The sequence below is a fragment of the Mesocricetus auratus genome, unplaced genomic scaffold, assembly GCF_017639785.1.
Source record: "Mesocricetus auratus isolate SY011 unplaced genomic scaffold, BCM_Maur_2.0 Super-Scaffold_100025, whole genome shotgun sequence".
NCBI lineage: Eukaryota > Metazoa > Chordata > Mammalia > Rodentia > Cricetidae > Mesocricetus > Mesocricetus auratus.
In genome coordinates this window covers 12,348,546-12,634,845 of record NW_024429206.1, presented here as the reverse complement: position 1 = coordinate 12,634,845, position 286,300 = coordinate 12,348,546, and the positions used below count along the sequence as shown (strand labels likewise).

Here is a 286,300-nt window from a genome sequence, read left to right as displayed (position 1 = left end):
TCCAGCGTCATGTGATACGGGACTGAAAAAACATACCTCAGAGTAGCTGTGGCAAATTGTATCCACTGTATCGCAGGAAAAAACTAAACAAAAGAGAGAAAAAAGTCAATCTCTTACATTTAATGTTCAATCTGACTTCCGTTTCAATGTTTATTAACCATCTCTTCAACACAGACCTTCAAACCCACTCCAGGACTGGGAAGGAATGAAATCTGAGCAGACCCGTGGGAAGGCAGGGCCTGGCTGCCCTCAACCCAACTCCTTACAAAACAGTCAAATTTTAGAAGAAACAGAGCAATGTGCGGGAAGTGAATGAATGAGAAAGTGAAGGCGAGAAAACTACAAGAACAAAACAACAGAGAGAGAGGAAAGGCTAATGTTTAAGGGAGAGCAGACAGAATGAAGCCCTAACAAGAGAATGCTAAGTGAAGCTGACTGACAGAGAGTTAAAAAGACAAAGGGGGAATGATCAAGGGGCAACGTTATTAGTATGGAGAAAGCCACCGTGAGTAAAGCCCAGAACAGAGACAAGAAAGGAGCGGAAGGGGGAGGGGAAGGACGACCAGCATTTGACCTTACAGTGTCCCAGCTGCCTTCCAGAGGGCTGCTCTCCAGTGGGAAGGCCATGAGGGTCTGAGTCCCAGCCGCCCTCCCGCCCAGGCCCTTCTCAGTCAGGCTCCCAGGCTCCAAACAGGTAGCTCCACCCCTACCTCAGCTGGGCTCCACCCCACCTAACCCTGCCCTGTACCTCAGGGCAGGAGGCAGAAGGGCCAAGGAGAAGGGCAAAAACAGAGACAGCAGGTGCCAGAAGAAGCCAAGCTGTACAAACAGTAGAGAAAGAAAAGAAAAGAAACATCTGAAATGTTAAGGAGCAAGAGGAGGGAGTAATAAAAAGCAGATAAAGTTGCAAAAGAGAAGTACAACAGGAAAAAGGGAGAGAAAGATATGGGGTAAACAGAGGCCCATTAATTTATCCCTTTTTGAGGACAAAATGATGAGAAAGATGATGGCACATTCAATCAACAAACTTTTAGTGATAGTGAAAATCTAGAAGAGAATAGGTTTTTGTTTGTTTGGTTGTTTTTTTTTTTTCTCTCTCTTTTTGGCTTTTTGAGGAAGGGTTTCTCTTGATAGTCTTGGCTGTCCTATGCTGATCAGGCTGGCCTCGAACACAGAGAGATTCGCCTGCCTCTGTCTCCTGAGTGCGGGAATTAAAGGCATGCGCCACCGCCACCACTACCATTACTGCCCAGTGAGAGAGGTTATTAATGTTTGTTTTATTCAGTATTAGCATATTAAATACTATTTTACATAATGCCATTTACTCGGCACACTTAAGTGTAATCAATTTTGTATAAACCAATGTATTATAGGAGACACAATGATAAACAAAATCTAGGTGAAGCCTTCCAGGAGCTTGTAACACAGTTGGGAATGGTTTAAGCAGCAAGAAACAGTCTGAACAGTGCAATGATATGTAGAACAGCATGTGGACAGTGTTTGGGGGAGTCTGACAGAGCCTGGAAGAGAGGAAACACAAGAACACTTACTGCTTTCATTATACTCTCACACGTTCAGCGAACATCTCTCTCGTGTGTCTAAGTGCTGGGGACTGTGCTCAGGGCCTGGGCCAAATGTCACACAAGCATGCTGACCACTGAGCATTGTCCCAGCTCTTCAATATTGTAACAAACACTTGCATAGCTGGAATGATCTAAATGCATGGTGTTCATATCAGACTGAAAGCACGGTCTAGCATGGAAGGTCAGACATTTTTAAGAGGAAGATTTCATTTAATAGCTTGTCTTAAACAAGTAATCAAATTTCTGGGAGACATCTACACCAAAGATCAAGTCTTGGGAACATCTGGAGGTCTCTAATCATGTCTACCTACTGAGGGTGTGGAGACTAATGACAGTGTCACTGGATGATAAGAAAATGCTCTTGAACAAAAGACTCTTCTGTTTCTCAAGACAAATCTCAGATTGTTTAAAGAACTTTTCCCTTTGGCATATTGCTAAAGCGTCTATGCCACCTTCCTGCACAAATGCATGTGTGTCTGTGTGTGCATACACATACATATTGAAAGACCCCTACCCAGGGCCCCCCTAGGAAAAGAAAAGCAAGGCCAGGCCGTTGCCTAATGAAAGAAACCCAGACCAGGTGTCTCACCCTCAAAACAGGATGTCTGTGATCACTATAGCAGTCATGGGACCCGGATAATAATTGCTGAAGCGTGCTGGGAACTTTCATATGACAATACTAGAAAACCTAGTCCTTGGCAACTACCCTGGCCCCCAATTGTGTCTGATCACTATAGCAATCATGGGACCCGGATAATAATTGCTGAAGCGTGCTGGGAACTTTCATATGACAATACCAGGACACCTAGTCCTTGGCAACTACCCTTGCCCCCAGTTGTGTCTATGATCACCATAGTAGTCATGGGACCAGGATAATAATTGCTGAAGTATGCCTGGGTCTTTCATAAAGTAATACCAGGAAACTTAGTCCGTGGGAACTACCCCTGCCCCCAAGATGAGCCAATGAAATGCCTGTTACTTATGTAACCATTGAAACTCTATAAATATTGTACTCCCTGAAAGCCCGGTATGCTCTGCACCCGAGTTGCAGTAGCATCCGCAGGCGCCTGTGTACTCAATAAATCACCTCTTGCATTTGCAGCCAGTGGTCTGGCCCCGGTTCTTGGGCAGAGGGTTCGGTTCAGTGCCCGGCGCTTTGATGCTGAGGTTTTACAATATATGTATGTGCACATGTGTCTGTATGCATGCTTGTATGTGCATGTGCACACCTTAATGTACATGTGTACTTTCCCTTTGGAAACAGAACTTCTTTTACTACAAAATTAATCCAAACTCCATTAATGAAATCAGTCATATTCAGTCTTTGCTTCTGTGTGTAAAAGCTCTGCTGTTGATATGTATGTGTCTTCATGTGTGGTTCTGAGATTGAACCCAGGAGCTTGTGCATGCCAGACAACTGCCCCACTCCAGTCCCATCCTTTTTTCTAAAAAGCTCTATCACAAGTTCAGGTGCATGTACCTTCAGTGGCCATGATGGGCACAGCATGTTACATATAGATATATGTAACAGGAATTCATTAAACTTCTCAAAGGTATATATGTTGTTTTGTTGTTGGCATTTCTGTTCTTGCTTTGAAATAGGACCTCACTGTTTCTGCAGCCCTATCTAGCCTGAACATGCTATGTAACTTAGGATGGTCTTGAATTTGTAACAACCCTGCCTCTACCTCCAGGGTACTGAAACGACAAATATGAGCCACAATATCTAGCCTGAAGGCTTTACAGTGGTAATAACAACAAGCTTTTAAGTGGTTTCTATGTATAAAGATCTATGCTGTGGTTTTTTGAATGTAGTTGAGCCCCATAATCTCACAGAGTGTAGAATGTGGTGGTTTAGAAAATGGCTGCCAAAGGGAGTGTCACTGTTAGGAGATGTGATCCTGTTGGAGGAAGTGTGTCACTGTGGGGGTGGGCTTTGAGTTCTCCTATGCTCAAGCTACTCCCAGTGCCACAGTCCACTTCCTGTTGCCTTATGCACAAGATGTAGCCAGCACCATGTCTGCCTACATGGCCCCATTTACTGCCATGATGATAATGAACTAAACCTCTGAAGCTGCAAATGACCACCTCAATTAAATGTTTTCTTTATAGGAATTTCAGTGGTCCTAGTGTGGCTTCACAGGAATAGAAACCCTAACTAAGACATATGCTAACATTTTAGTCCTTTCCACAAATTTTTTTTTTGGTTTTTTGAGACAGGGTTTCTCTGTGACTTTGGAGGCTGTCCTGGAACTCGCTCTGTAGACCAGGCTGGCCTCGAACTCACAGAGATCCACCTGCCTCTGCCTCCCGAGTGCTGGGATTAAAGGCGTGCGCCACCAACGCCCGGCCACAAATTTTTTTCAAGACAGGGTTTCTTTGTGTAGCCCTGGACATCCTGAAACTAACTCTATAGACCAGGCTGGCCTTGAATGTATCTGGGATTTGGACAGAGCAGCTGGTAAGAAATTTAATGATATAAAAATAACAAACTTTGCGCCAGGCAGTGGTGGTACACACCTTTAATCCCAGCACTTACGAGGCCGAAGCAGGCAGATCTCAGTGAGTTTGAGGCCAGCCTGGTCTACAAAGTGAGTTCTAGAACAGCCAGAGTACCTGTAAAAAACCCTGTCTCAAAAAACAAAACAAAACACTTTAGACTTAGTATTACAATTAACACCATTTCCTGCACAAATAAATTCTGGTCACCATCTATATCTATGTGCTTTAGTAACACAGGTGAGAAGTCAAATTCTTCAGCCATCTCCCTTCCATAGGCTCAAGAAGGCTTGTTTCCAGGAGCCTGTACATGGCTTCTGCCACTGGTAAAAACTAGGCATAATTTGTTTGTTCCCTTGACACAGTGTGTAAACAACTAAGTGCTCTTGTAGGTTTCCCAACAGGAACCATATAATTTGGCCAGGACATGCTTTGCGGTTCCTGTAGCCTTCACTGGCGTCACAGGAATCTTTACAGCATGGGGATTCTGGGTACACCTGACCTGTGGGCAAAACTGTAAGGTATTGTATTTTTTGCCTCCTGGTTCTGAATCCATATGAATGAGACCCAGACAATGAACAGGGTTCTCATCCTCACCAGTGAATAAGTTATTCTGCACTTGGACCCTTCCCACAGTGGCACTTCAGCAAGTAGAATCCTCCAAAAAACAAAACAAAACAAACCGCCACTGTCTGAGTCTGGGTTTCTACTGTCACAATGGTGGGAAGCATGGAGGCACTCTGGCACATGTGGTGCTGTCGAGGTAGCTGAGGGTTCTACATCTGGAGCCAAATGCATCAGAAATAGACTGAGACACACTTCTTCCAACAACACCACACTTCCTAAGAGTGACATGCCCTATGGACCACATGGAGGACATTTTTATTCAAGTCACCACAAACATAAGCAACAAAAACCCAAACATTAGCAATGATTGCAGTTATTCCCATTTCAAACTCATTCATTTCCACAGCCACATAGCTACTAGGAAAGTCAGTGGAACAAACACTACAAAACCCAAACTTCAGCAGAACCAAAAAAATGTATCCACAACCCCGCTAGAAGATAAACTTTATACCACTATGGCAATCCACTCTCTGCATTTAGACTTAGTATTGTAGCATCCGTTAGCATGCCCCCTCCTTCTTCTTCTTTTTTTTTTTTTTACCTCCATGGAATAGTCAGGGTGAGCCTTTAGATTTTCCACATCAGGTCATCACTCAAAGCAATTACATTTGCAATGCAATTCACAGTAGAGGTATCAATATTCCACCCCCCGACTAATCCATTTCCTTTACTTCTTCCAAAACCTAATTCTACCTGGGTGTAGTGGTACATACATACATACATACATACATACACATACATACATACAATCTCAGAACTTGAGAGACAGAGGAAGGCAGATCTCTGGGTTCTCTGTGAGTTTGAAGCCAGCCAGGTCTACATAATGAGTTCCAGGATATTCAAAGCTACATAGTGAGACTCTGTCCCACAAAAACATAAACAAAAAAGTCTACTTCTAGAGCTGAGGAGAAGGCTTAGTAGGTAAAGAGTGTGCTGCATAATCCTAATAACAAAGGTTCATATTCCCAGAATCCACCTAAATGTCAGGTGTGCAACGCCAGCCTGCCTGTAGTTTCCACAAATGAACATGGGGAATCCTCAGAGCAAGCTGGTTAGCAAGATTGGCCATAGATAGCATCAAGCTCTAGATCTGAATGAGACTTTGCTTTATTGAATAGAATAGAGATGAATGACTGCTGATTTCAACCTCAGGTCTCCGCATGCACACCCCACGTACCCACACACAAATATGCATACACACACATATCTCTCATACACACTCACTTATGAAAATAGAAAAAAGTTAAGCTTAGTTTATAATAACCACAACCAGAAAAGCATTTCTGAATAACCATTCTAATGGGATGTACCCAGAGTATTCATATACTCAGAAATCAGCAATGTCAAAGATATCAATTTTTTTTTGTTTTTTGAGACAGCGTTTCTCTGTATTGTTTTGGAGGCTGTCCTGGAACTCACTCCTGTAGACTAGGGTGGCCTCAAACTCACAGAGATCTGCTTGCCTCTGTCTCCCGAGTGCTGGGATTAAAGTTGTGTGCCACCAATGCCCGGTCTAAAAATATCAATGTTTTATAAAGAGTTTTCAATGTTTTCTTTTCCTTTTGGGGGGGGGGAGGTTCAAAGCATTGTTCCCTATGTAGCTTTGGAACCTGTCCCGGAACTTGCTTTGTAGACCAAGATGGCCTCGACCTCAGAAATCCACCTGCCTTTGCCTCAAAAGTGCTGGGACTAAAGATGTGCTACCTCCTGACTTTTTTTTTTTTTTTTTGATTCTTCAGCTGAGACAGCAAGAGAGAGAGGTTTACTGGCAATTAGTGAACTAGTGAGGACTGGTTCAGAAAGTCACAGGTTCAGGGCAGAGGACCAGCGGAACTGTTTTGGTGTAATGAAGGCAGTCAGGTCTCTTACGTGGTCTCTGCAAGCAGATAGTGATGTTGCAGGTCCACTGAGACTTACACCAACAGTAGCACAGTCCAACAACTTGTTCCAGTGCCCCAGCCTTCAGCATTCCTTACTTCTGCTCCTCAGCCTTCTGGGTGGACATGCTTGTTTACTTGGCTAGTTTACTGCCTCATCTTTTTTCTCTTATCCTTCAGCCTGCTCATTTGTTTCTTCCTCCACTCAACTCTCATGGCACAGGAGTTTCAAGGAAGCAAAGAACTTTTATCTTTTTTTTTTTTTTTAAGACTCAGGGTTTCTCTGTGGAGCCCTGGCTGTCCTGGAACTTGCTTTGTAAAACCAGGCTGCCTTGAATTACAGAGATGCCTGCCTCTACCCTTCTAAGTGCTGGGACTGGAGGTGAGGGCCACACCAGGCCTGAAGGTTTTCAATATTCTTTTTTTTTTTTTTTTTTTTTTTTTTGGTGTTTCGAGACAGGGTTTCTCTGTGGCTTTGGAGGCTGTCCTGGAACTTGCTTGGTAGTCCAGGCTGGTCTCGAACTCACAGAGATCCGCCTGCCTCTGCCTCCCGAGTGCTGGGATTAAAGGCGTGCACCACCAACGCCTGGTTCAATATTCTTAATAAGACAGAAATTCTCAATTTGGTTTTCAAGACACTCTCTTAACTTCAGGCTACCTTACATTTTGAGAATTTCCTCCCATCAAGGTACTCATCCCCTAACCTAGAGGGTCTACAGCAGCCATTTTTGTAACTGTCCCTTTTAGTAACTTCCCACCTGCAGTGAGCTTTCCTCTGAGGACTAACCTGTTCCTACTTCCCACACGAAAGCCTGTAATTCACTGCACTCCTCCACACCTTCTCAGTACCAAGGCATCACTCTTACTTACAGCATACTTGAACCAATGTATTCAAAAGCAATTTTTCCCTCTTTAAATTTTTTTGGGGTGGGGAGGGTTTGAGACAGGGTTTCTTTGTATAGCTTTGGTTGTTCTGGAACTGGCTCTGTAGACCAAGCTGGCCTCAAACTCAAAAAGATCCACCTGCCTCTGCCTCCCAAGTGCTGGGGTTAAAAGCATGAGCCACCACTACTCAGTCTTTAAAATTAATTTTAAAAATTAAAAAAATAGGTTTTTCAAGGCAGGGTTTCTCTGTACAGCACCAACTATTCTAGAACTTACTCTATAGACTAGGCTGGCTTTGTTTAAGATTATTTTTAAGTCAGGGTTTCATGTGTCCTATCCCAGGTTGCTCTTAAACTAGCTACATAGTCCAGGATGATCTTGAACTTCTGATCCTCTGTCTCTACTTCTCCAGTGCTGTGATGACAAGTGTGTGTCACCACATCTGGTTTATGCAGTGCTGCAGATGGAGCCCAGTGTTCTGTGCATGCTACAAAAGTGTGCTACCACTTGAGGTGTATCTGAGGACTCCCTCTTAAGCCCTATCAATTTGTGTAGTTCATTTTCTCTTTTATTAAGGTAAACTAAAAAAATTTTTTTTCTGAGCTTTCTAAACTCTGTCTCTCTCCCTCTTCCTCTCTCTCCTCTAAAGAATTCTCATCCTGGGGTGGAGGAGTCTAAACAATGTCTTACCCCTTCCTCATAAGGTCCTAATGACAAAGTTTGATTCCATCAAAGTCTACCCTGGCTAACTAATTAATTTATTAGGGTTACAGAGCATGGGTGAGGAGTTACAAGCAGGAGCCATACTGGAAGGTATGATGCAGCATGATTGAAAACTAGGCCACAGCTTCAAGGATGCTTCCTTCCTAGTCCTTCCCAGCCTGTATTCTCTAGCTCCTCCTTAAAGCCATGCACAATTAAGGCAGAATTGCATACAGCTGGTTGGGAGGAGTGGCTAGATATACAGGTGAGGGTCCTATAGCCCTCCCATCCCTCCTAGGAGGGAATGTTAACAGTCAACAGGGCTCAGCTGTGATGATCTTTTGGATGTGGGCACACCTGATCTGAAGATGATGGCAGTTAGGCTTGGAAGATAGTCCTACATAATATACACATTGAATTTTTTTCTCTAATTTATCAAAGATTAGATCCAGCTACTTTGATGACATACACTTACGGGATATATACAATAATTTTAGTGCTAAATTGTTGCTAAAATTTTTTGTTTGATTTTTGAGAGAGGGTTTCACTGTGCAGCCCTGGCTGTCCTGGAACTCATTCTGTAGACCAGGCTGACCTAGAACTCACTGAGATCCACTTCTCTGTGCCTCCCAAGTGTGGGATTAAAGGTGTGCATCACTACTGCCAAGCCTTCCAAAATCTCTCTCTCTTTTTTTCCGTGACAGGGTTTCTCTGTATTGTTTTAGAGGCTGTTCTGGAACTCACTCTGTAGATCAGGCTGGCCTCGAACTCACAGAGATCCGCCTGTCTCTGCCTCCTGAGTGCTGGGATTAAAGGCGTATGCCACCAATGCGCAGCTATCAAAAATCTCTTAAAGGTGGGTATATGTCCTTTTTTTCCACTGTCACAAGCATATTGTGCCAGAAACATACATATTTGTGTCTTTTCACATCAGAATTTATTGACTAACTTCATTCACAAAGCTATTTGTATCATTAACTGCAACTTACCAAGTAATTTTGAATTCAAGAATGTGTTCCCTACCATTTATGGTTCCTTTTATTCCAGTATTAGTTACTGGTACACATTACCCTGTCATACAATAACATGTCTATGCAGATTACAGAATGACCATAGGAGAGTTATAGATGCTGCAGAGTGCTGAGATGCTGTCCTGAAGCTGAATGGACACAATCTAAATTCAAATTCTCCTGGGGCCATAAGAAGAATCTTATTAGACACAGGCTCAGAGTTGTCAGCACAGGCCCAGGAGTTTGGGCATTTCAAATGCTGAAGTGGACAACTGGTCACAGGATGGAGAAGCTGCACTGTCTTACATAAGGCTCATGACCATTGATGGGCCAAAATGGGGTACTCTGCACAGTTCCAGGTGTGGGTGTATCTGTTAAACACCTGTAGAGTCTCTGCTTTGATTTGATATAGTCATAGGCAGCACTGCTTATTCACACAAAACAAATGGTTTGTCAGCCGGTACATCCTGGTGCTCTGACAGACAGTAGTTGTTGACTTGTGTGAACACGACATCGAGTCATTTTTTCTTGGCACTTAGCTTCAACATTGTGCTGCACGGCCTGAGAGCAGCAATTGTACAGGAGTAAGCAAGGGTAGATTCAGACAGTTCTTACTTCCACTTGAATCTATTTGTTTAATCGAAGTCTAATGATTTTTTTTCTGTAACACAGAGTTTCTCTGTGTAGCCCTGGATGTCTTAGAACTTGCTTTGCAGACCAGGCTGGCCTCAAACTCATGGAGATTCACCTGTCTCTGACTCCCAAGTGCTGGGATTAAAGGCTTCCACCAGCACCACTACAGCAACAACCACCCAGAATTCTATCCTACAAAAGGATCTTTTTGTTTGTTTGAGACAGGGTCTCTCATTGTGTGGCCCTGACTGGCCTGGAACTTGCTTTATAGATTGGGCTGATCTTGAACTCAGAGATTGTGTATGTTTTTTTAAATTGCCAGATTTTAACTTTTTGTTTTCAAGGCAGGGTTCTCCTGTGTAGTTTTGGAGGCTGTCCTGGAACTAGCTCTTGTAGATCAGGCTGCCCTCGAACTCATAGAGATTCGTCTGCCTCTGGAGTGCTGGGATTAAAGGCATGCGCCACCAATGCCTGGCAACCTCTTTTTCCTTAAAGGGACTATGTCTCCAAATGCAATCACAGTGCATGTGAGGCACACAGTTTAGTCCATGACAGGACACTGCTTACTCCAAACTCCTCCTCAGATTTTCTCCAGTCTCCATTGCTCTCCTTCTCAGGAATAGGCCAGTGAGACTGGGTTTAAAGGTGTGTCCCATCATGTCCAGTTTTCCCTTCATTCTTCAGTGATGTTTTTCTTTTTCTTTTTTTTTTTTTGGTTTTTCGAGACAGGGTTTCCCTGTGGCTTTGGAGGCTGTCCTGGAACTCGCTGGGTAGACCAGGCTGGCCTCGAACTCCAGAGATCCACCTGCCTCTGCCTCCCGAGTGCTGGGATTAAAGGCGGTGCGCCACCAACGCCCGGCTTCAGTGATGTTTTTACACACAAATCTGACAACACTCTAGCTAAAACCTCTGGTGATTCTAAACCCTTTAGATTAGTGAGAGCCCTTATTTTTCTCCCCAGTTTGCCTTTTCACAGATTCGTGGTGCCCAACATGCTTAACCATATTTGTCACTGACTGGAACTGTTTCTCTTTGCTTCACAAATGCTTCCTCCCTTTCCAGTCAAGCAATAAATCATGGATACAATGCTGTTGCTTTTGGGCAGGACTGACTTGAACACAAGACCTTTTAAGGTGGAGAAATACTCTGGCAGTGATTAGGAAAGTGATGAGACAGGAGTAAAGATTGTCATACTTTCTAGGGAGATGCTAGCCCTGAAGACCTCACACATAATTCAGGACAAGTAAGCAAGCAGACAGGGAATGACCCACAGGTCTTTCTTAGGCAATGTCCAAACGTGCTTCCTGGGGAGAGTTTTTATTGGTAGGCTTAAAGTAAGTAGGCATGAATCCTGAAGTCACACTGTGACAGAGTGGTCAGTATGTCATACTTGCACAGCCTGTGCTAGACGTAAAAGGAAACATGGCCAGTCAAATGGAGGGCATCTGGCTGTCTATTAGAGAGATGGCCACTAGGCAGCAAGTTTAGAAGGTACAGCTGTGTAGAACCAACATACTGGGGAGTAGAGCTATAAAACTACAAACTGTTATGAGAGCACTGAAGAGGCTGGAAAGTTGGTTTAAGGGTAAGAGTATTGGCTGCTCTTCCAAAGGACCTGGGTTCTATTAACAGCACCCACATGGTAGCTCACAACTGCCTGTAACTCTAGTCTCAGGGGATCTGATGGGCTCTTTTGTCCTCCTTGGTATACACATGGCACACTAACATATACACAGACCAAACACCCATGCACATAAACAAGAGTTCAAGATGGGGGCGGCCGCGACAGACTACTGAAGTAGGGGCTGCAGAGCTGGCTCAGTGGTTAAGTGCACTTGGCTGCTCTTCTAGAGGACTAGGTTTTAATTTCAGCACCCACATGGAGGCTTAAAACCATATCCAACTGGTTGAGTGGTGGTAGCAAATGCCTTTAATCCCAGCACTTGGGAGGGAGAGGCAGGTGGGTCTCTGTGAATTTGAGGCCAAACAAAACAAAAGCCCGAACTGTAGTTTCACATCCAACACACCCTTCTGGCCTCCTCTGGTACCAGGAACATTCATGGTGCACATACATACATACCAGATAACACATTCGTGTGCACAAAAATAAATGAAACCTTTTAGAAGTGGCTATTGAACTCTATTTCTTTTTTTTTTTTTTTTTTTTGGTTTTTCGAGACAGGGTTTTTCTGTGGCTTTGGAGGCTGTCCTGGAACTCGCTTGGTAGTCCAGGCTGGTCTCGAACTCACAGAGATCCGCCTGCCTCTGTGAGCTGGGATTAAAGGCGTGAGCCACCAACGCCCGGCCTTGAACTCTATTTCTAGCATGAGAACATGAATGCCAAGCCACATAGAATTGTAAAGCTTTACTACATTAGCCAGATGTCATGATGCACACAGCACTTGGGAGGCCAAGGAGAGAGGACTGTGAACTGGTGGCCAGCCTCGGCTACGTAGGTGGGTGGCTCCCCATATTAAAGTACTTGCTGGCCGGGCGCTGGTGGCGCACACCTTTAATCCCAGCTCTCGGGAGGCAGAGGCAGGCGGATCTCTGTGAGTTCGAGGCCAGCCTGGACTACCAAGCGAGTTCCAGGACAGCCTCCAAAGCCACAGGGAAACCGTGTCTCGAAAAACCAAAAAAAAAAAAAAAAAAAAAAAGAAAGTACTTGCTGAGTTGAGTTTCTAGGAGCTATATGGTGTGAAAGTGCATGTATATGCATACAGAGTGGCCAGCCTATCTTCCTCTTAGGAAATCTCTAACCCTAGAACTCACCGATTCAATTAGGCTCGATCCGGGGGACCTTCCTATCTGCCTGCCCAGTACTGCTAAGTGTGCCACATTTCGTTTTTTGTTTTTTGTTTTTGTATGTTTGACACAGGATCTCACTAGGTTTACCCTGGGTGGCCTACAACTCACCAGTATGGCCTTGAACTCAGACTCACCAGCCTTGGCCTCAGGAGCGCTGTGATTAAAGATGCGTGCCAACACGCTAGGCCTAGATCCAGCTTTTTCCTTGGGTGCTGAGGATGGAACTTATATGGGGTGGGGAGCGGGGGGGGGGGACACGTAAGCAGTCATGGCAGGTCTGGAACACACTGTGTAGGGCCAGGCTGGCCTCAAACTCAGAGATCAGCCTGCCAGTGTTCCTAGTACTGAGGTTAAAGGCCTGCCCCCTCCCCCAGCCTGCTGGATGTGATCCCCATGTCTTCTTGTGCAATCGGCTCACGGGCGAAACCAGAACCTGGCGTAAGGCAGTCGCTCGAAAAGGAAGCTTGTTTTCTCACTACACACCCCAGCCCGGTCTTGCCTCCCTCCTGCCTTGGTGTGTTGAGGTTATAGGCATGCGCCACCTACTACACCAGGGGAGGCCACGGTGCCTGTGTACCCGGTGACACAAGTGACAGACAGCTGACTAACCGAGGGAGGTGGCGGGTCCCAACAGACAGCGTGAGGGCCCAGCGCCGGGGAGGAAGGGACACCCGCCTCGTCTGCTTCCAAGGCGAGAGAAGACCGCACGGGGATTGTTGAAGCTTAGCTTCGCGCCTCTCCTCACGCGAGAACGCGGCGGGACGCAGCCTAGGCGAGGGGCGATGACGGCGCGTGCGCGACAGGCTCACGTCACCCGCTCACGCACCACGTAGGCGCGCCCTCGCCCTGTGCTTCGCCCACTCCGCGCGCGCAGCTGCCTCCCGTCGCCCCGCCCCTCGAGCGGGCCATCTCTTCCACCCTCGGGGAGCCTCAGCCTTCTGAGTGGCCACGTGGGCGCATGCGCGCTCGCAGGACCGCCCTCCGAGTGACGTGAGAGCCCACTCGGAGCTCGCGGGCCGCAGGTTTCCCGTCTCCCGCAATCTGCTGTGATGGCTGCCGCGGTCCCTGGCGCCGTTTCCCTCTCCCCACTGCTGTCTATTCTCCTGGGCCTGCTGCTCCTCTCTGCTCCGCATGGCGGCAGCGGCCTGCACACGAAGGGCGCCCTTCCCTTGGACACAATCACTTTCTATAAGGTAATGGGGACTGAGGGTCGTGCGTAGGTGCAACCAGAACCAGGCGCCCGTGGGAGCGCGCGCCCATGAGGACGTTGGGCCCCGAGGGGTGGCAGCAGGCAGTCCTTAGGGACCACCCCTTGACATCCCACCCTCCTATAGGCCCAGTGTTGGCAGAGCGGGGGAGCAGGCTGACCACCCGGCACCCTTGCCTTTGCTTTGCAGCCCGGGTACTCGCTACCTCCTTTTACAAAAGAGCTACCAAGATGCAGCCAAGGGAACTAAGTGTCCCTTCCCTTTATCTATAGGGAAAAGACAATGCCGGGAGAGATCCAATCCACGAGTCCCAAGTGGAAGACCGAAGGGCGGGGCGAGGTCGACGCTCGGCTCCCTGATGGGGTGGGGGTGGCGAAGAGAACTCAGCAAGTCTGCTCCCCCTCTTTGAGGACGGCTTGTAGCCTGCTTGGCAATGTGCAAACCACGTTCACATAGCACGCGGACCCTTACAAAGTGCATGGGTTAAAAAGGGGCAGTTCTGCCACCTGTAGAGAACATCTTGGGGGCAGAGAGCGAAATTAACAAAAACAGGTCAGAGCACAGAAGAAGCTCGTTTTTCAAAATTTGGCATCCAGGTCTGGGTAAATGGATGGTGGAAATGTTGGAGGCTAAATGCGGTGGCCTCTGTGGGCCCAGAGTCTGTGTTCATGCATCTGTCTCCAGCCACCAAAAGTTCTCACTTCCTCTATTGGGCAAGCTAAGTGTGGAGAGAAGTAGTCCATTTTCTTATTTTGTTCTCATAGTGAGGAACCAAAATGCAGAAGGGAACTCTAGATGCGCCTGTCTCGAGTGGCTGGCCATGTGTAATTTGGAAAGGACCTTGCATGTGTAGCCCATTCAGTGTTGTTCATAGGAATAAAAAAAAAAAAAAAAAGGAGCTGGCCATATTATTAGTCATTCATTCAACTCTATATAGAGATCGAGTAATACAGCAAGCAGTCCAAGTGCGAATAAAAGGTCCGTTTAGCATTGTAAGTTTAATGAGTAGGTGCCTCCCTGCAGCTTGAGACCCCACTCTACTAACAGGCCCTATAGAGAATGCCTCTTGTTCAGTCTGCTCCAGTCGGCAGAAGCCTCCTGACTGTCCCTAGCTCACAGCTGTTAGTAAGTCTGCACTGTTCCTTGTGACTGGAACATTCTTTGCCCGGTCTTTGAAATGTTACTTTGCATCGTTCTGTCTTAGGTTAATTACCCTCAGGTAATATTTACAATTTTCTCAGGCCCCAGGCTTAAGTTCAGTCCTGTTTCTCTGTCACTTTTTTTTAACTCAGCGTTTTCAAGCAGGGCAGTGGTGGTGCACACCTTTAATCTCAGCAGGGGCAGGTGGATCTCTGAGTTTGAGGCCAGCCTGGTTTACAGAGCGAGTGCCAGGCCAGGCTCCAAAGCTACACGGAAAAGCCCTGTCTGGAGGGAAAAAAGAAAACCACGCTTGTCGGTTTTAAATCTCCCATAGTAGAATATTATTGCATGCCTATGAAGTACCTGATCTGTCTCTCTGACTCTCTGCACAGCATACCAGATTGTTTATTGCACATCTAATATGACAGTTGATCTGGTGTGCAGTGTTTACAGGAATGAGCAGTTGTCTTCCCTAGTCTTTTCCAAATTGCACTCCTCTGAAACAAGGGGCAGTTCCTAGTGTTTTGCCAGGAATCTTGTTACATGCTTTGCCTTTCAGTGATTTCCAACTCAGAAGAAAATTTTCTGTTATTTTCTTGACCATCACTAGAAGATTTCGTTAGATGAGCCTCTATGTGTTCACTGCTGTATTTGTTTAGAGTCATGTCTAGTGCATTATGGCTCCTAGCAGCTTCTTATTCAGTTAACAAATAGATAATTTCAGCCAGTCAGTGATGTCACACATATACCTGGTGAGGCAGAGGCAGAAAGGTCATGAGTTCAAGGCCAGTCTAGGCAACCTAATGAGACCTTGTTTTACAAATGCCAGTGAAGGGCCCATGAGATGACTCAGCAGGAAGCTGACCACCAGAGTTCAGTCCTCCGGCCCCACATAGTAAAGGAGAGACTTGACTCCACAGTTGTCCTCTGTTCTCTGTCAGTATTATGGTACCCACATGTCACACACATATACAACGGCAGCACTGCATCCTGTCAGCTAAACTCTATCCCAGTGTCCACCTGCTCTGTGATTACTATACTCTGTATTACACATGTGGGCCCCGGCAGGAACCCTGTGTGTGCTTTTGAAACACCAGCCTGCTTCTACCCACCGTGACTCAGAACCATGCAGCGTCAGCTCCCCAAAGCCTGCTAGAGCTCTATTCAGAACACTTCTCAGAGCGTCTGCCATACAAGGAGTGCACCAGAACGCAGGCCATGGCCTTATCCTTAGAGATGCAAACCCTACTGGAAAGGGCAGAGATAAGCCGATAAGACAGTTTCAGAGTGAGGTGAGAGGGTAAAGGAAGCGTAGTAGGTGATTGTACCCTTCTCTACACTAAAAGGAGACGTGTAAACTGAGCCTTGAATGACAGGCAGACAGAAGAGAGAACCCAGAAGAGGCTTCTAGACGGCAGGTTGAAACTAGTATTGAGCAGAAACAAGGCCAACTGGGCCACAGGGATATGATCCAATTTATATTTTCAGTTTTCCCTGCTGTTGAGCCCTTAGAGCTCTGACCTTTTGATGTCACAGTATCTGTTCCAGTGGCTTCTGTCCTTTGTATCCCTAGGCAGTGTTTTGTTTTTTTGAGACAGGGTTTCTCTGTTTAATAGCCCTAGCTGTCCTTGAACTCACAGAGATATGCCTGTCTCTGCCTCCCGAGTGCTGGGGTTAAAGGCGTGCGCTTTTGTTTGGCCTCTCTGCCTCTAATGATGGCTTGTGATGAAAGTGTGACAGTTTGGGACTGCTAGACTGCCCGCATGAAAGGTTGGAGACTGGGGAGAGGGCATAGTGGATAAGAGCAAGCACTGCTCTTGCACCATGCCAGGCAGCTTACAGCCTGTAACTCTAGCCAGGGGATCAAACGCCCTCTTCTGGCCTCCTCGGGTACCTGTACTCAGATGCACATAGCCACACATACATAATTTAAAATAATAAAAATTGTTTTGATTTTTTAATTTGAAGATGGGTAGGCAGTATTACTGATCAAAACTAGTCAGATAAAATATGTGCATTGAAAGAAGACACCAAAAGGAAGTCTTGGGCTCTAAGTTAAATGTACTTCCGTTATGACCCCATTGTTCCCAGTAAACCAGAGGAATGGAATGTCTGTGCTCAAACAAAACATGTATGTGAACCTTTAGGGCAGTGCTATCTACAATAGCCAAGAGGAAGGAATAAATCAAGAGTCCATCAGTTGATGTGTGGTTTATTTGGGGGGAAATGTCAAAGTACTAAGCCAGGCTACAGTGATGCACGCATGTATCCTTTGCGCTTGGGAAACTGAGACAGGAAGATCAGTGTGAGCCAGCCTGGCTACATAGAGTGTGAGGCCAGCCTGGCCTACAGAGTGAGTTCCAGGACAGCCAGGTCTTAAACAGAGAAACCCTGTCTTGAAAGGAAAAAAAATTGAGAAAAATTTATTAACTTTACTACAATTAAAATCCTGGCCTCAACAGGCAGAGATGTAGCTAAAGGGAACTCTGGTCTTAGGAGATAACATTGACCCAAGTCTGGCCTCTTGCCAGCCTGACTTGAAATGCTCAGTTCAGTTCAAGCTCTGGCCTCTATGGCCAAAGCACTCTGAGTGTTTGGGCTTTAATGAGAAAGACCCCTGAGACGACAGGCATTGTTGAAGGACACTTGAGGGAAAGGCCTCAGCTGTTTTTCTTGAGTGTACACACATACCCAGTGAGATACCCAGCAAAGGAAGCATGTCCTAACCTTTAGAGGAATCCGTGAATGGTAGCATAGGACAACAGCTTGTCTCCTGTGTAGGCTAGCTTCCACTCAGTTTCTTAAACAGGGGTCCCCTGGGAAGGGGATTTAGCCCTAAAGGTCTCTCAACACCCAACTTGCTCAGCTCTATGCACCCTCAGGTCATCCCCAAAAGCAAGTTCGTCTTGGTGAAGTTTGACACCCAGTACCCCTACGGTGAGAAGCAGGACGAGTTCAAGCGGCTGGCTGAAAACTCGGCCTCCAGTGATGATCTCTTGGTGGCAGAGGTGGGGATCTCAGGTATGGACAAGTCCAGGATGACTGGGGAGGGGAACTATGAGGGAAGGAAGCTAGGGCTCATTTTCCTGCTGGGAGGGGGAGTACCCCTTGAGCCATTTCCTTGGAGAAATTGGTTGTATGATCTGTTAGCACCTAGGGCCTATAGCAAGCTTAGGCAGTTGTTGCTGGTGGAACCACAGGGATTCCTCCTCTTCCCAAACATTCACTTGTGTGACTTCCCTTGAGAACCGAGTCTCAGTCCTTACAAGGCAGGGGACGAGAGGAGTGCCATCCCCTTGTCTTCATGTCAGCTTTTATGCCAGTGTTGGGTTCTGGCATTTAGCAGAAATGACCCAGTGCCAGCACTAATCGATGGGCAGTTGCTTCTACATACAGCCATGGTCTCAGCATCTAGTGGTTATAGTTGAGAGATCTGTAGACACTAAATTTCAGTCCTGTCTTGAATGTTGCATCATCCCCTAAGCTGGAAGACCCATGCCTCCAGCTGGGAGGACCCTGGGAACTTCCTGCAGTCTGGTAGCATAGAGCTGGCTGGCAAACTTCTCCAGAGTAGTTAGTTTATTCACTTTCTAGTCATTTTCCAGAGCTTGGTGAATAATACCTGCAGTGGGGCCAACACTGATCCTTTGTCTCCTATGTGCTCTGGGGAAGTACTATGGGACTGTGTCTCAGACCAGCAGCACATAAAGGAAAAATAAATCATTAAAGAAGAAAAAGCCCTGGCAGCCATCATACCTTTTAGCCTTGCAGACTACTGTGCCCTTAGGGGGGTGTTCCCTCACTGGTCTTCCTACAGGCTTTGTGAGCATGGTCTGTGTTGTGTTGTGGTCAGTGTTGACTGAACACTCCCCTGTAGCTACAGTCAGTGTGGCTGTATGTGGCTCCAAGCTCAGTCCCTGTCCAGGCCCCACACTACCCCACATCTTCATGTGGCTGACTCCTCTGCAGTCAGATCCCACAGCCTGGACTACACGAGCTCCCTCACCCCACAAACTGTGCAATAACTTGGTTGTTACTGTGCCCTGTGTAGTCTCTCTGGCCTGTAGAATACAAGCTCCTTGGAGCGTCAGGAGCTTGACACCTCAACTGTGACTAGGCCCTCACACCCACTACAGGTTCTGGCATGTGATGCATACAATATTCAGAAGATCAGTTCTCCCCAAAACAAAACCCCCAAGAGCCACTGAATGGCACAGTAAAGCCACATAGCTAAGGCTTGTTAAGAAAAAGCTTCAGACACGGGTCTCTGGTGAAACTTTACACTCCATTGCCGACCTTTCCCGATTCTCCCTCTGCTCAGCAGGCCCCATAGCAGTGCTCTGCTAGATCCTCATGTCTGCTTTCTGTTCACAGACTATGGTGACAAGCTGAACATGGAGCTAAGTGAAAAATACAAGCTAGACAAAGAGAACTACCCAGTCTTCTACCTCTTCCAGGATGGGGACTTTGAGAACCCTATCCCATACAGTGGGGCAATTAAGGTCGGAGCCATCCAGCGCTGGCTAAAGGGGCAGGGCGTCTACCTGGGCATGCCTGGTTGCCTGCCTGCGTATGATGCCCTGGCAGGTGAGTTCATCAAGGCCTCCAGCGTAGAGGCCCGCCAGGCCATCTTGAAACAGGGGCAGGATGGCCTCTCAGGTGTGAAGGAGACAGAGAAGAAATGGGCCAGCCAGTACCTCAAGATCATGGGGAAGATCTTGGACCAAGGTGAAGACTTCCCAGCCTCAGAAATGACGCGGATCAGCAAGCTGATCGAGAACAAGATGAGTGACAGCAAGAAGGAAGAGCTGCAGAAGAGCTTAAACATCCTCACTGCCTTCCGGAAGAAGGGGGTTGAGAAGGAGGAGCTGTGACGGGGTTTGCTGGGGGCAGGAAGGAGAGAGCCACCTGCTGGCTGTGAGGCCCCCATGGAGTACAAGGGGTGGTGGAGCAAAGCAGTCCTGAGCCAGAAACCTGAGCCCTGAGTACTCCTGGACATTGATGCTGCTGAGACCATACATAGGACATCCCCTGAGCAGTGTGTGGACCCGTGTGCTCAAGGCTGGTGAGATGCCCCCTGCAGAGGAATCGGTGCTACAGAGAAGTTCATTCTGAACAAATAAAAGTCTGTTTTGGTTAGGTGGTTTTCTTTTCGGTTTATTTTGGCCTATAATTTGAATATTTGAGTGTCAGCTGTGTGGATTCCTTTCTGCCCTCTAGAGAGTCATGTATGGCGAAGTACAGAGTGCTGTCTGCCCTCTGACCTTATCAGTGAGCAAGCAACAGGGCATTGCCTTTCGTGCTTTCTCTCTACAGAGCGAATTCTTAGTGGTACTCACGTATTGTGTTTAGAATTTATGCACCAAAGCCAGATGTGGTGACACATCTGTAATCTGAGCACTAGGAAAGTGGACGCACAAGGGAGGACCAGGAGTCCAAGACCAGCTTCAGCTTCATAATGAATGAGGGTTAGCCTGGGGGTACAGGACACCCCATCTCAAAAAACAAAACAAACAAAAAACCCACAGCCAGATGGAACAAGCACTCCAATTTAAAATTTTAAGTTATAAATTACTTTGTTCCAAGTCAGAGTCAACACCAACTTTTTTTTTTTTTTTTTTGCTTTCCAGTCGGGGTTTCTTTGTGTGACAGTTCTGGCTGTCCTGGAACTCCCTCTGTAAACCAGACTGGCCTTGAACTCACAGAGATTCATCTGCCTCTGCCTCCTGAGTGCCACCACTGCCAAGCAAAACCAATTTTTATTAAACAAAGTGACTCCACCCCTCCTGTTATAAAATGCATACAGCTGTCAGAGGAGATAAAAGCCCTGTGCTTGCCTGGCACAAACAGAACGGGCGTGAGGCATCCCCACACATGTGCCCCTGCTGCCAGTGCAAGTTTCACATCTCGGGAACAAACTTGAGATGCAGAGGATCTAGTGTTTCATTTTCAGTGTATGAGTGCTTGCCCGCATGCCTGTGTGTGCACAACGTGCATGGACATGCAGTGCCATGGAAGCCAGAGGAGGGTGTGGGGCTCTCTGAAAGTACAGCAGTAGACGGTTGAGAGCCACTTTGTAGGCTCTGGGAACCAAACTCAGGTCTTGAGGGCTCTTAACTGCTGAACAAGCCAAAGAAATCTTTCTAACTGCTAGTATTTTTGTTTTAAATTTTAATCAAAACCCTTGAATACTACTGAAACACAGACTTGCCTTAGCTGCTGTAGCTTATACCCCAGCCAGGCCAACTCCAAAGGACAGAGTATTCACTGGTTTTTTTTTTGGTTTTTTCGAGACAGGGTTTCTCTGTATTGTCTTGGAAGCTGTCCTGGAACTAGCTCTTGTAGAGCAGGCTGGCCTCGAACTCACAGAGATCTGCCTGCCTCTGCCTCCCGAGTGCTGGGATTAAAGGCGTGCGCCACCAACGCCCGGCATATTCACTGTTTTATAGAAAACAGAGTACCCAGCCTCTTGATCCTTTGACAGAAGTGAGACAGTGGCAGCCTACCCTGGGCCCTCCCAGGATGGGCTCAGGATAGTTGCTAGCATTTCTAACCTTTTCAGGACCTCTGCAGTGCAACTAAATAACCATGTCTTCTATTTCAAGTTGAATCTGCTTAAAAAGATTTACCTATGCCACAGAAATGCAATCTTCCCCATACTACAGCCAGATGATTCCTCCAGCAACACTGGCCCAGGGCAGTAAGCAAGCTCTAATGATGGCTTCTTAGGGTCACACAGCTACATACTGTTTAAGGGAATTCTTCAGTAACCTGAAGCAGTAAACACTAGATCCAACGTAGCGAATTTTATTCTAAAGAACCTGCACATTTTCTCAGATAGTACCAAGAGGACTTTTTTTTTTTGAGACAGGGTTTCTCTGTATTGTTTTGGAGCCTGTCCTGGCACTCGTTCTGTAGACCAGGCTGGCCTCTAACTCAGAGATCCACCTGCCTCTGCCTCCTGAGTGCTGGGATTAAAGGCGTGCATCACCAACGCCTGGCCCAAGAGGACCTTTTTAATTAAGGAGCATTTCTTAGTAATGAATAGCACTAAAAAGGGTGGAGTTAGGCAAGACAAGGAAGTCCAAGGCTAGCCTTGGGTATACGGGGAAGCACAGTTGCACAAAAAATGATCTAGATTGTAACTCTTATGTGGGACCCATGCATGTGCCTTCCTGGCATCCACAGAAGCTGTGTCCCTCAAGTATGAACTGCAATGGGAAGTACCAAATCAAGTGTTTGATCATGTGACTCATTCTGTACTCACCACTGTAAGGCTGGCATCATGCTGTCTGCAAAGTTGAATCATGTTGGGAAAGTTAAGAACAGCAGTGAGGTTCACGCAAGCACTCTTTTTTGTTAAAGGAAAAAGTATTCAGATGAAGTTAATTCCTCCCTGAAGAAGCAGGCAAGACCCGTTGAGGGCACGTGTTATCAGGACAAGAAGGATCAGGAAAACAGTTCCTGCTCCAACCGCATGGTTAGTGTGCCCTTGAGCAGGTGCTGTCACCAGATAGCCTGAAGCCTTCCAGTCACTCTCCTAGGTGGAGCCTTTGCACCGACTCCTTCAGGTCTCCAGACACACTGAAACAACGTCCATCACATGGAATGGATTTTCTACACCACACAGCCTCCAGCCAGGACGTAGGTCTCAATGACTAGCATGAAGCACAACTGCCTCAGACACACCTATTAGTTAATAAATGGAAGTGTGCGAGGCACTACTGTTAAGCCACAAAGATTAGTTTTGGCCTTTAGTCTTTTGGTTTTATTTATTTTCATTTGTTTGTTTTTAAGACAGTGTCTTATAGCTGCACATGGTCTTGACCTGAGCCTCCTGCCTGCAGCCAGGGCTAGCCCATGGGAGGGATAACATTCAGTAGAGAATCGAGATGAGGTACACTGCTTAGGAAGCTCTAGCTTCTAAGACTGGACAAAAATGAACCAGGCAAAAGTGCCAACTAAAAATAAAAACACTTATGGAAATTAACTTGTCCAGTTTAAGCCAATTTGCTGCCTTTCACTTAATACCTCAAGAGTGATTTCCCAAACCAATAAATCGCATAAAAAGTAGGAAGAGTTTCAACAAGCCTGCAGATAAATCGAACCCCTTTTTATATTGAAAAGGTTAAAATGAAAGACAAATACAGATTGAATGTGGAGATTGCAAAATATAATGCAATTTTGAACAATTAAAATTATGAAAATATACAAAATTGATGGCAGCACACCTAGGTTTGTGCACTCTCCATTATGTGGAGACACTACAAAGGACTCTGTCCATGTCAGAGCAGTAACTTGAACCCAATGCCTGCTGTGGAAAGTCTTGACTTAGGATCTCAGTAGTATAAAAAGCAGTGATTTTTTTCAGTCTGTAAACAGTAGTTTTTGTTTTTTAAACATCAATTTACCACACAAAAACAAAACAGGACAAAACCGATATAAACCAGAACAGCAGCAGCAGCAACAACGGGTCACTGAGCACTCTCCTCAGATACTGAGACACACAACCATGGGAGAGGGTGCTTTTTACTCAGTAAGAATATATATATATACTTTAACTGTACACAAATTTATAGTGCATGACAGCTTCCAAAAGAACAGACTGATAAAAGATATTGGTCATTTCTTCATAATTTCATTCTTTTTACAATTATCTTAAAATGTAAGAATTGGATCTAATTGAAATGCTACATTTAGTAGGAAAATCAGCAAGTAACAAAGGAAGCATAACTCCAACTTGACATTATTTGTCAGTAAAACCAGTGGAGATCCCAGGTGTCCAGGGCAGGAGACTGACTGGATAGACCACTAGAGAGAGGGATGAGCTATGCCCTGAGGGCCAGAGCCCGCCCAGAGTCATGGTCAGCTGACATAGCTGTTTCAAAGAGCATCTATGTCTACACACACACAGTATAGTTTGAATATCCCAAGAAACATCATTCCAAGAGCTACAGTGCTTGCAAAAGCCCAGCCAGTCCCATGGGACACAGGCCACAGACATAGAAAATGACCACATGTTGATGTTGAAGGCAAGTCAGAATTAGAGTCTTCAATTCATCCCATTCAAAAGGCCCTTTCCTTTTGGGATGGAGCATGTGATACTAACTATGGCAACTAAGTAATAATAAGTGTTCTGGTGTAATTATGTGGTCTAGGCTTTTCAGCACATCTTACGAGAAAGTGGTTTCTACAGATTTCCTTAGACTTTTAAACTGTTACTAACCACTATGCCGATTTGTGAATCTAAGAATGTCGAGATACAGGATAAAATGCAAACCTGACACCCGAGATTTTCCCAGCTCTCATTAGCTGGTGTCATCTTTTGCTGGAGCAGTATGTAGGAAAGACCAATACTCAGCCAATTCATTTCCTAACTTCAGTTACTGACTCGCAGTAGTCAGGCAACAGGGAACCAGAACAGAAGGGGATGCAAACACCAACAGTTACCAAAGGAGCTATAAGAGCTCGCCACAACATATTCAAGAGCAGTTTTCGTCTTCTCTCACTCTCAGACCAGCCTAAGTTGCAGGCTTGGGGACCAGACCTCCAAATTCCAGGTGAACAAAGAAAATACATCCTGGGAGAGTTGCCAAGTGTCAACAAAGCAGACTGACATGAGGCCCATTGTAAAACGTATCTTTTGCTAACCTAAAACTTAAAACCTAGGTTAAATCCATAATATAAAACCCCTTCGGTCTAAAACTCCCCACTTAAAAACATTAGAGTGGTAAATCTTTGTTTCTAAGTGTATTTATGCCTATGTATTTCTGTTGTGTGTAACTCATTGATCAGCTGCAAAATGTGACTCAAAACCAAGGAAACAAGTATCAGACTGGCCTGCACAAGTCATGCACACCTCTCTTTAACAGTTCTTCCTACCTTTCCTGGAAGCCCAGGGGAGAGGTCTCAGCATCTTAGGAAGTGTGAAGCTGGCTGTATTTATTATCTCCCTTGACGACCTGAGGCTGACCTAGCTCTCCCAGGAGCGGGGCTAGGGATGTCTTGGCTGTCAGGACTGAAGCCAAAACTGAGCACCTGTGGTCATGTGTGGTGCCCTGAAGTGGCATGTACTCACGCCACATCTCACCTGACCCTCGGTGGACCCACCCCCTGCTTTTATGGGAGCCTCACAAGAATCCTGCTGCCTCAGAAAGGGTCCTGTTCCTGTATCTGCTCCTGCACCTGCTTTTTGCCTCCTATGACTCAGGACCAAACCCAAACTCCCACTGCACAACAGAGAGCTATCACCTGCTTTGAGGTCGATGCTTTGTACTTATTTCTATTGCTGCTTGTATAGAAACCCCACTCCAGACATTTCTGGTGATGGGAGGGAAGTGGGGCTCTCGTTGCTGTCCTGTGTGTATTAACAGGTATAAAGAGTGGTAAACCCAGATGAGGGTCCTGCTTCTGGTTTATATACAATAATTTATAATCGGTTGTATATATTTAATACCTCAAAAATTAATTCACGATCAAAGTCCTTCATGCATTTGTGAGGAAGTTCTGGATGAAATCGATGGCGAGCAGCAGAGGTTGCTGTTGCCGGGGAAGGTGGTGTTGTCTTCTGCTGGAGCATCTTCAGTGCCTGTAGTTCATACTTTCTTAAATTTTTAGTTTCTTTGTGGTCTCAAGTCTTTTTCTGAGCAGCTCCCCAATTTCCAGAAGTGAGTGCAGGTAACTGCTCTGCACTTTCCCCTGCACAGTCTTTGAAAATTTTCTTTCTTCCTACAACAGAAACAAGAAGTCATCTTGCTCAAAAATCATTTACTTGATTTATGGTGACCTCACCTACAACACCAGGTGATTCATTCCTACATTGATACAGCTAATCAGAGCACAAAGCTGCTGTACATGTGAGTCGGAACAAATCTGTATAGCTGTGAGTGAATAAAGAAAGCCCAACTTTGCAGAAAGTGGTATCTTCATCACTTAGTTAAACTATGAAATAATATACTATACACTCTCATGAATACAAATGAAAAGAAAGTTGTCCATCTACAACTCTCTTTAGTTGGGTACCCCATATGGAGGAAAGAGGCCTAGGAAGAAAGGCGACGAAGTTTGGGAGGAAAGACTAGAAACACAAGAGATGTACTTAAAAGTAATGGAATTGCGGGATTTAAAGATAAAACAGGGCTGGAGAGATGGCTCTGCTGTTAAGAGCACTACTGGCTGCTGTTACAGAAGACACAGGTTCAGTTCCTAGCACTGTCATGGTGGCTCACAACCACCTGTAACTCCAGTTCCTGAGGACACAGGTACGCTTGTGGTCCACAGACGTACATGCAGGTGAAATAACCAAATATTAAATAAAAATACTTATTTTAAAAGCTAACAACAAAAACACTAAAAGATGAATGAGGACCATTCCAGGCATGGCATTTCACCTCTATGAACTCTGATCCTGGGAATGCTGGGGCAGGACAGTACAAAGGGAGGCTGTGTTCTGCAAACACGCAGAACTAGCCTGGGGACTCTGCGGATCTTGACTAGTTAAAACAGGCCACAACTGGCCAGTTACTGCTGTGCTCCATCCCATCAGGCAGGTGTGGATAAAGAGATAGAGAGATGTGGTGATATCTTGCTTGTACAAATAAAACCTGTCACTGGGTAGTGGTGGTGCACGCCTTTAATCCCAGCACTAGGGAGGCAGAGGCAGGAGGATCTCTGTGAGTTTGAGGCCTGTTCCAGGGCAGCCTCCAAAGCCACAGATAAACCCTGGCTCAAAAAACCAAAAAAAGAAAAGAAAAGAAAAACCATAGAGGTCTGGAGGTCTGTATAGACAGTAAGTGGCATGGCTGGGCAGAAACAGCATATAAGCAGGGAGAAACAGGAAATCATCACTCTCTTCTCTACTGAGATGAATAGGAGGTTAAGGTGCACTGTGGCTTGCTCCTTGTCTCTGATATCTCAGCATTTCCCTTTATATCTGACTCCGGCTTTTTATTATCTAGACCAATTAAGGACTCCTTTTACAGAGGAACTTCTCCCAGAGTACTGTACCGTGAGGGGCAGTGTCTAGACTGTCATACTGTCTGTGGCCAGGATAAGCTACAAGAGGAAAGGAGAAAGGGGACTCCACGACACGTTCCCACAGCTTTCTTCCTACCTCCTCTCCCTGCTAACCATCAAATGTCTCCATGAGACTTTCCAGATTTCATTTCAATGTGAAAGATTCTGGGGTTTTTCTGAGACACCCCTACACCCCCAAGTCTTAGCCCTCCCTCCCTGGCCTAGGATGCTATGCAAACCAGACTGAACTCACACTTGTAGTGATCCTCCTGCTTCAGAGTCCTGAGTGCCAAGAGAACAGGCATGTGTTACCATGCCCAGCCTCCCTAAATGCTAGGCAGGTGCCCAGTTCTTGGCATTAGTCCTCTTAGGAAACAGCCACAGAAAAGGGGGTTGGGGGATGGAAGAGGAAGAAAAACCTATCACCTCAATGTAATTTCACAACAGTGTACAATAAAAAAGTGATGTCCAAAGCATCTGTTGTTCTGGGTCTTACAGACAAATGGAGAGAATGATGAACTGAACATTAACTAGTCCTCCTGAAAAGGGTTCAACATGTGCACAGGGCATGCTGCACACCTAGCATCTCTTACCGGAGAGATACACGTGTCTTCTAACGTGAGTTCCTCAAGTTTAAGTGCAATTAGATGTGTTTCAAGTCCTTTAATATGATCCACAACGTTGGAAATTAAAGTCTGAAGTCCAGTAACATAGTCTTGGAAACTGGTGAAGATTGGAGGCTGGGGTAAAGAAGATTAAAAAGCATTAAAAACGCCTTCTGAGCATCTCCTGTTTCCTGCATAAGTTATGCTAACTTCCCACTGCCCAGTATGGTGCTGTGTCCACAGGGATGGACACACTGTGACAATAAGACAGCCTGGAGTAACCAGTTAACTGCTAACTGATGGTTTAGACAGCCTTTGGATGGGAAAGAAGATACTGGACATTAACCTATGCAGCAAACTGTATCCACGGTTTATACTTCTTTTAAATGAATTTTTATTTCCTACTTCCCAGAATGAGCTGGAGAACTAATAGAAAAAATGTGTGAGTGATGACTCTTGCAGGCTAGAAATATGCAAGAACAGTACAGGATGGGGAGGGAAACAAGGCTTTATTTTCAGGACTGGGGAGGTAGCACAATGGGTAAAAAAACTTACAAGTGTTGGACGAGCAACCACATAAATGCTGTAATCGTAGCACTCGGGAAGCAGAGACAGGCAATCCCAACAGCAAACTGACTATCTACACTTGTGAAACTGGTGTGCTCTGGGTTAAAGTGAAAGACTCTACCTCAGTATGTAAGGTGGAGGAGAGCAACCAGTGATATCTGACTCAACATATGTAACGTGTGTGTGTGTGTGTGTGTGTGTGTGTGTGTGTGTGTGTGTGTGCTGTCTGTCTGTCTGTCTGTCTGTCTGTCTGTCTGTCTGTCTGTCTCCATGGAAGCCAGAAGATGGTGTCTGATCCCCTAGAACTAGAGATAAAGGAGGTTGTGAGCCATTTGGCGTGGGTGCTAAGAACCAAATTCAGGTTCTGTGGAGCATAGCAAGTTTTCCTAGCCACTGAGTGAAACCTACTTTTTAATCACAGAAGAAAAGAAGAACCTCTGTGACGAACCAGGAGACACCTCCTTCATAGAACACTAAAATCTCAAGTATGGGACATGAACCTCATTGTTCCCTGATTTAATGAAGCACATGGGCAGTGCTTATGTCTAATCTAAATGTCTGCCTGTATCTAAGGATATGTTTCAGTAGTGTGGTGGTGGAAAGACGACAACTAAAGGATGCATCTCAGGAACCCAGCGCTTTGGAAAGGAAAGCAAGGCTGTGGTTGGGACGAATGGGTACTCTGAACTCTCAGGTCTCCCAAGACCATTGTTCCGTGTGAACACCTTGAGAACACAGGCTTGGGGTAAGCACCTTGGGTACGAAGCTGTTCTTTCAGATGTGTCAACTGACAAGACAGCAGATTGGTCCAAGGGTCAGCAAGTGATATCCTACAGAAGGACCTTTATGAGAGGGTATAACTGGGGAAAGCTCTTAGGATGCTGAGACAGGACAAGCGTGTGTCAAAACCAACACACATTTGTAGTCCCACCTACTGGGGGTGCTGATGATCAAAGTCAAGAAAGGCCAGGCTTTTTCAGAAAAATCTGTGGGAGAAAAGATGCCTCCAGAGCACAGCATGAGGTAAAGGGGAAGGCAAGGCAGCCATGTTATTACCATGATGATGCTGGTCTCTTTTTTCTTCTTTTTCTTTTTTTGTATATTTAATTTGTATGGTCGCAAGACACTCTCACAGTAACTGGATACCCAAAGGACAACAGAGATAGTCTGAAAGAGGAAATGTGCAAATTAGTCATATGGATTCCAATAAGGTGTTGAAACAGCAGCTACAGACAGACAGCTGGCAGTTCCACAGAAGGCCCTCAGAGACCATGGTGATGGGACAAGCCAACAAGTACTAAGAACTGTGAGCCAGAATGAACCTTTCTTCCTTTCAAGACATTCCCTCATGTAGTGTGTTGCTCAAACAGCCTAGTGTCCTCATCCTTCCTTCTGGTTCTCACCTGCTAGACTCCGTTTTACTTCATTTCTCTAAGTCCCTTTGCCGAGTGTTAAGTCCACAGCCCAGGGCAAGGGACCCAAGGGTTCCTTATAGTGTGGACTCTCTACACATCAGGCACTGGGACTCAGTAGCAAACCTGGGAGTCCTCAGCTGGAAATCCACCCTGGAGCATTCAGGCAGCTCCTGTTCCACAGTGTGGGACTGTGTGACCAATGATCACTTGTCACTAACAGCAGAGCAGTATATAGCCTTCAGGAGACTGCAGGCCACAGGAAAAAGAAGGGAGACATGGGTTGAAAGAAAAATGGCTACAGAAGACCTGGAATCAATGCCCAGAACCCACATGGCAGCTCTTAACTGCCTGTGACTCCAGTTCCAGGGGGTCGATGCCCTCTGGCATTTGCAAACCTCACGCAGGTACATATACATACACATAAACCTAAAACAATAATGACAAAAGAATCTGGCTAAGACACAAGTTATGCTGCCAAGTGTGCTGGCAAGTGTCCATGACTCCAGCACCTGGGAAGCTGAGCAGGAGGATTCAGAGTTCAGGTCAACCTTGACTACAGAGTAACTAACACTCTGTCTCAAAAGAGCAAGATGGGAAGAACGCTGTATTCCATCACCCTCCAGACTCCTTCGTAAAGAAGGTTATGTAATTAGTAAAACAGAGCCAAAGAAGTGAGACAGACTGATTCAGGGGGAAAAGCATGCTACTCGGGAAGCTGTCCCTAGGTGTAAGGAATGACACCAGTTTAGAAAACAATGTGAAATTACTCCTGGTGCCCTAGACAATCAGGTGACACAGGATAAGCTGTGGGTGTAAAGCCCTGTCTGTGCCTTCAGGATGGAGACATACCTCCACAAAGAAGACCAGGTTCTCCAGGACAGCAGGCTGTGTCTTCATGTTACCATCTGTAACTTCTAAGAGTTCGCCTTTACACGTGCTGAAGACACCTGAAGGAGGAAGAGGTTTTGTGTTTTTACTCTCCTTAAGTTTCCACACTTTCAGAAACATGATGTAGAATCTGAAAATAAGTGACTTAGTAAGTCAACCCAGCCTGGTACATACTAAGTTCCAAGCTGCCCAGAGCTACAAAGTGAGACCCTGTTTCAAAAAGCAAAAATATAAAAGATACAATGGAATGGGAGTGTAGCTCAGTGTCAATACTTGCCTAGCCCAATCAATGTCCCAGATTTTACCCTTAGTACAATCACCAAAATCAAAATGAAATCCTCCAATCAAACAAAAAGACCCAATGCATATGAAGTAAAAAGTCTTAATGATTGTTCTGTAGTTTCCAAAATATAAAGTACTCTTAGAAATGATACATGCTACTAGGCAATAGTGGTGTACACCATTATTCCCAGCACTTGGGAGGCAGAGGCAGGAGGATCTGTCAGTTTGAGGCCAGCCTGGTCTACAGAGTGAGTTCAGGGCAACACAGAGAAACCCTGTCTTGGGGGTGGGGGTGACACCAAAACTATGATTATTTCCAAATCCTTACATGTGTTTACATATCCTTAAACACTGAGCTATTGTCAGACATGCAGGCATAATTCAAGAGTCTGCAGTAAGAACTTACCTTTCAATAGTTCTAGTAAAGATGTAAGACTATTTTCTATCCGTTCCTGTATATCGACTGTACCCTCTAAAATTGAAAAACAAACAATCAACCTTTGTATTTGTAGAAAGATAAAGAAGCAAAATGGGCATGGCTGCACATAGCTGCGATCCCAGCACCCAAGACACTGAGGCAGTAGGTCTGAGCTCAAGGCCAGCTCACAGCTCTGCTGACAAGACCGGCAGGCTGGGAAAGGTATCAAGCTTCAGGACCTGAATTTAATCCCTGGGACCCACATGGTAGAAAGAGAAAGCTGACTCCTATGCGTTGTGCTGTGAGCTCTACAAGAATACTGTGACGCGCGCGCACACACACAAACAGATGAATGAATGAATGAACGAACGAATGAACGAACAAACTGCCATGGCAGGTTTGGAGAGATGGCTTAGTGGCTAAGAGTATATACTACTCTTGGAGAGAAGCTGAGTTCAGTTTCCAGTACACATATCAGCTAACTCTGGTTTCCACTGGTACCTGCCCTCATGTGTACATCCCAAAACAAATGATTAAAACATTGGGGCTGGAAAGATGACTCAGCAGTCAAGAGCACCAGCTGCCCTTGCAGAAGAACTAGGTCTAATTCCTAGCACGATGCATACAGTGACCCACAACTGTTACTTCAGTTCCAGAGGTCTGACGTTGCCCCCACTTCTGGCCTGCTCTTGATGAACAGAAATACACACAGGCCAAACACCCATACACTTAAAAAAATAATTAAAAAAAAAACATTAAAGTAATGAGAATTCTAAAAAGCAACAGTGTAAACTCAATAACCAACAATCGAGTCATGGCAGGGGCATTTTCTTCCTGAGACCCCAGGCATTTACAGCCCACTACAGACCCAGGAAAAAAAGGCAGAACTGAGCCGGGCATTGGTGGTGCACACCTTTAATCCCAGCCCTCGGGAGGCAGAGGCAGGTGGGTCTCTGAGACCAGCCTGGTCCACAGAGCAAGTGCTAGGACAGCCTCCAAAGCCACAGAGAAACCCTGTCTCGAAAAACAGAAGGAAGAGGAGGAGGAGGAAGAGCAGGAGTACTGCAAAAGGAAGAGGGGCAGTGGTGCTCCTCGTCCAAGGGCTATCTCAGGCTCTCTAACAGGACTTTCTCAGCCTAGGGGTGGGGCTCAGCCTATGGGTATTTTTGATTTTCCTTAAGTTTAGGATCTTCGTAATATTTCAGTATTTATTCACTTACTGAATTTTAAAGGTCCTGCAAACGTGCCTGCGCACACTTACCTAAGCCACTGGTATCAAGCTCATACACATCGCTGACGAGATGAAAGGAGTGGACCTGGCACTGACAGCAACCAGAACTGAAGAACCTGCCCATCCTGCTGGGGACAGGCCCAAGGAAGGGATACTGGAAAAGAGGGAGAACCACATGCTCAGTTCACACAAAGTATGAAAACAGGACTTGTAACTGCTACAAAAAACAACTTAGTAAAAACCCATTCATAAGAAACCTAGTAACCACCTTCCCATAATAACAACAAAAGAGCCACATATACTAGCAGGGCATGGTGGTATGTGTCTGTGTTCCTAACACAGAGACAGGAAGACTTCAAATCCAAGGTCATCCAGATTTACATTGAGTCTATCTCAAAAAGAAAAATGCAAACAAAACAAACAAAAACCACAAAAAGCTATTGTTTTTCCTGACTGATGAGTCTAGGACAAACCCCAAAATGGCTCCAAATCATCAAATCCCTCTTTCTCACAGTGCCAACAAACTGGACCAAAATGTGCTCTTCACTATGTATTAAAAGACAAGTGCTAGCCGGGCGGTGGTGGCGCACGCCTTTAATCCCAGCACTCGGGAGGCAGAGGCAGGCGGATCTCTGTGAGTTCGAGGCCGGGCTGGACCAACAGCCTCCAAAACAATACAGAGAAACCCTGTCTCGTAAAACCAAAAAAGAAAAAAAAAGAAGAAGAAAAAAAAAAAAAGACAAGTGCTGGTATAATTATTGAGCCTCCAACAGCAAATACTTATTGATACCTGAATTTCCTTCTCAATAAATCGCTTCCCCGTCTCCACGGCCACTTCTAGCTGTTGGAGGAGCAAACGAAGAATGTCAATCCGGGAGGAAACACCGTTCTCCGAAGTCTTCTCTGAGTTCTTTGGCTCCACAGGGTGGGTAAGACTCGGAAGTCCACTGATAAGCCTCAGCGTTAAGGTGCGAATTCTTAACCACATGGTCTCCTCCTCCAAGGAGAGTTTCTTATGCTCTTCAGAAACATTCCTTAAACAAAAACATCCCCAGACCGTGTGTTTTACTCAGCCTGTTGCCTTCAAAGCTTTGAGTGTTTCTTTTCACCTGTCAGGAAACCTCAGGATAGTTTCTGCCTCTGGCAAACATCTGATTCCTGCCTGCTTCACAAGGCAAGCTGGGCATGGCAGCCTTACCAACAGGTCAGTTCCTCACTCAAAGTATTTGCTTTGATGATTAAAACACACATAACACAAAAAAAGCTGAATTGCCAGAAAACCAAGGTAGGCAGTGAAGAACACAGCTACCCAAACACTCAAAAGTCCACAAATTCACACAAACCCCTTCAGACTTTTCAATACAAAAAAATTATATAAACAAAAACTATACTGGGGCTCAGTTTGCTGGCACAGAACACAAATACAGGATGAGTCTCTTTTACACTAGAAAGGTCCCAAGAATTGAACTCAGGTTGGTGGCAAGCCCCTTTCTCCACTGAGCTATCTTGCTGGCCCTTCTGACCGCTTTGAAGACGGGTGTATAGGCTAACAATTTAAAATCCACCTGAATGTATAGGGTAAGTAAGGGTGGGCAAATGCAGCTCTTCTGGTGGCTGAGAAGTTGCTTTTCAAAGAATCACAGGAGGCCTCAGGAAGTTTGTTTTATTTGATTATCTCATTGAAATGGGGCTTTGTGTAGCATAGGTCTTGAATATGCTGGCATGTTCAAGGATGACTTTGAACTCCTGATCCACCTGCCTCTAACCTCTCAAGAGCTAGGATCAGGTTGTTGAGTAGGCAGAGGGCAGTGCATGGCTAGTCCTTTCAATTTTTGTCTTGCCAGGGCTATTCATGTTTGTGTGTGATTCAGAATAGGACATCAATTGTAGGAAGAGATGTCACTTATCCGCTTGGGCGTAGTCACAGGTACATGGGGAGGAGATAAAGGGAAAGGGGCGCTTGCTCTCTTGTTGGGGCTGTGATCGAGGTCCGAGTCAAACAGAACGCTGACCTCAGTTCTCAGTTTCTCATGTAAGTGACTTCTCTCTTTCTAAAGTATCATACGACTCCCCTCCCCGGTATCCTTGGCGTGGATCATTTACCATCATCAACCAATTATTAAGAATTTTAAACTTTTGTTCCCTTGAAACAAGATCATTTTATGTAGCCCTGACTGTCCTGAAAGTCTGGTCTCAGAGTTCTGCCTGTCTCTGACTCCAGGACAGAACAATCACACCTGGTTAATAAACACACTGATATCACTACAACCTTTTGTATTGCTATAATAATAATAATAATAATAATAATAATAATAATAATAATAATAATAATGTACGTTTGTATACATATACCATATATATGCACAAACATGTGCGCAAACACATACCTGTAATAACTTTTTAGAACCTAATAGATATTATAAGTCTCTATATAGTGCTAGGAAAGTCAACATCACATAAAAATGTCTTCTATCTTCCTCTCAGATGCCTAGGGAACTGCAGTCCATCCCATACCTTGAATCACCTGGTGCTCACACACTCCAAGGACAGACCTAACCTTAGCAGGCCCAGTGCTGGAGTGGGATGTGCGGCAACTAGGCTCTCTGATTCAAACAATGAACATGTGCATTGTATGAAGGGGAAATTTTTAAAAAGTTGTAGATCCACATTGACTCTTCAGAGCTGAGCCCCTCTTACCTGTCCTTTGGATCCCAGCTAAAGAAAACATCCAAGTCTCTGTTGTCTCTTAAATCTTCCCATGGAATGTCATCTTCCTCTGGCCTCAGATTCATTGATTTGATACTTTCTGCCAAGCTAGTTGTTCTGTAACACAGAAGGTTTGCTTAGACCGTGTTTGCACACATATGTGTGCACATGTGTTGCACATGCAAGACTTTGTGACTGTGTGTGCCTGAATTGGCCAGAGGTCTACATCAGGTATCCTGCTGTCTCTCTCTACCTTGTTTTTGAAGACAGGCATCTCACTGAACCTGGAGCTCACCAACGGGCTAGGCTGGGGCCAGTAAGTTCCAGGACCCTCCTGACAGCACTGGGCCTCTTAGCACAGGATTACAGGTATGCATGGCCATGCCTGACTTTTTACTTGGGTGTTGGAGATCACAACTCATGTCCTCACAGCCACACAACAAGTACTCACTTTACCTAGTGAGCCACCTCCCCAACCCTAAGGTCTTATTTCTATAACAATACAGTCACTGAAACACTAGCCAGGACTTTCTTTTACTAGAAAGAGAAAAGGGATTTACTTTAGAAAACATGGTCTCATAGACCCAAGACAAGTTATGACAGCAAGCAAGTCTTTTGCAGTTCAGAAGAATACAAAATACCCTGCTCCTAAAGCCTATCCAGGGGAGAGGCCTCAAAAGCACTACAGGGAGGAGGGTTAGTGCCCAGGGCAGGCGGCTCTACTAGATGTGAGACAGCCTCAGTCCTCCAGCATTCTCCATGACAGCGTCAAGGTTCTGTGTTTCCCTGTTTGCAGCTTCTCTTCCCATCCCGTCGTCCATTTTCCCCTTAACTCTGCTGTTGACAGCCATGACATGTGACCTGGCCCCTCAATCCCTCTTGGCCGCTCATCACATACTTACATGTTTGCTTCAAGTAGAAGGTCTAACAGCATCCGTTCAGTGCGCACTTGTGCAAAGTGGAGAGAGTTATTCAGCCTGTTCCTAAAAGCGATAAACTCTGGGATCTTCTCAAATGCACCGTATTTGTAAGCTTGAATAATGTATTCTGAGGTCTGAGAAGGAAAGACACCACCTTGGTATAAATACTCCACAGCTCAGGCAATGTAAGCAAATCTTGCCAGCCAACTAAATATCCAAACTACAGCCAAGGCTCTGGTCCAATCTCTGAAGGTCTGGGCCACACAGTGCAATTCCAGTCATGAATAAAGTTACTTTCCTTTCCTCCTGCAGCCTAGTCAAACATCTCCTCCACTACACTGCTAGCCCCGAGGCAGTTAGCACTGTCTCAGCCCTGTCTTAGCACTCATGCCTTTCCTGGCAACAGGACTAGAGGATGTTCCATCACGTCAGTCAAAAACTTGGCAAATGCGGATCTTACCCAGTATCTCTCCAATTCTAAGGCAAACTAAGCTCTGTACAAAGATTTCAAAGATGTCATAAGTGCACAACCCTACTCCCACAGGCCCCAAATGAAAGCCTGTCCTGAATGCAGAAGGAGAGTGCTCCTTGGTTGGCTCTGTCTGAATACAGTATCAGACATAGGCGGATGAGCTTCTCAGAAGGACAGAAGACACCACACAACAAGACCCATCAACAGGAATGCCACCTACTCTGAGGATGACGTCAAGAACCAAGTTGCCTGAGCACACAAACTGCTAGAGATTACCCTAGACAATAAGGGAAGGGAGGGAGCGCTCGCGCGTGTATTTTAACTACAGATTAAAACCATCAGACGTTTGAAACGCTATAGAGCAGAGGCAAGACAGAGTTCCTTATCAAGCACTGGTACAACGGAAGAACGCTTCAGAGTGGGCGGAAGCCACCAGGAACAGAAGACAGATCACCCCTGCGGGCCAAGGAAGTGTTTGGCTCAATGTTGATGTCTGCCCTGAAGACACTTTCTGGAAAAGCCTGTCTTTTGCCTAGCATTAGTTTGCTTGTTCTGCCCCCATTTCTACTATGCCTGAGTAATTTGCCCAGTAGGAAAATAGGCCAATAGTCAACAACATACCCTCTGATACACAGCCTCGCAGGGTTCATTTCAGGCCGTGGGGTTGTGCCACGGGCGCTAAGTCAACTGCATTCGATGCGGCTTTTAAACCCCCAGGGGACACCTCGGCCAGCTGTTTGCCTGCAGTATCTGGAGAGATTAAAGACGGACGGACACAAGAAAATTAAAAAGATTATGTGTGATCCTGCGGGTTTAGGACTACCTGCCAGCTTGACTGAGGACACCAGCATGCCCCATCAAGAGGCCCACACTTATCACATCCTTCTCTCCTCTAGTCCCCAACTCAGAAGCCACAGCAGGGTTATCTGCTGACCCTTGCAATGGGAACTGACAGCTTGAAAACATTTCCAACTAGCCAGGATGGAAATAGGACTTGCATGGTTCTACACAGAATGCAGTTCCAACCTGAGACCCAGCCTTCCCTCAGTGGGAACCTCAGTGGCCCATGGAACATCACTTCTGGAAAAAAAAAAAAAAAAAAAGTAGCTTTTCAAAGAGAGAAACAAGGGGCAACCAGGGGACAAGTAAATATAGTCTGTAACAAGCCAAAAGTGGCTGCAGATTTCTGTCCATTTGACTGAGATAGTCCCCTTAAATGCCTGCCACAATAAAGTGGCTCTGCAGAGCTAGCCAAGGGCCCAGGGAGCATCGCAGGAGGCTGAGAACGTCACTGTAATGTAGGCAAACAGAAGCACAGGCACACCGAGGACTGCTGACCAGAGCGTGCGTCCGCATCACTCCCACTCATGTGTGCGCCACGAGGCTAGTTAGATGCCAGAAGGACCCTGAAATGAACCCTGGTCACCGTGAAAATTAGCAAAGTTACATGGGAATCAGACTTTAAAGAATGACAGAGACTTCAGAGAGAAGGCGGAAAGGATTTTTACTATTTTTATTTCTGTGATGTGTGTTTGGGCAGATCCCCTGGATCTGGAGTTACAAATGGTCATAATTTGCCTGACGCAGACTCAGGCCCTGCAAGTCCAGCAAGCTCTTCACCACTGTGCCATGTCTCTGTCACCCAAAAGCGAGCTTTTAAAACCATAAACATTTAAGTGACTTTTGGCAATGAGGAAACCTGACACTGATTCCTGAGTAAATGACAGTAGACAGACATCCAAAGATAATTTTCACCCCACAGCACAAAGCCCACCAACAACAGTGAGTTTGCTTCTTAAAAAGGACTATGTTGAAGACTAATTAAAAAGTGAAATATACTAGCTACCCATGGGAAAAAGCACTTGTGAAATCCCCAAAACCAGACAATGAAAGCTGCAGAACATGGTATTTGGGTTTTGCAGAATGCCACTCCAACAGGTCCAGGGTTCCGCTTCCTCACTGGACACACAGGCACCGCTGCCTTGGGTCCTTATAGATGGGATACTCTAAATGGTTAAAGCAGCTGCAGTATAAACTCAAGGAGAGGACTATTACTCCACGATCAGTACAATGCTAATCCATCAGGCTCAACATCGTGTACATTTAGCTGCATCAGTGATCAATCACAACAACGGCCTCTGAGGTCAGTCAGGAAGATAGAGAAGGAGCTTGGAGACAGGCTCACCTACACTGCAAGGCCCTGTCTCCAATTTCAAGTCTTCCAGTAAATGAATGTCTTCAACCTCTTCCTTATAAATACAGAAAGAAGAGCTGAAACAGTGAGACTTGAGTAGGGTGATCAGATTTTTGAACGCACTGTGTAGCCATAGATTTATAACACAACGTCTATTTACACTGGAAATTTAACCCAGTGTCTGAGACAAGGATTCTTGCCTCTATGCCAAGTCGGCACCTTGGAAACAACAGTCTTAGAAGCAGATATCCTCTTCTCTCTCATCAGGGAGAAGGTCCCCACAGATCCCAATCCATTCAGGACAGCGGACAGACAAGTTGATGGTGCGGGCTGAGGCAGAGGGGTTGGTCTGTCTTCTCCGGGATCAGAGCTGCCCTCTGCCGCTGCACACCAACAGCTCAGAATACACTGTTCAGAAGTGTTCTGTCCTGCTTCTCTGTTCTCTAACACGCCTCTCAAGAAGCAAGTGGAAGACAGGCATGACTTTAAAGCAAAGGCCTCAAGAGTAAGATGAATCTCAGATGGCTACTGCCTCACCAAACTCGATGATATCAAGACAACAGGAAAATGGAAAGCTACGGGCCAAACTCCAGAAAGTGAGGCTTAGCCACACACAGGGAGAATAGCAGCAGTGGCCACTCTAACGACACACCTTCTCTGCACACTAGTAGTGACTGAGAGCTGACACCCTGAGAACTTCTTTAACCTAATGGACCCACGTGTACTCAGGTCCACCCTTGCCTCTTGCTTCCATCATGATACGTCTCTGACTATTGTGTGAAACACAGAGCTAGGAGACAAAAGACTTCTTAGTCTGTTAAAGCCCAGTTGCAAATGTAAAGTTCCAAGGATTCAATTACAGACATGCATATTGAACAAATGCAAGTATCTCTACCTAGTGGCCTTGGATGATTCAACTCAACCTAAGGTCACCTGCCAGCAATAGATCAAGGTACCACATGACATGTATCCGGTGACCTTAGGGAGTGGTGCATTCTGAACCATGTCAGTCAGTAAACCATAGCACCAAAGGGTTTCACTTACATCTTTCTGGTTGGAGTGGAAAAACCTGAGTGCGAAGTTACAGGACTGGGAGGCAGCAGCGTACTGACCCAAGGATGCAGCATATCGGGTCAGAAGATAGCTAGGTAGGAAGGAAGAAGAAACATGTCACAGCTACCTCACTCTACCATCCAATATTAGGAACCACGAAAGAACAGGGCAGAAAAGAAAACAAACAGAAACTCTACCAGTGGAATGATTTAGTTCACAGGAGCAAATTAAAAGAAAATAAACATGGGCTGGAGGTTAAGAGCACTGACTTCTTTTCCCAAGGTCCTGAGTTCAATTCCCAGCAACCACATGGTAGCTCACAACCATCGGGTGCCCTCTTCTGACATGCAGCCATAACACTGTATACATAATAAATAAATAAATCTTTAAAAGAAAAGAAACAGAGTTCTTTTTTTACACCTGACACTAACAGAAACATAAACCTGGTGGGAAAACATGTTCTCTTCCTCAATGAGAATAGAAAAATGCCTGTAAATAATTGCATGGCATAGCCAAAAATCAAACCCAAAAGGATACTCTGGGTCACTGGCAACAGCAAGGGAGAAGTAGAAACTTCAAAATAGAGAGTGCTAAAGAGAAAGTCAAAAATATACAGCTGGCTCTCTGGAGACATGCCACCCCACAAAAGAGGGCATGCAGCCTTAGCATGACTGAAGTTGTAAGCTCCATAATGCCTGGAGATTAAGGCCCTGCTGCTTTGCAGTGGGTCACAGTAGTCAGTAACTGGTGTCTGGAGTCCTGTTCTGCTATCATCTACAAGAGAGCTTCCCAGGCTGTCTGCACAGTATTCAGAGTATATACTACCAACCCAATGGTGTCGTGCTGGATATGCTTGGCGTCAAGGCTAGAGTAAAGATCCACCACTGGCTCAAATGCACCCAGCATGCAGTAGATTCGAACAAGCAGCAATTTGAACTGAGCATTCGATGGGCTGTGGGTTAAGCCTTCTTCCAGCAGAGTCAGGGCCTGCCAAACAGCAGTCTCCTCACCTATAATGAAAACATCCACTCATATTTAGGGAACTACCACCCAGCAAGAAAATCATCTGTTCAACATTAGTAACTAAAAAGGGCTCTTCTGTTATGTGGGTTGGCCATCTGCCTTTCAATCAGTGTGACTGTATCTAAACTCTAGCTCTATTTCACAGTGATTGTGCATTACGCAGACACATTTAGAAACTAACGAGACAGCTGATGAGTTGGGCCAAAGGATCAGTGGTGGAGTTTCGACAGTGTGGCCTCCGTCTCCAGAAAACCCCCACAGAGCTGACAGTGGTATCCTACCTGCTTCTCTCCATATATCAGTGAGCACATGGACAGCAAGGAGGCAATAATAGTCAGAGAACTGCAACTCTGTCTTCAAACAAGAGCGCCCTAGGGGGAAAAAAAAATCACACCTTATTTAATAGTTACTTATTAAGTGCTGCTACAGGAGGCTTTTAAGGAAGGTATATGACAAGCACGAAAAGTGAAAAAGAAAAAGAAAGTAAGCATAGGGTGAGTGAGTCAGGCAGTGGTGGCGCACGCCTTTAACCCCAGTACTTGGAAGGCAGAGGCAGGCGGATCTCTGTGAGTTCCAATGCCACCCCGGTCTACAGATTGAGTTCCAGGACAACCAGGGCTACACAGAGAAACCCTGTCAGGAAAAAAAACAAAAGAAAAACAGACAAACAAAAAAAGAATAGAATCTATACTGAAGACAAATACAAGTCATAAAAACTGGGGATGTAGCATGGACATAAACACCAGTTTAGCATGCATAAGCAACTGGCTTCCATCCCCAGCACCACAAAAGAGGAGCAAGAAAGGAAGGATGGGTGAATAGAAGGAAAGGGGGAGGAGACATGACACTCACCAAACTCCAGTCCGTGCTGGTACCTTAACATCAACTCTCTGACCACACCCAGTTTCTGGTTCTTATCCATGATGTGGTACAAGCCAAGCAGTCTTGTCAGCTGCACAACACACAGGTGCTGCTGCAGGGCGCGGATGTCAGCGGGTAGGGCAAGTTTGTCCTCAGTTGGTGTTGACAACGGAACAACTCCAAGAAGCTGATTAATAAACTGCAGAGAGAAGGACAATGGCCTCACAACACAAAAGACACCTGAGATGCTCTTTAGGAGGAATCTACCTATCCACAGCTATTGTCCAACATCTGGCTCACACAAACCAGGTGTGGCACCGCACGCCTAGAAGTTCCAGATCATCATGGCTGTGCAAACTGAGCCACAAGAGATGCTTCTCCACCCCTTTTCCTTTAGGTTACAGGTATGGGTTTTTTTTTTTTTTTTTTTTTTTTGCCTGCTTATGTCTGTGTCAGAAGAGGTCACAGACAATTGTGAACCACCATGTGGGTGCTAGGAATGAAACCTGGGTTTCTCCAAGAGCAAGTAGCACTCTTAATCTCTCAGCCATCTCTCCGGCCCACAAAGACCTTATCTTTGCCAGGTGATAGTGGTGCACACCTTTAATACCACCACTTGTAAAGCAGAGACAGGTGTATCTCTGTGAGTTTGAGGTCAGCCTGGTCTACAGATTGAGTTCCAGGACAGCCAAGGCTACACTGAGGAACCCTGTATTGCAAAACCAAACCGGGGCTGGTGAGGTGGCTCAGAGGTTAGGAGCACTGACTACTCTTACAGAGATTCTGAGTTCAATTCCCAGCAACCACGTGGTGGCTCACAACCATCTGTACTGAGATCTGGTGTCCTATTCTGTAGTGCAGGCATACATGCTGCAGACAGGACACTGCGTACATAATAAATCTTAAAAAAAAAAAAAAAAAGAAAGAAAAACCAAACCAAAAAAGAGGGGCGGGGACAGAGGGATCTTATTTTCCCAAAATTTCCTTTTCCTTTTTTTTTGAAACAGGATTTCTCTGTGGAGCCTGGCTGTCCTGGAAATTGCTCTGTAGACCAGGCTAGCCTTAAACTCATAGATATACCTGCCTCTGCCTCCTGAGGGTTGGAATTAAAAGCATGAGCCACCACTGCCCACTTTTTTTTTTTAATTTTTAAAAAGCTGTAGCAAAAGTACAAAGTAAACTAAGACCAGTAGAGTCAGGGAGTAGTTTCCAGGCTTTCACAAGCAGGGCTACTCTTCCAGTAAAGAACCCTATATGGGTCCCACAAGAGACTGTCAAACATATCAGTCAAGTACAGCCACTCAGAAGAAGGTAAACTCACAGCAGCCTTCATCAAAGTCCCTGACAAGAGACACGACACTCCTCTTGAGCAGCTGGCCTCTTGCTGCTCCCGCAGGGTGGTCAGCACTACTGGACAGGATGCTCTGTCCCGCACTGCTCAGCACATGAACTGCTCACCAGCACTCAAGTGACCTAGTCCACATGGTTACCTGGATTCTACTTTGATTCCCAACAGAAACAAAACCCACTATATTTTCAGAGGATTCTGATTACTCCCTTTTTCCGCACTAAACCAAAATCTGAATTCCCTGTAAAAAATTCTCTTCCCTCCTCTCCTCTGAGACAGCTGTTCATATATGCCCTCCCAGACCAAACTTCTTATCCACTCAACTAATTTTCTCTCATATAACTTTCAAATGTTCCTAAAACCCAGGCTCTTCCTGCATGCTATAATTACCCAAGAACTTGTCAGCATGAGCCTGCACACAGACACCTTAAGAAGAATGGAGTCTTTCAGAACCCAACTGAGACTACTGGATCCTTATTAGTAAGGGAACTGGGTTTAGTTAGGGTGCACTAGATGGGTCACCAAAGTCTGCCAAAGTACTGAGTCCAGGTAGAGGGAAGACACAGTCATTCCACTGAGCTCGGTTCACTTCACTCACTAGTGGCTCATGGGCACAGAAAGTTTTGTGGAAGGCCACATGGCAGCAGCCCTGGCACAAGTCTCCAATCATCAAGCAGATGACAGATACTGGTTTATACAAGCCTGTACCTCTGCGCTTGATGCTATCCCACTTCAGAGGCACTGTTCCCCAATGGATAAAGGCCCCCAACTACCCATAAGCAAGGCTTACTCTGGAGCACGCAGCTCACTTTTGAATATGAAACAGTCTAGGGCAGTGGTTCTCAACCTATGGGTCACAACCCCTTTGGGGGATCACAATCAGATATGTACACAACAATTCTAAGCATAGCAAAATTACAGTTAAGAAGTAGCAGCAAGCCGGGTGTTGGTGGCACACACTTTTAATCCCAGCACTCGGGAGGCAGAGGCAGGCGGATCTCTGTGAGTTTTGAAACAATACAGAGAAACCCTGTCTGGGGGAAAAAAAAAAGAAGCAGCAGCAAAATAATCTTATGGTTGAAGTCACCACAACATGGGGAACTGTATTTAAGGGTCACAGCATTAGGAAAGTTGAGAACCACTGGTCTAGGGGCGCCTATGTATGGCTCGTCAGCTTGTAAAGACACAGCAAGATGTGCAGAGCAAAAAAAGTGCCAGAGTATCTTGACTTCCACTGGTTGGCCTCGAGAAATCAGCCTAATGTAATGGCTCACACAACACCTCCATGTTTGAAGATAGAGGCAGGAGGACCCTGAGCCATGTGAGCAGTCTCAGAAAAATGAAACACCTGTTGACAGTTGAGACATCTAGGCGTGGTTCTAGACCTGACAGCTCCAAGTCCTGTGGATGTAAGGCAGTTACTCCTGTTCCACCCCCTCCTGCACTAGCGTGTAAGCACAGACACTCCAGACACTAGCAACTCTGAGAGACACGTACTTGTGTGCACTGGGCAGCAGGCAGGAGGTCAACAAACACCTTCAGGTCTGTGAAACAACATGGCTTATCCCCGAACTTCTTGAAATACTGGAACATTAGCTCTTCCGGGTCACCTTAAAGAGGAGGACACTACATTACTACATTACTTACAGACTGCAGTGACTGCTTCAGTGACATCTCTAGTCTGAAAGCATCTGTTTTATTTACATGAACTTGGCCTCAAGCCAGTCATGGTGGCACACATCTTTAAAACCAGCACTCCCTGTCTCAAAAAATAAAATGAAATAAAAAATAAAAAAGAGTTAGACGTGGTGTTTCTGGGTGGTAGTGGCATGTCTTTAACACTTGGGAGGCAGAGGCAGGCAGATCTCTGCGAGTTTGAGGCCAGCCTTGTCTACAGAGTCAGTTCTAGGACAATCAGGGCTACACAAAGAAATCCTGTCCCCAAAACCCAAGAATTAGGTATGGTGAGCACACCTATAATCCCAGCATTTGGGAGGCCGAGGTAAGAGGGGTCAGTTTAAGGTCATCCTCAATTAGTGGCAAGCTACAGGCTACCCTTCGACCTTCGAAAAAGTAAAAGGTAGACACTGTAGCTCAAAATGGGAAGGCTGAGTTCCGGCCAAACTTGGGTTACTGAGTGAAATCCATTCACAGAAAAGTAAATTGGAAAGAATGCTAATGTACTCTGAGAAATACTGAGAATGACAAGCCTGGAAATTTCTCTTTATACTGGGTCAACAAGGACTTGTTGGACTAGTCAGACACACATAAAAAGCTAAGCATATGGGTAAGAGAATGGGAGGAGAGGAGGGAAGGGAAACTGTAGTAGGGATATAAAATAAATGAATTAATTAAATAAAAATAAAATAAAGCCAAGGAAAATATAGGCTGAACAGATTTTATAAAGAACCATCTTTAGTAATTGATTTCCTAAGTACATTGATTGGAGGACTGCACTCGACTTGAAGGGTATCCCTCATCTTCTCTAGTGCTCCCCATACCCAACGGTTCTTTACCCAGCTTGTACTCGTCGTTACAGCCTTGGCTCCGCAGGCGCCTGATGAGTTCCAACTTAGCAAGGTGTGGGCCTCGCACATGCCGGGCACTTTGCGACGCTTCCGTTATCCTATCCTCTATAAACTTCACGGCGTCTTCTGCAGAGCAGTGTACTTCCCCTTCTAAGGAACTGGAGGAAACAAGGCACCATTACTTCCTCCAAAAACAGTGGCGGACTGTGACACCACAGCTGCAGCCATGCCTTTAGTAGGTTGCAGGACACTAAGCAAAGTCAGCATCACCTCAAATAGTCAATTCAAGGAAGGGCTCCCAGTAACTGGGAGGAAGAGGGAGATGGAGCTCTATGAGTTCTGAGCCAGCCAGGTTTACATAGTTCCACAACTGCTAAGTAAAGACCCCATCTCAAACAAAACAAAACAAAACAAAGAAACAGACAATGGCTAGCAATGTGGATTAGTGGAAAATCACTTACTTGCTTCACATACGAAGAGGGCTGAGCACAGTCTCTATAAATGAGGTGCAAGCCATGTGAGAAAGCCATGAGCCTGATCTAACAGATAACAAGTCACAAAATTGCTGGTGGCAAGGTAGCTCAGCAGCTAAAGTGCCTCTATGAGTCAGAACCCACATAGTAGAAGGCGGGGACTCATTCCCACACTGTGTCCTCTGACCTTGGGCACGTGTGGTAGCACACGAGTTTCTGCAATAGCCTAACTGCAAACAACAGCAGAAACATTATTGGATTAGGAAACATCTCTGAAGGAGAGCTCTTGAGTTACTCACAGAAAGATGAAACAGGCATCTAGCACATAAGAAAGAGCCTGCAGGAATTTTCGGAGGGAAGACACAACAACCACCGCTATGTCTAATCTAATCCCACTCTGGTTGTACAGCGCTGGGCTAAAGGATGAAAGCAAGCGGGGTGGCAAGGTGCTGTCAGCTTTGTTTTTACACTGAGAGTTAAGAGGGACTAAACAGAGCTCACAGGGATTACTTTAAAGGATTGCATTTATGAACAAACCATGACAGATGCACAAAAGGCCTCCTGCTCCATCACACTCAAAAGCAACACTACAATCCAGACATGCTGACACCTGCTGTAAACCTAGCACTCAGGTTAAGGCAAAACAGCAGCCACTATGCTGGGGATACAGTTTGGTGCTGAGAAGCCTCAAATACTAATGTAAGCCTGGGGGTCAACTACCAATCCACAGAAAGTGAAACTGTAATTCAGAGATGACAATCATTTGGGGACACAGGTTAAAAATCTTCAGGGTATCACTTAAGTAAGGGGTCAAAACTAAACCTTTTAAAATATAACATAAAGGTTAGAGAGATGGTTCATCAGTTATGAACACTGCTGCTCTTATAGGCTTTCAATTTCCAGCACCCACATGGCAGCTCAAACCCATCAGTAACGCCTGTTCCAAGAGCTCCAAGCCCTCTTCTGGCTTACCCAAACACTAGGCACACACATAATGCATATATAAATATCCAGGCAAATTACTCATGTTAAATAAAACCTTTGAAACAAATTTAAAAATATGTAACACACACATCACTCCTTACATAAAGACAAATAAAAACTGCTAAGGCATGAAAATGAGAGCTGGAGAGATGGCTCAGAGGTTTTCTGGAAGTCCTGAGTTCAATTCCCAGCAACCACATGGTGGCTCCCAAACATCTATGAGATCTGGTTCCTGCTTCTGGCCTCCAGGTATACATGCAGACAGAACACTATATACATAATAAATAGATAGATAAATGGATAAACAAATAAATAAATATCAAAAAAGAGAAAAGAGCCAGGCGGCTTTAATCCCAGCACTCAGGAGGCAGAGGCAGGCGGATCTCTGAGTTCGAGGCCAGGCTGGACCGACAGCCTCCAAAACAATACAGAGAAACCCTGTCTCGTAAAACCAAAAAAAAAAAAAAAAAGAAAAGAAAAGAAAAAAAGAAAAGATATGGAAGTGAAAAAAGAAAACAACTTACTGTTCCCCTTCAGCAGGAGGTGTCCAGGCCTCTTCAATCAGTCGAAAGACAGAATCGAAATAAGTCAGATAGAACTGCCAGTCATCTGAGCTAAAATCAGATTGAATGATGCACACAGGATTAAACCCAAGTTGTGACCAAGCTGCCTTAGGAACCATGACTTCAACTGATCCTCTAAGTCATGCCCACATGTCCCAGGACCCCCATGGTGGCACTGCCAGGGCTGTCAGAGCCCAGGGATTTTCAGATGCTCAAAAACAAATGCTCTTCCGCTGGGCGTTGGTGGCGCACGCCTTTAATCCCAGCACAGGGAGGCAGAGGCAGACAGATCTCTTCACAGAGAGCCAAGGCAGTCTGGTCTACAGAGCATGTTCCAGGACAGCCAGAGCTACACAGAGAAACCTTGTTTCAAAAAACAAAAATAAACAAAAGGTGATACAGTAACTCAGCGCTCAGGCACCATTAGGTCTTACAAAAACTAAAGCTCCCTAAAAACTTATAAAACCTCTCAAATACACCCAGAACTCTCACAGCACACAGCAGCATTAGTCTCGGCCCGGAACGTCCAGAGCTCTGAGCTCAGAGGCAGTGCTGTCTACTCACTTTTTCAACAGAAGGCGTCTGGAAAGGGCGTTGCACTCTGGCCACCTGCTCAGCTTCTTGTACATGGCCATGCATTTGTTTTCCCGACTCTGAATCTCACTTGTCAACTTCTCTACAACAAAAAATATCAAAGTTACAGGGCTGGTTTCATGTCTACCGGAATAAAATCCAATCACTGAAAAAAATGTCACTTTTTTCCTCCCTCAAGAAAACAAACTCGGGGAGCCGGGTGTTGGTGGCACACACCTTTAATCCCAGCACTCGGGAGGCAGAGGCAGGCGGATCTCTGTGAGTTCGAGGCCAGGCTGGACCGACAGCCTCCAAAACAGAGAAACCCTGTCTCGTAAAACCGGAAAAAAAAAAAGAAAGAAAACAAACTCAGTCAGGCAGTGGTGGCACACGTCTCTAAACACAGAGACAGGCAGATCTCAGTGAGTTTGAGAGCAGCTGGTCCATAAAGCAAGTTCCAGGACAGCCAGGACTGTTACACAGAGAAACTGTCTCCAAAAACCAAAAGATAAAAAATAAACTCACTCTTAGAATACACACTATTTTATAAAGAGCCTCTTCCTAAACATTTCCAACAATAAATTTTGCTAATCCCTGAATATCCACTTAGCTGTGGTATACACAAGTAAAAGCTAACACTTCTGAAACACCGTCACCACACACACTTGTGGCAGATATGTTCTCAGGCAAAACACCCATACCTATAAAATGGACAGGCGGGGTAGCATAAGCTTTTAATTCAAGCATTTAGGAGGCAGAGGCAGGTGAACCTCTGCGTTGGAGGCCAGTCTGATCTACAGAGTGAGTTTCAGGACAGCCAGGGCTACACAGAAAAACCCTGTCTCAAAAACAAACATAAAATAAAATAAAACCCAAAAAACAGTAGCCGGTAGCCAGGCGGTGGTGGCACACGCCTTTAGTCCCAGCACTCAGGAGGCAGAGACAGGCAGATCTGTGAGTTAGAGACCAGCCTGGTCTATAAGAGCTAGTTCCAGGACAGCCCCCAAAGTCACAGAGAAACCCTGTCTCAAATAACCAAAAAACAAACAAACAAACAAAAGCAGTAGCTGGGCCCAGGAATGATGGTACATAGCTATACTGCCAGCATTCAAGAGACAAAGGCCAGGGTAAGTAAATTTGAGGCTAATTTGGTACACAGAATGAATTCCAGACCAGTTATGCATTGAAACCTTGTTGCCAAAATCCAAAATAGGATGACATTTTTTTGCCAGATGTGATGGCTCTGGCTGTAATCCCAACATCAAAAGGCCAAGGCAACAGGACTGCTGTCTAAGGACAGCCAGAGCTACATGCAGAGCTCCAGGCTACCCACGGCTGCAAAGTTAAGACTGTCTCAAAAAAGTTAAAGGTAGCAACAGGCTGAAGAGGTGGCTTAGCAGTTAAGAGCAAACACTTGTTGCTTTTGCAGAGGACTCAAGTTTAATTCCCAGCATCCACATGGCAGCTCACGATCGTTCATAACAGTAGTCTCAGGGGGATCCAATAAGCCTTCTCTGGCCTCTGTGGGCACTATACGCATAACATGCACTCACATACATGCAGCAAAACACCTAAACACATACATTAAGGCCTGGCAAGAACAAGCAGCATCAGGATTGTGACAGGGTTAGAAACCTAGGATACAATTCTCACACCTCCAGTCTGAGCCATCAATCGGTTTCAATTAAAGATAGTTTAACCTGGGCAGACAGGGTGGCACACGCCTTTAGTCCCAGCATTCGGGAGGCAGAGGCAGGCGGATCTCTGTGAGTTTGAGGCCAGCCTGGTCTCCAGAGAACAGCGCTCCTAGGATAGGCTACACAGAGAAACCCAGGAGTTTATGGGCAGCACACACTGGGGGATGATGAAAGAAATTGGGGGCACAGGGGAATGAGGTGGGGGTAACCTAGGGGAAGTTAGGAGAGGGTGGAGAATGATTACAATCAAAATGCATTGCATGAAATTCTCAAAGCATTCATTTTTTAAAAATGTTATTGTTTGAGACAGGGTCTCTTTACACAGCTCTGGTTATCCTGGAACTCACTGTGTAGACCATGCCTGCCTCTGCCTCCCAAGGTATTTTATTAAAAAAAAGTTTAACATAAGGCGGGCCGGTGGTGACACACACCTTTAATCCCAGCACTTATGAGTAAGAGGCAGGCAGATCTCTGTGAGTTTGAAGACAGCCTGTTCTACAGAGTGAGTTCCTGGACAGGCTCCAAAGCTATAGAGAAATCCTGTCTCAAAAAACCAAAAATAGTTAAAATACAAATTTAGAACACAGAAGTACATGGCAAGTCATAGGACTTTTTTATGATGTATGGGAATTTTTCTCGACCACAAATAATTTTCATCTTCAAATTAAAAACAAAACTTCAAATTAAAAATTACCTCCTAATTTCCCTCTAATGACATCCAGGGCTTCCTGGTACTTCCCCAAGCGTTCCAGGATCATATAATAAAGTTCAACCTTCAGAAGACACAAACAGTTACAGCATTGAGATACCAGCAGGGCACAAGCACCTGTGCATTCATTACAATTATTTAACAGAGCGTGTTGAAGACGTTCCCTCTCCACACGCATCTTGGCAGAGATGGCTTCATGGTGTCTGAGCTGAGCCAGGGGTCAGATGGGGTCACCAGCTCTGAAGAGGCCATTGAGACACGAGGCCAGGGCACTGTCACATTGGGAAAAATGGAGGAAGGCTCATACTCACTTCAGCTTCAGCTTCTATCTTATCTTCTTTCACCATCTTTTCTACCATCCTCTCTGCCAAGGGCAGAAACATGGTTTTTGAGAGGTTTTCATCTCGTGCAGATATAGACTACAAGAGGAAAGATAAGCATTTTTCTGTGATCTCTCTCGTGCAGACCACCACTATGACCTGACTCTGGTCGCCAGTCCAGTGTACATATCCGGCCTAATCTGTATCTACCATGTGGATGCATGGAACAGTGGCCACCATAGCGTCCTGTGCATTCCTACAATCCCAGCTTCCACACATATATAATATTTATCTAGAACTACTCAAAAAGGGGTGTGCTTCTGCTGAGTATTACTAGCTAGGATGCCAAGAAAGAAGCTGTTTACACTGTGTGTTGATATCTTAACACAGCTAGAAGAGGAGACATGTCAACTCTATCTACTTAAACAGCTCTTGCTATCAACTAATTACCATATAGCCATCATTTTAAAACCAGGACCATTGTTAACTGAAATGTGCAGAGATTCAGCTCAGGGCTCACTTATACAGAAGACACAACCTTTCAAAGTATGTACATATTCACTTTGCAGACAAAGAATTTAGGGGAATGCTGGGTAGTGGTAGCACACACCTTTAATCCCAGCACTGGGGAGGCAGAGGCCAGCCTGATCTACAGAGTGAGTTTCAGGAAAGTCATAGCTGTTACATAAAGAAACCCTGTCTTGAAAAAAAGGAAAGAAATGAAACTAAGGGAAGGGACTCCCCAAATATCCTGGCAATTTGTGGCAAACCCACATGCACTTGAAGGTAGTTCGGATGCCAGAGCTTGGTTTGTTGGGCTAGTTTTTTATCTTTTCAGACAGGGTCTCACTTGTACCCTAGTTTAGCCTCAAACTCAGATCTTCCTGCTGTGCTGGGTTCCAGGTATGCCCAGTCTCATAATGGGTTTTTTCAGCCATGACCTCCCACCCTTTTCCCCACAGGGCCTCACTGTGATCCTCACAGGAGTTCTGAGAGATAAGCATCTCCATTCTGCAAAAAAGGAAACTGAGGCTTGGTAAGACCCAAGTGTGGTACATATCTGCAATCCCAATACTCAAGTTCTCTGCAGCCACTTGAGTTGGGAGCCACCCTCGGTAAACTAATAGGATAACTGAGAATGACAAGCAGCCAGGCATGGCGGCCACCTCACCTGTAATCCCCAAATTCAAGAGGTGGCGGCAGCAAGAGCTTGAATTTGAGGACAATCTAGGATACAAAGGAAGTACAAGGAAATATCCTATCTTAAAACAAAACAAAATACTAAATAAAGGAAGCTGGAAACCTGTCTCAGTGGTTAAGAGCTGGAGGACTCTGATTTGATTCCCAGCACCCACATGGGGCTCAAAACTGTTTGTAACGCCAGTTCCAAGGGATCAGACACCCTCTTCTGACCTCAGTAGCCACTGGTTCACACATGGTGCACAGACATACATACAGATAAAACACCCATACACATAAAATAAAATGTAATTAAACAAAGACTAAGTATCCTCAACTTGAAAATCAAGCGGTGATTGATCCACCAAGTCCCTCCTGACACTTGGGGCAGCATATTACCCAAGTTCAAGACTCATAACATACAATGGTAAAAACAGACTTCAAACCATCCTGAGCGGTGTACTTACCTGCATAATTAAGCTCATCACAGACCAAAAGTAGTAAGGGTTTTTGGGGACAATCTTATAGAGAGCCATGCCAGCCTGAAAGAGAAAGAGCTTAATTTTAAAAATATCAGACAGACAACAATTATTAAAGTGGAAATAAAAATAAATCTGGGTTTGTGATACATTTCCAAGGAGACCAACAACACAATTACATACTCTAGTTGGTGGCAGTGCTTGGTCACCTTTATCACTATAGCAACATGAGTAATCATAAATGCCAAGTTTTACAACCTGAGAGACAGTTCAACTTTAGAACCTTCATCCAACGACTGATGAAAGCAGAGGCAGATACCCACAGACAAACACTGAACTGAACTCCTGGAATCCAGTGTCAGAAAGAGAGAACTGATGGGCAAAGGAGTTAAGACTAGGCTGGTTTCACCCACAGAAACAGCTGACCTGAACAAGGGAGAGCTCTTGGACTCCAGATTGATGGCTGTGTGGAAAGCATGGGACTGACCTAGACCCCCTGAATGTGGGTGTCAGTGAGGAGGCCTAGGTAATCTATGGGGCCACAATATGGGAGACTCTCTCAGCCAGGACTTTTTTGGGGAGGGCCTAGGCCCTGCCTTGGATGAAATGACAGTTACTGGAGATCCACCATGGAGTGCCTCACCCTCCTTGGGAATCAGAGTGGAGATTGGGTGGGGGACTGGGGGACATGGTGGGGAGGGTGGGGGAAGAGGGAGGGAGAGGGACCTAGGATTGACATGGGAAACAAGATTGTTTCTAACCTAAATAAAAAAATAATTAAACAAAAAAAAACATTACACTGAGCTTAATGTGATGACACTTCTACAATCCCAGTCACTCAGGAAATTGGAGTCAGAATAATATAATGTTGAGGTCATTCTGGGCAAGAAAAGGTCTTTCATGGTCCTCAGGCCAGCCACAAACTCATTATATAGCTAAACCTCAAACCTCTCATCTTTTTGCCTTCACTTCCAGAGTGCTGGGATTACAGGCATGTGCCACTATGCCTAGCTCACAGGATGTTGAGAGTAAACCCAGAGCTTTGTGCAGACCTCCCAAACACTGAGCACTCCAACTGAACTACATCCCCAGCCCTAATGCAACTTCTAAATGGCTAAGAATATAGTGAGGATGGGGCTGGAGAGATGGCTCAGTGGTTAAGAGCACTCACTGGCTGCTCTTCCAGAGGACCACGGTTCAATTCCCAGCACCCATATGGCAGCTCACTTGTAACTCCAGTTCCAGGGAATCCAACACCCACACAGAGTGTATACAGAAAATACTAGCACACGTTAAAAAAATAAATCTAAAAAAACAAAACAAAACATGGTTGGAGAGATGCCTCCGCGGTAAGAGCAGAGGCTGCTGCTCTTCCAAAGAAACCAGGTTCAATTCCCAGCACCCACATGGCAGCTCATAACTGCCTATAATTCCAGTTTCAGGGGGCCCAACAACTTCACATGGACACACATGCAGGCAAAATATGAATGCACATGAAATAAAAATAAAGAAATAAAAAAAAAAAGAATACAGCGGGAACTAACGGTCTAGCATGCAGACCCTGGTTTAACCCACTGTGCCACAAAAAACAGTAAATGTTAGCATAACATCCTTCAAGCATACACAAAGAACCCCTAAAGTCCAATCAAATAAACTACCTCTGGAAAACAAGAATTAAGAATTCCAGCCATGGGGACTTCTCCCCTGCTGAATTTACTTCACTCTCAGAAGGCTTAAGCAGCTCAATTAACTAGATGTAAACTTGAAAGCAGATGTCTGTCTGTTTTGTGCTCTGTGATTTCTGCCTATTCATTGTCTGAAACCTGACAGCAATGTCACTCAGGGGAGCAATCTGAAGCTGAAAGCAAATATATCGGCAGCCAGCTAGAGGCTCAAGCAACTTCCCTAAGTAAAGCATTTCAAACCCTTGAATAACTAACTGCTCATCACCACACACAGCAGCTCCATCACATTTAGACTTTACAGTGTGCCCAGAGGTCTGTGGATTCAGTTACCTGCTGCATCTTCTTGTATTCGCCCACTCTGGCGTAGGCCATGAAGAGGTGAGAGTGATACTCCTCGCTATTGGGAACTTTCTTCACAGCCGCCTCATAAAGCTTCGTGACTAACTCCGCTAAGAGGGAAAGAAGACTGGGTTTTGTTTCCGTGAGAGAAAATCCTATCGCTCTTTCTTGTTTGGTCAAAGTAGTGTTCTCAATCTTTCTAACGCTGCAACCCTTTAATACATTTCCTTGTGCTGTGCTGACCACCAACCATAAAATGCTTTTTGTTGCTATTCATAACTGTAGTTTTGCCACTGTTATGAATCGTAACGTAAATATCTGATATGCAGGACATCTGATTGTGACATCTGTGAAAGGGTCATTGGACCCACAAATAGGTCTTGACCCACAGGTTGAGAGGGTTAAAGGGTTCCTCTCACCACTAAAGGATATGGAGATTTGTCCCCCATCTGAGCACTGATCTTCTGTTGTTTGCTTTTTTTGTTTGTTTGTTTTTTGAGACAGGGTTTCTCTTTGTAGCCCTGGCTGTCCTGGAACTCACTCTGTAGACCAGGCTGACCTCGAAATCACAGAGATCCACCTGCCTCTGCCTCCCAAGTGCTGGAACTAAAAGCGTATGACATCAAGTCTGGCTTTAACTTTGTTTTGACAAAGCACGGATTAGGTCATACAGGCATCTTATCTGTGCCATGAACTTGACCTGGCTTGTCGCCTTTCGAACTCTTTCTTCTAGCCCCTCACTGTGTAGTGATATCAACTGTAGTTCTTCAGGGTCCCCTATGTCATGCCCTGGGCTTCTATGCTATTCCCACTGCCCCAGCTTCTTCTGCCCCCTCTCTCACTCAGTAAACCCCATGAAGTACCAATTCCAGGCAAGACCCCAACTCCAATCCCAATCCTCTCTGCAAGCCCCACTCCGCACAGTCTGCCTCTTCTCCCCAATTTGATCACTGTCTCTTCTGCTGTGTCACTATTATTTACTGATAATCCAACACAGGTAGGTGCGGCAGCACACGCATGCCTGCGGTTCCAGCCTTTGGAAGGCTGAAACTGGGAGACAGCATGTTAAAGGCCTGCCTATAGATTGAGTTCAAGGCCAACCTGGCCTAGAGAGTGAGACCAAGTCAAAATCAAATAAAAATGACATTAAGGACTGGGAGTGCAGCTCAGGGGCTGAGCACTTGCCTAGGATGTGTGAGGTCCTGGGTTTGATTCCTAGTATCACAGAAATACAGAAACAGCATTATCTTTCTTCATCTTCAAGCAAAACAAACTCTCCAATACAACAATTCTACTAGCTGTGGTGACATCATGGAATGAATATTCCCCGGCAGTGACATGGATTCACCACAGCCACATGGGTATGAGACCAGAAGTGCATTACACAGAAGCACATACACTGAGGGCCATTGTCACACTGAAAGACAGGACAGAGATCTGAAGCCAGCAGAGGGCCACAGATGTGATTTGGAGGCAGAGGGATTGTACAGCTGGGGAAAAGACAGAGTGGGGAGACTGTCAAACAAATCAAAGTAATTCAGGAGAGGAAATGCTCCCCGGGGAAATCGGAGACCAACAGTATTCTAGTCCATTCCGCCTTTCCTCTATTGCTTAGTGTGCATGTGTGGGTGAGGAGTGTGTGGGCACAGCAGACTCCAGGACGAGGACAACTCTTGGACGTCTCTTCTCTCCTTGCCCTGCGGGCTCAGGACTGAACTCAGGTTGTCAGAATGCAATGACTCATCAAATTTACTAGAACATTAAACAATGTATTTCATGATAAAATGAAGCTGGAGTATGGTGGTATATGTCATTAATCTAAGCAGTAGGGAACAACGAGGCAGGCAGATCTCTGTGAGTTCCAGGACAGCCTAAGATCCTGTTTCAAAAAAAAAAAAAGAGAGAGAGAGAGAAGACTGAAAGAAACTCATTTTGATTCTCATTCCAAGTCAAGGAAGCTAGTGCATTCAACTACCCTAGCGAAGCTCTTCAAAGGCCACAGCCAATACACTCATCTCTCTACTGTCATCCACACAGCTCAGAGGAGACATGGAAAGTCACGTACGCCGGTGCATCTCCCGGTAGAGGATGGTCAGGGCCTGCAGGGAGTTGTCATCTGTGGGCTCAAGGGCAGCCACCTCCTGTGCCAAGGTGAAGGCTTCTTCCTGTTTTCCAGTTCTCTGTAAACCAATTGCCTTGAGAACCTGGCAGCAAGAAAAGAAAAATCAGCTTCCGTGGGAAAGAAAAGCTAAGGCAGAGTGAAGAGTCCCAAATCTGCACCTCAGCTACACAGAGAGACACGCAAGGAAAGGGGTGAGGGCGGGCCTGGCGCAGCGCTCCGTGGAGGCACTATAGCTGTGCCTGCTGCCCAAGGTTACCACTCGCTCCTAATCCCAGTACTGGAAAGGCAGAGGCAAGAGAGCTCCGGGCTCAGTGGCCAGCCAGCCTAGCCTACTTAGCACCAGTGCAACTCTGTCTCTAAATAAATAAATAACAAATACATAGCTAGACAGACAGACAGACAGACAGACAGACAGACAGACAGACGGTGAAGAGCTGGCTCACTGGTTAAGAGCACTTGCTGCTCTATAATGAAGATTAGACCAAGGATGCCAGCACACCTTTAACTCCAGCTCTAGGTGACCTGATTGATGCCCTGTCTAGTTAGTCTCCACAGATATGGAGGAAGGGGTATATACACAGATACATAAATAATAAAACCTTTCTTTTTTTAAAGACAGGTTTTCTTAGTGCCTGGAACTGGCTCTACAGGCTGGTCTGGAACCCACAAGATCCTCCTGCCTCTGCCTCGGTTAGTACTGGGATTAAAGGAATGGGTAACCACCACCGTCGGCTATAAGAGTCTTTAAAAAGCCACCTTTGTCTCCACGTGTACTCACACATGCACCAAAACTGATGAGTGCACATATGCACACACAAGACAGGGAAATGGGCGTTGGTGGCGCACGCCTTTAATCCCAGCACCTCGGGAGGCAGAGGCAGGCAGATTTGTGAGTTCAAGGCCGGGCTGGTCTGACAGCCTCCAAAATAATACAGAGAAACCCTGTCTCGTAAAAACCAAAAAAAAAGCCAGCAACTCAAAATTCCTTTTTACCCTAGGCACAATGAAAGTAGCTAATACTATTTTTAAAGATTGTGAAAATAAACTGGGTGTTATGACACATGCCTGTAATTCCAAGAGGCAGAGGCAGGAAGATCTTTGTGAGTTCGAGGCCAGCCTGGTCTACAGAGCTAGTTCCAGAACAACCAGGAATACATAGGGAAACCCTGTATTGGACAAAAATGATTGTGAAAATAAAATTAAGTAGTATCTCAGCCGGGCGTTGGTGGTGCACGCCTTTAATCCCAGCACTAGTGAGGCAGAGGCAGGTGGATCTCTGTGAGTTCGAGGCCAGCCTGGTCTACAAAGCAAGTTCCAGGACAGCCTCCAAAACAATACAGAGAAACCCTGTCTCGAGAAAAAAAACAAAAACAAAACAAAAAAAAATTAAGTAGTATCCTAAAATATACAAAGTTAGGCTTCAAGTAAGTACTATCTATGCAATATACAGTGCTCAATACAGTAAGTAACTTGAGGGGAGGGAGGGAGGGCTGGCAAGCAAGAAAGCTGGGGAGCTGGGGGGGGGAGCAGAGGCCCCTGCACACAAGCCTAGTGACCTCAATTCCATCCCTGTCCCTGGAACTGACATGGTAGAAGGAGAACCAACTCCTGAATGTTGTTTCTCCTCTACTTCTACATGCTCTGCACTGTGGCATCTGCACAGCCACAGGGAGGAAGGGAGGGAGAAAGGAAGGAAGGAGAGGGGAAGGAGGGAGGGAGGGAGGGAAAAGAAATGGACCTGGGAAGGCAAAGCAGTAGAACCAGAACTTCAAAGTCAGCCTCAGTCATGTAAGACCATGTCTCAAAGATACAATATGAAACACAAAAACACAAAACAAGCCCGGCATTGGTGGCGCACGCCCTTAATCCCAGCACTCCAGAGGCAGAGGCCGGCAGATCTCTGTGAGTTCGAGACCAGCCTGGTCTACAAGAGCGAGTTCCAGGACAGCCTCCAAAGCCACAGAGAAAACCTGTCTCGAGAAAAAAAAACAAAAAACAAAACAAAAACCACAAAACAAATATAAGAAAGAATTACAAATACAACTTACAGTCCAGCATGATGACATTTAATTCCAAACTCGGGAGGCAGAGGCAGGAGGATCTCTGAGTATGAGGTCAGTTTGGTCTACATTATCAAGTTTCAAGCCAGTCTGGGCCACCCTGTTTCAAAATATATATATAATACACCCACAAATGTAAAGAGCAAATGCAGTTAGTTACCTTTGCACAGTGAAGATCTTTATGTTTCTTCAACAGTTTATCAGCTTGCTGAATTGCCATTTTATTATTTCCATTATCAAGATAATCTATTAAAAAAAAAAGAGGCATCACAATCCTTCACCAACAAACATGAGAAATACAGTCCCCTTTGAGACCTAATTTTTACTTAAAACATCCTGGGCCAGGCTCAGACTAGCTTCAAACTCACTAATCTAGGCTGGCCTCGAACTCACTGGGATCTTCTTGCCTCAGACTCTCAAATGCTGATTACAGATGTGCACTGTGCAGTAATACCCCACCCCCATCCTTTCATACCAGCCCCCAGTTTAGGATTGTGAACTGAGTGGTTGAAGTCAGCCTGGACTACCTATATAGCAAGGCCACCTTCTTTTTTTAATAGACTTTCTCTTAGACTAGCCATCTTTCTATAATAATTATTTGTTTGTTTGTTTATTGGTTGGTTGGTTGGTTTTTCTCTGTGTAGCTCTGGCTGTTCTGGAACTAGATTTGTAGACAAAGCTGGCCTCAAACTTACAAGAGATTCACCTGCTTCTGCCTCCCAAGTGCTGGGATTAAAGGTATGTGCCACCACTGCCCAGCCAATTTATTTATTTATTTTATGCATATTAGTGTTTGGCCTGTAGGTATGTCTGTGTGAGGGTGGTAGATCAACCGGAATTGTAGTTACAGACAGTTGTCCTCTGGAAGAGCAGCAGTGCTCTTAACCGCTGAGCCATCTCTCCAGCCCCTCTTTTTTTGGTTTTTAAACTAGTCGTCTTTGATGTGTTCTATCTGTTAGGGTCATTATTTGATAGACAATCAAAGCTGGAGTCAGGACTAAGGACATTTGTCTATTTGCCCTTGGCCTCACCTCTGAGAAGCGGCTCCACTGCGCTGGGAATGAGGTAAGAACACATCTAAAACACAGAACTGTAGTCCACCCCAGTGTGGACATTTGACCCAAGCTGGATAAATCTGGTTTCTTCCTAGTAACCAGTAGCTACAACACTAGATGGCTGCATCGGAAAGCCATGGAAAAGCCTAGATATATGGAGTGTAGGGTTATCAGTGGCTGCTCTTGTACTTAAACTTCATAGGATATAAACAAGAGGGGGACAAAGAAAATGTCACCTTCAGGCTCTGTTCCTATAAGAAAGGAAATTCAAGTAATAATAATAATATTATTAATATTAATAATAGAGAAATAAGGGGAAAAAAGCTCTCTTTATCCAAAACTCCCTGCAAGTGGAGCTGGAGTGATTACTGACTGCTGTTACACAGGACCACACTAATATGGCAGCTCACAATTACTTTTAATTCCCCGTCCAGGGCATTTGATATCCCCTTCAGGCCTCTTTGGGCTCTGCACACATGGGGTATACCCACAAAACACAAAAATTTTAAAAAATACAAAAACCTGGAAGGAGTCACCTTATGAAATCTGTCTGTGGGGTTAGGCTAAGGGACCCTCCCTCCTCTGATCACAACTTTAATATGGGTCTGCCCTGAAGAATGCAAGCAGCAAAAGAAAATCAGTCTAATGCTGGTGGTGGCGATGGCACACACCTTTAATCCCAGCACTCATGAAGCAGAGGTAGCTGATCTTTGTGAGTTTGAAGCCAGCCTGAACTACAGAGCTAGTTCTAGGACAGCCGGGGCTGCACCAGGGAATCCTGTCTGGATCAAAAGAAAAGAAAAGAGGAAGGGAAGGGGAGGGAAAAGGGAAGGGAATCAGCCTGAAGAACAGGGCAGACACTCCCTGGCAGCCCCTCCTAGCTTCCTAGGGGCACTACACTCGGCCTCGGGACCAACCAGGAACTCTGGGAAACCTCCTAACGGGCTTCTGCCTATGCTTTCTGCCCCCTGTGCCTCTGTGTTACATCTCACCCGATGGCGAACCCTCCTCCCCCCCATGCTTGGGCAAAGGCTGATTAATTGGCCTCTAACTTCTTTGGCAAAAGTTGGTTTTTGTGCCAGGTGGTGGTGGTGCACACCTTTAATCCCAGTGCTTGGGAGACAGACACAGGTGAATCTCTGTGAATTCGAGGCCAGCCTGGTCTAAAGAGCAATTTCTACACAGAGAAATCCTATCCTGAAAAAAGTTGGGTCTCTAATATAAACCACATAGCCATTGGACAAAACAGGCCAGTAAATACGATATCGTAAATTAGTAAATCTTTTAAAAAACATATCCAAGGGTGACTGTGGTTTTGAGGGGCTGCTGCTACCCCTTAGTAAAAGGAGTCACAGACAGAGGCTGCAAGCAGCACTGGCTACAGCGCAGCTTCACAGGTGAGCACCAGCCAGAAAGACAGGCATTCTCCGCGGCACGCGGTCCTCACAGACAGAATAGGGAATCCCACAGCAAGATCCCAGAGACGACTAGAACCCACATGACAGCTTTTCTCTGCCGGCTCGGCCCCACCTTGCCTTCCCTCACCTTCTTGCTATCTTTACCAGTGTCTTTTTGTTTCTTTCAAAGAAGGAGGGTGCAGATAGGAATTTAGTGACATTTTGTTTTCATTGTTTCCTCCCAGCTAGAGATACAAGTTTCCATTGCTAATATGGATATATGTTATAATTATTGGGGTGGGGTGACATAAGATCTCAGGTATCCTGGCCAGAACTATGTAGCCAAAGATGACCTTCAAGATTTTTTGTTGCTTTTTTTTTTTGATCTGTTGTTTATTTTTTGCTTTTCTCTTTCTTTTCTTTTAGAGACAGGGTCTCTATGTAGCCTTGGCTAGGTGGAACTTGCTATGTACACCAGGCTGGTCTTGAACTCACAGAAATCCACCTGCCTCTATACCTCCCAAATATTGGGATTAAAGGGAAAAAGTTACACTTATGTATTTATTTGTGTATGTGTGGCGTACAAATGTGCCACAGTAGCCGGGCGTTGGTGGTGCACGCCTTTAATCCCAGCACTTGGGAGGCAGAGGCAGGCGGATCTCTGTGAGTTCGAGGCCAGCCTGGTCTACAAGAGCTAGTTCCAGGACAGCCTCCAAAGCCACAGAGAAACCCTGTCTCGAAAAAAAAAAAAAACAAAAAACAAAAAAAAAAATGTGCCACAGTATTAGTTCAAAGCCTGCCTTGTCTACACTGTAAGTTCCAGGCTAGCCAGGGCCACACAGTGAGACCCTGTCTCAAGAAACAAACACCCAAACACATTCAATGGTAATTTATTTCCTACCTAATATTCTGAGCTCTCTTAAAACAGAAGCCTAGAACTAGAAAGATGGCTCAGTGGTTAAGAGCACTGGCTGCTCTTCCGGAGAACCTGAGTTCAATTCCCAGCACCCACATGGCAACTCACAGTTGGTAATTCCAGTTCCAGCAGATCTGGTACCTTCACAGAGACATATATGCAGGCAAAACATCAATGCACGTAAAATAAAAATAAATGAATTATTAAAAAAAAAAAACAGAAGCCTAGCCAGGCGTTGGTGGTGCAAGCCTTTAATCCCAGCACTCGGGAGGCAGAGGCAGATGGGTCTCTGTGAGTTCGAGGCCACCCTCGAACAACAAAAAACAGAAGCCTAATGAATGGTTAACTACCTCAGTGCTTCCTGCTGCCTTTTAAACTAGAACAAGAGCTCAGCCACCTACAACCATAACACTCAGGGAGGTGGAGGCAGGAACGTCAAAAGTTGAAGGTCGCCGGGCGTTGGTGGCGCACGCCTTTAATCCCAGCACTTGGGAGGCAGAGGCAGGCGGATCACTGTGAGTTCGAGACCAGCCTGGTCTACCGAGCGAGTTCCAGGACAGCCTCCAAAGCCACAGGGAAACCCTGTCTCGAAAAACCAAAAAAAAAAAAAAAAAAAAAAGTTGAAGGTCTTCTCTGGCTAAAAAGCTAGTCTCTGGGCAACCCGAGCTACATGAGACTAAGTCTCAAAAAAATAAATGAAAAAGGCAAACCTAGGGCTGGAGAGATGGCTCAGAGGTTAAGAGTACCGACTGCTCTTCCAGAGGTCCTGAGTTCAATTCCCAGCAACCACATGGTGGCTCACAGTCATCCATAATGAGATCTGGTGCCCTCTTCTGATGTGTAGACGTACATGGAGGCAGGATGTTGTATTCATAATAAATAAAATCTTTAAAAAAATTAAAAAAAAAAAAAGAAAAAGGCAGACCTATAAAAGGAAAACCAAAACAGCTCCCTGGTCCGTTGAAAAGCTTACAAGGCTGAGTCCCTGTTCCTCTGCTATCTGGTCCTACTCCCGCTGGAGCACCTCAAAATCTCACCACAGAAGTCTTCTAATCGTGTCCCCTAAGTGGTTGTTTTCACTACAGAAGAAAGGAAGTTGTACCAAGTGAAATTTCTACAGAAAGTCAAAACAGGAGCAGGTGGTAAAGTGTTCATCATGCAAACATGAGGACTAGGTTTGATCCCGGGATCAAGTAAGTAAGGCTGACTACAGTGGCATACATTTGTAGTCCTAGTGCTGAAAGAGGAGGAGACAGGACAGTCTCTGAGGGTCTTGGCCAGTCTAAATTATCTGGCAAGTGCCAGGCCATAAAGAGACCCAGAGTCAAAAACAGCAAGGTAGATAGTACCTGAGGAATGACACCCAAAGTTGACTTCTGGCCTCCATGTGTACACAAATGCACACCCACACCCAAGATGATGCCTTGTCACTTCTTTTTTTTTTTAAGATTTATTTATTACACATATAGTGTTCTGCCAGGAGAGGCCACCAGATTGAATTGTAGATGGTTGTGAGCCACCATGTGGTTGCTGGGAATTGAACTCAGGACCTCTGGAAGAGCAGTCAGTGCTCTTAACCTCTGAGCCATCTCTCCAGCCCCTGCCTTGTCACTTCTAATACTCACACAGCTAACACTACCCAACAAAAGACAGAATATTACCCTTGAGCACTTCAAGTTTTTATTAATGAGTTATAACAGATTACCTGCCCTAAGATTTAACCAGACACCCAAGGGAAACAGCCTAACTCACAGAAGTGACTGCTGGAATCATGCTAGTCCTGACCCTCTCTATATAGGACAAGACGGGAGGCACAACAGATTAGAACAAAGGTGTGTAGGGGTGTGTGTGTGTGTGTGTGTGTGTGTGTGTGTGTGTGTGTGTGTGGAAGAGGACATCTTTCAAGAACTGGATTTCTCCTAACACCATGAGGGTCTCCAGGATGGAACTCAGTGCTTTTACACACTGAGCCATCAACTCACAGCCCCAACAGCAGTAGTAATGGCAAGGGTCAGCCAGATGAGAACCATCACAACCCAGCAAGAAGTCATTTCAAGAAAACAAGAGGATGGTGTGGCACTGGCCTGTAATCGGAGCACTCATGTGACTGAGACAGGAGGGTCTTGAGTTTGAGGCCAGCATGAGCAATTTAGGGAGCTCCGGTCTGGACTATGGAAGCCTGTGTTCAACCCCAGCCCTACAACTCACTCCTTACAACCCTGAGTCTGCTAATCTGTTCAGCCTTCATTTCCCTGTAGTGGCCAGCTCTTGGTTAATGCAGTTAGTGAACAAGAGGCCATGGCTGAACTCCATGATGATGAACTTGCTCATGGGTCAGCTAGTACAGCCTGGATTTAAGGATTAGTTGTTTAGGAGCACCCACATGTTTGAACAACAAAGCGCAGGAGCTCTAAAGTCTGAAGGCCTATTCCTGCCACTTTTATATTAGGCCCTCAGAAGCCCTCCTCTCTCCCCACTAGCTGGAACAAAAGCTACATAATTGAGACTTCAGCTTTGAGAATACGGTTAACAAATAAATACAACCTGATGTATGGCAATGTATTCTCTATTGAACAATTCAAAACACTATTAGTTGTAACGGAATATAGGACCAACAGCGTTCTCCTTGATCTTCAAGAACAATGTTATAAATCTAATTGTTCTTAAGTTTTGAGTTTTTTGTAAAGTGCAGAAAAAGGAGAAGTCTGCAGGCGGTGTCTGTATAAGGATGTGATTCACAAACCATGAACCCTAAATTGAGGTTTTACTTTCTATTACCCAGAAGCAGAAGAGCAGCTGCAAGCCAGAGACTAGCCTGGTCTACACAGGGGCTTCTCTGCCTTCTGCAAAGGCAGGAGGGTGTGCAGCACTGGGAAAGCTGAGTCCTCTTCCTGCTAGCGCTCGACTCTGCGATCTTAGGTAAACCAAAGTGATACGGATTTCTAGCACAGCAGTTAAGACAGTGTGCCTGGGCTGGGCTGTGGTGGCCTATGCCTTTAATCCCAGCAGTTAAAAGGCAGAGGTAGGTGGATCTCTGTGAATTCAAGGCCAGCCTGGTCTACAAAATGACAGCAAGGGCTACACAGAGAAACCCTGTCTGGAAAAAACAAAACAAACAAAAAAGACAATGTGCCTGGAGTTCAAACTCAAGTTCAGTAAGAACTAACAGCTTTAGACAAATCATGTTAGAGCAATAAAACTTGTTTCTCCAGCTGTCGGGGGAGGAGCTAAATGAGATATCCCAGGTAAAAGCTCTAGGGCACTGACTAACTTAAGAATCTTATAAAAGACTGTTCTTAGTCTTATATTTTCCACTGCACAGGGCCATTGGTGATAGAAACAGGTAATGTGAAGGTAAGGCATCACACAACATAGCACCTAGGACCAGCAAGAGGGCTCAGCAGGTGAGGGTGCTTCCTGCCATTCCTGACAACCTGAATTTAAGCCCAGAATCCACATGATAGGAGGAGAGGACCAACTCCCTCTTGCAAGGTGTTCTCTGAACTCCACAGGCACACAGTACCAGTTGTGTGACCACACCCCACCATCCAAGTGTAATAAAAAAAATGCATCAAACACACATATGAAATTATGATCGCTGGGCATAGGCCACATGCTTGTAAACCCAACAGCTGAGAGGAAGAGGTATAGCTGAAAGTTTTGAGTCCAACTGGTCTATAGAAGGAAGTGGTATAGATGAAAGTTTGAGTCCAGAGGGCCAGGCGTGGGGATGCACGACTTTAGTCCCAGCAGAGGCAGAGGTAGGTGGATCTCTGTGTGAGTTCAAGACCAGCCTAGCTTACAAGAGCTAGTTCCAGGACAACCTCCAAAGCCACAGAGAAACCCTATCTCGAAAAACCAAAAAAAGAAAAGTTTGAGTCCAACTGGTCTATATAAAAGGAGTTCCAGGCTACCCTGCCCAGGACTATTTAGAGAAACCTTGTCTTACAAAAGAGCAGCCGAGTGGTGGTGGTACACACTGCTAATCCCAGCACTCGAAAGACAGAGGCAGGTCTGAGTTCAAGACTAGCCTCGTCTACAGACAAGTTCCAAGACCGCCAAGGATACACAGAGAAACCCTGTCTTAAAAAAAACAAAAAGCCAGTGTGGTGGTGATGAGACTTTAATCCCAACATTCAGGAGGTGGAAAGCAGGGGCTAGTGTGATTTTCTCACAGGAAGAAAAAAGAAAGGGGGCAGGAGAGAAGGTTCAGGTTTTAAGAACACTGGCTACTCTTCCACAGGACCCCATATCGAGTCCCAGCACCCACAAAATGGTGCTGTAACTCCAGTTCTAGGGGATCCTAATGCCCTCTTTAGGCACCAGGAACGCACGCGGCACACAGACACACCTTTAAAATAGTGGGAAAAAAGAAAAGGGAAAAAAAGTAAAGGAAGGAAAAAAGAAATAAATAGGACCATTTGTACCAACTTGCTAGAAACACAAGCACTCACTCTGCCAAGAAAAAAAAAAAGTCAAAACGCGGAGCCACACTTTAAACCTGAGGTCTACTTTAGCAAGAACCCCTGACCTTGACGCTTCCTCATCATTACCTGAGACAAGACCATACGTACAACCATCAATAAGGAAAGGCATCACAAGAAGGGACCACTTGCATAACAGACCAGCACAGTGATCGCGGTGTCTCTCTGACTCAATTCATTGAGTCTTTTATCCCATCAGGGTAGGAAGATGACATCAAGGTTCATCTTAAAGCCTGTGGGTTTGGGGCGAGCGCTTTGAAAAGGGAGCCACTAAGCACGCGGAAGGCAAGCTGCAGAGAAAAACCACAGACTCGGTGCAGAGAAGAAAAACCTTCCAGCAGCCCGGCCCGCACCTCCAACACCAGCTATTACCATCTCTTCCCCGCTATTCTGGGCCCGCGACCCCCTCCCCCCGCCTCCCACGTGTGCCCAGAGCAGCTGTTCCTGCAGGGACTAGCATCGGGGTAGGGCTCGATCTGGGTGACCTTGCATCAGCCCTTCTCTGGGGGTGTACCAGACTACATCCATTCAGACAAACCCCGGATCCTCATGCTCGTTAACAGAACCACTATCCCTGGAGCATCTCCCTCGGAGAGCATCCCACCCCAAGCCGGAGCCGGCTGTCACCTGCAAGAAAGACCACGGCCTCCCAGGGAGCGACTGGAATAAAGCGACCTATTGCTAGCGCTGGTCTCGCCGGAAGGGCGCGTCCCGCGTGTTCTGACAGCTGCGCGCACCCGCCGATGCCACCTCAGGGACGAGTTTTGCCGGACCGGCGCCTACGCGAGGCCGAGGCTGCGGCCTAGCGCCCCGCGCGGCCCGCCCCCTCGTCGCCCCACACTGCGCGCGCCCCCAGCGGCCCTCCGGGGCCTTCGCCCGGGGCAGGGAAGGCCTCGGCTTGCCGCGCTGGTCAGCAGGCCGGCTCCAGATACTCACCGTAAATGGGCCGGAGGCGCCGGTCGTTAGGATCCTGCACATGGCCCCGCGTCGCCATGATGACAAGCGCAGAACCGCAGTGCGCACGCGCTAGGCAGGCCCCCGGGAAGGGGCCGTTAAAGGGCCAGCGTCGATCTCGCCGGCGTATCGCGATAGCGGAGGGGCGCTGCAATGGAGTACGCCTGCGCAAAAAGGGAAGTTCGCCTCCCCTTTAATTGGCGCTGTGGTTTGATTTTTGCCGGTAGAATAATTTGGACCCCAAGGAAGGTTGTTGTTGCTGAAGGCTTTTCCCCTTGAGAGGGAGAGGCGTGGAAACCTAAAAAGCGATTTAATCCCATTAACTTTACATCTTGAAGAACCAGTTGGTCTTGGCTTTGATTATGGAGCTGCGGGGAACTCCTGGAGGAGTGTGAGCCCTGGGAAAGAGATCTTGCCCAGCAGTGAAACTACAAGAAGTTTATGAGCCCCCTTCCCTGAACGTGTGCGTCCAGACACTAGTGCAAGCTGTTTGAGTAGATACTTTAATATTCATAACGCGCTAGACTTTATCATTACCTTTACAGATTTAGTCACACCACACAAGATTGTGAAGGGTAATTATTTACCAAGTCATTTTAGGCGTCAAGGGCTACAAAGGAACTAAAGGTGCACAACTTTTCTTTTCTTGGGTGGGGTGGGATTTTTTTGTTTGTTTTCGAGACAGGGTTTCTCTGTATAGCTTTGGGGAGCCTGTCCTGGTACTCGCTTCTGTAAACCAGGCTGGCCTGGAACTCAAAGATTCACATGCCTCTGCCTCCAGAGTGCTGGGATTAAAGGCATGCGCCACCAACACCGGGCTAAAGGTGCACACCTTTAATTCTTCACTGGGAATGCAGGGGGGGGGGTGTTAATCACTGTGAGTTCAAGGACAGCCTGGTCTACAAGAGCTAGTTACAGGACAGCCTCCAAAGCCACAGAGAAACCCTGTCTCGAAAAACCAAAAAACATTATACAATGCATACTTGTTTCATAATAATACATAGTATCATATACACTTGTATAACTGTGTCTGTCATTAGCTATTTCGTTTCGTGTGTCTGTCTATATGTGGGTAGACTCTCCAGTACCACTTGTATAACTGTGTCTGTCATTAGCTATTTCATTTCGTGTGTCTGTCTATATGTAGGTAGGCTCTCCAGTACCACTTGCAAATGTGGGGGTGGGGGTGAGAGGACAACTTAGAAAAATCAGTTCTATTCCTCATCATGTGGATATTGGTTATATCATCAGGCTTGGTGACGAGTGTCTTTACCTTCTAAGCCAACTTGCTGCCTGTCATTTAGAAACAATAGAAAACACAGGGTCTGGAGCCATATGCCTTTAATCCCAGCACTTCGGGGGCAGAATCGGAATGCTTTCTTATGTGTGAGGTCAGCCTGGTCTACAGAGAGAGTTCCAGGAGAGCCAGGGCTACACAGAGAAACCCTTGTCTCAAAATTTAAAAAATTTTTTAAAAGGACCCAGGTTCAGTTCCCAGTAACTGTAGTAACTTTAGTTTCAGGGAATCAGATGCCCTCTTCTGGCCTCTGGGCTCTGCATGCAGGTGGTGCACAGACAGCCTTACAGGCAGATAAAATACTCATGCACAAATAAATAAATGCTTTAATTTAAAAAGGTTTACATCCAAATGAAACACACACCCGAATCAGCAGCCACACACAGGACCAGCGTTTTTAACTCAGTAGGTCTGGGGCAGTAGGCAGGATTTTTTGAATAGCTGTGTGTGCACATGTGTGTGGGCATGTGTACCTGAGGAGTCCAGAGGAGGATATCAGCGGTCTCACTCCATCCTTCTCCATCTTATTCCCTTGAAACACAGTCTCTCAAAGGAACTTGGAGCTGGCTATTTTTCAGCTGGACTGGTAGCCAGCAAGCCCCTGCAATCTCTATCAGTTCGAAACCCCACCCCAAGCAATAGGGTTGAGATGCAGTAAGCCAAGTCTGGCCTTTCCATGTGTTTTAGAGATCGGAGATTAGAAGTCAGGTCCTCATGTTTGGTCATCAAGCTCCTACTCATCGAACCAGCACCCTGCCTTATTGTCTTTTTTCCTTTCTTTTCCTTTTGTTTGTTTGTTTGTTTGTTTGTCTTTGTTTTTGCTTGGTTTGTTTTTTCAGAGACCGGCCTGCCTCTGCCTCCCTAATGCTAGGATTAAAGACATATACCACCACCTCCCAACTGTCTTTTTGGTATGCCTGTGCACCACATGTATGTGCCTGGCACCAGCAAAGTTTACAAGAGTGTTTCGGATCTCTTGGAACTTGAGTTACAGCAGGTTTTGAGCCACAATGTAGATGCTGGGACCCAAACTCCCTTCCTTCGGGAAATCAAACAGTGCTCTTACCTGCTGGGCTCTCTCTCCAGCCTCTAGTTTTGGATTTTTGAGACAGGGTCTCCTGTAGCCTAGGCTGGCCTCAAAGTCCAGATCCTCCTGTATTGACTTCCTCAATTCTTTTTTTTTTTTTTTTTTTTTTTGGTTTTTCGAGACAGGGTTTCTCTGTGGCTTTGGAGGCTGTCCTGGAACTCACTTGGTAGTCCAGGCTGGTCTCGAACTCACAGAGATCCGCCTGCCTCTGCCTCCCGAGTGCTGGGATTAAAGGCGTGAGCCACCACTGCCCGGCGACTTCCTCAATTCTTGAACTAAGTTGTATGCCATCACACTGGCATGGGTTCTGTGACACTGGCATGGGTTCTGTGGTTTGTTTTGATTTTGTGGTTTGGGAACTTGGACCAGGGTCCTCAAGTATACTGGACGCATGACCTACCACTGAGCTACATTCCCAGCACTCTCTCTCTCTCTCTCTCTCTCTCTCTCTCTCTCTCTCTCTCTCTTTACATTTTATGTGCATTGGTGTTTTCCTATGGGTGTCAGGATCCCCTGGAACTGGAGCTAGCTACAGACTGTTGTGAGCCTCCATGTGAGTGTTGGGAATTGAACCTGGGTCCTCTGGAAGAGCAGCCAGTGCTCTTAACTCCTGAGCTATCTCTCCAATCCCCCAGTCCTCTTTTTTACTTTGATTTTTAGACTGGGACCCACATTGAGTTGTTGAGGCTTGTCTTGAATTTACTCTGCAGGAAGCTGGAACTACAGGCCTACCTCACCTTGCCAGCCTAATTCACAGGGAAGCTTGTGACCCAGACATTCTGCCCTAGATCCACAGGAGGCAAACCATTCATCAAATCCTAAAAGCTTAACACTTCTTTGTGCAAACCCTGGACTAAGAATGGTGTTTTTATTTGTAAAATGATGAAAAACAAAAGCCATTCTTTCTGGGTATAACAGTGTCCATCTTTAATCCCAGCACTCTGGAAGTAGAGGCAGGCAGATGTTTGTGAGTTGAGGGTTGGCCTAGTCTATACAGCAAGTTCCTGGACAGCCAGAACTATATAGAAAAAAAATTTATTTTAAATTATATATATCTGAGCCTCCAAAGCCACAGAGAAACCCTATCTCAAAAAACCAAAAAAATATATGTGTGTGTATATATATATATATATATATATATATGTTTCTCTGTTAATTTATACAGACAAGTACAGGAGCCCAAGGAGGCCAGAGGCCTTGCATTTTCTCTGGAGCTGTTCAACATGGATGCTGTGAAAGAACTTAAATCCTCTGCAAGAGCAGCAAGTGCTCTCACCTGCTGAACCATCATTCTGGCATTGGGAGTTTATCACCATTATTTATTTAATTATTTTTCATTTTCAAACTTTTTTTTTTTTTTTTGGTTTTTCGAGACAGGGTTTCTCTGTATTGTTTTGGAGGCTGTCCTGTGTCCCGCGCTACCGTCTCGCCAGCAAGAACGACGCAGGACACTCGGATCCTTCTGCAGTAAAGCTTTAATGCATCTTGAGAGATAGATGATCAGCTTCTTAGAGGGAGACCCCAAGCTAAGAAACCCAGCCCCTTATATAAGCCTAGGAGCTCCGAGTGAGACGTGTAGAGCCGGGATTGGTGGTTTGCACATCACCCCAGATGACGCCACGGGAGAGGCACAGCTTAAACGGTTAACTCCAACTGACAGCAGATGTCAGCGCCATCTTCTAACGGTTAACTCCAACTGACAGCAGATGTCAGCGCCATCTTCTAACGGCAATAGCGATAGCGAGGGCGGCTCCTCACAGTCCTGGAACTCGTTCTGTTGACCAGGCTGGTCTCAAACTCACAGAGATCTGCCTGCCTCTGCCTCCCAAGTGCTGGGATTAAAGGAATGCACTACCAATGCCTGGCTTCAAACTTTTCTTTATTTAACTTTATTTCATGTATATTGGCGTGAAGGTGTCAGATCCCCTGGAACTGGAGTTACAGATAGCTGTGAGTTGCCATGTGGGTGCTGGGAATTGAACCCAGGTCCTCTCTAAAAACACCCAGTGGTCTTAATCACAGAGCCATCTCTTCAGGCCCCTCAAACTTTTATTATTTATGTGTGTGTGTGTGCATGAGTGTATGCACAAGATCCCCAGAAGAAGCATCGGGTCTGTTGTCTTCCGGCCTCTGTGATCACCAAGCACACATGTGGTAACAGACATGCATACAAGCAAGCATTCATACACATAAAATAAAAATAACAAGGGGGCGCATTCCTTTGATCCCAGCACTTGGGAGGCAGAGGCAAGTGAATCTCTGTGAGTTCAAAACCAATCTGGTCTACAAGAGCTAGTTCCAGGTCCCGCTCCAAAGCCACAGAAAAACCCTGTCTCAAAGACCAAAAACAAACAAACAAACAAACAAACAAACAAAAAACCCAACAACGACATATAACAAATAAGAGCAGCAATTGACTTCTAACCTCCACACACAGAAGCAGATGTGCATCTTCCAGAACGCACACACACTAATTAAAATAAATTTTGCTGAACCCTGCTCTAGATTGTTGAATGGTATTTAAACAAGTAAATAACCCAAAGATAAGGTTCCCTGAGCCAAGCACCACAACGCTTGGCTGTAATTCCTTCCTTTGAAGATGGACAGTTCAGGCCTGCATTTAGAAAAGACCACAGACTGCCTATCCTCTGGTCATCCATAATGCAGGGCGAGGAGTTGCTGGAAGCCATTTCCCATGTTTGAAGGGTCCTCTCCTATCTCTCTCAAATGCTGACTTTCACACACTCCTGAAAAAAAGAAAAATAAAAAAAAGAAGATGGACAGTTCAAGAGAAGCCTGGTCTACATGAGACCTTGTGTAAAACAAACAACAAAGCCCCCTATCCCTACCATGTATGGTGGTCTACATTTTTAATTCTAGCACTTAGAAGGCAGAGGAAGGTGGATCTCTATGAGTTTCAGGCCAGCCTGGTCTATAGAGTGAGTTCTGGGACATCCAGGGATGTTACACAGAGAAACCCTGTTTCAAAAAAACAACAAAGCGGAGTGTTGGTGGTGCACGCCTTTAATCCCAGCACTCAGGAGGCAGAGGCAGTCGAATCTCTGTGAGTTTGAGGCCAGCCTGGTCTACAGAGCGAGTACCAGGACAACCTCCAAAGTTACACGGAGAAACCCTGTCTCAAAAAACAAAACAAAACAAAACAAAACAAAAAAAAACAAAAGAAAGAAAGAAAAAAACCAAAGCAAAACAACAACAACAAAAACACTGGTTTCACTGGTTTGATTCCTAGTTCCCAAATGGTAGCTCACAACCACCTGTAACTCCAGTTTGGGGTGATCTGATGCCCTCTTTTTTTGTTTGTTTGTTTTTTGTTTTTTTGTTTTTACAAGACAGAGTTTTTTCTCTGTATTGTTTTGGAGGCTGTCGGTCCAGCCCGGCCTTGAACTCACAGAGATCTGCCTGCCTCTGCCTCCCGAGTGCTGGGATTACAGGCATGTGCCACCACCGCCCGGCTAATCTGATGCCCTCTTATAGGTACTTTTGCACACACATGCTGTACACAAACTCATATAAATACACTTACACATTACAATGTTTAAAAATTAAGGCCAGAGCCGGGCGTTGGTGGCGCACGCCTTTAATCCCAGCACTCTGGAGGCAGAGGCAGGCGGATCTCTGTGAGTTCGAGGCCTGCCTGGTCTACAGAGCTAGTTCCAGGACAGCCTCCAAAACAATACAGAGAAACCCTGTCTCGAAAAACCAAAAAAAAAAAAAAAAAATTAAGGCCAGACTTAACCCATTTAAAGCCAGTTTGGGCAACATGAGACCCTGGCTCAAAACAAAACAAAACTGTTAATTGACAACTAGGAAGGCAGGGGCCTTAGATAAACTGACCCTAAGATGGTTCTGGGAGTATGTGACCAGGAATGATCTGGGAAAGGTTGAGCTTGGACAGGAGGAGACAAAGGGTTCAGTTTGGTGCAAGGGAAAGTGATGGATGAACCCTGGAGGTGGCAGTGACTCACACCTTCAATCTCAGCATCCAGGAGGCAGACGCAGGCAGATCTCTGAGTTTCAGGCCAGCCTGGTCTACAGAGCAAGTTCCAGAACAGCCAGGGCACACAGAGAAACCCTGTTTCAAAAGCCAAACAAAAAATAATTTGTAGAGTGGGAAAAACAAACCAGTTTTGGCTGTAGGGACAGGGAAGATGGAGCTGAGCTGGGTTTTGACCAGGCCTGTGGCCACTCAGCTTACTATTCCCTCTTGTCAGTGCGGCTGGGGAACATGGACCAACCTGGCAGCTAGCTCCCCGGATTTGGCAAGGTGGCTAGGGGTGCCATGGACCTCCTAAGAGAAGCTTCCAGAATGTTAGGTCAGCCATTACTGGATGCATTTCCTTGTATGTCTAGGATCTGAGCAGAATGAGTCATACTTTCTACGTTTCCCATTCCCATTCTTTGTCTGCAGACCCTGAGAGGGAAGCCAGGAGCCAACTGTGGGCCTGTTCTTACCTGCTCTGCAAAAGGCAGCTTCCACTCCCTTTCAGAGAAAGGCCTGAGTCATCTCAGGGCATGAAGGGACTGCCTAGGAGGGTAAATACCCAGGTTTGTTCCACTGTGGAGAACCCAGGACACCCGTAGATGACACTATGGGCATTATGTGAAGGTGCTTGGTATACAGCAGGTGATCATTAAATGGTGCCTTTAACTTCCCCACCTAGACCAGAGAGAGGAGTTGCCTCATTTAGGAACAGAGTTGATCTTGGGAGAGTGTAGTGAGATATCCACCCTGCCTGCACCTGTAGCTAGCGCTGACCACACCCACCGAGAGTGGTTTTTAGGTCTGGTTCCAGGAACGGGTGGTCCGGTCGCAGAGAGAAGCCTGTGTGGAGCCTTGGATTAGGAACTCACAGCGATCATGTTTCCTTTGTAAGTGCCTTCCCCCGGAATAAAATTATATTAACCTATAGCGAGCCTAGTCCAGTGAATCTGGATCCACACGTCTATAGGAGAGGCCTTCTTTCTAATGGACAAGGAGGTCGATGGGTGCACCGCACGGTGCATCACAAGCTGGGGGTACAGGAAGTGAGGTGGATGCAGGACTTGGATGTGGTGGTTCTGCATGTCTTGCCCAATGGACTCTTCTAGCTTTCTCTTTGGTCTTGATGTCCTGGTACCCTCCTCCTCCAAGCCTTTCATCCCTCACAGAATAAATAGAAAAGTGGTGTGTGCCTGCACAGGTCAGAAGACTGCATCAGATCTCCAGCAGCTGGATTTGCAGACAGTTGTGAGCCACCATGTAGAGACTGGGAATTGAACCTTGGTCCTCTGCAAAGGCAGCCAGTGTTCACTGCTCAGCCCTCTCTCCAGTCCCCAAAATAATAATAAAATATATATATGCCCTAGCTGTAATCCAGGCTGGCCTCCAACTCACAGAGATCTCTGGTGCCTCTGCCTCCCAAGTGCTGGGATTAAAGACATGAGCCACCACCTCCCATCTTGTAAAGATAAATCTTTTAAAAAAAGTTGAGATAAACTGGTTATGGTCTTGCTCTGCAATTCAAGGAGTGAATTTTCATCACTAAAATGGAGAGGCTAGGACAACAACCCCTTGCAAATTTAATCCGGAGTCGAGGTTGTTTGTTGCAATCCTAACTGTGTCCACCAGGTGGCACATGAGCAGGAAATTGCCTCTGCCATTTTCAATATTAGAAAGGATGAGTCTTTTTTTTTTTTTTTTTTTTTTTTGGTTTTTTGAGACAGGGTTTCTCTGTGGCTTTGGAGGCTGTCCTGGAACTCATTCTGTAGACCAGGCTGGTCTCAAACTCATAGAGATCCGCCTGCCTCTGCCTCCCGAGTGCTGGGATTAAAGGCGTGCGCCACCAACGCCCGGCTCCTTTTTTTTTTTTTTTTAAACAGGTTTTGCCTCAAGTTTATTCGTAAAAACAGCACAGGGCACGGTCACCTGCAGATAGTGTGTAGGTGTATCACACCAGTCCATCTATCTTCACAGTGGCAGAAACATTTTCTATGGGGCCTTCACAGGGGCCTGGGCACCTTTGGGAACCTGAGCTGAAACCTGAGCTGAAGGAAAGGATGAGTCTTAATAAAAATTAAGAAAACACAGCAAACGTGATTTTTTTTTGGTCACATGTATATTATTTTTGTATGTGTTCTTGGAATTTAAATGTGTTAAGGAGCATGTTTAGTCGGGCGTTAGTGGCACATGCCTTTAATCCCAGCACTCGGGAGGCAGAGGCAGGCGGATCTCTGTGAATTCGAGACCAGCCTGGTTTACCGAGCGAGTTCCAGGACAGAGTCCAAAACAATACAGAGAAACTCTGTCTCGAAAAACCAGAAAAAAGGAGCATGTTTGTGTGTGTGCTCCTGACTTTATCCTCCAGGCACTATCTTTACAGTATCTTTTTTTTTTTTTGGTTTTTTGAGACAGGGTTTCTCTGTGGCTTTGGAGGCTGTCCTGGCACTAGCTCTTGTAGACCAGGCTGGCCTCGAACTCACAGAGATCCGTCTGCCTCTGCCACCCAAGTGCTGGGATTAAAGGCGTGCACCACCAACGCCCGGCCTCTTTACAGTATCTTGAAACAGGGTCTTCCAATGGGACATGGTGCTAACCCACAAGAACATGGACTTACTGGCCAGAGATCTCCAAGGGTCTGCTTGTCGCTGCCTACGCAGCAATGGGGATGACAAGCCTGTGTCTTTATGTATGGCTTTCTGCATGGGTTCCGGGGATCAAAGTCGGATCCTTGTGTTTGCTCTGCAAACACCTGGCCCACTTAGCCATCTTCCCAGCCCTGTGTCTGGAATTTTAGAGACTGTCTCACCATGTAGCCAAGGCTGACCTCAAACTATGGCAATAATCCTGCCTCAGTCTCCTAGAGTACTAAAATTAAAGTTGTGAGTCACCTTGTTGGCTTTGTAAAGTACATTTTACACCCATCCTTCCTTCCTTCCTTTCTTCCTTCCTCCTTCCTTCTTTCTGTCCTTCATTTCTTTTCTTTTTCTTTTGTTTTTCTTTTTCTTTTTTTTTTTTTTTGGTAAGGTCTCACTGTAGCCCTGGCTCTCCTGAAACTCAATGTGTAGACCAGGCTGGCCTCAAACTCACAGAGATCTACCTGCCTCTGCCTCCGGAATTCTGGGATTAAAGATGTGCATACCACCACTGCTGGCTATTGGTTGGGGTTTCTTTTTGTTGTTGTTGTTTTGTTTTGTTTTTTGAGACAGGGTTTCTCTGTATTGTTTTGGAGGCTGTCCTGGAACTAGCTCTTGTAGACTAGGCTGGCCTCAAACTGAGAATTACCTTAAACTCCTGATTCTCCTGCCTCCACCTGCTAGATGCTGAGAGTACATGTTGGGCAGGGGTATGCACTTTCTTAGGTAGGGCTAGGAGAAAAACCAGTTTTCTAGAAAGAAAAAACAAATGAAACATTGAGATACACGTGATTCTAAGCAGTCTCCTGCTGCAGACCCAGAGGACTCTGTAGCCACTGAAGGATGAAGCCTTCAGGGAAAGGGATAGAACCACAGCTCCTGGGAACTCTGCCTAGTAACCAGAGAGCCTGGAGAGTGTCCCAGCATGCTCATCCAAGGACTGGGAGTCAATCCCTGTCCTCCTCATGAATACATATGAGGCCCCAGATGTCAGCCGAACCCCCTCCTTCCTGCTCAAGCATCACAAAATTCTTCCTTGCTCATTCCCCCGATAGCTGGCATCATCTTCAGCTCTCTGCGTCAGAACTGGAAAAATAATGTGTGCATATTGCATTTCAGGGCCCGAGGACACACCCACAGAATGTTCCAGAGCCTAGCGCCTCCAATAGGAAATTGGCTTCTAGCAGAGGTTTTGCAACTATGTCCCCAGCAAGGGCCGAGGCAGGCGCTGAGTGCACAGCAGAGCTGTGGCCTCCAGCACAGGAAAGAAAGAAAGGAAAGATGCAGTTCAGAGGCTAGAGTGTTTGCCCAGCAGCTGTGAAGAACCACGTTCAAGCCCAGCTCCATGTAGCTGTGGTGGCACACATCTGTAACTCCAGCCCTTGGGAGGCAGAGGGAGAGGACTCTCTACAAGCCCAGCTCCATGTAGCTGTGGTGGCACACATCTGTAACTCCAGCCCTTGGGAGGCAGAGGGAGAGGACTCTCTACAAGCCCAGCTCCATGTAGCTGTGGTGGCACACATCTGTAACTCCAGCCCTTGGGAGGCAGAGGGAGAGGACTCTCTACAAGCCCAGCTCCATGTAGCTGTGGTGGCACACATCTGTAACTCCAGCCCTTGGGAGGCAGAGGGAGAGGACTCTCTACAAGCCCAGCTCCATGTAGCTGTGGTGGCACACATCTGTAACTCCAGCCCTTGGGAGGCAGAGGGAGAGGACTCTCTACAAGTTCAACCTGGCCTACATAGTGAGTGCCAGGCCAGCTGAGGCTGTATAGGGAAGCATCTCAGGAGAGATGAGAGAGAAGACAGACAGACAGACAGACAGACAGACAGACATAGACAGATAGGGGAAGAGAGAGAGAGAGAGAGAGAGAGAGAGAGAGAGAGAGAGAGAGAGAGAGAGAGGCAGAGGCAGAGACAGAGACAGAGACAGAGACAGGCAGGCAGAGAGAGACAGGCAGACACACACAGAAAGACAGACAGAGAGACAGGCACACACACATACAGACAGACAGATAGGCACACACTGAGAGACAGACACACACAGAAACAGAGAGACAGGCAGAGACAGACAGACAGACACACACACACAGAAAGACAGACAGAGAGACAGGCACACACACATACAGACAGAGAGATAGGCACACACTGAGAGACAGACACACACAGAAACAGAGACAGGCAAAGACAGACAGACAGAGACACACAGAAAGACAGAGAGACAGGCACAGGCACGCGCGCACACACACACACACACACACACACACACACACAAACACACACACACACAAGACTGAGACATTGAACTTCCCCAAAGGTGAGTGCGGTGGATGTGATACATTGCTATCATGAAGTGCTCATGCTGACCATGGTACCTCACAGCTGCGATCTCAGTGTCTGGGAGGCTGAGGCAGGAGGACTGCCTTGAGTTTGAGGCCAGCCTGGGGGTACAGATTGAGACCATTAAAAAAAACAACAGCAAACAAAGCATAAACAGCAAGAAAGAAGGTCCCCAGCTCTTGTTTTGTTTTCTTGTACTGAAGAATAAAAGTATGGATGTCTGCATACATACATACACTCACACACACACTCACACTCACACTCACACACTCACACTCATACACACTCACACACTCATACACACTCACACTCACACACTCACACTCATACACACTCACACACTCATACACACTCACACTCATACATACTCACATACACACTCACACACAAGTAATAATAAATCAAATAAATCCAGCCACAAAGTTGCGCTGATTTTACGTTTTTCACAAGAAATGCCTAGGCGAGTCCCGAGGAACAGAAGTTAATGGGGATAAAGGGCAAAGGCGGCAGTGGACGCTGTTTCTTTGGGGGCTAACAAGAACGTTTACACGCAGATAACAGGGATGGTTGACCACGTTACTGTGAATGCATTTCTTTCTTTTCTTTTTATCTTTTGATTTTATAAGACAGGGTTTCTCAGTTGGACAGTGGTGGCGCACGCCTTTAATCCCACCACTTGGGAGGCAGAGGCAGGTGGATCTCTGTGAGTTCAACACCAGCCTGGTCTACAAGAGCAAGTTCTAAGACAGCCTCCAAAACTACAGAGAAACCCTGTCTAGAACCCTCCCCACCCCACAAGAAAAAAAAAAAGACAAGGTTTCTCTGTGTAGCCCTGGCTGTTCTGGAAATCACTCTGTAGACAAGGCTGGCCTTGAACTCAGAGATCTGCCTTCCTCCACTGCCCAGCTAACACATTTCCTAAAAAATGTTTTCACATTTGGCACACCAGAAATGGGTGAAATTACATGGTATGACTATGGCTCAGTGGAGCCTTTATGTAAATTTTGCATTGCACAATACACTAAATGTTCACGTGCTGTAAGGGGCTAGCAAAGTTGGCTCACTGGGTAAAAGGGCTTGGAGGGGGAAAAGCAGCTCCTGCAGTCATCTTCTGGCCTCCAGACTTACCATGGACACGCTCCTGCCATGTAAATGAAACTTTATGAGCTTGATTGTAAGTAATTATGCTCCAAAAAATGTAAAATGACACAAGCCAATCGTACCTTTGTCCCAGAAGTTTTGGAGAAGTTCTCTAGTGTGGGGTACTGCATGCATTGCCAGGGATCCAGGAAGTCACTCCCTGCTAGAGAATACAAAGGAATCTGGGGCTGGCAAGATGGCTCCAAGGGTGAAGGGGCTTGCTGCCAGGCCTGACGACCAGGGTTCAGTCCCGGGGACTCACATGGTGGAAGAGAGAACTGATTCATGAAAGATGTCCTCTGACCTCCACATCCATGCGCAAGTCTACACCAACATTATCCTTGTTACATGCAACACCAGCACTAATGAATAAAAAAACATCAAAGTTTGCTACTTTTTAAATTTTACTTTATGTGCATATTTGTCTGTGTAAGGGTGTTGGATCCCCTGGAACTGAAGTTACAAGCTGTTGTGAACTGCCGTGTGGGTACGGGAAATTGAACCCAGGTCCTCTGGAAGAACAGTCAGTGCTCTTAACCACTCAGCTATCTCTCCAGGCCCTAAAATACATTTTTTGTTTTTGTTTTTGCGAGACGGGTTTCTCTGTGGCTTTGGAGGCTGTCCTGGAACTAGCTCTTATAGACCAGGCTGGCCTCGAACTCACAGAGATCTGCCTGCCTCTGCCTCCCAAGTGCTGGGACTAAAGGCGTGCGCCACCAACGCCCGGCGCTAAAATACATTTTAAATGGGAACTCTGTTCTATAACAAATCTGGAGTCTGGCATGGTGGTGCATGTCTTTTACTATTTTTTTTTCAAGCCAAAGTTTCTCTGTGTAACAGCCTTGTCTGTCCTGGAACTTGCTCTGTAGATCAGACTGGCCTCAAACTCACAGAGATCTGCCTGCCTCTGCCTCCCAAGTGCTGATACTAAAGGCATGTGCCACCACTCCTGGCTAGGACAGTAACTTTTAATGTCTATTTCTTAAATATTTATTTATTTATTTATTTGTGGTTTTTGAGACAGGGTTTTCTCTGTAGCTTTGGAGGCTGTCCTGGAACTTGCTTTGTAGATCAGGCTGGTCTTGAACTCACAGAGATCTGCCTGCCTCTGCCTCCTGAGTGCTGGGATTAAAGGCATGAGCCACCACAGCCTGGCTTTAATGTCTGTCTTAAAAGCAGCAAAAACAAAAAAAAACATTAACTGGAAGAAACTGGAGTTAAACCCCACAGGCACCTTGCTGTAACTCAGCGAGTAGGCAGACTCTTCCCCAAAGTGAGTCCTCATCCAAGCTGGGCATCAGGCCAGCGAGGGGTCTGCAAATCTCAGCAGTTGCTGGGAAGTCAGAGGGAGGAAGGGAAGGGGCCAGCAGCAAGGACCAGAGGTAGAAGCTTCCTGTCATGGAGAGCCTGGAGCCTTGAGCTGAGGTGGGGGTTGGGGTGGATAGTAGAGGGTGTGTCCGGATAGGAGCAGTGACAGCCTTGGCTAGGACCCGGTGCTCCCTCCCTCAGCGTGGCAGAGCCATGAGCCTGGCTGGGCTGGGGAGGGCAGGGCACCACTTCCCCTGGGGCTTTATTCAAATTCCACAGTCAGTGCTGAAGCCTGCATCGTCAGAGGAGATGTTTAGACTATGACATTCAGATTCAGTGAATCTGCTACACATGTGGAGACGGAGGACTATCCAAGACTAGATAGTATTAGTTTTAAATGCTTTTAGCAGCATACATTTCATTATGACATTGTCACACATGATGTACTTGATCATGTCCACCCTCACTTTCCCTCTTGTAAACTCCCTTCTACCGGTCTCTCTCCTTTTGTTTACTAGCCCCCTTCTCTGTTCATGTCTTTGTTGTTTGTTTTAGACAGGGTCTCTCTAAGTAGCTCTGGCTGTCCTGAACTCCCTGAGATTCCTCTGCTTCTGCCTCATGAGTGTCGGGACAAGGTGGGCTCCACCAGCCTGGGCTGTTGCCTTATTTATTTATTTTTGGACATAGGTTCTCACTATGTAAACCAGGCTGGCCTAGAACACACAGAGATTTTCCTGCCTCAGCCTCCCTAGTGCTGGGATTAAATGTGTTTGCCACCACACTGAGCCCCAAACTTTAATTTTTAACAAACCCAAAGGGTTAAGCTGAGTCTGAGTTAGTCAGCATCCTGGGCTGTCCTTTCTTTCCCCTGTAAACTCAAGGAGCCTCTGAGTCACTTTCACAGGGAGGGTAATGACTCGTTTCCAGGGGACAGGACTGCCATTCTCTTGTTTATTTCTTCTGAATGTATTTATGTCACGTTGGGAACATGTGGGGCATCTGGAGCTTTCCTCCCCTCCCGACGGGAATGTTAAATGGTGTCATCACTTTCAGAAACAGTTTACCAGTTAAAAACAAAAACAAACAAACAAACAAAAAACCAGAAACATGGGTAACCACCCAGCAGAGCCAACTGTGAACCCGCAGTTCTTCTTTCTTTCTTTTTGGGGGGGGTTTGAGACAGGGTTTCTCTGTGTAGCTTTGAAGCCAGTCCTGGAACTCACTCTTGTAGAACTGGCTGTCTCAAACTCACAGAGATCTGCCTGGGTCTGCCTCCAGAGTGCTGGGATTAAAAGGTGTGCACCACCAGCTGAGCCAACAGTTCTCTTTTTTATCCCAGCACTTGCGAGGCAGAGACAGGTGGATCTCTGTGAGTGGATCTCTGTGAGTTCGAGGCCAGCCTGGTCTACAGAGCTAGTTCCAGGACAGCCTCCAAAACAATACAGAGAAACCCTGTCTCGAAAAACAAAAAAATAAACAAACAAACAAAAAACTGTTCTCTCTCTCTCTCTCTCTTTTTTTTTTTTTTGGTTTTGTTTTTCGAGACAGGGTTTCTCTGTGGTTTTGGAGGCTGTCCTGGAACTAGCTCTTGTAGACCAGGCTGGTCTCGAACTCACAGAGATCTGCCTGCCTCTGCCTCCTGAGTGTTGGGATTAAAGCCGTGTGTCACAATGTCTTCTTCTTCTTCTTCTTCTTCTTCTTCTTCTTCTTCTTCTTCTTCTTCTTCTTCTTCTTCTTCTTCTTCTTCTTCTTCTTCTCCTTCTCCTTCTCCTTCTCCTTCTCCTTCTCCTTCTTCTTCTTTTGTAGCCAACAGTTCTAATTTCAAATATTTGAAAAAAAAAACGTACGGCAACTAGCTGGGTGAGGTAGTATAAGCCTGCAAACCCATCACTTGGGAGATGGAGGCAGGCGGATATTGAGTTTAAGGTCATCATCATAGGCAATTGAGGCCAGAGTGCTGGGATTAAAGGTTCGTGTTTCTGTGCTCTGCTTTTTTTCTGTTACATTTTGCAAACATTTTACTTTCGCGCGCATGCGCGTATGTGTGTATAGGTGTCTTCAGAGGACAGGAACTGTGGATATCCTGGACTGGAGCTGGAGTTAAAGGAGGTTGTCAAGCACCTGTTGTAGGTGCTGAGACCCGAAGTCGGGTCCTCTATAAAAGCAGCAAGCGCTCTTAACCTTGGAGCCATCTCTCCAGCCACACAGCTTAGGTGTGTTCTTTGCAGTTTACACACCAGGTTAGACTTAGAATTTTCCCCTTTGTATCTATTAGGTATGAGGTGCTCAGGTGAGGTGCTACACCAAGGCAGGAGACTTTGCTGTCACATAGCAGTCTCCCGCGCCTCCGCGAGGTCTGGTTAATGACAAGGATGGCGAGTGGCTATTAACGGCCCATGACAAAGCACAAACGCCAACCACCGTCTTACTGGGCACATTAGGAATGTTTGCTTGGTATTAGTCAGGCAATCAGCGCATGAGCCGGCAGAGGTCCGCTTCCAGATGTGAGGGGTGTGGCCTGCAGGCCCCGCCCCTGAGCCAGTGGGGGATGAGGAGGCGTACCAGAGAGAGCGGCAGCGCTGCCGTCCAATAGGCGTCCTGCATTGCTCCACGGTTATCCAATGGGCGTGCCCCTCGGCGCCGGTGGGATGCAGCCGGGTGGCTGGGCCGTTGTTGGCGCGGGGCGGCCGAGGCGGCTGTGGCAGCGGCGTTCCCGCTGGGCTCCGAGGTGAACGTGGGCGGCGGGGCGGGGCGGGGCGGGATGGGGCGGGTGGCGGCGGCAGCGGCCGAGGCTCGCGGCGGGAGGCGGAGGCGGAGGCCCGGCCGGCTCCAACCGCTCCGGCCCGCGGAGAGCAGAGCGGCCGCTCCCCGAGGCGCCGCCGTGGCGTGTGGCCCGGCCTGCCTCCGCCTCCCCGGCCTCCGGCTCGCAGAGCCTTTCCTGCTGTCGATAGAGGTCCGTCCGCCCCGCAGCCCGCTTTGTCTGCGAGCTTTCACTTTAGACACTTACCTTAGGTTACCTAGTTTTATTGCTTGTTTTCCGGGCGCTGCTACATTGGACTCTTTAATTCCTTAAATAGGTTCAGTTGCCAGGGTACCGAGAATGGCAGGTGACTTGACAATGTCCAGATAAGCCTGGCGCCTTGTTAGCAGTCAGTACCTAAGTCTATTTCTGCGCCATGGGAAGGAGTGATGTAAATATTGGCACTGCAGTTGCCAGCGTTTCGCCCTCTGTATGGAAAGCGAGAAAGGGCTGGAGCGGATCGCCTTTGCCTGGCGTGCCCGGGTTGGAGGGCTTCAAATTTGACAGAGAAAAAACATGGGGCTCCATCTCAATTAAGTAGGCAGAGTCACAAGTCATCCCGTTCCTTTTTCCTTTTGATACGGTGTACCTACATGAGCTCTCTGTTTCTTTTTTTTTTTTTTTTCTCTTGTTACTTGCTTCCCTTCCCCCACCCCCAGACATGGTTTCTCTGTGGCTTTGGAGGCTGTGGAACTCACAGAGACCAGCCTGCCTCTGCCTCCTGAGTGCTTGGGATTAAAGGTGTGCACCACCACCACTGCCCGGACTTTTTTTTTTTTTAAATAGGGTTCAATGCATCCCAAGTTGGTCTTCTTGAACTTACTAACTTACCATGACGCCCAGAAGGTTTTGAATTTCTGATTTTTCTGCTCCCATATCCCTAGTGGTAAGATTACAGGCATGCACCATCATGCCCAGTTTTAGTCAGGGAACACACGGCCCTGTACCACCTGAGCCCCAGCCTGGGTTCTCACATCGATGTACTCCCACCAAAAGGATAGCATGAGTTTAGTCCCAAGAAAACATCAAACCCAGATTGAAGGTTTTTCTACAAAATAACTAGCCAGTATCGGGGAAACCACCATAACTGCTAGTAGCTAGCAAGCTCTAATTAAGGTACTAACTAGCTGAATAGTCTCGAGAGAGACTAGAGTGCTGTCGAGTCAGAGTGAGGAGCAACATCTAAGTGCCTTACGTGTCCCAGGACTGAAACCTAACCGGAAAAGGGGTTGGTGGCCTCACTGCCATTTGGATAAAGTAGATTAGTTACAGTTTTTTTAAAAGTTAGTATTAGGATTTAAGAGTGTTAACTTTTACTGCAGTTTAGTGAAGGGCACAAAGGAGGTCTTTGTATTTTACTTTTTTGTTTGCAACATTTTGTAAGTCTAATTATATTTTAAATTGGAAGTTTAAAAAACAGTGAGAAGGAATGCCCCCAAGTTTTTATTCTTTTGCATGTCATCCCTAAAGCAGAAACGAAACAGAAAGTGACACTTCTTCCTTTGCATTTTTCAGGAAGAACTAAGATGGCTGAGTTTGCCGATGACCAGGCTGCTCGGCTGTGTGACAACTGGTAAGACATGGAATCTAAAGGTTTGACATGAGGCCATGGCAGTTCTGTAAAGACGTGGGTGTCTTATTTGCAGGTTGTGACCCTAAATTGTATAAGTCATTGCAACTTGAGCCTTTTAACTATTTGGGTGAATGGTTTAGGACTTGACAGGAAAGTTTCTCTGGTGAACTAAGGATTGGAATGGATGAAGCTGGGACTTAGGACTCTGTCCTGTCCTTAATGAATGACTTAGCAAGATAAGACTAGGGCTGGAGAGTTGGCTCAGTGGTTTAGAGCACTGCCTGCTCTTCCAGAGGACCCAGGTTTGGTCTCCAGTGCCCAGTGGTGGCTCACAACCATCTGAAACTCCAGTTACAGGAGATCTAAAGATCTCTGGCCTCTCTAGACACTGAGTACACATGAGTACACATGTGTACAGACATGCATGCAGGTAAAACACCCATACATAGAATAAAATAAAAAAAAAACCTTGGGAAAAGATACTGAAGCTGAGGTGGTACACACCTTAATCCCAGCACTCAGGAGGCAGAGGCAGGAAGATCTCTGTGAGTTTCAGGACAGCCTGGTCCACAGAGTGTAATACAGGGAGACCCATGTCAAAAGAAAAAAACCCAAAAAACCAGCCTACTGGATTGGTTTGGATCCTCACTTTTTTGTTTGTTTGTTTTATTTTTTGAGACAGGGTTTCTCTATATTGTTTTGGAGGCTGTCCTGGAACTCCCTCTGTAGACCAGGTTGGCTTCAAACTCGAACTCACAGAGATCCACCTGCCTCTGCCTCCTGAGTGCTGAGATTAAAGGCGTGCGCCACCAATGCCCGGCTGATCCTCACTTTTTTTGAAGGTGGTGGTAGGTAGAGTCCCTACAGCTTTTATACACATATAAGAAGCTTTTTTTATAATATATGTTCCCATAAGTATGATATTTTCTTTCTTCTTTTTTGTTTTGTTTTGCTTTGTTTTCTTTTTGAGACAGGGTCTCACTGGCTGACCTGGTACTCTTTGCAGACCAGGATGGCATTGAGCTCAAAAATACATCTACCTCTGCCAGTGTGGTGAAAGGAAGGATTTCCCTGAGTGGCCCCAGATGCTGGCTTGGAGTGCTTGGGTGGTGGAAAAGTTAACAGGATAAACTTTTTCTTTTCCTTCTGTTGTGGGGGTGTTTGGAGACAGGGTCTTGCTATGTAGCCCAGACTGGTCTGGGATTGGACATGTAGCCTCCAGAGCTCCGGGATGACAACTATGAGTCACATGCTGTGCTTTTCTTTTTGTGATGGTTCATGTAACTCAGGTTAGTTTCAAACTCAGCAAATAGCCAAAGATGACCTAAATCACAGACCTTCTATCTTTACTTTTTGGGTTTGAAGATGTGAGTTACCTACTGTTTGGAGCTACAGTGTTAAATCTTCTTTTCTGGTACTGGGCAGTAAACACAGGGCTTCTTGGGAAGCAGCACACCAGAGGACTGGGGTTAAAGTTGTATGATACCATGCCTCTTCACTCCCCCCTTTTCTTTCTTTCTTTCTTTCTTTTTTTTTTTTTGGTTTTTCAAGACAGGGTTTCTCTGTGGCTTTGGAGGCTGTCCTGGAACTAGCTCTTGTAGACCAGGCTGGCCTCGAACTCACAGAGATCCGCCTGCCTCTGCCTCCCAAGTGCTGGGATTAAAGGCGTGCGCCACCAACGCACGCCCCCCCCTTCATCCTTTCAGTGCAGGGCATTAAACCTGGGGCAGGAACCAAACTCATAAGGTAACCATGTTTAATTGTTATCATGTCATGGTTGAAGACTCTGGTGATGTCTGTGCCACACAGTCCTGGATGCTAAGCTTAGTATTTTCATGTTTTTAACCCAAATGTTGAAAGAAAAACTTAAAAAAAAATATATATATTTTGGATGTGAGCGCTACTTCGTACCCATGGTCGGAGGACATCTTGTGGGACTCGGCTCTCTATTTCCACGCCTTATTTATTTATTTATTTTTGGGTTTCTCTGTATTGTTTTGGAGGCTGTCCTAGAACTTGCTCTGTAGATCAGGATGGCCTCCAACTCAACAGAGATCCGCCTGCCTCTGCCTCCCAAGTGCTGGGATTAGAGGTGTACACCATCAACGCCCAATTGAGACATGGTTTTTTTTTTTTTTTTTGAGACAAGGTTTGTTTTGCTGTATAGCCCCAGAGTAGCTTTGAGTTGGTTTATATAGCCTAGTGTAGCTGCAAGTCATGATTTTCCCACTTTAGCCTCCTGAGTGCTGCTGGGATTATGGGCATACATCACTATTTCTGGCTCCACTGGTGCACATACACTCTCTCAAGATTTTCAAGATTGGTTTAATTTATGTGTATGAGTGGTTTGTCTGCATATATGTGTATGCCTCATGCCTATGGTGACCAGAAAAGGGTGCTGGATCCCCTTGGGCTGGAGTTACAGGTGGTAGTGAGCCACTCTGTAGCTTTGGGAACTGACCCTGGGTCCTCTGCAACAGCAATGAGTGAGTGCTCTTATCCTCTGAGCCATCCTTCCAGCCTCTTCACTAATACTCTTAGGAAAACTAAAGAAGAAAGAACTTTTTATTCTTTTTGTGTGTGTGTGTGTGTGTACACGTATAGCCGCTATCTTGCCATTTCAGCAAGGCTGGCTGGTCACAAGCCCCACACCTGCCTGTCTCTGCCATGACACCTGTCTTTTGCATGTGCCTCAGGTGCTTGCTGTCCCAGCAAGCATTGCAGCCACCGAGCGGAGCTGCAGCACAGTGTGTCTTGTCTGCTCTGTGCTTCACTTACCACATGGTGGTGGAGGGAGGTGCTGGAGGAGAGGCTGCTCTGCTGCTCTGTTTGGCTGTTTCCCTCTGCTCAGCTCTGAGGAGAGCTCTGGCTGCTGGACCAGCCCTCGGAGATAAAGGGTTACCTTTAGAGAGTGGCTTTCCACTGGCGCTCCCTGCCTGCCACATCAGTCTCCAAGCATCGTTTCTTATCTGTGTAGGTCAGTGGCTCCATCATCGTTGGCAGGGATAAAATAAGAAAATGTGACTTGAGAAGCAAAAATGACATTTGGCTGAGACATCCTGATTTTCAGTCTGTTCTAATTTGAAGGAGTCTGAGGCCTGGGACCGTGTATAAATAACTGTGCTGAGGGAGTTCAAACAGCACAAGGGAGAAGCTAGTGAAAACAAGGTTACCCAGAGCAGAGCAACTTAAAGAAGAAAAGCAGCTTAGCACAGCGGACTGACCTGCTGGTCTGCCTGAGGGACTGTTTTCATCCCTGTGACTCCAGTCTAGGAATCACACGCCTCTGGTCTCCATGGGCACTTGCCCTCATGTGCACATACTCATACATACATGCATGTAAGGAAATAATGAAACTGCCGGGCAGTGGTGGCGCACTCTTGGAATCAGTTCTCTTTCCACCTACCATGTGGACCCTGGAGATCAAATTTAGTTTGCTAGGCTTGGCAACAAGTACTTCTCATTCACTGAGCCATCTCACCAGCCCCCGAATTTCTTGTGGTTACCTCCTTTCTTTCTTTTTTTTTTTTTTTTTTTTTTTGAGACAGGGTTTCTCTGTATTGTTTTGGAGGCTGTCCTGGAACTCACTCTGTAGACCAGGCTGGCCTCGAACTCACAGAGATCCACCTGCCTCTGCCTCCCGAGTGCGCCACCAACACCCCGCCAAAACCAAAATGTTAATAGAGACAAAGACCTACAGGACGGGTGTCCGTGTGCTACTACTGTGTGAGAAAAGTCACCCATCAGTTAGTAACGCTTGCCTTTTTCTTTGGCTTATTTCTATAGCAAAAAGGAAATTCCCGTGTTTAATTTTACCATCCATGAAATCCACTGTCAAAGGAACATTGGTGTGTGCCCTGTCTGCAAGGAGCCATTCCCCAAATCCGACATGGACGTTCACATGGCCACAGAGCACTGTCAGGTGAACTGCCCATTCCCAGATGTGCAATAGGAGAGCATGTTGTTACAGAGCCACTTGACTGACTCTTTTCATCCTAGGTGACATGCAAATGTAACAAGAAGTTGGAGAAGAGACAGTTAAAGCAGCATACGGTTAGTCTTACCCTGGGAAGGAGGGATTTCCGGGGCCGGGGCAGCTGAGACCAGAGCCACGTGCAGCAAGAAACCCTGTACACAGTCTGTTCTCACCAGCTCTTGTGCAGACCCAGGCTCAAGGCCCAGCTGAAACTTTGGCTGACTCCTGCCACAGGGGACTGTCTAGCTTGTACTCTCCCACTTTGGAACTTTGCTTTTCCCCCTTTGGAACCAAGTCTGTTTGTCCAGTGGGATTAACCTACTCTGTGGCTTATTCTCTATGTTGGAAACTGGTTTTTCATTTCTAGTTGTTTTTAGTTAGTGTGTGTACGGACTGTGTGTGCCACAGCACACATGTGGGGTCCCGGAAACTTGTGTTCTTCTACCATGTAGGTCCTGGACCTCAAACTCAGGCTGTCAGCTTTGGCCACAAGCACTTTTACTTGCAAAACCATCACACATGTCCTGCAGCTCATATTCCTAGACAGCATAGCCTTCTAGCCAGGGTTGGAGGAGAAGACCGAAGTAGATTCTTAGTTTTCTTGCCCAGTGCTGAACTCCAGCCTCTGCATATAATAAGCGCCTTCCTGCCTTGCCTTGCAGGAGACTGAGTGTCCTCTGCGGCTCGCTGTCTGCCAGCACTGTGATCTGGAGCTTTCTGTTCTCAAGCTGAAGGAGCATGAAGATTACTGTGGCGCCCGGACAGAGCTGTGTGACAGCTGTGGGCGCAATGTGCTTGTGAAAGAGCTGAAGAATCACCCTGAAACCTGTGGGCGAGTGGAGGAGACAAAGAGAAAGGAGGCTGCCATGCCTCCTGATGCCTATGATGAGCCTTGGAATCAGGATGGAATCTGGATTGCATCCCAGCTCCTCAGACAAATTGAGGCCCTGGACCCTCCCATGAGACTCCCTGGAAGGCCCCTCAGAGCCTTCGAGTCGGACCTTTTCCATAGTAGGCCTGTCAGCCAGAGGAACACGACAGCCCATTTTCCAATTCAGAATAATCTGTGTGAGTTGTTCTTAGCCATAGGGAATGGGAGTAGGGCCAGGATCCTAGGGCAAAAGGGCAACAGGACTTTGGAGCCAGTAGATCTTGATGTTAGGAACGTGCCGGTCACTGGTGACACTGGCAAAGATACCATACTTGTGCCTATATAGCAGGAATGTGGAACCTTGTGGTATGCTGTTGCTGTTAGGATTGATGTGATAGGCCTCACAGTGTCCTTCGTCCCTGAGGTACCTGCAGCATGCCCTGAGGTTGTTAGCAGGGCTCACCAGCACAGGGAATGGTCACAGTGCAGATACGATGTGAGCGGTGTTCAGCACGGTGCCTGTCTCAGTAACCTTGTTGACTAGTCATTTGTTTATGATCCTAATGGAGTGTGGTCTCATGGCAGGTGTCAGGCTCAGAGGCTTCTGAAGGCAGAGGTTGCTGGTGGGCCTGCAGGTTTGTTAGTTTGACAGCTTGTCAGGCATGGACGGTGGCAATCTCTAATATGCTAATGAGCTGTTTTCTTCCCAGTTGAAGAACAAGAAAGGCAGGAAAGGAATAGAAGCCGGCAGTCCCCGAAAGAGAGTGGTGAAAATAATGCACACTTGGACTTCATGTTGGCCCTGAGTCTGCAGAATGAAGGACAGGCCTCCAGCATGGCAGAACAGGACTTCTGGGGGTCTGTGCCTGAGGCTGACCCAGCACATGGTGGGTCCACTTCTCTGGGTGACATAAAGGGTAAGTCTGCTTGTTTTGTGTAGACTACATGTTTTGTTACTTTTTACTTTTTATGAATGTTTTGTCTGTATGTGCGCCATGTGTGTTCAGTGCCTTGGGAGGCCTGAAGTACCTGGAACTGGAGTTAAAGTGGTTGTGAGACACCATTCGGGTGCCAGGAAGAGAACCCAGGTCCTCTGCAAGAACAGCAAGGTGCTCTTAACCATGGAGCGGGCTCTCCAGCCCCTCCCTGTCACCACAATTTTTGTTAGTCTTATATGACTCATATAAAATTGAAATACTGGGCTGTGAAGTGATTCAGTGAGTAGAGGCACTTGTTGCCAAGACCAGGGATCCTGGGTTTGGAACCAGCTCCCATAGTGTATTGGCACATACCTTTAGTTCCAATACTTGGGAGTTAGATGGATCTCTGTGAGTTCCAAGCCAGGGCTGTATAGTGAGAACCTGTCTCACAAATAGAGTTAAAAAATTTTTTTTCAAGACAGGGTTTCGGTGCTGGAGAGATGGCTCAGAGGATAAGAGCACTGACTGCTCTTCCAGAGGTCCTGAGTTCAATTCCCAGCAACCATCTACAATTCAATCTGGTGCCCTCTTCTGGTAGAACACTGTAAATGTAATAAATCTTTAAAAAAAAAACAAGACAGGGTTTCTCTGTGTAGCCCTGCTTGTCCTGGAACTCTCTGTAGACCAGGCTGGCCTCGAACTCACCTGTCTCTGCCTCCCAAGTGCTGGGATTAAAGGCCACCCAGCTATGTCTCTCATTCTTACACTGTCCTATAGCACTTTTTTGTTGTTCAAGTTTTTATGCACTGGCACTTCTGGTTTGGATGATGATGATGATTATTATTATTATTATAAACAGGGTCTTATGATGCAGTCTTGGTTGGCCTGGAAGTCACAAAGAGCCACCTGTTTGCCTCTGAGTGCTGGGATTACTGGTGTGTGCCACTTCAGGCCACACTGGTCCTTTTGAAAAGTCCATGGTAACTGTCTGCACAGTGTCTGGATACAGTTCTGTCAGGACCTGTCTATAACCTGTGTAGCACAAATAATAAAAACCCAGAGACATATTGGGGTTCAAAATGAAGATCAGAAAAGCAAAGCAGCCAACTACTAGAGAGTTCTTACCTTTATCAAGTGACTGCAGACTGAATACACTGCACTCCTGTCTCCACCCACCTTGTATTCCTCTCTAGTTCTGGGATTAAAGGTGTGCACCACCACTGCCCAGCTTCCATGTAACTAGTGTGACTGCTGGGATTAAAGGAGTGTGTCACCACCATCTGACCTTATGGCAGACTAGTGTGGCTGGCTTTGCACCCTTATCTTCAGGCAAGCTTTATTTGTTAGATCATAAACAAAATATCACCACAGCCTTGTTACTTTTTTTTTTTTTTTTTTAGGACAAGCTGTCTCTGCAGTTCAGGCTATCCTTTAACTCACTACCCTGCCTTATCCTCCCAAGGGCTAAGGTTATAGGGTGTGCCATCATACCGGGATTCTTGCTTAGTAGCAGGAATCTACAGCAAGCAAGGAAAACAAAAAAGAGCAGGGTGTGATGGTGTAAGCCTTTAATCCCAGTACTCAGGAGGCAGAGGCAGACAGATCTCTGAGTTTGAGACCAGCCTGGGCTACGGAGTGAGTGCCAGAACAGCCAGAGCTGATTTGAAAAACTGAAAAACTAAACTACAGCAAAAAGTCTGTGCTTACCGGGTGGCGGTGGTGCACACATTTAATCCCAGCACTCGGGAGGCAGAGGCAGGCAGATCTCTGTGAGTTCAAGACCAGCCTGCTCTCCAAGATCGAGTTCCAGGACAGCCTCCAAAATCACAGAGAAACCCTGTCTCGAAAAACAACAACAAAAACAAAACAGCAAAATAGAAGTCTGTGCTTGATGGGTCTTTCACTATGTTATCTCACCCCTTCTTTTCAAAAGTGTCCTGTTCCAAACAGTCTTTCCCAAACTTCAGAGAACTTTGTCCTGTGAAACCTCCTCTGAACCAGATTGGAGTTTACTTTGTGTCCTTTTCATGGCACTCCAGCACCCCTAAGTCAGACTTGTGTGACGTGTGACAGATCCCCTACGGTGAAGAGATTGACCGCAGTTCTTGTTCCTGTGGCGACAGGTGCAGCTGACGAGACTCTTCTGCCCTGTGAGTTCTGTGAGGAGCTGTACCCAGAGGAGCTGCTCATTGACCACCAGGTGTGTGTTCTTGACAGCTTCAGGCAGGAAGGTGAGCAGAGGCCTTGTGAGTGACTACAGTGCCTGTGGTGAGGTGTAACTGCTGTCACCACATGGCTGCAGCACTCAGTCTCATCCTTAGACTCAAGCGTCCCAAGTGGCACACAGCGCTGAGCCTGGCTATAGGGAGCCATGTAGTCTCAGCTTTGGTCTGGGACACACCTTGCTCTCAGAAATGGTGTTGAACACTTTGACCTCACCTATTGCTTGGGCCTGTAAGAAGGATAAAAAGGCTGTTTGGCCTTTGTTTTATCATTGTGTGATGCTGCAGCTGCAGTAGGGAGCGGCAGGTCATGGAGGTGCTGTGCTGCTCTCTGGCCTCTCGAGAGCAGCAGCACACTCGGGGTCACAGTAGTTTCTTAGAGACAATGTTTTAGCAGTAAAGTTTTTCCTTAGCATCTGTTTACTTTAATATGTTTTCTGAACGACAGACAAGCTGCAACCCTTCACATGCCTTACGTTCGCTCAGTGCCGGCAGCTCTTCCATCAGGGGGGTAGAGGATCCTGGTGTCATCTTCCAGAACTTTCTACAGCAGGCAACAAGCGGCCAGCTAGACACTTTAGTGGGCATGCGCAACACAGCTGCTGTGGAAGAGAGCATTATCATCCCCTGTGAGTTCTGTGGGGTGCAGCTGGAAGAGGAGGTGCTGTTCCATCATCAGGTGAGGGTCCCTGGAGGCTGCCCTCCGGTGTGTCTGTGCGTCATCTGGGAGTGCAGTAGATGCTCTCCAGCTGCACTCTGCCCTCAGAGCCCTGCTTTCTAGCAGCCGAGCCCATGGTGTATGCATCTGAGACTGCAGCTGAGCCCATGGTGTATGCATCTGAGACTGCATTTGAGCAGAGGGCTGAGGGGGCATCTCCTGAGAGCAGAGGCACCCTGCTTTGACAGGCAGGCGCTCCTGTCATGCTACTGAAGAGTTGTGTCCATGAGACCTGGGCTCCAGTTCTGGCTTTCCATGTGGTAGCCTGGCTCTACTCACGGGCGCTTCTGGAAGGAAGGGTGCTACACTACATACTCCAAAGTCCTTTTCCAGTTGTGCGGTCTGGAGCCGCAGGCAGTTTGTAGAATATACTTTTCCTTCCTCCTCAGTCACATTTTTTATGAAGAGTCAGCAGTGCAGGCGGCACTTTTTTTTGCTCTTTGTACATGTCGAATTTCAAGGACAAATGTGCAGTTTGTCATCTAGGAGAGACAGGAATAAGCCATCACTCCAACACTCCAGCCAGAGTGCTCTTCTCCTCTCTCAACCAGCTCTTGCTTCATCCCTGCTGGAGCCTCAGGAGCCCCTAATGGTGGTCTGGCTTCCTCTTAGTCTCAGTGTCCCCTGTGGGTGTGGATGGTCACCCAGCCTGCTGTTGCTCTTCTCTCCCCAATATCCTCAGCACACAGTTTTTTCTTTTCTTTTTGTTTAGGACCAGTGTGATCAACGTCCAGCCACAGGAAACCACCACGCAATGGAGGACATCCCTACACAGGATTCCCAACCTGAAGACACTGCACCAGAGCTGCCCAGGAGACAGGGCAGACACCAGGGTATCAGCTGGGGCTGGGCTGGGCCACACAGCATGGCTGGCTCAGGCTTGCTTCCCACGTCTCATCTCTGCAGAGGCTTAACCTGCACCACTAGCTGGCATGCACGGCGGTCTCCTGGGGAACGGCTGAGGCTAAGTGGTCCCCACATGTCCTCTAACTGTCCTCAGTGCAGACTTTGTAGGGTTATGGCTTTGGGGACAGCTGAGTCAGAGTGGTGAGCTGTGACTCACTACCGTCTGACTGGGCATGAGAACTGTTTCCAGAACGTCCCAGCACAAAGCCATTAACAAATAACGTTTCAGAGTGTGCTGGCATCCATTTGCTGCTCAGCTAGGAGGCTGTCTTTGAGGGTCGGGAAGTCGGCATGTAGAGTGGGGAGAGAGAGCATCTGCCTCCTCTGCAGCTGTTAATGGGGAGCAGTTGTCTGTTGTCTGCCCTGAATCCAGCCCTAACAGCTAGAGTAGCCTTTCCTATCAGCCATCACCGACTTCTCTTCCTAGGAGACCTGTCTTCAGGCTACATGGATGATGTCAAGCAGGAAGCAGCAAAAGGCTCCACCTTCGCGCTGCCTCCCAGCAGAACCATGAACAACGTGACTACCTGTAACCCCAGATCTCAGTGCCAGCCTAGCCCTCCTCATGTGCTGAAACTCAACAACTCTGACAGCCAGGACATTCGAGGGCGGAGTCGGGGCAGCCAGAATGGACCTGTAGCATCTGGGAATGCTTCAGTGATCCACTCCATTAGAAATATCTACCCAGAAAACCTTGCGCCCTCTTTTCCTCATGGGCCCCCTGGGAGATACGGAGCCAGGTAAGCAGCAGCTCCAGTGTGGGTGGGGACTGATAGTGGCTGGAGAGAGAGCATGGACGGGCAGTCTGGGGCTGGCGAGATGGTTCAGTGGGTAAAAGCACTTGCTGTAAAAGCCTCATGCCTTGAGTTCGATCCTCAGAACTCACCTAGGTGGAACAGAAAAACCAGGCCCACAGACTTGTCCTGCGACTGCCACATATACCACATACATTGCACACATGTACAGGAACTGATACAATGAGTCCATCGTGGTCCACGGACAGAGAGGACTTTGCCTTTTTCTCCAGTGTGCTGGGGTAGAATCCAGGGCTGCATGCTTGCTTGCCTCATGCTTTACCTGTCCCCCACTTCCATTGAGGGGTCTGGATTTTGCCTGTGTTGCCACCACATCTGCTATGCACAGGGATTTGCTGTGCTGGTGTCTCCTCCAGTCCTGAGTCCCCACACCTCAGCAAGCTGACTCCTGATCTTTTTCTGCAGTGGGAGGAATGAAGGTGGTCGGAGCTCTCGGGTTACTCCTGCAGCTGCCAGCTACCACAGCAGAGCTCCAAAGGTAACTTTGGTCCCAAAGTTATGCTCAGGGCATATGGAGACATGGGTGAGACTGATGGGTTGTGAGCTGAGAACTGCTAGGCAAACTCCCAGTGGCTCTTGTGAGGCAAGCTGTCTGGAACTCTCCCTGCTTAGTCTTCCCTTGTGTATACACAGGCAAAGCCTCCAAAGCAACAGGGAGCAGGAGATGCGGAGGAGGAAGAGGAGTAATGTTGACTATGGGGCCCCTTCCGCCCACCCCTATGCACAGTGGCACAGCTGGTGCAGTGTCCAACTGCCTCTCAGGCTCGTCCAGAGACTCCAGGTTTTCATTTTTCCCAGGTTATGGCCATTTTGTGTCTTTGAGATTGTACTGTGGTGTTTGGGTTTGAGGGAGGGCTAGCTGGGAGGCCCCGGCGGCTACTGATGAACGGTAATGAGAGTGCATCTGTGGCCCTCTCGGCTCATAAGGGCTCCATCCTTAGACAGACATACCGTCACCGCTGCTTCTTGGTGCTTTGTGGTCCTCGTGGACAGAGAGGAGGGTTCTGGGAATCTCAGCTACCAGTGAAGCGGTTCTCTCCCTGTGAGGGACTAAGTTTGGGTTTGCAGTGTGTTAGGGACAAGTTGAGCTGCACGTACATGGACTGGAGGCTACTTTGGTGCTTGTGGGTCACTCACCACCCTGTGTTCCTGATGGGGAATGTACTGCTTGTTCTCGATGCCCTCACCAGGGCCACGCCTGCTCTCATGAGGACCGAGGTTCCAGCCCCTTTCCTTTTTATTTTACTGTTCTAATTATCTATTTCCTTGTAATAGAAATAAAGTTTGTATCCAGAGCTCAATGGAGGCTTGTGGTTCTTTCTATAGAGGTGGTGGAGTGTGCAGGCTCATTATATAGCATAGGCTGGCTTTGAACTTGCAGTCTTCCTGCTTCAGCCTTTAGACTGTGGGCACAGGTGAGAAGTGGGCTCTTTGTTGGATATCCAGCATGGATTCCTTCTCAGAGTGCCCAGAATCAAGGGGCTGTGTCTTTCCTAAGACAGTCCCATATAGACCAGGCTGGCCTCAAACTCCTGAATCTTCAGCCTGCCCTCAACTTAATTGCTGGCAGTTTCCTCCAAAATTTGCCCTTTGAACAAAACTCGGAGGTTCCCTGCAACTGTGGTACTTGGGGCCTAGAAGAGAAAAAGGAGGCTTCTTAGGAGCCCAGTCCTGGGCCAGCCACAGGGCTGCAGACCTGTGGCCATCAGAAGGCCGAGGAGGATAGATTGCTCAGGATTTGTCTCAAAGCAAAACACAAATCCTGGATCCCAAAGGGAGCCCTGCCTTTGAAGGACAACCGTTCCTGCTTCAGCGCTCCTGTCAGCCACGGGGACTGAGCAGACGGAAGAACTGCCACTTCCATAGATGGAGCATGGACAGACAGCCATGTGACTGACAGAAGGCTGTGCCGCTAATGTCAGCAGGGCCAGGACTCCAAAGAGAAGACTGACCCAGATATGCCGCTCAGTCATACCTCAGACACCAGACCCACAAAGGGTGGTTAGCTCACAAAAGCTGTCCTCAGGTGAAGGGCTTCCGTGTCACTGTTGTCCTCTTGGGACTTACTTCAAAGAGGTGGCAGGAAGGGTTCGAGGCAACGTGTGCCTCTCCCCGTTGTGGCTGGAGCACAGGTCTGCCCGGAAGTAGAACTCTCACCCCACAGGATGCCGTGTGAATGAGACATGGTAAAATTATAGCAGATGGGTTTGTGGTGGTTTGTCGTCTGCTGTCCTGAATGTCTCGGGGATGCTTTTTAAATGCACTTACACACGAAACTAAAGTAATCTGAGGATAGCTACAAGTAAAGAGTTGCCATATTCTCAGGAGCCTGTGCTTATCCCAGCCATCCTGGTGTTCACAGCCATGGTTCCAAGCCATCCCTTTGACAGTGTTCTTGTCCAGACTTTCATGATACCTAGTGTCAGTAATTCCCTCTGAATTCTCAGAGGTGCAGATACTATATACCCTTGTTTTAGTTTTTTTTAATTAGTATATATTAGTTGTAGGAAATGGATTTCATTATGACTTTTTCATATGTAAAATGTACATTTTGTGTGGGGCTGAATTGATGTCTTGCTGTGTAGTCCTGGCTGGCCTGGAGTTCCTTGCCCTCCTGGATGCTGACCATAGTTGCATCCCTGTTACTTTTCTTTTTCTGGGGGTGGTGGTGGTGAGAGACAGAGTGTCATGTAGCCTAGGCTGGCCTTGAGCTTTCCTTTTTCCTCTGCAGGGCACACCATCCCTCACCTCACTTGAGCTTAGTCCTTTGCTGGTGGATGATGACTGGACGCCTGTCTCAGTTGTCTGTCTGTCTGTCTGCTGCAGTCTGGCTTGGCTTGGTTTAGAAGGCATCTGTCGAGGTTACAAAGTTTCCCACTCTGACACAAGGCTGATTTTCTCCTGTGAAGCTGTGCCCTCTCCTAGGATTGCAGTCCACTGTGTGTGGCCTGTGCTGCGGTCATCTACAGAGCGCCCTCTGCTGGAGACCCATGTTCCTCACCTCTTCAGAACTTTCTGGACTCATGTATAGATTGTGTTGGCTTTTTTACTGCACTCCTGAACTGATCCTAACAATTTTTTTTTTTTGGTTTTTATGAGACAGGGTTTCTCTGTATTGTTTTGGAGGCTGTCGGTCCAGCCCAGCCTCGAACTCACAGAGATCCACCTGCCTCTGCCTCCTGAGTGCTGGGACTAAAGGCGTGCGCCACCAATGCCTGGCCACATTCCTTTTTAAAATGGAAAACAGGAAACTGCCTGCGTCCTATGAATGTTTCCTTCAGCTCAGTCATTTCCATGAGCTGGCCCTTTTCAGAAATTGTGGATTACCTCACAGATTTTTCATGGTTCTATACAGTAGTTGTGTGCCCCTGGTTCATTTGTCTTTCAGTCCTCACGGGACGCCTTCACAGTGGTGCTTCCCTGACAAAGGCCTGTGCACACCCAGGGAAGCGCATCTCCCAGTCACTAGTGCACTGGCTTCTCTCTGGGACCAGTGCTTCAGACACTTGAGGTGTTGGGTTGCTCACTCTGCTCTTGCAGACCTTGCCTACTGGCTGGGCTGGGGCTGTTGCTGTGGAGTCTCTCAAGGGGGTCTTGATGAACACACATCCCTCTCTACTGGTTTTCCCCCTAGTAGAGCTGCCATGGATACACGGTGTGAAGCCCCCCAAAACCTTCAAGGTCACACTGCATGGTCCAGACCACACGTCTCCACCCTGCGATGCTGTAGAATGTCTCCTGGTGTCCCAGAGTACTCCCCAGTCACGGAGCCTTCCGAATGTGCTTTGTAAGGTGATACTTCAGGTGGGAACTCCTTGCTGTGCCATGAGCAAATGCTGGCTTGTGCTGTTTCCAGTGACAGGATAAGGAAGGAAAGTTGCTTGGTTGGCACCCACACGAGTCCTTTCTGTCCCTGTGATGAAGATGTATTTAGGAGACTGGATGACTATGACCATGGAGCATTAGGAGGGGACGAGCAGGTTAGAATGGAGTTGGGGTCCCTGGGGTGGGTGGTTCCTATTCAAGCAGGTCTAGATGCACTGTCATCTGAGGAGGACTTTTAGGAACAGCCAAACTCTTCCAGGGTAACAGTTGCTCTGGAAAAGCCCCATGCCAAGCTTCAGAGCACAAACGAGCCACCAAGACAGAGTGGGCAGCACATGCAGGGCTAGGCTGAGCTCTAACCGTGTTCTACCCTTCCACATGGAATGTGCAGACTGAAGGGTTTCGTAGAACAAGAAACTGCTGTTCATAAGCTAATGGAGTATGAATCACATCAAGTGCAGAGACCCTGCTAACCACAACTGTTAATTCTTACCCACTTGTAACATTAGGGATCAAGGCCATCTAGAAGTGCCAGCCTGTGAACTTACTCAGCAAGAGGACATGATCACACACTCTTAGGGTCAATCAGTTAGATGAAGGTTATTTATTGGTGTGACTTTTTCTTGTGAGGTTTTTTTACACAGCATAGTGTAAATAGCATCAGACTGAATGGGAAGTCTGTTAATGCAATCATAAATAATTATAATAAATATACATCAAGTAACTTTACAGCACACATTGTTCAGGGCCAAGGTTGGGATCTGTCTGGACCTCAGTGTGCTCTCTAGGAGAAACAGCTGAGTTAGCAGCAGATATCTCTCTCACAGCTGTCATCTAATCAAGAAATGGGCCAACAGAAGCTTCCAGAACCCCTCTTGGGGAGGTAGCTGACAGAATCCCGGGTCCATTCATGGGAAGAAGATTGAAGTGAACCAAGATTTTGAAGGTACAAGGATGAAAACCCACTTTAGTAAATTCAGAGGCTCCTTCCTTCTGTAGAATGGAGTCAGGATCCTTGAGGTCGCTAGGGTGGTCCCAAGCAGCGGCCACTGTCTTCTGTTGGAGCAGGGCTTTGGGCACTCATCTCCAAGTGAGTGCTGCAGCCCAGTGACTGGCATGGCCGTCACACTGAGCTGGGTCTGTCTTGGGTGGGGTTGGGTGGGGTCTTTTCTGTAATGGTCCACAATGCTTTTGCTAAGAGTACAGGGAGGAGATGGATGCTGGCATGCCAGCCCTAAAGCCTGCACACCTTCCAGCAGGCCAAGTGCTGTAGAGAGAGGAGCATATTCTCCTTACCCTCCTTAGGACTTCTGTGTGCACAATATTATACAATAGCTACAGCACTGCCATTCTGTAATGACTGGCAAGGCCCAAATGACAGTGTCCAACAGGTGGCATGTGCTGTTCTTGAACAAAGTACCATTGGACAAAGACTTATTTGGGGCACAGATGCACTGGGGTAGTGGGTGAGCCTGCAGGCAGCTCAGCCCTGGTGCACACACACACACACACTTGGGGCACGAAAGTTGCTGGGCAGGCCAACCAGGGCACAGAGGAATCCCCTGCAGTCTCTGTCTGGGTCACGGATGCAGCCCTCCTTGGGCAGAGCACCTCAGACAGTCTTTAAAAACAGGCTATAAGCCTTCCCCAGGCTCCTTCCAGCGCTGCGCTGAGGAGGGGCCTTCTGGGAGCGGAGTGGGCAGGCTACACCATGGGCTTTCCTGTGCAGTCAGTTGTAGAAAAAGCCCAGTCAGCACTGTCCTTCCAGCTCTGCTGTCTTTTCAACTCCAGCCACCAGCAGGCACCCTACCTGTCTCTGGGAACTAAGGCCTGGAGTAGCCCCTGGTATCTGCTTCTGAAGAGTCCTCAGGGAAAACTCAGTCCAGGGGCCCAGAAGAGACAGGTGGCAGATAGGGCTGCCTGGACAGGAGGAGACAAGGGGCCTCTGAGTTTTTTCACAAAAAACAAGACAAAAAACCCCAAAAACAAACAACCAAGGCCAGGAACACACAGTAAAGCAGGAGGATTAACACATGAGCTCCCTGTGTGTCTCTTGAATGTTTGAGCATTGGCTCAACCATTTCAAGATGGAAGGAGGGAGACCTGCAGAAGGTGCCTCTGGGAGAGACACCAGCTCAGGGCAGGAGGGCAGGGCAGGCCACACACATTTGTGGAGACACTCTGTAGAGAGAACAGGACACTTGGTGTGGCTGAGGTCATCTCACCCCCAGCTTTCCGCTGGTGGATCTGTGATGAGGAACCAGTTGGAACCTTGTGGCATCAGAATCTGGTAGCCACTGAGGACAGTGTCCAGGAAGATCAAACTAGACACAAACTGTCTGGGAACTAAACTATCCTACAAATGTACCACAAACAGGCAGCAAAGGAATAGACCCTCACAAAACGGACACATACAAAAGGTGTCTTCCAGGTGGCCCTGGGACACAGATGAAAGTTCAGAAAAGCAAAATGTCGCCAGCTCCTCACTTGTGGCCCTGGAGGGATGTGCCTGCACTGGCAAGCTTCCCAAGCCAGCAGAATGGTGCCTTGGTGATAGCCTAATCCTCTGCTTCACTCCCATCAGCCACTTAGGGGGTCTTCTCGGTAGTGAATGGCACAGCGCAGCTTCTCCAGCATGATCTCCAGCGAGGAGTACTGGGGAAGCTTGATCATGAACATGCAGGTCTCCACTCGGATGTAGCGGGAGTCGGGGGGACCTACACAAGACACAACACCCACTTTAGAGGCCTGGAGACAGGTTGGCCTCTTGGGCACCCATTTGTTTATCTAGCAAATGCTTTGTGTGTGGAGGGGGGGCACGCGTGTGCACATATGTGCACACATGTTTGATCCCTGTGCATGTGAGTGTGTGTGTGTGTGCGGTCCCTGTGCGTGTGTGCCTGAAACTTTGAAGGGTAGGAGACAACTCTAGGCTGTTCCCTAGGAGCAGTCTACCCCCTCAGTTTGGGAATGGCCAAGCAGGCTGGATTGGCTATGGTGAGCCTGTCTCTGCTTCTCCAGTGCTGGAACCACAAGTATGCCACTGTGCCTGGCTTTAAAAAAATTGATTTTCGCCGGGCGGTGGTGGCGCATGCCTTTAATCCCAGCACTCGGGAGGCAGAGGCAGGCGGATCTCTGTGAGTTCAAGGCCGGGCTGGACCGACAGCCTCCAAAACAATACAGAGAAACCCTGTCTCGTAAAAAACCAAAAAAAAAATTTGATTTTCTATGTTTGTGTAGTGTTCCACATGTGGTCAAGGGACAACTTGCACGGCAACAGAGCTCCCCATCACATATGTGTGAATCCTGGTATGTGGGGTCCTGGTCACTGTGCTCCATAAGGACCCAAGGGTCCCACCTAGAACAGGAGCTGGAAAGGTCAATACCTGCTGTGCCATCTGGAGGAGCAATCTTCATGGGGTACGGTGGCACATGGGCTGTGTCAGGGCCCCCATCCTTGCAAGGGCAGGTGAAGGGGATACGTTCCTGGTTGCAGGCGAACTTGATGAACTTGCACAGTTCCTCCTGGGTGAACGTCTCCAGAGCCCCCCAGAAGAGCTCAATGTGCTGGTCTGTCTCCATCAGCCCCACCTGGTACATGGTGTGAGCCTGGAGAAGACAGGTCCAGGTGTTGTGAGCAGGCCTGGACCAGTCCCAGGCAGGATGGGGCAGGGATTGTGTGGGCCAGAACACAGAGCAACTGTGGCAAAGGAAGAGTGCCGAGACGGGCCTGAACGGCTGCCTACCTTCAGGAACTCTAGGTTGATGTAGGGAAGGCCACAGGTACGTAATTCCATCTCCAGTGGGCTGAGGGTGGTGAGTAACTGCAGGGGGATGATGGAGCCTAGGCCAGCACGCACAGCCGTGACGCACTCCACGTTCTGTAGCTCACGCAGCCGCAGGCTCCGGATGGCTGCCGCATAGATATCCTTGTTCTCCCAACTGTTGGGTTGAGGACCATCAGTGAGGGTTGACAGAGAGTGATGGCACAGTTCTTGGGCCTGATGTCACACCCACCAAGGCAGTCGAGCTCTGGCTTTGTGACTTACCTCTCTCCCTCAGAGCTGCTATTGCCTTAAGGTAGTGGTTTCTCAACCATCCTAACCCTGCGACCCTTTAATACAGCTCCTCATGTTGTAGTGACCCCCAACCATAAAATTATTTTTGTTGCTATTTCATAACTCTAATTCTGCTACTGTTAGGAACTGTAAGTATTTGATATGCAGAATATCTGATATGCGACCCCCATGAAAGGGTCATTTTGACCCCCTTTAGGCAGTGGTTCTCAACGTGTGGGTCAATGACCCTCTGTGGGGTCTTTAAGCTAATGATGATCTTTCTTCGTGCCTAGTGTCCCTGCCTCCTATCTTATGCCCTCCCCTGGGACCATCCTCCTCTCACTGGTGTGATCCCTGCCCTGCACGTCACACACTCACGCCACAGGGATGTGCCGGCCACGGCTGCACAGCTCCACCTCCTCGCCAGTCATGGTCAAGTAGGTAAACCGGCAGCAGGGCTTGGGACCTTCAGGGCTCTCGGTGGCCAGGTGCTGGGAGGCAATCTCGGCGCACAAGGCCTCCAGCTCGCTCTCGTCGTTGATCTGTGGGGCACAGGCAGGGGGAGGCCGGAAACATTGGTATACTCAAAGGCCTGCGACAGGCCTCGCCAGAGCTGCCGCTAGTTCAGGCTTGTGCCTGCATCATAGGGCAGGCTCATGGAACCCAAAGTCCAGGGTATCTGGAGGTGGCGGGCCTCTTCCCTGTGTGCACCTGTGATCCTTGCAGCCCAAGTGCCACTTTTCAGCAGTCTGAGGCAAGATCTTGCTAAGCTGCCTTACTTGATGTGTCGTCTAGACCTTGACCTCATATCCCTCCCAAGTAAGGAGGCTTAAAGACCTGCTCTAGACACCTGACCTATAACTGTTTTTTTTGGGGGGGGTCTGGTTTACTTTGTTTGGGACAGGGTCTCACTATGGCCTTGGCCGCCCTCCCTATGAAGCTGGAAATGATCTTGAACGTTTTTTGTTGGGGGGGGGTTAAGACAGGATTTCTCTGTGGCTTTGGAGCTTGTTCTAGAACTCACTCTGTAGACCAGGCTGGCCTCAAACTCACAAGAGAACTGCCTGCCTCTGCCTCTCGAGTGTTGGGATTAAAGGCGTGCACCGCCGCCGCCGCCGCCACCACCTGGCAATCTTGAACTCATGCTTCCACTCTGAAGCACTGGAGTTCTGGTGTGTGCGTCTGTGACTGATTTCTATGTGTGTGGGTGTTTTGCGTGCATCTGTGTCTGCACACCACATGCATGCAGTATCCAGAAAGAGGGGCATGCAGGCCAGACTGGAGTTACTCATGGTTGTGAGTTGGGGATTGAACCCAGGTTCTCTGGAGGAGCAGCCAGTGCTCTTACCCACTGAGCCTTCTCATCTCCCCAGCCCTGGATACTGCCATTTAAAAATTACTTTCATTTGTTTATGTGTGTGTGCAGGGGGTGAGAGAAGGGAGAACACGTGTACCACAGTGAACATGTGGAGGTGAGAACTGGGAAGTCAGTTCTCTTCATGTACCACGTGGGTCCTTGGGATGGAAGTCACGTCTGAGCCACCCCAGGGGCCACGAGACTGCATTTGTTTGCTTTTTAGACAGTCTCACCATGGCCTAGAACTTGCTATGTAGATCAAACAGGCCTTGAACTTATAGCAATCCACCTGCCTCTGAATACTAGAATAAAGGTGTGTGCCATCATGACTGATGTGAGACTGATACTGATGACATCATTTGAACTCCTTGATTCAGCCCTGCCTGAAGTCAAGCCTTTGTTTTTTCCCCATGATTAAAACAATGTTTAATGTGTATGGGTGTTTTGCCTGCATGTGTCTGTATCATGTGCATGCAGAAGTCAAAAGAAGGCGCTGGACCTCCTGAAACTGAAGTTACAGATGGTTGTGAGCTGACATGTGGTGCCAGGAATCAAACCTAGTTCCTCTGGAAGAATAGTCAATGTTCTTAACTACTGAGCCATCTCCCCAGCCCCTTTCCATGAACTTTAATAAGTTTAAAATCAGATTTATTTATGGGGATGCACGTGGTGGCAAGCACCTTTCCCCCCCCCTTTTGTTTTGTTTTGTTTTTTTTTTTGGTTTTACGAGACAGGGTTTCTCTGTATTGTTTTGTAGGCTGTCGGTCCAGCCTGGCCTCGAACTCAGAGATCCGTCTGCCCCTGCCTCCCGAGTACTGGGATTAAAGGCATGCACCACCACCACCCGACTGCACCTTTGCCTTCTAAGCCATCTTGCTGGCCAGTACAGCCATGACTCCCCACCACCCATCCTCCCCCACACCCCAGCTGAAGAGATTCTTTACATAGCCCTTGCTGCCCTCAAACTGATATGCCTGCCTCTGTCTCTGTCTCTGGGATTAAAGGTGTGTGCCACCACTGCCTGGCATTTGAGAGTGGAAATTTTTGCTTTTGTAATGTTCTTTAGGTGTTTGGAGCTGAGCTTTCTGTCACTTGCTACCAGAGTTCTGACTCAAGCAAAGTTCTCTTTCTGGGCTCCATGGAACATGACGAGACCTGACCCAAGAAAGCCAGCCTACAGCTCAAGGCAGTGACAGTGGGGTCAGGGTCAGCAGTGCACCCAGCAAGAGCACGTAACACTGCTGAGTGAGCACTGGTTCTCTCTCTAGCACGTGCTTCTAGAGATCAAGCATAGATGGTCAGGCTTGGTGGCAAGTGCTGACAGCTGCGCCATCTTACAACCCTGAGAGAGAGTTCTTCAGGAGGGCACTAGTGTTTTGTCTCTCTGTGGTCCTGCCTAGCTTGTACACCATTGCTTGTCCCAGCCCCTTGTTCCCACTTAAAGCATTAGGATGCTTTGTGCGGACACTGCCTAGTAGCCATACTGTGGTGATCTGATTAAGAATGGCCCCCTTGCCTGGTGGTGGTGGCACACGCCTTTAATCCCAGCACTTGGGAGGCAGAGGCAGGTGGATCTCTGTGAGTTAGAGACCAGCCTGGTCTACAATAGCTAGTTCCAGGACAGCCTCCAAAGCCACAGAGAAACCCTCCCTTGAAAACAAAACAAAGAGAACGGCCCCCTTGGGGCTGGAGAGATGCCTCAGAGGTTAAGAGCACTGGCTGCTCCTCCAGAGGTCTTGAGTTCAATTTCCAGCAACCACATGGTGGTTCACAACTATCTGTAATGAGATCTGGTGCCCTCTTCTGGCCTGCAAGGATACATGCAGACAATACTGTGTACATAATAAAAAAAAAAAAAGAAAAAGAAAAAGAAGAATGGCCCCCTTATACAGGCAGGTGGTGGTGTATACTTTTAATCCCAGTGCTCAGGAGGCAGAGGCAGGCAAATCTCTGAGTTTGAGGCCAGCTTGGTCTATAAAGTGAGTTTCAGGATAGCCAGAGCTACACAGAGAAACCCTATTCTCGTAGGTTCATACATTTGAATGCTTAGTTACCAGTGAGAGGTACTGTTTGAGAAGGATTTAGGAGGTTTGGACTTGGAGGAAGGGTGTCATGGGGAGGGGGAAATTTCAGGGTTTCAAAAGCTCATGTTAGGCTTAGTCCTCTCCCTCTGCCTATGGATCAGGATGTAGTGTTTAGCTACCTCTCCATGCCATATGCCTGTCTGACTCCTGCCATGATGATGATAAACTAATCCTCTGAAACTGTAAGCAAATCCCAATTAGATGTCTTGTTTTATGGGGTGCCTTGGTCATGTGTCAGTGGTAGTTTGAATGTAACTGGCCACCATAATCTCATAGGGAGTGGCACTATTAGGAGTCGTGGCTTTGTTGGAGGAAGTGAGTCACTGTAGGGGTGGGCTTTGAGGTTTCCTATGCTCAGGATGCTGCCCAGTGTCTCAGCTGACTTCCTGTTGTCTGTAACATGTAGGACTCTCAACTACTACTCCAGCACCATGTCTGCCTGCATGCCACCATGCTTCCTGCCATGATGATAATGGACTGAACCTCTGAAACTGTAAGCCACCACCTCAATTAAATGTTTTCCTTATAAGAGTTGCTGTGGCCGGGTGTTGGTGGCACACGCCTTTAATCCCAGCACTCGGGAGGCAGAGGCAGGCAGATCTCTGTGAGTTCGAGGCCAGCCTGGTCTACAAAGTGAGTTCCAGGACAGCCTCCAAAAACAATACAGAGAAACCCTGTTTCCAAAAAACCAAAAAAAAAAAAAAAAAAAAAAAAAAAAAGAGTTGCTGTGGTCATGGTGTCTCTTCACAGCAATAGAAACCCCAAGTAAGACAGTGTTTCTTTACAACAATAGAACAGTAGCTAACACACACACACACACACACACACACAGAGTGGATGTACTCCTCAGGCCCTTCAGATAATTCCTGTGTTCCTGTTTTGTTTTCTTCTTTTTCTCAAGACAGGGTTTTTCTGTGTAGCCCTTGCTGTTCTGGGACTCACTCTGTAGACCAGGTTGGCCTTACAGAGTGCTGGGATTAAATCTTGAGTCACCACCTCCTGGGCAGTGGTCCTGCTTTTATGCAGACTGATGGCCAGGGCTTTGCTGCTCCCTCCAGCAGAGACTAGGGGAACAACAAACCACTTGTTCTTGAGGGGCCTCACAGGCTGCCAGGTGGCCGAGGAGAACCAGAATCAGCCCAAACTCAGTACCCTGGCAGCTTTGCACCTCACCCTGTCATCTCTCCCATACACTCTTCCCTTGGTGCTGGAAGAGGAGAAGAAAGCCTCAGCATGGTATGTATACAGGGAAGGGAAACCTAGCCTAAGCAGGGACGGGGTGGCTCCACAGAACTCATGAAACTCTCCAGTGGCTCCAGAGGCCCAACTACAGCCAAGCAATGGTCACCTACACTTATGTTCCAAGAGGGTCAAAAGGAATCGAGGATGCCATCTCCACAAGTCCCTGCTGTCTGCATGGACCCCATGATCACCTCTTGCTCCCTTCTGCAAGCCCTCAAACAGCTCAACACTGAAACCCAACCTGGTGTGTGTGCATGCATATATACACACACCTGGTCCTTCAGCTGCCTGGAACACTCCACTGCATCCTTGGTTATGGACATGGTAAAGGGGCACCATGGAGTGGCAGCATCATTTGTCTGCTTCTGTCAGTTGCTCTGCCCCCTGAGATAAGCCTTCTGTGGAGAATCCAAGCCCCCTTTCCCTGGAATCTTGGATCCTTATGGGGTTCTAGCCCAGATGACCATGGGGCCTTGTTGCCCCCCAAAATGTGTCTACACTCACACTCTCAAACTTCTTGACATAATTGTAGGTGAGGATGTCTGCTTCCTGTAAGTCCCGGTCAGGGTCAAGGGGCTCGCCAACCAGTGTCTTCCAGAAGGAGGGCAGCAGGTCCAGGGGGAGAGGCACATCTGCACGAATGGCAATGCCCAGCAGCTGGCCTAGGAAGTGCAGCAGCTGTTCCTCCCCATAGGTGATGGGGCTTGGCGTCAGGATGTACTTGCCCTGCAAGAGCGAGATCCGGTCACCTCTGAGCATGTGTCCCAGGCAGGAGGGAAGCTGCTGTGAGGACATACCCAGTTCCCATGCTCAATCAGCAGGGCATCAACGCTGCCCCACCTGGGCCAGGAAGGTCTGTGGGGAGGGTGTAGGACCACAAGGACACTTGCCCCTGCCTTACCTTGTTCTTGTTGACAGCAGAGCTGGGGCACAGCAGGAGCAGTGACAGTGAGGAACTCTGCAGCTCCTTACACACCTGCCACAGGAAGTGACGGAAGGAGCCACCTGCAGAGCATCAGACCATTAGGTCTCAGCACTGGCTGAGAGTTCCCTGGAGAGCACTTCCTCCACACAACCATCTGTCACTGAGACCACAAGGTCAACTCACTGCCAACTCCTACGGTGTGTGGAAAGAAGCCTTGCCTGTTTGAGCATGGAGGTCTGAGGTTGAGTCTGCTCAGCTGCTGGCCCCAGCTCTCCACAAAGGTACCTGTGCCCAGGGTTAGTTGTCTCCTGTCATACAGGGGGAAGAAATGGAACCTGAACCCTGAAGAGTAAACGGGGCCAGTCCCAGGCTTGGCTCAACTGTGCCAGTGTCCCCAGATGAGAGGGTTGCTTTAGTTCAGTGCTGCCTCCCGCCATGTCTCAGAGCTGCCCTGGCTCAGTAAATACAAATAAGGATGGTCATATGTGGCAGCCTTGTAGACAGCTGGGATCCCTCTGTCCCCTCCCACTCAGAATGTTCCTGCTGGGGAAGCCCAGTCTGGGGCAGGCTGTCAAGGCCTGAGAGGCATGAGCCCAGTTTCACCTGGAGCCTGTGATCAGCAGGGCCTCAGCTTGGGCTGCAGCCCCTGGCTGCCTGTGGGGACACAGCTGTGCTTTCTGGAGTTCAGGTTCCCATCTCTGTGATGGTAAGAAGCTGGCCTTCTAGCAAGGCTGGAGCCTGCACCTGGCAGTCACAGAAGCAGGGGACTGTCTAAAGGGTTTCCGGACTAAGACTGCTATGTCTCCAGAGGGAAATGGGGGGCAGAGAGGGGCAGGTAAAAGTTCCAAACATGACTGGCAGGGCCAAGGGACATCTCAGCTGTTCTTCTTCAGCACTCATGATGCCAGGGTGTCACTTTAATGGAGGGACCCCAATGTCTGTCTCATGGGCAGCTCAAGCTTTGGGCTCAAGCAGCTGCTTATGTGTGCCTCTTGCTGGGAAAGGTGTGTGAGTACGACTAGTGTGCTAAGAAGAATATGGTCCCACACCTGGAGAGACTGACCAGGGTCCCAAACCACTGCTGGCACCAGTTCTCATGTGGTTGGTGACAGGACACGTCAGTGTAGCCCAGGATGACAAGAACATGGCATTTACTTTGTATTGAGAATTGAGTCTAAGCCAAACCTCTAAGCTACTCCACCCCACCCATCCCCACCCCATCCCTCCCCACCCCATCCCTCTCCACCCATCCCTCTCCACCCATCCCTCTCCACCCCACACCCTCTCCACCCATCCCTCTCCACCCCACACCCTCTCCACCCATCCCTCTCCACCCATCCCTCTATACCCCACCCGTCTCCACTCCTATCACTCTGCACCTCCAGCCCCACTATATCCTTAGCCGTCTATACTCCAGCTCCCTGCACATCCAGTTCTTTCCACCTAAGTCCTCTCTACCCCCAGCCCTCCTTTTCCCTACTTTTTACATTTGGAGACATGTTTCACTAAATTGCTCAGACTGGCCTTGAACTCACTCTGTACCTCCAAACTGGTCTTGAACTTGTGATGTTCCTGCCTTGGTTCCCCAAAAGACTGGGATGACAGGATTGTCACCAGACCTGGCCGTGGCATTTCTTCTCACCAGCAGGGCCCTCCTGGATTTCAGTCCTCCCACCCCCAAGTCTGTGCATCTGCACGCAGCCCAAGAGCCACTCACTGGTGCCATGAACCTCCTCCCCAGTGAAGCGGATGTTGAAGGCATACGTGGGGTCACCACCACTGGCCAGCTTGACGCAGAGCTGAGAGGATGGCACAGAGGCCAGCTGCCGGGCAGCCTGGCAGAAGTAGGAGTTTTCTGAGGCTCTGATTTCCCCTGGAAGTGGAAGGGAGTACATTATAAGCTCCAGTGGCCACGCCCTGCCTGTTCACTAGGAGACTCAAGCCTGGTCAGCCCAGGCTGGCCTTTCTTCCTTCTGCACGTAGACCTCTTTCCTGTGCAGCTAACCCAGAGGCTCTCAGAGGCTTTCTCCCCAAAACTGATACCTGGCTCCTCCCTTGAATCCTTCATGTCTGTTCTGGGCTACACCAAGCCCGTCCTGAACTATAGAACCAGGGCCTGTTCCCAGGTAGAATGGCTTCCACACCCTCCTCCAGGCAGAGGAAAGGCACTGGAGCAGGGAGGGCTCAGCACTTCTGCTTGTCCCTCCTTGAAGCTCGAAGGCCCTACCAGGAGCCTAATACACAGACAGAGGCAGCCCGAAGAGCAAGGGCTAGGATTGCCCCACCACTCTCTGGGGCCTTCCTGGAGGTTTCAAGGGTCAGTTGTCTAAGGACTGCAGTCTGCCCTACCTCCTACAATTTCCAGTGGGTCTAAGGTGATCTCAGGTGCTGCATGGTCAGCTGTCCTCTGCACAGTGGCATTTAGCACTCGATTCATCACAGTCACCTTTGTGTCGTAGAAGATCAGTCCTGAAGAGAGAAATGTGGGAGGGGTGGGATTTAGTTGCTTCTCATTCCCAGTCACCCCTGCAACGTGGGGAAGGCCATATCCATCCCTCAACCCTTCGGAAGGTCTTCTTGTCAGGCCCCTGGGTATCACAGAAACATAGACAAGTGGGAGATAAAAACACGCCATGTAAAATGCCATCTGTAACATCTGTTTTATGTGTGTGGTACTTATGGGGAGGGCAGAGGTCAACATCAGGCATCTCTATCACTGCTTATCTTATTTTATTGGGTGTGGGTGTGTATGTGTGCACGTAAGCACTCATGTTCCTGTGTGCCTGTGCATACATGTAGAAAGGCCAGAGGAGGAGGATGGTGTTCTCCTGTGGCCATATGTCTTATTCCTTTGAGACAGTCCTTCACTGAACCTGGAGGTCACTGATTCAGCTAGGCTGCCTGGCCAGTGAGCTCCCTGAGCCCACCAGTCTCTGCCCTACCCCATCCTGAGGGCGCCCTGGGCAGATGCACCAACCTCATTTCTGAATGCTTTGAACTGTTCGTTCTCTTTTTTCAGGGCTCTGACTACTTTTGATTAGCTTCTTTTAGGGAACTTGCTGCTTGACAGAAGGCCTGCCTGCCAGCCAGCAGCGAGGGAGGGTGAGCCTTCATGCTTGCTGGCTCTGAGGGAGGCCCAGCACTGACCTTTTGCCTCCTTCAGCAGGGCGGCGATGCTGTGTGTGTACATGGGTGTCTGGCGCAGCTCCACTAGGGGCAAGAAGAAGGTCTCCAGTGTGGTGTTGAGAGACTGGAGCAATGCAAAGCGTAGGCGCAAGCTCTCGATCGGCACGTCTGCAGAGAGAAGGTGGGCAGGCTGAGTGGCAGCCAAGCCAGACAGTGTCCGTCCCTAGCAAGGATGACTGGAGTGGGACCGGGGCTCCCCTCCATGGGCTTTAGTCCTGGGAGCCTAGAAAAACTGAGTGGGTGGCTCCCCGGGAACTTAAGCTAGTATCAAACAGGTACAGGGGGTGAGGCCCTGGGAATGCAAGCCTACCCTATCCTTCCCTTGGGCCACACCATGACTGTATATGACCTCAGTGTTTTTGTGGAGACAGAACCCAGGCCTTATGTATACCAGGCAATCACTCTGCTCCTGAGTTACACTCTTGGCCCTACATGGTGTTTTTTTTGTTGTTGTTTTGTTTTGTATTTTAACATTATTTATTTATTTATTTTACATCCTGACTACAGTTTCTCCTCCTCCTCCTCTTCAAATTCCTTCTTCCCACTTCTGTCTCCCCCAATCCACTCCTCCTCTGTTTTTCTTTAGAAAGGGACAGCACTCCCATGGTTATAAAAAAAAGCATGGCATATCAGGTTGCAGTAAGGCTAAGCACCTCCCTTTGTATTCAGGCTGGGCGAGGCGACCCAGGAGTAGGGTCCCAAGAGCTGGCCCTTACAAGGCTTTTAACTTTAAAATAATTACAGCGTATAAGAAGTGGCAAAAGCAGGCCAGAGTCTGGAATGCTCTTCACCCAGCTGCACTCAGCAGTGACACATCCATGCCACTGGCACACTGCCTTTTAGCTAGTTCCCCCTCACAGCTGTGTCCTTTTCCCTGTGAGACTCACATCATGGACAACTTTGTCTCCTGCATCCAGAAGAACGAGGGCACTGTCCTTGCTACCAGGCGAGGCAGTGGCCCTGTGGTGCCTGTGTGCAGCCTTGCGGTGGCTCATTAGAGCTTTCTTGCTGTTCGTTTCAGTTTTTAAGGAAAATGGACTTCCCTCCCCAATGGTCTGCAGAGCCCTGACCCTTGTGGGTGTGGTGACAGGAATCTCTGTCTACTCTGAGAATTATTCCACCTTGGCTTTTTTTTTTCTTTTTTGTTTTTCGAGACAGGGTTTCTGTGTGGCTTTGGAGGCTGTCCTGGAACTAGCTCTGTAGACCAGGCTGGCCTCGAACTCACAGAGATCCGCCTGCCTCTGCCTCCCGAGTGCTGGGATTAAAGGCGTGTGCCACCAACGCCGGCCCGCCTTAGCTTTCTTCTAATGAGCATCAAAGATCAGAGACAAGTTTGGCCAGAGTAACAGCCCCCTCCGCCCTTTCAGTTGATGCTCATGGGGAGTCCTATATTTCTGCATCATGGGGGAATACCCCTAGAGGCCACATACTTGAGAGACAGGCCATCCTGGGGTCGGTGGCATCGGCTGGGTCAAGATACACCTCGTGAGGGTGGAGCCGTGCTGGCGTGATAGCGAGATGGCGGCACAGCCTGTTGATGTACTGCACAAGAGCCACATCCATCTCTAGGGTCCACTTCCTGGAGGCCTTCTGTGCATGTCGGACATCAATGCAGGCACACCTGGGGCAGGACAGGAGAGGCACCAGGTAAGGCACTGTTAGAGCCACACTTAACCCCCGTTTTTCAGGGATTTGGGGGAATTGCTCCTCACAGGAGAAAGCTCTTTCAAAGATCAGGGGTATGGGCATGGAGGAGCCTTGTGGGGAAGTCTGGAACCCACATGCCATGCACAAGTGCTTTCCTCTTATTAGGTAGAGGTGTGTAGTCCTGGGAAAAGATGGGATGGGGAACACTCAGTGACCTGGGGTAAAGGCACACCCACTTCAGAGTCTGCGTTTACTTTTCTATAACATGAGCTCAGAACGGCATTGATGTCTGCATATCACAAGAATTCATGCCTGTGAAGCACATGGCATGGTGCCTACATTATCTGTGTACTAGTCGTCTGCTGCTGGTACCAACATGGTTCCCCTCAGCTAGGTGACCCCATTTCAGCATTTCCCTGCACAGAGAGACCAAGGTGTGCTCGAAAGGGCTTACTATAAGGCTGTTTTGTTTCGGTAACACTGGGTGCAACATATATGTCCATCCCAGAAACTGTTGCCTAAACTGTGCTGTTCCTAGCAATGGAACTCTGGGCAATCACAGGAGTAATTGTGTGGAACCCCATAACACCAACTGTGTGAAAAACTGGAAAACTCAGACTGCTGACAGTGACTTCAACAGGGCTGAAGACACCTACCTCTAAACCACATGGGGAGAGAAAGCATTATAAACTGCTACCCCTGGGCAGAGCCACAGGGTGTCTTCTGGTCAAGGCAATAATCACCAGTGTGCACATCCCATAGCTGCCAGGAGGAAAATGCAGGGCTGTCTAGTATCCAGGGCTCATGTGCTGGGCTGGCCACAGCATCTCAGGAAGAGACAGGCAGGGACATTGTTCTCTTTACACTAGAGGCCAACTCGGCCCCATACTACAGGTCTCAGATACCCAAGTCCCTCTCACTGGAGAGTTCTTGCCCAGCCCATCCCTAGTGGGCTGATCTGTTCTTAGAGCAGTCAGTGATGAGAAGGGAGGGCCTTCTACTGTCATGAACAAGGAATATTTACTATAGATTTCACTCATGGTCCTGTTCGTGCCCTCCCATCTAGTCTATAGCTCTTGGTCCAGAAAGTCCCTCTAACCTAATTAATGTCTACAGTAGTAAGCAGATTCTCAAACCAGGATAGAGTGCAAACAGTCCCCCAGGAGCACAAATGATGGGGTTGGGTTTCCCACACTTGGAGAAATTACAGGGGTCAGCATGTTCAGAGTGCAATGGGCAAGATGCACCCTAGAAAAAGCACTCTGTGAGCACGGGACACACTCCACCCTGTAAGTCTGAAGTCTGACTTCTCAGGATGTAAGTACTGGGCAGCTCCTCCTTTAATGCTCAGCATGTCCAACTGTGGACAAGGCTGAGGGACCTGAGTGTGGTTTAGTGAGGTGACTTCCTCAGTTCTGCAGACTCCCTGCTGGCCTGGGGTTCATCTGTGGACAGGAGTGAGCCCTGTTTTGTGGGGTCCATGGGACCTGTCCAAGTCCTGCTTTGCTGCCTTCATGGGAATAAGCAGTATCCTTGTCACAGACTAAACTGTAGTATAATAACACTTGGAGAGATAATTATAGAATTAAAGTTAAAAGAGCCAGGCAGTGGTGGTGCAGGCCTTTAATCCCAGCACTCCAGGCAGAGGAAAGCAGATCTCTGTGAGTTCAAGGCCAGCCTGTTCTATAAAGCTAGTTCCAGGACAGCCAGGACTGTTACACAGAGAAACCCTGTCTCCAAAAACAAAACAAAACAAAACAAAAAAAGAAAAAAAGAGAAAAAGCTGAAAGAAATCATGCAAGTGGGCCCTAATCCAACAGGCCTGATGTCTTTTTTTTTTTAAGATTTATTTATTTGGCGCATGCCTTTAATCCCAGCACTAGGGAGACAGAGGCAGGCGGATCTCTGTGAGTTCGAGGCCAGCCTGGTCTACAAAGTGAGTTCCAGGACAGCCTCCAAAGCTACAGAGAAACCCTGTCTCGAAAAACCAAAAAAAAAAAAAAAAAAAAAAAAAAAAAAAAAGATTTATTTATTTATTGTGTATATAGTATTCTGGCTGCATATATCCCTGCAGTCCAGAAGAAGGCACCAGATTTCATTACAGATGGTTGTGAGTCACCATGTGGTTGCTGGGAATTGAACTCAGAACCTCTGGAAGACCAGCCAGTACTCTTAACCACTGTGCCATCTCTCCAGCTTTTTTAAGAAAAAAAAAAGAGTGGAGTCAGGCATAGTGGCTAACACCTTTATTCCCAGTACTTAAGGGGCAAAGGCCGATGGAACTCTATGCTTTCAAGGACAGCCAGGGCTACATAGTGAGACACTGTTTCAAAATGGGAGGGAGGAGGGAGAGAGGGGGACAGAAGCAAGAAAGCAAGCAGACATGAGGTTATGCAAGAACAGAGAGAGGCTGAGTGAGATGAAATGAGCAGGGTACCATGTGCTGGTCACCGGGAGGCCCCACGTAGACTCTAGAACTGCATGGAAAAGTGTCTGCTGTCTAAGCCACGCATGTAATAGCACCAAAAGTCAAGATTTGAAGGAAAAGAACAGTTTGTTTTCAAACAGGTAAGAAAAAAAAATCACTTGACAATTATGTAACTCAGGGAGCAGCTTCACAGGCCAAAGCATCACAGACAGACAGAGCAGACCCTCAGCAGGGTGACAGCTGAGTCATCTGCCTGCCAAAATCATGTCTGTCCTGGACTCAACCTAGAGGAAAGCCAGTCTCTCACCTCTCAAAATGAAGATCATAGCCACAGGATAAGATTGCTCTCCAGACACTGCGGATATCTTGCTTGGCTCGGTCGATGACGAACTTGTGAAATCCTTCTAGGGTCAGGTACTTTTCCTCAGGAGCTGACGGCACAGCAGGTGCATGCAATCAGCGGTGGGAATGAGAGTGTCACAGTCAGGCTGGGAAGCCCACTCACTGTGGCCCTTCACTGTCATTCACTGCGGCTTCTTGCCCCTGGCTTCCTCTGCCAAGCTCCTCTTCCCGGGCTCCCAGTGTTAATTCTGACGTCCCCAGCCTGTCACAGTGTGACGCGGCCTCTGCACACCCAGCCAGGCTTTGCTATGGCTTCCCATCTCCCTTATTTCTCCAAGTCTCAGAAGCGCAAGGTTAACAAAACAGTTAGGACACAGGGAACAGCTTTCTCTGTCTGTGCTTAAGACACCGGGAAGCTTGCTGTCCACAGCCCCTCCCTCCTCAGTTCACTGGTTCAGGCAAGTGCCTTCTAGAAACCCCAAGCACATTTCCACTCCTTCAGTATCCATTCATCTTATTTTTCCCTGCCTTAAGCTGACGGCCACAAAGCCAGCTGTCAGGGACATTTCCCACTGTCTGCACAAACACTTTCCCATCTCAACTGTGACTCAAAGGAGCTGGGGGCATAAAGAGCTGGACTATCTGAGTGGGTGGGCCCGTCCAGGCAGGCCTTGGCTGAGAGGCCCATCCTGGAGTGGGCTGCTGTCCCCAGGATGGAAGCAGGTTCTCCAGCCATGAATGTACCTTCTTGCTTTTTGGTGGGTGACTTTTCTGGATCCTTTTCATCTGGTTTGCTCTTCTCAGGTGACTTTGCCTTCACGGTTGGCTTCTTCTCACTTAACGCAGTCCTGCTACAGATCAAAGAATTGCAGTTAGGATGTGCATGTCCACACTGCCTGCCTACAGGAAACACAGAACCTCACATACTTCAACTATGGTACAGGGGTCACCAGGCTGAGTGTAAGGCTTTGTTCTAAGCCCACAACAGAGATAAACCAATGCTTTCACACGTGAGAACTCCTGAAACTTTTCCGACATTTTCTATATATACAGAATAGCATGGCTCAGTAAAATAGCCAGTAGTGAGATTAGCTACCTACGATTAAGTAACACTGAGTAATTCACAAGCTCAGGTTCTCAACTGCACTCACATCTGCAATGCTCCTAAAAGACCACAGGGCAGCAGTACCGAGCAGTACACGGACGGCACCGAATGCTGTCAGCCCTGGGTATTCCGCAGGACAGGGCCATTTGCACACAGTGGGTTAATGAAAGGGTGTAGGATCTCTCTGGTCACTCATGCAATTTTTCTAGACACACTTGCAGTTCAAGGGCTATTAGGACAGCGAGGATTTGAGTCATAAACTACAGTCAGGCATGACAGGGAGTGCCAGGGTTCCTGAGCTAATGTAGGAGGATCACTACTCTGAGCCTGGCTGGGGTTGCACAGCAAGATCCTGTTTTTTTATTTCTTGGGATAGGATCTCACATAGTCCAAGTTGGAACAAACCATGTAGCCAAGGCTGGCCTTGAATCCTTGGTCCTGCCTCCACTCGTAAGTGTTCACCCTCTGCCCTCACTGGCATTGAGACACTGCCTTAAGAAAATTGTATGGGACGCAGTGGCAGGTGGATCTCTGTGTTTGAGGTCAGCCTGATCTACACAGTGAGTTCCAGGACAGCCAGAACTACCCAGAAAAAAAAAAACTTGTCTCAAAAAATAAAAAAAGAAAGAAAACAATCACACTAAACATGTATGAATACTCAAATATGCAATAGTATGTAGCAACCAACAGAAAGGAAACAGGGGGAAGAAAGATGGCTCAAGAATTAGATGTGCTTTATTGTTCTTGCAGGGCCCAAATCAGGCTGCCAGCACTCACAAGGTAGCACATAACCATTTCTAACTCCAATCCTGGGCCCCCCTCAGGCACCTACAACGCATGTGATGTACATAAACTCATCCAGGCACACATATATACACATTAGTAACACACAAATCTTTGTAAAACATTTTTTAAAAGATGGGAAGGTTGCCAGGAGGTGGTGGCACACACCTTTAAACCCAGCTCTCAGGAGGCAGAAGCCAGTGGATCTCTTTGAGTTCAAGGCCAGCCTGGTCTACAGAGCAAGTTCTATGACAGCCAGGGCTACACAGAGAAACCCTGTCTCAAAAAACAAAACATAACAAAAAGACAGGTAGTTTATTTTTGTGCTGAGCCAAGACTAGTGTTAAAACAGGAATAGCAGGGTGCTCACACTGTGCACAGTACCCACATTTGCACAGGAATACATTCACTATGTGCCACAGACAGTTCTGGAAGACTGCTAACATAATGCATCAGTTTCAGGGAAGGGAACTTTGAAATGACTTATCTTCATTCATTCATTCATTCATTCATTGTGTAGTGCTGGCAACTGAACCCAGAGCCTCATACATACTAGGCAAACACTCTACAACTAAGCTTGCCTATTTATTTATTTATTTATTTATTTATTTATTTATTTATTTATTCATTTATATGAGACAAGGTTTCATCATGTAGCTTTCACTGGCCTGGGACTTGCTATGTATAACAGGCTAGGCTTGAACTCATGGAGATCCTATTGCATCAGCCTACTGAGTGAGTGCTGAGATTAAACGTGTGTATCACCATGCCTCGTTATCCCCAGTTCTCTTCTGGCCTTTTGTTTTGAGACAGGCAACTTAGGAATTCCTCTCTGGACAATTAGGCCTTAAGTTTGTGATCTTTTTGCCTTAGCCTCTTCTGCATTTCATGTCAGTTAAGAAAATGATATACTGGATCTGGAGAGATGGCTCAGAGGTTAAGAGCACTGGCTGCTCTTCCAGAGGTCCTGAGTTCAATTCCCAGCAACCACATAGGGGCTCACAACCATTTATAATGAGATCTGGTGTCCTCTTCTGGCCTACAGGCACACATGCAGGCAGAACACTGTGTACATGTAAATACATCTTTTTAAAAAGATGTTACTAAAAAAAAAAGATACATACAGCCATGTGGTGGTAGTATACGCCTTTAATCCTAGCACTCGGGAGGCAGAGGCAGGCAGATCTTTGAATTTGAGGTCAACCTGGTCTACAGAGAGAGTTCCAGGACAGCCAGAGATCTTATACAAAGAAATACTGTCTTGACAAACCAAAAAAAAAAAAAAAAAAAAAAAACAAAACCAAAACAAACAAACAACAAAAGAAAATGATACATGCATAGAAATTATATGACCTGGGGTCTTGCACATGCTGAATGCACACTTTGCTGCTGAGCTATGTCCCCCATCAGTTATCAGTTTTTCCCTACATGCATTAGAAAAGCTTTCAGTGTATGGATCAAGTATGACTTATTGCGTTGTTTTCTCAGTGAACACTTTGCCTGACAGCCTACATGGAACAGGATTTACTGCACTTGCAGGGGAGGTAAAATGTTAACTTGCAATGGATGAGGCCGAGGACTGAAGGGCTCTCAGCAGCAGAGCAGAGGACAGCTGGCATGCCTGGCTGCCCCAGGGGTGCCACAGTCTCTCAGACACCTGCTGGAAGGCCACACCACAGCCACCCTCTTCCTGAGCTCCTTGGGCATGCACCTGAGACTGCTGAGCACGGCTTTGTCCTTGGCAGGTGGCTTGGTGACGGGCCGCTTGGTGCTCACCACCTTCATGGGGTGCTGCTCCTTCCCGGCTTTGCTGTACTTGCTCTTATCCAGCTTGGGCTTAGGCACACCATATTTCCTCAGGATCTGTGGGACACAGATGTGAAGATGGGGGTTCTCAGGCCAGCCCAGATGAGGAGCCCAGGTTAAGCACAGAGACTATGTGGAGAATGTGGCTACCTGTGTGAGCTGGTCCTCCAGTACCTTCTTCGGAGGCCGGACATTGGTGAAGAAGAGGTGTAGGAGGTTGCCTGGGCTCTGGGAGTTGATCTGCTCTTTGCTAAGATAGATGTCAGAGACCCTGATGGGTTTTGCTGGTATTAGGCTCAGCGTCTGCTCTGAGTGGGCGCAGCTTTTAAATATTTCTGTCAGGACCTCTCTGGCCCCAGGCACCAATTTCTCACCTGTTACAAAAGAGGACAAGGTCAAATTTTCATAAACATATCATGCCAGGACACACACTGCAAGCATCTTTTCTAGCAACTGTGTGCTTTGTTGTCAGAGACAAGGTCTCATGTAGGTGAAACTGGTCTCCAATTTCTGATTCTCTTGCCTGGCTAGCAACCACATGTTTAAAAAAGAATGAGTGAAAGTGTGTGTGTGCATAAAGGAGGTGTGTACCCACATCACGTGCTGAGTTGAGGACATCTTCGTAGAGTCAGTTTCCTCTCTTCAGCATATGGGTTTAGTTGGATTCAGGTGGATACTTTTTGTTTGTTTTTCAAGACAGGGTTTCTCCATAACTTTGGAGCCTGTCCTGGATCTCACTCTGTAGATCAGGGCAGGCCTCGAACACACAGAGATCCACCTGTCTCTGCCTCCCAAGTGCTGGGATTAAAGGTGTGCATCACCACCACCCAGCAGAGCAAATTCCTTCACTCACTGAGCTATCTCTGTTCACAACCATACATTTTTGTAGGTAGATGATAGACTAAATGAGGTGGAAGTAGTTACTTGGATCCTCATCTTCAGGCATTCACCTTAGTTAAACACCCAGACTTTCTTGTAGTAAGGTATAGCAGTCTGAGCATGTCCTCTGGGTCAGGCGGCTGTCCTCTGTACCACTGCTAGGAAGTGATAGGCCACCTTGCCCACTCTGGACTCTATCAGCTGCTATGTTCTCAAGTCTATTTGTCCTAGTGCTTTAGCTAATCTTATTATTTTTCTTATTTTTTAAGGTGTGCACCACCATTCAGCCTGATTCTATTTTCAGATTTATTTTTATTGTATGTGCACAATTGTTTTGCCTATATTTGGACACTTAAGTATGTGCACCACATGAATACCTGGTGTCAGAGAAGGTAAGGAAAGAGCACTAGAACCCCTGACACTGGATTGATGAATGATTGTGAGCTGACATGTAAATACTGGGAACCAAACTTCGACCCTCTATAAGAGCAACAAGTGTTCTGAACCACTGACCCATCTGTCCAGCACCAGCTTACCTTAATTTAAGAAGCACAAATGTACTAGAGATTCCAAAGCCGTAAAAGAACACATTGGCAGTTAGGGCTTGCAGCACGATAGAGCAAAAAAATGAGTCATGATGCTGTGAGAGAACATGAGAAGCTGGCAGGGGGCACAGGGAGAGAAGCGGGGTCTCCTGGGCTGCACATAGTGCCACACTGTAATCTTACCACTTGGGAGGCTGAAGCAGGAGGACCAGGAACTCAAGATCAGTGTTGGCTGCATGGTAAGTCTGAAGACAGCCTGGACTACATGAGACCACTGTGTGTTGGGGCGGGGGCATATGGCAAAATGAGGCCCCAAACTACATTAACAAAGACCTGAGCACCATCAGCAGAAGGGTTGACTGCAATAGAATCAGGAGCTAAAAGTGCATCCTGGATTCAAAGTGGGGGAGACGAGGAAGCAATAAAGACAGCAAGCTTGAGCACCCTGTAAATAAAACTTCTGCTATTCATCTTCTAAGGGGACAGCTAAGGTAAGGGAATGGTGCAGGACCTTGGGGGTGGCCAGGGCCAGGCGGCTGCTCAGGCACAAAATGTAAGGCACCTCCCACCAAACCCTATGACTAATAAAATATTTCCGTATCAACAGCTCTGTCTTACATTTGCTGGGGCCTGGGATGAAGAAGCACTAGCATTTTATTCACTCATTTATTTTTGAGTGTGTGCATGTGCTGCATCAACACACGTATGTAAGTCAGAAGACAAGCACTTGTGGATGTTGGTTCTTTCTTTATACTGTGTGGCTACTTGGGAATCAAACCCAGATAACCAGTTTTGATGCAGGCACGTTTGTCCACTGAGCCATCTTAGCAACTCTTCTCTCCGCCCTTGCTTTTACAGGCAGGCATTGAACTCTTGAGTTCAGGCGATCCTTCTGCCTTAGCTTCCCAAGTGCTGGGACTGCAAGATGCTGGACTTCTTTCTGGTCAGTAATTTTTCTTTTTCTTTCTTTCTTTTTATCTTTTTTAAGATTTTTACTATTTTATGTGAATCAATATTTTGCCTGCATGTATGTATGTGCACCACATGTGTACTTGGTGCCCACAGAGGTCAAAGGGCATCAGACCATCTGGAACTGGAGTTACAGACTGTTGTGAGCCACCATGTGGGTGTTGGGAACAGAACTCAGGTCCTCTAGAAGAGTAGCAGTTCTCTTAAGCACTGAGCCTGTGTTCTAGCCCCTGGCTGGTTGTAAAAATGAGATATGAACCCTGTAAACACAAGTAGTCCTGTCTGTGGCTACACAGGACAGAGCACAATAATACACGTGACAAGGAAGCCCGCAGTGAGGCTTAGAGCAGGAGGGCTTCTCTCAGGGTGTCCTTGCCCACCCTCAGCACAAAGCCTGTGCGCTGGGGCTGAGTTCAAGTGTCCTTTACATCCTACAGAGGTGCATAGACTCGGCCACCATAAGCCAGCAGAGAGCTCAAAAATTACTGTACACTTGAAAGTGCTCACCAAAGGAATAAATTCAAAAAGGAATCTGTAATCCTAGCACTTGAAGGGAGAGGCAGGAGGAACAAGGAGTTCAAGGTCAACCTGGGTTATAGAGACTCTATTTCAAAACCCAAAATCTGGGCCCATGAGATGGCTCATTGGGTAAGGGGCCTTGTCTCCAAGCTTGATGACCTGAGTTTGGTTCCTGGGACTTACATGGTAGAAGGAGAATATGGACCACCAAAGTTGTCCTCTGACCTCTACATGGGTACCATGATGCACACTCACACACAAATAAATACACAGACTTAAAAACAAAGACTACAAACACTAAGCACACACACCCTCCAGCCCACCTTTAATGGACTTGTCGTTGAAGTAGTCTTCTAGGCCTGGGCTCCCCTGAGTGTCAAACAGACTCTGGTTCACCACAGACACTGTGAGAATCTCCTCTGTAGACATTTCCATCAACTCATCCTCACCATCCAGACTCGACAAGCCAATCAGATCGTTATTGTTAAATAAACTTGCTCGGATTTTCTCGATTTTGGCTCGGGACCTTATCTGTATGAACAAAGAGAAAGGTTGGGCTCTGGATGGATAAGCCCCAGTGAAGCATGCTGGCCTGCTTTCTTGAGCGGCTCCTCCCAACACCACCGTGGCCATTACAGAACAGCTCACCTGGGAAGCTCTGGAGCCTAAAGGCTGGCCAGTCCCCAGGAAGGCAGCCCAGCCGGGAGAGCAGCTGATGGAAGTTCTTGCTCTTGGGCTTTATGTAGCACTTACTCTTACAATGGTGCTGGGTCATGTGCCCTGGACTTCATGCACACACACTAAGCAAGCGCTGCACCCCAGTGCTGGATGTTACCTTTGAGTCTAACTCTTGCAAAAGTGTAGCAAGTCATTAGATGTCTCATTTCTAATCAAGGTGGCCCGAGAAACGTGTGACATCTGAAGTGGCTATCATCTGGTCACCCACACAACACCCGCACTCAGCATGCCTGGAGTACAGTGTGCATGATTCTCACACTGCCAACACAGTGACTCTCACAACACTGCCATATGCCTCCGAAGTACCTGCCAGAGACCCTCACCCCACTCACAGCAATGAAATGCCTTTGCCTTATGACACCAGACTGGATGTCCCTCTTAGAGTTGACCTCAAGAAAAGCAGCTGCTGAGAGTTGCCCAGGAGCTCCCTAGAACCCCATGTTGCCTACTAGCTAACTCCTTGAAAGTAGCTTGGAGAAGCCATGTTGGCTAGGTCAAGGTTGAGTGGCTTTCAAGGCTGAGAGCTATTACCTCCACCACTGCAAAGCCTTTGATAGGGCGCGCTGTGAGGGACTGGGTCTCCAGGGAAGTGACCGTGTACAGGGAGCCCACGTCTGACACAGACACTGTCTCGGCATTGTCCAGAGGTTCCCCTAGGCTGCCCAGACTACCCAGGCTGCCAGTGCTGCACAAGGAAATGTCCAGGCTCTCCTGGCTGGACACCACATGGGGTTCCAACAGGACAGGAGGAACAGGCAGCTCCAGGCCTGAGGGCAGGGGGTCCACTGAGAGGTCACTGGCAGTCTGTGAAACACCCTGGGAGCTGCAGACTGAGGCCTGGCTGGTAGACGCTGAGGCACTGATGCTCATGGCGGGGGCCAGGCTGCTGGACGTGCTCCCCTCCAAGCTGTCCACACTGGGGAACCCCAGCAACTTCTCAGACTCAACCTTGCTGTCACCACCCTCAGCCTTGTCTTTTGGCTTCTTGGGGTCTTCCTCCTGCAGTGGGATGTAGATTTCATCTTTGAAGACACCGCCATGGGCATTGCAGGCCTTGCGGATAGCACCTCTGACAACAGCTTCATCCAAGTGTGTGGGAATGCCTGAGATCACCAGCAGGCGACTGTGAGCAGTGGGACCCACTAGGGCCTGGCAGGCATCGGCGATGGCATCACTTGTCACAGCCAGGCCCTGTGGATCCTTGCGGGTAAGGTGACGGAGGATGATGAGCAAGGTGAGGGCACGGTGGAACCACAGCATGTCCTCAGGCTTGCTCCCTCCTATGCTGAGCACTGTGGAGTCTGCATCTGCAGCACGGGAGGACTGACGCTTGCTGGAGGAGGAGGCCTTCTCCCGCTTCATCTTGACTTTCTTCCTCTTGGACAGGAGGCTAGGGCTCTGTGGTGTCTGTCCCGGGGAGGAGGAGGAGGATGAAGATGAGTCACTGAGGTTTGGGGTGGTCGTTGAGGTCACCCCACTAGCTGTGACACTGATATTGGTAGGCAGGGTTACTTCAGCAACTGCCAGGCAGCCTTCCATGAGAGCGTGGAAGTAGGTGGAAAACCTGCCCTGGTCCCCCACGGCTACTGCTCCAGAGCCACCACAGGCACTGCCTGAGACCCAGCTCTGGGTCTCCTCATCGTACAGCTTATGCAGCTCTGACTGTAAGGCCATCAGCATGGCCAGGCAGGGGTTGAGCTGGAGGGCGATAGAGGAGGACAGGCCAGCTGGGTGTTTCCGTTGCTCCAGGGTGTGGACTGTACGTAAAAGCTCAGCCAAGAGGTGGAAGACCAACTCCTTCACACAGGCTGCCATGTCTGTGGTCCACAGGAAGTTTCCTGAGACAGAGAGAAAACAGAGTAACCATGTCACTGCTCATGTCCCAGGAACAGCTCTGAGCACTGTGATGGAGCTTAGAGATGGAGAGCCCAGTGCACACTGGCGGGCTGGCCATGGCCTTTAGCCCATGCCTTTGACAACAAGCTGCCTGCTTCTGGATCTCAGGCCAAACATCTCTGCAGAGGACGAGTTAGAAGCCGTCAGAAGGCTTCCCAAGATACAGGATGCCTGCCACTGCAGATGAATAACTCAGCTATATTCCAAAGCACAACTAAACAATGATTAAAACTGCCCTAAGAAGCCTTACTCTGGGTTAGGGCATCCCCAGGGGCAGAGCATTTGCCCAGCACACTCAAGGCCCTAGGTTCTACTCCAGTACTGCCAAGAGCAGGAAAGGGAGGAAGAAAGGAATGAAAAGAGGGGACAGAGGTAGAGAGAAAAAGGAGGGAGGAAGAGGAGCATAGAGAAGGAAGAGAAGGGAAAGGAGGAAGGAAGGACTTTGGGATAATCTTTTCAAGATTGGTTTTATTTTTTAAAAATCAGGTTTATCAATTTTAAATTTGTGTGTATGTGTGCCCCTGTATAACTTTATGTGTAGCACATATGTGCAAGTGCCCATTAGGTTGAAGGTGTGAGATCTGGAACTGGAGTTACATGTGGTTGTGAGTCATCTGATGGTGGGTGCTGGGAACTGAACCCAGGACCTCCGAAAGAACAGTGTATGCTCCTAAACCACTGAGCCATCTCTCCAGCTCAGTTTTTATTTTACTTACTTGAATGTGTTGTGTCTATGTGCCTATCTGCCATTTGTGTGCCAATACCCACAAAGCCAGAAGATGTTTTCAGATCCCTTGGAGCTGGAGTTATAGGCAGTTGTACGCTACTACACATAAATGCTGGGAACTGAATCCAGGTCCCCTGGAGACCGAACTCCTCCCACTGTCATGCATTTGTTTTTAACACTTCTGTTAAAAACTCTGATGAACTACAACATGTAGCTCCACAACAGTCTTCATTTTCCTTTTATTTCTTTTATAGTTACATTTTACAGTTATAGCAAGGTATATTAGCTTCTCATTTACAGGAAAGATATTCGGATTCTCACACCCACATATAAGTGGGCCACAGTATAACTCCAGTTCTGGGGCGGCAGGCAGGTGGCTCCCAGGAGTTTGTTGGCCAGCCTAACCAAGCCAGTGAGCTCCAGATTCAGTAAAACACAAAACAGAGCCAGGTGGCGGCGCACGCCTTTAATTCCAACACTTGGGAGGCAGAGGCAGGCAGATCTCTGTGAGTTCGAAGCCAGCCTAGTCCACAGAGTGACTTCCAGGACAGGCTCTAAATCCAGGCACAATTCATGGGTACGAGAGTTCATGAAGGGTACACGACAGTGACCGTTTTTGCAGAAAAAAAGATGTCCTGGCTTGGGAATGTAGTTCAGATGGTAGAGTGCCTGTATAGCATGCATAATAAGGTCAGGGCATACATGTCTAAAATAAGACATACAATGTTCTTCACACATGTAATCTCAGCACTCAAGAGGTGGAGGCAGGAGAATCAGAAATTTGAGATCATCCTTGCCTACATAGTGAGTTCCAGGCTAGCCTGTGCTGCATGACAAATTGGCTTAAAGAAATCCTACTTGATGGGTGTGATGGCTTGAATGTGACTGGCCCCCAGAAGCTCATAGGGAGTGGCACTATTAGGAGGTGTGGCTTTGTTGGAAGAAGTGTCTCAGCTCACTTCCTGCAGCCTGAGGATCAAGATATTGAACTCTCAGTTTCTTCTCTAGTACTATGAGACACCATGGACTAAACCTCTGAAACTGTAAGGCACTTCCAGTTAAATGTTTTCCTTTATAAGAGTTGCTGTGGTAATAATATCTCTTCACAGCAACAGAAACCCTAACTAAGACAAAGGGAAAAAAGGACTTATGGGAAAGGGCAGGAACAAATGATGATATGGGGAGGTGAATGTATGATTTAAGAAATGTATACAGCATATCAAAGAAACTGTGAATGATTAAGCTAAAACAAATACAAAACAAACAAACAAAAAAACAAACAGAAAGAAGTCCCAATCTCTTCACACCAGATGCACTTCTGGTTTATGTAGTGTTAAGGGATGGAATGCAGAGCTTTGTACATGCTAGGCAGGCACTTGACTAGCTGTGCCATAGACCCATCTCCCAGATGCTCTGTTCATGTTGCCTAGGACAGGATGAAGGTGGTAAGAGCTCAGGTAGTATTTGAGCAGCTGAGGATGGTGAACACTTTGGTCCAGTTCTGAGGAGGCAGCTGAGCCCAGAGCTGCAAGACAGCAGGCTGCAGCTGGTTCCATCCAGATGGGGTTTTCAATGGGTAGAGTGCTTCCTGGGACTTCCAAGGCTATTACTTAGGTGTAATGCCTTCCAGGGAAGGCAGTGAACTTCCTGCTCTCTTAGGAGGAGGTTGCTTGGAAGTTCTCAATGAAAATAAGTTCATGGGTTCCCATGAAGCCTGCAAAGGCCAAGGTTAAAACTCCCTTGTCCATAGACTCAAGGCTTATGTCATCCCCACCAAGTCTTTCCTTTACCAGAGGACACTTACGTAAGGGGACAGCCATCCTCAAAGGGAATTCTTCACCAAAACCAAACACAGTGGCACAGACATCTTTTTTTGTAGTGAGCACCACCCATACTGTCCTAAATGTCCTACAAGTTTGACCTAGTTGCCAATATCTAGGCAAATTGGGAGGATCACAAAAAATCTTACTTTTCTAGTTTTTTTAAAGATTTATTTATTTATTTATTATGTATGCAGTATTCTGCCTGAAGGCCAGAAGAGAGCACCAGATCTCATTACAAATGGTTGTGAGCCACCATGTAGTTGCTGGGAATTGAACTCAGGACCTCTGAAAGAACAGCCAGGACTCTTAACTGCTGAGCCATCTCTCTAGCCCCCACTTTTCTAGTCTTTGCTGAAATAAATATAAAAATTCTGGCCAGGCATGGTGTCATACACCTTTAATCCCAGTATAAAACCTTCTGGTTTTCACAGGGAGTTCCAGGTCAGCCATGGCTACAAAGTGAACCAAAGTAAGTGACAAGAATACACAACTCTGGTCAGACCTCATTTGACAGTGAACAATCAGGACTCAGTCACTGCCTGGTGGGCATATGCGAACACTCCTTTTCCTCTGGTCATTGTTTCAGTGACATATGTGGCCCCTGAAGCATCTGGGATTGCTACCTTGTTTATTTTCCTTTTCATCAGGGTCTATTCCCATATGCCCATCAGCCAGACTCCACCACTATCAAGGCACTGGATTTGCCGTAGTGGACACTCATCTCTACCTCTAGCCATCCAGCCCCTACCTTATGCCCGAAGACCCATCAGTATGACTCACCCTAAACAGTGAGCAGGCACATTGTGGATTAAAGTTCAGTATGTACTTCAAATATTTTGGTGGTAAGTTTGCTTTTAGTTAAAAATCTGACATCTTAGTTGACTATTTTGTGAGTGTTGCATGCTTAAGTCGGCCAGCAGCTCTGTGGTTAACATTCCATTTGGTAGCACTGCTCCTGTCCATGACACCCTTCACCATGAGTTAAAGCAAACAGAATATGAGGCAAACATTTGCATTTTGTTGTTGTTATCTTTAGACAGGGTCTCACAATGTAGTCCTAGCTGGCCTAGAACTCACTATATAGAGACCAGGTTGTCCTCAAACTCACAGAGATAGGCCTGCTTCTGCTTCCATGCCTGGCAAACATTGAACAATTTAAAGCATGTTAATGTTGTTCATGGGTAGCTGCCACCAGGCAGTACAGTGGTGATACCCTGGAAACCACGGACTCAGAGTCAAGACCCCCAAGCCTACTTTCAGTGGAAGTGCTCTGACAGGTCGCAGCTACCCAACCTCCACCCACCCCAGACACTTGCTCACCTAGCAGTTCCACCACGTGCAGGAGGACCGATGTAGGAATGGCGTCAGGCTCATCCTCTGACTTCCCATCACTGTCCTCTGATTTCCAGGACAGCAGCTGCTCTGCAAAAGCCATCGCCAGGGGGAACTCCAGGGGCAGAGAGTGCAAGACCAGCACGGCTCCAGGAGGTGGGGACACTCCTAAGAGAAGGGCCCAGAAAGAACATGTGTGATTGGCAGCAACTGACCCAGGCACATTTGTGAAAGCACCTGCTGCCCAGCGTCTCCAGACAGAGTCATCAACAGGCATGGCCATTGGAAGCCAACCCTGGACGACACCTGCTGGTGTGGCAATGGGATAAAGGGCAGCACTGCTAACCATCTAGTGCGGTGTCAATGGACAGGCCAGGTGTGGTGGCTCAAATCTGTCATCCTACCACTTGCAAGGAGGAGGCAGGAAGACTTTGAGTTTAAGGCCAGTCTGGGCTACACAGTGAAACAACCAAAGAACTGAGTGAATAAAGACAGGGGAAGACACCAAGTGCCTCAAGTCCAGAACTAGAGATAGGCTACACTAAGAGGAGCTTTCCTGACGCTTGCCCAGCTGGAAGACACTAAGATCCATACACGTCAAAATCAATTTAAATTAAAAAAAAGAAAAAAGGGCCAATGATGGTGGTGCATGGCTTTAATCCAACACTTAAGAGGCAGAGGCAGGTGGATCTCTATGAGTTTGAGGCTGGCCTGGTCTACATAGAGTGTTCTAGGACAGCTAGGGATACAAAGAGAGACAATCTTAAAAAAAGAAAAGAAAGAAAAAGAAAGAAAAAAATAGAAAGAAGACTATGAAGTGGTGACAAGATCACTAAAGAAATATTCCCTTATCTTGCCCCCTAAAGACACAGTGACTCAAGAGCCAGGCTTGGGGACCAGTGCTCATCACTCTGGCTAGAAATTCAGCTAGAACAAATGGTTGTCTCAGGCAGATATATGCTGCTCTTTTCTTGTTAAATATATTGAAGAAGATTGGAAGTTTAGAATTAAGATTTTTTTCCTTTCAGCTGGCTTTGACAAGGACAGGCAGTGACAGCTTCATCAAGACTTCTAATCCCCGAGGCTTTACTAGGGATGCCAGAGATAAGAGCAGCAGGTGCTCACAGGCCACAGCAGACACCAGAGAATTGTTGCAATAAAAACTCCAGGAACGGGGACTGGAGAGATAGCTCAGAGTTTTAAGAACACTGGCTGCTCCTCCAGAGGTCCTGAGTTCAATTCCCAACACCCACATGGTGTCTCACAATCATCTATAATGAGATCTGGTGCCCCCTTCTGGCCTGCAGGCATACATGCAGACAGAACACTACACGTAATAAAGAAATATTAAAAAAAAAAAAAAAAGGACTCCACAACATATGGCAACTGGGATTGCTACAGCCTGTGAATGCTGCAAGAATGAGACTGCTACTTTGAAGATGCTCTCTGTGTGCTCGAGGGGGAAGGGATCCCTCTGTGCCTGGGTGGCCTCTGCCTCTCCAACACACGGCAGTGAGCAGTCAGCCTTTTTCTTCACTCATAGCAATGGGACTGGGAGCAGAGCACGGCTGCCCACCATCTGCAGCAGTGTGAGCTGAGGAAGACTCACCTAGCTTGATGTGGACCTTGTCTGTGGAAAGAACCACGGAAGGGTACTGGTCAGCTGTGGGTGGAGGGGCGAGCCCAGTGTTGGCTGGGGAGGCATCTCGGGGGTAGCAGGCAGCTTCGATGAGGTTCAGCTGGCCGGTGCGCTTCACTTTGTGGCCAAGCCCATAGACGAGCACACGTGCCCACGGGGCCTTGTACAGAGAGGAGCTGAGAGGAAGTGGGGGTTAAGACAGACTTGGCCAGGCCACGTACTGGACATAAGTCATCTCCACCACCTTTAGTAGGTCGTTCTCTATAAAGCCTAGCTCCCCACAGAAGGAGATATAGGAAGAACTGCAAGTTAGCATTAAGATAGCGTGCGCTCGAGGGCAAGGACAGCTGGAGACATGTTCCTGGGGCAGTGCTGCTGGAATGAATCCACTTAGCTTTCTCTCCCCAGCACCGTCTTCTGGAGAAATGACAACTTACTCTTTGCGGAATCCAGATTGACTTTCTTTGCAAGAAACAACAACAAAAGCCGCTCCGGGGAAATTCACATCCATATTGACTTTGGACTCGGAGATTGGGAATTCTTCAGATGGGAACTGCTCTGGTGCCGTCTGAAAGGAGACGTGTAATAAGCAAGCATGGGACAGACAAGGGACACTCTCTCCTCATCTCACAAGGGAGGGGAATCATCCAGGACACACGCTGGAGGAGGAGGAGGAGGCCACCAGAGGCAGAAGAGTACCTCAAGAATAGCTGCCCAGGGTGGCTGATGGGAGAGCACTATTTAGCGAGCCAATGAGACTCCTAGTTCAATGGTGTCCACGGCTGTGACCCTTGAGCTCAAGCCTGTACCTGCAGGAAAGCGTAGATCTGCTTCGTCAGCTCCAGAAGGCTGTCCTCGCCCTGGTGCAGGGTGCGGGTGATGGCCACGCTGAGCCACTCCCTCAGCGTCTGGGAGCTGCCCTGGTAGAAAAGATCGGTGGCAGAGCAGCTCTGTGAGTGGATGCAGTGCTGCAGAGACTGTGCCAGGAGGATGGAGCTGGAGCTGATGGTGCCATCTGCGGACAGGGAAAGAAAGGGCATTGAGAGAACCGCAGCAGCCAACGTCCAGACAACCCGGGAATGACCCAGCAGAAAGATGGCGTGGATGGGAAATGGAAAGAAAGTCCTGGGCCACCAGGGGAGTGTGGGGAAGTCAAGAGTTTGTGGCCTTTAAACTTGTGCTTTCTTCCTAGCAGTAACACAGGTCTGCAAATCACACCTTCAGTGGCCCTGCCCAGATACGCATAGAGAGCCCTTGCCGGAAGTCTCCCAGGCTTAGCTGACTCACATGAGCAGGCCCTGCCATGGGAACCTACATCTGTCTCTCCAGGGTCAAGCAGAGCATCTGTGACAGCAGCCTCATGTTCACTAAATGACTAGGATGAAAGTGCACTCAGTAGTCTAAGAGCAGACGGCATGGCTATCTCAGGCCCCCTGACCCCGCCATGGAAAACTAGCATGCTACGCAGCCTGTGTGACCAGGCTCAACCTTAGAGAGCTTACCTGGGAGGGGAGGAGCAAGGAGCTGATTGGATAGGAGCTGCAGGTGCTCTAATGTAATGTCTCGGATGGCAGGGATGTGGAAGAGGCGAGTGAATAAGTGAGGTAGCTTGGGGGCGAAGATATTGAGCAGGGCCATGCGACAGTACAGCCTGGCCAGTGCAGCCTCACAGCGCAGCAGCTCCCTGAGGGGAGAGAACGGTGAGACATCCTGAGTGTCGCGTGGACTGTTTGGCCCTCACACCTGAGCAGGGCTTTTGGGGGTGGGGTGGGGACTATGACAGACAACACTGCATCTCTGGCTTCACTTCTAGCCCCATGTTCTAGGTTTCAAGTGACTCTCTTAAGCTTTATTTTATTTTTAATGATTTATTTATTTATTTATTTGTTATGTATATAGCATTCTGTCTGCACAAATGCCTGCAGGCCAGAAGAGGGCACCAGATCTCATTACAGATGGTTGTGAGCCATCATGTGGTTGCTGGGAATTGAACTCAGGACCTTTGGAAGAGCAGTCAGTGCTCTAACCTCTGAGCCATCTCTCTAGCCCCTCTTGAGTTTTAAATAAAACCCACAATAGTTTACTTTGTGGTTTGTGTGTGTGTGTGTGTGTGTGTGTGTGTGTGTGTGTGTGTGTGTGTGTGTATGGGGGTGTTGGTTTATCCAGACAGGGTTTCTCTGTGGCTTTGGAGGCTGTCCTGGAACTCGCTCTGTAGTCCAGGCTGGCCTCGAACTCACAGAGATCCACCTGCCTCTGTCTCCCCAGTGCTGGGATTAAAGGAGTGAGCCACCAATGCCCAATGCCCAATGCCCGGCTGTGGTTTTTTTTCTCAACTCAAAAAACACCCTTGAAAAAGAAATGAAAATGTAAGCCCACACAAAAATTTGTAAACATAAATTCATAGTAACAGTGTTTCTAAGGGTCAAATAGTGGAAACAATCTTAAAGATTATTAATTTAGTGCTACACAACTGAATGTTACTAGATAAGATAAAGGGATAATTTATCAGTGTTTCAAAGGGAGACCTTTTGAAGAGGAAATTGGCATAATTAGAGTGAGATGGCCAAGCAAATCCCCGGGGAAAAATGAGTCCAGCGTGCATGGAACAGAAAACCCAGCATGGCCCAAGGAGGGAAGCAGCCTCCAGGGCTCACAGGGTGTTAGGAGCAAGGCACGCTCAGAGCCCTTCATGTGGGAAGGTCTGGTTAGAAGTGCAAGCTCTGTCTGACTTGCACCTGACACAGCCATCCTTGCAGCTGTCTGTGCAGAGGCTAGAGACAGGGCCGGCCTACTGGTCCTAACACTGTGACCCTTTAATACAGTTCCTTACGTTGTGGTGACTCCCAACCATTAAAATTATTTTGTTGCTACTTCTTTTTTTTTTTTTTTTTTTTTTGGTTTTTCAAGACAGGGTTTCTCTGTATTGTCTTGGAGGCTGTCCTGGAACTTGCTTTGTAGACCAGGCTGGCCTTGAACTCACAGAGATCCACCTGCCTCTGCCTCCCGAGTGCTGGGATTAAAGGCGTGCGCCACCAACGCCCGGCCTTGTTGGTACTTCTTAACTGTAAGTTTGCTATTGTTATGAACTGTAATGTAAATATCTGATATGTCTTGGCCCACAAGTTGAGAACCACTGGTCTAGAAGACTGTGGAGGGCTAAGAGGTCACAGTGAGGAAAGGTGATGGCTCATTTGATCTCCGGATTGAGGGGACCAAAGAAGGAAGTTTGGGGTAAAACTCTACCTCACATGCCAAACCCTTTCCTCAGCTACATCAAAATGGTCTCAGTCCAGCTCTCCTTTGGGTTCTTATGGAAGTCTGACGGCAGCTCATCCCGAGAGAGAGTGCAGGTGCTGAAGAGGAACCACACTGACAGCAGCATCTGGCCCGGGAGCTCGGAGCTCTGCCTCAAAGGTACTGCTCTGACTAATGCTCTGGGGCTGTGTAGTCAGTGTGGGCACACTCGCGACTTGTCACTAGGCCCTGACCTATGTGGATGACAGTGAGGACTCCAGTTGAAGCGACAGTGCTGTGTAGTATGCCATTCTTCCTTCCATCGTGCTTGAGTGTCACCAACTGTGGCCTGTTGTTTTTGTTTGTTTATTTGTTTTTTCCAGACAGTGCCTTATTATGTAACTCTGGCTGTCCTGGGACTCGCTCTGTAGACCAGGCTAGCCTTGAACTCACAGAGATCCACCTGCCTCTGCATCCCAAGTGCTGGGATTAAAGGCGTGCACCACAGTACCTGACTGTGGACTGTTTTGATTTAATGACTAACTGAACTTCAGACAAGCCATGGAATAATGTAATATTCCAGTGATCAGCAAGGTGGAAGCTGAGTTTAGATGGAAGCCTGGAGTTGCCAGAACGAGCCAAGCTGGGCACGGTGGCTCGCTCCTATAATCTTAGCACATAGGAGGCAGAGGCAAGAGGACTGACAACACGAGTGTGAGGCCAACAAGGACTACATAGTCTTAAAAGGGGGGAGGGGAGCTAGAGACATAGTCAAGCCAGGGCCAAACTGACACCCTAGAGAGAAATTTGTTGCTGTGGTTTTTTGACTGCTTTTTGGCTTGGGTACAGATGTGCCAAGCTCAGGTGATCCTTCCACCTTAGCTTCCCGGGTGCTGGAAGCACAGACACAGACAGAGTGTTTTGTCTGAGGAGGAACCGTGATGCCAAAGATGGCATGGAATACAGTGCGTAGAGGCTTTAGTAGAGAACTGCACTTGTTACTCTGCCTTTGTCTCAACTGCAACAGCGGTTTCTTCCTTCCTTCCTTCCTTCCTTCCTTCCTTCCTTCCTTCCTTCCTTCCTTCCTTCCTTCCTTCCATGATTTATTTGCATTGATGTTTGCCTACATGTGTATCTGTGTAAGGCTGTTGAATCCCCAGGAACTGGAGTTATAGACAGTTGTGAGCCACCATGTGGTTGCTAGGAATTGAACTCAAGGACCCCTGCAAGAGCAGACAGGGCATTATTTACACTGCATGGCAAGGAATGGTGACTGCTCATCATTAGACCTTTGTCTGCAGAGGGCAGGTATGTCTCCACTGTAGCCCTGACCCTTTCAGAACCCTGCACTGTACTGTGCACACAGCCAGTGTCCCCTCACATGGATGAACTGGATGATGTCTCATCTGTTCCCTCCTGACTTCTTTCCTGTGTCTTTATTTTGCCTCTCTAGTTGGCTCCAGCCAAGTATACAGAAGAGCGCATGTGACATAGGCCATGTGCTTCTAGACCCATCTTGTCTTCCCAACTCCTGCAACTGTGCAACTGCTTTCCCTCCTTCCAACTCTTAGCTTTGAAGGAAAAGCCTTCTAGTCAAGCATAAATGGGACACATGGAAAAACATAGTAAATAGATCTCTGTGCCCCACAGAAAGAAAGGCTCAGTTTTACCTGTGAATTTGAAGGTTGGTATTGTCCAGTGTGACCAGCCCATTAGTGGCTGTCCTCCGGTAGCCTGCAGGGGGCCTTTCCAACATATCAATGGGGTACCAGTAGCGTACTAGCACCCCTTCACTTCGAAGGTACGTTTCCACCTGTACCAATTCATTCACCTGCAGTGGAAAAGTAAGCATTCAACCTGCTTTTCTGAGACTTGACTTTCTTTTTCAAGTTCATACACAGATATGCACATATTAAACCTTTATATATTATGCTATAATTTGTATCTAGTTGGTATTTCATGAACAAAATTAATGAACCCAACAAGAATTAACAATATATATGTTTATTTTAATTTTGCCCAAAAAAGTATTTTTTGAGGCAGCGTTTCATTGTATATTCCTGGCTGATCTGAATCTCACAGAGATTCACTGGCCTCTGACTCCAGAGTGTTGGAATTAAGGGCATGCACTACTACACTTGGCTAAAAGATTCACTCTTTTTTTTTTTTTTTTTTTGGTGTTTTCAAGACAGGGTTTCTCTGTGGCTTTGGAGGCTGTCCTGGAACTAGTTCTTGTAGACCAGGCTGGTCTTGAACTCACAGAGATCCACCTGCCTCTGCCTCCCGAGTGCTGGGATAAAAGGCGTGTGCCACCAACACCTGGCAAGATTCACTCTTGTAACATTTAATTACAAGTATGCCTGTGCATCTCTCTCTCCACACACACACACACACACACAGAGCAGTTGACTTTGGAGGCAGAACAGGGTGTCAGAGTCCCTGGAATTGGAGTTACAGACAGTTGTCAGTTGCCAATCCAGGTCCTCTGTAGGAACAGCAAGTGCTCTTAACTGTTGAGCCATTCTACAGTATCTTCCCGCCCAAATAAATTTTTAGTCATAAACAAACACAATATAGAGAACATAAAAAACTAGTTATTAAAAAAAAATCCCTTCAGGGGAGGGAAGGCTGGTGTAGAGACGGCTCAGCAGTTGAGAGCATTGGCTGCTTTTCCAGAGGACTCTGGTTCAATTCTAGCACCTACATGGCAGCTCAAGACTATCTTGTAACTCCAGTCCCAGGACCGCCAATGCCCTCACACAGACATACCTGCAGTCAAAACACCAATGCAAATAAAATAGAAATAAACAAATTATTTTTTAAAAGTCTACAGGAAGAAACTTCAAATAAAAATTAGAAAAAAAACAAATTTTGGAAGCTGGAGAGATGGCTCAGAGGTTAATTCCCAGCAACCACATGGTGGCTCACAACCATCTGTAATGACATCTGGTGCCTTCTTCTGGCCTGCAGGCATACATGCAGCAGAACACTGTATACATAATAAATAAAACAAAGAAAAACTGGGCTATGGTGTTACCTGCTCTTACATCTGCTTTAAAAAGAATTGTTAAAATAGTCCTTGTATTATTTTGTGAGTAATTTTTTATTGCTTTTAAGTAAGTCTCCACTAATGCCTAGGTAAAAATCATGTCGGCATTTGAAAGCAGAATGCATACATATCAGCTTACTTTTAATTTCCACCAATAAAATAAAGCTATCAGACAGATTCCCTGCTTTTAAAAAGATATTAGCATAGGGGCTGGGAACAAGGCTCAGCCCCAGATTTCAAACCTCCAGCCTCCCCTGTGTCCCTTCCCTTTGTCTCTCCTTGGCTCCTGCCCCTTCAAATACTTCTGAGCTTCAGGAGAGAGTTTTGCAAAATGGAGACAAAATGGAGACAACTACTGATAAGCTTAAGACACTTGCTTGGCAGAGGGAAGACCAGCGCTGAAACAGTCCATGGGATAGTATGATCAGAACAATTCCTTGCACTTCCACTACCTCTGGGAACCACAGAGGTCCAGCCTAAAATTTTAACGTCTGTCTGTGTAACAATCCTGATGCTATTCTCAAGGATAGTGCCCACTTTGCTCCCCACCAATGAGATGCGAGGCGTGCAGTGGCAGCATGGACGTGATTCGGCAGCACAGAATGTGCAGAGCCCAGTAAGTGTGAGAATGTTGTCACTGAGAGCTCCCATGGCTGTATTTCTATTTGGTTTCCTTCTTTCTCTTGCAAGATGTTTTTTTTCTAAATTAATTATTTATTTGTATTTTATTTACTTTGATGTTTTGCCTGCATGTTTGTGTGAAGGTGTCAGATACCCTGGAACTGGAGTTAGAGACAGCTGTGAGCTGTCATGTGGGTGCTGGGAATTGAACCTGGGTCCTCTGGAAGAGAAGCCAGTGCTCTTAACCACTGAGCCATTTCTCCATCTTCCTCTTTTGTGAGATTTATTTTATGTTTATTTGTGTGTTTGTCCATGTGACTGTATGCATACGTTTGTCTGGGTGCCCAGAGAGGCCAGAAGACATTTCTGATCCCTTGTAGTTAAGGTGTCTGAGCTGTCTGACATGGGTGCTGGGATCTGAACTCTGTTCCTAATGACAGAGTGAGTGCTTTTAACCACTGTGCCCCCTTCAGCCCAATTGCCTTGCTTCTAACTGGGAGAGAAATCTCAAAGCACAAATAATTTTTTTTCTTTTTTTCGAGACAGGGTTTCTCTGTATTGTTTTGGAGGCTGTCCTGGAACTAGCTCTGTAGACCAGGCTGGCCTCGAACTCACAGAGATCCGCCTGCCTCTGCCTCTGCCTTCCGAGTGCTGGGATTAAAGGCGTGTGCCACCAATGCCCGGCTTACAAACCCTTTTTCAAGTGTCTATGTGGAGCTGAGGACTCCAAACCCCAGGGCCTTGTACATCTGTACATGTTAAGTCTCCCTGCCTCTAATCCCTTTGTATGGTACCTGGACATAGGGGCCTCTCGACAGGTGTAGGACTGGAGCAGCAGTGTGGCTGTTCACTTACCGAATCAACATCTAGGACAACTCCATGAAGACCAAAGGTTTTTAGCATCCCGCGGATGGCAAATTTTGGCAAGGCAGTTCCCACAGTACTGCTGGCTACATTGCTGCTGTCTGGAGATCGGGTTACAACTGTGAGACCTGAGGAAGTAAAGGAAGTACCATGTCACCTTGGGAGGCTGTACTGTATGTAGGGTCTAAAATAGCTCTGAAGCATGTGACAATAAGAAATGAACACAGCTCATCCTGTAAAGTAACAACAAAATGGTAAACTGTTACAATTCATGAGTTAAGAAGAAAAGTAGCTATTTAAAAATAGGTAGAGGACTTGGATAAATAATTCTCCAAAAAAATAAAAAAAGCACAAGAAACAATGTCATTATTACTTATCAATCATTATCAATGGTTGATGTAAAAAGACAGATGGAACACACTGCCACATATGTACAGAAACTGGAACACTCATGCACAGCTTGGTGAGCTACTGGAAATGCAGGATGGTCTGGTTGCTTTGGAAAGTATTCTGGCAGTTTATTCAAAAGGTTAAACACAGAATTACCATATCACCCAACAATTCTACTCATGCTTATGGATTCCAACCTATTATAATACATATGTATTTCTCCTAGAGAAATGAAGATATATGTCCATACAAGAATGTGCAAACAAATATTTAGAGCAATGGTATTCCTTTTTTTTTTTTTGGTTTTTCGAGACAGGGTTTCTCTGTATTGTTTTGGCGCCTGTCCTGGAACCCACTCTGTAGACCAGGCTGGCCTCGAACTCACAGAGATCTGCCTGCCTCTGCCTCCCAAGTGCTGGGATTAAAGGCGTGAGCCACCAATGCCCAGCTGAGCAACGATATTCCTAATAGCTAAAAAGTAGGGCCTATTCAATTGTCCAATGAATGAAAACAGCTAAAGGGCATATCTATACAATGGAATATTGCTTGACAATAAAAAGAATGAAGTATTGATACATGCTACATGGATGAATGTTGTGGAACATTTAGCGTAAGTAAAAATTTCTTGCATTTGTTTATGCTGAATTTAATTAATTATATAAAGATGTGTTGTTGTTTCACCTTGCCTGCCTAAGGCACCTGGTCAATAGCTAGGCAGTAGAGGGATAGATGGGAGGTGGCAGGCAGAGAGAATAAGTAGGAGGAATCTAGGCTTGGGAGAAGGGTTTGAGAGAGGAAAGAAAGGGTTTGAAAGGAAGAAAGAGGCCAGCCAAACAGACATACAGAAGGAAAGAAGTAAAAAGCTCCAAGGCAAAACATAGGTAAAGAGAAACAGACTAAAACAAGAGGTAAGCCCGAGCATTCATAACAAATAGTAAGTCTGTGTCATGATTTGGAAGCTGGTTAATGGTTAAAAGAAAAAACCTGCTACATTAGGCACCCAACATGGGGACTGAATTTTTTCATAGGGCCTGAGATAACTGGAAGAAAGAAAAGAAAATAAAGGAAAGGAAAAAAAGAAAAAAGTGTGGCACCTTAAGTAGAAATAGCAAGCTAAGTAAAAATGCCCGCCACAACGTGGGCATCAACTTCCTAGAGCTAGAGTGGATGAATGCAGTTCCCAGTCACATGCAGCTCCGAACTGGGGCTGTGGGCTTAGGCTTGGCTTTCAAAGACTACAGAAGGGGGCAGAATCAGCCACCAGAGCCACTGGAGGAGGGCCTAGCTGCAGACACTTAATTGAGGAGGTTCAAACGGAAAAAAAACCCCTCTAAAACAGGTTATAGCATGTTTAAAAATGTGTGTAGGCTTAAGAAAGAAAAGGAAATGGGTATAGACATTCATAGAAAAAATAATTTAAAAATAATAAAGTCTTTAAAGAAAGAATAAAGTAATATAAAAAGGATAAGCCATGTAAAGATGGGAAATACATAGGGAGTGTAGCTCCTGTATGGTGTCTTGTTGATTTTGAATTTTTTGAATGCCAATGAGCAAACGACAACTGCTGAGAGGCATGAGATTATAACAGGGACTGCTGAATTAAATCACCTTGGATACTTTAGGGATGCCTGAACTTTAAAATGGAAGTAAAACATGCATTGCATTGGGGAAGAGGTTACACTTTTGTTTCCACAAGATATGAAAGTCTGTGGATTCATTCAAGGTTAATAGAGATCAGGTTTGATTATAGGAGATCTCCTGAAAATCTTGGCTACATATAAAAAAATCTTGTTTATATAAAGAAATAAACCTAGAAAAACTATAAGATAGATTATAAGATTATATATGTTTTACCTGGTCAAACATAAAACAAAAAAAATCATTTTTGGCTGATTTGTGTACAATTCACAGTTCATACTTGTGTTAATGCAGATATGTATGTTACCTTGGAAAGTTTGTGTGTTTTCAGAATAAGGGGACCAGACAGCAATGAAAACTGGTAGCCCAGGTGATCCAGCCTCTCAGAGTGCCTCTGCTGCAGTTTCCTCAGAGTTCTGCATCCAGAACAGCTTCAAGGCTACTGGCTGAGATGGTCCAGCCTCACAGACTATTCTAGCCAGGAATTCAGAAAAGCCTTGAGCTTTCTCATTGCATAGAGACTGGACAACAAATATTATAGTTGGTTTCCCCAGGACTTGCCCATTATCTCAATTTTCTCAGGTTCTCTAAAGATGCCATCGCCCACAGACAACAGGAACTAGTCTAGAGAACATGATGTCCACATTCTCAAGAGATGCAGTGCATGTTTTTTGGTCATTCGGTGGGTTATGGATGTTTGTTATCATTTTTGGGATTTTTGGGGGGGATATAGGAATATAGGATAAAAAGACAACTATTAACCTCAAATATTTTATATTGGCATGGACTTTGGTGTATTGGTACAAATTTGAAGTTATTTTTGTTATACTGAGAATGTGATTCTATTCTTCGTTGGGGTATTGTGCTTATACAGATCATTTAAAAATGTAATGTGTAAAACCAGGCAGTGGCGGCACACACCTTTAATCCCAGCACTTGGGAGGCAGAGGCAGGTGGATCTCTGTGAGTTCGAGGCCGGGCTGGTCCAACAGCCTCCAAAACAATACAGAGAAACCCTGTCTTGTAAAAAAAAAAAAAAAAAAAAAAAAAGAATGATTTGCATCCAAGAACCTCCATATGGAGTTTGCTTTTAATGTGGCAAAGCTAGCCATTTGGGCAAGAAACTTCTCTTGCCTGGACTGCCAACATTATACCACCTAAACTCGACATGCAGGATTTTAAAGGAAAGCAACAGCTGAACTTTGCCAAAACAAGGCAGGACAGTCCTTGAAAAATCCTGCTGCACAGAAATGCCTGTCAGATATTCTGCAAGACACAAAGGAAACTGACTACCAAACTTTTCCAAAACAAGGCAGGACAGTCCTTGAAAATTCCTGCTTCATAGAAAAGGATGCTTCAGCATTGCAGAGGAACTTTGGATGACTGTCCAGACAGCCAGATGTCTCTGTCATTTCTATAGTTTTGGAAGTGGCTTAAACTTTCTGTTTACTCAGGTAATATTAAATCCTTCTGGGGTATTTGATGGAGTTGAAGACTAGATAATTATAATTTTTCTTAATTATGATAGAAGGTAAATTAGGTACAGAGCTTTGGACTCATCAAGATAGGGTATATAATAGAATGAATTCTTTGAATAAACCAAATGCAAAGGAACTGGATATTGTAAATATAATTCTTACTTGATTACTGTTCTTATTGAATATAGTCTTACTATGTTAAAGTTAAAACTTTTCTTTTTTTTTTAGACAAAAACGGGAGATGAGCCTGGAAAGAGAAGCCAGACCTGAAAGTTCGCATGTTAAATGATTCCATTTGTAACAAATGTCCAGAACAGGTAAACCAAAGTCAAAAAGCAGAGACAATTAAGAGTCTAGAGAAGCCGGGCGTTGGTGGCGCACACCTTTAATCCCAGCCCTCAGGAGGCAGAGGCAGGCGGATCTCTGTGAGTTCGAGGCCAGGCTGGACCGACAGCCTCCAAAACAATACAGAGAAACCCTGTCTTGTAAAAAAACAAACAAACAAACAAAACAAACAAACAAACAAAAAAAGAGTCTAGAGAGAGGGAAGGATGGGCAGATGGGAGAGCACAGTTTCTCTGGGGACATGAAGAATTAGACAGAGGAAAGGGTTTGGTAGATCTCCTGGAGCTGCCATGTGGGTACTGGGAACCAAACTCAGGTCCTCTACAAAGCAGCCAGCACCATTAACTGCTGAGTCACTTCTCCATCCCAGCTATAATGTGTTTTTGTGAAGATTATTAGGTTAAAAAAAATGAGTGGCAGGGCTGGACAGATGGCTCAGAGGTTAAGAGCACTGACTGCTCTTCCAGAGGTCCTGAGTTCAATTCCCAGCAACCACATGGTGGCTCACAACCATCTATAATAAGATCTGGTGCCCAGCACTCGGGAGGCAGAGGCAGGCGGATCTCTGGGAGTTCGAGGCCGGGCTGGACCAATAGCCTCCAAAACAATACAGAGAAACCCTGTCTCGTGAAAACCAAAAAAAAAAAAGAAAAAAAAAAAAAGATCTGGTGCCCTTTCTAGCATGAAAGTGTACATGCAGGTAGAATACTGTATATATGATAAATAAATAAATCTAAAAAAATGAGTGGCTTACAATTCTTTGTGTACGTGTTCTGCTGTTTCTTCAAAATGCATAATAGATTATTTTAGTGAAAAGCACATTTAAATTCTAAAAAGCTTACAAGCCATGGACCCGTGGTTTGGGTGTCTTATTTTTTTGTTGTTGTTTGTTTTTGAGATAGAGTTTCACATAACCTAGATGCCCTCAAACTCATATGCAGCCAAGGCTGACCTTGAACAGATCTTGTAACCTCCAAGAGAGTTCCACCATGCCCAGCTAGCTAAACATGTGGCTCACTAACTCCACGCCCACGCCAGGAAGCCTGCCTGAAGCCTCACTTCCTTCCTCTGCCCTCAACTCTGCCACAGCCGCTTCTACCAGTGAGGTTTGGGCACATGGGAGAGACTACCAGAGGCCACATGCTTTTTTGTGGCCACCCCTGAGGGCTTTAGCCTGGAGGAAATCAAGTCACTCAGAGAAAGACTACACTAGGGGAAGTTGCAGCCACTCCTTTCAGAGGAAATATCACACAGAGCAAGGAGGAAGCAAAAGCAAAACCTTTTCGAACTTTGTCAATTGTGAACTTGTTTGCTTCATCTTTGATGTCCTCAATGGTGGGAAGATAAAGGTCTCTTGGGATGCCGCCATTCTCCTCATAAAGAAATTCAACTGTCTGCCGGGCAATATCCACCATACCTGCAAACACAGCACACCAAGTAACTTCTCAGGGAACACAATATTCAGACCAACAGGACACTGACTTGTGCTTGGAACAAAGCACTGGAGAGTGTTTCCATGCCCCTGCTGGGAGGACAATTTGTACCCAGTTTAAATACTATGGCATCACTTCTAGGAGCCGCAGATCTACCTTGCCAGGTGTACCAAAGAGAGAGCACCTGAGTTAGCACTGCCCATGGTGTGCATCAACAGAGCGGAAAGAGCTGGAGCCTCAGTTCAGGATTGTAACAAGGCACACAACTGTGCTGCATTTAACCAAGCTAACAACAGGGCAAATGGGAGAAGGAGACTGTGAGAGCAGTGTTTGCTTCTGACTTTGCAGATTCTGTGCTACAATAAACACACTGTTTAGAGAGGCAGAAAGCAGCACTAAGCACCTTCTATTCACTACTGAGATGTCCTGTGGGATTTTTGGTTTCAGACAGGGTCTCACTATATGACCCAGGATAGTCTTGAACTTGCCACCCAGTCTGTATCACAGGCCTGCACCATTACATCCAGTTGCCTTGTTTTTCATTCCCATAAGGAGAGGATATGATCCCACTTAATAGCCAAATGGCAGTGTCATATTAATTATACTGATAAGCCAAGTAAAGAGATGTAACAAAACAAAAAGGAAAACACTGTGGAGTTCAGCGAGGTGTTTCCTTTTGTAGTAGCTGTTTCAGACCCACAATGCTAGCCAGCACAGACAAGACAATATGGGTTGAGAGAAACTGCTTTTAAACAGCCCAACCGTCTCACAGCTACAGTCTTCCAGCCCTTCTGTAATGAGAAGGCGGAGCACTGTGAGCACCATCTAAAGGGAGGGCAGTTACAGAGGGAGGGCAGTTACAGAAGGATGCCATGGAAAGAAGCAGCTGCCAGGGTGGGAAAGAAGCTGGGCTCAACATCACAAGGTTCCAGAACAGTTATCTTTGCACCTTTTTCAAAAGGAATAGTGCACAGGAGGAAAAACTACTGTTTAAGGAACAAGTCAGGGACATGGGGAGATTCCATGTTAAACCTTGCAGACGTGTAGGTGGCCTGTTAGCCTTCCCCATGGGACCTGGCGACAGCAGTTGTCCTCTGGGTGCTACAAGCCATCCTCCACCCTCCTCCTCACCTTTGCCACTGCTCTGTTGAAGAGGAAATGGCAGCACCATCATCACTGTTGTTATGACACTGAGCACTGCATTGGGAGCAGCACTTCTATGCCCCAGACTGTGCTCTTAGGAACACCATGTGCGTCACACATGCAGATGAGGTAGAGATCACTAGTGACTCCATTCAAGATGGGGCAGCCCAAGCTCCCTCAGCTGATAAACAGCCCATCTGTGATTGCAGATGTGAGTACTCTCCACCGGGCCACTCAGCCTCCCATGACAACTATTCCAGCTTCTAAGTCACACTGACACTAGCAATGAAGCAAAGGGCCCTGAGTTCACTGACAGCATCAAACCAGACGTGCCGTCTGAGGAGCATCTCTCCTCAATTCTCTCTCCCTCATCCCTCAAGTCTCTCAGTGATGCTTCAGGAGAACAAAACACAGCAGACCTAGTTGTAAAGCACCCTTGATCTGGTCCAGGCCTGACTTCCGCTCAGCTTCATTGCGGAAGCGTCTTCGGATGGTAGGGAAAACCTTGGTCTCCCACGCTTTCACCAACAGGGCATAGTGGTCTTCCTGTCGGGAGAGGAAGCTCGTGAGCTGAGGAAAAGGTTCATGCAGGCACTTGTAGCTCTGTGCAAGGACCTGCCCTGCTCAAGCCTCGCCTAAACACAAGACCTTAGACACCCACAGCAATCCTTTCATCCCCCAACACAGCAAGCCCCACCCTCAACAAGCCATCCTCCCCAGCACGTGCTTCCTTCCCTTCAAAGCCACCAAAGCAGTCTCACTAGAGCCTGGGTTTCCTGCTGAGCTACCATCAGGGCACTTCACCCTTCAACACAATGACCTCTCTGGAGCAGCCCAGCCTAGCAGACATGACTACTCATGGGCAGTTCAGAGTGACAAATGTGCCAAGGGAACTACTCACACAAGGACACAGCTGAAAGCTAACATCATAGGCCTTGTCCCCAAGAGTCCTGACCCAGGCTTTCAGCTCTTACCTGTGGGATGTCGTCATCGTCATCGTCATCACTTTCATCATCTGCAATGGGAGGGGGATGGGGGTCTGGGCCAGAGGTGATGAAATTCTCATAGCTGAGCTCCACTTTATAATGGCAGGAGGTATCACTGTCATATTCTGTAACAAAATACAGTTAGACTCTTCCTTTCCTTTCCTTCTCTCTGCTTTCACAGGTATGGGGATGGGACCTTATCCATTCTAGGTATGGCTTTTACCACTGAGATATGTCCCCAGCTTCTGTGTGTGTGTGTATATGTGTGTATGTATTATCTATCTAAATGTTGAAACAGGGCTTTGCTAAGTTGCTCAGGTTGGCCTTGAACATACTCTATAGCTCATATATGCCTTGAATTTATTATCCTCCTGCTTCAGCCTCCTGAAGTCTCCAGGTTTATAAGCCTGAATCACCTGACCTGGCTTAATATGATTTTTAAAAAAATGATCAGGAAATATTGTAGCACACAGTTTTCTACCCATGTCCCTAAATCTACCATTTTATTGTTACTTGATGATCTCATTTAAAGATCACTGTAAGGTGAAGTGATTCCATACCAATGTCTGGGTTTTCAGCTTCCTACCCCATACTTGCTATACCTGCACTTTTAGTAGCACATAGTGAAAATACTCCAGTTTGACACCTGCCCCCCACTCACTGTCAAGTCTTTCTTTATGAAAGTCTCTCACTGCACTGCAGATGCCCATATTATGCGGACTTGTGAAATTCACAGCACTCCCAGTAGCCCTAGCAGCTGAGCAAAAGGATGACGTGGCTTACGTTGCTGGGGTGTGGCCACTGCAGCAATTCGGCATGGTGGCCCATGAGTGCCTGGGTCTGATGCAATACTGGTGCCAGCATCGTTGTCACTGTCAGATGCCATGGCAAATGGCAGGGCCTCAAAGTTAGCACTGATCTCCTCTGCCAGGTCAGTGCACAGGTCCGCAGCATTACGATGGGCCTGTCCTTCAGCATACGCAAATGGGCGGGAGCCAAAATTGGCTCGAGTTTTTGTGTTCTAGAAAAAGAAAACAAAGGATTTAGGATTACTTAGATTTTCTTTCTTTTTTCTTTTTAAACAATAAAGTGCACTTCGGTGAATGCTAAACCTAAAGAACAGCCCAGGAGTGGGAAGCAGGAGCAATTGGCAAAGCAGCATGCATGTGTGTGCTATGCCTGGGGTACTGCACAACACACCATAGTTCCTTGACACTCACGGTCTCTAACACTTTTTTTTTTGGTTTTATGAGACAGGGTTTCTCTGTATTGTTTTGGAGGCTGTCAGTCCAGCCTGGCCTCGAACTCACAGAGATCCACCTGCCTCTGCCTCCCCAGTGCTGGAATTAAAGGCGTGTGCCACCACCGCCCAGCTGTCTCTAACACTTTAACCTCCCTGGTGCCTGCAGATGCTACAAGAGAGTATTAGGTCCCTTCGGACTGGAGTTATAGATGGCTAAGCATCTCCAGATCCATCAATCTTGACTCATCTCTAAAGAGCAGGATTACAAGTGTGCACACCACACCTGGACAACACCATTCACATGCTGCTCATCTCTCTTCTGGCAACATTCTCCCCACTAACTTTCCAAATTTAGCTAATGTCCAGGCCTGGTTTAACCATCATATCTTCAGAGGGCAGTGCTGTGCTTGGTAATTAGAGACTAGATTCCCACTGTAAGCAGTTATTAATAAGCTTGTGATTATATACATATGTTTCTGTGAATATTTGACTAATGTCCAATTCCTCCAACAGATTATAGTGTGAGAGAGATAGCATCAATACCTTGTTCTCTGTTTCAACTCAGAACATGCTGTGGTGCTTGCACATAGATGCTGGGTACATATTTGTTGAATGAATGAAAGCGAGGGACAGGGTAATACAGGCAGGGCAAGGAAGCAGCTCCTCTTGAACATGAGTTCTGGGGCTGCCTAGCTGTTCAGCACATGAAATGGGCATCTGACTATGGACTAGGGAGTGGACACAGATAAGGTTTGCAGTACGTCATCACCACAGCAAGTGTTCCTAGGCAATCTTTTAAAGTCAACAGAAACCCCTGGGGGCAGGGAAAGAGAGGGAAAGAGAGGGAGAGGGAGAGAGGGAGAGAGAGAGAGAGAGAGAGAGAGAGAGAGAGAGAGAGAGAGAGAGAGAGAGAGAGAGAGAGAGAGAGAGAGAGAGAGAGAGAGAGTTGGGAGGAAGGAGTGCTAAATTTTTTGAGTCTTCACCAGAGGACAACTCTCCGAGTTTCTGCCATACTATGTGACTCAGAGGGTCACTCTCACAAGCTATCTTCAGAGACATTTCACTGGTGTTCTTTTCCTTGTTTAGGAAGGATGGCTAAGAGGTGGACAGAGCAGGTTCATACTAAATTCTGGACACAGCATCCCTCGATCCCAGACTGAGGGGTCCACCAGGGGAAGGAAACACTTGTCCATGCTCGTCATAGCCCATCACCATGCAGGGAATGGTTAGACAAAAGCTCTTCTTCTTCCCCTTCTGGTCAGGAAGACATTTCTTTAAAGAATTTACTTTTCTTTCCGATCAAGGTCACTTGCCTTTTTCTGAATGTGAACCACAGGCCACATGCCCCCAGAGACATCTTCCAGGTATGGCGTGAGGCGCTGCCCACAGTATGTGAAGTACACCCGACCTTTGGCTGGCTGCCCCGGAGGGGGCGGAGTCCCTTCAGTCCTTTCCCAGCCAATTCCTGCCACATCACCTACAGCAGTGAACAGGAAGGACACACACATTTTCTCATTTTACTATCTAGTGAACTGCTAATTTGCAACCATGTGACCGAGGGACAAAAGCAGATGTGTCTGTCTCCTGAGTTACACGATAGAGACTCTAAGGGTAAGGGCTTCAGAATGTGAGAGCTGTGGGGTAACTAGCAGACAGCAGGGGCAGGTGCTTGCTTTTCACTTGGAGACAAATGGCCCATTTCCAACTGGCTTTAAGCAGTCTAGACCCCAGGCTGCCCCACAGAAGCATGCAGGGTCCGAAGGCCCCGCTTCACTCACCAGGACAGAGGGTGACATCTAGGCGGACACTCTTCCACTGTAGCAGACTGGAGCCATTGTAGTGTACGGCTCGGCCATTGCTGAGAGAACAAGAAGGCACAGCTGAGACTCATCAGCCAACCGGCACTGTCCACACACGGCGTGGGACGCTCTGCATGCCTTAGTATTGCAGCAGCGCAGCAGATCCCTAGTCTACACCATAGCACCATGCATATGGGCTCTGACATGTTTGGAAAATGAAGAAAACAAGTTTCGCTGGGCGGTGGTGGCGCACGCCTTTAATCCCAGCACTCGGGAGGCAGAGGTAGGCAGATCTCTGTGAGTTCGAGGCCAGGCTGGACCGACAGCCTCCAAAACAATACAGAGAAACCCTGTCTCGTAAAAAAAAAAAAAAAAAAAAAAAAAAAAAAGATAGAAAACAAGTTTCTTGTTGTCGGACAACTAGGAAAGGACCATACTGTGGAACTATAAACATACAAAGAGGAAAATGATAATAACCCTTTGCTGTCCCCACTTCCTGCACTTTGGCTCCCTGAATACCCCTAAACACCTATGGGAAGTCATTTCTGTAGACTACTGACCTACTTTTAAGACAGGCTTGCTATGAGGCCCTGGAACTTGCTATGTAGACCAGGTTGCCCTCAAACTTACAGAGATCTGCTGGGATTAAAGGTGAACCCAACCACACCCAGCAACGCTTTTTCTCTTTAGCTCTATCAGGAACAATCACTCACTTGTGAAAAAGGCAAGTGCCCACTGGATTGGTCCAGGCCCCATCACGCTTCTCAGCTTCTGTAGCAAAGCCAAATGAGACGATTGGTCCAGTGTCATCATCAGTATCTCCATAGGAAACAATCTCAATTTCCCAGTAAAAAGATGGAGCCTGAAGAAACACCAGCAGAGGGCGACAATCAGAAAGTGACAACAGGCCAGAGCATACCACCTGCTGCTTTCAGTTTGAAGTATGGAAGAGGCAGGTTGCCATGTGCCTTCTCACCTGAACTGGCAGGGGGGAGGTGGCATAGATGAAAGTGCCCCGGGGAAGGCCTCCTCCAGCGCTGGGGTCAGCCAGAAAGGTGACAGAGGTGAGGTGAGATGAGAACATGCAGGCACGAACTGGAGGGAAGACTCGAGAAGGGCTCCAGGTGACCTCCTTGGGCTGTAGGGGGGCAGGAGGGAGGATTCCACTCAACCAAGCAGACAAATGTCGTTACTCTCTCAGAGAAGAAAGTAATTTTTAATCTGGTATGTTTAAAACATTGGTTCTCTGCTCTTTCTTTTTCATTTTTTGCTGTAGTGCTGGGAATGAACCCCAAAATTTCACACCTGCTAGGCGAGGCCTCCTATTCAACTACACCATCCCTGCCCACCCCTAAATATAAGTTATACTGAAAGCATATCTTCTGGGCTACATAAATGTCTCACTGGCTGCTCTTGCAAAGGACCTGGATTTATTTCCCAGCACCCAGTTCTAGGGGTCTGATGCCCTCTTCTGGTTTCCTCGGGTACTGCATGCATGTGTTGCATATACAGGCAGGCAAAACACTCACACACAAAATCAAAGTCTTTACAAGAGGAAAGAAAACTTTATATTTTATTTTGTTAAGTCTAGCGTTTTCTCCCAACACGCACTTAATTTTTTAATTTTATTTACATATTTATTTATTTTGGGGTTTTTAGGACATACATGCATGTGGTTTGCGCTGGGTGTCTGCCTCAGCCCATTTTATCTTTTGAGACAGGGTCTTTCACTGATTTGGTTAGACTGACTGGCCAGGGAGCTCCAGGGGTACTTTTGCTTCTGAGACCCCAGTATGGGTGTTGGGAAGCCAAGCTCAGGTCAAGTTTGCATGGTAAGCACTTTATCATCTCTACAGTTCCCCAAATTTTTTAGGATGTCTTTTTGTCACTCATAATTCAAATAAATTAATAAATTCTGCTCCTTGGTATAATGTTTCAACATTCAAAGTGCTATCTATCTCAGTACTCTGACATACAAAGGACTGCCATGCACATTCTAGGCAGGCGGTCTACCTCCCAGCTATCCCCTCAGACCCACATACTCATTCTCTTTCCAGACAGGGTTTCTTTGTGTAGCTTTGGAGCCTTTCCTGGCTCGAGCTCACATAGATTCACCTGCCTCTGCCTCCCAAGTCCACCACTGCCTGGTCCCCAGCCCCCACATGCTCATTCTCATGCCATACCCTACTGCCTGTCCTTCTTTAACAGGAGGCACTGAGGTCTCACCTGTCTGCGGTCGGCCTGCAGTGGAGGTGGAGGGGGTCGAGCACAGTCCCGGTAGAGCATCCTAAGCCGCTCGCACTGTACCTCTACAACTGCAAGCCGCTCTCCTGTGGAAGGACACAAAATCTGTGGAACAGTTCCAGGAGTAGCACCAAAACAACATCCACCTACAGAGACCATTTCCATCCACACAAAAGAGAAAATGCCCTGAGCATCAAGGCACAGTGGGCACAGGTCTGGCCCTAGAGTAGAGAGGCCTAGACTTGGAGCAATGGCAAGGATAAGGCATTCTCCATGTCTTCCAACCACAACCCAGGGCAGTGAGGACACCCATGCCTACAGGGGTTTGAAGATAAGATGGTATAACTCAAGCCAAGCCTTTAGACAAGCCTCAGGCACAGGACAAACATACCCATGATTGCTATCATCTGAAAAATGGAGCCCACCCTCTTTATTTTATTTTGTTAAAACAGGGCCTTTGTGTATATCAAAGGCTGGCCTAAAAACTATTTAGCTCTAGCTGGCCTGGAAGTTCTGATTCTCCTGCCCTGACTGTGAAAGTTACAGGATTGTGGGAATACCCAACTCATGCCAGGTGAAGACCATTACACTTCAAATTCAAGATGATTTTAAATATTAATGTTGTCTGGGCATGGTGGTGCATGCCTTTAATCCTAGCACCCAGGCAGGTGGATCTGATTTTGATGCCATCTTGGTCTACATCAAAGTTCTATATGCTGGAGAGGTGAGTCAGCAGTTAAGAGCACTGGCTGCTCTTCCAGAGGTCCTGGGTTTAATTCGCAGCACCCACACAGGAGTTCAAAACTGTCTATAACTTCAGTTAAAGGGGATCCAACACCCTCACTAAGATCCACATGCAGGTGAGACACATAAAATACAAACAAATCTTTAAAAAAATTAATAAAAATATTCCAGGCTTGCTGGGGCTACATAGTGAGACCAAAAATAAAACAAAAGTCCCTGCACTTTTTTTCCCCTCTTTTTGAAGACAGGGTTTCTCTGTATTGTTTTGGAGGCTGGCCTGGAACTTAAGAGATCTGCCTGCCTCTGCCTCCCGAGTTCTGGGATTAAAGGCGTGCACCACCAACACCCGGCCCGGCTATCCGGGCTATGCAGGCTGTCCTGAGGAAAGATGTTACCACAAACTCTTCAGAGAATGTCAATGCAGAAAAGATACCACAAGACTACTCAGGCACAGGCCTGGTGCTCACTGAAGAGCACTGCCTTCCTGGTGAGCAGGAGCTGAGAGTCCTCTGGCGGGACGGTGTTGAGAGGAGCACTGTCTTAGGAGCCCAGTCAGTGTGGAATGTGACACAATGAGCATTCCACATGGCACTGCACAGACGCTCACTGGGCACTCACCAGCACTGCACTCCTGGGCCACGAGGTTCAGAACTTCCACGGCTGCTGGACACTGCTGTATGAATTCCTCACAGAACAGGCTGTCTTCTAAAAGCTGCGCCATGACCAGGCATGCTCTTAATGTTAAAAGATCCACAACATTTCAAAGTCATCAATCTTCATTCTTTAAGATCTCAACTGTGAAACATTTCAATCAACTTTGTTATTTTTACATCTTATTTTTCCACAGCAGATTGGCTTGGAAATATATAGTTGGCCCTCCATGTCCATGAGGGTCTGGACCTATGGATCTGACCATCCAAATTGAAAACGTGGAAAAGTTTCCCCTGATGGATGTATATGGACATTCTTTCCTGGGCCCCATCCCCTGAACAACACTGACTAGCACTGCAATCCTTCCACGGCACGGGCACTGCACGGGGGTCGAAGAAATCCCCATAGTCCATGGAGGACATATGGGTACCCTGCTTGGATGTCCCATTCTATACAAAGATGTGAGTAGCTATGGGTTTAGCATTTGAGGATGGCTCTGTGACCAATTCCCCACAGACACAATGAAATGGCTGTTTAAGAAGCCCTTTCCCACTCATTGCTATGATGCAGTTTCCACTAGAAGGAGACACAAAGTGCTGGGTGACCATTTGTCAAAGCTCTTCCTCACTGTGCCTTGTGAGCAGTGACAGAGCTTTGGAAGTAAGAGGGAACCAGAGATGGAAAATCTATACCCTGATTTCTCTCACTTGAGTTCCCATACATTTGAAACATTTCTGAGAAGAGAACTGTGTTACTCTGTTTTGTTTGTTTGTTTCTCCTTTTGGTTTTTGAGATAGGGTTTCTCTGTAGCTTTGGAGCCTGTCCTGGAGCTTGCTCTGTAGACCGGGCTGGCTTTGAACTCACAGAGATCTGCCTGCCTCTACCTCTGCCTCCTGAGTGCTGAGATTAAAAGCTGCCTGGCTTTGTGTTACTCTTGTTTAATGGAGAGTAAACCTATTTGTAGGCAGAGACATCTCTCTGACACAGTACTAAAAGCATTCCCTCATTTTCTTGTCACCAGGTTGGAAAGTCATCACGTGATCCTGCAGTAAACCAGGTTCTATAAGCAGAGCAGCCAGTGTGCAGCATCAGGTATAAGCCACACAGCACACTATAGCAGCTGGTCCTCGCTGGGCAATGGCTCAGTCTTCTTTTGAGGCACACTAACTGGGGGAGCAATCAGACTTGCAGGGACTGGGACACAAGCTTTGGTAAATGGTGTGTGACAACAGTGCCTATTACTTAGCTGCTATGAGCTTCAGGCTACAATTCCTCTAAGACCAGGCCAATTACCTTGTTCTAATTTCAGCCAGGAGCCTGACAACTGCCATGACAGGTGCTGAGCCATCTCCTGTTGAAGGAAGTGAGGTGTGGATAGAGAGGCTTCCCTCCTGAGGGAGCAGCATGGACTGCACGGCCTGGACTACCTTCTCAGTAATAGACAGCTTATGAAGAGGCAGCGCCTGCAGCGGGAGTGAAGGTCCCGCAAAAGGGACAGGGAACAAAGGTATTATGAATATGTGGCTATCAAAATCACCGTAGAAAACCATAAACCAGGTCAAAGCAACCAAAAATAACATGTACTATGGAATATCCCCAGCTAACAAATGAGTTTTATCATTTCGATGAACTTTCCCACCGATGTTAGTTACTGTGAAATCTTTACAGCTGGTATGTAAATACGTATCATAGGTGAAAAGTGAAGACCCTCACTTTTCTATAGTGTTTGCCTGCCCCAGAGCAACATAATTAGCATTTACACAGGTGCTTGACAAAGCAGGTAAGCATTTCCTTACCTCTGACCTTGGAACGCAAAGTCTAGACAAGGGAATAGTCAGTGTGTCAGCTGCTTGAGATGTCCTTCGGCAGTCTACAGGAGGGAATCTGACTGTAGCTATACCTTCCTGTTCATTGATAGAGGCCACAACTCCAATGCTTCCCGATATTCCTCTACCTAAAACCTAGAGAGGAGATTATTAGCACCACCTACCATGGCCACGTGGGAGCAGCTATCTAAAAGGCCATCATTGCTGCATCTGACGGGAATCCAAGTCCAAGACATGATCAAAATGACAGGCCTGCAACCTCACAGCAATATGAGACATGGCTTCATCTCAAACTTTCACCATTAAAGACACCCTAGGATATGAGTACTCTAGTTAACAGAACCGCCTTAGCATTTAGATAATGTACAGAATGATGTCGATGAGAACCCAGGAGTCTCTCAGATTCGTTCCTTAGCAAACAAGGTTTGCTGTCCTTCTGGGTAAATGATAGTTGTCTAGTGAAGGAGGGGGAGCAATGCCCAGGGAAAGCTGTGGGTGGGTTACCTGGACCTCAGAGCCTATCTTGATTGTCTCTTTAAAGCCTCCAAGTGCACAGAGTGCAGCAACAGCCTGGCGTGCGATCCTCTGAAGTTTGGCGAGTTTCCTGCCACTGCTGCTCCCATTTTCCAGGATGCTATCGGCGTATTTCCCCAGTTGTGGGATGTACATCAGTGCTCGGGACAGAACCTGTGTGTAATGAGGAGGATGGCAGGGGCTGGAGAGACAGCTCTGTGGTTAAGAGCACTGGCTGCTCTTGCGGAGGACCTGGGTTTGGTTTCCAGCACCCACATGGTGGTCCACAACTGTCTTTAACTCTAGTTCCAGGGGATCTGATGACACTTTCTTCTGACTTCCACAAGCACCAGGCATGCACGTGGTACACAGACATATATGTAGGCAATACACTCATACTAACATAAAATAAATCTTCTTTTTGCTTGTTTCCTTTTTGTTTTTGAGACAGGTTTGTCTATGTGCCCTGGCTGTCCTGGAACTCGCTTTAACAACACAATGGCTTCAAATTCAGATTCATCTGCCCCTGCATCCTGAGCACTGGGATTAAAGGCATGTGTTACCACTGCCTGGCCAATAAATAAATCTTGAGGAAATTTAAAAAAAAAGAGTAATGGGAGGTAAAGCATTGGCTACTGGTCCCAAGAATGATGGAATTTCCCCATGGTCCAGCTATCACATAAACTCTGGATAAAGAAGAGACAAAAACTACTAGGTGTGGTCAGTGACATTTTACCCATATGTACCTTTGAATAATCAGACAGAACTAGAAATATACAACTTTATAATATGGGAGAATCTAACACTGTTTCACAAACCCACTAAAATCAAGCCGTCATTCATCTGAGGGGAAACTGTCCCCAGTGTCTGCTCATTCAGGTCTAAGGGCAGGTTTTAGTGGAAAGAGGAATTGATTATAGAGCTGCAGTTCAGACAACTAGGACTACTGTTGTGATGGAGCAGCGCAAGACAGAGCACTCGGCCTCCCTAGGACTCCAAGTACACTGAACATGGCCAATGAATCAAAGATACATGACACCATAACATCAGTACCATTCTGATGCAAGCAAAAACAAAGACTGCCACTGTCTCCCTGACACGCTGTCCTCATAAGTCAGAACCAGCAGGGGCAGTGAGACTCCAGGAGAGCAGGAGTGTCTGACTAGTTGGGAGCACTCTCCTGGGATGACCCTCGCTTGCATAACTATAATGCTGCTTCATTCTTGCTCCCTTGGCTGGGCACCAGCCCCACACTAACCTTTTCTGCTGTTGTGGTCCAAATCTGAGCAGCATTTGATTCAGGTGCCATTAGCAGGCTATGAAGCAAGGCGATCACTTCTGCAGCCATGCTGTTTGCCACATGCCCACTGATGAAGGGTCGCACGGGGTCAGTCCTACAAGTGTCAACATGGACACCTGTCAGTGCTCGGTGACGTTTAAAAGTACAGAAAAGTGACTTCAGAGTTGATGGAGATGGAAAGATATCCTGCTTATACATATCAAAGGACTTACATGTGATAGGGACTTTGCTGACTGACAAATGACAAGCAAAATCCACAGTAGGAAGAAACTACTTCCTCTGTGCTGTGATCTGAATACCGTTTGTCTCCCAAGGGTTCCCAAGAATGGTACTAATGGTAGGCACTGAAACCTATGGGGGGTTCTTAAGTCACTGGGGCCTTGCCTTTGCAAGGGGTATTTCCAGCTAGGGCTGTATAAAAGTCTGAGTTTGGCTGCTCCAACTCTCCTTTAGCTACTAATTTGAGATGTAAACACTTGCCCCGACTGGATATGTGACACTATGACACAACCAAGAACTGGGCCAGTACTGCGTGCCCCTGAACCTCCAAATCAGAGATAAATAAACTTAAGTTAGGAAGCGCTGACTAGCACATTCTGCAACAAAGGACGCCAGGTTTATTTTTTATTTTAACCACAGAAACCTAGGGAATCAAAGGCAGACACAGGCTGCAGCTATTACTCACCTGTGGGTCCTCGACACTATGATAAGCTCCTTCAAGGCAACATTCCCTTTGACCCTACCCCCAGAAAGAGGTATGGGTCAGCTGGGACACTGAGGAAGCACTATGCAAGGCCGCTCACTAACACTCAGAGACTCCCTTAGCCATAGCAGCCTCAGCACTGCCTCTGTGGTTCTCCTACAACCGTGAGTAGTTCTTGCCCCTCCTACTTATTTTCAGCAGGCTAAGGGATGATACACAGTTAAAAGCCTACTAACAACCGCATCATGCAGTGCGTCTGGGAGGGTCCCGACAGGCAGCACCGCCTTGAGAGGTTTACCTGGCAAGTTCAGAGTTCCTCTCTCGGCAGATGGAGGTTTGGGCAGTCTTCTTTTTGTCACCAGTAGACAGCCCACTCACAGTCTCTGGGTTGATGGATTCCACAGGCGGCCCGACACTGACAATGAGGCCTGACTGTGCCCACTTAGTTGCTTTCCGGAGGGCAGCTGAGGCCTCTTCTGTGATCACTTCACAGCAGCCACCCTGGGGTTTGGGGTGAAGACACCTGCATTGCTCATTTCATTCTTCCCAGTTCACATTCTCTCAAAACTCTTCCCCGTCACCAAAGGGATGAATACCATAGACAACATAAAACATACACATGGGATACGCATTTCCATAAACTCTGAATCCTCTAGATTTTGCTTTGTAAATGGTGACTTTGTGATTACCTGGCCCTGCTCTACACACACCTTACAATCTGCTTGATTGTTTTTTGAGTTTGTTTCTAGATGCCTGCCATCTCATTATTCAACTTTAAGACACAGAAATTCTATTCTGTTTGGTCTCCGAATAAAATGGAAGAACATGCTGTTGTCTCACGGTGTAGCCCTGACAAGCGCCCCAAGTGCTGGGGAAAAGGTGCACGCCCCCACTGTGTGTTTCAATCTCACCCTTGGATCTTGAGATGTTTATTCACCCGTGCTGGACACTAATGAGTAGCACCACATCTCATAATAATACCTGGTTTTAAAAAAATGTTCATCGCTGTTGCTTTTCTTCCTTTAAAGAGTTGTGAATGTGAGCATGTTTTTATATCTTTATGATCTTTTTGTCTATAAATCTTTTTTTGTCTGTCTTTTTGAGATTGGTGCATATGTATCCCAGGTTAGCTTCACACCTGTGATATAAGATGGGAAATCTTAAACTTCTGATCCACCTGCCTCCTCCACCTCTTGAGTGAGCACTAGGATTACAGGAGTGTGTCACCACTCCTGGTTCACAAAGTGTGGGGGATCAAACCCAGGGCATTCTAGGCAAGCACTCTACCAACTGAGGTACCTCCTCAGCCCTGGTCATTCTTGACTATTATTCTCTTAGCAGTCTTTCACCTCTCTTCAATTCCATAATTATTCTACAAATATAAAACTTTCTTAATGGGGCTAAGAAAAATTTATAGGTCAAAACTAAGTTCTTTTATCAGGAATGTAGCTCAGTTGGTGGAGAGCTTACCAAGCATGCATGAGGCTCTGGGTTTAATCCTCAGCCCTGCAAAACCAGGCATGGTGGTGTACAACCGTAGCCCCAGCACTTGGGAAGTGAGGCAGTAGAAAGTCATTCTTGGCTACTTAGTTATTAAGTTTAAGCTGACATCGAATGTATCTTATTTATGTTGCTCAGGTTAGCCTTAAACTGAGTTCAGCTGGGACTACAGACCATGCCATCACACCCAACTGAATTAACATTTAAAAGGTGATTTCTTCTGAAAGCCCAAAGTGTGGAAATTGTTCTTCCATCAGTTTTCCCCAAGTGGCTACCTTAGTCATGTCTCGATCCATTTTCACAACTTTCTCCATGTTGGCACCAGTACCAAGTCGAAAGGGCCGTCCTTCTGAGCTACTGCAAAAAAAAAAAAAAAAAAAAAAAAAAAGGAAGGTAAAAGGGCTGAGTCATTTTAATGAGACTGTTAGAAAGGGGCATGTGACAACCAGCAACCATGTGCTCAGGCCCTGTTTAGATGCTAACATTGGTGTGTGTGTGTTTGCACGCGCATTTGCGCATGATTGTGCATAAACCACGGCATGGGTGTAGACATCAGAGGACAATTTATAGGAGTCTGTTCTCTCCTTGCATCAAGTGGGTTCTCAGACAAAACTCAAGTCACCAGGCTTAGTGGCAGTGGGTTTTATCTGCTGAGCCATCTTGCTGGATCTAAAACTAGCTTTTAAAATCCAGACTATCCCTTTTTTCAAAAAAGAAATAACTTTTTCACAATTATAGACATATTAAGACTCAAAACAAAGTCTGTTTTTAAGAATTCAAACAGCCAGGCGTTGGTGGCGCACACCTTTAATCCCAGCATTCGGGAGGCAGAGGCAGGCGGATCTCTGTGAGTTCGAGGCCAGCCTGGTCTACAGAGCAAGTTCCAGGACAACCTCCAAAACAATATAGAGAAACCTTGTCTCAAAACAAAACAAACAAACAAAAATAACAAAAAGAATTCAAACAAACACAACACCTTAAAGACAGCTATAAGGAGGTGTCCTGGTATACAGAAAGCCACATCAGTCTGTCAGGAGGCTCAACAGCAGCATGAATACAGTGCCTGCAGGGAAGGTCTGGCTTTCAGTCCTAATAATCCAGTGGCCTCTCTTCCAGAATGGGCCTCACTATATTGGTTTTCTGATGGCTACGCAGCCACATGCTTCTTGTCTCCAACTTACTACAACCATGCTCAGATGAGACCACTTGCTTTCAAGTGCTGTCCTGGCAAACAAGGGACCCCACCATGAGGATGACTTCTATGAAGAGAGACACTGGCCTAAGTTCCCCTGTGCTATATAGCAGGCCTTCCGACTGCCTTGTAAGGATAATTACGTGTTTTTGTTTCCTTGTTGAGCCATTGTATTATTTATACTTCAGTCAATTATGTTATAAAACTTTCATTTTTTCTGCCTTGGCTGAAGAGTGCCAACATCTGAAGCACGGTCTTTCCCACAGCTAGAGTCACTGTGGACCCCACAGGAGTGACACAGAAGTAACTGGCTCACCACATGCTTGAGCCCTCTGCTGGCTTAGACAAGAAGCATCGAGTCACAGTTCACATTGGTTTCTAGAGGCCTAGGCCTGCTTCCAGGGGTGGCAGTGATAATGTGTGCCTACTTGGATTGTCGGGAGGACTGAGGCAGTCACCATATACACAGGGCTTAGTACAGTGTCTGTGACATGGGTGGTCTCTGGTGGCATTTCTATTATAGTCATTGCAGTCACCTCAGCAGTGGCTGGAGGACTTCATGGGAGGACTGATCTTCCCGCTTGTGGATGAAAATGGAGAGCTTGCCGTCCACTGCTTCACTCTCCTCTCCAGGGTCTTTATCTCCTTTCAAGGGATTCTTAGGACTGGTTTTTGTCAGTGTGGTGTCAGGTTCAGAAGCAGTTGGAGAAAGAACTGTCTGGCATCCTTAAAGCAAAAATCAAGTCCTGCTCAGAAACACTGTAGCGCTGTTTGTGGGGTCCCCACACATGAAGGCCCCTCCCTCTGCCACCATTTCTCTCCTTTATCATGGAGCACACAGGTGCATTTGGGGCCTGGCCACAAGCAGGAGCTGAGCTCCCAGCACCATCCTCCCGTCCAGGCTCTCCTCACCTGGGACCACGTAGTCTGCCAGCTTGGCTAAGAGCAGAGAGGCGATCTTGGAGGCAGGGTCACTAGGGTCCTCCTGCTCACTGTTGAGGGAGGGGACAGAGTAGCTCCAGGGCGGGAGCTCCACATTCCCACAATCCTCCACACTCATCAGAGGCAGAGCTGCACGGCACAGCTGAAGGATGATCAACACCAGCTTTGGGGATGGACGCTGGTCCAGCAGGAGCGAGAGAAGCTTGGACACACAGGCTGGCTGGCTCAAGATGGCTTTCCCTATGTGGCTCCTGCAAGACAGGGAGAAAAAGGGGGCTGTGCTGAGAAGGTTGCCCACGGACATCAGAAACAAGTTTTCCCTAAGTGAGCTCAGACCTCAGGAGGAAGGCATGGATTGACACCATGTGTGCAGAAAATGGCAGTCTGGAGCAAACGTGATGAATGTTTCTAAATCAAACCACTATCACCTGCAGAGGACGATTTCCTTATCTTTTCTGATCTCTGGTGCCTTGAGCTCATGTGTCCAGAGTGTTTCACGGAGCACCAAGGTTAGAAACCAGGAACTTTGTGATTCCACACTCATGCCTTCAGAACATGTGTGCTAAGAACAAAACTGTCACAGAGCTACAGTTCCCAACACCAGTGACCTGTGAGAGCCAAGCCTACTGAGCCAGCACAAGCCGAAGAACACACTGTCATATCCACGACATGGGAACATGGGGTAATTAAGCCCAAGGAGAATCCCTCCTGATTAAAGATACAGTGAAAAAAGAACAAAGTCACTATAGGCCCTGACTGGTTCAATGGGTGTGTGGTGTGGAGAATGGAACCTGGCTGGGTCTTGTACACATCAGATAGCACCCACCATTGAACTACCCACCAGCCTTGACTGACCCTTTCTTTATATTACTCTGAGATGACTGAAATTTGAGTTTGAAATGCAGGTACACATGCCTGCAAGGCCATAAAGCAAACAACAGTGCATTGCTCCTCTAGATAATTCTCACATTTTGACTCTTTTCTCTATTTTTCTTGAAGCACCAGTGTGTCAAAAATGTCTTCGAACTTGGATGTTCCAAAACCAACAGAAGTCAAAGTTACTCCAGGGATTGAAGGGGAACAAGCTGCTCTCCAGCTCCAGGGCCTTCCATACCTGGAGAGGTCATTGAGAAGACTCAGGACATCTTGCAGGGCGTCGTTGCCAGCAGCCTGGTTGCCACAGCACTCAGTAGCTCGGGCAAGGTGGTTGGTGAGGAGACTGGACACCTGACGGGCCAGCCCCGAGTGTACAGCCTCTGTGGAGCCACCTTCAGAGTTGAAGGAAGGAAGGGAAAAGCAGTGAGCACACCAACCTGTAGGCATGATGAGTCCTCCCTTTCAGTCTCCCTACATGGTGAGTCCTCATTCTCAGTCTCTCTGCATGGTGAGTCCTCCCTCACAGTCTCCTTGCATGGTGAATCCTCATTCTCTGTCTCCCTGCTCAATGATTCCTCCCAGGTCTCCATGAATGGTGAGTCCTCCCTGGTCTCCCAGCATTAAAGCATCCTTCAGGCTCATTTTATGTTGTTCAGTGTTCACCAATCAGTCAAAGTCTCATCAAATAATATCTACACATAACAGTGAATACTGAGGGGAGGCCTTCTCATGAGATGAAATACAATCAATTCATGTATAATAGACGAATAACAGCAATTTCCATGTTCACTCTGGCTCCACTTCCCAAGTGTCCTTTCTAAAAGCCACTTACAATGCTGTCTATTCAGCTCTGCAGTCCTTTTGCTCGAATTCTCTCCCAAGGAGCTTTTCTGATCTTTAGTTCAGCCAGTCTGTTCCATAGCTCTTAGTAAGCACCTCCATTGGGTCCCTGGGTCCCGTCACACTAACATTATTTGTTCACCAATTCCGTTTGCCAAACCACAGTTCTGTTTTTTTTTTAATATTTGTTGTGTATGTCTGCACATATGCACATGTGTGTGCAGATGCCAAACAGGCCATAAGAGGGAATCAGATCTCCTGAAGCTGGAGTTACAGGTGATTTTGAGCTGCTTGATGTGGGTGCTGGAAATTGCACTTTGTCCTCAGAAAGAGCAGCAAGTGCTTTTAACTACTGAGCCAACTTTCTAGCTCCAGACCACAGATCCTAAAAGACTTAACTCCTCTTCTGTCTACTATATAGTATAATAGCCTTGTAAGACATCTGAATACAGCCAGGCGGTGTTGGTGCAGGCCTCTCATCCCAGCACTTGGGAGGCAGAGGCAGGCAGACCTCTGTGAGTTCAAGACTAGCTGGTCTACACAGAGAAACCCTGCCTCAAAAAACCAAAAAAGTAAATAAATAGAATAAAATAATTAAACATAGGAGTCTTTTTCCTGAATGTACATATGTGTACAATGTGTGCCGGGTACCCTCAAGGGGAGAAGAGGGTGTTAGATCCCTTTGGACTGGAGTTACCTATAGCTGTGAGTCACCATGTGGATGCTGGAAATCGAACCTGGGTCGTATGCAAGAGCAACAAGTGCTCCTAGCCACTAAGTCACCTCTTCAGCTCTTTAGTTAATTTTTTTTTTGTTTTGTTTTTACGAAACAGAGTTTCTCTGTATTGTTTTGGAGGCTTTCGGTCCAGCCTGGCCTCGAACTCACAGAGATTCGCCTACCTCTGCCTCCCGAGTGCTGGGATCTTTAGTTAATTTTTAAAGTTGGACTGCACACCAAAAGTAGAATTTGAAAATATCCTCTTTAAAATACACTGGCACAATCATTTCACAGAAATATGGAGACTGTTAGTGCCATGGAAACATCTATAGAGAAATGATCTCCATTTTGAAAATATCCTCTTTAAAATACAATGGCACAATCATTTCACAGAAATGTGGAGACTGTTAGTGCCATAGGAACTTCTATAGAGAAATGAGACTAGCATCTTTCTTACTGGGCAGGATGTTGTTTGGTACCACAGGGTGGCTGTGCATTTCCACAGAACCACAGCCATGTGGAGCCTCGTGAACTCAAACAGCTGGTGAGGACCAGCTGATTAGTAGTCTAATACTACCCTCTCCTCTGCCCCCCCCCCATGGGCCATGGGGATGGAGACGGCCCGCTGCTCACCTTCCTCTTTCTCCCACTCCACACAGCGGTTGGCCAACACCTGGAAAGCAGCCCAAGCCATGGTGGCCACCTTTTGCTTCTTGGTCTGCTTTTCACTGGAGCTGGACTCAGTCTGACTGCTCAAGCTACAGAGTCGGTCCATGAGCTGCACAAGCCCACTGCGGACCAGGCACTTCTCTTCACTCCTGGGGCACAGCAGACATGGAATGAAAAACCACAACTGACCAGCCTTTGTGAAGCTTTCAGGAAGGTTCAGGTTATCAGAGAAGGTGGAATATATCGGAACCTTTTTTGTTAAGGGTGCTGCCATGTACAATCACCCCGCACACTTTTCCATTGTGGCGATACCCTAAGAGAAGGGCTTTCAAAATCACGTTTGTTCACACAGGATAGCAAATCAGAAACTGATGAGCCAACTCAGTAATAGACAAATAATAATTTGTTTTTAAAAAAATCACTCATGTCTTTTGTCTCCAGGTTCATCTGTGCACAGTGTAAGTCTGGAAGACTAGGAACTGGAGTTGTGGAGAGTTGTGGGCCACCATGTGGGTGCTTGGAACTGAGCCCAGGTTCTCTGAAAGAGCAGCAAGCGCTCTTAACCGCTGAACCATCTCTCTAGCCACCTCCCGCAAAGTAATCATCTTACTGTAAGCACATTCAAGTGAGTCCATGAACAGCTAACAGCTCCAAGCTACTAATTAAATGACACAAGAAACAAAATAATTGTGCCAAGACAAAATATCCTATCCTAATATGTCCTTTTTTTGAACCTCCAAATTTGCAACATTTGGTCACATAGCAACTCAACTAAAGAACTTCAGATACCTGTCAGTAGAACAGAATCTTTAGGAGGTTTTAGACAACCAAAACAAAACAAAACAAAAATCCAATTTTAAGGTTTTATTTTTACTTATGTGTATGTATTTGTGTCTGGTGTATACTATGTGTGCAGGTGCCTGCACACACCAGAAGAAGGTGTTAGATCCCCTGGAGCTAGAAACTAAACTCATATCCTCAGGAAGAGACATCTCACTAGTGCCCCCAAATGCAATTTTATAAATTAAAAACAAGACAAAACAAAACATTGCCTTTTGCTTAGTTAACCACATTGGGTATGTCTAAACATGGAAATGACATGTCCGCACTCCTCACCTGGTGTAAGGTATGGTACACAGGAGTCCAATGCTGTTTGCACAAGCAATAGGGTAACGAGCACACAGAGACACCACAGAGGTCATGGTCTCACCAAAGGCTTCCTGGACCTGCTCCACCATCCCACCACAGGTGAGCTCTTCAATTCTATGAGACAAAAGCCAAGCTCAGGTTTCCTGAAGACATCAACAATGGTTTAGTGAGGGCAGCATAGGAGCCCTTCTGAGAAGCCTAGTGCCAAGAAGATAAACGGATCTTAGAGATCACCAAGCTCAGTGTTAAAAGCTACAGGGCTATAGAAAAGTGTTGGGAAGGATTCCCAAGGGTCCCTCAAACAAGATGTTCCACACTTAGGAGCACTCCAGGCAATCTTGGCTTAGGGAAACCTGTGATAAAAACTAGAATATACAGCAGTTGTAAGAGCAGGGAATGTATTTGAACAAGCCATGACATGTGTCTATCATAGCGTGTGCAGCTCTGAGGACTGGAAATATAGTGACACTAATAGAAAAGCAAATGTCTAGACAGATTAAACAGTGTCTCCTCCAAGTTCATGCTCCAATTACTAGCAGAGGACAAAAGCCCAGGTAACAAATAATCCTTTCCTAATGTAAAAACACAACATGGGGCTGATTCTACCTCAATTCATATTAACTGAGAACTGAAGTTAAATTTTTTGTACAAAACTTTATAACACAACACTGTTTATAATAACAGAAATAAATAATGTAGGGTTTAAAAATAGGGCACTGGTGGCCCGGTGTTGGTGGCGTATGCCTTTAACCTCAGCACTCAGGAGGCAGAGGCAGGTGTATCTCTATGAGTTCGAGACCAGCCTGGTCTACAGAGAGAGCTCCAGGATAGGCTCCAAAGCAAAACAGAGAAACTCTGACTAGGAGAAGAAAAAAAAAAAAGGGGGGGGGGGCACTGAGCTGGGAGACAAGTCAGTGGGTGAAGGCCCTGTTTGCACAAGCCTAACAAGAAGAGTTTGCTTTCTGGAACACACATTTAAAAAGACATCCACATGCCTACAGCCTACAGAGAAAGGGGAGACAGAGGCAGGATCAGCCTGAAGCTCTCGGGTCATCAAGTCTGGGGATATATTGCAGTGACAGAAGATAGACCTTGTCTAATCAAAGTGGAACTGAGTCTCAAAATTCTCCTGTGACTGCCACACATGAGCCATGCATGTGCACACGCACGCGCGTGCACGCGCACGCACACACACACACACACACACACACACACACACACACACACACACACACACACACACAAAGGGAACTGGCTGTCGAGTATGATATAGTTCCAGCTATCCAGCTATGGAAGCAGCACGGTGGAAACCCACAGTTAGAACAAGAACATACACTAAAATGTTAGGAGATTGTACGTTAGAATTTTATTCTTCCAAATTTTCTTCATATTTCCAAATTTTTAATAAGTAATATTAAAGACTATGCAAAAATGAAAATAGGGAAATGGTAATCAAAGTAGGGGTGGCTGGTGTCAGAACATTTCCTTCCAGGCACCTGGAAGTGGCGGGCATGTACATAGTCACCAGCTCAGTCACAGGGATTGGTGGCTCTGGACATGGTGGTCTCTGTCTAACAGCCAGGGAGGACCCATCATGGACTGAAGCAAGACCTAAAATCCTGTGTTTCAAGCCTCTACCATGCTAAAGCTATTTCTCAAAAAAGGCACACGCTCTCTGGACTGACAGAAACTTCTCTAATATTCACTTTAGCAGCCACTGACCCTCTGCTTGCTGGTCACATTGCATCAAAGACCACCAGAAGGCCCAAGCACCCAGTTGCAGTTCCAGCCTTTCCTGTTCTACTGATGACCTCTGACCCCCAACATGAAAAACCCTCAAACATATGCCAAGGCCTCCTGAGTTAGAATCTATAATGACAATTTTAGAAATTGATCAAATAAAAATTATCACTAATGTATATAAAAGCATGCTGACTGCATCACTGAACTCAATGCAAAACTGAAAGAAAAAAATTAATGACCCTATGTGTCCAGGAGCAGACATGAGTTAAGCATAAAAACAAAAGTACAGTAGAGTTCTGTGATGCTTTTAACAATGAGGAAACAGATCCCTAAGGATGGGCTGAAAAGACAGTGATATCCAAGATGTACTGAGAAGAACAATCATAATTATAGGGTCAAACATAACCTAAACTCATCTATGTGAAAACATCACACCTATACAGTTACACAGACAATGAGAACTAAGGAGCCGTCGTGTACATGTGTATGGTTGGTACAACAAACCTAAAAACCAGGGGCAATTTAGGATGGAAGGTGGGAAAGAACCTTCAGATTCTGCTTGTATCCTGAGATGTTTATTAAAATCATGAACCACTATAAAAATATTTGAGGACAGCTGGGCAGTGGTGGCTCACACCTTCAATCCCAGAACTCAGGAGACAGAGGCAAGTAGATCTCTGAGTTCGAGGCCAGGCTTGTCTACAGAGCGAGTTCCAGTACAGCCAGGAATACACAGAGAGAAGAAACTATGTCTCAAGAAACCAATTTTTTGAGGAACAACATTAGCAAATGTCACTGTCTGCTTTGGCCCACAGTGGGTGGAACAGTGTGACTTAACAGAAACCACTGACCTGGGTCCTCCCTGAAGGACCATTGTCACAGGTCCCACCAGGTGTGTCACTCCCCCAACTCTCACAGCAGCAGTCAGCAATTCCCGCATGTGCACCAAGGCCTGCTTCCGAGTGTTGCCCCGCCGCCACCTTGTCTGTGCAGCCAAAAGGAAGCTGCTACTGGACACCTGAAATGCACAGGAGAAAGGACGTTGACTTTCACAGTCATGGACGCTCCAGCTGCCAGGAGCCAGGAGTCACTCACCAGAGATCAGCACTTTGTGACCTACCGCTTGGTCAGGATTGGTGCCAATGAAAGCAAACAGCTGCCCCAGCAGGACACTGTAAGTGGGCTTGTCCCTGCTGTCCTCGATGGCCAGCGACTGCAGGAGTGTAAAGGAGCTGCTGCGGTGGCTGGTCACGTGACGACGCCTACAGAAAACAAAGCTGTAATAGATGAGCAAACAACCATGCTCAGGGAGGCCGTATGGACACTGCGGGCAGCTACACACTGGGATCCTGCCTTGACCAAAGACTGTTTACCTCTGATTGGCTCTATTAAATTCCAGGTCTTCGTTACCAATCATTTCCAGGTCAGAAGGAGCAGACATGCTTCGAAGGAAAACAGGCTGCCGGACAGCGTGAGAGGCTACCTTTGTTTCTGAAGCTGACTTGCATGCTGCAAGGAGAAGGAAAAACGCTTAACACTCATGCTGCCTGATCTGCAGGGAGGTACAGCAACAGCTAAGTGTAATGAACTCATCACGCTCAGTGCGTCTTCACTTTGTATCAGGGCTCAGCCATTTAGTGACTATCAGTGTTCATTTCAATATAAGCATTCTTTTCGTTGTTGTTTTGTTTTTTGAGGTAGGTTTTCTCTGGGTAGCCCTTTCTGTGCTTGAAATCACTTTGTAGACCAGGCTGGCCTCAAACTCATAGAGATTCACCTGCCTCTGCCTCCCAAGTGTTGGGATTGAAGGCCTACACCACCAACTGGCTATTTTTTAAAATATTTTAAAGTATTTATTTATTTATTTATTTATTTTGCTGTGTGTTGGTATTTGGCCTGCATGTATGTCTGTGTGAGGAGTTAGATCCACTGGAACTTGAATTATAGACAGTTGTGAGCTGCCATGTGTAGGTGCTAGGAATGACCTGGGACCCTTGGAAGAGCAGCCAGTGCTCTGAATCACTGAGGCATCTCTTCATTCCGGAGTCGTTTCATTTAAGACGGACAGACAGACAGACAGACGAATGGATGGACAGACGAATTAAGGGGCTGGGAAGATGGTGTAAACATTAAAGAAAGAACTTGCCATAGCAGCTTGAGGACCAGTGTTCAGATTCCCAGAACCCATGTAAATGCCAGGTGGGTATGGTGGCCCCAGAGTAAGCTGTCTAGCAAGAAAGACTAGCCATGTGGGTGAGCTCTGGGTTTGAGCCAGAAGCCCCACCACAAGGAATAAGGTGGAAGAGCAATTAAGGATAATTCCCAACTTCAGGCCTCTGAAGGCACAAGCACACATGTACACCCATACACATGTACGTACACACATATGAAATAAAATAAGTGAAAATTGTAGGGAAAAGTCCTTTTACAACTTAAGAATAGACAGTCTAAATCTACAATATGGTAATCTTATCTCTTGGGTGCTACCAGCCTATTAACTATGATTTCAAGCCCCCTGGAGAGTATCATTAAAAATAGTCTATTTTAATTAAACAAAGACAGCTGTGGCCAGGGATGCATATAGTGGACCATGTTGGTAACACATTGATTTCCCTTTAGACACACTTTCAGACTACGAATTAAAATGTGACCTGGAAGAGGGGCCTGGAGAGATGGCTTAGAGGTTAAGAGTGGTCAGCTGCTCTTCCAGGAGATCTGGGCTGGTTCCCAGCACCCACATGGTAACTCACAACCATTCATAACTCCAGTTTCAGAGAATCTAATGCCCTCTTTTAGTCACTGACAGCACCACACACACACACACACACACACACACACTGGCAAAGCACTCACACACATATAAAATAATTGTTAAAAAGAATAAATAAACTTTAAAAAACTGTGATCTAAGAATTTCCAGTAATAATCAATTCATGGCAAGTCCCGCCAGAAGGTCCCATATAACTCAAACCCAGTATTGAGTAATGAAAATAAAACAAAACTGAGTCAGGTGGTGGTGGCACACACCTTTGACCCCAGCACTTGGGAGGCAGAGGCAGATGGATCTCTGTGAGTTCAAGGCCAGCCTGGTCTACAAAGAGATTTCAAGGACAGTCAACGCTAGATAGAGAAACCCTGTCATTCTGTCTTGAAAAACTAAAAAAGGGAGGAAGGAATGGAGACAGAGAAAGAGGGACGGGGGAAAGAGAGAGAGGGAGGGAGGGAGGGAGGGAGAGAGGGAGGGAGGGAGGGAGGGAGGGAGGGAAGGAAGGAAGGAAGGAAGGAAGGAAGGAAGGGAGGGAGGGAGGGAGGGAGGGAGGGAGGGAGGGAGGGAGGGAGGGAGGGAGGGAGGGAGGGAGGGAGGGAGGACTGGCCCATTATAGGACTCACAATGCTGACTACATAGTAGCTTCTGTTACTCAGAAACACAAGTGCACGTGTAACTACAAAAACCATGAACTTAAAACAGAGAGCACGGGAACCCTGACTATGCAAACACATGCCATTGCGCTCCTCAGATGCCCCTGGAAGAGCCTTCAGAGCCAAAGGGACTCCATTCAAGATGACTCCATAGGTATTAAAGTCTTAAGAGACTGAAGAAAATAAGAGGCAATGTTTACATTTCCTTTCGTTTTCTAGGAAAACCCAGGAGTGGATTTCTTTAACAACAGCAGATGTCTATCTATGAACAGAGTCAGAGGCTGGGGCAATACCAGGCGTCTCTGCCGGTGTCCCTGAGATGCTCCTGGTGAGGCCAGACTGGGCTGCAATGGTGACATGCAGCAGGAGCTCGGCTCGGTTCATCAGACTCTTCACCAGCGTCTTTGTTTTGGCCAGGGGATGAGGGGGTTTCTGAGTAAGAGAATTCACTTCTTGGAGGAACTTCTCCCTAGAGAAAGAGACTGGGGTGGGTTTAGTTGTTCTTCAGCTCACGCCACTCAGCCAGCCTTCAGGGACGAGGACACGAGCTAAGCAGTCACCTAGTGAACACGGCTTGCCTGCCCTTTCTCCTTGCTACAGTTCACTGTATTTTTCTGTTTCAAATGCTTGAGTTACCTTCTGAGCATTCAGAGCAGAGCTGCGGACTCACCAGTAAGTAACTCTGAGTATCTGGTGAACACACAACCCTGAAAATCCTATCAAGAACTGGACCTGCAGTGTCCTGAGCACCAAGTGACAAGCCAGCTTGAGAGAGTAACGCCACTAACCTCAGTGAGAGGACCATGTTTTCAAGATCATTTCCATCAAAGGAGACTTCCTTCATTGAACACAAAAGCTCTAGTTCTTTCATTTTGTTCTAAAGAAGGAAAAACCAAGAAAAGATGGTAGACATGATCTGCAAGAACCAAGCTTACTATGCGTTCATCTGTTAGCAGAAACTGAAGTTGGGAACCAACCATCACCTTAGGTTTGTGCACTCTGCTGCTGTTAAAAGTGACCCTTGCTTTTGTTTTCACTTTCCACGCTGCAGGAATTAAACCAGTGTCTTGGACATGCTGAGCAAGTGCTGCGGGGAGTGGGGGAGAGGGCGCTAGAACCTGGGACCTAACTCTTTTGACACAGTGTCTTGATTTGTAATGCAGGCTGACACCAATTATAATGCAATCTTCCTGCCTTGACTTCTTGAGTGCTGGAATCATATACTTTTATTTGATAGGATAAAGTTTAAAAATTACATGGTCTATTTTCTGGGAACTATCAACTCAAACTGTATTTGAAAATTTTTTGTTTTTCTTTTTAAGGTTTGAAAGCAAAATTTGCTGATATTGGTATTATCTTTTCCCTCTATTTACTTATTTGCTTACTTGCTACTGTATGAGTGTGGGAGTGTGTGCACGTATGCCACAGTGCCTATGTGGATGTTAAAGGACGGCGCCTCACATTATTCTCAGGGCTGGCAGCAAGCACCTTCACCCACTGAGAATCTCACCAGCCTAATAATGGCAATTTCCTTAGCCTTTTCACAAAGCTACCAACCATTTAAAGTCAAGTGCTTGTATGCTAACATGTCAGTCAGCTACTTTCATTTAACCCTTTGGAGAATGGGTGTATCACACAGTGTGCGAGGTTCTGGAAGCAGCACTCCTTTCTCTGCATACATGAGCGCGAGCACACACGCGGCACCTTTGCTCTCTAAGTGGCATACTCCAGTGGGGACTCTCACTGTACTCACCTCATTAAAATGGTAATCATAGAAGAAAGGCATGTTGTTCTCCAGCTTGCCCTGCATGGCATCCTCAACCTCACTTTGCCATTTCTGCTCCAGTTCAGCTACACTCTGGGGGGGGGGGGATTGAAAACACAACATGTACATAGATGCAAGACAAAAACAAGGACAATCTGTAAGCTTGCAATCTGGGGTAACAGCTATCGAAAACTTCTTTAACTTGCCGAGAAAGAAACTGAAACTGTTTCTAACAGTTGATACATGCCTCCTTTTTCACTTACTTGCAGCTGCCTCTCCATGGCATTGAGTTTCTTAAAGGTCTCTCCCATAATTTTACACAATAAATCATATTCCTCAGCATGTTCTTCCTGATACTGGAAATTGATCAGGGACTGCAGTGCATCAACCAAGTTCAAGTGCTTAATAACGCAGGACACTACCATTTCCTCCATGACATCTGGCTGAATCACTTCTCTGTGGTGACAATGGAAACCAGTCAGGTATATGGTAAACTTAATTTAGCGGTACCATATGCAACAGGCTGGAGACTCACAGACTTTGACTCAAACACTGGCTCACCACAACCCTCGTATTACACAAGAGAAGAGGTGGTGGCACTGGAGATGGTATGTGCTAGCAATTAGCTTAGTATAGGAGCTGATAAAACTGACACTGGCTGATGAAGCTGAAAATCAAAATTAAAAATATCCCCCTTAGTAAGACTTGTATATTTTAAGACAGAGTCATATTACAGCTGGAATAGGTCTAAAGCTCTTGACCAGAAGTTCTGGAAGCTGAGGAGCTGGCTCACTGAGTTGGATACAGAAGCCTGAGCACCAGAGTGCCAATCTCTGGCAGTCACATAAAAGCCAGGCGAGAGTCTGGCATTGGTGGCACATGCTTTCAACACCAGCACTTGGGAGGCAGAGGCAGGAGGATCTCTGAGTTTGAGGCCAGCCTGGTCTACAGAATAAGTTCCAGGACAACCAGGGGTGCACAGAGAAACCCTGTCTTGGAAAAAAAAAAAAAAGCCAGGTGAGACTGCACATGGCTGCAGTCTCAGTGCTGGGCACACAGACAGGAGGATCCAGGCACTTGATGGCCAGCCAACAATGCCAGCTGTCAAGCTTCACTCAGTAAGAACCCATTTAAAGAGCATGTGGCTGGGAGTGATAGGGCAGTACGTCCCTTTCCTGGCCTCTGTGAACTCAACCACTGGTGCATGAACTCCTACATACACAAAATAAAAAAGAGTCTTGGCACTATCCATCTTCTGATATGATTTCATACAGTACTGAGATTGTGGTGTACAGTGCATTCATATACTGGGTTAAACAGAATACTGTGTATGGGTCTGAGAGGACTCAGTGGTGAAAGGTGCCTGTTGCCAAGTCTAGGACCCCGAGTCTGATTCCCAGGACACACATGGTGGAAGGAGAGAATCAACTCCTGCAAGCTGTCCTCTGACCTCCACACTCGTGCCACTGTGTGCATAGGCAAGGCGGAGGCCTGCAAAGACCACTTCAGCTGAGAGCAGAACAAGCACATCTGTGACTCTAAGACTTGGAATTTGTCTTCCCTGGGAATCAGAAGTAAAGATGTGTTCCTAGGCTGTATGGAAATCAAAAGTAGATGCTGAGGTCACATGGAAAATGTAGAGCTTGCCAAGTTTTACCAGGCACTGGAATCCCATGGAAAACGTGTTAAGACACAGCTAACAGCTCCATCCTTAGACCCTCAGTTTCAACAAGTGCAAGGTGAGCCGCACACCAACATTGCCCGGACCACTTGGCAGTGACTGGAGGGCCACACAATGAGAACCACTGATTGAAATGCTACCTGGTTGGCTTACTAAATACTCAGCTCATGTTCATTAACTAAACATGAGGTTTTCATACAATTGATCTAATTTTTCTATGGTGCCGGAACTCAAACCCAGAGGTTTATACACAATAGGAAAGCACTCTTCCACTGAGCCATACCCAACCCATAAATGAAACATGGCCTCCCCACTGCCTGAACATACTTTATACTTGGTCTAAACTGAGGTCGTGCACGCCCAGAAATTTCCCTGAGCTTTATCATGATCCCTGGAGGCAGCCTGATCCGAGGCAAGTCAAAGTAGTTCCCAACAGGAGGCACAAGGACGTCCGAGGGGTAGGTAAACTCTCTGTCTTCTTCTATGGTCAGAGGCAGTGGAGAGGGACTCGGAGTAAGGGCAGGGGAGATAACACCATTGGCTTCCACCTGCCACTGGCACCTGGGAAGAGAGAAATGAGGCTCTTCACTTACTTTCTTGTGTCTGATGTAGCTGTAACCACTAAGATTACTGGAAGGCTACTTGAGTAGTTTCAGCTACATCAGACACAAGAAAGCTCCCATGATGTGTTCAGTGTATATTCAGCAAACCTTCTCCAATGGCTACACTGAGCACTTTGTGAAATTTACATCCTTTCCAACATGTTCTTAGGGAACCCAGGGGCTTCAGAGTAAAAGCTGAAAGCATCACATGGTTACAACCCCCCCCCCACTATGTCTGTTTTGGTCATCATACATCTTTTCTCCCTATGGAGGATCCTTCAACTGTATGTTTGGGCTGGAGAAAATCTTACGCATTTCCAAGAAAAGTTAACAAAGTAAAGCTGAGAAGGCAGGAGGTGTCATTTTCATTCCATTCCTCAGATCTAAGACACCAACAAGAGGCCAGCTAGTGGCACAATTAGCTGGAAATGCACTGAATACAGCTCTCCACATGAAGTCTAATTCTCACTGTGGGCAAAAGTGGCTTCATGCAGACTTTCTGTTACCTTTGTAAAAGTTTGGATCTCAATAGCTCCTGACAGGCTTCCTCTTCTTTGGTAATTTCTGGTCCATTGTACAGGATTCTTAACATGGAACAAGCTAACACAGACAGACCTAACGCCAGGTCTACCAGGAAGGGCAAGCCTCCTGAGACATCCTCCGAGGACTCCTACAATGCAGACAGGGGCAAACCACACCCAGTGTCAGCGGACATGAGCAGAGCACTGCAAGTTGCACTGCGTCACACTGGACCATCCCACTGGGCTTCACAGAGCAGCACAGGGTGCGTTCCAACATCAGGAACAAAGGGTGCCACTGGAATGGCCACTGAATGAGGTCTCAACACAGTTCTGGGAAGCAAACAGCTGTCAGACTTCACATTAGAAACAGCACGAACCCCGTGCTGGAAGCTCGGCTACTTGTTTTTGTTTATGCCTAGTCAAATACAGACCATTATTCTGCCAATGAGTGCACTGAAAGTATGGAAAATACCTGTATGCCTCCCAGGTAGTCCAGCCCTTTTGCTTGATAAACAGAGGACAAACAGAGACCCCTGATTCACAGGATACACATGCTACCTGACAGCTCATCCCAAGAGGCTCTGTGCTGGGTCAAGTTCTAGTAACCTCCAAGTCTACAGGATACCTTCCCTGAGGGGGAAGCCCAACTCCCTAACCCAGAACCCAAATGCCTATTGTCAGCTGAGTGTTCCAGCTGCCTTTGCCCTGTGGGTACATGCTAGAGCCAGGGCACCTCTCCAGGCCTCAAACAATTCTAGCACAGGTTTCTGCTGCTGAACTGACTTTAGGTCCCAGCTCCTTCCAGTCCATAAGACGACCACTCACTCCTGCTAGGTCCCTATTGTTGATGAAGAGACAGATGAAAGAGTGGCTCATATTTTGCCCTGTTTCCAAGGCAAATATGATCTATGTCACCAAGGCACACAGGACAGAGTTAGGTTCAGTACCTGAGCGCGGACTGTGCAAGCAAAGCCCCACATGGCTTTGTCAGGAGTGTTGTGCTCACGGCCACTTCTCATCTCAAAGGAGAAAGTGACTGTATCGCCTTCAACCTTAAGATTTAAGGGGGAAAATGAACTTTAAGAAAGCAATGTATTTAAGAGAGCAATGTATTTCAGAGATTTACTTTTGATTGATTTTTTTTTTTTGAGATAAGGTCTCCTTCTGAATTCATGATCCCCCCGTCTCAGCTTCTAGAGCACTGGATCACAGGAGTTTACCACCAAATCTCTGGCTTAGAGATATACTTTGTTTGTTTCTCTTTCTTTCTTTCTTTCTTTCTTTCTTTCTTTCTTTCTTTCTTTCTCTCTCTCTCTCTCTCTCTCTCTCTCTCTCTCTTTCTTTCTTTCTTTCTTTCTTTCTTTCTCTCTTTCTTTTTGAGATAGGGTCTCTCTATGTAGCCCTGGCTAGCCTGGAACTCACTACGTAAACCAGGCTGGCCTCAAACTCACAGAGATGTGCCTGCTTGTGCTCTGTTCTCCCCTCTTGTCTCTTCCCAGCCTCACGGTGTTAATGAGGAGGCAATGAGCAGCAGATTCAGATTTAGTTCACCCCGACATCCAGGCAGACTGCTGTCACTGGATAATTAAAGTGTGCAACATGCTAGCTATGTGTGCAACATACAAGTTTAGGGAATATGCTAAGCACATTTGGGGTTTGTAGGCTTCTGATTCCCGTCTGTGCTCGGGCATACACTAGTGAGTAGCACAAAGGCTCAGATAATAAAGCATGACCCTAGTCATATCACTTTGTGGAGAGATTCTTACATTATTAAATTGCAGCATCCCTCGGTCCACATCCAGGGCAGGACTCTGGGAGGTCTAGCAGCCTGGCCCCCGAGGAAAGAACTAGCTATGACAACTGATGACTGTGAAATACCCTAAAGATGGATTCAAGCTCTAGCATGGACAGGTATCTGATGTCCTGCAAGCAAAAGGAGGTAATTCTGAAGAGAAGTAAGAAGGTGGTAGGCCTAGCCATCTGTACCCACCCTAACTAACTAAAGTCTCCATGGTCTTTGGCCCATAACCTATGGCCACCTTTCTTTTCTAGTAAGAGGTTATGACTTGATACCATACCTTCACCAAGTCCTTCGGCCAACCAGTTCCTAAGACACTACGGCTGCCATATCCCAGAGTGTTGCCTCCATACTCAGCAACCTTCCTACTGTTTGTGTTAGGCCCCGCGTATATCACCAACTTCAAAACAGAAAATAGACTGTTAGACTGTAAAAGAAAAACAAAAACAACATCTACAAATAAAGAGGCTGAAAAATATTTATAAAAAACCACATTTATAACCAGACACTGGTGTCATTATAATGTAACTAATAGATCCTCATATTTAAGGGCTGATACGAATTTGGAGTCAATTACCTGTTGGTATTTACAAGATAGCCACAGAAAAATAATGGCTAAAATTACTAACAGGCATATTATTTTCAAATGTCTATTATCACAGGGACATGAAGGCTTAACTAGCTACACTTGCTACTGTGCATGTCTTTCTTAAATAACTACATCATCACAGTTATCTGAACTTTTTAACAAGAGGTGCAGCCTGGCCCCTTAAGTTCTCCCCAGAATTAACAAACTGAGCTAATACAGGCAGGCTCTAATACCTAATACAAAATAAAAGCACCAAAAAAAAAAAAAAAAAAAAAGCAACAAAGTAAAAACAAGCCACACATTCTTACAATGTTGCTTAATGGCATTAAAAAAAAAAAATGACACAAGCATGGGCCAGGAAGGTGGCTGCTAACTGTAGGGACAATTTTCATCTGTTAATACTATTCTCCTATCACCTATTTATAGCCAACTGGCTGATGCCTTTTATTATTAAAGTTGTGTCTGCATGAGAGGTTCCAGGTCCTCTGGACCTTCATTGTAAGCCACAGTCCGTGTGGGCAGGTCAGAAGACAGCTTTGGGAAGTCAGTCCCCTCATCACACCTGTATGTGGGTTTGGGGATCTATATGAGGTAGTTAGGCTTCTGCTGCATGGGCCTTGTTTACTAAGTCCTCTGACCCTCATTGGTTACTTTCCTAACATAAAAGAAAAAGAGCCACAGCTCACTTGGCATCCAAGTACATCCAGAGCAAACAGAGCTCTGGCTTCCATAACTGTGCACTCTGCCATATCTGGCAGCTAAGCTCAGATGTGAAAGCTGCATCTTTAACCCCAGATATTTGTCAGCGAGTGAGCTCTTACCCTTTAGACCTCTTGCTGACAGCACCCAGGGACCATGGGGAAAGTAAATTTGTTTGTCTACATTGTAAGCCTCCTTGTGCATCATAATTCTAATGTATAGGGCAGGAACTAGTCAGTACACACTAGGAGATACAGATCATCACTTTTAAAGTGATACCAACTAAAGTGGTAACCTCTGTTTGCACATGAGGCACTGAAGGCACAACACTTGGACTGAGGAGACAAGTGGGCTGGAGCCAAGCTCCACAAAGCATCTTAGCTGAGGGCAAAGGTGAAGTTTGAGGACTCCTCCATACATCTGAGACTCTTGACTCTCCTAAAATCTAATGGGGAAGAGGATTTCGCATCTTAGTCATGTATCTCATCATCTCAAGGCAAATGTGGCTAAGTCCTTTACCTTTCTTTACCCTAAGAGCCTCCCAAGATGTAAGACCATTTGCCCTTAGTCTGTTCACAAGGGACAGAGATGATCTGCAGCCGACCAGCGACATGAAGATGGCATGTGCAATGCTGCTATGTGTCTTTCACTAGCCTTTCTGCATGGATCCAATGAGGTGGTTTACAATTCAACATCAATAGAGGAAAACCCTGCCTTTGCTAAATGGCTATTAAGTCACCAGTTGGAAACTGCTCTTCCTCAAAATTTGAAGGTACCTAAGATAATGACAAAAAAGAAAACACAATCCAGACTCACTCTCAGACACTCTCAGGCTGTGGCTCTGCCATCCCTTAGTCACTACCGTCCAAAGCATTATCTGATGGGAGTCTCCTCTGAGAGGGACCAGTAGGCAGAAATTAGTCAAGAATGGAGACCAGTGCAAAGGAAAATAAGAAGCAGCTAAGTCGAGGCAGCAGTGACAACCCACACCTGCTTACTTTGTCATAGTCATATTGAGATGAGCATCTGCTATCGAATCGTAGATACAAGCATCGAGCTCCTGGGATATGAACAGTCTCTTTAAATTTATAGTTATCTCTGACAGGGTGTACTGTTTCCACGGTCTTCCCAGCAGCCCATGGGGCAGGGATCTTTAAGCCAGTGAGAAAGCCTGGCTCTTCCTTTTCTTCTAGCATTCTAAAACCAAAGAAAGAGAAAGTGGTGAAGCTTAACAAGGAAAACAAGCAAGAAATGCAGAACACAAGTTAAGAAGCTGGGTTTTTTTGTTTGTTTTTTTGTTTTTTGGGGATTTTTTTGGTTTTTACGAGACAGGGATTCTCTGTATTGTTTTGGAGGCTGTCTGTCCAGCCCGGCCTCAAACTCACAGAGATCCACCTGCCTCTGCCTCCCAAGTGCTGGGATTAAAGGCGTGCACCACCACCGCCCGGCAAGAAGCTGTTTTAAGTTTCCCACAGCACACAGTATGACAATACCTCCCTTGTAAGTACTAAGTAGCAATGGAAAGTACTTGAAAATGCTCTATACTCATGTTTTTATCTTAGTGTTGGTAGGCACTAAATTATTTCTCACACACAAGCTTAGAACACTGCACATGCATTCATTACTCTTTCAAAGAGACATGCAACTAATACCCAGGAGAAGACCTCTGATAACAATCCCAGAAGTTCCTGGGGGGTGGGGCTGAAGGTGGCCACTTTTCCCAATCACACAATCTCAATACCTGTGAAACTGTGGCAACCCTACAAGTCTCTAGCTGTTTTCCCTGCAGTTTTACTCAGGAAAAGAACCCATGGAAACCCCCTTCTCCATTCTCAGCCAACTTGCCAGAATGCCATGGAGCCCGAGGCTAAATAACACAAACTTAAAATCTGAACTTGGCTACATGAAGTCACTTTCTTTGCTTCAGCTTCAATGCAGAGCTGGGTTGATGCTAGCCACTCACTGCCGAGTAAAAAGCTAGGTCCAGCATAGAGGAGGCACATGCTGGAGGGTCAGGTGTCAAAGAACAGCCTGAGCTACACAGTGAGTTTTTAGCCAGCCTGGACACAGAGATTGTCTCAGAAAGGGAGGGAGAGAAAGAAAGAAAACAGTCAGCCACACAGAGACATTTCTGCTTGTAGTCCCATCTCCACGAAAAGCCAGGATGGGAGGGTCACTTGAGCGCCTGCCCCCTTAAAAACAAGCCAGTCGTGGTGGCACAGACCTTCAAATCCAGCATTCGGGAGGCAGAGGCAGTTAGCCCTCTGTGAGTTTGAAACCAATCTGGTCTGCATAGTGAGTTTCAGGCCATCTAAGACTAATAGTAAGACCCTGCCTAAAAACAAAATAACAACAAAAACCACATACACCAAAAAAAATAAAAATAAAAAATAAATCAAATTCAATATTTCTTCCATGCCTACTACTATGAGAGTTTCAAGTCAATTTGAATGTTTCCCTTCTCTTATAAAGGAATGTAGTCTAACTTGTCCCTATAAATTTAAAACAATTCTGTAGATACTTGTGAAATTCTGGACCTCGAGTATTTTCTTTTCCAATTGGCTAATCCTAGCTAAAAGTGACTGTTAGAAAAGGAGCACAAGGCATTGTCAGAAGAAAGTAAGGGAGCCGCATGCACGTGTTACCTCTCATCAGGGAACTGCCTGCACTTCTGGTCTGAGGTGCCACACGGGGAACAGCCCACCTCAGCAAAAACCGGACACTGGGTTTTAAGCAGCAAGGCCGTCTGAAACACAAAAACATCTGCATATCTTAACTGGAATAGCTCAAGACATGGACTTACAAGTCACACTTGGAGCCTTACAGTCCTTGCTGCCCTTCTTCTCTTAGAAATGTCCACTAGTAAGGCCACACACAGACACAGACACACACACACATACACACACACACACCCTTGTGTGCACTTTGCTCTCAGCTGAGAACACAAGATGTGAAATAGGCTGTCCAATGCTGCATATGAATTCACACTTTTATAGTTGGTCAACAATCAACACTTGCTGGACCATAGCCAGTCATTAAGTCACACAAACAAATAAAATCTGTCCCTAACACACTTGGAGATTTTCTTGGCTCCTGTGAAAGACTGGCTATTTTATCGTGCCCTCTGTGGCAAAGTGAGGTGTGTAGAGAGCATGTCAGGAGTAGGGCCCACCTGGCTGGTGTAGAGTACCAGTTGCACCAGCTGAGGCATCAGGGCGTCGGCCATGGTCAGGGTCTGCAGATTGGGGTGCATCAAGGAGGTCAGCAATACTGGGAGAAGGTGACCAAGCATAGTGGCCTTGGTAACTTGTTCCAATCCTTTTAACCTACAAGTTCAGGAAAGCACACAGCATAAGCAAGTGCATGCATGGAGAAGAGCAACTATCATGTCCCACGCCTGACAATCCCCCTCAGACATATTTCTTTAAACCAGTCGATTTCATCCACTTTCCACACCCCCATTGTCGACGGAGAGGGGAAGAACAGCACATTTCAGTCCAGGTTATACATCTCCAGGCCTCATGGCACTTCATAAACAGGACCTGAGACACGGTGACCTCTCTAAGTACTCAGTTCACTGTCCTTTGGTCTGCTGGTTCTGTACTGTGCTGAGACTCCGAAAGAAGGGGTGGAGGGCTACAAAGTGGATTTGCCAGCTCATAGACCAAGCCCTGCAATCCTGGAGTAGCGATTGAGGCTTCATGTGCATTTTAGAAACAAGATTTGTTTTAGTAATTTTAACAGTGGCAACATATACCTAGCATACAATATATTATCCTAACCATTTTGGAGCATATATTTCAGGGTTAGAATAATGTACAACCACTGCCACTGTCCACCTCTCTGTTTATCCTGCAAACCAAACTCTACACTTGTTTGGCAACAGCTCCGCTCCTCCAGCCTCAGTGACTACCAATTCAACTTCCCTGTGTATGACTTTGACTACTAACTAGGCAGATTTAAAGTCTGATTTAAATTACTCTCTTAATATCTCATTTCTCTGCTAGAAGGATCAAAGCCTGCCAGTCTCTCAAAGAAAGAAGTGAGCCACATGAGTTCTCCAAGGTTACTGAGGATCCTGAAGTTGGAAAGAGAAGTGAGCACCCTATCAAAGCGTCACCCATTACACTCCACCTAGTCCCGAACGCTGCAAGTGGAGCTCAAATGTCTTCATAAGCCTTGGTGCAATGCCTACCATGGTTAGTGTTCTCAGCCCAAATTCCCATCTACCATCTTCTAATGGGCAACAACCAAGGACATGGGACACACACTGAAGCAAAGACCACTGCAGGGTCACATTAGGTCAACATATCATAAAATGCAGTGTGTGACTCATTTTGAAAAGCAAGCATAGTGGGGATTTTGTGAGGACCTGATATCGGGAGAAGTCCGAGACAGTAAGCCTGAGGCACTGTGACAGTGCCACCTTTTGTGCAGCACATAACTGTCCACACCACCATGTCATTTCCTACCCAGAGGAACCAGGCACAGCACTGAGTGAGCTAAATGGCTAAAAAGCAAAACTGAGCTGGGTGTGGTGGCACACACCTTTGATCCCAGCACTTTGGAGGCAGAGGCAAGTGGATCTCAGTGAGTTCAAGCCTGATCTATATAGTGATTTCCAGGACAGCCAGGACTATATAGAGAGACCCTGCCTCGGGGTCTGAATGAATAAAATAAAATAAAATAAGAAAAGAAAAAAGAGAAAGAAGAAAAGGAAGCAAGGCCAACTTGAATGCAATGGCAGTGTTGGAGGCCATGCTGCCCAACAGAGCCTTGCAAACACTACTCACAGCACAAGTGCAGGCTCACCTAAAAGCATATTAAGCTATATGACTGCCCTTAGCATGACAGCAGCATTTCAGCCCCTTCTCGCAAGTACGCTAGTACACTAGATGGTCCTTTCTGTGGGATCTCATTTGAAAGCTGCAGCGGGACATTCCCATGCTCACCTTTGTTCTCGGTCAGCTATGTCACTGTTTATGAGGGCAGTGGTGACCTGCTGCAGCATCTCTAGCACTTCATCACATCCAGTTAGAATCTGGGTGGCCAGAGCCAAAATGCTGGCCTTTAACTCCTGGGCAAAAGAGACCATGAGGTTAGTTTCCAGCCTTGTGATGAATAACGCACACTCACAATGACAACATGATACGATGTGTTCATTTAACAACACATTTCCAGATGAAATGATGTGGCCAGAAGAAGCCCAATGCAGTGAGCTCCTCTTGGGTGGCAGGTAGGAATTTGACTTGGGAGGCCAGAGTCTGGAGTGCAGCTAGAAATATGCAGTATTTCAGGGAAGGCACTGTGTGTCTAGCAGCAAGGCCTAGCTCCCGTCCCATGCAGCACAAGAGCGCTCCTGGAAGCCCAGACACTGTCCGGGTAGAGGACTGCCTTGGGTGGTATGAGCACAGCTAAAGAAAAAAACACAACAGTAAAAAGCACATGTACAGGCGGTGAGTAAAATGAGACAAACCACAGCATGCTGAAACAGGACAAGTGATCTTGTCCTAATGTCTTAGCCCTGCACATTTAAAATGCAGCAAGTTGAAAAGCCCAGTTAAAGCAGCAGCAGCTATGAGCTACTGAACATGAAAGAACAGGACAGAGTGTCTGGGGATGCAAACTGTTAAGAAACACGAGGCAACGGCAAAGAACAGTTCAGCTCACCGTTATTTTATGATAAAATACCAGCGAACTAACTCTCTGCATGGCATCTCTATCTAGTTTCTACTTGGAGATGCTATACCACCTAGCCCATTCTGTCCTTGCTTAGAATCTATCTCTCTATACTAATTAATTAAGAATTTATAAAATACTTAATACTTTCTACTAGAAAGTATTGTTGGCATTTTATAGAACTAAGATAACTTATCATCAAAAGACGAGAATTCCTACCTGGAACAGTGTGTGATATGAGAGAATATTACTGACTATACACCACTTGACAGCACAGTATGGGGACCACAGGCCCGTCAACAACATTCTCATCATCTCACAAGGGAAATGGTATCATCCCTGATAATTAGGAAACTAAGACCAGGCAAGTAAAATAAACAATGCAGACATGCCTGTCTGTCTAAAATCTGGTCAAGGAATAAGACTGATTCATGAGTAGCAACTAGCAGATGCCTGAATTCTAGGGCTCAGGTGCATAAAGGAGGAAGAACAGAGGGCATACCATCATTCTATGGCTTACTTAGTGAAATTTTCAGGGTGGTCAAGTCACAGAGTTCATGCTGATTTCTCTTGTTTTCCGCAAAAATGATTACTTTTCATTGTATTTTGTTTGATGCTGGGTCTGTGCAATCCAGAGACTGAACTCTAACTCCAATGCTCCTGCTTCTACCTCCCAAGTACTGAGAGTACAGGCATCTATGACCACACCAGGCTTTGGATATTTTAATTTAAAAAAAAAAGTTTTTGTTTTGTTCTGTTTTAAATAAGGGTCTCACCATGTAGTCCTGGTGGGTCTAAAACTCACTGTATAGACCAAGCTGGCCTCAAACTCAGAGATCTACCTGCCTTTGCCTCTTGAAAGTTGAGATTAAAGGTGCATGCCACCATGTACAGCTTCATTTTTTTTTAATTTATGTGTATGTATGTGAGCCTACATGAGCTTATATACCACATGTCTGCAGGTACCTATGGAGGCCAGAAGAGGGCATCAGAGGCACTTACAGATGGTTGTGAGCTGCCTCATGGATCTTGGAACAGGACTGATTTCCTCAAGCACTTTATCTGCTGAGCCATTTCACCAGTCCTCGTTTTGTATTGAGGTAGGATCTCACACAGCGGTTCAGGCTGACCTAGAACATACTATGCAGCCCAGGCTGAACTTTGATTTTCCACAATCCTTCTGGCTCAGCCTCTCAAGTCCTGGGATTATGGGTATATGTCACCAGATCTAACTCTCAAAAATGAAATTTTTAACAACAATGCAAAAAGGACCTTCGCTATCTGTCAGAATTATAACTACTACTACTATAAAAACATCTGTGTGAGCCGGGCATTGGTTAATCCCAGCACTCCGGAGGCAGAGGCAGGCAGATCTCTGTGAGTTCCAGACCAGCCTAGTCTACAGAGTGAGTTCCAGGACAGTCTCCAAAACAATAGAGAGAAACCCTGTCTCGAAAAAACAAAAAAACAAAAAACAAAAAAAAAAAATCTGTGTGGTGCCATATTATCATGTGCAAACAAAAGACTGAGTTTACACAGATGTTCATTTAAAAATAGTAACAGAAAATTAAAGGAACTATATGGATAGAAGTTATTCAAAGATCAAACTGTATCATCTTAAGCTATTTAAATAAAGAATATAAAACCATACAAATATTAGAAGTGGTTAGAATGTAATGCTCTCAAACTGATTTTAAAGTGTAGTGAGATCATTTGTGGGTGCTAAACTTTACAATTCTTACAAAACAAAAAGAAACAAAGGCACAAAGAGACCACCAAGAGCATATGAATAACACGTTATGAGAGTGTCCTAAACATGATGTAAGCACTGGGCAGTGACAAAGAGACCTATGAAATGAGTGGCCTCAGACCTCTCATAAAAATATAAACAACACTGTGACCTCTGACATCATATACACAGAAATTCAGCAACTGTGGAGGAAGCATCGTTGAAATAGAGCTTGTGTTTACCTGTACCTTCAATGTCTCTCCCTGCAACGAGCTGTCACTGTCATCGTTCTCATCAGGCTTAATCAAAATAGTGTTACTGAGAAGGTGATTCTGAACTGCCATCAGATAGCGCAGGCAGGAAGATGCAGCCTTTAACACAAATAAGGACATTGAGTGACCTCCCTGCAACTGAAAGGGCTCGTGTAACCTCAAGTTTTTAAACGGTTTCCACAAGAGAAACAAAAAGAGGAAGCACACAGGTGAGAGCACACAGTTTCTCAGGCAGATCCAGGCACATGGCGTTCAGTGCAGACACTGACACACTAGCCTTCCTGCCTCCCACTAGGTGGCCCTCGCTGGCCCCTTAAAACTCTCCCCTCCCCTCACTCACATCTCTACAACAGACTCCACGCAAACCCTTCAGGAGCTTATTGGTTCCTTGTAACCTCTCAAATGTACTGATTTAGGAAATAGGGCTAAACTAACAGAGGAGATTCTCCTATGTAAAACAAAACTCCAAATGCAGTAAGCTATGGTGTCTGGAGCTGGCCTCAGAGAGGAGTGCTCTGTCTTTTCTCCTTTTCTTAGGAAAGTGCTTCAAGTGGACTGAGAGGATACAACGCTGCCTCAGTAGAGTCTTCACTTACAGGCACAGTTGAAAGGAGCTTCTGGAAATCATCCTTGGAGACGGTTTGGCACTTGGTGATTAGGATACAGGATTCTCGCACAACAATCTTCAGGATGTAGTGTAAGAGCTCATCATTGAGCCTTTAAAACAAGGAAACATAAATAGTTCACTTGGTAAAAGAAAATGAAGAAGTTAATTCGCTCTGTCATCAAAGTCATTAAACCAATGGTACACACACACCACAGAGCAAACTTGTTTCTACAAAATGGTACCGTGCCTCCTAATTCAAGTACTTTAGAAGTAACTGTAATAGGAAAACAAAGGCATCACCTCCTAGCTTGAAAATGCAGCATCTTTCACAGAGATCACTTCTGCTAAGGATGTGCCCAGGCCCAAAACACTTCACTGATAATAATACTGAAATGTGTGATTTCAGCTCTAAGGACAAGTGGAGGATTTTATTATCTTTCAGTGGGCCCAGAATTTAGGCTCAACATGCTAATCACCTTATTAGCTACAACAGGAGATTAATGATTGAACACATTTAAATGTAAGTTATTACTCATAAAAAAGGCTAGCAGTGATCAACATAGTGGATGTGTTGTAGTCTGAATGAGGCTGGGGCATTTGAACACATGGTCCTGAGCTGGTGGTGCTATTTGGAGAAGTCTTAGGGCATGTAGTCTTGCTGGAGGAAGTGTGTCAATGGCAGCGGGCTTTGGGAATTTAAAGCCTTGTGCCACTTCTTAATTCACTCTTTCTGCTTCCTGCTTCTACCACCACACCAGCTGTTATAAGCCATGCCTCCTCATCATGATGGATTCTTATCCTTCTAAACTTGCCAAACCCAAATAAACTCTTTCTTCCATAAGCTGCTCATGGTAGTGGTATTTAAACATAGCAACAAAGAAGTAATGAGTGTCACCTGTAGTGATCGTCCTCATCACTGCCAAATCGGTTGTTCTGAAGCTGCTCTGCTAGGTTGGTTAGGATCACATCTCGAAGCTGGGAGAGTCCGCTGTTTCTCTCTCCTGATACAGGACAAAATGCCATGAATGACCTTGGTAACAACACTTACAAAACCTATCTACATAGGGCTGGAGCTCCAGCATCTGGAAGGGTGGGGCAGGAGAGCTGCTCAAGTTTAAGAAGGTTGGGCCAATATCTTAACAAACTGATCTCCCATCCTAAGAAAACTGATGTTATTTTAAAAAGGTTCCAGAGGAGACTGAGGACAACTAGGACCACAGCGTTTAGATTCATGCAAACAGAAGCAAAACAGTTCCACAACCAGGGCACAGCTAGAGCCAGGTCATTCAATTTAAGTGTGATTTGTCCTCCTGGAATATTGGAATATTTAGCTTTGTTACTTCCTTAGGTTAATGCTGCTTTTACGTGTTCAATGTCTTTACCATGTGTTTTGTTGCTGCTGCTGTTATCTAGTCTAAATTAAAAGATATGCTATGTTCAAAGTATGAAAAAACAAACAAACAAAAACCCTGGGTTAGAAATCATGAAGAGAGCTGGGTGGTGGTGCGCGCCTTTATTCCCAGTACCTGGGAGGCAGGTCTATGTTAAGTTCAAAGGCAGCCTGGTCTACAGAGCAAATTCCAGGGCAGCCAGAAATGCACAGAGAAACCCAATCTTGAAAAACTGATAGACAGACAGACAGACAGACAGAAAGACAGGGAATTTTTAAAAGGGAAGAAGCTGGTTTTGGTTTTGGGTCTCATTTGTTTGACACAGGGTCTCACATATCCTAGGATGGCCTTGAATTCTCTATACAGCTTGTACTCTCTATACTTGAATTCTCTATACTTGAATTCTCTATACTGCTTGTACCTCCCACATGCTGGAAGTGCAGGCTAGAATAGGAAGTTGTTTATTTTTAGATGTGCAAATGTACAAAACATGTAGAGTCAGGACATAGGAAGAGGTATAAAGTTTGATCCTTCAATTGTCGCTTCTGCTTTCAACCTGCAGTGTTGGTGGTCTCTATGCACACACATTTTGTTGTTTGTCTTGGGTACCAGGAGGAAACGAGGGACTCTTGCATGGTAAGCCAACATTCCACCCAGGAACTACAGCACCAGCTTTTTCTTTTCTTTAAGATTTATTTATTTTATGTATATGTTTTGCCTAGATGTATGTGTATTGTGTACAAGCCTGGTGCTGGCAGAGAATTGAGCAGGAGATCCTCTGGAGCGGCAGTTATAGATGTGCTGTGAGCCACCATGCCAATGTTGGGAACCAAACCCACATCCACTGAAGAAACGACCAGTGCTCTTAACCACTGAGCATCTCTCCAGCCCTGAATACACATTTTCAAGTATGCTGACTAACAGGAAGAAAAGAAGAAGCCACTGTATCGACACTCAGCTGTTTCCTTAGGAAGAAGAAAAAATAGCATAGTCTAGCTACTCAGGAGGCCAAAGGAGAACTGAAAGTTCAAGGCCAGCCTTGGAAACTTAGCGATACACACTCTTAAAAAGTAAAAAGAGCCAGGCGTTGGTGGCGCATGCCTTTAATCCCAGCACTCGGGAAGCAGAGGCAGTAGATCTCTGTGAGTTCGAGACCAGCCTGATCTACAAAAGATAGTTTCAGGACAGAGAAACCCTGTCTAAAAAAAAAAAAAAAAAAAAAAAAGGGGGGGGCTAGAGAGATGGCTCAGCACTTAAGAGCACTGACTGTTCTTCCAGAGGTCCTGAGTTCAATTCCCAGCAACCACATGGTGACTCATAACCACCTTGAATGAGATCTGGTGCCTTCTACTGGCATGCAGAAGATTGTATGCATAATAAATAATAAAATATTTTTTAAAAAAAGTAAAAAGAGGGAACAAGAAAAAGAGATGGCTCAGTGGTTCCCAGCACCTACATGGCAACTTAACACCATCTGTAACTGCAGTTTGAGGGCATCTGACACCTTCTGGTATATGGAACTATTGGCATGAGGTGCCCAAACAAACATGCAGATAAATAATGAAAATACAGAATATAAATGGTAAGTAATTTTTCCAGGTAAAAAGAGAGCATTGGAATATAATCAATAGTAAAGTGTGTGTTTAACACATTCAAAGCCATAGATTCAATTTTTAGTAACACATACAGACACACACACACACACACACACACACACACACACACACACACACACACACGGTTGTTCACGGATAATTCTCACCTTCTGTTAAGACCAGCTTAAGTAAGTTATTGATTTCAGTTTCACCTGGGTATAAGATATTTAAGCCAGAGCTGAAATGACAGGAAAATTAAAAAAAAAGTTTTAAATTTCAGAAAATACAAACTCTATTTAAATTTTTGTTCGAGATGCCAGTCTTGCCAAATATGTAACAAAGAAAATTCCTAATCTCAGCTTTTCAAGACATCTGGAAGATTAGGGAAAAATGGTATCAGAGGAGTTTTGGGGGGGGTTGGTTTGTTTTTTGTTTGTTTTGTTTTGCTTTGCTTTTGCTTTCTGATGAGCTGTGGCATATAATCAAGGATGCAAGCTTAGCAAACAGCCTGAATATCCTATGAGTTGAGCACTTGAAAAGCCATCACAAAAACAGGACTGTGCCTATACCCTCTCTAGGAACTTCTGCCTGGTGCCACATTTGATCTGTTGCTTTAATGTTCAGCAGGAAGCAACTCAAAACATTAAAATAGTGAAAAGACACAGAACAGAACAAACCCTGGCCTCTGTGCTCATTCCTGACAGAAGATCATTACAGACCCAACATCTAAGTCTCCATTGGCCTCTAAACTATATTTGGTCATGGTACAACTCTACTTCTATGAAAGATGATTGAAATAAAATAAACATATAATCAAGAAAACAATACTGAAGTCATCTAAGATACAGAATGAATTTGAGGGCAGCCTGGTCTACACAGTGAGTTTCAGGCCAGCCAGAGCAACATAATGAGATCCTGTCTCAGAAACTGATTAATTAATTCACAATAATTAGTAGCTGAGCATGAAGGTACTTGCCTGTAATTGCAGAAATTAAGACTGAGATAGAAGAATCTAAAATTCAAGGTCAGCCTGGGCTATATCAAAAGTTCCAATCTCAAAAAAAAAAAAACCCCTAAAATTCTCACTGGACCTATGGCTCATAAATTCCATGGTGAGGAGGTTGAGCAGGTTGGGCAAGATGCTTGCTATGAAAGTATAAGAAACAGGCTCCATCTCCAGCACCCATGTAGAACAGTTGGGCACAGCAGCACACAGTAAGTCCAGTGCTGGGAGGCAGACAAGAGGACAAACGGGGGCTTGCTGGCCAGCTAATCTAGCCAACAGGTAAAGTTCTGGTTCCATGAGAGGGACCTGTTCTTTTTAGACAGGGTCTCACTCTATAGCTCTGGCTGGTTTGGAACTCACTATGTAGACCAAGCTGGCCTTAAACTCACAGAGATAGACCTGCCTCTGCCTCTAGAGGACTGGGATTAAATGTATACACTGCTATACCCAGCTCAACAAGATTTAAAAAAAAATAATTACTATTATTGTGTGTGTGTGTGTGTGTGTGTGTGTGTGTGTGTGTGTGTGTGTGTGTGTAAGTGCAGGCATGTTCACGCCACAGTGTACATTTGGAGGTCAGAAAACAACCTTCAGGAGTTTGTTTTTTCCTTCTGTGGTGAGTTCTGGGAATTAAACTAAGGTCATCATTCTTGGGTGGCAAAGAGTCATCTCTGTAGCCCTCCAACATGATTTTGAGCAGGTTGATGCTCATGCCAACCTCATGAACCTACTTGGTAGGTGTCATTTAATTCCATCTCACAGCTGAGGAGACAAGCATCGAACTATGGCCAGAGCCAATGTGAGTGGCAGAGCAAACTTTAGACACCAAGACTGCTCCATGCCAAAGCATGCTCCAAATCACCCTGCCACATTCACGCTTGACAAGATCCTAGTTATCGGCAACTGTCTACTCTACAAGTTTGCTCTTTTCACAAAGGAAATGTGCTTCAGTTGGTGAGGTCCATAATCCTAGTGGGTTGAGCTATCTAGGCTACAGCCTGCATGGGGAGGTCTGGTACGTCGCTTACTTTGCTGTTTACCTGATAGCAAGACAGACCTCCTTCTGAATTTCAGGGCAGATTTGGTCCTTTGGTGCCATTAACAACTGCCAAAGAAGCAATCCTGACCGCCGAACGATGTCTCGATTCCTTTCAGTTTGTGGGCTGAAGAAAAATTTAAACACCACCTACAGAAACATAAGAGGCAGAGCTAAGTATGCTCGTTCCACCCAGGATAAAATTAGCTCTCTAGAAGAAAGCACAGGGTAGCTGTTCTTGTGAAATGATAACCAGGTATATTTTCAACCCCACTCTCTCACAATGCACAATGGGATATAGTAAATATCTTACACACATTAACAGCAATGAGACAACATTCATAATGGAAGCACAATGTGCATGATGGATGACAACCCTAGTTATAGGACTGCAAGGAGGTAAGATGCAAAACAGGCTGCTGAAGGCACTTCTTCTGGGAGGAGGTGGCCACCGTCCGTCATCTTGTTACGCTCACACAGAATGTGTACCTGAAAGACAACGAGGATGCAGCGTACGATACAGGTGTCTCCATTAACCATGGCCTTCTCCATGATGTCACAAATGCTGCTCAGATGGCGTGCCTCAATGGGATGCTGCTTGCCCAGGACGCTAGTGATGGGAAGGTTGGGGTTCGTGGCCAGAAGATTTAGCTGGTGAATGCACATTGCACCAACATGGTGAAGTAACTGGTTTATGACCTCATTCGTGCTGATGGCTTCTTCTGGAATATACAAAGGAAGCATGGTGAGGAAAGACATGACAGTGTCCCAGAAGAGCAACTCTCCAGTGTATAAAAGGTATGAAAACACAAGGACAGACCCATGGTGCCCATCAATGCACTGCTGCTCCAGAAATCTTCCTGCCACAGTGTGAGATATAACACAGGCAGCTACCACTTACTGAACTGGTTATGTGTGCTTAAAAATGAGATAAAGTTTGACATGCATGGTTACAAATTTAAATTCTTTTAGTCCTATTTTACAGACCAATAAACAAAGAGTGAGAGAGGTTAAGTTACCCTAAATCAAACAACTACAAAGTGATAAAGCTAGGGTTTGAATTCAGGCCATTTCAGCTGATGCTGGTAACCACTCTAGAAGACTGAGAGCCATCTTCCATGGCTGCCCTACAGAAGAAGCTCTGTCCACAAGTATCCCCCTCCCCCATAGAACTCAGCAATTCTATCCTATTTGGATAGATGTTTATCAATTGAACCTAAGGATTAATAAGCATTTTTTAATATAATTACTTCAAAGCTCATGGATAATTTCAGGCATTCAGAGGATGGAGGTGGAATAAAATCTAAATAAAGCAAAGTATAAGAAAGACCTCTTTGGGAGCTGAAGAGAACACTCAATGGTCAAAAGCAATAGGTGTTCTTCCAAAGGACATGGGTTTGAGTCTCAGCATCTACAATGCAGTTTCAAAGACCATAAAAGGCGGCAAAACCTCCACATTTACATACATGCTTTATGATTTATATGATTTTTCCTTCCCCATAGCCAGCCTTCCCCGCCATGGACAACAGTGGGCTTTAGTTCATAAGTTCCAAGAAGGAAGCTGTGGATACAACTTCCCACCTACCATTGTCCCTCTAGTCTGACATATTTGGGGGCTGAGCATACCGCTCACCTTTGGGCTCAGTGATGACATGGCTGACCCCCAGTCTCTGGCACACATAATGGAAGGCCTGGTTCCCAGGATTGCACCACTGATCGATGTAGTCGTTTGAGCAGGTCCATAGCATATTGTTCACTGTATCGTAACAGGCACCTGGAAACAGCACAGTTTTACACATATCCCCACAGAACTGCCAAAGAACAAAGGGCAAGAATTCCCCCCAGTCCTGACAGCCACACCTCTACTCGAAAAGAACTATGTGACAACACAGTAAATTGGAACTGAGGAAAAAGCTTTGCAGTTTTGCTCAGCTCCTATGTGAAAAGGAACAAGTCACAAAATACATGGCTTGTAGCAACTAATTCATATGATCTACATCCAAAAAGGATTCAGATAGCTTTCATGAAAAATCCAGGAACACCAAGAACAGGTAACACCAACACACAATAAAAAGCTCTAGAGAGTCCCAAACTTCAATATATGCTCCCTGATAGTCAGGACAAAGCATCAGGTCCATTTTCTAACACGTGTTCTTCAGAGGAATAAGCCTTTGCATGACATAAAACTTGGAGACTGTAACAGGCATCATCTTACAATGTGATGTGGGCATCTTCAATGACAGTTCATCTGTCATCTGGCAGGTGAGTTCCTAAATTAAAGGGTATTAATGTTTCTTTCTTTAAAGGAAACTGGAATGCCACAGAGAATTGACAAGACTTTCAAGAGCATTTGTTCAAGCTGAATCTTCCAAGGAAATAGGTGTAATTTGTGTCTTACCCAATCCTGGTACAAGAGCACCACGTCCCAGTGAGCTTCCAGCAGCATCTATAAGATCTGCACGACTTGTGAACTGACCATCTGAAATGTTATACACCAAGCTGGAGGCCAGGACTGTGGAAACAGATAGCTGTTTAATGATCCTGAAGTCTACTCTTTAAAGTTGCCATTATAGGCTCCGATCCTGACTTCTTGTGAAAATACCTCTGTTGTTGTTGTCTATTGTCTTCATAAACTTAACATTGAACTATATTTTTGAAAGTGAATTTAAAACAGCAACATTGACATGAAGGTGTTTTTCTACTTTAGAAGGTCAAAAGACAAAGTGTAAAATCATGGGTGGCATCACAAGATGGCAGCTTGTTGGGAATCGTTTGAGGTTGCTGTCCTTCCCAGCTTTGGGTGTTTAGGGGTGAATTCCAGCTCTACCGCATCTGAATGGCATGGGAAAGTCATTAGCCTCTCAGGTTCATCACTTGCAAAGCAGAGATGATATAAGGGGCTGTGTTGGATAGCTTTATGTCAACTTGACACACTTTAAAGCCACCCAGGAGAAGGGAACCTCAATTGAGAAAATGCCTCGGTAAGACTGGGATATAGGCCAGTCAGTGGAGCATTTTCTTAAATAGTGATTGATGGGGGAGGACACAGCCCATTGTGGGTGGGGCCATCCCTGGGTGGGGATCCTGGGTTCTATAAGAAAGCAGGCTAGGCAAGCCATGAGGAGCAAGCCAGTAAGTAGCACCCCTCCAGGGCCTCTGCATCAGCTCCTGCCTCCAATTTCCTGCCCTGCTTGAGTTCCTGCTCTGACTTCCTTCAGTGATGGACTGAGAGGTAGAAATATAAGCTAAATAAACCCTCTCCTGCTGGGTGGTGGTGGTGCACGCCTTTAATCCCAGCACTTGGGAGGCAGAGGCAGGCGGATCTTTGTGAGTTCGAGGCCGGGCTGGACCGACAGCCTCCAAAACAAACAAACAAACAAAAAAAACCTTTTCCTCCCCATCTTGCTTTTGGCCATGGTGTTTTATCCAAAATCCCAGGAGACCTTTAATCCCAGAACTCAGGAAGCAGAGACAGGTGAATTACTGTAGTTCTAGACCAGATAGGGGTACATGGTAAGACCCTGCATAAAAAATAAAACAAGCTTAAAAGTTATAGTTTGAAGGCTAGGGTGTAGCTCAGGAGTAAGAACAGCCACATACACAGGCCCTGGGTGCCATCCTCAGCACCAAATAAACTAACAAATCCTTAGTCTGTAACTCATTGACCATCATTATTTTGTGTTATCAGAGAGCAATAACTATAACAGAGTAAGTTTAAATAATAAATAAGAATGCTTTATATTTCAGGAATCTGAACACCTCAGTTGGTGATGCTGTTTGGGAAAGTTATAGGGAGGTGCCACCTTCGGGAGGAAATATGTCACTGGGGACAGGCTTTCAGATTTTAAAGTCTCACACCTTCTAGATCCTTCTCTCTCCTACACGCTTGTTATAAAAGATGCATTTTCTGTGCTGGGTATGGTAGCACACACATTTAATCCCAGCACTCAAAGGCAGAGGCAGGAGGATCTCTGTGAGTTCAGCCTGGTCTACAAAATGAGTTCCAAGACAGCCAGGGCTATGTAGAGAGATTCTGTCTCAAAAAAGGAAAGAAAAAAAAGTGATTTTTTTTTCAGCTTTTTGCTCTGCTATGACAGACCCTTATTCCTCTGGAACAGTATCAAAATAAAACTCTTTTCTTAAGTTGCCTTTGGTCATGGTGTGTTATCATAGCAACAAAAAAAGTAACTAATTCAAAGATACATCGGGAAGAGCATTCCAAATAAAATTTACTTACTTTTTAAAGATGACAGACCACTTGTTCCACCAAAAAGAGAGCGAGTGGCAGAGCTGCCTGACCCCCCTGGAGGTGGGACTAGCATCACCAAGTACGTGCCACAAGTGTACATGGGTGTCTTCCGCAGCATTTTCAGAGGAAGGCCACAGCTAGTATTTGCTGGAAAAGGGAATAAAAATGCTTGGTAAAGTATTGCATTCTGGTGAATCTGATTACCAAGTCAGAATTAGATATAATAAGGGAGTCCACACGAAACAAAGATAGGCCATGATTAGAAAGAAGAGGAGCTGAAGAGATGGGCCAGGATTATGAGCACCGGCTGCTTTTCCAGGGGACCCAGTTTCCATTCCCAAGCCCTACAGAGCAGTTCACAAGTATAACTCCAGTTCCAGGGGATCTGAATCCCTCTTCTAGCTTCTGAGGGTACTAGGCACACAAGTGGTGGTGCACAGACACACATGCAGGCAAAACACCCATCATATGAAATAAAAGAAAATAAAAAGGTTAAGCAGAGAGAGAGAGCAAGAATTATTTTCTGACTCCAGAGGCTGACCCCAAGTCTCCTATGGGATGGCCTGACTGTCCTAAAGGTGTTCCCAATGTTCAGTATGCCTGATGACTCTAAAAATTCTTCCGAAATAATGAATGTTTACATGGAATAAAACTCAAAACAGAATTCCTATTGTCATTTAACCGGGAGTTGACACTCTAATTAAGCTGTTTTTGTTGTTGTTTTGGTTTTTTGACACAGAGTTCCTCTCTGTAGTTCTGGCTCTCCTGGAACTGACTGTCTAGACCAGGCTGGCCTGGAACTCACAGACATCTGCCTGCCTCTGCATCCCGAGTACTGGGATTAAAGGCACACCCAGCTCCTGCTGTTTTTCATTTTATATAAAACAATTTTTGAAACAATGTATCACTGCCTGGCCTAGAACTCACAGATAACCACCTGACTCTGGCCCTTGAGTGCCCATTTTAAAACAAAATTTTGATAAGTCTATTATGTCACACTCACTGCAAAGAACTTTGGGCACAGAATCAACCAAAACTTCCAGCTACCCAGGGCTTTCAGGACATTTCTCACATGGTAATTTTAAGCCTGCATGACTTACAGTATCCATCATATACACATTTCTTTCTACTTTGAGGGTCAGTGACATAAGATACCATCAACAGAGCCAGGTGGTGGTAGCATACGCCTTTAATCCCAGCACTCAGGAGGCAGAGGCAGGCGGATCTCTGTGAGTTCGAGGCCGGGCTGGACTGACAGCCTCCAAAACAATACAGAGAAACCCTGTCTCGTAAAAACCAAAAAAAAAAAAAAAAAAATACCATCAACAGAATAACTATTGTTTCTAGTCAGGAGGTATGGAATGCACATCATCTCCCCTTGCATCCAGGCACTGAAGAGTGGAGTGGACCAAGATGTCAGCAGGAAGTACACCGGGGCTTTGGGAAGCTGACAGGCTACAAAACACAATTATTCATAGTCTTAACAGAGAGAAAGATCATTCTTGGGGTTTAGATCAGAAGAATGTGTAAAATGGAATCTACTCTTTCTTTCTTTCTTTCTTTCTTTCTTTCTTTCTTTCTTTCTTTCTTTTCTTAACTCATGTTTTAATTTGCCCACAGGGCTCAGAAGAGGACATTGGATCCCCTAGAGCTGGAGTGATAGGTGGCTGGAAGCCAACATGTGAGTGCTAGGAATCCAACTCCAGTCTTCTGCAAGAGCAGCAAGGGAACCTATTCTTTCAGATGTTTTGAATACTTCTACTTTCAACAGCTCCATTTTAAAAACTTACACCCTCAACAACATATATTTTTACCCAGAACATCAGTTTCTGTGGTAATAAAAATCCAAAAAGGGAGTAAGTAGAAAACTAGAGCAACTGTGCAGTCTAATATGTTCACCAAAGTGTTTTCACAAACTTACTGGCAGAAAACACATCTTAGTTTGTCACAGAAAAAAACTCCACATTTTAAAAATTATCTTTATTTTTATTATTTACTGATTGGTGTAGTATGCATACTTGCATTGCGTATGTGTCAAGTGTGTGTATTCATGGGGTGGAGGCCTGAGGTCAACTTCAGGTGACATCATTAAGGAGTTGTCAACTTTACTTTTGTTGTTTCTGTTTTGAGTCAAGGTCTCACTTGTAGGCTTGGCTAGCCAGGAACTAACTATGTAGACCAAGATAACCTTGAACTCACACAGAACCAATCCCCAGTCCTGGGAGCACAACAGTACAGCACTATAAGAGTGAAGCCTTTTTTCCCTTAAGTTCTGGGGAGCAAATTCAGATTCTCATGCTTGCTTTGCATGAACTTTACCAACTGAACCATCTCCAGAACCAAAGCTTCAGAGTCTGTGAATGGTTATTAATTAATTAATTAATTAATCTTCATGGACCCATGTAGACTAGAGCTGGTGGGTTTTCAGTGTAGTCGCATCATGTTAAAGAACACAAAACTCATATAAAGGTACACCAAAAATCACACTTTGTGGGGCTGGAGAGATGGCTCAGAGGTTAAAAGCACTGACTGTTCTTCCGTGGTCCTGAATTCAATTCCCGGCAACCACATGGTGGCTCACAACCACCTTAATTGAAATCTGGTACCCTCTGCTGGCCAGTAGGCAGTAGGCTATATACACAATAAATAAATAAAATATTTTTTAAAAATCACACTTTGTTTAAAGATATCAGTTTTCAAAAAAAAAGTCTAAATGTATGTTGTCCTTGGGTCAGAAGACAGAAGTGTACTACACACATACACACACTAGCAGTTGGGTCTGGAGTATGCTCCTATGGGTGGGCTCAACTTAGGTAGTAGAGACAGGGATCAGGAGCTGAAGGCCATCCTTGGCTGAATGAGATCACAGTGGAGGAACGTTTGCAGAGCTGGGAGGTAGGTTGTTGTTTTTCTTTTTCTTTTTTTTTAAGGATTTATTTATTATGTATATAGTGTTCTGCCTACAGGCCAGAAGAAAGCACTATATCTCATTACAGATGGTTGTGAGCCACCATGTGGTTGCTGGGAATTGAACGCAGGACCTCTAGAAGAGCAGCCTGTGCTCTTAATGTCAGAGCCATCTCTCCAGCCCCTGTTTTTCTTTTTCTTTCATTAAACGAAGAAAGCAGATTCACTAAGTATACTGAAAAGAATTTGGTGGGTATGGAAGTATATATAAAAACAGACTAAGATTTTAGCCTGTCATCAAAGAGCCTACTTTTTGGGTGTCTTCTTTACATTTGTTTATTTACTCTGTGTGAGTATGTGTACTTATGGGTCAAAATTCTGTGAGTCAGTTCTCTGCTTTCACCTTTACATGGGAACCAGGGATCAAACTCAGATCATCAGCCTTAACCACAAATACCCTTACCTAACAATGAGCCATTAGGTAAAAAGAATTGTTTTGTGCAAGTATCTCCTTGAACTCAAATAGTCTAAGCCAAGATAAGGCAAGCATTAACAAAGTACTCACACTGATACCACAGAGGCCAGTGGCAACAAGTCTTTGTCCTTAACCTCTAATATAAACAATAAAGTATCTACTGGATAGCCTCATATGAATTCACCACAAGAGCTTGTCTTCCTAGTGTTTCAAACAGTGAAAGAGTTAAAGCAGAGAATCAAACCTATTTTAGCTCTGACTCAGGTTTGGGGTGATCTCACACAGCCCAGGCTAGTCTCTCACTCGTGATCTCCCGCCTTAGCTTCCAAAGTGCTAGGACTGCAGGTGTGTACTGCTGAAGCTAATTGCATTTACGTATCTTCCCTGATGGCGGAGAGACAACTACAAGTAAAGCAGAACTGTTCCAGGGCTCACACTCTACTCACAACCGAGACCCGCTGGTCACTGATGAGGGAGATGCAGGGAAGGTAGGATCTGTGTGCTGTGCTGAGGTGCTGTATGCAGGCGGTCAGGAAGAGGCACACAAACGCACCTGCTTGATCCTCCTTCAGGGTGTTGGAGATGGTGGAGCCGGTCAGGGCAGCCAGTGTCGCCGACGGGGAGGCTCTGTACCGAGACAGTCTGCTCAGGAGCATCTCATTAATGCTTTTGGCAGATTCACCCTCTTTTCTCATTAGGATTGTGCGCTCCTGAAGTGGGCTGGCTACAAATACCCCATTTTCCACCTAATATTTAAAGAAAAAAAAAGGCCCTGAGATGATGCTTCCTTCCATCCAGTCAGCAGTTATCTTCTGAGACTGTTTCTGTGGCCAGGAGGCTTACAAAGCATTTTCCAGACACCTAAGCAAATGCATCTTTCCATGCAAACTCCTTCCATGCTGCAGAGAGCTGCTTCACACAGGAAAGGCTAGGCTCACTCTCAGAGCTGTCGTTCTTCATGACAGCCCATATTCAAAGTGAATCCGCTGACCTTAACTCATTCTGCAAAATACCCTTATACTGAATCCCACAGGCAGTTGTTCACTGATTATAAGCCTTTTAACAGGTACAAGTGAGAGGAAAACAAATCAACCAGTCCTTGATTTGCTGCTGAGATTAACGTGTTTTGGAAAAATAACTAATTGCTAAGACTTAACCCATCTTTCCTCAGTAGTGCCATCTGCCTGGGCATGACTGAGCAATCCTGGCACAAGTCAGCTTGGCTAAACACACACAAGCTTCCAGTACACCTTAGCTGGCCTGCAGGTTCTCTCACCCAGCAAGTCTCTCAACAATGTGGATCTGACTTGCAAACAAACCACCTACATGCTTTCCTTTCCTCCACCTTTCTTTCCTTCCCCCAGTCTTCTTTCCTTCCCTGTAGCAGATTTTCTTTTGGGCCACCAACCAGCTCCCCAATAAAGACATAGAGACTTAATATTAGTTATGAATGCTCAGCTTTAGTTTGGAAATTTCTGGCTAGTTTTTTTTTTTAATTTAAATTAACCTGTTTCTCTTCATTTACATTTTGCCTTGGGGCTTTTTCCTCCCACTTCTTCTTCTTCTTGAGACAGGGTTTCTCTATGTAGCCCTGGCCACCATAGAACACTCTCTGTAAACCAGGCCAGCCTTGAACTCACAGAGATCTGCCTGCCTCTCTGCCTCCCTGAGTGCTAGGATTAAAGGCTTGCGCCACCACTGTCTGGCCCCTTGGGGCTATACGCCTACTCTGTTTCAGAATATTACTTTAACTATGTAGAGGTACATCGCATGTTTATGCTACATTTGTTTAACGATGTAAAGGTGTGTTGCTTTGCCTGACTAAGGCACCTGATTGGTCTGGTAAAAAGCTGAATGGTCAATAGCTAGGCAGGATAGGCAGGGCTGATAGGCAGAGAGAATAAGTAGGAGGAACAATCTAGGCTTGAAAGAGAACAAGAAAAAATGAGAGAGAATGAAGGAGAAAGAGAAAGATGCCCAGAGCCAGCCAGAAAGACATGGAGAAGGTCATACAGAATGAAAGCTAAAAAAAACCCTGAGTCAAAACATAAATGAAGAGAAACAGGTTAATTTAAGTTATAAGAGCTAGTGGAACAAGTATAAGATAAGGCCGAACATTCATAATTAATAAGTCTCCGTGTCATGATTTAGGGGCTGGAGGTCCAAGAAACCCTGCTACACTTCCCTCCATCTTTCTTTCTTACCTTTTTTTTGAGACAGGGTATCATGTAGCCCAGGCTGGCCTCAAGTTCATATGTAGCCATAGCTGGCCTTGGACTCTGATGCTCTGCCTCCCAGTGCTGGGAGTACAGATCTACACGTCATGTCTCTGTCTTCTTTCTTTTTTCAAACACTTTCCTAGCTTCCTTCATTGCTGAAGACTCAGATTGCTTCCCAGAAGCTTCTCTTCCTCACTTTTTCTCCCGTTGCAGACTTCCCAAGAAGAAGCATCTCTCTCAAGTCATTGGAGATGGCTCCCAGGTCCTGGCTTCTCCCTCCCCTCCTCCTCGGCTTTCTCCTGACTGCCTGCTCTACTGACACAGAGAAGGCACACACACACACACACACACACACACACACACACACACACACACACACACACACACACACACACACCTGCACTTGGGTTCACTGTCAAATGACTCAGTCTGGGCAGTGAGATGGCTCAGGAGGGAAAGGCCCTTGCTGCCATATTAAATAATCTGAGTTCCAATTCTGGAACACACATAATACAAGGAAAAAAAACAATCTCTACAAGTTGTCCTATGACCTCCACATACACCACAGCATGTGTACATGTGTGGGCTTATGTGTGCATGTGTTTGAAAGAATATGGGTTTGGGGGCTGGAGAGATGGCTCAGAGGTTAAGAGCACTGACTGTTCTTCCAGAGGTCCTGAGTTCAATTCCCAGCAACCACATAGTGGCTCACAACTATCTGTAATGAGATCTGGTGCCCTCTTCTGGCCTACAGGGATACATGCAGGCAGAATACTGTATACATAATAAATAAGCAAACAAATAAATAAATCTAAAAAAAAAGAATATGGGTTTGGTTTTTTTTTTTTTCCTTCAAGACAGGGTTTCTCTATGTAGCCCTGGGAACAGTGTCACCTCATAGTCCAGAGATCTACCTGCCTCTGTCTCTCCAGTGTTGGGATTAAAGGTATGTGCCACTATCACCCTGCTTGACAGAGTATGTTTTTTAAACAAAGACTGATTCATCTCAGGAGACCTGTGTTAACCAATGCCCCTACACACTCAGCCTCCTAGACACAGAGGGCCTCAGAAACCCATCCCACCAGAGAAGACAGCTAGCCTGGCTTGCTGCTACAACCCCTGCAAACAAGAATGATGGTGCCAAGGGTCAAGTCTTTAGAAGCCCACAGAAAGCAAAGCCAGGGTCCAGAGGGAAAGGCTGACAGCAAATGGCAAGAGAAAGCACACACTGAGAAGTGCAGTCAGAAGCCCCAGGGCAGCTGCACATGTGTTCACAGATAAGGGAAGAGCTCTCTGGGGAGCCCCAAACTGCTGCTGTGCTCCCACACCTTCTGCTTCCTATCCTCCTAGGTATGTATGGCCTATTAACTCTGTGCCTAAAGACCAAAAGACCCACCTTCCTCTTAACTCCCTTGCAGTGGTCTTGGCCCCAGACCTTTGGAGTTTCTGCTTTTGTGGTCTCCATGGCTTAGCCCTTGCCTGGTTTGTCAGTGAAGCACTTACTTTGTATAAATAAGTAGAGCCAACAGGGACCCTACCCTGCGAGTTCCTCTCCTGCCTCCTAGCTCCACTATCTCCACTTACGGAACATCTCGGGGCTGGCTCAATCCCATCATTCAGACCTCAGAAAGACACCAACTCAGAACACTCTTCCCTGCTCGCCCATCGGTCTCCCCACCATCCACAACGGAGCACATTCCACTGTTTTGCTCCTGCATATCCTTATCTGTCTGAAATGACCACACAGAAACTCATTCATGGCTTGTCCTTGAATGCCAGCTGCCTGAGAGAAGTGCCTGCCTTGCTCACCAGAATATCCCCGGCACTGGAGAGGCATTCCCACAGGACCTCCCTCACATCCAGCTCCAGCCTCTGCGGTAGTGCCCCATTCTCTCTACTGCTTCTGCCTTAAGCTGGGTCCCCCTTATCTCACTGCTCCCACCCCTGCCTCTGGCATTTCTACTTAAATCGCCCTTTTTGCCTAAAATTTAACACACCCACTTCTTACTGCATTGTTTTACCCCACCCTCATGATCTATTTATGTTATACAACTCTAAATATAACCCTGTAAAAGCATCCAAGACAAAAATCGATCTCATTAAGCTTGGCATTCAAAAGCATTACCCATCTGGCCCTATGAGGAAATCAATAGCTAATGTAAAACAGCCCCTGGCTGCACTCAGTGCTCTGCAAACCGAGAGAGATGACAAAGCAGCAGTGAGCAGCAGGAGGAACGGGTTTAGGGCAAGCATGAGTATGAGTACTAAATCAGTACAATCGCAGTGCTAGGTTGACTATACTCTGAGCCAAGCAACCATCATCTCAGGGAGTTCAGCTGCACCCCCTGGCAAAAAGGGTTATCCTTGAGTATGTTAAACCTTTTATATAATCACTCATGGAGGAGTGGGGAGGGTCAGAGACCCTCACGTGAATATGCAGCCCCTCCCTAACACCTGCTGTATGCATCTCTGCCTCAACTATGCATGGCCCTGGGGAAAGGCTAATAGTATGTATAGATCAGGGAAGACTGAGGGAGAAGGGCTCCCTCTCTGCAGCTACAAGGAAGTCCTGTTGTTGGGTAAAGGCTTTTCAAGCGCCCCCTCTTGGGGAGGAGCTCCTACATCTCCATAAATTAACCTCTCATCTACAGTCTGTAAGGAAGCCTAACAAACTCATTAGTTTTAAGGAGTGAACCTTTGCAGTTTTAGCAACACTCATGGCTACTGACCTCAAAAGGAGGAGCGAGAAGCATTATAGTTAGCAGTGACAAGGGGTTTCTCTCCCAGTCCAGGCCACTGGCCAGCTCTCACCAGCCTTCTACTGCCACTTAATGTATTTGCCCCACACCAACCAACAATCACTTTAAAATCCCATAAATAAATCCCAGGACTGGAAAGATGCCTCAGTAATTAAGAGCACTTGGTTCCCACCATCTACTTAGGGTGACTCACGACTGTAACTCTAGCTCCAAGGGATCTAATGCCCTAGCCTCTGTGGGCACTGGCACTCACATACAGACACATAATTAAAAATAAAATAATTTTTAAAGTACCATAAATCCACATCCTGTCCTGTTTAAGCCCTTTGTTGACTTCCTAGCTACACTAAAACACATGATACCCGTGAAATGGCTCAGTCAGTAAAGACGTTTGCTGTCAAGCCTGAGGAACCCAACTCCCACAAGCTGTCCTCTGACCTCTATTTGCAATGCTTCCCCTCCCGTGCAATAAATGAATGTATTTTAAACAATCCGTGCTATTATGAAGACCCTCTGTCACCATGTTCTCCATGACCATGGCCTGCCCCTCCTGAATGCCACACTGGCCTTCTAAAATGCAGGCTTTGTTACTTGCTGGCCCCTCTTTGCAGACTGTCCACTCTCTGCAGTTTCCCAAGATTGTTCTTATTTTAGCATCAAGGTGCCATGTCCCAAGAAAGCCTTTGGTCCCAAGCAAACTGCTCACCCTGCCTGTTAGGGAAGGCCCCACTGGCCATGTAAGATACAGAAGACCTTGTCCTCTCCCACCGCTCTACTTTCTTTCCTCCCAGCATTTAGCACCAGCTGTATCTATGTTTTCTTCCCCTTTTCTTAATTAACTCCCATGCTCCTACACAAGCCCATGAAGACAAAGGTTCCCAACCAGCTACCCAGACAAAGCAATACAGTAGTTACTCATTTAAAACTAAATGAAGAGCTAGGCATGCTGGCAAATGCTTTTAATCCAGCACTTTGGGAGCACAGGAAAACAACAACAACAAAAAGCTTGTGTGGATGAAAGAGGGTAGTTTACTTATCCAGGTCAGTTTGTGGGAAATCAACTCCTAGGGAGAAGGAGGAGAGATCCACTAAGGATTGAGGAATTATACTGGCCTGCCCCTGTCACCTGGCAGAATACACTCAGGCAGTAAGTACCCTGGTTGGCCCAGAATTCCATCTCTACTAGTCTGGACGATGCAAAGACCCCAGCCCACTTATGCTCACTTCTTTTCCTGCTCTATGAGGCAATCAGGACTTTTCCTGTCTCCCTCTTCTCGTTTGCCCTCTCTGTCTCTGTCTCTTTACCTCTTTTCTTGCCTCCCCCTCAATAAAACTTTCAATATGAATCACGTCTACAAGTCTGTTTTCCCACCCCCCACCACCTCACACCCCCGTTCTGGGACCTTTTGGTCCCAGTATGGGACCAGGACTTCCCCTACCTGTGGTCCTAACCCATTATGCATTATTCCTAACACCCAGGACTTACAGAGAGTACAAGAAGGCAAGGTGCCACTGAGTGCACAGTGAGATTCAGCATTTACAGAAGCAGGAGACTTTCCAGGACAAAACAAACAAGGCCTAAGGAGTCCCCAGGAGGGGATCCAGGCAGGCTGCAGTGCAGGCTATTCTGTGGCCCCAAGGTTGGAATTCTAAGAGTCTGGAATTTCAGGAGGCCCATATCCCCCACCCCACCCCCACCCCACACACACACCCTGGGCAGAATAATCTCTGCAGTTACCCACACAGTTGCACAGTTGAGGCCCCTGCCCTGAACTTCACCATGTTACTTTTGCATGTAAGCATGAGGCTCAGAGCAGCTTGATGTGAGCTCTGCTCCAGGGACTTTCAATGTCACAGTCCAGTAAGGCTCCCAGCTGAGTGAAGCTGAAGGTGTAATGGCTGCTGCGCCCACAGGCAGCAGAACTGCATACTGACACATCTAGAAGTCACTTGTTTGGGACAGTCAGTTATATAGGATGCCCGCCACACCTCCTCCCCTTCTCTCCACTCCTTCCTTCCTTCCTTCCCTCCCTCCCTCCCTTTCTTTTCTTCCTCCATGTCCTGGTTAATTTTTTGTCAACCTGACACAAGCTAGGTCATCTTGGAAGAGAGCACCTCAAACTAAGAAAATGCCTCCATAACAATGGCCTGTAGGCATTTTCTTTCTTTCCTTTACTTTTACATCTTTGTTTTTGTGTTTCTGGTTTTTTGTCTTTGTTTTTCAAGCAGGGTCTCACTATATAGCCCTGGCTATCTTGGAACTCACTATTAGGCCAGACTGGTCTTGAATTCACAGAGGTCACCTACCTTTGCCTCCTGGAGTGCTAGGATTAAAGGTAAATACAACCACACATGCCCTGTCTCAAACTTTCTGGATTAGTGAGTGGTGTCACCCCTGGGCCAGGGGCTCTGGGCTGTGTAGGAAAGCAGACTGAGCAAGCCCTGGAGAACAACCCAGTGAGCAGCTTCTTCTCTGAGCTCTGTTTCAGTTCCTGCCTCCAGGTAGGAACCTGCCTTAAATTCCTGCCCTGCCTTCCCTGCAAGATTGGGCTATAAATTAAAAAGTGTCTCCTTCTGAGGTTGTTTTGGTCGTAGTGTTTTATCACAGCTAACTAATACAAAGTGTATGTGTGGGTATGCATGTGTCATGACTCTGTCCTCCACCATACTGGTTCTGGGGATTGAATGCAAGTGCTAAGGTTTGGCAGCAGGTTCCCTTACTTACAGAGCCATCTCATTGGCCCCTATGATCTCTTAGATCATACACCTGTCTTCCTAAAATGGCCACTTAATCATGGTAGAAGGTATTCCATGACAAGTAGCCATTTAGTTAAATCCTCCTGACAGCTTGATCATTTGAGTTACGCACCTCCAGTTCTGGGACAGGCTCTGGCAGGGAAGCCAGCCTGCGCGCCTGCAGTACAAAGTCATGCACCAAATGAGGAAGAGCATCGAGAGCAGATGGATGGGGCCTTGAGAACAAGCTGTGGCTCACGATTGCTGGAAGGATGGGCACACAAGGCTGGGAGGGACAGCAGGTGAACAGAAGCACTCTGCTTTTCCATAGGAACATGAGCAGTTTCTCTGACAGTGCACATCAATTACGTCACACACAGCTACATGCTCAGGTACAAAGAAGGCTATGTGACTACCTCACAACAAAAAGTAAGCCATGCCTAGACTGGGAAAGACCTGTGTGGTGGTGTGATGTGCGTATCTCAAGAAGGTCTAAGAAAGGATGGAAGGCCAGGAACAGTGGCATGCCTTTAATGCCAGTACTCAGACAGCAGAAGAAGGCAGATCTATTGTAAGTTTGGGGACAGCCAGGGCTACACATTAAGACCCTATCTCAAAGACAAAAAAGAAAGGAAAGAGAGAAGAAAGGAACAAGTCAAGCATGGAGGTTCAGCTCCTGATCCAGTACTAAAAAGTCAGGAAGATCGAGTCTTAGGGCAGGACCTGTGTAATGCCTCAGCAAGTATTGCCCAAGTCCCTCGGGAGGAGAACTGACAACACAGAGCACATGGCTGATTTTCTGGAGTCAGACCATCCTCCAAGTGATTCAAAGGTCTCCTTTTAACCTAAAGCAGACTCCTCTACCCAGCATCTGCTTTCTGCTGCAGCAAGGCTGTTCCAGCTGTCCCATCACCCCTGGCAGGTGCGGCCTTTTATTGCAGGTACCTAAACACAGCTTTGTGTCGTCTCCACAACTGGTTCATACTTTGGGAATCAGTTTTCCGTCCATTGTGAAAATACGTCTATATTTTTGCATCAAGAAACCTACTGAATAGCCCAGTCATTTCCTAATTCCTCATCATTTGGAATACATGTGTTTTATTTATAGAAACTTAGAATTCTCACTTTATTCTAAATAATCTAAATTTTGACATTAATGTACCATGGTATAGGCATTTTCCATTCTTGTGTCAGATATCTATTAATTTAGAGACTAGTATCATTTATTCTGAAATCTCTTTTTTTAGCTGGGTGATGGTGGCTCATGCTTTTAATCCCAGTACTCCAGGTAGAGACAGGCAGATCTCTGGGTTCAAGCCCAGTCTGATCTACAGAGCAAGTCCCAGGACAGCCAGGGCTACACAAGAGAAACAAAACAAAAACAAAATCACTTTATTTTATGAATATGAGTGTCTTACTTACATGTATGTCTATACACCATGTCTGTGCAGTGCCCAAGGAGGCCAGAAGAGGGCACTGGGTCCCCTGAAACTCGAGTTAAAGACGGTTGTGAGCTACCATGTAGGTTCTGGAGTTGTTTATGGAGTACAGCTCACTGGTCAACACAGCTAAGCTCGTGTGTGTGTGTGTGTGTGTGTGTGTGTGTGTGTGTGTGTGTGTGTGTGTGTGTGTGTGTGTGTGTGTGTGTGTGTGTGTGTGCCTTCTCCTGCTTGCTACTATTGTACTTGGCATGTATGATTGCTGAGTAGAATAATACCACTCTATCTAATATAGTGTCATTGTTTCATAGGAAAATCCTACTCCTCACTGGGCAATTTACTTGCAGATCATAATGAAGATGATTTGTATAGAGCAATGATGCTTAGTTAGATCAATGATATATAAAGACACAGGTGGTTAAGACAGTTAGTGAAGATGAGCAGGGAAATGGTTTAGGTTGCTCTGACAATTGCCACAATGAGAGATACAGAAAGAAATAAAAGATACCATCCTTTTTGCTAGATGTGAGACTTGCCAAGGATGGAAAATGAAAACAAGGAGGAAGTATCATGTATTATAGATAGACCCATGAATTGTGCCTGTGGAAAAACAGGCCGATGATCAAATAAGGCAATTATGTCCCTATATACAAGGTTAGGTCTGAGTTCCTTGGTCATATAGCTTACAGATTTAATCACAGGTTTCGGGATGTACTCTGAAAAAACAAAGTTGTGAAAGGTAATTAAATGAAAATGAAAAACAGGGGGCTGGAGAGATGGCTCAGTGGTTAAGAGCATTGGCGGCTCTTCCAGAGGACCAGGGTTCAATTCCCAGCACCCACATGGGAACTCACAACTGTCTGTAACTCCAGTTGCAGGTGATCTGATACCTTTACACAGATATACATGAATGCACATGAAATCAAAATAATAAATTATAAAAAAAGAAAAAGAAAAACAGATTGGTTAGCTAGACCACTTGAGTACCATTTTGAAGAATAAAATTAAGGGTAAAATATTCCTTCATGGTAACTGCAACTACTGCCTGCCAATAAATACAAACTGGCTGAAATACACTTGGCTTGCTTTAAAGCCAGGCGTTGGTGGTGCACGCCTTTAATCCCAGCACTCGGGAGGCAGAGGCAGGTGGATCTCTGTGAATTCGAGGCCAGCCTGGTCTACAGAGCTAGTTCCAGGACAGCCTCCAAAACATTACAGAGAAACCCTGTCTTGAAAAAAAAAAAAAAAAAAAAAAAGAATCATTGCCTTGGGATAAAGATGAAATGTTTAACTACATGTGGGCTTCTAAGAAAATATGTAATTTGTGATGATAATGTGATTTCCTCTTGTGTAAAGATTTTAATTTTTTGGGGAAAATATATAATTTGTGTGGAAATTTCTGTCTTAGGTGGTATAAAAAGGATTAAAGACAAAGACAAGGAATAAAATTTTGCTCCCTCAGATAAAATCTCCTGTGTATCCATTCAGTTGCCAACCCTCTCCAGTATGTCTGACCTGCTGGAGCTGGACTCCAGCAGGAAACCAAACGCTTTAACGACTTGGAAGAACAGCCAGTGCTCTTAACCACTGAGCCATCACTCCAGGCCCGTTTTCTTTCTTCCTTTTTTAAACACGGCCTTGCTGTGTAGGACAAGTCATCCTTAAGCTCATTATGTAGCACAAAGGCTGGGCCTCACATACATGATCCTCCTTACCCCAACCTTCCCAGCCTTCTGAGGCATCATCACACCTGACGTTCCCACGTTCTTTATCTGGCAAACTACACTGGTTCTCTCACTGCCTAAAATGATCACTTTTTTTTAGTTCTTTATGAGTAATCTTTTGTTTATCCATGACCACCACCCCAATCTACTCAACCGCCTGCAGCCAGAACTCAAGCTTCACTTGATCAGGAGCCCTGGATACCCTGACCATGTTCCCACCCACAGGGTAGAATACTACTGGCTCACAGTGAGTGTTCAGCTGTCATCCAATACCTTCTCAAAGCTCCAATTCTGTCATCCTAAGTGGTCATTTCTGCCCAGGGGGCTGTTATTGCTACTTCAGTTATGCCCACAGCATTTCTGCTAAGACCCTCCTGAAATGCATATAGTAATGTTACCTCCCCCTTTGCCAGATTACTCTTCAGAAAGTCAGGATCCACTGATCCCACATAGCCCTAAACCAGAAGTCTCCAATGCATGCAAGAGGAAAACCAGTGCTGAGGAAACTGAGCACACTGGGTACTATTAGGGTTGCAGGCTCTTTGTCTATGGGCCTGAAAAGAAAGCAAGAAATATTCTCTGAAATGATACAAAATGAGAGATAAAACTCACCACAAGTTCAAAAATGTCCATGAAGACAGAATGTCCCTTTGGGGTTTTCTCATTCAGACTGGCAGGAGACCAGATCCAGTAGAAGTAAGTGCCATCTGAAGAGAGGTGCACGGTACTCATGGTACTGCCTGCGGGGAGGGGGCTGACTGGCATGGGAACTGTCTGGCACACCTGGACAGGAAAGAGAGGCCTTCATTAGAGGGATGCAGAGATTCCATTTGTTACCAGCGGTGGTGGCGCACACCTTTAATCCCAGCACTCGAGAGGCAGAGGCAGGCGGATCTCTGTGAGTTGGAGACCAGTCTGATCTACAAGAGATTTAGTTTGTTTGTTTTTAAGATGTATCTACTATGTATACAGTGTTCTGCCTGCAAGTGTGCCTGCACACCAGAAGATAGCACCAGATCTTATCATAGATGGTTGTGAGCCACCAGGTGGTTGCTGGGAATTGAACTCAGGACCTCTAGAAGAGCAGCCAGTGCTCTTAACCTCTGAGCCATCTCTCCAGCTCTTGTTTTGTTTTTTCAAGACAGGGTCTCACTATGTAGCTCTGGCTGTCTAGGAACTCACTCTATAGACCAAGTTGACTTTTGAAATCACAAGAGAACTGCCTGCCTCTGCCTACTGAGTGCTGGGATTAAAGGTGTGAGCCATTACACTTGGCATAGGATAAAGAAATCCTAATATGATGTGACAGCTCATTGGCATTTTGAAATTCAAAAGGAAAGTTCATTAGGTTTCTCCTAAGAATAAGAATGTTATTTATGTCCATGAAAAAAAAAACATAACAACACAACTGGGCATTGACGTTACACATCTTTAATCCCAGCACTCAGGAGGCAGAGACAGGTAGATCTTCCTGAGTTCAAGGTCAGCCTGATCTACAGAGTTACTTCCAGGACAGCCAGAGCTGTTATACAGAGAAACCCTGTCTTGGAAAAACAAACAAATACAGAAGAGAAGAAGAAGAGAAGAGAAGAGAAGAGAAGAGAAGAATAAAAAAGCTAAAGAACCCCAAAAGTCACTAGAGTAGGCTACTGCCTCAAGGGCACAGTTAAGACAGTTTTCAGTCACACATTTCTTTGGTTCAGTCAGTGGTCTCGTTAGATACATAGCAAGATCCAAAGAACAAAAGTAAACCATGCTTACTGGCTGGCATGGTGTCACATGTCTATGTTCCCAGCAGGAGGCTCAGGAGTTCAGTCATCCTCAGCTACACAGGGAGGCTGAGGTCAGCTGGCGCTAAAAACCTGGTTTGAGCAGGTGGTTCAGAGAGCATAACCCAAGCCATCTGAGTTTGAGCTTCAGGATCCAGAGAGGAAGAGAACCAACCCTCTTTAATCTGACAGATGACTAAGGCATGAACAGACAACACTCATATAGCTGCCATGCTGGGTTGTCCAAAACCACCTGGACCTCCAGTTCCAGGAGATATGATGTCCTCTTTAGGCCTCCATAGACACCTGCACTCACAGGGTATACATTCACACAGACACACACACACATACCACAGACACAAACACAAACACATATATGCATACACAGACACACAGACACACACACACACATACCACAGACACAAACACACACACATATATACATACACAGACACAGACACACACACACACACACACACACACACACAAATAAATTTCAAAATCTGAAGAATACATCCATGGACAAGATGGCAAACTGGCCCTGTGACTAAAGCCACTTGGTACCAAGTCTGACTACCTGAGTTTCATCCCCAGGACACACAGGATGGAAGGAAAAGATGGACTCCCAGAAGCAAGTGTCTTCCCCCAAAAGTGAATGAATAATTAAATGTAATAATACAATTAAAAAATATTAAAGTTTTAAATGAGTACATTCATTCAAATAGAAATAGATAATGAACAAATAAATGTTAAGACAAATTAAAAAGCATATCAGTCAAATCTCCAGGAAAAGTCCAAAAGATATCAATAGGAAGGGGCTGAATTCTACGTGTGTGTGTGTTTAGGTACTGACTGGTATACTTCTGCTTCCAAAGTACAGACTACATAGTGCTCTGCTACTCACCTGCAGGGTATTCTGGTCTAGGACCTGGAAAAGGGAGTGAGGTTTATTGTCAAAAGACACAGGACGATGGAGGAGGTGGCCACTGCCATACGCCACCCATCCTGGTTCCAGCTCCTCATTACGGCAGTACACAAACCCTCTGCAAGACAAGAGACACTGGTGAAATCTCAGGCTGTATCTGCAGCCCTACACGGGTCTACACAAATACAAACATTTCTGACCTAATTCTTTTAAATAACTAACTAGACAAAATAGCTAAGAAAGAAGGAGCAAGTTTATATTAACACCAGAACTGACAAATTACAGCAAACATTTAATTTCCATAATGAAGGCAGGAGAAAAAAAATCAAAGGGTCTGACTGACTAAATATATCTCAACTAAAAACATCTTAACAATGCTTTCACAGAATTCACAAAACTTTATTTCAACTGAAAGTCACCTTTAATGTCAAATCCAAGTACAAAAATGATTTAATGGTGTCCATTTATCAACAAGAAGTCATGACATTATTGTATTTTAAAAAAACCAAAAACCTTTAGACTATAATCACAGAAATCAGGAAGTGATTATGAATTCAGGGTTATCCTTGGCTACATAAGCAGTTTGAAGTCCACCTGTGCTATAATAAGACCATGTCTTTTTTTTTTTTTTTTTTTTTTTTTTTTTGAGACAGGGTTTCTCTGTAGCTTTGGAGGCTGTCCTGGAACTCACTTTGTAGACCAGGCTGTCCTCGAACTCACAGAGATCTGCCTGCCTCTGCCTCCCAAGTGCTGGGATTAAAGGCGTGCGCCACCAAGCCCGGCAATAAGACCATGTCTTAAAAAAACAAAACAAAACACAGAATAGCTAAAAGAAAGTCAGAAGGCTGGATAGATGGTTTAGTGATTAAGAGCACTGACTGTTATTCCAGGAGACCCAGGTTCAATTTCCAGTACCCATGTGGCATCTCACAACTGTAATTCCAGTTCCAGAAATCCAGAGGACCCAATACCCATGGCAAAACACTAATGCACATGAAATACACACACACACAGAGGGAGAGAGGGAGAGAGGGAGGGAGGGAGGGAGGGAGGGAGGGAGGGAGGGAGGGAGGGAGGGAGGGAGGGAGGGAGAAGGAGGGAGGGAAGCAGAGGAAGGGGAAGGGAAGGAGGTAGGGGAAGGGAAGGAGGGGAGGGAGGGAAAGAGGGAAGGAGGCTCAGCAGTTAAGAGTGCTTCCTGCCCCTGCAAAGGACCTGAGCTTAGTTCCTAGCATCCATAAGGCAGCTAACAACTACCAGCTCCAGGGACATAACACCACACACACACACACACACACACACACACACACGCACGCACGCACGCACGCACGCACGCACGCACGCACGCACACATGCACGCGCAATATTAAAAATAAAAGTCTTGTGCTAGAGAGGTGGCTTGGCAGTTAAGAGCATTTTTTGTTCTTCTGAGAACCTGGGTTCAAGTCCTAGCAGCCACATGGCAGTTCACAATCATCCAGAGGATTTGACCTCCACAGACACCAAGCTCACATGTGTGCATATACATGCTTAGATGCAGGCAAAACATTCATGCACATAAAATAATGTAAGTCTTCATTAAAAATAACACAAACAAGACCATTGTTAAAAAAAATGCTGACACCTAAGAGGACTTTTTGGCTATGTGACCAAGCACCTCAGTCACAGCAAAGCTAGAGCACTCCTATAGAGCAAGAGCTGAGGAGACAGGGCCTGTCTGTAAGCTCAGACTTGCTACTTGGTCACTAGAAGAGGATCATGACCCTAGCACACTGGGAAAGCCCCACAACTGACCTGAGAGTGCCATGCAATCCAGAGCCCAGCTTGCTTACTCCTCTTCCAGCTGAGTTGGTGGTGTACAGGTAACGCCCGTCGGCGGTGAGACAGCGACCCAAGTCGGCATCTGAAATCAGTTCCACACACAATGAGTCTATAAAAATGCTTTTCTAATTAAAAAAAAAAAGCCTGAGGAAACTGACTGACATGAATTCAAATAACAATTTCAGTGTTACCTCAACAATAGATGGCTTGAACCCCCAAATCTAACATAGAAAAAGCATGTGGGAATTGGGACCGGTTTCAGGGACTGAAGACATAAAGTTATTATATATAATATATAAATTTTAATATATAAAGTTATTATGTCTTCAGGCCACTCGGTCCACCTGCTAAATAATTGCTTTTTTCTTTCTCAAAAAGCAAAGGCCTGAGTCAATTTTGACATCCCTAACTGACCTGCAATGACTGAGACTGGGTGCTTAGTAAGAAGGCTCTTAGGAACCAGGGTTTCATTAGGGGACTGTGGGCCTCTTCATCAGTAAAATGGATGTGGTGATATATCAGCTATGATTTAATAAGGCTTGCCTTTGGATTTGGGATGCAAAGCCAGTCATATTAGTTAGCTCTAAAAGCTGGGCAGCGATGGCACACACCTTTAATTCCAGGACTCATGAGACAGAGGCAGATGGATCTCTCTGAGTTCAAGGCCACCCTGGCCTACATAAGAGTGAATCAGTCTAAAAGAGAATTAGAGCTCACACCTTAATCCCAGCCCGAGACAGGTGTGTAAAAGACAGGAGCCCAGTGTCTCAGGCTGCACATTAAGAGATTTATTCTCCAGCCACGTTAAGGGAAGCAGCAGTCTAGGATTGCAGTCTGAGGATTCCTGCAGCCTTTCAGCCTGAGGTAGAGGCTAAGAGCTAGTGGTCAGCAGCTTTGCTTATCTGATCCTCAGTTTGAACACCAATATTTGTCTCTGGGTTTTTATTTTTCATGTTACATACGGGGATAATAACATGTACCTCAAGTGCTGTATTGTGGCTAGTAGAGATCACACAACTTAGTAGCTCTCTGGTGCCATCCCAATGTTCCCTAATGGCAATGGAATTATATTGCTATAGTAATGAAAACTGTGGAACTAAATAAAATCATCTTCTTTAGAGTTGCCATTTGGATATCCCAATTTTATCTGGAAAGAATAGCTTGAAAGCATGACCTCCTTTTTTAAAAAATAATTTATTATAAAAAAATGCTTTATTATATTTACTTATCTATTAATTGAGAGAGAGAGAGAGAGAGAGAGAGAGAGAGAGAGAGAGAGAGAGAGAGAGAGAGAGAGAGAGAGAGAGAGAGAGAGAGAGAGAGAATATGTGTAGGTCAGAGGAAAATCTGTAGACTCTGTTCTCTCCTTCCATGTAGGACACAACACTTGAAACAGAGGCAGGAGGATCTCAGTGAGTGTGAGGACAGCCTGGTCTACAGAGTAACTTCCAGGACAGCCAGGGTTATTACACAAAGAAACCCTGTCTTGAAAAACAGGAGTGGGTTAGAGAGATGACACAGTTAAGAGCCCTTCCAGAGGACCAGGATTCAATTCCCAGCACCCACATGGCAGCTCACAACTGTTTATAATTCCAGTTCCAGGGATCTGTCACCTTTGTACCAATGACATAAAAATAAAGTTAAATATTTTTTTAAAAAGAAAAGAAAAACAGGAGGAAAACAAACAAACAAAAATTACATAGAGCTGCTATTACTAGAGAGGTTGAGGGGAAAAAAAGGCCTCCTTGAATCCTGGAGTTTGAAAACAGCCTGGACCATACAGAAAGAAACAAAACAAAGGGAGAGGGAAAGAAAAAAATGAGAAGGGAAAGAGAAGGAAGAGGGCAGGGAAAAATAATTACTTATTCTACAAGTATTCTAAGAAACACACCTAGACACAAAAGTGAACACATCAGCCTGATGCTGTCACCCCTGGAAGCCCCCTCCCTAGGGGGCAGCAGTTTAGTGGAGGCAGAGGTTGAAGCCCATCCCGGGGAACATGGCCTGGGGCCTGGGCACAGCAGGTGGTCTGTTTCCCTGGCAACTGTGTGGCCCATGCCTTCCTTGCCACTCCTGGCAGCACTCTTCAGAAGAAAGGGTTATAAGAGAAGGCTCTGGGCTGTGAGGTGCTGAGCAGCCATTGCTCAAACTGCAATCTGTGCCTCAGGCTTGATGGGGAGGAGTCTCACAGAGGGCTGAGAATAAAAGGGTAAGCTGGACAGGCTCTAACTCCACACCCACCTAACTGCACCAATTTCTCTGAGGTGCAGTTGAGTTCTTTCCAAAACAATCACTGCTTAGTGAGATACTCTTCAGGGGTTTTTCTTTTCTTATTCCTATTTCATCAGTTATGTAACAATCAATGACAATGTTATCATGTTACAGTAAGTAACATCATTATAATAACTGATGGCCAATTACAATGACAAATCAGCTTGGAAGCAAAGCCTACTCTTGGCAAGCTGTAATGCCCAGTGGGAGGGCAATGCGGTGTTTGGGATAACTGATGACCTGGGTGCTATCTAAATAGTTACGGAGCCAATGTGGAAACCCAAGTCACCCAAAGAGTCTGGCAAGTAGGTTACTTAAGAGAGCTTCTGCCATTTTTGCTGAGGTGCTGTAGTAAACTGGCATGTAACCCTATAAAACCGTGTAAAAATACCCCAACACTTCCTACCTTGTGTAAGGGACTTAACAGTTCAAGCTTCCTTCAGCTGTCTTTTGTCTTTAGCACAGAAGGGACCATATGAGCACAGTAAATGACTAGAAGAAATGGCATCGTGGGGCATATCTGACCCTCCTACAAATGTCCACTGAGGCTTCAGCGACCTGAGGAGCATGAGCCAAGTGAAGTAGCCCATGTTACCTACTAGGGTTATGGGATGGCCCTTGACTGGGAAAGTAAAGCCTGCCTGCCTACTCACCACCCTGAGTATCAGCCTTCAGACTTACACTGATAAAGCAAACAATGAGCACACTGTACAGGAATCTCCAGCTCTTAATTAAAAGGGACTCAGGGCTCTAGCCAAAGCCTTTGCCATTGCGATCTAAAACCACTCTTCTCACATCTTAGTGTTAATCCCAAGGCACCAAGCCTTGCATTACCTTTGTTCTCAGAACTGGAGCCAGTGCTGCTGTCTGGTGCAGGCAGCATGTCTTCATACCCCCAGGATACTATATGTTTTCCCCCGAGTAAACAGGATGGGGATCCAGGTCCCCCTTCCAAAAGCAGCAGCCTGTATAGGGGTGAAGGAAAATTGTAAAGACCTGAGAGTACCCATTCCGACAAAGTCTACTTACCAGCTAAGGAGCAAGCACAAATGGTTTAAAGAAATACATATCTAAATAGTATTCATAGTATATTTTAATGAAAAATTACAAAGCAATGCTTACAAAACTTTGGGCCAGGCAGATGGCTTGGTGGACGAGAAGCACCAGTTGTACAATGTGATAGCCTGAGCTCAACCCCTGGGATGGATGCAAAACACCATGTGTACTAAGTAGTGCACACTCCTAAACCAGCACTCCCACATTGAGAAGGGCATCCAAGTGGCCCAGAAGCTCAAAAAGCTAGGTAGCCTGGAATGTGTGGTGCAGACACAGGAAAGACCCTGACTCTACAAGGTAGAAGGCAGGAGAAACCTGATTCTGTCAGTGGCCTCTTCCACACTTGTACCACATACCATGTGTGGGAACACCCACACGTACACAATAAATAAATAAAAAACCTTATATATCCTCAAAAATTTAAATCTATCTGATATAAAACGTACTCACTCTATTTTATTTATTTATTTACTGTTTATTTGCTTATTTTTTGTTTGTTTGGATTTAGATTTTAGTAATATTGTCACAGGTAACCCAGGCTGGCTTGAACTTCCTGATCCTTCTGCCTCTACCTCCCAAGTGCTGGAATTAATGAACATACACCACTACACCTGGTTTTTTAAATAGACGAATGTATATGAGGGAAAAAGAAACAGAGGCAAAGAGGGCCATGTGTGGGAAGTACACATATCCAAATGATACAAGCAGTCTTGCTGGATAACAAGATCAAGAGTGATTTCAATTTCTTCTTTACACCTGAACACACTGTCATCTCCTATTACAGTAAGAACTCATCACAGACTAGGATTTGTTTTTAAATTAGAAAAAACAAAAAAACAAAAACACTCTAGGAACACTTTCACATCCTTAAGCACTTAGCTATGATTCTATATTTATTCAAAACTATGAATTAGCAAGATTTAGTAATCTGTTTGCCCCTAAGAGCATCCATGCACAGATTTTTTTAGAAGGACAACTCACCTATATAAAACATCAGCGACAGGCAGGGAGCCCAGCTCAGTCTGTCTCTGTAGCAGATGGACTGTGTGGACAAAAGTCTTCAATGATCCCCTAGAGAGAAAAGGAAGGGATAGAAAAGCCACCCACACTGAAAACCAACCAAGTCAGGCAGTCAGTGTTCATTTTATTAACCACAGGAGAAGGATCCAAGATAGGTCTATCTGCTTCTACAGGCCAGAAAATGTACAAACTTCAGCCATCATACCCACAACCACTGGCTCTAGTAGAACATGAGAAGGGGAGACCAACACGACTGTGACCATGGAGATGTTCTTGCATTCCCACTGACACAAAACCAAGCACAAGGCTCAGGCACCTGGGGTGTCGTGTATTGACAGTCTCCATCACCATACCACCTGATCCTCAGGAAAGACGTGACAGGGTGAGCCTCAACAGTGTTTCCAAACTTGATCTTGAAGTCTTTAAGTTCATCTGCTTCACGAAGCATCTCACTTGCAGGACTCACTATTCACTGACTTCCTCATGGTTCCCAGAGCAAGAGGCTCTGGGAAGTCTGGGAGGTCAGCAGATTGAAAAGGTGTTTTCAGGATGCAAAAGACCTGCCTGTCAGCACTCCAGGTATAAATCACCAGAGCCTGCCCAGACTAAAGGCCAACCTGGATCTGATGAGCTGACTCACTCGCTGGCCTCTTCTCCTAGGCAAGTCTTAATTGGTGGGTACCCTGTGCCTATCCTCAACAGAAATGGAACACACATCAAGAGACCTAGCAGGCTCAGGCTGCCTTATAATTTGCCTGCTGCACTATCTCGAACACTTCAGAGAACAGGATAAGGCAGAGAGGCAGCAGAGTATAAAGGCACCACCTATAGCCTGGAGACACAGACACTGACACTGGGCACTGCCAATCATAACTGCACAATCTGTCCTGTCACCTAAATCCTGTGGCTTCTCCCTCCTTCATCTGATCAACAGGCACAACTCTCCGGAAGAACACCGAGTAACAGAGAGGGACAAAGCACATGTGGAGAATTTAGAGCCACTAACTTGACAGCATTTCCAGCCTACTGGCTTCAGTCACATTTTAAGAGGAATATGTAAAGCCCTTCCATGGCTCACAATTCCTATATGATCTAGGTTAGAGCCATCTCATCTCCATGACAGTCCAGGAACCCTTCACCCTTCTTTGCCACTTACTACTCTTCTATGGAACTCTCTACTGCTGGCTCCTGTGCCAGCTCTTTCTCACCACCCTCTCTTCAGCTCTAATACCAGGTAGCCAGCCAATCCCGCCCCACCTCCACTTAGTCATCCTCTACCAAAACATCCTGCTTTGGGCCTGGAGAGATGGCTCAGCAGTTGAGAGCACTTGTTGCTCTTGCAGAGGATCTGAGTTCAGCACCTACATGATGATTTATAACCAGTTCCAGGGAATCCAATGTTACCTTCTGGTCTCTGCAGGCACCAGGAACACATGTGGTACACAGACATAAAATAAATAAATCTAAAAACATGTTTTGAAAACACCAATCCTGGGGCTGGAGAGATGACTCAAATGGTTAAGAGAACTGGCTGCTCTTCCAAAGAACCCTGGGTTCAATTCCCAGCACCCATGTGGCAGTTCACAACTGTCGTAACTCCAATACCACATAATCTGACACCCTCATACAGACATACATGCAGGCAAAACCCCAAAGTACATTAAATAAATAAATTTTGAATTAAAAAAAATGCCGAGCAGTGAAGGCACATGCCTTTAATCCCAGCATTTGGGAGGCAGAGGCAAGCGGATCTCAGTGAGTTTGAGGCCAGCCTGGTCTACAGAGCTAGTTCCAGGATTGGCTCCATAATTACTGAGAAACCCTGTCTTGAAAAAACCAAACCAAACAAACAAAAACAAGAAAAACCAAACACCAATCCTGCCTTCTTTTTGTCTGCTGCTATCAATCCCTGAAATCATCTGTTACATATATGTGGCTGCCCTCCTCACTCTCATACAAACCCTGAAATTTTAGGGACTCTGCCTGTTCACCACTGTTTCTTGACCACAGAGAAGAGTTCTTGGCTAAAATCAAGGAGCATGAAGGTTTTGCAGAATGAATCATCCCTGGACCATTCAACTGCCAGTTCTACAAATCTCTAAGACCTAGGAGTTGAGTTAGCAAGGCTCCTACAAGCCAGAGAGATGTTAGACAGGTATTACTTGTAAGCCGGGTGTGTAGCTAACGCCTGTGAACACAGCTGAGAAGGGAGAATTATGTTCTCCCTGACAGCCTTGGTTGACATAGGGGACCCTATCTGAAAAAGCTGAAGACAAAAGAAAATGTTAGTTGATTGGTAAAGCAATAACAATACCCCCTCAAAAAAGGCCCCCATCCCATGCAGGAGAAACTGGAAACTTCCTCCTGCTGGCTAGTTTTTAGGGTGCTGGAAGGTACTAGGTGGGCTGCTGGGAAAAAAAATCCTTTAACAGTCTCATTCAGTTATGAAGACTGAGCACCACACCACCGACCTGCCAGGCAATAATGGCATACCTGCTGAAGGGGGAAGGGAGTAAACAGCCACTTGACAATTTCACACCTGGTAAAGTAATCTTGGCCAAAAGCCTATGGCTGGGAAGGTGATACGTCCTAGTAGGAAAGTTACTACAGTTGTTTTGTTATAGACAGCTTGTACCCATCAAATTGCCTTCTAAATATTTATGTTCATGCTCATAGCTTAATGCTGCTGCCAGCTTTGGTCAGAGAAGTGTCAATTTGCAGTGAGTGTCAGTTAAGTACTCATAACTAAGTACAGTCCTGAGTGTTAGTGACTGTTGGATGCTCAGCCCTAAGTGGGGCATGAACATGATCCCTCTGCGGCTCAGGGAACATCATGGTAGAGGAACACAAAGACAGGGCTGGGAAGGAATAGAGTGCTGTGGAATGAGGTCTTCTAGTGACATGACTGTGTGGTCATAAAGTCACAGCAGCCATTCGCTACCTGTATGAGACCTACACAAGACAGAGCCATCCACACTGTGCAATGGAGTGGGAAGGGGCTCAGGAGGTTTCACCCTTTCAGAGGCAGTTAATGGTTATTAAGGGAGGGAGAAGCATTTTATCTTCAGTGATTTAGCCACTGGTAAGTACCCTTGCTCCTATAAATAAGCTCTCACCCATGCTCTTGTAAGCAAACCTAATTAAAGAAGAGGTGGAGGAGGAGGAGGCAGGAGGGGGAGGAATATTAACTTCATATTTGTGCCAAATAGAATTTGGAATCTCAAACACATACAATTTTAATAAGTATTTGTGGCTGGGATGAATTTTGGTTCATAATTAAAATGTGAGTTTAATGATCCAATGTTTAATAACGAAATGCTCAAAACTAAAGGGTTGATTATTTCCAACATCCTGCCTAAAGATAGCACTGTCTAAATGGGAATTTTCTCAAAATGGAACTTTTACATTGATAATAAATCTATTCAACTCTCAAAATTGCTTTCTGCTATGCAGAAAAAAAATCTATCAATCCAATCTGAAGCCTTTACAGAGAATCGTATTTCTGTATCAGCCAATGTCTCCAGAATGAAGCTCATGCCAGAGTTTGCAAGATCAGCTGCAGTCTTCAGGAATCAGGACCAACCTGTGACAGTTTGCTCCAGGCAAAGGAGCTGACAGTGTAGGATGATGCTACCCTTCCTTTAAAAATAACTGGAGATTCAATCAACTGAAGGTCAGTTTTGAAGCCATAAAGAAAAATTCTCCTCCAAGACAGTAACCCCACATATGCCTGGGTTACAAACAGATGATTGCACACTGCCCTCCCCCAAATAAATTCTAAGGAAGAAAGACAACCGAGTGACACTAGACAGACAGGCCATGACTGTAACAGGTCCCTGACAGATACATTCATAGAGGAACAAGGGCAGTGAACTTCCTCCTCAAACATGGGATCATATTGTTGTTGGGCAGGAGAATTACAAGCTGCAGATGAGCCTGGGCACTGCAGCAAGGCCCTGTAGGGTGGGGAGGGACAACTCCAAGTCTATTTTTCCTAGTGTCAGCATGTCAAGCACATCAGCACAGAGTACAACGTGTTACTACATCTTTATTCACACCAAGACACCGTTCAGTTAAGCAGGACCCAGGGCAGGTGAGATGGGTCGGCAGGAAAGGACTACCACCCTGATGACCTGAATTCCATCCCAGAACCTACATAGTAGAAGATGAGAACTGAATCCTGCAAGTGGTCCTCTGACTTCCACACTTGCACCGTCATATGCACGAACCCCACATACATAATAACTAAATGTAAAATATTAAAAATATATAAATGGGGGCCCAGAAATACAATCTATGACTTAGTCTTGTGAGCAGATGAGAACTCAATCCTGTGATTTTCTGAGAGACTCCTTTATTGACAGACATTTAAAAAAAGATTGACAACGTCCTGCCTCTCCTGAAGGGAGAAACAGACATAGCCCCCTCTGCTGATGTGGAAGATGAGCCACCTGAGAGCAATCTGCTGCAGCCAAGACCGATGTTCCTAGCTGTCATTACAGCAGAGCAGAACACCAAAAGCTGAGTAGGGCGTTGGTCCCAGCACTTGGGAGGCAGAGGCAGGTGGATCCTTGTGAGTTCGAGACCAGCCTGGTCTACAAGAGCTAGTTCCAGGACAGCCTCCAAAGCCACAGAGAAACCCTGTCTCAAAAAAACCAAAGAATAAAAAACAAACAAAAAACAGAAGCTATGACATTCAACAGAAGCACATGCTGACATATCCATGAAATACACCTGGTGCAACTGCAGAAGGCAGAGGGTCGGTCGCCAAGTGGCACACTGTGCGTGTTATTTTCCTTACCTGGCACACGCCAAAGCCACCAGGGCAGCGGCAGCGTTCTCCTTCTGCTTGTGTGGTATGTGTCGGCCTGTGTCCGAGGTCTCCTCTAGCCAAGAGCACAGCAAGGTTTCTATCCCATTGAGACAGTCAGCAGGCTCCTTGGTCAAGCTCAGAGGCTGACAGTCACGCAGGCAGTTCAATAGCACCTCAGCAGTTATGTTACAGAGGGAGGGGTCTGTTCTACTCTGGGACTGAATAAGGGGGAAGACCAACAGGAGGCCCACCCGGGACGTGAAGGGCGCTTGCTCAGGTTGCTGCAGCAAGCCCTGGCGCTTGAGCAGGGCCAAGGTTTCTTCATCACCAGAGCCTTCCCTTTCATGCTGCTCCTCCAGGGCCAGCTGGCGCTGGGCATTCCAAAGTCCGCGCAAGGCATTCAGGCGGTATTCCAGCAGGCGGGCATAGGCATTGCTCTGATTTCCGCAAACGGAGCGCAAACGTTCTGCTAACTCAGTTGGGTTCTTGGTCTCAAATGTTAAAATCTAAAGAAAAATACAATAGAGAAGTGGGTATGTACTGTCTTCACCAAAGTCATTATGGAAGCAAACATGCCCAGGAGACTCTACAAAGAGTCCACAGTGCTGGGCATGGTGGCTCACACCTTTAATTCCATTCCTCAGGAATTACATAAGATCCACTGCCTGGGCTGCAAAGTGACAACATCCTTCTCAAAAAAGCAAAACAAGGGGCTAAGGAAACAGTTCAGTGGGTAAACTGCTTGCCTATGTGTGAGAACCAGTGTTTGAACTCCCACCACATATGTAAATGCTAGGCAGTCATGGCAGCCCACCTGCAATCTTAGAGCGCTTGGGACACAAATACAGAGGAACCCCTGGAGCAAGCTGGCTAGCTAGACTAGCTAAATCAGCAAGTTCTGGGTTCAACTAAGAGACTCTGCCTCAATATATAAGGTTAAGAGAAAACAAGGAAGACACTAGTCAACCTCTGTCCCCAAACACACACATCACAGACACACATAAAGAAAAACAAATAAAAAATAATTACAAAAAGTAAAAAGTCAGCATCAAAAATTATATCCATTCCGCCAGGCATTAGTGGCGCACGCCTTTAATCCCAGTGCTTGGGAGACAGAGGCAGTCGGATCTCTGTGAGTTCGAGACCAGCCTGGTCTACAAGAGCGAGTTCCAAGACAGCCTCCAAAGCCACAGAGAAACGCTGTCTCAAAAAACCAAAAAAAAAAAAAAAAAAAAAAAAAAACCAAAAAAAATAAATAAATATATATATAAATATATATATATATATACACATTCCAACCAAACAGAAAATATGACCTGTAAAGTTAATTCTTCACTGATGGAAATCCCCGTTTCAGGTTTTTCTGGAGCACCCAGGATGATGTCTGACCAGTAGAGTGCATGCTTAACCTATTTTGGTACAAACCTCAGCACCAAAAATGTATGTATGTATGTATGTATGTATGTATGCATGCATACATACATAAATAAATAAATGTTAGACTTAATGAAAAGTCCCCAAGATAGTCAGCAGTGCTGGCCAATAATCCCAGCACTCAGAGAGGCTGGAGCAGGATGTTCAAGGCTGATCCCAAGGAAGAAAGAGGGGGTGAGGAAGTAGTCAAATCATAAAGGCACAGTACAGAGATCCAGGACGCAGGAGTCTAACTTTCCCAGGGCCAGACCCAGCCTCTTTAGCATACTGCTGTAAACTCTGCATCCTGACATCCTGACCTCCTTTACCTACTTGCTTGAGAGCACTGGCTCTTTCTTAGGTGGAAATCTAGATGCCTCCGAGAACCATACATTTTGGGAAGAAAATAATGGTGAATACTGGACACATAAGAATTGGATAAGTCTTTATCACAACACAGACAAGTAATGGGTAGGCAACAATAAGAAGAGTGTACCTCAAGACCAAACAACATGGAATAGCCCACCATTTACTAGTGGGCATTCTAGGCTTGAAGAATAAAGATCACATTTGTTTCTGACAATCCACTTGGTAATGGGAGTTAGAGACTTAGTACTTCTCTTTTTTGTTTGTTTGTTTGTTTTTCAAGACAGGGTTTCTCTGTATTGTTTTGGAGGCTGTCCTGGATCTGTAGACCAGGGTGGATCTCTCACAGAGATCCCCCTGCCTCTGCCCCTCCCCACTCCCAGTGCTTAGATTAAAGGCGTGCCACCAACACCTAGCCAAATTTTTTTACTAGTTACTTTAGATACTCTAAGCGATGATCAGGTACGGAAGTAAAAGTATACACACGTGGGTTGTATATCCAGGAGTCATACTGGGTGGAAGAAATCACAAAAGCTGAGTTATAATTAATCCAGTATTACATGACCTATGCTTATTGACTCAGCAGCATCCAAGCTGCCCGTTAGATTACGGCATCTCCACTGCAGCAGCTGTTCCCTTCAGAACCTCCAGTTTGAAGGTCATGGTCATGGCCAAAGCCATTTCCTGTAGATGTCCTACCTTTGGGTTTCAGTGCATCAGCTTCGGCGCACTCTATTCTTGTACTTATGAATACTGAATGACTTGTCTCAGGTCCTTATATAAAAATCACTGTTCTCAGTAACTGCTCCTGACCAAAATGCCATTAGAAAATTAATACTTTTCTCTTTAAAACAGGGGAAAGCTATTTAAAGAAAAGAGAAGCTCCCTGTTCACCTTTAATCATAATGGCCACTAAGTATCTTAGTGGTAAATGCTGAAGTAACCCCAGTTAAGGAAGTGACTTCTAAAGCAACCCACAGCCTTAATGCAATTTTATTATTTTATATGTGTATGGATTTTTTAGCCAACAGTCATTCTGGAAGGTCTAATATAAGGGAGGAAAATATTATTTGCAGACTAAATCTGATTTTGACCAAGACTCAATAGGTAAAATAAGGAAAATTGCATTTCCCGGGCATGGTAACACACACCTGTGACCACAGTACTGTAGTACAGGGTGATCCTTGGTTACATCGTGAGATTATGGCCAATCTAGGCTACATAAGACCTATTAGTACTGAGGCATTTGTACTGGCCTGTCCTTGGAGTTCTGATTGGATAGTGGCTGCAGCCACTAAGAGCACCACCTGTGCCTATTCACTATGTTCCCTTTTAAAAGAGCCCTGCCCACCTCCCCACCCCTCTCTTTACAAACCCTTTCCCCTAATTTAAAAAAAAGCCTCCACTTGAACTCTGTTGCATGGTTTCTCGCTTTTTAAAAATCACAAGACCCTTTCTCAAAAATAAACAAACAAACAAACTGGACTGGAGAGATGGCTTAGCAGTAAAGTGTGCTTACTGCTCTTGGTAAAACCCAGGTTTGGTATCTAACATCCACATCATATAACAGTTGCCCGAAACTCCAGTCCCAGGGAATCTGATTCTCTCTGGCCTCCATAGGCAACTGCATGAATGTGTACAAACACACACACACACACACACACACACACACACACACACACACACACCACACACTAGGCTAATAATTCACAGAATGCCTCGGAGTCCTTGTGTGGACTGGCTTTACAAAAGCCCCTTGTACAGAAAGATCTGTTTCTCAGATCAGCTTGGGAGGTCTTGCCAGGGACCCTGGAATCTGTATTTTAAAAGGTTCCCTAGGTAATTCTACATGTCTTCTTTTAAAATAACACAACCTTTATTAAAGACTTGCTGTAATATAACTCACCGTAATCCATCCCTTTACACACACCCCCAACCAGGGCCTTTTAGCATATACACATTTTAGAACATTTCATCAGCCCCCTCAAGAAGCAATGTATCTAATATATCCCCATTTTCCAAATGTTCCAGCCCTGGAAAAACCTATCCTAATCTCTATTTCTAGAGAGTTGTTTGTTCATGACATTTCATCTAAATGGAATCATATTATGTATGGTGTTTTGTGGCTGGCCTGTCTCCCTTAGCATCTGTTTCCAAGGTTCATGCTGTTGCAATGCATCAGCTCTCATTCCTTTATCCTGTACTGTCCTATGTCTATTTACCCTTTCACCAGGAGATGGCCATGTTAGCGCTAATGAAGAATGGTGCCATGAACATCCACATGCAAGTTGTGTAGACATGCTTTAATTCACCATGCTATAACACTATGCTTCCTAGTAGTCATGTCACCATCTGGGGGCCTACAAAAACTGTCATCTAAGATGGCTGCACCATCTCACTGTACACTGTTGTGTGTGAGGATTCCAGATTCCCCCACACAGCTGCTAACACCCGTTATCTCCACCTCTTTTCCCCAGAGTCATGCTATTGATGTGCAGTGGCATCTCCCTTGGTTTGATCTACATTTCTCTGACCACTTACGATGTTGAACATCTTTTCACCGACATTGGTCATTTGTATATTTCTTTGAGAAAACACTACAGGGGTGGGAGTATGGCTCAATAACAGAACACCTGGCTAGAGCAAGGTCCTGTGTTCCATCCTCAGCACAGAGGAAAGAAAGAAAGAATAGCCCATTTGAAGAAAGACGATTTTTGCCAAAACAGTAAGAACAATAATTGTATTGGACAGAAGCATATCAAGTAAGTTTAAACCATGCATGGTGACATGTCTCAGGCAAGCTTGGCCTACACAATGAGCCATCACCCCCAAAAAACCCAAAACTAATAATGATGGTGAGTTTTGCATAACTGTTTAGTGAAATATCCTACTGATAAAATATAAAAGCTGTTGCCAAGCAGTGGTGGCACACAACTTTAATCCCAGCATTCAGGAGGCAGAGGCAGGCAGATATCTGTAAGTTCAAGGCCAGCCTGGTCTACAGCCAGAGCTACAAGGAGATATCCTGTCTGGAAAAAACAAAACAAACAAAAAGCTCTAGCACTTGGGAGGCAGAAGGGAAGTGGGGGAGGAGGGGAGAATCCCTGAGAGACACGGGCCAGTGTGTTCTATATAGCAAGTCCCAAGTCAGCCAGGGCTACTTATTGGGACCCTGTTACAAAGTCTTTTTTTTTTTTTTTTTTTTTTGGTTTTACGAGACAGGGTTTCTCTGTTTTGGAGGCTGTCGGTCGAGCCTGGCCTCGAACTCAGAGATCCGCCTGCCTCTGCCTCCCGAGTGCTGGGATTAAAGGCGTGCGCCACCAACGCCCGGCTCTACAAAGTCTTTTTAAGGAAAGAAAATATACCTTATTGATTTCTTGTAGCTGCTGTAACAAGTCATCACAAATATGGTTTAAGACAGCAGTTGTTCTTGTATAATTCTGGAAGTCAGAGTCCCAGTTCACTATGCTGGGGCTAAAATCGACAGCTCCACCAGAGGCTCTTTCAGCTTGTTAGCAGCCAGCAATCCTGGGCTGGAGGCTGCATTCCTTCAATCTCTGCCTCACTTCTCTGCTTGATTGTATCTAGAGCCTCCTGAAGCTGTAAAGACTCCTTTTCCTTATAAAGAAGCAGTTAACTAGTTCCCACTAGTACTCAGGAACTCAGAGCAGAACCTAAAGCCTCACACATGCCAGGTAAGCAATCTATCACCAAGCTGTATCCCCAAACTCTTTTTATACATTTTTATTTTAAGACAGGGCCTCAGAGCCAGGCATGATGGGACATGCATATAATTCTTGTACTTGGGGATGGAAGCAGGAGAGGCAGGAGTTTAAGGGCAGCCTTGGCTATACAGCAAGTTCAAAACCAATGCGGGGGTACCTTAGATGATTTTCAATAATAATAATAATAATAATAATAATAATAATGATAATAATAACAATAATAATAATAATACGCAAGGTAGGGGCTGGGGAATTTCACCAAGTTGTCTAAACTGGACTTGAACCCACCCTATAATTTGCAGTCTTCCTTCCTCTTCAAGTAGCTGGGATTACAGGCCTTAAAGATTGCTGTTCAATACCCAGCTAGCCTTCAAGCCCACAGTCTACTCCTAAGTAATTTCCCAAAGAAATGCTACGTATGGAGTCAGATCACATGTACAAGGGCAGTCACAGCCCCACTGTCCTAAATCAGGCAGAGACATGTAACAGTGAAAATAACAGAAGTGCACAACACAGAAAAATCATAACACATAATACCAAAAACAAGCCGGGCACTGGTGGCGCACGCCTTTAATCCCAGCACTTGGGAGGCAGAGGCAGGCGGATCTCTGTGAGTTCAAGACCACCCTGGTCTACAGAGCGGGTTCCAGGACAGGCTCCAAAACAACACAGAGAAACTCTGTCTCGAAAAACCAAAAAATAAAAAATAAAAAGAAAGAAAGAAAGAAAAGAGAAGTGCTGTCTTATCTTTTTTAATATATATTTTTGTTTCATTTTGCATTGGTATTTTGCCTGCATGTATGTCTGTGTGAAAGTGTCCGATCTCAGGGTTACAGACAGCTGTAAACTGCCATGTGGGTGCTGGGAATTGAACCTGGGTCCTCTGGAAGAACAGCCAGTGCTCTTAACTGCTGAGCCATTTCTCCAGCCCCACGTCTTGTCTTTCATTTAAATCTCCAGGCTTTTGCCCAATACGTTAGACTTGCTCAGGATGGCCTCAAAATCAGAGATCTGCCTGCCTCCGCTCCCAAATGCTGAAATTACAGCATGTGCCACCACGCCTGGTCTACTTCTTTAAACGTAGACTGGGGACCACAGAAAAATAAGCAAATTTTTCTTCAAAAGGAAATGCAAACACACATGATAGCATGCACACAGTGTGTGTGTATGTGTGTGTGTGTGTGTGTGTGTGTGTGTGTGTGTGTGTGTGTGTGCGTGTGTGATATATACACTCTTTGTGGTATATGATAACAATAAAAACACTGCAGTCTGTACTAACTATTATCCCAGCCTGGAAAGCAGAATACAGTCACCGAGTTCACTGCTGAGAAGAATTCAGTGATTCCCCTAGAGATGCAGCTCTACTTCATATAATGAAAATATGCCCAGCATGAGGCATGAAGAACCCAAGAGATAATGCACAAGTCAGGCTTGGGGTATTGTTGTGCTCTCTCTACCTGTAGAAGGGGCCACCTGTTGCCTGGGGGAAGAGTAGCACCTACAAAAGAAAGGATGGGGGTAGGAAACTGAAGCTAAGGAGACAGCTAGCCAAGCCTAGAAACAGCCATATTTGGTTATCACAAGAACAGAGGCACTATCAGCACTAAACAGATAAAGACCATCAACTGGGTAAACACCCCACAATGTACAGACCAGCCCTGCAATCAAGAATGATCTGATCCAAATATCAACAGTGCTAAGGCTGGGAACTCTGATCTGTAGTGACCACCTGAAATACTGCATGCAAGAAGGTCAGCTGCTGCCATCCCACAGGAAGTATGATGAGACATTTTCCCATAAGATACCGAACACCTCAGTGAAACTTTTCACTCATCAGATGCTCACACATGAGACATACTAACCACACATTGGATTTACATAGAAGATGTAGAGATAACTGTTGGGTACCAGAAGGATCCAGACAGATTATAAGGTCCTTGAGGATGATATTCCAGATGCATTCACTTTTATGTATCCAGCACAAAAAAAAACTGCTTGGAAGCTGGGCAGCAGTGGTGTACTACTTCCCAACACTTGGAAGGCAGAGGCAGATGGATCTCTGAGTCCTGAGGCCAGCCTGGTCTATAGAGCTAGTTCCAGGACAGTCAGAGACACCCTTTTGCAGGATGGTTGGGGGGTGGGCTGTTTGAAATGGCTTTTCAATCCTAATGCACAGCATCTGCGTACCCTAATACATCTCTAAGTACCAGACAACCCGACATACGGTAGGTGCCAATATTTGGTAGAGACTGAATGAGCAAAGAACTAACAGTGGTACCCAGCAGAACATATACATCTTCCCCGTTGACTAGGGCAAAATAACAGAAGAGCAATGAACACCCCTAGACATCCTTCCAAACACACACCAGCCTGCACTTCTCTGAGACTCCTGGTCCTTGCCCCAGCTTCCTCAGTCAGGCTCTAACTTGAACAAGGGACCTAGAATGAGTGCATCCATGGCTCACTATGAGGTCAGAGACATCCAGGATCTACACCCTATCTTCTAACTGCTGGGCTGTGTGAGGCAAGACTCAATAAAAACTCCAGGTGACCTTAGCACCCCGCCAAGAAACTCTAAGAAATAGGAAGAACTGCCTGTCTCATGCCATCTCATCTCCACTCACAGCCCTCCCTAATGACAACTGCCCAGAGACGTCGTCTAGCATTTCTGGTTATTTCTTCTCAATTTAAAGACTTTACTTTAGAATTCAACCATCTGTCGCTTCAGTCTGCAAAGAGCAAATGTTCAGAAACACTAACCAACTAGCTAAAATTAAATGTACCTGCCTAGCTGAGACAATGCTGTTGGGGGAGGGGAACCATGAGCAAGAAGTTCAAGGAGAAGCCAACGAGAGAACACAATATATATTCCTTAGGGCTTCTTCAACTCCCTTCTTTGCAAACCTAGGGAAAACCCAGAAACTTCTAGTGAAATTGCACATCAAACATTGATCACACAAAGTAACAGAACTGCCAGTCCAGAGGCAAACATTCTCCTTCAGACACTGGAAACCACACTCTGGCTCATGAGCTGCAGCTTCAGATTAAGTATCTGCTCAACTACTGGTCCTGTCCCATTTGTGGTCAGAGAAACAAGTCAGTTCCAATGGTCTTATCTGGAAAGCATAATTTCATATTTCTGAGGGTTCTATCAATTACAGGCCAACAAGATGACTCAGTGAACAAAGCACTTGAATGAAGGCTGACAATCTGAGCTGGAACCTCAAAACCCAGTGGAAGAACCGATTCTCAAATGTAGTCCTTTGACGTCCACATGTGTTCACATACACAATAAATAATCTAAGTTTTTTTTAATATGGTGACACATGCCTGCAATCTTTTTTTAAGGTTTTTTTTGTTTGTTTGTTTTGTTTTGTTTTACGAGACAGGGTTTCTCTGTATTGTTTTGGAGGCTGTCAGACCAGACCAGCCTCCAACTCAGAGATCCACCTGCCTCTGCCTCCCGAGTGCTGGGATTAGAGGCGTGTGCCACCACCGCCCCGCTTTTTTTAAGATTTTATTTATGATGTATACAATGTTCTGTCTGCATATGTGCCTACATGCCAGAAGAGGGCACCAGTATAGATGGCTGTGAGCCACCATGTGGTTGCTGGGAATTGAACTCAGAACCTCTGGAAGAGCAGTCAATGCTCTTAACCTATGAGCCATCTCTCCAGCCCATAATCTAAGTTTTTAAAATTTTTCACAAATTAATGAGTAAAATACACAAAATGGCTGGGCACTGGTGGGACACGCCTTTAATCCCAGCACTCAGCAGGCAGAGGCAAGCAGATCTCTGTGAGTTCAAGACCAGCCTGGTCTATAGACAGCGAGTTCTAAGACAGCCTCCAAAGCAATACAGAGAAAATACAGAGAAAAAAAAAAAAACTCCCCCTACACACACACACACACACACAAATGTCTCCTTTTTTAAAAAAAAAGTTATTTATTATTTTATGTGCATTTTTTCTGTGCACCACATCCATGCAGTGCCCACAAAGGCCAGAAGAGGCTATCAGGCCCCCTGGAACTGGAGTTTTGACAGTTGTGAGCCATCATGTGGGTGCAGGGAGCCAAACCGGGCCCTCTACAAGAGCAGCAAATGCTCTAAACCACCTGGCCCAGTATCCAGACCCTAAGATTTAAGTATGTCTATTTTTATGTATATGGGTGTTTTGTCTGCATGGATGTATGTGTAACATGTGCATACCTGGTGCTTCTGAAGGTCAGAAGAGGGCATCAGACTCCATGAAACTAGAGGTACAGCTGGTTATTAGTTGTCATATAGGTGACAGAAATCAAACCCAAGTCCTCTGCAAGAACAGCAAGTGCTCTTAACTGCTGCACTATATATGTATGTGTACCACCTGTATGGAGTGCCTACAGAAGCAAGAAAAGGGCACTGGATTCCCTGGAAATGGAGTTACATAGGCTGTTAGCCCTATGGATACTAATAACCAAATATAGGTTCCCTGCAAGAACAGGAAGCAAATACTCTTAATTCTGAATCATACAACCCCACATCTCTATGTGTTCTGTGAATGTGTGTGTGTGTGTGTGCTTGTGCGCAGGTGTGTATGGGTGTGTGTATATCTTATCCTCTGAGTCACCAGAGGTGACTCCAGTCAAAATATATCTTCTAGATGCTGCTTTCAACTTCACTTCTGAGTTACAAACTATCAAGAAATGATGCAGGATGAATATACCAAATATTCAGCCAGGTCAATGGGGCACATTTTTTTAATTTGAGTACTTAGGAGGCAGATCTCCATGAATTCAAGGCCAGCTTGGTCTATATAGCAAGTTCCAGGTCAGCCAAGGCTGCATAGAATAAGATCCTATCTTTAAAAAAAAAAATTGTGTCAGGCAGTGGTGGCACACGCCTTTAATTCCAGCACTCTGGAGGCAGAGGCAGGTGGATCTCTGTGAGTTCGAGACTAGCCTGGTCTACAAGAGCTAGTTCCAGGACAGCCTCCAAAGCCAGAGAAACCCTGTCTTGAAGAAAACCAAAAAAGTAAATAAAATTTATTTTTAATAAAAAAGGGAGAGCTGCAGAGTTGGCTTGGTGGTGAAAAGCACTTGTTCCTGCAGAGAACCAGATTCTATTCCTAGCACCCACAGTGACTCATAAACATCTGTAACTTCAGTTCCAGTGAATCAGTGCCCTCTTCTGACCTGTATGGGCATCAGGCATGCATGTGATGTACAAAGGTACAGACAAAATTCATACACATAAATAAACATGCTTTAATAAAAAAAAAGAAAGAAACCACGACAGGTGGTGGTGGTGTATGCCTTTAATCCCAGCACTTGGGACACAGAGGCAGGCGGATCTCTGTGAGTTTGAGGCCAGCCTGGTCTACAGAGTGAGCTCCAGTATAGCCAGGGCTACATAGGAAAACCTTGTCTAGAAAAACAAAAACAAAGAAAAAGGAAACCAAAACTTATGTATTTATTGTACATCATGGGAAGGACTCATGCCACGATGCTCATGTGGAGGTCAGAAGACAACTTGCAGGACTGAATTCTTTACCACGCAGATTCTGGGGATGAAGCCCAGCTTTATCAGGCTTGGCAGCAAATGCCTGTACCTGCAGAACCATCTTAGGCACCATGTAAAACTTCTGTAATATACTATAAAGAAAATAATGCAAACAGCATTTTTTCCTAAATAGTCTTCAAAGCAAGGAACAAAAGTTCCTAGGAGCCAGGCGGTGGTGGCGCACGCCTTTAATACCAGCACTCGGGAGGCAGAGGCAGGCGGATCTCTGTGAGTTAGAGGCCAGGCTGGACCAACAGCCTCCAAAACAATACAGAGAAACCCTATTTCGTAAAAACCAAAAAAAAAAAAAAAAAAAAAGCTCCTAGGAAAGCTGGACATGGTACACACTTGTAATTCCAGTACTATGATGGTTGAAGCAGAGAGTATCAGGACAGCCAGAATTACACAGCAAGAGCCTACCTACCTCAAGAAAAAAAAAAAAAGATATAAAAAAGAACAAGAAAAGAAAGAGTGGGGAGATGGCTTGGTGAGCGAAATGCTCATAGCGCAAGCATGGAGAATTGAGTTTATATTCTAGAATGCAGGGGAAGCTAAATGTGCATGTGAATTTACACAGTGAGATGGGAAGCAGAGACAGGAGCATCCCCAGAACCATGTGGGTGGACTAGCCTGGTATACACAGAGGCAAAGGAGAGATCCTGTCTCAAACAAGGTGGAAGGCAGACACAGAGGCAGGCAGATCTCTGATTTCCAAGACATCCAGGACTACAAACGTGTGTGTGTGTGTGTGTGTGTGTGTGTGTGTGTGTGTGTGTGTGTGTGTGTGTGTGTGGTGTGTGTATATACAAGCGCACTAATAATGTATTACAACTTTTCATTATCATTTATTTTTTCACAAATACATAACTATATTATAGAAAACACATATTTCAACTGGTCAGTGGTGGCGCATGCCTTTAATCCCAGCACTCAGGAGGCAGATACAGGTGGATCTCTGTGTATTTGAGGTCAACCTGGTTTACTGAGTGAGTTCCAGGACAGCCTCAAAAGCGACAGAGGAAAAAAAAAGTGACAGAGAAATCCTGTCTCAAAAAAAAAAAAAAAAGAAAAGAAAAAGAAAAAGAAAGGAAGGAAGGAAGGAAGGAAGGAAGGAAGGAAGGAAGGAAGGAAGAAAAAGAAAATATGTATTTCTGAGCTGATCATGGGAGTATATGCCTGTGATCTCAACACTCAGAAGGCTGAGACAGGATCAAGAGATTTAGGACAACCAGGACTGTATAGCAAGACCCTGCAGGACTCAAGGGGAAAAAAAAGAATAAAGAAAACCAAGAGAGCTGGGTAGGTGGTGCATGCCTTTACTCCCCCAGCACTCAAGAGGCAGAGAGGCAGATGGAACTTTGTGAGTTTGAGACCAGCCTGATCTACATAGTGAGATTTAGAATTGCCAACACTACATAGAAAAACCATGTCTCAAAAATAAACACATACATAAATACATAAATAAATATTTCTTCAAAATAAAACCAAGAGTCTGGGATGGCGAGTTAGGTAAGTAAACTAGCTTATATTTCCATTCCCTCCTGCTAGCCATCAGTGTTGATGGAGCACACACTGGATCTTAGCGTGGATCTGTGCTTCACAAACTCCCTTACACTCCAATGGAGCGAGGAGGAAGACATCACTCTGATCCCTAAAGCAGTGATGCTCAGAGCAGAGCCCATGGCAGGTGGTGAGAACTGCTGACTTACAGCATAAGGACAGTATGTTGCCCCAAGCTGTGTTTGCTCTGGTGCCAACTGCTTGCCAGATGAACCTATAAACACATTCATTTATATGAGTGAGGTGATAGGGCAATACATAGAATGCTGTGTTTGAGCCCGAAATAGGCCATAGAGATGACTGACCATGAAACAAATGCTAAGATGTAGGCAGAGGCAGGCAGGCGGATCTCTGTGACAATACAGAGAAACCCTGTCTCGTAAAAACAAAAAACAAGCATTCTAACAGCAGGTGGAAAAAATTCTTTGTAATTTTATATTTAGGGGACTAGAGAGATGACTCAGTGGTTAAGAGTACTGGCTGCTCTTCCAGAGGATCTGGATTCAATTCCCAGCACTCACATGGCAACTCTGTATCTCCAGTTCCAGGGACTCCAACTCCCTCTCCTAGCCTTCACAGATACTAGGCATGCACATACTGCATAGACATGCATCTAGGCAAAACACTCATTCACATAAAAGTAAGTAAGTCTATTTCTGGGCAGTGGTGGCACACACCTTTAATCCCAGCATTTGGGAGGCAGAGGCAGGAGGATCTCTGTGAGTTTGAGGCCACCCTGATCTACAGAGTGAGCTCCAGGACAGCCAGGGCTGTTGAAGAGAAACCCTGTCTCAAAATAAATAAATAAATAAATCTTTAAAAATAATAAGCTTGCCGGGAGTTGGTGGCGCACGACTTTAATCCTAGCACTCAGGAGGCAGAGGCAGGCGGATCTCTGTGAGTTCGAGGCCAGCCTGGTCTATAGAGTGAGCTCCAGGACAGCCTCCAAAACAATACAGAGAAACCCTGTCTCAAAAAAGGAAGAAGAAGAAGAAGAAGAAGAAGAAGAAGAAGAAGAAGAAGAAGAAGAAGAAGAAGAAGAAGAAGAAGAAGAAGAAGAAGAAGAAGAAGAAGAAGAAGAAGAAGAAGAAGAAGAAGAAGAAGAGGAAGAGGAAGAGGAAGAGGAAGAGGAAGAGGAAGAGGAAGAGGAAGAGGAAGAGGAAGAGGAAGAGGAGGAAGAAGAGGAAGAAGAGGAAGAAGAAGAGGAAGAAGAGGAAGAAGAGGAAGAAGAGGAAGAAGAGGAAGAAGAGGAAGAAGAGGAAGAAGAGGAAGAAGAGGAAGAAGAGGAAGAAGAGGAAGAAGAGGAAGAAGAGGAAGAGGAAGAAGAAGAAGAAGAAGAAGAAGAAGAAGAAGAAGAAGAAGAAGAAGAAGAAGAAGAAGAAGAAGAAGAAGAAGAAGAAGAAGAAGAAGCTTTATATTTAGTCAAATCACTACAGCACAGAAAACAATGATTGAGACAAACTTGTTTAACTCAAGAGCTGTTCTACAAAGGGATCTGTATTAGGAAGCCCTGTACTTCACTGGGCTGGCCCAGCATCTCTATTTGTATAAGTGTAGAGGCAGAATAGAGTGCTGGCCATTTTGTTTGATTGGTTTGGTTTTGGTTTGCTTTTTTGTTTTTGCTTTTGAGACAGGGTTTCTTGCCACTAAAACACTATGCAGAGCAAAATCCTGTTTCTATCAAAAATGTGCACAGAAGTTTATAGAAACATGTCTATGGCAGCAGAAGAATCTCTGTGAGTTCAAGGCCAGCATGTTCTACAAAGGGAGTTCCAAGACAGCTAGGAGTATTACACAGAGAAACCCTAACTCAAAAACAAAAACAAAAACAAAAACAAAAACATGCCTATGTATATATTCTCTCTGTGTGTGTATATGTAAGAAAGAGAGAAATGAAACAGGGCCAAAACTGCCAATAATGGAGAGATTATGGCTGATTTTTAATCTCCATTTTCATGCACATAATAAACACAGATTACCTCTTGTGTAGCCCTGGCTGTCCTGGAACTTACTCTGTAGACCAGGCCAAATAAGGTATATTATGAAAATAAAATTTATTGTTTTTTTTTTAAAAATTCACACAGGGCTGAGGAGATGGCTCAGATGTTAAGAGCACTGAGTGCTCTTCCAAAGGTCCTGAGTTCAATAACCAGCAACCACATGGTGGCTCACAATCACCTATAATGAGATCTGGTGCCCTCTTCTGGCCTGCAGGTAGACAGAACACTATACAAAATAAATTACATAATAAATAAACCTTTAAAAAATTACACACAGAGAAATGCAGAAACACTTCAAAATATTGTTAGAGCCCTGTGTATGATAGCCAGTCACTCTCTAGTAGTCTAACTAGCAAACAGGAGCCTTACTTCTGGGAATGGGGTGGGGGGTGTGTGGAGAACACAGCTTTGCTTTGCTTGTTGATGTATGAGTTTCAACTTATCCATGCTGAGAACAGATGGCAAAGATACTGGCCCAGAGTGTCACTATGACGGTTCAAATATGGTGGTCGGCAGGAAATACATTTTTCTTCATTTCAACCTTTTCCTAGAAACAGTGCCTGGATGTTTTGGAGCGAAACAGGTGAGCAGGTGTGGGAAGACTTTATCTCTGGTGAGAGCTAATGGCAAAAGAGAACACTCAATGTATTGCTTTCTACTTAACTCCAAAGACGCAATAAGGAAGGGTGGAAATGCCTTGAATAACTTTATATTTCTAAAACTTATTATATTTTTGGAAAGGTTACTTGTAGTAAGAATATAGTACTTGTAGTAAGAATATAGTATAGACATTTCTGTACAAAATGTCTTCTTAAAATTCAAAACCTAAGCCAGGCAGTGATGGTACATGCCTTTGATCCTAGCACTTGGAAGAGGCAGGCAGATCTCTTAATTCAAGGCCAACCTGGTCTACAGAGTGAGAGACTTGGGGCGAGGAGCAACAATATAATCTAACTAAAATAAACATGTTATCTTCACAATATACCCAAACAATGAAGACGATAAGACTTTCTGCAGAGATAGCAGGTTATTAAAACAAGCTTCAATGACAGGGCTCAGCAGGTAGAGACACTCACTACCAGCATAGGCCTGACATGAATCTTATCCCCTGGACCTACAAGGCAGGAGGAGAGAACAGAGTCCTGAAAGTTGACCTCTGATTTCCACACACATGACATAGCATTCATGTACACATACACACAAACAATGTGAGAAAACATTATTTTTTAAGATTTATTTATTTATTGCATATACACTGTTCTGCTTACATGCCAGAAGAGGGCACCAGGTTGAATTGTAGATTGTTGTGAATCACCATGTGGTTGCTGGGAATTGAACTCAGGACCCCTGGAAGAGCAGTCAGTGCTCTTAACCTCTGAGCCATATCTCTAGCCCCAAAAACATTATTTCTTATAGTTTCTCCAGCATAGGCTTTGCTGAATTTTACAACACAACTGTCGTGTTCTCTTGAGTCTACATAATTTAATACAGACTCAAGGATTTGCTTCTGGAGGTTCAAAGCATCTATTTTGATTTTCTTTCTCAAAGATGCCAGGAGCCTTCATAGTGAAACAGGACCACCTTAATCTATTATTATGTCCTCATAAGCATTACATGTTAGCGTTCTAAGATTAATCCATTCTTGGAGACACACTTGGCCCTTACTATGCACACCCAGGCTGCTCTGCCCGATGCTGATCTGTGGCCCTTTTGTCCTGGGTCACTAGGTCTCTGAGTAAGATGCTGGTCAGTTCTTTTGGTTAACTGGTTAACATGACTAGCTCGGTAAAACAAACCAAATAGTAAGTACGGGCCGGTAGGCATTTAGGGCCTAAGAAAGAGTGCTTTCGTGATAGATATTCACAAGAGTGGAAATGGCAAGGAAGTTACCTCCATTAAAAATGTGTAGTCAGCTGGGTCATTGGATACCTTGTTTCCTAGTCCATAGGAAGAGTAATCATTGGCTTGTTTTCTTTGATACTGATATGTAAACTATATTAACACAAGAATTTGTTTTTTATTTGGCATGAGGTCTCATATAGGCCAGACTAGTCTCCAGTTTGAACATCCAATCTTCTGAGTGCTTAGATTGTAATTATACACCACCATGCCTTGTTGCATATGTTTGAGTTTGTATCAAATTTAAATCTTTTATTTAGACTAAAAGGGGAATTGTAGGAATGAACCCCACAAAGCTATCCGCCCATGAGGGCGGAGACAAGTAAATTAGCACAGGTAGATATAAAAGAAAGTGAAAGGAAAAGGACTCTTTTTTTCTCTTGGAAGCCAGCCACGATTCTAACTCCTAGCTTGTGCGACTCTCTCTCTCTCTGGTAAATAAATATATTGTTTTCCCTATAGCATTGACGATCATCAATAATGCCTCACTTTAGAACAAGAGTTCTACAAAGGGATGGGGTAACACTAACATCTTTTCAACTGTGGAAGCAACTCTCAAGGCAGAGTAAAGGGAAAGGTTAGTCTTGCAGGTAGGAGAATTAATCTAATAGTAAAGCTGAGGCAGGCACCTGTCTGTGGGCAAGCATCAGGTAGCCAGACCTTGCTATCCTTCCCAATCTGCCATTTCAGTTTCAGAGAGAATACAAATCTCCTGTTTCCAAAATAAGGGAGCATAAGCAAGAAGAAAGTTCCTGGTGAAGGAAGGGGAGAGGACTCCAGGGCTAGCTACCCTGTCAGAAGTGTGGCTGGACACTATCAGACTCTCCAAACATGCAGGGTGGAGTGAGTTTCAAGTCTGCTGCCTGCTGGGACACAGATAAGGAAAAGGGCACAGCGGGCTTCCTCCTGCTTGCTGTCTCCATAACATGACTCACAACTTGGAGAGCTTTCTAGCTAAGCAATTTAAATAATCTTTTAATAGTGAAAAACCAAATGAGTGCTTTAGGAAAGAAGACTACTTAAGTAGATACGCCAAAAATCATCTTACAAAACTCTAGATCTGTCTATAAACCATTACGAGTGGCAAGACAGATACAGCAGATTTCATACTTTAGTAAACAGACAAGGGTACCTTGAGGTGGCTTAGTTGGTAGAGTCCTTTGTCTAGCAAGCACGGAGACCTGGGTTTGATCCCCAGCACCACACAAAATGGGGCAATTGTGGTCCACACCTGTACTCCCAGTTCTTGGGAGGTAGAGGAAGACCCCAAGTTCAAGGTCATCCTCGGCTAAATAGTGAACTCATAGCCAACCTGGGCTACATAAGAGCCTGTCTCAATCCATCAGTCAATTTGTAGAAAGGGCAAGGGGTGAAAATGAAAGGTGTTAGTTAACTTGGTGTGTTTCTGCCCGTGCCCCTGAACAACTCATGGAATACCATAACATTCCTGGGAATACTATGCTGACGGACATAAGCTTCCATTTGTTAAGGATGTCAGCAAACCTACTAAGCAACGACATGAGTAAACACTCTTTATGTGCACTTAGGAGGCAAAATCCAACAAGTGCAAGGATGCACATTCAGCCTTATACTCTCAGGAGCACTCAGAGGCAGGTGACTCTTTCTGCAGACCAGGCTGTCCTCAAACTCACAGAGATCTGCCTGCCTCTGCAGGTGACTCTTTCTAGGTACCTTTCTAAGCTGATGGACATTTCAACAAATCTATACCCTTCCCTAAGTTGGACAATACATTAGTAACCTACTTTCTAATGGTTTTATTTTTACCATCTCTCTCATACAGCATAGGACACTACTGAAGACTAGTATATGAGCATTGGCTGCTTTACCAGAGGACCCAGGTTTAATTTCCAGCACCATCCAGGATAATCTGACACCTGATACACATACATACATGCAGGCAAAAAAACTCATATACATAAAAGAAAAATAAACAAATCTTTAAAAGAAGACAGAAAAAGACAGATGTTAATCTTTCACATTTTTCCATGATGGATTCCCTCCTCCATTGACTTCAATGCCTGCAGAACAGATATACATTGGATTATTTTAAGAAAATCCTTTCACACTCCCACTCTTAATCTCTGTGCTATGTCTCTAGCCCACTATGTATTATATTTCTGCATGTATATGTCTCTTCAACATAAGGGTAAATTCATATTTTATTTATTATTACTGTTGTATGTGTGTTGTGTATATGTTTATGGGGGCATACATGTGGCCTTTGTACACACGTGGCAGTCGGGATGGCTGGGTGGAGTCAGTTCAGTCCTTAATCAAGGGATTAAGCTCACGTCACCAGACTTGTACAACACCTCCTGAGTGAGCCCTCTGAGTAACAAGCATCTTTCCCACTTTCTGACACCGCTGGGGGAAAATTTTTTTAGAGAACAAGCAGAGTTGGGCTGAGGGATGTGGTTCAGTTGGTAGAGTGCTTCACTAGCTCACAGGAAGCCCAGGTTTTGGTCCCCCAGAACCATATAAACTAGTCATGGGGACACATGCCTGTGATCCCAGCGCTTGGGAAGGGGTTGCAGACGGCTAAAGAATGCTAGGACAGCCGGGCAGTGGTGGCGCACACCTTTAATCCCAGCACTCGGGAGGCAGAGGCAGGCGAGCTTAGTGAGTTCCAGGCCGGGCTGGACAGCCTCCAAAACAATACAGAGAAACCCTGTCTTATAAAACCAAAATAATAATTATAATAATAATAATAATAATAATAATAATGAAGAAGAAGAAGAAGAAGAAGAAGAAGAAGAAGAAGAAGAAGAAGAAGAAGAAGAAGAAGAAGAAGAAGAAGAAGAAGGAGAATGCTAGGACAGCTTCTGCTACATAGCAGAGTTCTGAGCCAGCCTGGGTTACATAATGAAAGCTTTCTAAAAGGTGAAGGGTGGCGAGTGGGCACTGGTGACTTCTACTTTAAATAATGATAGACACGATTAAGAGAACATGCCGGTGGTCTGGAGAGATGGCTCAGAGGTTAAGAGCACTGGCTGCTCTTCCAGAGGTCCTGAGTTCAATTCCCAGCAACCACATGGTGGCTCACAACCATCTGTAACAAGATCTGGTGCCCTCTTCTGGTGTGCAGGCAGAACACTGTATACTTAATAATAAATAAATAAAATTAAAAAAAAGAGACCATGCCGGCATACTTGCTCTGTGTCTGCAGATGGCCCAACAAATGTATGAACACGTGGAAGAACTTTTTTTTTTTTTTTTGGTTTTTTGAGACAGGGTTTCCCTGTGGCTTTGGAGGCTGTCCTGGAACTCACTTGGTAGACCAGGCTGGTCTCGAACTCACAGTGATCCGCCTGCCTCTGCCTCCCGAGTGCTGGGAATAAAGGTGTGCGCCACCAACGCCCGGCTTAGAACTTTTAACATATAAACATTTCTATCATCAAACAATTTCTGTGTGAAGCATCATCATCCCAGAAACACCATCATGTTCCCCTGAGGGGCAATTCTCAATAATTAATTATCTTGAATGACCTGATATGCCAAACACAGAAAAATAAATAAATAAGACAATGGAGATAAAGGAAAATATTAGACTATATATAGGAGATCTCTTTACAAAAATTCTTGAAGTTCAGCCTGCAGGAATAAATTACTCTTTGCTCCATGTGTTTATAGTAAAAATAACCAGGAATATTACTCCGGTTCAAGACCAGCCTGGTATACAAGACCTAGTTCCAAGAGCCTTCAAACCCACAGAGAGTCTCAAAAAAACCAACACCCCCCCCAAAAATTGGGATAAGAACCCATATAGTTGCCAGAAATAGCCAAAGAAACAAGCTTCCCATGATTTTGATATCATGTAGGCCCTGTACTTACCAGCACACTAAACAAGCTCTAGGCAGGACCACAATCTTCCAAAGCAACAGCAAGCATAAACAACAGTATAAGACAACTCACACACAGAAATCATGAGTGTGGGACAGTACCTATGATTCCTACTGGTTACAAAGTCATAGTTCCTACTTTGTCCAATTCATTTACAACTGAAGAAAATGCTGAGTTTCAGCTCAAAGTATGTGAAACTTTCTCACCCAAGGTCACAGAGCCCTGAATTCTATTCAAATTAAAAATCCTCAAAGATAAAGAAACTTTCATTTATACAGTTCACCCTGGAAAAGGCTTCCTCAAAAAGTTACCTTTCAGCCGGGCATTGGTGGCGCACGCCTTTAATCCCAGCACTCGGGAGGCAGAGGCAGGCGGATCTCTGTGAGTTTGAGGCCAGCCTGGACTACCAAGCGAGTTCCAGGACAGCCTCCAAAGCTACAGAGAAACCCTGTCTCAAAAAACAAAAAAAAAAAAAAAAAAAAAAAGTTACCTTTCCACCTTGCCTCAGTAACTTGCAGAGATGCAGGGTGGGGAATAAGATCTTCCTATTAAATGTGCCTGTGTTTGAATGCAAATCTTGATGCAGTCCTCTTTCAACATCGGTACTAGTTCACCTCAGTGTAAGGAAAGCACACACAAGGTGGGCAACAGTGGCGCACACCTTTAATCCCAGCACTCAGGAGGCAGAGGGAGGTGGATCTCTGTGAATTCCAGGCCAGGCTGGGTTGTACAGGGAAGCCTTGTCTTGAAAAACCAAAACAAACAAACAAACAACAAAAAAACAAAATACCCCCCCCAAAGCTCACATAGTAGGGTCTGGTGACACACACTGATAAAACCAGTAGGCTGAGGAGGAAGGATCATAACTCAAAGGTTGGCCTGATCTACAAAGTAAGGCCTTGTCTCAGAGAGAACAGAGACAAACAGGAATGGAGAGAGAGATAGAGTGAGTTGGAGGAAGAAAGAAGAGGGGAAGGGAGGGAAGAAGAAAGGAGAGAAGAGACAAAGGACAGGAGCAAAACAAAGCAAATATATCAACAGTCACAGGACACAGAGGTCCTGGTTTTTCTATGCCATCCAGTAAAACTATATGTATTGCATTAGATGGTGTGCATCTACAGTCAGTAATGCAAACTGCAAATACACATAAAGCACATACAGAACACAAGACACCCGTTATAAATATAAACCAAATGTCAACATTTTGTTATGAATGTGGCATCTGCAGTTGTTAGAGTTCCTAAAACTACAATCTGCATGAAATAGTTTGCTAATTATGCATTTCCTTATTGCTAACCTAAAATTGCCACACACAATGCTTTGTCCTAGCAATGCAAATGTTGGGGTGAAACGCTGGGGACTCAGATGCACTCACTCCAAAGTATCCCATCATGGAACATGAACTTAAAAGTTCCACACAAATAGTCAACACTAATGGGAGAGAAATCATATGATACTATTGATATGCCTTTATGTTATAACCTGTTTCAATAAAAAGTAAATAAATAAAAAAGAAAGGACATGACTGGTCCGGGGTTTCTGTACCAGATAAATGAAAATAATAATAATAATAATAATGATAATGATAATAATAAAGGAGACATGAATGACTGCCCTAAGGTATAGTAGAGGAGAAAGTTTATTGTAGACAAAAGGGAGGACACAGTCAGAGGCAAGGACATCTGGTGACCAGACTGAGTCAGGCCCTGTGAGAAGAGGAGGAGGGGAGAGAGAGGAGAGGAGACCAAGAGGCCAAGGAAGGTAAAGGATAGGTCAAAAGAGAGCAGGTGGGCTGGAGAGATGGCTCAGAGGTTAAGAGCACTGGCTAATCTTCCAGAGGTCCTGAGTTCAATTCCCAGCAACCACATGGTGGCTTACAACCATCTATAATGAGATCTCACACCCTCTTCTGGCATGCATATGCATAATAAATAAATTTTTTAAAAAAATGTTTAAAAAAAAAGAGAGCAGGTAACCAAAATGGCTGGATTATATCAGGAAGGGCAGCTAGGGAAGAGAAGCCCAGAACCTGGGCTGGAGAAGTTTAGGATGGGGCAAGGTTTGCCAGCCATACCCTGTGACAGGTAAGGACTGGGGGATGCATGGAGAACCTGATGGCCAAGTCCACTTTGATATGTTAAATAGGCACCTCAGCCTTTCGTCATCTGTCCCAGGTTTGAGACCTAACAATGTTAATAGTGATATTTTTCAGAAACATACCTTATCACAACAAACTTGTAATTCAAACAGGTAAATACTAAGATTTAAAAAAATAATGTATGCCCTGGCCGTCCTGGAACTCACTATGCAGACCAGGCTGGCCTCAAACTCACAGAGATCCACCTGCCTCTGCTGGGATTAAAGGCATGCGCCACCACCACACCCGGCCATACATTAATTCTTTAAGACCAAAATACAACCCACTCAATATGAGCATCCTTAACATTCCAAAGAATGCAGACTAGCTCCCAGCATTTTAGAAGAAAACCTTTAAAAATTTATTAGGTAATGTATTTAGCGGGAGTGGGGGTGGGAGTAATGCCCTTGCTATAGTGTGCATGTGGAGGTCAGAGGAGCATTAGAGGGAGTCTTTCTGTCCTTCTATATGTGGGTCCTTGAAATCTAACCCAAATCATCAGGTTTGGCATCAAGTGCCAATTCATAAGATGGAACCTTTTAATGGAACCTGAGACCAAATACCTTGAATGTCCCTTCCTGGTGAGTACCACTCTGGTTCTGCTGAACCCTTCAACATCTCTAGCCCATCACAGACTACAAAGTCTTCCTTCTTTATTGCCTACATATGGGCATGGTTTTTATTATTTGGATTACTAACTAAATTAATATATTCCAGGAGGTGAATGAGGCCAGGCACAAGCAATGTGGGTGTGCTGAAGCAAACTGATAAAAGCAGAAGGCACCCAGACAGCTCTGGCTTCCTGAGGTTGACAGGCACAGCAAGCATTTCTAGGTACCAGTTCCATCTGCTGGACCCATCTATAGAGTGAGAGTCCGTAGCTTTAGCATATGGGAAATGTAAGCAAACCCCTGAGCTCTATAAGACAGTCAACACAGTGTGCCAGAAGAGAGGTCCTAGCAAACTGGTGCCTGAATATAAACTGGGAAATTGATTTGATAGTACCCATTAAAATTTACAATGGCCACCTTGATGTCTCAGATCTACCCTAGAGAAACACTCCCTCATGCACATTCTGACGCGCAGGAAGAGGCCCCAAAGGACTGGTTTTAATAGTGAGAAACAACCAACATACCATACCCACTGTGCTGAGCTGGAAAAACAGCACCTTCCAAAATGTTCCATGTAGTCCAGGCTAGCTTTAAGCTTGATGTACACCCAAGAAGGACCTTAAATTTCTGATCCTCCTGTCCCTACTTCTTGAATGCTAGGATTAAAGAAGAGTGCCAGTATGCTGGTTTGTTCAGCAATAGGAATAAAACCCAGGTGTTTTGATCTTGTGAGGCAAGCACTCTACCAACTGAGCTACATCCCCAACCCCCCATTTCTAAAGCAATGACTGCCTAATATGTTAAGAACATGAGCCCCAGGCTGGAACCAGACAGATTCCAGCCTCTGTTTTGCCACTATGATCTCTGTCAGGTTACTAATTTTGTCTATACCACAGTTTCTGCACTGGGGATGGGGCAGATAACAATAACCAACCTCAGAAGGCTTTTGTAGGGATTAAATGCAGCAACAGCCATGAAGCATTTCACAAAAGCCTGGCATGAAACACAATGTGCTGTTATCATAGTGGTAATAAAAGTATTGACAATGCTGACAAAGACATTACATCAAGCTAAGTGTGGTAGTGCACGCCTGTAGTCCCAATGTCAGAACTCTGGAGGGGCAGGAAGACCACCAAGTGTTTAAGGCCATCCTCAGCTACCTATCAAGTCCAAGGCCTATCTATATAAGACCCCATCTCAAAACAAGGTGTGTTTTCAACCCTCACATCTTCATCCTTACTTCATGCTCTGGCTTGTTGTGCCTTTCATCCAAGCTCACTACTGACCTGCATTAGTGCTTGATGGCTACATGCCAAGAAGAAACTACTTGTGAACAAGGACAGTTTATTCATTCATTATCATTCCCCATTCTAAAATGTAGGGTTCTAGAAGCTCAGCTCTGAACTTTTCCAAAGGGCTAGTGATGTCCCACAACAGACCAAATGAAGCATGAACCTTGTCCCATGTGCGTGTCACAGCACACAAAGCCTTGACTGCTTCAGCTGAGCAGCTCCAAACCCAAATGTTCTTCTCTTAAACAGCAAAACAAACAACACATAAAACCCTGCTGCCTTTCACTTCCCAAACAACACCAAGAACACACTCTGGGCATGCGGAGATACTGTTTGCTTACTGAAGTATAATTGGCATACAATAAACTACACATATTTAAACTGCAGGATCTGAGTTGTTTGGACACACATACATAAGAACATGAAACCATACCAGAACCAAAACACCCATCACCTCAGACATCTCCTCACGCTCCTCTACCATCGCCCCAATCCTCTCCAGCCCTCCTCTTCCTCTCCAGCCCTCCTCTTCCTCTCCAGGCAGCCATCACAGTCTATCTAGTTTGTATTTTCTAGAATCTCATACAAATGTCACCTTACAGTGTATACTGTGCCTGGCTTCTAGCACTCCGCATAAACCCATGCATTAGCCACAGAGCATGACTTTTTATTGTTTTTATTCCACCATACAGATATCCCACACTTGTGTACCTGTTAAACATTTGGAACTTTTCCAGTTTGAGGCAGTCACAAAATTCAAGTGAATGTTCATGCTTAAATCTTTGTATAGGGGCTGAAGAGATAGCTCAGGAATTAAGAGTTCTTATTCTTTCAGAGGACCTGAGTTCAGTTCCCAGCACCCATATGGTGACTTACAGTCATCTAGAACCCCTCTTCTAAGTTCCCCAGGCAATGCACACACAGGCAAAACTCATACGCATAAAATAAAGAAATGTATTTTTTTAGACAGGCATTGGTGGCGCACACCTTTAATCCCAGCACTCAGGAGGCAGAGGCAGGCGGATCTCTGTGAGTTCGAGGCCAGCCTGGTCTACAAAGCAAGTTCCAGGAAAGCCTCCAAAACAATACAGAGAAACCCTGCCTCGAAAAACCAAAAAAAAAAAAAAAAAAAAAGTTGTTTTTTTTTTTTGGCTTTTGGAAGTATGTTTAACAGTCCTGGCTATCCCAGAACTCACTTTGTTGACCAGGCTGGCCTAGAACTCACAAAGATCTGCCTACCTCTGCCTGCTGAGTGCTGGGGTTAAAGGTATGCGCCACCACCTCTTGGCTCTTTAAAATATTTTTAATTAAATAAAAAAAATTTTTTTAATTCGGTATTCATGAGGAGCGTGTGTTAAGGGCTGAGGGAGGAGAGGAAGTCCTCACAATCATGGACTGAGAAGTAGGACTTGATATGCAGCTTAGGAAGAAAGTGCTGGCATTCCATGAGCAGTTACAGAAAACGGATTTGGTCCTAAGTGATACACAGAAACAAAGAAAAGAAAAAGGAGAACCACTCATTTTGAAAATGTTTGAATTAAAAGAAGTCTCTACCTAAGCCAGTAAAATGGCTCTATGAGTCAGGATGTTTGCTGCCTAGCCTGACAACTTGAGTTCAATCCCCATAACCAACCAGTCAGAAGGCAGCTGATTCCCACAAGTCATCCTATGACCTCCACACAAACACACACAATAAATTTTCAAAAATGGAAAAATTTGCCGGGTGTTGGTGGCGCACGCCTTTAATCCCAGCACTAGGGAGGCAGGCAGATCTCTGTGAGTTCGAGGCCAGCCTGGTATACAGAGCTAGTTCCAGGACAGCCTCCAAAACAATACAGAGAAACCCTGTCTCAAAAAAACAAAAAAAAAAAAAAAGGAAAAATTTAACAAATAAACTATAGAGTAAAAAATATTTTGGACACATTGAGAAAATAAAATAGCTTCTCTGTCTGTCTGTCTCTCTCTCTCTCTCTCTGTGTGTGTGTGTGTGTGTGTGTGTGTGTGTGTGTGTGTGTGTGTAAGAGAGAGAGGGAGAGAGGGAGGGAGGGAGGAAGGGAGGGAGGGAGAGAGGGAGAGAGAGGGACTTGTCCCCAGGTGGAGTTTGTAAAAATAAATATAAATAGTAAATAGCAAGCTTTTGGAACTTCAACCAGTAATTGATGACCTTCATTTAAAACACTACTGTTCTATGAAATGAAACTTAAGTTTCAAAGGATTTGAGTTGCTGTAGGGGGCACTGAACCTGGGGCTTTGTGCTTGCCATGTAAATGCTCTCCTACCGATCTAGGAACCCAGCCCTGTAAGTTATCACTTCTGAACTGCAGCCTTTGTTCTTTAAGTTTATTTTTATTTCAGCGCTTAAACAATAGTTTTCTAGTGGGAAAGGGAAGGGAGAAGAGTGAGGAAGGGAGGATATGAGAGGCCTGAACATGGTCAAAGAGCTCTGAACCCTTGAGAGTGATCTTTACAGAGTCCATCACTATGACAGTGCATATGCACACTCACCCCTGATAACACAGGCTGGCCTCAATTGCTCTGTCCTGCTTCAGCTTCCCAAATGCTGGGTTATAATGTGTAACAAAGGTAGAAGACTGCTATTTTCAAAGGACAAGAAAAAGGGGAGGGGGAGAACAGCAAAATACATATGTATGAAATGTCACAATGTCATCTATTATCTTGTTCACTGATTTTAAATTTTAATATAAAAAGAATAAGCCTCACTCTGCATTCTTAACTCACTGTGAGACTCAGAGCCCTTACTGCTGGCCCCACTAGATCAGTGTTCCTGACTTCCATCACTCTTCTCTCCCCCTCTGCTTTCTGAGGAAGGGCTCAGAGCTCCCAGCAAGCTAAGGACAGTTTCCTCTCAGACACTTGGCTCCCAATGTCCTCTCTCTATAGGATGTCCTTTGTTCACACTCCTTCCCTCAAGACTCTGCTCAAAAGCCTGCTTGAACTTTCCTTTCCAGCCCACTGGATAGGAAATCAACTCCCATCTCTACCTGGCTTACCTTCTCCACAGCACTTATCACTTATCATCACACACATGTGCACTAGCACAAACACACAGAAGCACACACGCACACACACAAGCAAGAGCACACACACACCACTTGTTTCTCCATATCAGTGGGCTCTATATCTTCACATTCAACCTACTGTGGATTGAAAGCATTCAGGAAAATGTTGGGTTGGTGATGCAGGCCTTTAAAACCTACACTGGGGGCTGGGCGTTGGTGGCGCACACCTTTAATCCCAGCACTTGGGAGGCAGAGGCAGGCGGATCTCTGTGAGTTCGAGGCCAGCCTGGTCTACAAGAGCTAGTTCCAGGACAGCCTCCAAAGCCACAGAGAAACCCTGTCTCGAAAAACCAAAAAAAAAAAAAAACCTACACTGGGCAAGCAGAGGCAGAAGGATCTCTATAAGTTCAAGGCCAGTCTGGTCTATAGAGTGAAACCCTGCCTCAAAAGAAGAGGAAAAATTTCAAAACAGCAAAACTCAAATCTGCTTTGTAGCAAACGCTACACAGAATCCACACAATCACATGGAGTGATAACACATGAAGTGATGTGTAAGCATCCCCTTTGTAACCTCCCACCACATCACTGTTAGAACATGTCATCCCTGCCCTGTTTGTGTGTAATGTGACCAGGCATAAAGCACATATACCAAAGTATTCTAATCATTATCTCCTAAGCAATATAGTCACTGCCTACCTTGTACTATACACAGCTATGACTTATTTGTAGCTGTACAAAGTCCATGAGCTAAGCTATATCACTTGCACAAGAGCTTTAGCATTGGTGGTCACGGGACACTGTGGGGCTGTGATGCACGGTATTGCTATTGTTGTACTCTACATCTTCATGCTGAAACATGAGCGTTCTAGAGAAGGAAGCTTTCATTTCATCCACTGCCATGCCATCAACACCAAAACAGTAGACCTCACTTAACACTAAATCCACAAGATATTACTTGCATTAACTTATTGAAAACACTATTATTGGGTAGACTTTGTTTTCCTTCAAAAACATATCTTCTGGCCGGGCGTTGGTGGCACTCGGGAGGCAGAAGCAGGCGGATCTCTGTGAGTTTGAAGCCAGCCTGGTCTACAGAGTAAGTTCCAGGACAGCCTCCAAAGCCACAGAGAAATCTTGTCTCGAAAAACCAAAAAAAAAAAAAAAAAATCTTCTTGTTTGTATAGTGGTGAGGAAAAAATAATCTATAATTTACTAGGAAGAAAATTTACTCTAGATGCACTTCTCAGGTTGAACAGCATCCAGAGTAAAAGGAACACTGGAACCCAGAGGCAGAAGGCCCAGAGCAGCTTACTGCCATAGCTAGACATGTTACACCCACCACAACAGAATTCTTCCTGATCAATTTTTTTTTTGGTTTGTCTGTTTAGTCTTTTGAGACAGTGTTTCTCTGTAGCTTTGGGGCCTAGGATTAAAGGTGTGCACCAACACCACCCAGCTGTCCTGACCAATTTCTAAAAGGAGAGAATCGTATCTCCAAGGGGCATCATCTCCAAGGTCCCTTCTGTGCTCTAAAATTCTGTGACTTTATAGTCTTATATGTTATGGTTGTCCCTCATGAATTATTCAGCTGAGTTCCAGGCTTATTCATAATTCAAAATCATTAGTGGATGAATTCTATAATTATAAAACCCTATGAATCACCCCAGCACTCAGAAGGCAGAAGCAGGTGAATCTCTATGAGCTGGGGTCAGTCCAATCTACAGAGTGAGTTCCAGGACAGCCAGTGCTACACAGAGAAACCATGTCTCAAAAAGACAAAAACAAAACAAACTCCAGTGAAGAACACTGCTATTCCTTCAGAGTGGACTGAAGAGATCTGGGAGACTCTACTTGAGAGGTGTGCTAACATCCCAAAAGATACCTTTTAGAACACTGATAAACCAACCTCTAATTCTCTTGAAACTTGAAAAAGAAACAGTTGCTAGAAGGGAAAGGCTACTTGGTGGTTAATGGGATCTGAGTTTAGATTCTCCGGCATCCCAATAAGTTAATTCTAAGTATTAAAAAAAAATTAAGACTGAGTGTGGTGTGCATACCTTTAATCTCAGCACTTGGGAGACAAGCAGATCTCTGTGAGTTCTAGGCAAGCCTGGTCTACACAGAGTTCCAACAGTCAGGATTATAGAGTAATACCTTGTGTTTTAATTGAAGAAAAGTAAGACAGGGTTCAAGCAGAGAGTTTTAATAGGGAAAGGGATCATAAAAAGGGGGAAAGAAAGGGGAGAGACCAGTTTCTGGAGGCAGGAGCAGCAGGAGAGAGGAAAGAGGAAGGGGGAAGAAGGGGAGAAAGAGGAGAGAGAGGGAGAGAGAAAGGGGGGACAGACAGAGAGGGAGAGAAAAAAGAGAGATAAGGATGGGAGGTGGGCAGGGCCCTTTTAAAAGGGAACATAGTGAATGTGCACAGGTGGTGTTCTTTGTAGCTGCAGCTGAGGGTGTATCCTGTCAGAACCCCAAGGACAGGCCAGTACAGATGCCTTAATACTAACGCCATGTATCAAAAAATAATAAAAATAAAGATCCTGAGCAAACCGCATATCCACACAATAGATACAACATGACTGTTGCAATTAGTAAGGAGATTTAGCTCCTAGAGTCCTTGGACAATCTAACAGGGCAGCACCCGACACAAGGGCCACAGTTAAGGAGTACTATTAGTTAGGTTGTGAATAGCAGACTGCCCACTTCTCCAGATACTGCAATCTGGAGAAGAATGAAAACAGAACAGTTCCCCATCACTGCCAGCCCCGACTGCGCATCCCTCACTCACATGCTCCTTGGGAGAAGAGTTAGTCTTTCCTATCAAATGAATCTTTGCTGGGAATAGCTGACAAATTCACTCAGGACACATACAGTAAACATTTTAGGAACATCAACTGAGTAACTCAGTTGTTAAAATAATCCTACTCCTTCTAATCTGAAAACACAACTGCATAGCAATCAGTCTGGGGAATTTAGGTTAGCCTCCAAGGAACAAAGAGCACCATCCACTTTCCACCTTTACACAACTGCACCCATTAATAGAATCCACCATCACACCATCAGAGCCCTGGAGTTTTCAGGCGGTTAATTCATCAGACACACCTTGCTTTTTATAGAATAGGGCCAAATAAAACAAAATTGTATTATGATTCCACGTTAGGAATTCCCCATCAACTTATATATTTTCCATGTTATCGTGGCTAGACTGTAAAATATGTCAATTAAGAGTCACAAACGGTAATTCTAAAGCAACCTCAAGGCCAGACACACAAACACAGCGGACCTCATTATCATCCTCAAGCACGTCCCAGAGTCTAGCAGAACGCGATCGGATCTCGGCCGTTTCCAACACACAGTAATGGGATTTTAATCCATTTCTATAAATGTCGGTGGTACTGAATGCCAAAGTGCATGGAAAACCGCAAAACACAAAAGATTCTGCACACAGGTCCTGCTGTCTGCGACGTACCCCAGGGAACCCTCCATGCGACAATACGAATTTCACGACACTCTATGCTTCCGGAACACTAAGATGTCACCCCACAAAGTGGAGGGGAAGCAGGGTCAACATCCACCTAGCCTGGATGAAAACACGACAGCCAATATCTCACATCTAGGCAAACCGAGCGCAATCGGTGGAAAGTTCCCATCTACCCTAAGCACATTTGGTTTCCTAGGGGTGGATGGGGGTGGGGTGGGGCGGGGTGGAGTGGGGGTAACACCTCAACTGCTGAGCCTAGCTGATGCACCTGCCACCGCTCCTGAGAAGGGGCTTCTTAGTGATCCCTAACGCGCGCGCGCGCACAACACAACACAACACACACGCTCACACACTCTCACACCCGCCCTTGACCCTTCCCAGGCCGCGGTGTAGCATCCCTTTCTCGCTGTCCACACCGCCGGCTTCCCTGACAAAGGCCCGGGTGTCAATCTGAGGCACTGGCACAGACAGGTTGCAGGACTGCTGATGGGGGGAGGAAGCCTGGCAGCTGTCACTTGGTCTCCCCAACACACGACGCGAGCACTCACGCGCCCACAAATTCAACACAGGGCTGGGGCTGGAAAGCAGCCGAGCGTGTGCAGCCGTTCAAAATACAAAAGGTCTCCGGAGCGCAGGCACCTGGGCGCGCCCGCCAAGGGATTCCCGGCGCGTGGGGGAGGGGAGCGGCGGGGCGGCGGCTGCCCGGGCTCCTCCAGGCCGCGGCCCGAAGATGCTCTCGAGAGTCGCGCACACCTGCCGCGGCCTGCGGGGGGCCTCGCTCACCTCCAGGTCGGTGTCGGCGGCCTCCGGGGCGCCGAGGATCTCGCTGGGCAGCTCGGCCAGATCGGTGACCCGGATAAGCCCGTCGTGCAGGAAGATGGTCTCCTCCTTCACCGAGAGCCACTGCGCCGAGTCCGCCGCCGCCGCCGCCGCTGCCGCCGCCGCCGCGGCAGCCGACGAACCCATGGCTAAAGGAAGGCGCTGCGGAGACGCCGCCGCCTCAGCAGCCCATGGCCGCTCGCCGCGCCCGCCGCGCCCGCCTCGCCCGCCTGGTCCGCCTCGCCCGCGCGGCACCGCCCTAGGCGTTCCGCGCCGCCATCCCTTCCACACGCCAACCCCGGCCCGGGAGACCCCAGCCCCGCCGCCGCCGCCGCCGCCGCCGCCGCCACTGCCGCCGCCGCCGCCCTGACGAGCAGGATCCGCCTCTGCCGCTCCTGCAGCCAACTGTCAGTAAGACGCCATCTTGGGGGCGGGGTTCCCGGCATGCCCCGCGGGCCGGACAATACAGGCCCCGCCCTCCCGTCCGTCTGGTCCCGCCCACCTCCCCGCCCGGCTCTAAACCCACCTGCAGAGGCTCCGAGGCGTGACTTCTTGGCGCCCCTCTTTTACCCACACCATCTGCGGCAGTCTGAGGACCCGGAAGAAGAAGACCCGGGTCACCTTCCCTCCTCCTTGCTCAGGTGTGCACCTGTTGTTCAGGCCAGAGCCCTCATTTTGGGAGAATCGTGTAGGGTCAATACGTTCATCATTTAAATGAGAAATGTTCAGAAGTCTCTCCTCTCTTGAAACATTGAGTGTAGTTCAGCCTCAGAGGGCTAGCCTAGCACGGCTGAGGTTCTTGGTTCCATCAACAGCACAATAAATAATTAAGTCTAGTGATCACACCAGTTCTCCCAGTGCATGGGAGACACGAGCATGAGAACCACTTGCAAGTTGCGGGCTAGCCTGGTCTACATAGCACGTTTCAGGTCAGACTGGGCTACACAGTCCCTATAGCTAAAAAAATAAATAATATAATTAGGTAATTAAATAATAATAATAAAGCCTAGTATATAATAGGCATTTCACACTTAGTCATGAGAACTTGGTAAAACTCACAGTAGGTAGTTAGTATTTACTGAAAGGGAGAGTACAAAGAATCAATTGATACCTGATGGAAATAAAGCACCCATCAACGATGTTTGCTTTCACACTAGAGACTGGTTTAAGAACACAGACTGGTCTTCCAGTAGACCAGGGTTCAATTCCCAGCACTTGGAGAGTAACTCATAATCATTTATAACTTCAGTCCCAAGGGGTCAGAACTTAAGTCCCAAAGGAATCTGACATCCTCTTCTGGCCTCCAAGATTACTGCACATAATGTGGTACACAGGCATAACTGCAGGCAAGTTTTCACACACATAAAAATAAAAAAAATTTAAATGTAAATCCCAGCACTCGGGAGGCAGAGGCAGGCAGATCTCTGTGAGTTCGAGAACAGCCTGGACTACCAAGCGAGTTCCAGGACAGCCTCCAAAGCCACAGAGAAACCCTGTCTCGAAAAAAACAAAAAACAAAAAAAAATGTAAACAAAAACAATGCCTGTCTTCTAGTACCTAGCTTTTTGATAGTGTTCCCTTAAGTGAAAATTACAGATTTTGTTGTCAACACTGACATGCACCTTTTTTTTTTCCCCCGGTGTTTCTGGCTGTCCTGGAATTCAGTAGACCCAGGCTGGCCTCAAACTAACAGAGATCCACCTGCCTCTGCCTCCCGAGTGCTGGGATTAAAGGTGTGCACCACCACTCCCCAGTTTTAGTGTAGAATTTTACAGGGACAAGAAAGTCTTCTCTTGTGGAACTCACACCCTGATGGGGAAACAGACAAAAAGCAAGAAAACAGCACAGCTCAGAAGAGGCCAACGCCATGAAAACAGTGAGAGAGACGGATGGAATGCAGCAGGCATGCGTATCAGTGATATGGTGCATGCTTAGCGTGCACATGGTTCCATCACCCCCCAAGACAGTCTTAAAATATGCTGGTAATCTTAGCACTCCGCAGACTCAGGCACCAGGACTCAGAGCTCAAGGTCATCCTCAGCAACATAGCAAGATCAAGATCAACCTGGGCCGTGTGAGACCCTGCCTCAAGTCAGCAACAAAAGTCAATACTGAGCCAAGCATACTACGCCTGTCAGCTCAGCATCCAGGAGGTAAAGACAGAAGGGTTGATGTGAGTTTGAGGCCAGCCTGAGCTACATAGTGAGACCAGGCTCAGAAAACAAAGCAAGGAGGTGGCTCAGTGGGCAAAGTGCTTGCTTTACCAGGGTTTGCATCCCCAGCATCCTTGTAAAAGCTGAGCATGGCTGTGCATGGCCCCTTAGCACACACAGCTGTGTTCCTCTCAGGTGGAAACAGGAGGACCCGGAGGCTCACTGGCCAGCCAGTCTAGCGGAAATTATGAGCTCCAGATTCATTGAGAGACCATGTCTCAGAGATGCAGAGCTGTCGAGAGGGCTCCATGCTTAGGAGCACTTCCTGCTCTCATAGAGGACCTGAATTCAGTTCCCAGCACCCATGTTGGGCAGCTCACCCACTGCTACCTAGAACTCCATGGGCACCCGTCCTCATGTACACATACTCAACCCCCCCACATATACATAATTTAGAAAATAATCATATGAGCCGGGCGTTGGTGGCGCATGCCTTTAATCCCAGCACTCGGGAGGCAGAGGCAGGCGGATCTCTGTGAGTTCGAGGCCAGCCTGGTCTACAAAGTGAGTTCCAGGACAGCCTCCAAAGCCACAGAGAAACACTGTCTCGAAAAACCAAAAAAAAAAAAAAATCATATGCCCAGCATGGTGGCACACACCTTTAATCCTAGTACTTGGGGGGCAGAGGCAGAGGCAAGCCGATCTCTGAGTTTGAGGCTAGCCTGGTCTACACAGTAGGTTCCAGGCCAGCTACACCATGAGACCTTATTTCGAATAAATAAAGTAATAATAAGCTGAAGAACAATAGAGGGAGACAGCTGACATCAGCATCCAGCGTCTGCAATGGCCACACAATAACTATTTCTTCAAATCCCTGCACGGTCTCCCGGGACAGTTAATATATTGTATTACAGTTTGGATCTAAAGCATCCCCCTAAGGGCCCCGTTGAAAGCCTGGGGCTTAAAGCAGCTGTGTTTGGAGGTGGAGATTGAGGAGGTGTTTGGGTCAGGAGAGCTCTGACCTCATCAAGGGATTAACCCATTGATGTCTTCAATTGAGTGGGTCCTAGTGGGGAGATGTAGCAGCACAAAGCTTCCCCACAGTCCTTCCCCCCAAATCCTTCCTCCCACGTCCCTCTGTGATAGCCACTGTGAGGTTCGTGGCTTCCTCTGCCGCCATCTTGCATCACCATGAAGTCCTGCCTACCACAGGGCTGAAATCAAGAGAGCCAGTTGGCCACAGAGACTTCTCTAATCTTTTTTTTTTTTTTTTTTTTTTGGTTTTTCGAGACAGGTTTCTCTGTGTAACAGTCCTCACTGTCCTGGAACTTGCTTTGTAGACCAGGCTGACCTCTCTAATCTCTAAACAGACTGACCAAGTGCTGGGATTAAAGGCATGCACCTCCACCACCAGGCAACCTCTCTAATCTCTAAACAGATCTTTCCAGGTATCATGTCATAGCTCAGATAGTTTCACCTTCAGCTGGGAAAGCAAGCTTCAGTCTCGTTCTCCCCTCAATGTCACAAAACCAGTCAACATCAAGGCTTGGATGTGAACCCAGACCTGCCTGTTTCTCCACACCCCCAGCTTCCTTATTTGGGGAAACACCTTCATTCTTTTCACGCACATCTTCTTTTTTTTTTTTTTTTTTTTTTTTTTTTAAAGATTTATTTATTTATTTATTATGAATACAACATCCTGCCTCCATGTATGTCTGCACACCAGAAGAGGCACCAGATCTTTATTACAGATGGTTGTGAGCCACCATGTGGTTACTGGGAATTGAACTCAGGACCCCTGGAAGAGCAGTCAGTGCTCTTAACCTCTGAGCCATCTCTCCAGCCCCCCACGCACATCTTCTAAAAAGGTGAAATGCCAGGTTTTAAACCCTCGGTGCCCAGCTAAGCTGGTTCAGAGATTTTTCTCTCCAAATTTGTGTGGTTTTTTTTTTTTTTTTTTTTTTTTTTTGGTTTTTCGAGACAGGGTTTCTCTGTGGCTTTGGAGGCTGTCCTGGAACTCACTTTGTAGACCAGACTGGCCTCGAACTCACAGAGATCCGCCTCCCCCTGCCTGCCGAGTGCTGGGATTAAAGGAGTGCACCACCAACACCCGGCCCAAATTTGTGTTTTAAGATCAGGCAAGAAGAGGCTCAGAAACTATTGACTCCATGAAATTAGTGAAAACAGTCCACACTCAGGCCTTAAAGTCCTTTAGACTGAATAATGAATATTATTTAGTATTTTAGCAGCAGTAATTCATCACCTTGATGAGGTGGCTCAAGAATTAATATTTATAGATTCCCCTCCCTAGAAACAAGGTCATTTAGTGGAAATTTTTAGAATGGATCATTTTCCTGTAGTCTGGTGCAAGACAAAAACCCCTGCTAAAAGCTACACAGAAAAACCCTGTCTTGAAAAACAAACCAAACAAACAAACAAAAAAAATCCCTGCTCAAAAGAATTTAAACTCAAAACTACAGGGAAAAGATCCCTATTCAGTCATGGGGGGGCACAACACAGGGGAAGGGGGCAGAGGACCCCATATAAACTTTTTTACATTAAAAAATTTACCTAGGGTGGTGATGCACTCATTTAGTCTCAACACTGAGAAGACAGAAGCAAGTGGATCAATGCAAGTTCAAGGCCAGCCTGGTCTACAGAGTGAGTTCCAGGAAAACCAGGGCTATTACATAGAGAAACCCTGTCTGAAGAAAAAAGCATCTATTTTATTTATATGTATGAGTGTTTAGTCCCCATGCATCTGTGTACCACATGCAAGCCTGGTGACATCAATGTTGTAAGAACTCTAGGCAATTGAGCTACATCCCCAGCCCCAATGCATAATTTGTGACCTTTTTTTTTTTTTTGAAATTGTCCCTTCTTCCTCTTTTTAAATTTTTTAAATTTAAGTTAGAAACAAGCTTGTTTCACATGTCAATCCCAGCTCCCTCTCCCTCTCCTCTTCCCTCGCCCTCACCACCAGGTCCCCCAGACCCCCACCCAACCTCAACTCTGATCCCCAGGGAGGGTGAGGCCCTCCATGGTGGATCTCCAGTGACTGTCACTTCAAAATGATTTATATGCACCACATGTGTGCCTAGTGACCACAGAGTTCAGAAGAGGGCATTGGATTCCCTAGAAAGGCAGTTGTGAGTCAACACATGCGCACTGGGAACTGAAACTTGGTTGGTCCTTGGTGAGAACAAGTGCTCTTATCTGCTGAGCCATCTCTAGCCCTTTCTCTCTTTCTTAGTAGGAGCTTATAGCCCTTGAACTTGCTCTGTAGGCAAAATGACCTTAAACTTCTTGATCCTTCTACCTCCACCTCCAGAGTGCTGGGATTACAGCTGCACACCACACATGCAGCTGGGATCAACCTCTGTACCCTTTCTTTTTTTTTTTTTTTTTTTTTTTTTTTTTTTGGTTTTTCGAGACAGGGTTTCTCTGTGGCTTTGGAGGCTGTCCTGGAACTCACTGTGTAGACCAACCAGGCTGGCCTCGAACTCACAGAGATCCACCTGCCTCTGCCTCCCGAGTGCCCGGCCTCTGTACCCTTTCTTTGGAGAAAATATAATCAAGATGGAGAAAGGAGCCGGGCGTTGGTGGCGCACGCCTTTAACCCCAGCACTCGGGAGGCAGAGGCAGGTGGATCTCTGTGAGTTCGAGGCTGGGCTGGACAGGCAGTCTCCAAAAGAATACAGAGAAACCCTGTCTCATAAAGCAAAACAAAACAAACAAACAAAAAAGACGGAGAAAGGAGGAGCAAGAGGCATGATGGCTGGGTAGTCAAGAGCGCACAGGAAGATGGTACAAGTAGGAAGAACATCTATGAGTCACCCACCCCAATGGCAGACATATCTCTCCAAGAGGGAGTGAGCTTGTGGATGGGCATCTAGTGTGCCCCAGCTGCTGATGTAATGTTTGCTGGCCTTGGCTCAAGCTGGGGCCCCTTAGGGATTTTGTAATGCCTCTTGCTTCCGTTGACATTTCTGTTCCAGCTGATTGTCTGAACTGAGTCCATAATCCGTATTGGGTGCTCAGATATGTAAGCATGGCATTGGAGATAAGCAGTCTCTAAAAAGCTGACGGGCAGCTTAAACATAGTTCTGGAAGAAGCTGCTGCCAGGCACATTTATAAGGGAATTGACAAAGACAGGGAAAAGCGCATAAACACATCTGTCAAACACACAGGGACACACAGCAGAGATTATTTCCATCTCAGTAATCGCAGCTTCCCAAAAGGAAACACACACGCCTCTGCTAGCAATCTCTTTTTGAAGGGATCCAGTAAGCCAGGTTCATTTTAGGGTCTCATTATTTTCTGCTCTTGGGTGGGTGTGCAAGCAGAAAGGCAAGGGAATCCTATGGAAGAAATTCTACATAATCTTCTTGGATCCACACCGAATTAGCGGAACTAAGGAACAGCCTCCCCTTTGTTAAAAACCCTAAGATTTTGAATGCCATGATGCTTTCTGTCGTCTGAAGGATGCGGTGTGCTCCAGTGCCCCCTCGTGGGCCTCGGAGGCATATCACATACTCCAATTTGGAAATTTGTAAAAATACGCGTTCCAGTGCAAAAACCTTAGACTGAAGCCAGTGCTGGGTGGCTTCCCCATGCCCCGGTGTAGTTTTGTCTGTCCTACAACACACTCCTTGCCTCAACCCTCTTTTTTTTTTTTTTTTTGGTTTTTCAAGACAGGGTTTCTCTGTATTGTTTTGGAGACTGTCCTGGAACTCACTCTGTAGACCAGGCTGGCCTCGAACTCACAGAGATCCGCCTGCCTCTGCCTCCCGAGTGCTGGGATTAAAGGCGTGCGCCACCAACGCCCGGCGCCTCAACCCTCTTAATGTTTCTTTTTTACTTTTTGTATGTCTATGAATGTTTGTCCCGCCTGTGTGTCTGTTCACCATCGTGCATGCAGTACCCATGGAAGCCAGAAGGGAGTGTCTGATCCCCTTAGACAGGAGTTACAGACAACTAAGAGTAGCCTTGTGGGTTCTGGGAATTCAACCCTGGTCCTCTGAAAGAGCAGCCAGTACTCTCTTTTATTTTTGGTGGTGGTGGTGGGTTTCTCTGTATTGCTTTGGAGCCTGTCCTTCAACTCTGTCTGTAGAGACCAGGCTGATCTCGAACTCCAGAAATCTGCCTGCCTATGCCTCCCGAGTGCTGGGATTAAAGGCGTGCACCACCAACACCCGGCTCTTTGTATTGTTTTTTAATTTTTAAGAATACTTATCTATTTATTTTATGTGTGTACATGTTTTGCCTGCATGCATGTCCATGCATCATGTATATGCCTGGTGCCCTCAGAGGTAAGGAGAGGGTGTGGGATCTCCTGGAACTAGGGTTACAGATGGTTGTGAGCCAGCCACCATGTGGGTGCTGGGAGTTGAACCTGAATTCCCTGCGGAAGCAGCAAATGCCATCTCTCCAGCCCCTGGTTGCTGTTGTTTAGATCATTATTTAACATTCACATCAAGCTGGGCACTGAGGATCCAGCTGAGTGACAGAGAGAGCTTTCTAGCATGTGCAAGTCCAGGAATTCCCCACTAGCACAAGAAAATAATAGTAAGTTAAAACTAGGGCTAAGGATGCAGCTCCATGGGTAGAAGGCTTGTACAACATGCACAAAGCCCCAGTGTCACACTCAGCACTCCACATGCCAGGAGTGCGGCAGCACATGGTCTGCAGTCCCATCCCTCAAGATGAAGAGGCCAAAGGACCTACAGCTCAGGCTAGTACTGAATCTGAAGTCAGCCTGGATTACATGAGACACTGTTAAAAAGGAGCCAGATATGGTGGCACACACCTTTAGTCCTACCCCACTCCCCAGGCAGATGCAGGTTCAAGGATAGCCTGTTCGACAGATTGAGTTCCAAACTAGTCAGGGCTACATAGTGAGACCCTATGTCAAATGACAAAATTAGCCCGGTAGTGGTGGCGCACGCCTTTAATCCCAGTACTGAGGAGGCAGAGGCAGGCGTATCTCTGTGAGTTGGAAGCCAGCCTGGTCTACAGGACAGGCTCCAAAACTACAGAGAAACCTTGTCTGGAAAAAACAAACAAACACAAACGACAAAATTAAAGGCGGAGGGAGAGAATGGAAGGAGGTGTGAGGGATAGCAGCGGTCCAGATGTAAAATAAATGAAATGCTTCAATTACTATAAAGACAAATTGAAAATAATGAAGAAAGAAAAACAGTTTAGTTGGGCATGATGACCATCAGACTGACCAGATTTTCTATTTCTTCCATCTGGAAATTTGTGCCTGTGTGGTAATGAATCTCTATTCCTTCCCTCCTGGCCTCTGGCCAGCCTCAGGTGACTGTAGTCAGCTTTGCTTCCATGACTTCACCTTCACCGGATTCCACATCTGTTGGGGAAGTCCTGTGTATATGTCAATAAATTACTGCTGGCCAATAGGAATCTAGATAGGTGGGGCTAGGAGTCCAGGAGGATTCTGGGAAGGAGAAACACAAGAGAGTCAACATGTAACGCCATGGGGGTAGGAAGCCTGGAACTATTCTCCTGTAAGAGACATACTTAGATTAACAATTATGGGGTAATTACTTAAGTCAGAGCTAGCCAGTTAGAAACAAGCAAGGCCAACAGCTTCATAATTAATATAGCCTCCTGTGTGTTTATTTGGGACTGATACTCGGCAGAGCCCAGGCGACTGGCAGGTGATAAACCAAAGCAGCTAGCAAGGAAAAGCTTCTCTTTACACACATCTGAGTGGGATCACGCAGTATTTGTCAGCACTTGACATCATATTCTCCTGATTCGGCTGTATACTGGGAGATGACTCAATTCCCCCCATAGGGCTGAGTAAGTACTCCATTGTACAGATTTGCCTTTATCCAGTGATACACGCATGTTCTAAAGGGACTCTAGCCAGCCCAAGCATGGCAAACAACTCTGGCAGGCCTTGCCCTTCTCCCCGCTCCCCTCTGCCTTGCTAAACTGTTAGATTACATTCCTAAAGCTGCCACCAAGGTCTGTTCCCTTATTTGGCCACTTCCTCCTCCTGAGACTGACTACCAAGGTCCAGCTATCCAAGTACGGAAGACCAGCAAGCAGAAGTCCCTTCTGACTGCCCTAATTAACATGCCCAGTTAAAACAAAACAGCTCATCCTAACACGGGGTTCCTTTTTGCGTTTATAAACTACCATGGGCCATGTGTCACATCTGTCTCCTCTTTATCCAGAGGCGGTCCTGTGTCCCACCTCTCCTGGGACAAATACACCTTCCCCTCACCCTTGTTCCCTTCCCCTTCTCCCTGGTCCTCTGTCTCCAGTCTTTGTCTCTTACTCCCTGCCCTTTGTCCCTCTGGGACATAGAAGTCTCCTTTGTGCTGAGGACCTGATTTGGGGTGTCCTGAGCTGACACCAGTCCTTTCATGGTCAGTTGCCCACTGAAGGTGCCGGTTATTTTGGTTTGGTTTTTCAAGACAGGGTTTCTCTGTGTAACCCTATGGTCAAGAATGGTACCTTCGACCTCGAGTAGTTTCCTGGTTTCCCCAGTATCTCTTATAACGTAGACTCTGCACACAGTGAGTGACCATTCACAACAGACAGCATTGGTAATCTGCCTTTAAATCTGTAGTGCACCTGCCTGGTTCCCTTAGAGCCCCCACAAAATCCCCAGGGTCACGTTCAGTCTCAGCTATAGTGTCACTTCCCACAATCCCCTGTAGTTCACAGGCTGTTCAACTTCATCTGTACCTTACCGAAGCTCTGGTTGAGTCTCTGCTAGATTAGAAACATGGTTCTTAAACCGGGCGTTGGTGGCGCATGCCTTTAATCCCAGCACTCGGGAGGCAGAGGCAGGCGGATCTCTGTGAGTTCGAGGCCAGCCTGGTCTACAGAGCTAGTTCCAGGACAGCCTCCAAAACAATACAGAGAAACCCTGTCTCGAGAAAAAAAAAAAAAAGAAACATGGTTCTTGGGGTAGTTCGAATGGTCCCCTAGGAGCATATTTGAATTCTTGGTTCCCGTCTGGTGGGACCACTTGGTTAGAACGCTGAGGTGTGCCTTGTTGGAGGAGGCGTGTCTCTAGAAGCCCACACCAGGCCCAGGTAGTGCTCCCCTCCCGCTCCGGGTTTTCGGAGACACAGTTTCTCTGTGTAGCCCTTGGCTGTCCTGGAACTTGTGTAGACCAGGTTGGCCTAAAACTCAAGAGATCCACCTGTCTCTGCCTCCTGGCACCACCTGGCTGTTCAGTTCTTTTTTTTTTTTTTTTAAGATTTATTACATATACAGTGTTCTGTTTACATGCCAGAAGAGGACACCAGATTGAATTATAGATGGTTGTGAGCCACCATGTGGTTGCTGGGAATTGAACTCAGGACCTCTGGAAGAGCAGTCACTGCTCTTAACCTCTGAGCCATCTCCCCAGCCCCTGTTCAGTTCTTCTTACCCTGCTCTCTTCCAGGTCCCACAATGGCTGTCCTGCCGAGAAGTCAAAGGGCAGGTACCAGCTGGTCAGCTGCCCCACACACCCCGCTGCACACTCACCATCCTTGACCTCAGCCCCAGCTCCCACTGCTTTGGGTCAGCTGGGCCTTATGGCTCAGATGGCGTCCACAGCTGCAGGCAGTCATGGGCTCAGCTATGGCAAACGTAGTGAACTGACTGGCACCTTCAGCGGGAAAGCTCAGAAGTCTCCCAGGCAATGGTCAGCAGGCTCCCACATGTCCTGCCACACACCCCAGCATGTGGTGTGGGGCCCTGCTGCCTTGAGATCAAGCACCTGGACTGTTGAACCTATTTTTTTTTTTGTTGTTGTTGTTGTTGTTTTTCAAGACAGGGTTTCTCTGTACTGTTTTGGAGGCTGTCCTGGAACTTGCTCTGTAGACCAGGCTGGTCTTGAACTCACAGAGATCCGCCTGCCTCTGCCTCCCGAGTGCTGGGATTAAAGGCAAGGGGCCACCAACGCCCAGCTAGTTTGTGTGTGTGCCTGTACGAGTCTTTATACATACATGTGTATGTCTCCATGAGTACACATGTACATGTGTCTATGAATGTGTGTATAAATGTATTTTTGAAGACGAAACACATGTGAATGCAATGATGCACAGCTATTTGCTCACATGAAGCTAGAGCAGAACATCAGGTGTTTTCTCCACTTATTCCCTTGAGACAGGGTCTCATTGAACTGGAAGCTCTCTATTTTGCCTAGGCTGGCTGGCCAATGACCTCTCAGGATCCCCTTGTCTCTACCCCGTATTCCTGAGGCCACAGGTACCTGCCCCTATGTGTACTTTATGTAGATGCTGGGAACATGGAACTCAGGTTTGCAGAGCAAGCACTCTTCCCCACTGAGCACTTTATTAATAACCGTCTCTCCCCATGAGTTATCTGAGCACTGATGAACCCTCTCCTCCAGTGACATACCTGAGAGCTGGGTGAATCTCCAGGCACACGTGTCAAGACAAATGAAAACTTTTTTTGGTTTTTCAAGACAGGGTTAATCTGTGTAGCTTTGGAGCCTGTCCTGGAACTCAAAGATCTGCCTGCCTTTGCCTCCTGAGCACTGGGAATAAAGGCTACCACCACACATAATGAAAACCTTTTTTTTTTTTTGGCTTTTATGAGACAGGGTTTCTCTATTGTTTTGGGAGGCTGTCGGTACAGCCTGGCCTGGAACTCAAGAGATCCACCTGCCTCTGCCTCCTTGGGATTAACCACTAATAAATCCTTGGCCAAGAGTGCTGGGATTAAAGGGGTACATCACTACCACCCACCTAGTCTGTTGTAATTCTGGAGGTGGAGACACACTCTGGTCAAGAGCACTTATATTCTTGAGAGTGTCCATATTGGTTTACTACTATCCCTAAATTCTAGTTCTGGGGGATCCAATGCCTTTTAATTTCTGGACACCAGGAGTGCACGTGGTACATACATTCATGCAGACCAAACACTTAAGAGATTACCAAGAGCCAGGCGTTGTTGGCCGCATGCCTTTAATCCCAGCACTCGAGAGACAGAAGCAGGCGGATCTGAGATGAGACCAGCCTGGTCTACAAGAGGGAGTTCAACACCCTCCAAAGCCAGAGAAACCCTGTCTCAAATAGCCAACACTATGTAATAACATACAAAGCACGCTTGTCTTCTGTTAAGACCTGGGGCAGAGATGAAGGCACTGTGTACTAAGGCTCAATCCACAATCATGACTGGAAGATGAGCTCATAGCTAAGCAGAAATGCGTTTGTAACTTTAGAGGACCCTTGTCATTTCTCTCCACATAATTTAGCTTTGATGTGTTCAGCCAGGCCAACTCCACTTTTTTCCTGCCTCCTTGGGATTAACCACCTGGCTGATTCCATTACTAAATCCTTAGCAAAGAACGCTGGTCCAAAGCTATGAGGAAAGGCCCACAGCACACACCACTTGCCGGCAATCCCACTTTTTTTTTTTTGAGACAGTTTCTCTGTATTGTTTGAGGCTGTCCTGGAATTCGCTCTATAGACCAGGCTGGCCTCGAACTCACAGAGATCCGCCTGCCTCTGCCTCCCGAGTGCTGGGATTAAAGGCGTGTGCCACCAATGTCTGGCAATCCCACTCTTTAAAAGATAAAATTACAGTTAAAGCTAGCTGTGGCTGTGTATGTACCAATAATCACCAGCTGGGGAGATGGGTAGAGACAGCAGGATCCTAGGGTTCACTGGATAGCTAGCCTAACTTATAGGTTTCAGGACAAGCAGGAGAGCCAGCCTCTTACTGAAGTGGCCAGAGGAAGATACCGGAAGATCCAACATGAGAACACACACAGACACAAAGAAACATATGAAGCTGTTTAATTAGGTTGATAGCAATTTAGAAAACCAGTTTGTGAGGATACATCCCATTTGTCAGAGAGAACTGAGACCTCAGGTAGCCCTGGAGCTGAGGAACAGCTTTGATCTTTGGCAAAAGCTGCGAATCCACGGTTTTCTGATCTGCCTTGCGCTGCTCTGTAATCTCATATTTCTAAACAAAGAGAAGGAAACATTTAGAACCAACATTCCCTAGAAATAGTCCTCAGGGACTGAAAGCAAGTCATAACCCTCTCCCGGGTCTTGTCTACTCCAAGAGTAGACAGATCAAGGACAACTGAAATCACAGATCACACTTGCCACCCAGAACAATCTCAAGTCCTCACCTCCTTCTCTGTGTCGAAGATCTCGCCCTCCTGGTGCCGGGGCTTACGCAGCTGCTTCTTCTTGAAGTAAGCATCAGTCAGGTGTTTGGGGATTTTAACCTTGCTGATATCAACTTTTGTAGAGGTGGCAATGACAAATTTCTGGTGTGCTCTCCGCAGAGGAACTCTGTTGAGGGCAAGAGGTCCTGAAGGAAAATTTAAATAAATTAAAGCTTGAAAAAAAGAATTAACACCGAACAATTAAGATTTGGTCTTCACATGGTGGCACATGGCTCAATTTCAGGAAAGGAAGGCAGATCTCTATTGAGTTTGAGAGCAGACTGGTCTACATGAGACCCTGTTTCATACAACGGCTAATCAGAACATGAAGGCAGAGAGTTCTGTTTGGCTGATGGTTCAGTGGTTAAATGATTAAATGATGACCACCGTTGCAGAAGAACCTCCCAGCACCCACAGAGGATACACAACTGCCTAATTAGAAAATGCCATCTGCTCCAAAAACTGGCCATTCAGGGCTTCTCTTCTCTCACCCTACATTTTCAAGGGACCCAGGTGAGAAATAGGGCCATGTTTTACACAGGCTGAAATTTACTCATGCAGAAAAGCCTGAGTTGTCGTCCCCTCACTACGGGCTGTGTGTACCCCTGCCACAAAAACATAAGGTGTGTGTCTCAACGTCAAATCAGGAAACCTGAGGCAGGGGCAGTGCTTTAAGTGTGAGGCTACCTGGAGCTACATGGCAAACCTTGTCTCAAGCCAGGGAACAGTGAGTGACTGGCACCTGCAATCTCAACACCCAGGAAGTAGAAAGATGAGCACAAGGCTATTCTGGTGAAGACAAAACACTAAGGATTTCCTTACCTGTCACAAGTAGCAAGCCGCTGTCTAGCTGCTTCAGGAAAACCACCCTCTGGAAGCCAAACAGAAAATGATATTTAGCAATTGAGTCCCAACTTCTGAATTAACCAAAGCACAAAGCTCGTGAGGAAAAAGTCTAAGACACTAGTTCTTCTCAACCTTCCTAATGCTGCAACCCTTTAATACATTTCTTCATGTTGTGGTGAACCCCCAACATAAATTATTGTTGCTTTTTTTTTGAGACAGGGTTTCTCTCTGGCTTTGGAGGCTGTCCTGGGACTAAAGGCATGTGCCATCACCTCCAGGCTTTATTGTTGCTTAACTGTGACTTTGCTGTTATGAATTGTTAAATATCTGACATGCAGATGGTCTTAGTTGACCACAAAGGGGTCAAGACAGATTGAGAACTGCCAATCTACAGGCAGGTGTGAGTCATAGCTTAGCCTTGGCAAAATTGGGGGGGGAAACAAAAGCCAAGAACCAAAAGGCAATTTCGAACCTCGGTACATACACAGTCCAGCTAGTCTGTTAAGGAGGTAAATCACACCCAATTCACAACAGCAGGTCAAAATTTCTAAACCAATTCACAAACACATACACCAAAGAAAGCATGTCTATTGTGATCTAGCCCCTGTGGGACACTGCTCACCTTGCCCCTGTGGCGCCCGGTGAGGATGATCAGGACAGTCCCTGGAGTGATGCTGGCACGCAGCTTTCTTACATGCTGACTGAAGGGCTTTTTGCCATGGCTCAGCAGCTTCCGAGGAACATCTTCAGTAGGGTAATACCTGGGCTAGAGAGAGTGCACACACCACACTTAAGACAGCTGTTCAGATCAGCAGGTTTAAGTTCAGAGACACAGCCTTATAAACTCCAGAAACATGGAAAGTAACTTCTAAACCTGGGAGAGCCCCTCTCAGCCAACCATGTTTCTGTTTAGTCTTAAGAGTGTTTCTCTGTAGACCAGGTCTGTCCTGGAACTCACTCCGGAGACCAAGCTGGCCTTGAACTCAAGAGATCCATCTGCCTCTGCCCCTCCTGAGTGATGGGATTAAAGGCTTAAGTGATGGCTTAAGATTCATTTAAATTATATATATATTTTTTTGCTTTTTTTGGAGCCAGGGTTTCTCTGTGGCTTTGGAGGCTGTCCTGGAACTCTCTTGTAGTCCAGGCTGGCCTCGAACTCACAGAGATCCACCTGCCTCTGCCTCCCGAGTCCTGGAATTAAAGGCGTGCACCACCACCGCCCGGCCAGCCCTGTTTAAGCTTTCCAATGAACTTCTTCTGAATGTCTCGGCCAGACATGGGGGAAGGCAGGAAATTTCCTGTCAGCCCAGGCAGAGGGAAATCTTTCAGACAAGCCTGAGAAAAGCAACACAAACTAACAAGCAAACCTAACAAGTCTACAACCATGCCTCTTTCAGCAATCTGACAAAAAAAAAAGAAAAAAACATCTCCAACCATCATCCAAATTTTAATTCACCCCATACCTCCAGATCTTACCATTTTCCGAAGCTTAACCACCCGGGTTCCGCCATTCTTGTCACCACCAACCGGTTTAGTGACAGTAGCAAGGACCTTCTCCTTTTTCTTCTTTTCAACCTACAAAGACAATCCCATCAGGGAGTGCGGCAGACCACCAGGGCTAAGGCGAAATGGTGGGGTTGTTTCCCCTCCTTTCTTACCTTGGTTTTTGCGGCTGAATATTTCCTTTTGTACAGGGCCTTCCTGGAGTACATAGCAGATCGGGAGTACCTGCCAATCCCTCTAACCAGGACAGGGTTCCGGCTGCAATGGGGCTTCCCCTTCTTGAGCTTCTTAACTTTAGGGTCACCTTTCTTGGCTGCAGCGGCATCACCGCCATCCTTCTTGGCTGCTGGTTTTTTCTCTTTTGTGTCAGGCTTCTCTGCCTTTTCACCCGCCATCTAGTGATGCCAGAAACAATAATTATAATAATAAAAAGATATTTCATCAACCGTCTGTAACAAGCCAAACAGACCGCATGCAACACATCTTCCTCCCGAAAGGACACACATGTAAATGTCCAGGAACATCAACAAGAAAATCTAAGGTAACCTGATAGAGTCTACACAGCAAGGTAGCCCTTTCTTCAAGCCTGTTTTCCGTTTTATTGTGCGACCCACTTCAGTGCCAGTGGCCTACGGGCAGAGGCCAGGCAATGGTTCGGGGCCGCGGGTTGCTCTAGCACGGGACACTATGACAGGCCCAGGGCAACGGGCCTGCCATAAATCCTAACCCATGCTCCAGCTCCTAGCTTTTAAGATCACTTTCCCTGGGGTCGCCCTCGGGTCCCGAAGACACTACGTCCCCAACTTTGCCGAGAAGGCAGCAACAAGCGGCACTCTCCGGGCGACTTCCAGGGGAGCCGGGGAAGCACTAAACGAGACTTCAGTCGCAAAACCCAACGTGGCCGAGGCGAGCTCTGCAAAGTTCTGGAACCTGGACCCCGGCTTCGGGGACGCACAGGCCCTCTAAGACTCCCGAGGCTACGGCGGCCGACAGGGCCCGGCGGTCGTCTCGGGCGCTGTGCTCGCTCTTCGCCCTCCTCCAACCCACGCCGACAGAAATGAAGTTCCCGAGAGACCTGGCGAGTGACCGCGGCTATAGTAAGCCATGGTTGAGAGCCCTCGGACGTCCCCCGCTTTCGGATGGACGAGGATTGGGGTCCTGAAAGCAGCTCTCACACAGACGCCCGCCATTCCTACCTTGCAAGATGGGAAAGAGAACTAAGCTCCCGGCTTCCGGTCTATAAGCAATGACGGGAGGTGTCCAAGAACACTTCCTTCCTGTGTGGGACATCATGGGAAATGTAGTTTTTCTTATGCCCTGGCCGCTACAACATGTCCTGGCTACATACCGATTCGATTTTCCTTAAGCGGTCAGGGTGGATGAGATGGCTTAAGATGGCTCAGCGAGCCGGGCGGTGGTGGCGCACGCCTTTAATCCCAGCACTCGGGAGGCAGAGGCAGGCGGATCTCTGTGAGTTCGAGGCCGGGCTGGACCGATAGCCTCCAAAACAATACAGAGAACCCCTATCTCGAAAAACCAAAAAAAAAAAAAAAAAAAAAAGATGGCTCAGCGAGTAAAGGCGCTTTCCGCCAAAGTTGTGATCAGAGTTTGATCCTCGGTCCTGTAAAGTCGAGAACAGACCTTACAGAGTTGTCCTCTGACCTCCATGAACGAACACATACAAAATGATAATTAAAAAAATAAAATTTAGCCGGGCGTTGGTGGCGCACGCCTTTAATCCCAGCACTCGGGAGGCAGAGGCAGGCGGATCTCTGTGAGTTCGAGACCAGCCTGGACTACCAAGCGAGTTCCAGGACAGGCTCCAAAGCCACAGAGAAACCCTGTCTCGAAAAACCAAAAAAAATAAAATAAAATAAAATAAAATAAAATTTAGCCGGACGTTGTGGCGCATACCTTTAATTCCAGCACTCTGGAGGCAGAGGCAGGTACATCTCTGTGAGTTCGAGGCCGGACAGCCTCCAAAACAATACAAAGAAACCCTGTCTCGAAAAACCAAAATAAATAAATAAATAAAATTTAAAATTAATAAGAGTTTTTGCTCATATTAAAAGTTAAACTAGCCGGGTGGTGGTGGTGCATGCCTTTAATCCCAGCACTTGGGAGGCAGAGGCAGGCGGATCTCTGGGAGTTCGAGGCTGGGCTGGACCGACAGCCTCCAAAACAATACAGAGAATCCCTGTCTCATAAAACCAAAAAAAATAAAAAATAAAAAATAAAATTAAACTAAGCTAACATTCTTTGAAAAATAAACAGAGCATATATGTGACTGTTCCTTATTTTTTTTACTACATTTTTGCTTTTTTATGTGCTTGTTTATGCATGTGGGGGTGAGCGTATGTTACAGCACACAGGTGGGCGTTAGAGAACACCTTGGAGGAGTCAGAGCTCTCCTTCCAACACTTGAGTCCTAGGGATTCAACTCAGGTCATCACACACACCACCCCCCACCCTCCCACCCCCCACCCCCCACCCCGGGTCCCACAGATAACAGTTCTATTCTGCCTCACAGTGCTTAGAACAAGTAAGCCGGGCAGTGGTGGCAAACATCTTTACTCCCAGCACTCGGGAGGCAGAGGCAGGAGGATCTCTGTGAGTTTGAGGCCAGTCTAGGCCACAGAGCTTTCGAAACAGCCAGGATTGTTACCCAATCTCGAAAACAAACAAACAGAAAACCCAAGTTCACATTATCTATGGCACTTCCTGAGCTAGTGATTGGTAAGTGCTTTAAACCTGGATTTGTGTGTGTGTGTGTGTGTGTGTGTGTGTGTGTGTGTGTGTGTGTGTGAGGACAGCATGCAGGAATCAATTATGTGGTTCCACCATGTGAGTCCCATGGATGGAACTGTGGGTCCCATGGATGGAACTCGGAGTTTTGTGGCAAGCACCTGTACCCACTGAGTCATGTCCTTGGCCCTTCATTGTGATTCCTTTAGCCCCAAACCATCTGCTTTATGGCTGAGTTTCCAGGAATCTCTTAGACGTTCTGTGGCTCTGGCTAACTAAGGTGACACGATAGTAATGAGATGCCCTGGAAACACCAAAGACCACAGAGGACAGCTGGGAAAGACATATGCCTTAGAACAGGAACCAATCTAATTCTCTCTCTCTTTCTTGCCAACCCCTTTTTGGTTTATCAAGGCAGTGTCTCTCTGTGTAGACCAGGCTGGGCTCTAGGATGCAAAGATCTGCCTGTATCTGCCTGTCAAATACTGGGATCAAAGGCATGCCCAGCTTCAATCTGATTATCAGTGATTGTAATTTTTTTTTCCGAGACAGGGTTTCTCTGTAGCTTTGAAGACTGTCCTGGAACTCACTCTGTAGACCAGGTTGGCCTAGAACTCACAGAGGCCCACCTTCCTCTGCCTCCTGAGTGCTGGAATTAAATGTGTGTGCCACCACTGCCTGGCCCAATAACTGATTTTTTTTTTTGTTTTTTTTTTTTTTTTTGGTTTTTCGAGACAGGGTTTCTCTGTATTGTTTTGGACGCTGTCCTGGAACTCACTTTGTAGACCAGGCTGGCTTCGAATTGTATTTTTTTTTTTTTGGTTTTTTCTTTTTGGTTTTTTCGAGACAGGGTTTCTCTGTATTGTTTTGGAGCCTGTCCTGGAACTCACTCTGTAGACCAGGCTGGCCTCAAACTCACAGAGATCTGCCTGCCTCTGCCTCCCGAGTGCTGGGATCAAAGGCATGTGCCACCAACGCCTGGCCCTGATTGTATTTTATGTCAGTTAAGGATCATTTGCTGTCCAGGTACAGCAGGTACAGTCTCAAGGAGAATCTTTGACCCCTTTCTCTCTCTGAGAATAAGTATGTTAGCACTGTCTTTAAAATTCTATTACTTTGCAAGTTAGTATTTGTGTGATGTATGTTCATGTATGCAGGTGTTTATGAGTATGCAGGGAGCCCATGTATGTTTGGAGGACAGAAGACTGTCCCACTCTAGCACTCTGCCTGGTTTGCTCGAGATAGGATCTCTTTCTGAAACGGAAGCCCATTCTTTTTGGAGGGGCTTGGTTAGGAGGCCAGGAAGCTCCAGGGATCCTCCTGTGCATATGACTGCCAAGAATCTAAACTCAAGTCCTCATGGTAGCTTTTGCCCACTAAGACCTCTTCTCAGCCCCTCAATGTCTGTATTCCATCATTTTCTGGAGGAAAGTTCTTCTCTGTAGTGATATTTTGTTTGTAATCTAATGACTAAAGCTTGCCTGAATATCAGAGTGCAGAACTAAGTCACTAGTTAGTCAAAGAGGACAGGCAGTAGTGGCCACATCTTAAAACCCAGCACTCAGGAGACAGAGGCTGATGGATCTCTGTGAGTTCAAGGTCACCCTGGGCTACATGAGAGTGAATCAATCTAAAAGACAAACAGAGCTCACACCAGCATTTAGGATGACATGCCTCTAATCCCAACACTAGAGAGGAATATAAGGCAGGAGCTCAGTGCAGTCTCAGTGCAGTTTGAGGTTTGGTGGAGAGCATTGCAGTCTGCTCTGAGGACAGGATCACCCCTCTTTGGTCTTAGCTTTGGTAGAGGTAAGAACTCTCTAGTGACTTGGCTGTTTGCTTTTCTGATCTTCAGACAAGCTTTATTTGTTAGATTAAAAACACTACACTTCTCAGCAGCTGTTGCTGCAGAACATGTCACATTGAAGTAGAATGTTTCTCACTTGAGCCCATCTGAATCTCAGGGCTACAGGTTCGGTAAGAGATTCATGTCTAGTGTCTCAAGGTCTGCAGTTCCATTCTGCCCACCCCCCCACACACACAGAAAAGGAAGGAGGGAGGGAAGAAAGGAAGGGAGGAAAGAAAGAAGGAAAGAAGGAAGGAGGGAAAGGAGGAAAAGTCTGACAATGTCAGAATCTTTCACTCCTCTTGTGACGTCCCAGACATGTTAAATAATCTGATATTGAAGTAAAAGCTGGAAAAAAAAAAAGTACTGGCCGGGCGTTGGTAATCCCAGCACTCGGGAGGCAGAGACAGGCGGATCTCTGTGAGTTCGAGACCAGCCTGGACTACCAAGCGAGTTCCAGGACAGCCTCCAAAGCCACAGAGAAACCCTGCCTCGAAAAACCAAAAAAAAAAAAAAAAAAAAAAAAAAGGTACTGAAAGAAGACAAGCATAACTGAGCTCCCTCTTGTGTTTGATTGTGGTATCGCAGAATGCACAAGTATAAGGTTAAAAATTAATTAAATTCCTTCTTCTAATTTTTTGAGACAAGGTCTCACCTCAGAGCCCTCTATGTTGACCAGGCTGGCCTCCAATTCCCAAATATCCTCGTGTCTCTCTCTCCCAAATGCTGGAATTAAACATGTAAACATGTGAACCACCACAGGCAGTATCTGGTTTTTTGTTTGTTTGTTTTTGTTTTGTTTTAATTTGGGTTTTCCAGACAAGGTTTCTCTGGCTTTGGAGGCTGTCCTGGAACTAGCTCTACTGGTCTTGAACTCTCAGAGATCAGCCTGCCTCGGCCTCCCAAGTGCTGGGATTAAAGGCGTGTGCCACCAACACCCGGCTTGCAGTACCTGGTTTTACTTTTTTGTTTGTTTGTTCTTTTGCTTTGTTTTTCTTTTCTTTTCTTTTCTTTTTTTTGGTTTTTCGAGACATGGTTTCTCTGTGGCTTTGGAGGCTGTCCTGGAACTAGCTCTTGTAGACCAGGATGGCCTCGAACTCACAGAGATCCACCTGCCTCTGCCTCCCAAGTGCTGGGATTAAAGGCGTGCGCCACCAACGCCCGGCCTTGCTTTGTTTTTCTAGACAGGGTTTCTCTGTGTAGCTTTGGAGGCTGTCCTGGAACTCACTCTGTAGATCAGGCTGGCCTTGAGCTCATAGAAATCCGCCTGCCTCTGCTGGGATTAAAGGTGTGTCTTTAATGAAGTAAGAGGAGAATGCTGAAGAGACGATGACCCAACACTCTTTGCTCATGTAAGCAAAGCAGAGCATTTGTGGAAGTTAGAGGACAACTTGTGAGAATTGGCTCTCTTTCCATTTTGTGGGTCCCACGGACTGCACTCAGATCATCACATGAAAGCAAGTACAACCTTTATCTACTGAACCATTTTGTTGGTTCCTGTTTTTTTTTTTTTTGTATTGTTTTTTTGTTTGTTTGTTTTTGAGACAGGGTTTCTCTGTATTGTTTTGGAGGCTGTCCTGGAACTCACTCTGTAGATCAGGATGGCCTCAAACTCTCAGAGATCCGCCTGCCTCTGCCTCTCCAGTGCTGGGATTAAAGGCGTTTGCCACCACCGCCCGGCTTGGTTCCTGTTTTTTGTTTTAGATTCATTTATTTATCTTTGTGTGTGTGTGTGTGTGTGTGCCTGAGTGTGTATCTATCTATCATCTATCTAGATATAGATATACATATAGATATACATAAATATGGGAAGATGGATGGAGAGAGAGAGAGAGAGAGAGAGAGAGAGAGAGAGAGAGAGAGAGAGAGAGTACCACATATATGCAGACCCCAGGAACTCAGTAGAGAGTGTTGTGCCCCCTGGGACTGGAGTTACAGTCAGTGAGCATGTGGATTCTGGGAACTAAACCCCAATCATCTGAAAGGGCAGTGCATTAGTCAGAGTTCTCTAAATTAACGGAACTTACAGAATGAATCTGTCTCTGTGTACAGAAAGGGAACTTATTAGAATGACTTAATGGCTGTGGTCCAGCTAATCCAACAATGAATACCTATGAATGGAAGGCCCAAGAATCCAGCAGTTGTTAAGTCCATAAGGCTGGATGTCTCAGCAGGTCTTCAGTGTACACCAGAACCCTGAAGAAGTGATTCTCATGCCACCAGTGAAGGAATGGACTTGCCAGCACGAAGAAGGCAAGAGGGTATGAGGGAGAGCTTTCTTCTTCCATGTCCTTTATGTAGGCTACCAGTTAAAGGTGTGGCCCAGATCAGAGGCATGTCTTCACATTTCAAAGATCTGGATCATAAGTGGCTCTCCCCATGTCAAATGATCCAACCAAGCAAAAATCCCTCACTGGTGTGCCCGGTCATTTCAGGGTTTTAGTTAATTTTAGATATAGTCACGTTGATGACCAAAAATATCCCTCATAGACAGTAAGTCTTTTAGCCTTGGAGCCGTCTCCTCGGACTCTGCTTTTTATTTCCTGAGACAGGATTTTGTAATGGAGACTCAGCTAGACTGGTGCCTGTTAAATAGCCCAGGTTGGCCTGGAATTCTCAGCCATCTTCCTGCCTCAGGTAGGTAGGAGCTGCATGTCTGGCTTAAAAATAACCATTTTAATCATTTGACTTAAGGCAAGGAAGATCTGTGGCTTTCACAGTTAAGTAAGAAATCCAGAGCCGGGCGTTGGTGGCGCACACCTTTAATCCCAGCACTCGGGAGGCAGAGGCAGGCGGATCTCTGTGAGTTCCAGGCCAGCCTGGCTCAGAGGTTAAGAGCACTGGCTGCTCTTCCAGGGGTCGGGAGTTCAATTCCCAGCGACCACATGGTAGCTCATGAGATCTGGTGCCCTCTTCTGGCCTGCAGGCATACATGCAGACAGAACACTGTATACATAACAAATAAATAAATCCGAGAATATCCAGGACTGTTTCAAAACCAAAAAAGAAAAAAAGGTAAGATTTTCTCATTAAGCAGCTGAGGTTGACCTGGAAGTTGCTATGAAGTCTGTCTACTTCAGACTCTCAAGAGCTGAGGTTTGAAACATGCATTGTCATTCCCAGCGAATAAAAATCTTAAAAATCTCGTGGCACCTAAATATGTGTGTGTTATATGAGGGTATATATGCTTGTTTCTGTTTCTTCATGTGGGCGTTGTAGGTACATGTGTGCAATAGTGTATGTGTGTGTGTGTGTTTCTTTGCCATTGCATATGCCAGGCTGGCTGGAGGAAGTGTTTTTGGCCTATTTATTTATTTATTTATTTATTTATTTATTTATTTATTGGTATTTCATGACAGGGTCTCTCTGTGTAACAGCTCTGGCTGTCCTGGAACTCACTCAGAAGACCAGGCTGACCTCGAACTCAGAGATTTAGCTGCCTTTGTGTACAAAGTTCTGGGAGTAAAGGTGTGTTTCACCGCTCAGCTCAGCCAGGCCTTTTTTTTTTCTTTTCCAAGACAGGGTTTCTCTGTGTTGTTTTGGAGGCTGTCCTGGAACTTGCTCTGTAGACCAAGCTGGCCTCGAACTCACAGAGATCCACCTGCCTCTGCCTGCCAAGTGCTGGGATTAAAGGCATGTGCCACCACACCAGACTAAGGTCTTTTTTTTTTTTTTTTTTTTTTTTTTTTTTTTGGTTTTTTGAGACAGGGTTTCTCTGTGGCTTTGGAGGCTGTCCTGGAACTCACTCTGTAGACCAGGCTGGTCTCAAACTCATAGAGATCCGCCTGCCTCTGCCTCCCGAGTGCTGGGATTAAAGGCGTGCGCCACCAACGCCCGGCTCAGCTAAAAAATTTTTTAAAAATACTTTATTACCTTCCTTCCTTTCTTTCTCTCTTTCTTTTTTTTTTTCTGTGTGTATTCATGTCAGGGTACATGTGGCAGTCAAAGGACAAATTGTAGGAGTCAATTGTTTTCCTTGATCTGTCTTGATGGCCTCTAATAAAGTATCTTTAAATGAATATATTTGAACTTGTTATCAGCCAGTCACTGTGTTAGGCTCTAGGCACATGCAGCGGAAGGAGACATTAACCTTGTTGTTTAAGGAGCTTGTGGTCTGAAGGAAACACAGAAAGTTCAGCCCTAGCGACGCTGAGCGTGCTAGGGGCTGATAGGGGCATGAGCCAGCAAGCATCGTGGGGCCCACAGGAAGAGGCATGAGCCAGCATCCTTGGGCCCACAGGACAGGAAGAGGCATTTACTTATTTTTGGAAAGTGGTCAAGGGTCTTTTTTTTTTTTTTTTTTTTTTTTGGTTTTAAGAGACAGGGTTTCTCTGTATTGTTTTGGAGGCTGTCCTGGAACTAGCTCTGTAGACCAGGCTGGCCTCGAACTCACAGAGATCCGCCTGCCTCTGCCTCCTGAGTGCTGGGATTAAAGGTGTGCGCCACCACCGCCCGGCTATGGTCAAGGGTCTTACCCAGAGTGTTATCCCTACTTAAGCTGGAGTTTAGTATTGCCTGACATTAAGTTTCTAGCTGGTCAAAGTTTGAAGACTACTCCAGACCTTGGCTGGTAATGGAACCCAGTTGTTGGAATACTTTCCTGGCATAGCTTTGGTTCCCAACACTGCATGAATCTTGCGTGGTATAATTACAGGATTATATGCCTATAATTGCAGAATTTGGAGGTAGAGGCTGGAGGACTAGAAGTTCAAGGTCATCCCAACTCCATAGTGAGCTCAAGGGAAGCATGGTCTACCTGCCTCAAACTAAAGGGCATGGGCCATTGGAAGGATGGCTCAGAGACTAAATGCTCTTGCTGATTTTACAAAAGACCGGGTTTGTTTCCCAGCATCCACCTGGTGGCACACAACTGCCTATAATTACAGTTCCAGAGGATCCCACACCCCTTCTGAATTCTGCAGGCACTGCACTGACAAGCACCCCATCCACATGATATACATATAACTCAAAATAAAATAAATCTATAAATCTATAATTTTTTATTTTTGGTTTTTCGAGACAAGGTTTCTCTGTAGCTTTGGAGGCTGTACTGGAACTCACTCTGTAGACCAGGCTGGCCTCAAACTCACAGAGATCCGCCTGCCTCTGCCTCCCGAGTGCTGGGATTAAAGGTGTGTGCCACCAATGCCCGGCTTAAATATATAATTTAAAAAGAATATTCCATTGAGTTTGGTGGTGCATGCCTATAATTTTAGCAACTTGGAAGGCTGAGGCAGGATCTGTGCCTGTGAGTTCGGGACCAGCATATTAGCTTTCAGGTCACCCTGACTGTGGCCCTTGACAAGTGGACGTTTTTTGGTTTTTTGAGACAGGGTTTCTCTGTATTGCTTTGAAAGTTGTCCTGAAACTCGTTCTGTAGATCAGGCTGGCCTCAAACTCACAGAGATTCAACTGTCTCTGCCTCCCAAGTGCTGGGATTAAAGGAGTGCACCATCAGCACCCAGCTAAAAATTTATTTTTAAGGAAGTAGGACCTTGCCGGGCGTTGGTGGCGCACGCCTTTAATCCCAGCACTCGGGAGGCAGAGGCAGGCGGATCTCTGTGAGTTCGAGGCCAGCCTGGTCTACAGAGTGAGTTCCAGGACAGCCTCCAAAGCTACAGAGAAACCCTGTCTCGAAAAACCAAAAAAAAAAAAAAAAAAAAAAAAAAGGAAGTAGGACCTTACTGGGCATTGGTGGCTCAAGTCTTTAATCCCAACATTGGGAGGCAGAGGCAGTCAGATCTCTGTGAGTTCAAGGCCAGCCTGGTCTACAGATCAAGTTACAGGACAGCTAGAGCCACACAAAAACCAAAACCAACCAACCAACCAAATAAATAAAAATTTAAAATGAAAAGGATATTCCAGACCCAAATAACTAAACTTTGAATAGCAACTATGGCTGAATCAAGAAGAATGATGCCTTTGGCAACCTTTGGGTTCTGTGATGGTATTGGCGTTAGCCATATGTGGAAGGGTCTGGTGAAGATGGAAAGATTCCAGTTTAATGTTCAAGGCCTTGAGCCTCCTTTGCAGAACAACAGAGCGATACAGTTCTGTTTGTGTTCTAGATAGATTTAGTTTGCTCTCGATAGAGTGTACAGAATATAGATAGCCTAGAGCTTTGAAAAGGAGCTGATGACGAGCGATGGTGGCACCCGCCTTTGATCCCAGCACTGGGGAGGCAGAGTCTCTCGAGTCTCTGTGAGTTAGAGGCCAGCCTGGTCTACAGAGGGAGTTCTAGGACTGGCTCCAAAGGCACACAGAGAAACCCTGTCTCGGAAACAAAAACAAACAAACAAGCCAAAAACAACAACAACCCTCCCCCTCAAAAAAAAGTAAAGGAAGAAAGGGAGCTGATGAGAAATGGGGTTTACCAAGAACTCAATCTACCAGGCACCGCTCTAAGTGGCTCACAAATGTACCCTTTAGGGCAGAGAGGGAAACTGACCTAAAGGAAGCCCTTTGGCTTGCCTGTGACATCCATGTGGGCAGATGCAGGAATGAACTCTCCTGTGACCCTTTCTCTTAGATTCCCAATGACAAGTCCAGAAGGAGTCCTGAGCAAGAACAGCTGTCTGTGGACCAAGAAGATAGGAGAGGCTTCTTGCCCCAGAGGAAGTCGCCTCCAGTCTGAGGTTAGAGGCAGAAACCTGGGTCCTTATGGGGAAAACTCTCCAGGTAGAAGAAGATTATTTCACTCTGTGTGTGTGTGTGTGTGTGTGTGTGTGCGTCCTGAATAGGGGGGGCTGAAGTCACTCAGCATTTGGTGAGTGTCATAGAGAATGAGGTGGTTGGTGGGAAGATGAGGGATTGGAGAGTCAAGCTGGGATCATTAGACTATGTATTTGTTCTAAAAATTTGCACAATACCCTAAAGGCAGTCAGAAGGTATTGAAGGATTCAGTGTAAAGAGTATTGGGGCTGTACTGTAGATGAGATCACATACTCCCCAGAATCCATAGGGATGAGTTCAGCGACCCCAGCAGAGCAGTGAACGCAAAGGTGTTTATGATCTTCATATAAATGGCACAGCCATAAAACCTAGACATATCTCCCACATACTTTGATTCTTCTTTCGGTAATGTATAGTGTCTGACTCAATGAATATAGTTATCCTCCTGTATTGTTTGGGGAACGATAAGAAACTAAGGCAGGGAGCTGTAGCTCAGGGATAGAGCACTTGACTAGTGCGTGAGAGGCTCTGGGGCCCATCCTGAACATCACAGTGGAGGGTCCACTTTATTTAAGCATAGGAAATGTGTGCCTATAACCCCAGTGCTCCTTGGGAGGTAGAGAGAGAAGATTGGGAGTTCAAGGCTAGTCTTGACTATGTATTGAGTTTGAGGCTAACTATTCTGGCCTACATGAAACCCTGTTTCAAAAGTAAGCAAGCCACTAGGGAAGCAGAGGCAGGTAGATCTCAGTGATTCAGAGGACAACCTGGTCTACAAAGTGAGTACTAGGGCTGTTACACAGAGAAACCCTCTCTTGAAAAGCAAAACAAAACAAAACAAAAAAGAAAGCAAGCAAGAAAAAGAAAATAGGGGCTGGAGAAATGGCTCAGAGGTTAAGAGCACTGACTGCTCTTCCAGAGGTCATGAGTTCGATTCCCAGCAACCACATGGTGGCTCACAACCATCTGTAACGAGATATGGTGCCCTCTTCTGATGTGTACATGGAGGCAAGGTGTTGTATTTGTAATAAATAAATCTTTAAAAAAAAAAAGAAAAAGAAAATAAAAAAGAATGAAGAAAAGAAAGAAAGGAGACAAAGGAAAAAAGCCACTTGGAGTTTGGCTGTTGGTATAAAGGACTAGGAATGGTGGTGCATCTGCAGGTCTAAGAGTCAAGGTGTTATGTTAACATTACCTTCATGGCCTGGATTTAAGTGGATGAGTAACTGTTCAGACAGTTCTTATGAATATGTTATGTATATTAATTAGAATACAAGCCAACTAAATTTTTTTTCATCTCAGTCGGGATCACTTATAGTGCAGGCTAGCCTTGAACTATTATGCAGCCTAGAATGTCTCTTATTGAACTCCTGATCCTTCTACTCCCACCTCCCAAGTGCTGGGACCACTGGCATGTGCCTGGCTTTAAATTTGTGTGTGAGCATGTGATGTGTGTGTGTGTGTGTGTGTGATGTGTGTGTGGGAATGTGTGATGTGTGAGTGAGTTATGTGTGTGGTGTGTGTATTGTGAATGAGTGATGGATGGTGTGTGTGTGTGAGTGTGTGTGTGTATGTGTGATGCATATGAATGTGTGTGAGTTCGATGTGTTTTGTGTAAACGTGAATGTGTGTAATGTTTGTATGTGTTGTGCATGTGTGTGTGAACATGTGAGATGTGTGTATGTGTGTGATGTGTGTATGTTTGTGTGTATGATGTGTGTGTGTTTATGCATGTGTGTGATGTGTGTATATGAGTGCTGATGTATAGACAGACATCACCCATGTGGCAGTCAAAGGACAATTTTCAGGAACTGGTTCCCACCTTCTACTATATGAAACTCCATTTCCCTGAGTACAAGCCAAAGCTACAGATAGCCTATAGGACTGAAGAACATGACCACCCTCTCCTCCCCTTTATTAATCTTTTAAGGCAATGTCTCTCCCTATAGATAGAACAAGCTGGCTTTGAACTCAGAGAGATCCTTTTGCTTCTGTCCCCTCTTCCTGAGTGCTGGGATTAGAGGCTCAGCTGCCTTGCTTGGACATCCCTGTATTTTTAAATAATGGGAACAGGGTGTAGGGCTTGTACAGACAAAGCAAATAGTCTGCCATTGAGCTACTCCCTCAGTCCCGTCTCTACCCCCTCACAATTTTGTTTTGTTTTTTGAGACAGGCTGTACTGGAACTTTCTCTGTAGACCAGGCTGGCCTCGAACTCACAGAGATCTTCCTGCCTCTGCCTCCCAAGGGCTGGGATCAAAGGCATGCACTACCATGCCTAGCTCTACCCTTTTCTAAGCTCAGCTTCTTGTTTTCCTTCACTGTCTTTCCACTTTACTCAAAGACTTTTCCAGTGTTTTCCAAGAACAGGAGATAACCTCTCTCTGCCTCAGGGTCTTTGCAGTAGTCTCTTTCTTTCCTTGAATTGATATCCTGCTAAATTATTCCCCACAGGTCCCTCCTTTATCCGACAAATATTCAACAAGTATTCAAATGTCAATTAAGAAAAGTCTAAGCCGGGCGTTGGTGGCGCACGCCTTTAATCCCAGCACTTGGGAGGCAGAGGCAGGCGGATCTCTGTGAGTTCGAGGCCAGCCTGGACTACCAAGCGAGTTCCAGGACAGCTTCCAAAGCCACAGAGAAACCCTGTCTCGGAAAAAACCAAAAAAAAAAAAAAAAAAAAAAAGGAATGAAAAGTCTACACTGGCCGGGCGTTGGTGGTGCATGCAGTTGATCCCAGCACTTGGGAGACAGAGGCAGGCGAATCTCTGTGAATTTGAAGCCAGCCTGGTCTACAGAGCGAGTTTCAGGACAGGCTCCAAAGCAATACAGAGAAACCCTGTCTCAAAAAAACAAAACAAAAATGCCTACTCTAACTACTTCAGTTAAAACAGTCATACAGGGGCAGCAAGATGACTCCGTGGATGAAGGTGTTTTCAGCACAGGGGGAATGTAGGGAAAAGGGGCCAGCCAAAGAAACACACCCTGAGCAGAGCCAAAGAAACACACTTTGGCCCTGCAACCACAACCAAAGAAATATACCCTGGCCCTAAAACTAGAGCCAAAAGGCTAAAAAGGACCAGTGGAAAAAAACACATTTTGGCTTTAAAACCAGAGCCCAATCTGACCCTAACCCTGTGCAGAAAACTAGCCAATCCCTGAGCAGAAGTTTAAAATCTGACCAATCCCCACCCTGGAAGCCCTATATAAACCCTGTGTCTGTTCAAGTTGTGGCTGTTCGCGCTACCCAACTGTCTTTTGCCACTCTGGCAGAGGG

The 286,300-nt window shown here is 46.0% G+C and overlaps 6 protein-coding genes and 3 non-coding genes across 24 annotated transcripts in view; 3 read left to right on the top strand and 6 right to left on the bottom strand.

Moving 5' to 3' along the window:
- Tmem116 (transmembrane protein 116) overlaps positions 1-13,410 on the bottom strand; it is a 41,582-nt gene extending 28,172 nt beyond the window's left edge. For 4 of the 7 annotated variants that reach the window (XM_040731611.1, XM_040731615.1, XM_040731612.1 and 1 more), the window contains exons 1-2: positions 13,234-13,410; positions 37-83 (exon numbers count right to left, since the gene is read on the bottom strand). Coding sequence is in view for 3 of the 7 variants with exons in the window: in XM_040731610.1 (XP_040587544.1) it covers positions 37-83; positions 580-627 (95 nt within the window). In the remaining 4 variants the exon portion in view is untranslated. Of the gene's footprint in view, positions 1-36; positions 84-579; positions 694-13,233 lie in introns of those variants that run through there. The other 3 variants (XM_040731610.1, XM_040731614.1, XM_040731613.1) reach the window with 1 other exon arrangement.
- Positions 13,411-13,591: 181 nt separating this feature from the next.
- Positions 13,592-20,111, top strand: Erp29 (endoplasmic reticulum protein 29). The gene is made up of 3 exons (XM_005080650.4): positions 13,592-13,817; positions 17,855-17,993; positions 19,347-20,111. Exons 1-3 carry the CDS (start codon positions 13,674-13,676, stop codon positions 19,844-19,846), a joined length of 783 nt encoding a protein of 260 aa, XP_005080707.2. The 5' UTR covers positions 13,592-13,673; the 3' UTR covers positions 19,847-20,111.
- Positions 20,112-23,128: 3,017 nt separating this feature from the next.
- On the bottom strand, positions 23,129-67,589 carry Naa25 (N-alpha-acetyltransferase 25, NatB auxiliary subunit). Of its 2 annotated transcripts, none has more exons than XM_040731608.1 (24): positions 67,470-67,589; positions 58,842-58,927; positions 56,565-56,703; positions 54,491-54,609; positions 52,464-52,538; positions 50,809-50,916; positions 50,483-50,561; positions 48,083-48,194; positions 47,480-47,569; positions 45,487-45,656; positions 44,468-44,580; positions 41,614-41,821; positions 41,043-41,132; positions 40,568-40,748; positions 39,730-39,829; positions 36,002-36,153; positions 35,091-35,216; positions 33,184-33,427; positions 32,424-32,547; positions 31,151-31,216; positions 30,424-30,521; positions 29,216-29,326; positions 27,581-27,727; positions 23,129-25,700 (listed from the first exon to the last, which is right to left on the bottom strand). In XM_040731608.1, the coding sequence occupies exons 1-24, from the start codon at positions 67,525-67,527 to the stop codon at positions 25,578-25,580; spliced, it is 2,919 nt and encodes a 972-aa protein (XP_040587542.1). In that variant the 5' UTR covers positions 67,528-67,589; the 3' UTR covers positions 23,129-25,577. The 2 variants fall into 2 exon arrangements, with proteins under 2 accessions (XP_040587542.1, XP_040587543.1); XM_040731609.1 differs by lacking the exon at positions 67,470-67,589 and adding an exon at positions 67,161-67,304.
- Positions 67,590-72,483: 4,894 nt separating this feature from the next.
- On the top strand, positions 72,484-72,615 carry LOC121134092. The gene has a single exon (XR_005871119.1). It is a non-coding gene; the product is annotated as a small nucleolar RNA SNORA71 (small nucleolar RNA).
- An 11,295-nt stretch (positions 72,616-83,910) lies between these two features.
- Trafd1 (TRAF-type zinc finger domain containing 1) lies at positions 83,911-97,393 on the top strand. 2 transcript variants are annotated; one of them, XM_005080651.4, is made up of 12 exons: positions 83,911-84,019; positions 85,607-85,664; positions 89,451-89,586; positions 89,664-89,717; positions 90,303-90,708; positions 91,222-91,428; positions 93,555-93,631; positions 94,102-94,332; positions 95,084-95,204; positions 95,705-96,017; positions 96,498-96,570; positions 96,726-97,393. In XM_005080651.4, exons 2-12 carry the CDS (start codon positions 85,618-85,620, stop codon positions 96,777-96,779), a joined length of 1,719 nt encoding a protein of 572 aa, XP_005080708.2. In that variant the 5' UTR covers positions 83,911-84,019; positions 85,607-85,617; the 3' UTR covers positions 96,780-97,393. The 2 variants fall into 2 exon arrangements, with proteins under 2 accessions (XP_005080708.2, XP_040587201.1); XM_040731267.1 differs by lacking the exon at positions 83,911-84,019 and adding an exon at positions 84,117-84,244.
- Positions 97,394-100,506: 3,113 nt separating this feature from the next.
- On the bottom strand, positions 100,507-256,292 carry Hectd4 (HECT domain E3 ubiquitin protein ligase 4). 8 transcript variants are annotated; one of them, XM_040731260.1, is made up of 76 exons: positions 256,041-256,292; positions 224,339-224,856; positions 219,499-219,588; positions 218,296-218,426; positions 215,164-215,272; positions 213,352-213,490; positions 211,291-211,461; positions 200,355-200,547; positions 196,408-196,566; positions 194,569-194,682; positions 193,804-193,944; positions 192,660-192,892; positions 192,175-192,320; positions 190,296-190,366; positions 188,038-188,143; positions 187,132-187,252; positions 186,506-186,634; positions 183,808-183,932; positions 182,028-182,181; positions 181,501-181,601; positions 179,854-180,052; positions 177,848-177,994; positions 176,717-176,821; positions 175,755-175,918; positions 174,974-175,207; positions 173,229-173,421; positions 172,954-173,058; positions 171,989-172,077; positions 171,494-171,669; positions 169,154-169,289; positions 168,901-169,057; positions 168,632-168,798; positions 166,005-166,151; positions 164,853-165,037; positions 162,900-163,053; positions 161,756-162,036; positions 161,380-161,569; positions 159,927-160,008; positions 158,450-158,652; positions 157,407-157,542; positions 156,140-156,322; positions 155,606-155,770; positions 155,103-155,272; positions 153,777-153,892; positions 152,397-152,500; positions 151,147-151,308; positions 150,884-151,032; positions 150,150-150,229; positions 149,685-149,848; positions 147,912-148,149; positions 147,117-147,253; positions 146,562-146,688; positions 144,846-144,983; positions 139,707-139,843; positions 136,852-137,012; positions 133,450-133,631; positions 132,757-132,962; positions 132,385-132,515; positions 131,918-132,123; positions 130,297-130,476; positions 125,062-126,368; positions 124,116-124,323; positions 121,031-121,254; positions 120,786-120,937; positions 117,931-118,034; positions 117,152-117,275; positions 114,200-114,390; positions 112,731-112,877; positions 111,933-112,052; positions 111,301-111,456; positions 109,560-109,663; positions 109,163-109,384; positions 104,354-104,517; positions 103,664-103,859; positions 103,304-103,526; positions 100,507-102,634 (listed from the first exon to the last, which is right to left on the bottom strand). In XM_040731260.1, exons 1-76 carry the CDS (start codon positions 256,221-256,223, stop codon positions 102,498-102,500), a joined length of 13,299 nt encoding a protein of 4,432 aa, XP_040587194.1. In that variant the 5' UTR covers positions 256,224-256,292; the 3' UTR covers positions 100,507-102,497. The 8 variants fall into 8 exon arrangements, with proteins under 8 accessions (XP_040587194.1, XP_040587195.1, XP_040587193.1 ...); XM_040731261.1 differs by having other exon boundaries at positions 117,931-118,037; positions 159,927-160,005; XM_040731259.1 differs by having other exon boundaries at positions 117,931-118,037; positions 256,041-256,291.
- LOC121134073 lies at positions 115,553-115,713 on the bottom strand. Its single transcript, XR_005871103.1, has one exon. It is a non-coding gene; the product is annotated as a U1 spliceosomal RNA (small nuclear RNA).
- Positions 256,293-269,013: 12,721 nt separating the features above from the next.
- On the bottom strand, positions 269,014-272,156 carry Rpl6 (ribosomal protein L6). The gene is made up of 6 exons (XM_040731335.1): positions 271,917-272,156; positions 271,735-271,833; positions 270,881-271,024; positions 270,235-270,283; positions 269,374-269,558; positions 269,014-269,201 (listed from the first exon to the last, which is right to left on the bottom strand). Exons 1-6 carry the CDS (start codon positions 272,154-272,156, stop codon positions 269,049-269,051), a joined length of 870 nt encoding a protein of 289 aa, XP_040587269.1. The 3' UTR covers positions 269,014-269,048.
- Positions 272,157-272,360: 204 nt separating this feature from the next.
- Positions 272,361-272,494, bottom strand: LOC121134095. Its single transcript, XR_005871122.1, has one exon. It is a non-coding gene; the product is annotated as a small nucleolar RNA SNORA42/SNORA80 family (small nucleolar RNA).
- Between the last annotated feature and the right edge of the window lie 13,806 nt (positions 272,495-286,300).

What these genes read in the sequence shown, in the direction of transcription:
- Erp29 (XM_005080650.4), top strand. Translation starts at nt 13,674, where the DNA reads ATGGCTGCCGCGGTCCCTGGCGCCGTTTCCCTCTCCCCACTGCTGTCT. An exon ending in ACACAATCACTTTCTATAAG is followed by an intron (nt 13,818 to 17,854) that starts GTAATGGGGACT and finishes ATGCACCCTCAG; the next exon opens with GTCATCCCCAAAAGCAAGTT. An exon ending in GGCAGAGGTGGGGATCTCAG is followed by an intron (nt 17,994 to 19,346) that starts GTATGGACAAGT and finishes TTCTGTTCACAG; the next exon opens with ACTATGGTGACAAGCTGAAC.
- Naa25 (XM_040731608.1), bottom strand. Translation starts at nt 67,527, where the DNA reads ATGGCGACGCGGGGCCATGTGCAGGATCCTAACGACCGGCGCCTCCGG. An exon ending in AATACAAGAAGATGCAGCAG is followed by an intron (nt 52,539 to 54,490) that starts GTAACTGAATCC and finishes TTTCTCTTTCAG; the next exon opens with GCTGGCATGGCTCTCTATAA. An exon ending in TGATATATGGAGAGAAGCAG is followed by an intron (nt 40,749 to 41,042) that starts GTAGGATACCAC and finishes TTTTCATTATAG; the next exon opens with GTGAGGAGACTGCTGTTTGG.
- Trafd1 (XM_005080651.4), top strand. Translation starts at nt 85,618, where the DNA reads ATGGCTGAGTTTGCCGATGACCAGGCTGCTCGGCTGTGTGACAACTG. An exon ending in GAGACAGGGCAGACACCAGG is followed by an intron (nt 95,205 to 95,704) that starts GTATCAGCTGGG and finishes TTCTCTTCCTAG; the next exon opens with GAGACCTGTCTTCAGGCTAC. An exon ending in CCTGGGAGATACGGAGCCAG is followed by an intron (nt 96,018 to 96,497) that starts GTAAGCAGCAGC and finishes CTTTTTCTGCAG; the next exon opens with TGGGAGGAATGAAGGTGGTC.
- Hectd4 (XM_040731259.1), bottom strand. Translation starts at nt 256,223, where the DNA reads ATGGGTTCGTCGGCTGCCGCGGCGGCGGCGGCAGCGGCGGCGGCGGCG. An exon ending in AATTGACAAAGTTCGAAAAG is followed by an intron (nt 139,844 to 144,845) that starts GTTTTGCTTTTG and finishes TTACTTCCTCAG; the next exon opens with GTCTCACAGTTGTAACCCGA. An exon ending in TCAACCTAGAGTTCCTGAAG is followed by an intron (nt 103,527 to 103,663) that starts GTAGGCAGCCGT and finishes TGTCTTCTCCAG; the next exon opens with GCTCACACCATGTACCAGGT.
- Rpl6 (XM_040731335.1), bottom strand. Translation starts at nt 272,156, where the DNA reads ATGGCGGGTGAAAAGGCAGAGAAGCCTGACACAAAAGAGAAAAAACCA. An exon ending in CGGCTTGCTACTTGTGACAG is followed by an intron (nt 269,559 to 270,234) that starts GTAAGGAAATCC and finishes ATTTTCCTTCAG; the next exon opens with GACCTCTTGCCCTCAACAGA. An exon ending in TCTTCGACACAGAGAAGGAG is followed by an intron (nt 269,202 to 269,373) that starts GTGAGGACTTGA and finishes CTCTTTGTTTAG; the next exon opens with AAATATGAGATTACAGAGCA.